The sequence below is a fragment of the Melozone crissalis genome, unplaced genomic scaffold (genome assembly GCF_028551555.1).
Source record: "Melozone crissalis strain CALT ecotype California unplaced genomic scaffold, PUWL_Pcris_2 ptg000017l_1, whole genome shotgun sequence".
Lineage (NCBI taxonomy): Eukaryota > Metazoa > Chordata > Aves > Passeriformes > Passerellidae > Melozone > Melozone crissalis.
The window spans coordinates 15,002,496-15,274,775 of record NW_026535795.1 but is presented as its reverse complement, the minus strand read 5'-3'; the positions used below and the strand labels follow the sequence as shown (position 1 = coordinate 15,274,775).

General features: G+C 48.5%; 4 protein-coding genes across 12 annotated transcripts; all 4 read left to right on the top strand.

The window, feature by feature from the left end:
* Nucleotides 1-18,145: 18,145 nt before the first annotated feature.
* Nucleotides 18,146-78,788, top strand: RALGAPB (Ral GTPase activating protein non-catalytic subunit beta). Of its 4 annotated transcripts, none has more exons than XM_054274574.1 (31): nt 18,146-18,250; nt 24,732-24,944; nt 25,620-25,822; nt 29,851-30,014; nt 30,638-30,824; nt 35,188-35,319; nt 36,464-36,642; nt 38,928-39,076; nt 39,165-39,381; nt 44,349-44,384; nt 46,128-46,329; nt 47,741-47,908; nt 48,662-48,776; nt 49,012-49,159; nt 51,671-51,735; nt 51,896-52,028; nt 54,011-54,132; nt 56,017-56,199; nt 58,213-58,364; nt 59,966-60,153; nt 62,287-62,393; nt 63,993-64,145; nt 64,749-64,958; nt 65,907-66,065; nt 67,996-68,161; nt 70,890-71,012; nt 71,723-71,859; nt 72,630-72,738; nt 75,061-75,139; nt 75,547-75,695; nt 77,272-78,788. In XM_054274574.1, exons 2-31 carry the CDS (start codon nt 24,762-24,764, stop codon nt 77,463-77,465), a joined length of 4,512 nt encoding a protein of 1,503 aa, XP_054130549.1. In that variant the 5' UTR covers nt 18,146-18,250; nt 24,732-24,761; the 3' UTR covers nt 77,466-78,788. The 4 variants fall into 4 exon arrangements, with proteins under 4 accessions (XP_054130549.1, XP_054130547.1, XP_054130551.1 ...); XM_054274572.1 differs by having other exon boundaries at nt 53,999-54,132; XM_054274576.1 differs by lacking the exon at nt 44,349-44,384.
* Nucleotides 78,789-104,362: 25,574 nt separating this feature from the next.
* On the top strand, nt 104,363-205,657 carry CHD6 (chromodomain helicase DNA binding protein 6). 6 transcript variants are annotated; one of them, XM_054274838.1, is made up of 38 exons: nt 104,363-104,489; nt 146,969-147,024; nt 159,895-160,388; nt 164,241-164,379; nt 164,900-165,049; nt 167,754-167,819; nt 168,250-168,308; nt 169,102-169,219; nt 170,344-170,430; nt 170,650-170,784; nt 171,077-171,198; nt 171,825-172,068; nt 172,487-172,663; nt 174,256-174,399; nt 175,128-175,383; nt 175,840-176,050; nt 176,546-176,741; nt 177,232-177,396; nt 177,791-177,970; nt 178,892-179,002; nt 180,272-180,474; nt 180,875-181,074; nt 184,366-184,525; nt 185,109-185,198; nt 186,151-186,254; nt 186,829-186,958; nt 187,197-187,257; nt 187,929-187,986; nt 188,655-188,874; nt 191,134-191,342; nt 192,509-194,050; nt 194,636-194,784; nt 195,068-195,274; nt 195,903-196,349; nt 196,994-197,182; nt 198,920-199,039; nt 200,093-200,197; nt 202,171-205,657. In XM_054274838.1, the coding sequence occupies exons 2-38, from the start codon at nt 146,992-146,994 to the stop codon at nt 203,059-203,061; spliced, it is 8,172 nt and encodes a 2,723-aa protein (XP_054130813.1). In that variant the 5' UTR covers nt 104,363-104,489; nt 146,969-146,991; the 3' UTR covers nt 203,062-205,657. The 6 variants fall into 6 exon arrangements, with proteins under 6 accessions (XP_054130813.1, XP_054130812.1, XP_054130814.1 ...); XM_054274837.1 differs by having other exon boundaries at nt 170,650-170,799; XM_054274839.1 differs by lacking the exon at nt 146,969-147,024 and having other exon boundaries at nt 170,650-170,799.
* Nucleotides 205,658-209,061: 3,404 nt separating this feature from the next.
* RBL1 (RB transcriptional corepressor like 1) lies at nt 209,062-234,650 on the top strand. Its single transcript, XM_054274633.1, has 22 exons — nt 209,062-209,193; nt 209,305-209,438; nt 210,409-210,609; nt 211,945-212,009; nt 212,101-212,229; nt 212,332-212,492; nt 213,219-213,268; nt 214,881-215,064; nt 216,538-216,704; nt 218,635-218,747; nt 219,267-219,370; nt 220,192-220,329; nt 222,149-222,313; nt 222,479-222,614; nt 224,120-224,386; nt 226,472-226,650; nt 229,508-229,684; nt 231,061-231,132; nt 231,316-231,400; nt 233,078-233,244; nt 233,651-233,815; nt 234,039-234,650. The coding sequence occupies exons 1-22, from the start codon at nt 209,062-209,064 to the stop codon at nt 234,207-234,209; spliced, it is 3,162 nt and encodes a 1,053-aa protein (XP_054130608.1). The 3' UTR covers nt 234,210-234,650.
* Nucleotides 234,651-242,755: 8,105 nt separating this feature from the next.
* SAMHD1 (SAM and HD domain containing deoxynucleoside triphosphate triphosphohydrolase 1) lies at nt 242,756-269,876 on the top strand. Its single transcript, XM_054274518.1, has 16 exons — nt 242,756-242,909; nt 242,990-243,056; nt 248,436-248,508; nt 249,821-249,981; nt 251,964-252,079; nt 254,016-254,086; nt 254,834-254,989; nt 257,588-257,688; nt 257,787-257,895; nt 258,396-258,487; nt 259,820-259,935; nt 263,398-263,537; nt 266,210-266,299; nt 267,367-267,471; nt 267,787-267,924; nt 268,954-269,876. Exons 1-16 carry the CDS (start codon nt 242,756-242,758, stop codon nt 269,074-269,076), a joined length of 1,812 nt encoding a protein of 603 aa, XP_054130493.1. The 3' UTR covers nt 269,077-269,876.
* Nucleotides 269,877-272,280: the final 2,404 nt, after the last annotated feature.

Sequence of the window (272,280 nt, the reverse complement as noted above, 5' to 3'; positions counted from 1 at the left end):
AGAAGACAGATGAAACCTTTGCAATGCTGTTTACTCCAAAACAGCTTCAGGCAATTCATTGGCTGAGATTTTTCTTTATGTGGAATGAGTCAGCCATAAAATCTGTTTCAAACTGAAGTAAGTAGAAGAAATTTTGAGACAAATTGCTCATAAGAAGAAATTGTTTGCACTAGATCATACTCCTGTGTTGAAGACTAAATAACCATTAGTCATCTACCTGATTATGCAACCAAAGGATAAAATGTCCTTGATAGGAGGGGACAGGGACATGGCAAATGCCATTCCACTTTTCAGAAGGGATTTGAGGAATCACTGATTTTACCACCTTTGTCAGGCAAACATATGGAAGCTATTCCAGAGAATGTGATTGATAGAAAGATGGAAAAAAAATCTGGTAAAAATAGTGATGAATCATGATGATTTTATAGAGGGGGAAGTACTTCAGTGTTAAAGCAGAGAGACTGGAGGTCCCCAGTAAGTGAGGGCAGGGCTCCATCTGGGCGCCAGGAGACAGCAGAGTGCCTGGCACAGAGTCCTGTCCCCTCCACCATGCCAGGCTGCTGCTCCCTGGCAGCTGTTCCCACTGCCCGCTCCACAAAAGCAATGGGTGGTGGCATCCTGGGGTGCCCCATGTGCTGAAATAAACAGGGCCAGGAGACTTCTTCTCCTTTTTAATGCCTTTATTAAAAGTGATCAGCTCAGGATTGGGCAGCTTGGCGGGGCTGCAGTCCCCCGTCGTCTCTCCCAGGGTGACTCAGAGGAGGAGGATAAGCGCAGCTTTGTCCACCAGGGGCAGAGCTGGGGATCAGGTCCCTGTGGGAGCCTTTAGGCCATGGTGTTCCCGTCTAATGTTAGTTTCTTCTGTTCCTTCCTGCCCGCTCCCGGTTTTGGGACGACTCCCTTGGTCAGGGCGAGAGGCTCGAAGGTGTTCCGCATCTCTGCAGGTTCAGCACTCGGCTCCTCACGTCCAGACATCACTCCAGTCTCTCAACTCTTAGGTGGCTCGTTGTTTTTGGGGTTTTCTTCGGGCGTTTGGAGTCGGGGTCCCACAAAGCATTCTGGTCCTGGAGTCACTTTGCATAACCCCCCCCCACCCCCCCCCAAGTCTCTTCTCCTCACTGTTCGGGAAGGTCCCCACCCTTCACTGTCCCAGAGAAGGGCCATTACCTGCCCCTGCCAGGGTTTTACTAATACAAAAACAACCATTAACAACAACGACCCGTAATTACCATAACACAGGCAGCAGCCCAGCAGTAGTGGTAACCTTTTTCTCACAGAAAAAAATCAACTGAATTTTTGTTCATAACATGTGCTGCTCGGGAGAATTGTGAGTGGGCAGAGGTGGGGCATGGAGTGATGCCCCCTTACCTGCAGCTGCCAGTACTGAGTGCCTGGCCAGTGTTATAGATGAGTAATACGATGACTGCCTCTCGCAGTTAGGGGATGAACACTGTGAAAAATGCATGTATTTTATGATTGGCTTTTCGCAAATATTAAAATGAATATTATATGTGTTGTGTTAGAAAGTAATGCTGTATTAATTCTCTTAAGTACTGTGTTTAATATAGTTTTAGGTTATAAAAATGTTATGAACAAAAATTCGGTTAATATTTTTTTTGTGAGAAAAAGTTACAAAAAGGCAGCCAGATCACTGTAGCTGCCGAAGTTCTTCGTGTTTTGTTATTGTAATCACGGGTCGTTGAGGCTAATCGCTTCTTTTGTATTAGCAGAGCCTTGCCCGAGGCTAAGGTGTACTTTTCTCAGAAGGGTGAAGAGACCAGAGAAGGTGAGGGGGGATATGCAAAGTGACTCCAAGACCAGAATGCTTTGTGGGACCCCGACTCCAAACCCACGGAGAAACCCCTAAAACAACAAGCCAAATAAGAGTTGAGAGACTGGAGTGATGTCTGGACGTGAGGAGCCGAGTGCCGAGCCTGCAGAGATGCGGAACACCTTCGGAGCCTCTCGCCCTGACCAAGGGAGTCGACCCCGGCGGTGAGACCAGGCCGACTGAGTGGGAGGGGCACCATCTGATGGGGACATCACGCCCTAAAGGCTTCCACGAGGACTGGATTCCCCCAGCTCTGCCCCTTGTGAACAGAGCTGCGCATATCCTCCTCCTCTGAGTCGCCTTGGGAGAGATGACGGATGCTGCAGACCCGTCGAGCCGCCCAATCCTGAGCTGATCACTTTTAATAAAGGCATTAAAAAGGAGAAGAAGTCTCCTGGCCCATGTTTATTTCAAAAATTGTTAAAATAGAAACTATGCTATGTAAGATGCTTTGTTTAACAGAAAGGGCTTGCAGCGAGATAGCAGCCACAGGACACCTTAATCTTTCAGAGAAAGGGAATTTATTCCCTTCTTATCAGAAGAAGCAAACTTCTTCCCGGCTTGGAGGCGCTGTTAGGATTAGAAGGAAGAAGTTGACAATGACCAGACAGAATCCTGTATTTGAATGGAATTTATGCATCATGTATGAAGTGTATGAATATGCAATGGACTATTGTTCTTAAGGGTTAATCCTTTGTTAGCAGGAGTCCTTTTTCAGGCTCGTGATGCCCAGAAAAAGGCACCCAGATGTCCATAACTCTTTGCTTTTATTATCTCATATTGTCCTAATTCAATTTGTCCAAATTGTTATTTCTCTAATTGTGTTACTATTCTTTTTAACCATTTTATTACTATTAAACTTTTAAAAAATTTAAAAACAAGTGATTGGCGTTTTTCATAAATACTGTGTGTATGTTAAGAGAAGTTTTATTGATGTATGGTTATGTTACTGTGATCTGTTTTTTGGATGTCCTCTGTTCTCCCCATAGTCCCCTTTTCCCCCTCTGTATTGTTGCCACTGATCAGCCCAGGCCATCAGGGTGTAGAGGGAGGGCAGGTACTCGTGCCCCTTGCTTGGGGCATTTGTGAATAGGGGATGCTCGTTGCTAGGGTGGCGTGGTATGATGACACTTGACCTCCAATCAAGTTGCAAGAAATTAGTTTCCACCAATGGACGGTGAAGAATAGTTAATTGACAAACTTTGGGAGGGGCCAGGGTTGCCTAGGGCAACCCCCAGGGGTATAAAAAGCAGAGCAGCCATTTTGTGGGTAAGCACATGGCAGGCGGTCACAGGCTCCCAGTGCGCTGCTGTTTCCTTATTCAGTCCTTCATTGTATTTGTTAAGGTTTAATAAACCTTTTAAAATGTAAAGCGAGCAGTCATTTCTCACACCAGGGAGAAACCAGTGACTCCTGACCAAAGCAACTCAAATGAGATTTGAAAATGAACCCTGAATTTTGAAAGGAGCTTTCCAGAGAAAGTTGGAAACTTCTGTTATATGTAGTAGAGATAATTCATGCTATAGAAGCAGAATATATATATGTATAAAATATTGCAAAGGTCCAAAAGTTATGTTTCTAACCACTCTGGCCGGGAGCAATGTCTTATTCCTATTGTAACCAGTTCCTGGACAGCGTGGTACTCAGAACCTGGTACATATGAATACAGCCTCTGCCTGGACACTCAGACATTTGTCTGCATCTCTGAGCTCACCTTTGTCTGTTTCTACATCTGTATGGATTCAACTTCACATGCGAAGGAGCACAAAGAAATATGCGGTCATCCCTGCCCCAGGCAGAACAAGCTGTATATAAGCTGGCTGGTGGAAGCACTCGGGTGGAACTCCTGAGGAAACACTGTCACTGTCACTGGACCCGAGTTCACCCAGCGCCTGTGCCCGGGACAGATGCTGCCTTGGCTGTGGTGGTTTTTCCAAAATTTCCTCTTTTTTGTTATCGATCTAATAAATCTTTGTTAAATTTTTCGTAAATTTGGCTACAGATTCGATAATTTGTAACACTTCCTTTTACTTTCCCATTCTCCATTTGGTTTATGCAATATTTTGTTCCAGATGCTGCTGCCAGCAGTGTAAACCACAACAAGACTTGTCAGAGAGTGTAACTAGTAGAGCAGCATTAATAACATGATTAGTGAATGGGTGACAGTCTCTAGATTGCAAAAAGGCCTTACAACAAAACAAATATTTTCCTTTGCTTCTTTTAATGCTAATGGTCTTCCCTCTGATGTTGTTCTTTTTGTTTTTTTAAAGCTGTAGTTCCAACCTTGGATTAAGAGAGTTGGCTGAGCACGGCTGCCTTCTACCTTGCCAATCAGGCTTGTGTTTGGAGACAAATTCTAGGAGAAAAATGCTCTAAAATTAGTGTTTTTCTCTAAAGAGAGTGGGCTTTAATAATTCCCTTCTGCCAATAAGAGAAATGGATACCAGGGGATGAAAGTGATAAAAAAAAAGAAAAGTAAAACTTATTAACAAAGCAAGATACCCAAAACGAAATAAACAAGGCCAGGAGACTTCTTCTCCTTTTTAATGCCTTCATTAAAAGCGATCCGCTCAGGATTGGGCAGCTCGACAGGTCTGCAGCGTCCGTCATCTCTCCCAAGAGGACTCAGAGGAGGAGGAGGATATGCGCAGCTCGGTCCACAAGGGGCAGAGCTGGGGATCAGAAACTCGTGGGAGCTTTAAGGGCCTGCTCATCCCTGTCAGATGGTGCCCCTCCCACTCAGTCGGCCTGGTCTCACCGCCGGGGTTGTCTCCCTTGGTCAGGGCGAGAGGCTCCGAAGGTGTTCCGCATCTCTGCAGGCTCGGCACTCGGCTCCTCACGTCCAGACATCACTCCAGTCTCTCAACTCTTATTTGGCTCGTGTTTTTTTGGGGTCTTTCCGTGGGTTTGGAGTCGGGGGTCTCACAAAGCATTCTGGTCCTTGGAGTCACTTTGCATAACCCCCCCCCCCACGGTCCCTTCTCCTCACAGTTTGGGAAGGTCCCCACCCTTCACTGTGTCTGAGGAGGGCCATTAACTCGCCCCAGCCAGGGCTTTTACTAATACAAAAACAACCAATAACGACAACGACCCGTGATTACAATAACAAAACACGAAGAGCTTCGGCAGCTACAGTGATCTGGCTGCCTTTTTTTGTAACTTTTTTCTCAAAAAAAATATTAACCGAATTTTGTTCATAACACAAAAAGCACAAGAAGAAAGGAAATGGAACCTTACACCCCGCCCTCACCTCGCTGCCGTGTGGTTGCCTGTCTTTGTGAGGGGAGGAGAACAGAGCTCACAGCAGCTGAGAACCTGTTGCGTTTCTGCCGTGAGTGTTCTCCTCGCAGCAGGCGAAGTTGGTGGAGTTCAATGTCCTTTTTCTGGCTTGGTCTTACCGAGAGGCCAGAGCTGCCCTGCAGGCTCCCCGGGCTGGAGAAAAAAACCAAACAAAACACCCACACCCCAAACTAAACCAAAACCAAACAAAAAAGCAAAACCAAAACAAAACAAGAACCCAAACAAAATAAACAAACAAAACCAACAAAAACACAAAAAAAACCCCAAAATTGAAAACCCAAAAGCCAAAAAAAAGACAAAAACAACAAAAAAGGCTGCCAAAAAGATTTACCAGGGAAAAGCCTCCAGGCCAGGGGAAGGGAAATAAAACAAACAAAAATACCCAGAAGCTTTTTGCCTAAATTGGTGAAAGTTAATCCAGAAAAAAAAAGCCAAAAAAGGGCAACGAAGTAACAACCATTGTAGTCTCCAGCCATGCCAGAGAGAGCTTGAACAGGGCCCACAGGAGCCCAAAGCTCCCAGCCCAACCGGCCAGCTCAATGGGAAAGCTACAGCAGTTGTTTTCTGGGCATAAAGCAGGCAGTTAGGAAATAAAGCAGCATTATAAAATTACCCCACGACAGTTTCCCAGCACCATGAAATCCTCTTGAGTCACAGGATGGGAAAACAGCTTGCACAGGTTACTACTGCAAAGTGGTAACTGTGAGCAGTTTTAAGCTCTGGTGGGCACAGCTGTGGGCAAAGGGAGCTGCCACCCAATACCAACCCCAGTTTTCTAATTCCCTGGCCTCTTTTCTCCCAACACATGTGGTCTTTTCCTTCAATTCCCCATAAGTATCCCTGTAATATTCCAACCTTGCCTGTAAAAACCCTTGTCTAGTCTTGGATGAAAAAATAGTTTATAGATTTGTCCAAGACTTGTGAACAATGAGTGAATGGGTGACTGTACCAAAGTCAGTAGTTCCTGATCCTTCAACAATGATAACCTTGTTGCTTTGGCTAGTGCCAAATGGTTTACAGCAATTGAGTTATGTGAAGCCTTTGTCCTATTTCTGTGCATCTGGAATCTCAGTATATTTTTGCCTTCACCTGGGAAAGGAAAAAATTCACATAGACTAGATTCCAACATACCTGGTGGTTGTGGTATAAAATGTCCACATAAAAGAAATGTAGAGCTGTCAGTTCAGAGGTTCACCTGTGCCTAAATATACTCTTGTGCCTCATTATCATCCTACACCAAAGGCTCTTGGTATGCACAGAACTATTACCAAGCCCCCTTTCCTGCTCAGTGCAGCCTGAGGTTATGGCCCTGTGAGCCATCAGGCTCCCCTCCGAGTTCTGTGCCCCACAGCTCAGTGGTGTGCAAACCCCACCACACAGTTGTCTTGTGGTCCAGCAGCTATGGAGGACCTTTGGAGGGGCCAGAGGCCAAAACTTCACATGGGCTAATATTTAGCACTCAGCAAACAAAAGCTGTGGTGCAACCTGGGTAAGTTCCACATAGGTTCTGTGTGAGGCAAAGAAATTATTTTACACATTGCAAACCCTGGGGAACGTGAGGGGTGTCTCCTTGTCATTCCAAGATGAAATACATCACTCCTGACCCATGTACCAAAATTTCTGCAGAGATGGATCTTCCCTACCAGGTGCTGGAAGACTGCAGGTAAGCAGGCAGCTGGGAGGGGACACAGCCAGGACTGCTGACCCTGACTGGCCAAATGGCGTCAAGCTCAGCAATAAAAGCTAAAGAAAACAAGCCAGTGAAGCCCAACTGTTGTCTGTATTGGAGGCTGAAGTGAACTTAATAGGGTACAAGTGCCAAAACCAATCCAAAGGCCTGTGTATCCTTGGCACAGACTATGTCAAGGGATGGTAATTCAAGGATACAAAGGGATACTGTATAGTAAAATCAGGCAACACCAACGTCTGGGAATCACTGCCATCTGACTCCAAGGCTTTGGAATGCTGAACACTCTCTTTATTAAAACTGTATTATATTACATTACAACTATATTAAAGAGATACATACTATACGATATCATAATTACTACTAACTACTGAAGAATACTAAAGAAAACTCATGACTCTCTGCCTGAGAGTCAGGACACAGCTTTTTGTGATTGGCCAAGGAAACAAAACAATCCTCAGCAGAATCCAATTACCAAATTCATTCAGGTAAATAATCTTCCAACACATTCCACATGCGCAAAACAACAGGAGCAGCAAATGAGATAAGAATTGTTTTTTCTTTCTCTGAGGTTCCTCGCTGCGATTCCCAGGAAATATCCTTGGGAAGTTGTGCCTGCTTGCTCTCTATTAAGAGAGCTGTGGCTACAGTACTGCTGGGTCTTTGGTGTAGCTGCTGTTGGTACAGAGAAAATTAAGCAGCTGTCTCTCTTGCCTGGCCTCTTGAGGATGCCTCTGTTGTGGGGTTGCTGTGAGGTTGAAGAACAGCAGCTGATGATGGCAGAAATAACCCACAGTCTGACACTCCCTGGTTCCCAGCAATGAGCTGGCTGTCAGCTGGAGACACAAGGAGTGATCAGCAGAACCCACTTACTTTTTAACCACTGCCTATGGCCACTGTTAAAATTTGGTGGAGTGGGAAGATAGAAGTGGGCTCTCATCACCTCAACAGTCACAACACTAGCATGTGTTGCTGTCCCAGATGTGCTGGAGCTCCAGTACCAACTAGAGTCCAAGCAGCCCAATGGAATGCCACAACTGATATTGCCCCTCCGTCTATCTCAGTCCTTGTGGCAGCAGAGAGCAAGCCACAGTTTGCTGTTATGTCAAGGGGTATCCAACACATCTGGAATTGACTGTCGTAGGGGTAGAAGCACAGCCTTACCATTTGTCATAGACTTATTCAGGCTGCACTGGAACTGGTTGATGCTCCTGAATGTCTGTATCATGCTGATAACTTCATCATTACAGATGCAGAACAAGGGTTGAGACCACTTCTCCTCCAGACCTTGATGAGGGGACTTGGGGTTTGAAACCACAGGAATCCAACACTGAATACACTGACCAGGAGCAAAGAGTCCCTGAATCTGGCTAGGAGGGTGAAAGGATGACTGCAGTTACTGCACCATGTGGATTCAATGGTTTGCCAATCAGATCCACGGAGTACAGGACTGCAAGGATAGAGAATATTCCCTAATGCCATCAGGATACAAGGCCTTCACCCTTTGGGGCAGTTGCTTGCATGGGCCCAGCCCCTCGATGCCCAGCAGTGTCATGTCAGTGTTACAGATGAGTAATGTGCTGGTTGGCTCTCACAATTAAGGGATGAATATTGCACATAGGTTAAGAGAAGTGTTGTAGATGTATAGTTATGTTACTGTAATATGTCCTCCCACAGTCCTCTTTCTCCTCCCCCTTGTATTGTTGTCACAGTATTTGGGACATTTGGAGAGGGTCAGCTTGTTACTATGGTACTATGATGACACCTGACCTCATATCAAGATGTAAGAAAGTGATCTCCACCACTGGAAGGTGAGGAAGAGTCGACAGACAAGACTTTGGGAGGGGCTAACAATATGAAAAGCAGAACATCCATTTATTAGATGAGCATGTGGCGGTTTAGCTCCATGCTCCCAGCACTGTAATTTTTCCTTATTCAGTCTTCTGCTGTATTTTTGTTAAGGTTTAATAAACCTTTAAAATTTTAAAAATGAGCATTGTTTCTCATTGAGAGGAATGACGGATTTGTCTTTACAATCAATCTGTGGATCTGCTGGTAGATAAAACTAGCACTGAGAGATAAAAGAAACAATGGGAAGGATTCCACTGATTGATGAACGGAAAAAGATATATGCCTTTACAAACAAACTGTAGGTTTACTGATAAATGCAATTGGATAATGAAAGATGAAAGAAACAATGGGGAAAACCCCTAAATTACATAAGAATTAAAAATTAAAATGGGGGGTGTACATTAGAGGAAAATCTTCGGTATGAGGTGTTCTGGGAAGTCTGTACCTCCCAAGTACCTCGGCCACAGGGGAAAGAGAGAAAGGAAATGCAGCTGGGAAATTGAGATAAAAAGGAATCTGCATCCTCCAAAAGTTGAGAAACCCCAGGGGAATGCCCCATGGCCTCTCTCTTTATTTGAATAAAATAAAAAAGACTCCTCTGTCTCCTTTTTGGACATAAACCTCTGATATTAGTGGATTGATATTTTCTCCCAGATGATTTTGGGGAGTCGTCTGGGAGAAAACCTCATCTCAGTGGCCCTAGGAGATTGTGAAAGAGAAACGTGCTCTAATATATGTTCAGCAGGTCAAATGAGTTCTCCTGGGACCATTGGGGCGATTGCCCCAGGGACAGCAGAGGACTAAATAACGAAAAAGAAGAGGGGGAGAAAGAATTCCCCAGGGAAAAAACTGCAGATGAAAATTATGAGTAAAAAATTGCACATGTGTGTGAGAGTCCAAGAGTATGCTTAGAGTGTGTGTGAGACTTGAGAAAGTTACCAGATATGGAGGGGCTCAAGAATACCTGGGGGTGCCAGGCCGAGGGTCACCGGATTTTGGGGGGCTCAAGAACACCTGGGAGCGCCAGGTTGAGGGTTATTGAATTGAGGGGGTGTTTGACTGTGCTTGTGTGAGCGGCGGGTCTCAGAAACTGCGTCAGGAGGCCATGTGGGTAGCAGCAACCTGTGACCTGGCCCAATAACTCCCAACGCTCACCGGCCCAGAGGAAGCAGCGGCGGTGCTGCCGAAGGTCAGAGACAGGCTTGGCTGTGCAGGGTCTCAGAGGCCTTAGGCGGGAGCCGTGTGAGTGATGGCCAGCGGAGACCCAGCACAGCAGCTCTAGGCAACTACTAACTGCGCTGATTTGACCAGGAAATGGGAATTCTGGGATGCTGTAGCCAAACCAATGGGTGCTCAGATTTTAATATGGGCACCTGATGTAGCCAGTGAGGTTTGGACACACCTCTGAGAACACACAGGGGTTAAAAACCACAGCTGCACCCTAGGGAAGCTCTCTTGGGACTTGGAGGGAAAGAGGTCGGATCTCCCTTCCCCATTCAGCTGCTGCTGCTGGGCAGGGGAGGGGCAGCCATGCGGTAGGCCTGGGCAGAGATGGGGGGGGTGAGGAGGCCCTTGAGGATGGAAGGGTGGAGGAGCACCAAGAGACATCAGGCAGCCACCCACCACCCCCCCGCCCCAGGAGAGAGAGAGGGAGAGCCAGCGTCTGAATTTGATAGCGGCCGGCCGAGGAGGATAGCGGCCGGCCGAGGAGGAGAAGGAGGGGTGCGGGGGGGAGTTCCAGAGCTCTGGGACAGACAGAGGCTGAAATTTTTAACCCTTTTCTTGCATGATTGAGACCTTGCAAATGCTGATCCTCCTGGAGCTGAATGAGAAGAGAGATAAGAGATGAGATAAGAAGGGATAGGCCACGAGGGAAGTAGAGAAGACTCTTGAGTGGGGGAGAGATGACGGAGTGGCCTTTTGGATGGACTTTTCTTGTGTGGACATAGACTGAACCATTTTTTTTTTCCTGTGACACAGAGACTGCATTTAGGGGGAGGCAGTGCCTCAGAACCAGGAGGGTTCAGTGTGGGTACCCCTCGGCCCCAGGGGGTGGAAAATTGGGGGGGACAGATGTCCCGAAGGAGAGACTGTGCCTTTTTTTTGGAGTGAGACAAGGCACCCTTGAAAGACAACCCTAGAAGCAGCTCTGGTCCATGCACAGTGGTGAGAGCACTGGGCATGGAAGGAAGATGTCACAATGGCAAAGGATTTCCAGGCAGTGCTGAGTGACATGGAAGCACTTCAAGGTTTCATGTTTCCAGGGGAAGCCTATGGTGCAAGAAGGACTCCTCTCCTCTTCATGAGCTGAAGATTGAGTATTCTAAAGGGTGGTGCTGGACTGAGAGTTGGTTATTTGGGGAAATGTATTGCATTGGGAAATTTGGTGGTGGGGGAGGAGGAAAATGTTTTTGTAAGGTTTTCAATTATTCCTTATGGGTTTTTTTTCTTCTTTTCTTGTAGTTTAGTTAATAAAGTTTTCTTTATTTCTAAGCAGGAGCCTGCTTTGCTTATTCCTGGTCACATCTCACAGCAGACATCAGGGAGAGGGTATTCTCATGGGGGCACTGGCATTGTGCCAGGGTCAAACCCTGACACTCACCCAGCGGTTGCGGAGGCGATGGTGGTGGTGCTAGGCGTGGTTCATGCGTGGCACCACTGAAGATTGGATGCCGACCCAGTGGCAGGAAAACCATCCCTTGGAGGGTCCTGCAGGCTTTCCCAAGCGGGAACAGCGGATCGGTGTTTCCCGACTGGAGAAACGCCAGTGGCACCGGGTCCATTGAGGGGCCCCAGAGGGGACCCAGCACAGTAACTTCCAGTTTTTGCCAACCAGTCTGAGGGTCAGGTTGTGCAAGGGTCTTATAAAGCACAGGCTTCGCTAGCTCAGTGGCAGCAGCACAACTGCTGGGGGTGTCAGGAGCTAGCTTGGTTCTCCTGGGGTCTCAGAGAGTGCGGAGCTCGCTGGCTTGGCGGCACAGGTGTGACCACTGGGGTCAGGAAGTGGCTTGGTTATACCAGGGTCTTGGAAACTGCGAAGGTTGCTGGTGTGGGGGCTTCTCAGTGACTCACCAGAATAAAGCTGAGCGGACGCAGGGAGGGCGCTTGGCCATGCTGGCTTCCCTGCGGCATCCAGCAGCATAAAGCCATGGGGCCGGGGCACTGAAGCCCAGCAGTGTTGTCCCTGGCATGGCCAGTTCGGCAGGGAGGGGGCGGTGGCTTGGGGGTGCAGGGAATGGTTGCATATGGCACAACTGGTGATCAGTGCCTCTTAGCCGGGACCTCAGTGCTGTGGGCTCACCTGTACAGGGCTGCACACAGCAACTTGAGTGTGGGAGCAGCAGGCTGCAGACACTTCTCTTCAATGTCCACTGGGGTGGAGCCATGCGAGTGCAGTGGACCATGTGGTCAGCTCGGCGATTGCTTGCACCGGTGTGCTGGGAACGGGGGCCGGGGGTGCTGAGACATAGAGGCTTCCCCACGACCTGTCACCATAAAGCCGCATGAGCAGGGACCATGGGAGCGGCTCGGCAGCTGCTTGCACTGGTGTGCCAAGGGTCCGGGATGCCAAGCCCAGGTGGGAGAGGAGTGGCAGAACCAACCCAGTGGCACAGGGGTCCCTGAACCATAGGCAGGTTATTTGCTTTTGTTTTCAAGAAGAAAGTAAAGCTTCTTTCTTTTCTTTTCTTTCTTTATTTTCTTTCTTTCTTTCTTTTTCTTTCTTTCTTTCTTTCTTTCTTTCTTTCTTTCTTTCTTTCTTTCTTTCTTTTCTTTCTTTCTTTCTCTCTCTCTCTCTCTCTCTCTCTCTTTCATTTTCTTTCTTTCTCCCATTTTCTTTCTTTCTCCCATTTTCTTTCTTCCTCCCTTCTTCCCCCGTCCCTCCCTCTAATTGGGAAGGTGGGCCTTGTAGTTGACTGTCAGAATGGGATTGGGAGCCAGTAAGGAGAAGGAAGAAGTGATGAGATACCAACAGATGCACCCACAGATAGCCCGTTGAGAAAGAAACTACCCTGCTGGAATTATGACCCTAGCTCCAGAGATAAGGACAAGCACGTCGCAGTTTAGTTCCATGCTCCCAGCGCTGTAATTTTTCCTTTTTCATGTGAGAAATGACACTCACTTTTAAAATGTCAAAGGTTTATTAAACCTTAACAAAAAATACAACAAAGGACTGAACAAGGAAAAATTACAGTGCTGGGAGCCTCCATAACTAGCACCCACATGCTTGTTTTCAAAATGGATGCTCTGCCTTTTATACTCTTAGTCCCTCCCAAAGTTTTGTCAGTCAACTCTTTCTCTGCTGTCAATTGGTGATTACTTTCTTACATTTTGATTGGAGGCCAGGTGTTGTCATGTTGCACCTCCTGGTAACAAGCCCTCCCAAATGTCCTCACTACCGAGGCTACTACAAGGAGGAGGGGAAAGAGGTCTATGGGAGGAGATATTACAGTAACATCACTATACATTTACAAAACTTTTCTTAACTACACATAATATCAATCTCTTAATTGTGAGAACCAACCATCACATTATTCATTTATAACATGATGTCTTCTGTACTTTTGTTAAGGTTTAATAAACCTTCGAAATTTTAAAAGTAAGAGTAGTTTCTCACATCAGGATCCATGTGGTTGCTGGGAATGGGGATCTTCCATTTTGCTCCACGAGAAGTCCTGCTGCAGCTTGGTTAGAAGAGAGTAAACAGGGAAAAAAGAGACAGTAATTTTAACTTTTTTATACATAAATAAAGGTTACATGACAATTGTAAGGTACGTGAGCCTCGTGATAATGCATGGATATGAACAATGTGTATTTTATTATTGGCTTTTTGCAAATATCAAAATGAATATTATATGTGTTATGTTATAAAGTTATGCTGTATTAATTTTCTTAAGTAGGGTGTTAAATAGAGTTTTAGGGTATAACATAATGTTAAAATAGAAACTATGCTATGTAAGATACTTTTTTTAAAGAGAGGAATGAGGTACTCATGCTGAGATAGCAGCCACAGGACACCTGAATCTTTCAGAGAAAAAAACTTTATTGCTCCCTTATCAGAAGAAATTAACTTCTTCTCGCCTTGCTCAGCCATGAAGATTCCGTTAGGATTCAGAGGAAGAAGCTGACACTGCCCAGACAGAATCCTGTGTTTGAATGGAATTTATGCATCATGTATGAAGTGTATGAAAATACAACAGGCTGTTGCTTTTAAGGGTTAATCCTCTGTTAACAGGGGTCCTTTTTTGGGCTTGTGCTGCCCAGAAAGAGGTACCCAGATTGTGCATAACTCTTTGTTTTTATTGTCTTGTATTGTCCTAATCCTACTTGTCCAAATTTTTATTACTATAATATTACTATCTTTATAACCATTTTATTACTTTTAAACTTTTAAAAACAAGTGATTGATGTTTTTCACAAGGATATCAGAAAAATGAATCTACAAACACCAGAGGTTTATGTCCAAAAAGGAGACAGAGGAGTCCTTTCACAGTATGCGAAAAAAGGCAGAGGCCATGGGGCATACCCCATGAGATCTCTTAAAATTGTTGGAGGACGCAGCCTCCTTTTTATCCTAATTTCCCAGCCACATTTCCCTTCTCTCTTTCCCCATTGGCTGAGGTACTTGAGAGGTACAGACTTCCCAAAATGCTTAATACTCCCTTCTAATGTACCCCCCCTCCCCGTTTTTCTTTTTCCTCGTGTCTCTGTTCTTTCTCTCTAAATCCAGAGATGTAGCACAGTCTTGGGTGAGTAATAGTCTGTGTCAAATAGTGGAATTCCTATGTTATTTATGGTTCTCCCCACTGCTTCTTTCACCTCTCTGTATCTAGCCTTATCTACCATCAGGCACACAGGATTTTTGTAATACCACCTTCTCGTTCCTTTCAGGGAGAATCCACACAGGGTGAACTGCAGAGAGCTGGGAGGCAGCACAGCCACAGCTGGCAGCCCTGAGGCCACTGTGCAGGGGACCACGGGAGCCACCTTTCCTTGTGTGATCACTATGTGTGACTTCAGTGGTTTTGAAATCACACATAGTGAGCGCACAGGGAAAGGTGGCTCTCCATGGGCTGCTGCAGGTGAACTTCAACTTCTCTTGCTCTGCCACTGTCAAGCAAAATATACGAGATTGGAAGGAATTTTTGCTCCTCTGATCTAGCAGGTAAGGGGCCGAGAGGAAAATGGGCACAGCAAGCGGACTGTGATTTGGGGAACGGGGGTCCATGAGCCAGCTTTGCAGTTTCACCTCTGCACATGTGCCTGTAGGCTCTGAGACTCTCTTGTGTAACAAATTGTTGGAGGTTAGGATTGCTCCTTTTGTTTGCTTTCTCTCAGGGAATTTTTTCCCATATGTTGCTAGGAGACAAAACTGACTGGTACTTAAGAGCGAAAAAAGAAGTTGCCACGGTGCAGGGGAAGGGTAGGGCTGGCTACTCTCTTAGGTGAGGGATTTCTCTAGGGGGGGCAGAGATACCGGGAGATTTGGGCAGGGGGAAGGGGCTGAGCATAGCTCCTGGCTCTCTCTGGCTCTCTCAGCATCAGAGGGGAGACAGGCGGTGGTTGCTGTAGGGAGAATTCGCCGGCACTGTGAGGCTCTGTCTCCTGCTGTCTTCTCCTACCACGAGTGAAGCTCTGCTTGTGGGAGTGACCCTTGCACTGGGACCTTGTTAACACCCCACCTCACTAAAAAAGGACCTTCACCATCTGCTCTGGTGCCTCAGGTGAAGCCCTGGGACCCCAAGCCCCTTCCCTCTCAGAGGGAGGGTCTCCCAGCCGTGTTCGGGAGCAAGGCTGCTTTTTGCCGCTGCTCAGAGTTTTCGCTACACTGTAGCCCCATACCCCGGCCTGCCAGGATGCCCTGCGGCTCCTGCTAAGGCTGTGGAATTTCTGCTACATCTCATTTATTACAACAAGATCTGCTCGCCTCTGCCGTTCCAGCTGCTGCCAAGGTTCCTGCTGCAGTCCATTTCCCCAGCCGGAGGTGCAGCGGGCCCGGCCGTCCCTGAGGGTTCCAAAGGCAGCCCCTTGTGCATCCCTTCCGCCAGCCCGGCCGCCATTGCCGTGCGCAGAGAGGCGGCCGAGCTCGCGCCACAGCGCCCCCTGCAGCCCCGGGGGAATCATCGCCCCGCCCTGCCCGGCCGGGAGCCAGCAGCGCCCCTGCCGGCTGTGCCCGGAACTGCACCGCAGGGGAAGGGGCCTGCAGCCGGGACAAGGCCGGCCCTGCGGCTCTGCGTCTGCTCGTCCGTGCTGCCGGCTTGGAGCTGGTTTGCCATGTTGTACACACAGACACTAGCAAGGAAGTGCTATTCTTTTTCTGGTATCTTTGCCTGAAAGCCCTGTCATTTCAAAGTTATAAGAATTTAGAGGGAAGGGGGTCATATTCTCCATTCCAAGGGAGGTTCCCGCTTTCCTTGGCAGACACCTGTCCTTCAAACCAAGACACAAATGCCCTTTCACTCAGTCCTCTCCATCTGTGCTGCATTCTGTCTACCCCAGCAGCCTGACTAACCCAGATCCCTCTCTTTTTTTTTTTAATTAGTGACCAAAGATTCATGGTATTGTGAAGGGATGTGTACTGCAAGGCCCTGCTCTCCCCTTGGGGGCAGAACAAAGAGGAGGAAAAGATTTACATTAAAAGCACTGAGCAAATCTTTATTATGAAACTCACATCTCTTGCTGTCAGCAGCCTCCATGCAGAGAATGTGCAGACTAGAAGTCTTCCTGCCAGCAAGGGGAACAGGAATACAGTTTGCACTGTGATATCTGGTGTTCCTTCAGTGGATAGCAATACGAGAGGTTAAAAATCACTTTGCAGGCTCCTGTTTGTTTAGGTTAACATCTCAGTGCTGCACTGAACAAGAAATAGTGCAGGCAAGTGCTGAAGAAAAGACCTGGATACCTGGCCTCTGTGGAACAGGCCATAACGAATCTGTGAGACCAGGCTGACTTTATCAGCAGTGCACCAGCTGGACTGCTTGCAGAAAGCAGAGAACACTGCAGAGAGGCGAACACAGGGGTGATACAGGCAGGCAGATGGTGCCGCTCCCAGCTGCACAGGGAGCGAGGTAAAGGGGTCCAGTGCCAGGGCCTCTCAGGACACCAGGCCCTCGAACCATCCCTAAACATCGCTGGGCGGTGGAGCAAGGCACTGCTCCCTGCAGAGTGCCCTGTGCTGCCTTCTCCACTGGCTGTGTTTCACAGAATCAGGAAGTAGTTGGACTTTTTAAAGGCCATCTATTCCAAGCCCCCTGCAATAAACAGGGATACCTTCCACTAGACAAATTGCTCCAAGCCCTGTCCAATTTGGTCTTGATTATTTCCACAGGTGGGCTGCCAAAGCTTCTCTGGAAAAATTGTTTTAGTACCCTCACAGTAAAGAAATACTAAAGAAACACATAAGAAACCTATTCTAACCCTGATCTTTGGCATTGAGAAGCCATTCCACCTTGTCCTGTCCCTCCATCCCTCGTCCCAAAATCCCTCCTCAGCTTTCCTGCAGTCCCTTTAGGCACTGGAACAGGCTCCAAGGTCTCTCTGGAGCCTCCTCTCCCCCAGGTGAGCATCCTCAGCTCTCCCAGCCTGGCTCCAGAGCAGAGGGGCTCCAGTCCTGGGACCATCTCCATGGCGACTTCTGCACTTGCTCCAACAGCTCCACATCCTTCTGGTGCTGGGTCCCCAGGGCTGGGGCAGCTCTGCAGGTGGGGTCTCACCTGAGTGGACAGAGGGGCAGAATCCCCCCCTCACATGCTGCCCACACTGTTTGAACCCAGGTAACCGATGTCGCTGTAGCTAAGGGCTATCAGCACCCGCAGACTGGTCAATATTGTGGGCCAGGGGAGCAGCAAATGAACGCGGAATGGGAATAAAGATCGCGGGAAGAGCGAGACACGGCCTGGGGAAACAGAGCTGGCGCTGTCACTGTCCCTTCCCAGCCACAGCCAGGCTGAGCTGCGGCTGCCGGGGTGCAGCAGCAGCGGAGCCTGAGGGCAGGGCAAGGCCGGGCCGGGCAGCAGCAGAGCCCGCGGCGGCAGTGGTAGAGGAGCCGGAGCCAGGCCAGCGGAACGGCACCGGCGGCTCCCGGTCGCTGGAGCTCCAGCTGGAGCTGCCCGGCAAAAGCTCCTTCCACCCGAGGGCCCGGGGGCGCTCAGTCCCGGTGCGCTGCACAGGCCCTCCCCAGGCCTGGGTGCAGCGCCCGGGGAACGGTGAGATGGCGGAGCCTCCGGGATCCGCGGGCAGCGCGGGGTACGGGCGGGGCCGGTGTGCGCGGCCCCTTTAAGAGTGAGAGCGTCACAGCGGCGCCAGGCACGGCGGCGGCCGCTCTACGCATGCGCGCAGCCTGTCCCTGCGACTTATTCGGTGCCTCCGGCACAGGAGTAGTGTGCAGGGGCGGGGAATGGCGTTGTAGCGGGCTTGCGCATGCGCAGGGCATGACCCTGCCGTGCGCTTTGTGGCGCTGCCGGAAGCGGGTGCGGGCCGAGCGCAGCGAGCGGCGCTCCCGGTCCCGTGTGGCCGCGGCCCCGTGGCGCCGGCGGCCTGAGGGAGTGGCGCTCCCCGACATGTCTGCCGGGCTCTCGGCGCAGGTAAGACGGCCAGACTTCCCGCCACAGCGCTGTCGGGCTCGGCCCGCTTCGCCACCCGCGGGGCCTGTGGTGCGGGCGCCGCCCGGAGCCTCCACCGCGCTGACCTCTGCGCTGCCGCGGCGGGGCCCGAGCGGGGCGGGCGATGGGCGAGCCCGTCCCCAGGGCTCCCCCAGCGCCTCGCCCCTGGTTGGTGCCGCGGAGCCACCGCAGGGCGGGCGGGAGCGACTCTCGATGACCCCTTGCGGCCCTGGGCCCCTCTCGGCCCCTGCTCCGCCCCGGGGGTCGAACCGCGTTCCGGGTCCCTGGGAGGAGCGTGAGGTGGTACCCGCACCCTTCCTCCCGTGTGGATCCTGCGAGCGGGAGCTGGACCTGAGGGAGGAAAAAGTTTGTGTCGCTGTTTTCCCGCAGAGTCCGACCAACAGCCCGCTGGTGCCGAGCGTGCCCGGCTCAGGCCTCTGGGGTCTGTCGGCATTCTCCTTTTCCCTGTCTCATTCTGTCTCCGTGCCCAGTGGATAGTAGATCCTATTTATTTGGCAAACTCAGCAGCGAGGCTTCTTCCCGGACTGAGGGGGCTGTGCCTGCAAGAGAGTCCTTCCTGCTTGAGCAGTTTGGAGACTTCACCAGAAACCGGACCGACGAATGAGTTCCAATGTAAAAGAAACTTGAGTAAAAATTTTGTTCAGTCGAGTGCACTGTTTTGTGGTCAAGTTCATTAAATAGTTTTTTGCATAAATGAGGGGTTTGAAAACTTATGAAATTCTCAGGTGACTTGCCTGGAAGATAATTTTTCTCAAGTCTAGTGTTTAAAATGAGAGTGAAAATGAGAACAGAGTTGTACTCATGTCTGAGTAATGATGCTTGAAAGCAGAATAATAGCCAAAACATACAAAACTGTTTTTCCTTTCCTATGGCTCTGCTCAGCTTCACATGTAACAGCATGCAACTTGTAGGCAGTGGCCTTCTCTCTAGCAAGTGCCCTGCCTCCTGCTTTGGCCAGGCTGTGTCCAGCAGTGTTCCCAGGAACCAGAGGCAATGGGGTCCATGGACTGGGAGTGCTGGAGATAGTGAGGCTGGAATCCTGTGGGATCCTTTGAGACCCAGTCTTTCCTTTGGCACATTCATGTATTAATTTCTGCTACAGTAATGCAATAAAATCTGACAAATTTGTCTTCTTGGGGCAAGGGCACTGGGATTCTCTTCTCTGACCCTTGGTAGTGCTGTGGCTGAATGGCTTGGGGAAAGGATGACAGGAGTTTGGTTTTTCATTTGACTTTTCTCTTCTTGCATTGAATATCGACTTTTTAAAAAAAATAATATTAACCCTGACATGCCTTTTTTAAAATTTCTTTAACAAAATACTTAAAATACCAACTTTCTGCTGGTCTTTCTCTCAGATAGGTCTTCTATTTGGTTCTTGTAATTTTTATTTTTTCCCTGCTCTCTGTTCTGGCTGTTGTTCTTCACACACAGTGCATGCCTTAGGCAGAGCTAATATGTTAGGTGGCTCCAGAGGTGAGCTGCCAGGAGGGCTGTGCTTCCTCACGCCTGGTAGGGTTAATAGCAGAGCTGCAGCTAGTCTCAGCTAGATGTAACTCGCCTTCTCCAACATGAACTTGGGGGGCAGTGGGACAAGTGGGCATATAGCAGCTGTTCATGTTTAGAATGTCAGACAACTGAGAAAAATTGCTCATAATTGTCTGGTTTGTGCTTTGGGGGAAAGGGGGTTGTGGCAGGATGGCTTTCTGGCATGAATTGTTTCCTTTGGAGAGCAAATGTTAGTACTGTTAGGTAGTAGAGGTCATGTTAAATGAGAGGACTTTCTTTTTTTCCAGGGAATACTCATAAAGCATATCTGATATCCCAGAACTTTGATGCAGACTTTTTTTGTGGCTGCTTCTCTGGTTTAGGCTCAATTAGGCCTTCAGCCTTCCTTGGGCATCTCTCTGCTGATGTTTTTGCATCTCTTGTGCAGTAGTAATCCATTGTGTCTGCTCTGTTTTTTTTGGTTCTAGTAAAAGCCAAGAGGGGTCCACTTTTGGGACAGCTTGTCTTTGTGCTTGAAGTTCTTTTGCATCGTAGGAAAATACTTCATTTTACATCTGAAGCTGCTGAACGCTACCAAATGTTCATGTTTGCTCCCAGCACTTCCCTCCTTTAGTGCACATTTTCTGAGGAATTGCTCTGTACCTGAGTAGTGATTCCCTGACCTCTCCCTGCACATGCTCCCAGCACTTCAACTTCAGTCTTGCACCTTCTGTGCATTCCTTCACAGTAACTGCAGAATGTGGCTCTGTTTAGTTTGCTGTCTAACTTTAGTAATCCAGGAGTTTAAGTATTTTGGCTGCAGCTGTTCATATTAGGTCTCTGGAAAATGGAAATAGAACTTTATTGTTTGAGTTTTATGGACTTGTAATTCTTTTGTGCTCACTGGCTTCTGCAGTGTTTGAGAACTGAGGATCTTGGATCCTCAATGCTGAGACATCCAGTTTCTGTGGTTTATATGATAATAATAACTGAAGTTCCTAAGATGAACCAGACTGGGAGGAAATACATTGAAATCCAGATTATTTACCACGCTAGGGATTATTGGAATTAGTGCTCAGTTTCATAATGTCTCATTGCCTTTGCTAGTTTTAGTGCTGGTGATTTCTTTCCAGGTTTGTCTGTGAGAGTGTGAGGATGTTTTATTTAGTGCAGTCTCCAGGAACATACAGTGAACATAGAGCATACAAGAATGTGTAAAACTGCTTGGTGAACAACAGGGGTTTATTTATTATTCTACTCACCCCTTCTCTGAATCAGCTTTCTGAGAGTCCTTAGTGATTTGAACCCCCATAAGACGTATGTGTATGTGAAATGTGAATATTCAGCTTCGTGAAACTTGTGCAAAGTTAGCTGGGCTAGTGAGGGTGCTCCTGAAATACAGGAGTATTGCAAAAACAGGAGTCAAAATTAGGTGTGGTGTGACAGTTGCTTTCTTGGCCTGCAGTTTGCTGTTGGTGTTTCAGTAGTTACTGATAAATACAGCATCTTGGGAGGGAGGGAGTCCTGCTGCTGCACAGCAGTAGGTGCTCTTCGAGGAAAGTTGGAAAACTGTCTGTCAGTGTGGAATCTGTCAGGAACATTGGTTTGGATATCATTGTGTGGAGACTTTCCAGCCTTTTTTAATTCCTGTCCAGTTAGAAGAAGCTGTGTGCTAGACAGGTTTAGAGATAGTCCAATCCTAACAGATTGCAGCCATTTCCAATTCACGTGGCAGTTGAACTGGAGTCTTAAATAAAAAGTAACTTCTAGTCCTTCCAAATAAAAACTTTTAACTGCTAAATACAGCGGGAGTGGATAGATCGATACCTTGATAAATCTCCCTTATAAGGATTTTACATCTGAATCAATTACTTTTTTCAGTATTCCCTGTGTATTGCTAAAATGAACAGGTTTCTTTTACAGCAAGATGAAAAGAAGTCTCAAATATTAACAAGATACAGGCTGATGATCAAATTTATGTAAGAATGTCAGGCAGCAGGCTGTGAGTGTGTAGTATGAGAAGTTTTGGTTGTCCTGTTGCTAAACCTCTTCAGCATGGCATATTGTATATATTCTGTATCTGTTAAAAGTGTTACTCCTCAGAAGTGTGGAAGGGTCACCCAGAAGAGCTTTGCATCTTTTCTTCATTGTGGCAAGGAGCTGCCTGAGGACGAGTGATTGTGTTCTCCTGTTCCCCTGCCTTAGTGCAATTAAGGTTTTCTAAGCTGCAGCAGGATTCTTCTAGATGAGAAAGCTCCCACATAGGCATTGCCTGCCTTTTGCTTGTGTTGTACAGCAGTTCCACACACCTGGGCCCCCTGCTCTGGGCTGAGGGCGGCCACAGTGAGTGTGCTGTGCTTATGAGAAGCTCCTGCCATGAGCTGTTCACTGCCAGCTGGAGGGCAGGCATAGAAAGGATGTGCTGTTTTAGCAGCTCAAATCAGCTTGTTTAAACCAATGTTCCTCAAATACTGTTACAGGGTTACGTGCTTCTAATGAACTTGTGTCACAGGAGAGGAATGGGGAGTGCTTCCCCTCTTCCCTTGTGGGATGGGGGGTAGGGACTCTGCTCTGGGAATAGAGGCAAAGTGCTGTGAGGATGAGAAAGGAGGGGGAAGTCTTGGAAAGTGGATTGTATCTCACTTCTGTCCCTTCTGCTTTGACTTCAAACACACACTGGAGACTAAGATGCTGGTCAGGTAGAAGATGAAGCATGTCTGTGGCTATAGGATATGAAAGGAAAAGACAGGAGTATGGAAACCTAGATAGTGGAGCTAAGCAGTGGTCAAAGCCATCACTGAGGATTGGGATTTTGTAGGTTTTGTTTGGTATTTCATTTTTGAGGGTATTTTCTTTCGGTTTTTGGTTTGATTTTGGGGGGTTTGTGTGTGTGTGTGTGACTTTTCTGTGTCTTGGAATTGCTATTTTTCTCTAAGCCTAAGGATTTTGACCACAGTGACATGAGCATACCCCCAGCTTCAGTCCCCAGAGGAGAGAAGATACCTGAAGGATATAGGGATTGGACATCCTGCAGGCTGCTGCTGCTCTGGTTAACTGACTAGCAGATAAGCACATGATTGTGTGTCAAACCACAAAGGATGTAGTTTGGAAGACAAGATCTTGCTGCCTTGCTTTTCTGTCTCCCTTGAAGGGAATCATCAGCTTTGGGTATAAACATCTGGGCAGTCAGCTAAGTAGGCAGATTGTTTAAATAGGTCTTTCCCTAGGAATGTGTATTTCCAGGCCTGGTTTCTTGTTTGGTTTTGGGCCAACGAATGTCTAAGGGAGGTGTTCAAAATATTCTCTGTATAACTAACTGGCTTCCAAATTGTGCCAGGTAAGTGCAGTTGGCAAACAGATCTTGGAGTGCCATCCGTGCCAGCTTGAGCTGCTCTGAGCTGTGTCTCTTGAACGCTCCTTGCTTTTCTCCTGTGCCAACCCTGGTTTCCTTGTTCATGTGGTCACCTGGCTCAGATAATGGATAAAAGGCTGTCACTTCTGGTGGGAGAGGAGGAAAAGGAGCTGGTGCAGTCGCAGTTCTGGTGGCTCTCACAGGCTGCTGTGGTGCCACCTCCTTGAGCAGTGGTTTAACGTGGTTGTGAGCCTGTACAAAGCACTCTGCTGTCAGAGGGATGTTCCTGCCACCCCTCTGGCCCTGCATCCTCACTGCTCTCCTCACAAAACAACTGTGTTGGCACAGATGTTTCTCATCTGAGTCAGATCAGATTTCTGGATGTGTTTGATGTGTGGATCAAAGTTGGCTGTGTGTGGTGGGTGTCTCTGAGCTGCCCAGTGCAGTCCCATGGCTGCTGCTGCCTCTCCTCACCCGTTCCCAGGGCTCCCAGCACAGAGGTGTTGGTGCTGCTGCTGGTGCAGCGTGAGCCACTGCTCAGGACGCAAGAGTGCTGCTGACTGCAGATGGACTGTGGGAGCACAGCTTAACTTCTGCTGCTTCTAATTGCCTCTCTTGGTTGAGGTTTCACAGCAATGCCAAAATACCCATCCCAAGCTTGTTTCACTGCAAAAATCTGGTTAGTTCACGGTCAGCTTGGCTTCCTGCCCTCAAATGGCAGTGAGGGGATATATGTAACTGCAGTTGTGCTGGGATAGTTACTGAAAGGAGAGCTGTGTCTAGTTCTGAGAGCACTGCCTGGGAAATTTCCTAGTGGCTTTTCTGTCTGGAATCTGTGGGACAAATGTAGATTTTTATGGAGTGACTCTGTGTGTGTATTGACTTTACAAGGATTTGAAATGCACCCCAACTCCATAGATTTGGAACCTATATGTGCTGTAATGAAACTGTAAAGTGATGCTGAGTTTAAGCTAGTGGTGCACGAAGGCTCAGCCAGTCCTGAACTCGCTGCAAATAAAGGGCCCTCTTCATTATCACTGAATTGCATCTTTCAGCTACTAGTTTTGAATAGTACCTGAAGTAGAAATACCTTATGAATATGAAAGAGGCTGAATTTTTGTCTTCTCAGATGACTAAGGTTTTCCTGGAAGTTTCCTAGTGTCTCTTTTTAACTGCTGTTGAGGTGAAAAAGGGAACAGGGTGAATTGCAGCCATTGCTTCATGAGCAGAGTACTTGTAGAACTGTTTTCTACTTACCTGAAGATGTTGTGTGAATGGAAGCAGCTTTCCTGCAAAAATGGTGTAAGCATAAGTGTGAAGTGAAATCACTTCTCAGGTTTAAGTGTCTAAAATAGGCATTTAGTCCTGAACTGAAACTTGCTGTAATCTCTGTAATCAACCTATGTTAAAGCTTGTCTGTGTAAAAAAACATACTACGGTTGAAGAACAACTGTTGGAATCTCTTCTGGATTGTGAAATGTATGAAATGTATATGTGCATCTTGAATTTGCAAGGGTCTGGATTGTGATATATAGCCTCAGTTTTGCTAACTCATGTCATAGATGTTTAAACTAATTGTCTCTTTTTTCTTCCTTGCCCCCCCAGGTGTTGTTTGGATTGTAGCATAGAGGCACTATGTACTCAGAGTGGAGATCCTTGCATCTTGTCATTCAAAATGATCAGGGGAATACCAGTGTACTTCACAGCTATCCTGAGAATGTGGGGAGAGAAGTGGCAAATGCAGTGGTGCGTCCTCTTGGACAAGCTTTAATTACATCATCTGTTGGAAGTGAGAGTTTACTGAAAACAGACAAAGAAGTAAGTGCCTTTCCTTGGAGATGATCGTTTCCTTTATGCTGGAGTGACAATTTAATAGTTTTTTTATGGCCTCTTTTATTTTTCTCTCTTTATTGTCCCAAGTTTTATGAAATGTGTTACATTTTAAGTTTAGTGATCTCCATAGGGTTTTTATTAGCAGCTAGATCATAGCAACAGTGTACTTCATGTCTTAATAGTAAATGTTTGCCTGAGCTATTATACCACAAAATTCAGGCTAAAGAAAACCAACAAAAAAACCTCAAAACAAACCCAAAGAATTTAGCATTTAACACAAAGCCTTTCTACTTACTTTAGTTTTGAAGCAACAGTATGCAACTTCAAAAAAAAGTCTTTGTATAGTACAAGTATTTGTTAGAATTTGAAAATCTTTTACTAACAGCTTTTGTGTGTTCCCAAGAGTGCTCTCTATAGTTTGGATTTAAGAGATTCAGAATTTAGAGAGTGTTTTGCCATTTATTCTTCATAATATCATGATATATGAGTTAACGGTTTGGTATTTTCTTGCAGGATATGTTGAACAGAATTGCCCATACAACATAATTACTGTTGCTTTATTTTTTTTTTTTTTTTTTTTTTTAGTTAGAACTAATGTACTCTGACCAGCACTTACTTACCAATATTTATTTTTAATAACTTTTGCTTTATGTTTGTTAGGTAAAATGGACTATGGAGGTGGTTTGTTATGGACTGACCCTCCCTTTGGACGGCGACACTGTGAAATACTGTGTGGATGTGTATACAGATTGGATTATGGCTCTTGTGTTACCTAAGGACTCTATTCCTTTACCTGTTATTAAGGAACCAAACCTTTATGTTCAAAGCATCCTCAAACATCTCCAAAACCTCTTTGTACCAAGGTGAGTGTTAGGGATTCCAGGCTATGCTCAGCAGGTAACCTGTCAGAGGACTCATGAGGTGTGGAGACTCTTGAGTCAAAAAGGACTGCTAGTGCTGCAAACTGAGGAGGAAGGTGTTTCTCCAAATGCCTTGTAATTTTGCAGTAGCAAATTGAGTTTTTGCTGCTGTGGTTAGAATGACATATAGTTAATATACTTTAATGTTTACTGTTGCAAGAGGTTCAAGATTTATCTCTATTGTATGACTGGAGGGCAAGGGGAAAAGCAGAAGCACATCACTGTGTGACCATGTGCTTTTCATTGTGTAAAACTGAGATAAACTAAGAGAACATCATGATAGTCCCTGCCCTTGTTAGTCAAGATTTGACTCATTTGTGATTTACTGAAGGATTTTGTAGTAAGTGACTGCTCTGTGCCTGCATCTTGCTGCCTGTCAAATGAGCATGGTTATGCTGACTGTCCTTCACTGGTAGTTTTGAAAGAACCTGGTGGTGGAGTGCTTGCTGCCTGCCATCCTTGGATGATGGTGTTGAGAGATAGACATGTTTCTAGGTCTTGTACACAGCTATGTTGTCAGAGTGCACAAACATCATTGCTTTATTTATAGTTTATGGCAAGTTTACCTGCTGCTGTTGGACATACGTACTGGATAAGTAAGATTAAAGAATAGCATCCCCTGAAAAGGTACTTAACTTCAGATCAGTGTTTAGTATGTGCCCGTAAATATCAGATCATCTGCTTTTATCAGTATTAAATATGTGTCACTGCAGGTGGCCTGCAAAGTGCTCAGCTGCACTTGGGTCACTTTTATTAAAGGCTTTGTTTGTGAAGGACTTCGAATTTGCACAAATTACTATTCAGAGTTCTCTGCTGTTTATTGATTGCTTTGAAGTCTGTCACCTACTCTTAGCTGCTGTTGCTCTTAACTTGTAGTGAAAATGCATTCTCATTCCCATTAAAGCATGGTCAAGGCAATGACACAAGTCTGAGGAGAGCAAGCTTCTGGATTAGATTGTGGCAGGAGGTTGTCTCTCAGCTTTAATTAGTGCAGAATACAGTCTGCTGTCTGGGATCCTTTATTGCCTTGGCACAGCAGAGAAGAAATTCTTTACTAGTCCATTAAATAGTTGTTTCTGTGATCCCTTGCTTGCTCTCACACCAGGACCCCAGTGGCAGGCAGCTCAGTGGTACAGTTTCTTGCGTGCTGTTGGCACAAGCTTCCGCTTTACCCTTCTCTCCCAAAATTATTGTTGGACCTTGAAGTAGGCTGATAGACTACATGTGATAGTTGTTGAATGAAATAGTTAATACCTAGAGACTAGTTAAGACCTAGAGCTGAAAAATCATTAGCTGTACTGTAGTATACCTGTTCTGTATGTTTTTCTTTCAAGAGCCTCTGAGATGTATCTGAAACACTGATTTTTCATGGCTGTTGATATCAACACTTGACATTCAAGTCCCTACTCTCTTTTTAAGTTTTGCCCTCCAGGGTGCTATGTTCAGAATTCACTCCAGCAACATGAGAAATTTCTATACTGCAAATGGAATATAGAACTGAGTTGTGCACACCTACCTTGAATAAAAGCAAAGATTCAGACTTAGGTGTCTGTGGTGAGGAAGAGGAGAATGATTTCTGGGTTTACCCAATTGATGCAGGTTGCTGCTGCTGATGGACTCATGTAGAATACTTAACCAGGAGGTGTTACAGCAACCTGTATTGAACTGTCTCCTGGAAAAATCTGTTCTTGTGTTGAAGATATTAAGTCTTTATTATAATCCTATGTCCTATGGAAGGCTGTGATTAAAATAGCTTCCTTCCTCATTCTGGTTCTCTGGCAATGATGTAGCTATTGATTTGGCTGCCTTTAAACTGGTGGCCCAGAGTTGTGAAGGCATCAGACTCAGATGGTGACATATGGGTGAGGTGCAAAACACAGCAGCCTGAAGTGGGCAATTCAGTGTAAATGGCATCACAGGAACTTGTGTACACCCCTGCAGAGCAGGTGCATATAGAATATTCTAGTCTGAGTGCTCAGCTGAATCAAATGTTTGCATGCACAGTCCTTGAAATTGTGTGGTGCTGAAAAAGAAAACTCTGAAGGCTGGGTGAGCCAAGTTAGCTTTCCTCTATCTGCTGGAGTGACAGGAGAGAGGGTGTTTGCTTCCTTCCCTCCTGCACTGGCCTTCTGTCCACTCTGAAGAAGCAAACACTTTGTTGATGTATTTGAATAGTCACCAGGCAACCCCCCAGGCTTTCAATTTCTGGCAACCCTAGAATATCCAAGAGGTCTTGAAGATGACTTAAGCAGTAGTGGTTGTTACTGCTGTCAGATAAAGTTTCAGTGCCACAGACACTGTTGGAAGGAAATAGGAGAACTCTCTCCCCCTCTATTGCCTCTCCAGGAGAGTGTGGTACAGATATCCAGGTTCTCTGCAACAGAAATGTCTGGAATTGCTTGAGAGACTGTGGAACATGTGACTGCCAAAGTACTTTTCTTTGTAATAACTTCATATGCTTCTCATATGAAGTCATGGGAACAGTACTTCTGAAGGAGTATGGCCAAAAGGCCACAGTCTGTAGAAATCTAGACATCTAGAACTCTAGAAATAGTGCAAGCAGAGCTTGCCACTGGGTCAGCTTTGTAAACAAGAGGAAGTCATAAATGGACAGGAATGTTCGAGTTGCCTTTACAAGATCAGCACAGAAGGATCCCTTTAGCTTGCATATAAGCCCTGGTTTTTTACAGTTTCTCTAAATAATTAGGCAGACAAGTCTTGAAGCAGCCTAAGAAGCTTCAAGCCTATATTGTTTAAGGATACCTTTCAACTGAAGCAATCTGCTCTGTTGTTGCTCAGGCAAAAATAGTGGTGTAAGCAAGGCAGGGTTCCCTTATCCCAAAGTTTGTTATTCTACAGAGACTCTGGGTTATGATCTAGCACTAATATTAAGCAACTCACTGAGGTCCTCAACTGTGGCTAGTAATGTGCAATTATGCATTAGGCATTATCTTGTCTCTTTGTAATCTTTTTCTCCAGTACTGTAATACAACATTATGCTATCAAGATAAAAGCTGATAGTTTTTAGCGGACCAGCACGTTCTCGAGGTGCTTGCTATGCAACATGACTTGTGGGTTATACCACATTGAAAATGTTTGGAAGGAATCTGGTAATACTACTTACCAGTGGAAGATAATACTTGTATGGGTTTTTTTGTCGTCTCTTCAGTGGTGGTAGGAGGGATCATGAAATGATGCACAGGTTGAAATATGCCCTACCGCACACTCTAATTTCTAACCTCCTCTTTCACCCTTTAAAATTTGGGCTTCCTAAGGTTTTTTACCAATGTCCTCAGATACTGTCCAGAATGTGTCACATTACTGTTTTGTACCTGTTCTGCATTGTCCAGACCAACTGATGGGAGGAGGTGATGCTGCTTTGTGCTCCTTCTGAGCAACTTTGTGTTGAGTGATTCGACAGTGCCAGTGTGGAGCTGATTATTACTACAGGAAAAACCTAGGAAATACAAAACTGTTTCCTTTCTTCCTTCCTTACTTCTAACTGCTTACAGAAGATCTAGAAGGGGGTCATTAAATAGGAACATCAGACTAAAGGTAGAAGCGATAAGAGTTGATTTGGAAACAACAGGAGAACTAGGAAGAATTTAAATTATTTTGCTAACAATATGTTCTCCTAATTTGCCACTTCTGAGTTATGTATGTAATAATTCATGATGTTGCAACTAGATTGTCGTTGTTTGGCCCAAGATAAATATGAGATGATGGATTGTGCTTGTTCTATGTATTGAGTCTCATGTAGAAAAGAGCGTTACGGTGCATCTTGTGCTCATTAAGGCAGAGTTAGGATGCCTAGACAGAATTGGGATGCACAGAAGCATATTGGTTCGTGTTCTTGGGTTTCACTCAATAATACTTGTTTCCTTTTGTAAGTTGAACATGCTGAAATTTCATGTTACTGAATACATCACTTAATAGTTCTATTTCTGAAGCATTGTTTTCTTCTCTTGCAGGCCAGACCCGGGATCCAGTCAGATCAGACTGTGCTTGCAGGTTTTGAAAGCTGTCCAGAAGCTGGCGCATGAGTCAACAATTATGGCAAGAGAAACCTGGGAGGTTTTGTTATTATTTCTTCTTCAGATCAATGACACTCTTCTAGCAGCTCCAACTGTGCAAGGTTCATGTTCATCTTCCATTTGGTTCAATTATTAAAAAACTTCTGGCTCTTCTTTGCATTCAGCTGTGAGCAGGATGGGGGAACCTTTTAAAAGCTCTTAGGAGCTACCAAAGTGCAATAGCTCACTCCTAATTCTGCTCCATTACTCCAAAATAAAGCATTGCCAGAAAAGACTGACTGATTTGGAGCTGAGTTTTCCTGAAAGTATTTTTGCTTTAAGTATTTAAAGACAGTGATTTTATACATGAACAGTTTAAGACACTGTTGTTTCCTGTTTGTTTCACTGAAACTCCTTTGTTTTGCTGTTCAGCCTGCCTAGTGCAAAAAAATAGTGTTAGTTACTTTAAAGAAAGACTTCAGTATAGACACAGTGCAATAGAAGACTGCCTAAGATTGGTGGATTCCTTCTGTCCCTTATTACACACATGTGGCTAGGCTTTATCTATTGTACTTGGTCTTGCAAAAAGGCTAATTGGCTGTAGGAAGCAATCAAGGATCATTCTTAAAAGTTATGAAAGAAAGGGCTTAATCTTTATGCACTTTAATTAAAACCTCTTTGGGGAGATATTTGGAGTTATTTAGATGGAACACTAACTGAAGTTGTGCTTGGTTTCTGTTGCAAGGTGGCATTGCTGAGAATCTGGCTGAAAAATTAATTGGCGTGCTGTTTGAGGTCTGGTTACTGGCTTGTACGCGGTGCTTTCCAACACCTCCGTACTGGAAAACTGCCAAAGAGATGGTGGCCAACTGGCGACATCATCCTGCAGTAGTTGAGCAGTGGAGCAAGGTCATTTGTGCCCTTACTTCCAGGTAGGAGAAATCCCATGGAAATGAATGCATGTATGGGGATAATCATGGTTATACATATTTTGGAGTTGCTTATTTGTGGAACGTGCAGCAATCCAAAAGTGAATAAGCAATACAAAGTGAGAGATCTTGCTCTATCCTTGGATTTTGTGGGTGTTCCTTTGTTCTGCAAGGGGAGATCTGAGTTGGATTCTCTGTTTTTGTGTAAGCATAGCACCTCTGTGATATTTGGCACCTTACTGCGTGTGTGTGTATTAGTCTTCATGGTTGTGACTCTTCATCATATCCCTTGAGGAGTGACTCAAGAATATTAGTATGGCATTATGTGTGTGTGTCAGCATCAAAATTATTAGGTGCTTGTTAGTGCTCATGCTGCTGGGTTTGAGGTGACTCTTGGACTCTGCTTGGACCCTGTGGAGCTGAAACTGTGTTACAGCTGCCTGGCACTTGTTCCCTGGCAGTGAGGATGTGATGGGCCAGAGGCAGACCACAGGCTCTCTGCTCTAGAGAGCTGGGGAGAAGAGCTATCCTGAGCCTTGCTGGGTATGGGAACAGTGAGGATCATATATGATAGAATTGTTTAGGGTGGAAAAGACCTTTAAGATCATCAAATCCAACCATGCACCCAGCGCTACTAGGCCCACCACTAACCCTTGTTCCCAATCGCCACATCCACAAGTCTTTTAAAACCCTTTGGTGACTCCACCACTGCCCTGGGTAACCTGTGCCAGTGCCTGACAAATTTTCCATCCCATCTGAACTTCCCCTGGCACAACCTAAGGGCATTTCCCCATGTCCTGGCCCTTGTTACCTGAGAGAAGACGCCAACCCTCTGGTGGCTCTGGTCTCCTTTCATGTAGTTGTAGAGAAGGAGAACGTCCCCTCTGAGTCTCCTTTTCTCCAGGCTGAGCCCTCCCAGCTCTCTCAGCTGCTCCTGGTGCTCCAGCCCCTTCCCCTGCCCTGTTCCCTTCTCTAGATATGCTCCAGTCCCTCAGTGCCTTTCTTGCCATGAGGGGCCCAAAGCTGTCCCCAGGATTGGAGGTGCCTGAGCAGTGCCCAGCACAGGTGACAGTCACTGCCCTGGTCCTGCTGCCCCCCATGGCTGGTGCAGGCCAGGTGTCATTGGCCCCTTGCCCACCTGGGCACACCAGGCTCTTGTGTAGCTGCTGTTGAGCAGCACCCCCAGGGCCTTTCCTGCTGGGCATTTTGCAGCCACTCTGCCCTAAACCTGTAGCTTTGGGGTTGTTGTGAACCAAGGGCCTGCCATTTTGCCTTCTTGAACGTAATGGAGTGGCTTCAGCCCCTTGATCCAGCCTGCCCAAATCCCTCTAGAGATCCTTCCTATCCTTCAGTAGGTCAGCTCCTGCCCACATCAGTGTGACCTGCAAACTGACCAAAGGAATGCTCACATCTGGGGGTTGCAGGAGAGTTTTGGCTGTAATAGAAGGTTTTGAACAGTGAGGAGAGTTTCAGTACCCTTAATATTGAGGTCTTTTTGGTGTGAAGTCTTTGTGGGATGAATCTCAGACTCTTGGAGGAAAGAACTGAATTAATTGCTTGGAAGAGAGTCATCTGGGTCTCCTTCCAGCTCTCCTGAAATATCAGTAACTTATTTCTGTGAAAGTTCCAAGATGTGTTAAAATTGCTGCATTGTGAAATATTCAATAGTGTCTTTTTCTGCAATGGTTTATTATAACTTTGAAAACTTTTCCTTTGAATTACCTGTCAAAATGTGAAGTGTGGATAGATTTTTCCAGGTTATGCAGCTATTTGTTAAACCCCTGGGAAATAAAGCTGCAATACGAGTTCTGTGTATTTCCCACGCTATTTCTTCAGCTATTTTTAGCTTGTTAGATGTAGCATTACATAACGGAAAATACTTTATGATTCAGTGATCTGAAAAGAACAGCTCTGTCTCAAAACATGTGTTGGTGTTCTGCACCACACACTGTGCCTACACTTCCTCTCCCACTGTTGACTAACAGTCTTGGTTCTGTTGGTGCACAGGAGTATGCAGGGTTTCTGGAATGTTTTAGTTTGTGTTCAGTAATGTTGGTTTATGCCTGATACATGGAAGCCCAGGCTCTTCTGAGGCTGGCTTTAAGTTCAGTAGTATTTTTAGCTGAATTTTTAATCTTTCAATGAAGCTCCAGCTTCAAACGGTTACAATGTTTTAGTAAACAATTCTGTGAATCAGGTTATTAGCAATAAGCTGAAAGTAAATGTTTCAAATTAAAACCATATGGAAAATTATATTTGGAAATATGTACACATAAGCAGTGTTAATTTGTGTCCCTGGCTATGATTTTTAGCAGGATGAAACTGAAGTCTCAATTGTATTGCCATGCTAATACATACTACATCTACCCTATCTAGATTGCTTTAAATATATTTAAACTGTCTTGGATGTGCGGTTTAAAATTTATTTTTGTCTTCAATCATTCTTGAAAATGTCCCACATGTCATTAAAGATTTGGTCATGCTCTTTGAAAAACTGGTTTCTTGCAGTCATAGGGAGAAACGAAGCAGTGCACTGTCTTGCCAGGCAGTAGTGTGAGGCATGATGGTGCATGGGATTGGGCCAGGCTCTTTTGGGTCTTTTAGAGCCAGGTAATTCCTCAGCAAAACTATACCATGAGGTCACGCCTCTGGGCACTAAATGCTGGTGGACACAGGGCTGGAGAGCATTTGCTGCCTGTTATAGCTGTGTGAATTTCTGGTTTGAAGGGAACTTCCCAGTCTGACCCATTCCCAAGACTCTCTGGCAGTCACTCCTCCACCACCAGTGACTTTAACTGCTGGCACTGAAGCCCCTTTGCAGCAGCAGCAGCTCCAGTGACCTGAGGCCTGCCCTGCTTGACCCCCTGCACTCTCCACTCTCACAGGCACACCAGCTTTCTCACCAGTTCAACCCCAGGTTTCCCATGGGAGTCTCAGATGTCTTGTTCCATAAAACCCTTCTCCTAGCACAGTCACAGAAAAACAGCTTGAGCTGGTGCCTCCAAGGAGCAGCCCAACAAAAGACTCCTGGGCTTTTATCCCCTCACAGTCCAAGCTTGTGCAAGTCTTGGCTCTTCCTCCCTAGTCCTCAGCTCTTGCATTGTCTGAGCACCTGGCTGGGCCACAAATCCAGCGCCCTTTATTATGCACAGGGTTGGCATTTCCCAGCCTCCCTTGAGGGAGTTCAATCTGCAGCTGTCCCTGCAGCTGCACCACCAGCTCTGGCACTGAATGGATTCCTCATCATCCTTGCATCTGGAGAAGGCCTCATGTCCTAAAGCTCTTTTGCTTTTCTGTCCAGGTTAGGTACTGTAAATAGGCTCTGATTTCAGACACTTGTATTAACTGGCTGCTGGTTACTGTAGTACCCACTGCTGGGAGAAGTGGCAGATGGAAATTCAGCCTGTTTGACTTTTGGTTTTGGAGTCAGTTATAACTACTTTACTCCTTCTCTTCTCCTAGTTGTAATGACTTCAGGAAACTATATGGCTTTATAAGTAAGGATGAGTGCGACATTTCCTGACTATTGCAAGGAAGTTAGCTTAGGGAAACACAAACTGATTTCTGGGAATGGTGTGATATTGAGAAGGTGCAGTGCAGATCTCTTCCATTCCTTTAGAAAACATCAAGATTGTATTTATCAGGGAAATTGAACTGTAATTTGGTGAAGCTGGATATGAAGCAGGGTCAGATTAGAAGCAGGACCTCAGTGAAGGTCACTGGTGATTCTTTGGGTACTTCCAGCACTTCTAAGCACTGTCTTTATGGTACTGGATCACTGTTTTGCTCTTTGCTGGTCTGTAGATCCTAGCCTCTGGCAGATGTGGTGCCATGTGTTTTGAAGAACTCACTGAACTGTGGCTTGCAAGTCCTGTGCTGCTTGTAGGTCAACAGTGAGTACTGCACCGGGTGCTGAGGTACAGTGTAGGTCATCAGTCATGAGCTGGAATTTAGAGCTGCAACCTAATATGACTTGCTGGTGTCGTTGAAAGCTTGAGCTAAAGAGCTGTGAGGATAAGGGCTTCAATTCCTTCTTTAAAAAAAAAAATTCCTTCTTCCTTCACATGCAGCATCCTGTCAGATGTACATGTGGCTGTGATAACTGATGACCCCTCTGGCTAAGTGATGGGAGAGCTGCTGAGGGGTCTTGTGCCTTAATAGCTTTCGGGTTTGGCTGGAGTTTTACGCAGGTTCCAGGTGCACACTATCCAAGGCTGAGAGATTGTATAAAATGGCATCTCTAGGAAAACTTGAAACTTGGGGTGTTGCATTGTTGCCTGTGGACTCGCCTGTGGGCTGCTGATGCCTTTGGGGTGCAAAGGCAATGTTCAGTTTTTGAGCCAGGTCTGTCTGACTTGCTTTCTAGGTTGCTGCGTTTTACATATGGACCTTCATTTCCTCCATTCAAAATTCCCGATGAAGATGCTGGTCTGATTCCCCTTGAAATGGATAATGAGTGCGTTGCACAAACGTGGTTTCGCTTTTTACATATGCTGAGGTATTGTAATTACAGCCATCCATTGTTCCTGGTCTTGAATCAACTCCATATGTTTGCATGATAAACAAAACATTTCTCTGGAGATTGCCAAGATTAAGCACCTAAATAGAATTAAATGAGAGACTTGTGCCAGTGCCCATGAAGCAGCTCAGGGCAGGCTGTGAGTGGTGTTCAGGTTTGAATTCTGACTCTTTCAAAATGTAAACTGGTTCAGTTAATTAAAATCTATTTTAGCAATTTGGCATTTTGGAGGATCTGAAAAACAAGAGTTCAATAGAATTTTGTTTCTCTGTGATAACAAACAGGAAAAGCTGAACAATAGATCTGGGAGATGCTTACGACTTTCATTTATTCTCCAGGTTAAATTTAACTTACAATTTATTTTTAAAATGAGTGTTTATATATTTATTTTTATGAAGAAATCTATACATTTAATTTTACCATACATGTTAATTTTAAATGCACAGCTGAACCAAATGCTGTGTTTTGTTTTACAGACTCTTGGACATGGCATTACATTAATGATCTCAATGGCCAGAATATTAAAAAATTGATACTAAATACTATTTAGTAGCTAAAACTAGATAAACATTAGGCTGTTTGAAATTTACTTCTTAACTGACTAAAAAACCCTCTTTCTTCATTTATAGTACAAATGTCACAAGTACCGTACTCTTCAAATTTGGAGTTTACAAATTTGCTGTTTCAGGATTTTGAGTCAGTCAGGAAAAATTGCTCAAACTTTACAATTTCCTTCCCTTCTTGACACTGTTTGACAGTATTTAATTTGTTGCTTACACTTATAACTTTAACAATATAAACAACTCTTCACTGGGCTCAAAAGACATCATAAGTAATTATTGTTTCTGCAATAATTAGTCTGGCAAGTGTGTGATCTGGTTTGTTTTATTTTACTATGATTGTTCAATATGTTTGGGTAATGTTTGACATTAAGACAGCTGTATACTGCCAGCCCAGGAAGAGACAATTACCTTCCTGTGATGAGAGGCTAAAATGTATTGATGTTGGATGCTGGTTTGTGGTGTTACCTGAATGCCTTAAACTACTGCATCTTCAAGTGGTTTTAAATCTTAACAGCTGTTCTTAAACTGACTAACATATATTTTGCTGTTTTTCTGTGCAGTAATCCTGTGGATTTGAGTAACCCAGCCATTATTAGCTCTACCCCCAGATTTCAGGAGCAGTTTCTGAATGTGAGTGGGATGACTCAAGAACTGAATCAGTACCCCTGCCTTAAACATCTGCCTCAAATATTCTTTCGTGCCATGCGTGGAATCAGCTGTTTAGTGGATGCGTTCCTAGGTAATGCTTTTGTCTTGCCCATGGATTGCTAGAAATATCAATTTAATAATTATTTTAGTATCTTTAAATCTGTTTTTTTGTAAATACATGAATAACAATCTTTTGCAAGTATATCCTGGAATTGATGAGGAGGAGACTTGAGATCACCTCTAAAAAAATCTGTATTCACAACAGTAACATTTGAATGCATGAAGTTGTAGATAGCCTTAGTTTCAGATGCAAAACAAATAAATCAGAAATATAAAATAAAACCAGGGATCTCTTTCCCAAACAAGGCTTCTTTTCTCTTTCCATCTAATCACCAGTGCAAGTGCTATGCTTTAGCATGTTGTGAGCACTCACCACCGTGTTTCTAATCTTTGTGGCAACTGCTGTGTGCCTGTTTTGTAAGGTGTTGAGTTTGGACTGTCATCTTCAGATCTTTTGAAGTTCCCCTTAGTATACAGTTAGTGGCTTACTACTACTGCTGAGTAGAAAAGATGTGTTTCTTTGTGTCTGCTGGTAACTGAGTAGCTCTAGCTGGTCAGTTTTAAGTGACAATATGGAGTACCTGAAATTTGAAGCATTATACTTGGTATGCTTCAGACTTACTGAAAGTTCTTCAGGGAATACATGCTCTTGTAAACTTGGAAGAGCTGCTTTTCTCTACCCGCTTTTCTGCTTAAATGTGTGCAAACAAATGTCATCTGCCGTAAGTGTGAGCTGATGAGAGATTGCAGGAGACTAGAGCAGATATATAAACAGTATTAGAAAAAATCTGCTGGTGGAATGAGACCATCAGCCTGGAGAAGAGCAGGCTCTGGGGGCAGAGAACACAGGGTTAGACTGGATGTTGGGAAGAAATTCTTCCCTGTGAGGGTTCATGAGGCCCTGGCACAGGGTGCCCAGAGGAGCTGTGGCTGCCCCTGGATCCCTGGCAGTGCCCAAGGTCAGGTTGGACTGGACTCAGAAGAAGGTTGTCTAGTGGAGGTGTCCGTGCCTGTGACTGGGATGGAATGGAGGGTCTTTAAGGTCCCTTTGAACCCAAACTAATCTGTGGTTTTATGAATCAGGCACTTAAGACTTCTGAAGATCTTGTAGCAAGATAAAGCACCCAGAGTGATAGTAGCCTATCTGGAGTGCAGAGATGGAGACTACAATGCATTGGGGCACAGGAGATTTCTTTTAGAAAATTGAATTCAGGCTGTAGGTATGGATTGGGAGAGTGTGCTCAGGCAGACTTGAGAGCTGCAGAAAGATCCTCAGAGAAGGCTGATGGGAGAGCTCATTACCTTCTGTCACAAGTGCCGAAACATTGGGTTTTATCTTCCTCTCCCTGGTACCTACATGATGTGTTTGGCAAAATAGTACGTCCTCTTTTTCAGCCAAATGTGCCAAAACAATAGGTTTCATAGTGCATACTCTGCCTGGGCTGTAACACTGATGATTTTGCAGGAGCAAATTGTTCTATAATGTGTTATGAGAAGTACTTGGGTGCTTTAATTAACAGGGTCAAAAAAAAATCTGTGTCAAATTCCCAAGCACACTGTGGTTCCCCACTTCATTTTGCAAATGGGGCACAAGGTTGTTGGAATTCATTAAAATGGGCAAAAATGGTGTTTGTCACTTCAAGTATTGCAGATGTTGAGTTGCTTCTGATTATGATGGGGAGGAGCTCTGTACACCATGAATTTCCCTGAAGCTGGATTAAAAACTGATCTCATGTCCTGCTGCTGCCAGAAAAATTATAGTTTGCTGTGCTTTCTTACTCTGTCTTGTGTACTGCCTTTGTATTTGACTGTTCAGCAGCCAGTCCAGCTCAAACCGAGCAGAAAGCTGTGTGGTGGATGGGTTTCATCGTAATGTAGTGAGCTAAGATGGCTTTAAGGGCCAGACATCTTAGAGATGTCTCAGAAAAAGGTGTGGGAGTTATGATTGGGAAAGAAAGGCAAAGGTGAGAGGCACCTGAATTTTGGCAGAAATGAGCTGTGAAGTTGTCTTTGGCAAATGAACCTTGCTCCTTTCCCTCTGCCTGCTTCTAGTCTGATTCTTCCCATCTGCCATTGGTGCAGATGGGTCCTTTGGTGTTTTTTAATCAATTGCTTATCTGACATAATTACTGTTTCTATTTGCTTGCGCATTTATTTCTGCTAACAGTAAAATAGGGAGAGGTGTTTTTGTCGCTACTGCGGTTTTGGGGAACATGGGAGGCATGGCTATTGACCAGAGGCTCCTGTGCCTACTAACTGCCGTGTGTGAGCCCATGGAGTTGTTGCTGAAGGCCTGCTTTATTCCTGGCCTTGCAGGCATTTCCCGACCCCGGGCAGACAGCGCACCGCCCACGCCAGTGAACAGGCTGAGCATGCCCCAGAGCACCGCTACCAACACCACTCCGCCCCACAACCGGCGGCACCGCGCAGTGACCGTCAACAAAGTGACCATGAAAACCAGCACTGTAAGATTTCATACTCTGTGTTGGAGTAGCTGACCCTGTGGATTCTTTTCTTGATTCTAGGAGCTGATCTGTTCTTCTGTTCAAACAGGTAACTACTGCACATGCTTCAAAAGTGCAGCACCAACCCTCTTCTACTTCTCCACTCTCTAGCCCAAACCAGACAAGCTCTGAGCCTCGGCCGCTGCCAGCTCCTCGCAGGCCAAAGGTTAACAGCATCTTGAACCTCTTTGGATCATGGTTGTTTGATGCAGCATTTGTTCACTGTAAACTTCATAATGGAATAAACCGAGACAGCAGCATGACTGGTAAATATTACAAAAAATATATGCATACTTTTTTCCTTGTTTTCTTGACATTTCCTACCTTCAAGATTAACACATGCATAATCCAAAAAAAAGTAAAATCTGAAGTGCTTTGTTGTAATTAATCCCTTGAGCTGAGCCAGCATCTGCTATCAGCTGAGCAGCTGTTTGGGGATTTCAAAGCTTTAAAAAAGTCCACTTTTTTACTATGAAATACTCCTTTGCTCTAACAAGCATGGCACTTGCAATTATGATATTGGGGAAAATGCTGTTAAGTGAAGGAAATCATATGGTAGGAGTCCACTTCTTAGTTTGAAATCTGCTTGATTATCTATGATTAATAGCAATTATTTACATCAACTCTTTAATATTTGAAAAATTGTCCTATATTACTCCACATAGTGCACAAAGCAGTACTTCTTGGTTTTGTAGAGTGTTATGGAAACAGAAGTCCTTAAAATAGCTAGTGAACTTGCTGCCTGTCAGTTATGATTGCTGTGTGCTTCCCTTAATGTCTTCACATCTTCGTTGTCTTCAACCCTTAACTGCCAAACTTATTTTGGCTCTCAGCTTTGCTCAGCTGCAGAGGTTAGATGTTTTGGGATATCATAACAGAATTAGTGCTCTGCTCAGAGAGACTTTTTAGCTCTTATCTTACTTTTGGTGATAATATTCAGAAAAGAATAATCTTTCTCACTCCCTGCAGTTTTCCTGTTCCTTGTGTATTTTGAAAGTCTGCTAACTTTTCGGAGAGATCTATTAATTAATCTATCAGTAACTCACTGGCCTAAGGAAAAGAGGGGAAAAGCATTTGTTATAGTAAGTTGGATGTATGGTGGGACTTGACAACAGCAGTTAAACTAGTCCTCTTCCTTGTTTATTGTGTCAAATTCCTGTGTGAATGCTTAGGTTTTGGGATCTTCTAAAGGTGTTTCTAGGTGTGTAGCACATCATTTTTTGCAAGTGTTCTTTATGGGTATCTGTGGTGGGAGTTCGGAATCTCTTTGTAAAAGGCCTGTCATTCATGAGTGGGGAAACAGCTGAGCTTAGGAGGGAGCAAGGCATCCTTTGAGGGTGTGTTGGGTTACAGATGCATTTAGTGTATTACTACATTTAGTGCTTTTCAGATTGATTAGATCATTTAAAATTTGACATATAACCTGTTTTTTGAGCGATTTAAATGAAATGCTTAACCTGTAAAGGAAGGATTTCAGCTTAGATGGTGCTTATACGAAAGTGTCAGCTTTAAACAGAAATGTTGTTTTGCTGGCAGAAGTACACAGTCATCCGTAATCCAAAGGCTTCATTTCCTTGAAGGGGTTACAAGGCCTTCTGTTCATATATGCAATGTCTTAAATCACCTAAAAGCAATCAGAAAGTTGTTGTGTTACTAGTCTTACAGGGATATTTACTGACTTTCTGAAAACTGGAGACAGCTGTTTGGAATTGAGTGAATTCTGTTCCTCCTCTGTGCTCTTCCAAGCTGTCTGTAGCGAGACCAGTCTTTGCACATCTTTACACATGATCTGCTGTGTATTAGCAGCAGTGGCTCTGACACAAGATGTTGGTGGACTCCCAGGAACCTAGCTGTGTCATGTTCTGCTCTTTTAGCAATTTGGAAGACAGAATTAACTTACAGGAATTTAGTCAAGTGTCTGCTGCCCTTGCAGGGTGTTGTTACTGCTAGGTAAGATCACTGGTCACGGTGGTGCCAAGATGGGCTGGCTGAAGGAGAGAGAGCTGAGTGTGGACCCCTATTTCTGAAACGCTGTAGAGAGGCCCCAAACTCTGATTGCCTGATTTATTATTTTGCTCAGCCTCTGCTGAAGGTGGGAGAATGAGTAAGATGCATAAAGGGCCAGGCCCCTGGAGTTTCTGCTTGAAGCATCAGTGTCTTTTGAAAGAGGTTTAAATCCACATAATGAACTTTTTATTCTGGGAATCTGACCTGTGATGCCTGATGCCTCCAAGTGACATCTTTTCCTCCCTGAAGAGCATAGGGCAAGAGGTGCTATGCTGGCTGATGAGTGGGCCAGGAGGGGTCTGTATTAAGGCCCCCCCCATGGCAGAAGTGGGACTCATCAGTGACAATCAGATCTGCACATTGTGCCCATCCCTCTGCTCCTGCTGCCCAGTGTAGATGCAGCTTGGAGGAGGAGGACCAGTAGAGAAGGGACAGTTATCTGCCACAGTCCCTACTCTTAGGAAAGATGTCCAGAATAAATCTGATGCTTTACAGCTCCAGTTTGGCTGTTCCTGTATGTTTTGGTCCATCTGCTATCCTTTGTAGCCATGACACTTCAACTACTACCTGGAATGTTCTTCCCATGTCTGACACTGCTGTTGATATTCTTAGCATTAGCTTCAAGAAGCACTGTTTTTTTTATGAGTGCTTCAAATGTTTTGATTGGGAATTGTCTGCACTAAAAATCAGCTTTGCCATGTATTGTATTGTCTTCCACTGGCCCACACACACTATTTTTCTTTAAGTCTGGAACTGCAGCTGTGTAAGAACTCAGCAGCTTTAAACCCTTCTAATATTTACTTTGTTTCAATGCCATGCAGTTAAGAATTCTTTCTCTTTTGGCTGACTGATATGGCTTCTTTGTTACATTACTGGCTGGAGGACTCAGAACCATTTTGCGGAAGTGTTACAACTTGCTCCTTGGTCCTTTAGAGACCTCTGTGCCTTGGGGCACTTCTGGAACACTGCATTTTTTAGTGTGTGTTTCTCTCTCCTCTCCTGTCACGTGGCACAGTCTCAGTGAGAATCCCTGTGATGTGATTACCAGAGAGATTAATGAGCTCAGTGCAGTGCCTTCCAGGGGCCCTGTGGATGAGCTGTGGTCTCAAGCTCTAGTTCAGAATTTAGTTTGGTTCTTTTAAACAAATCCTGCTGACACACATTGTTCTTGTCCCATCTTACTGCACACTTTTTTGATGAGCGCTATGAAATAAAGTGCACTTGATCAAGACTGATGTGAATGACTACCCCTCCACCCTTCCTTTTTCCCTTGTCCCAAGATCTCACCTTTTCCCACTGGAACTCTTTCACCTCCAGAAGGGAAGTAATGAAAAAAAATGGGTGGAAAAAATGTCAAACTTTTTGTAAGTCTTGAGATAAAAAACTGTCTAGATGTGTAGAAGGGTAACTAAACTTCCTGTACTTGGCCCTGCTTTGCAGGGGAGAGCTGACTGTCTCCAGAGGCCCCCTCAGCCTCAACTCTCCTGATTCTCTCAGGTTAACTGCTGCTTCACGGATTTTCAATTTTTTGTCATCTCATGGGTAAACTCCTTGTACCAACTCTTGAGTGGAAAACTGTAGGTATTCCACATTTGTGATTGTTCTGATTTTGTCTGTCTTTGGGAAGAGAGAATTGTTCTCTCTTAAGATTAGCTGGAAGTCATCTGTATACAGTTTGCTGCTGGTGGAGCTTATCACCTGGAAAGCAGTTGTCCTCTTTGCTCTTTGAGCCCTGTCCTTCAAGGTAGTCCTGTGTCATTGTTCGGATTCTGAAGCAGAGCAATGATCTTGCCATGATTGGCATGGCACTTTTGGGTCTTGAGTGTCCTTATCAGGTTTTAGTTTCTGCACACAGACTTTATTGGCGAAGCCTTTTGGTGGGCAGCTGATAAACATCTCTGTGTTGTGGTGAGAGAGTAAAAATGGCTGGTTGAAAGATGCCTAGGTGGTTTGAAAGCAGCTGGGTCCTGCTGGTGTAGTTGTTAGAATTAGATGGGCGTGTGGCATTTATGTAGCTGATAGTGTGGGATAAATAGATCCCTATGATAAATAACACCTTCATAAAAAATTGGCTACAGAGCCTCTATGAGGGTAACCCGAGAATGACAGTTTGGTGTGTGTATCTGTGCCAGGGCAGGTTCAATGGCAGGATGTGTTTCAGACAAGCTTGACTGTACAGTGCATGCTACTGCTACCTACTGTCCTCAGCCTCTGAGAGTGGGGAGAGGCTCACCAGCACTTTGTGCCAGCATTTCAGCAACTGCATCTTCCAATCTGATGGGCTCATTCTCAATCCTTGTACCTAAAGGATGTCAGCTCTGCACTTTATAGCAGCTGAAGGACACACCTCAGGGCTTGCTGGTATTGCCCTGGGGCTGTTTGCGGTTGTGGAGCCTTGGGCTACATCATTACCCTCACCTCTTCTGGCCCTAATGTCATTAATGTCCCACAGAATGTTTCTGGGGCTCTAGAAGAAAATTCTAAACAGACCTGTCTGGGATCATAGTGAGTGCTGCTGAGGGGCTTGGTCACAGGTCTGACCCTTCCTGTTCAGATAAGTAGCTCTCCCCTGATGGTGGATAGTACCTGGCTGCTGGAGTTCTTACTCTCTTCTTTCTCTGGGCATTGTTTGAGATGTTAATGTTTTTGGGAGTGTTCTGCGTTTTGTTTCTGCTTTGGAAGATTGTTAATGAAGCTGGTGGTCAGGGGAGGCATGCTCAGGTATTCTGGTTGTTAGCAACTTGCTTAGGGAAATAGGAGCTGTACTACCATTGAGAACTCCTGGTTTGGAAGGAGGAGTGCTGCTGTGAGGAGGTTGCAGGTAAGTAATTTTCCCTCTGCAAGACACCCTCCATTTCAGAGGAGCCTTAGGATAGCCTGGTGTATGCTCCAGTGCACTGCAGCATGGGGACAGGTCTGTGAGCTGACAAGGGTTAGTACCTTCTGTTAAAGAACTGGTGTCTCTTGATATGAACAGCTCTAAATTTTAGTAGTATTTTGTAACTTTTTGTTCATTGTTTTGCATGATACTTTCAAAACCATAATTTTGGACCTGTATGCCAATTTTCTATGTGTTTAACAAGCTTGCTGTATCATAAAGCTTTTAATCTATTTTTTAGAAAGCTAAAAGCTTCTTAACTTATATTACAATTTCACCATCTTAAAAGTATTTTATAACTACTGCTGTCCTTTGATTTGTTTCCATTTTATTTCTATTATCTTGCAGCATCTTTTATCCAAATTCTTCTTTCTTATAAATCTTGTAAGTAGGAACTAGTAGATTTTCCTTAATTGCGGTCATGCTTTTCTTTTTCCATAATCCCATATTTTATTTGTAAATTCATTCTCATTGTCTCTTGTAGCTTTTGCACTTTTACTTGAAAAAGACAAGTAATTTTTTTTTGTGTGTGTTTTTGAATGGGGAGGATTGTTGGCAAAAGCGAATTAATCTGCCTGAATCAGACCCATCTTTTCTGTACTTTAGTCTGTGATCATGTCATGAATTTCAGGACTTTGCACTAACCATGTTTTTTTTACTTAAAGCTTATTTTACAGACCTAGTGTTTGATTTGTATGCATTGTGCATGTAGTGTTTTTTTCCAACTACAGTATATTGCTGGATAGCTTATTTAGGACAAAAAATGGCTCATGGGAAGATGCATAAAGATTTGTACTTATTTTCTACTTAACGCCAATGAAAATTTATGAGGTAAACATAGGTTAAACGATAAATTTCAGAGCAAAAAATTAGGAGTAGGCACTTGTCATTAAGACATTTCCTTTAAAACAAAACAAAAAAGCACCCTATCTGTAAATTATTGGTATTCCAACTGCTAAAGTGTTAACATGCCTTTGTTTGCAAAGCTGACTGTGAACCTGCTGTTCCCCAGTGTCCCAGAGCTGAGACAGGAGAAGTTCTCTTTTGCTGGTAGAAACACATAGGTGTAATTATGTCAGGAATACACTTTGTCTGCTGTTTGCTTTTGTAGTTTATAAAAGTTTTGGAAAACCATCTAGTCTTAGCTGAAAACAAGAACACACTCTTTAAGGTGTTAGTAATCCTAGAGCAAAGCTGTCCAAGGAAGAGGAAAAACAATTGAAAAAAAATGACATTGAGTGTAGTATATATTTTGTTTTGGTAGCTATCCTGGAAGACAGGATGTAGGCAACAGAGCAAGTAGTCTTGTATCCACACAATGCTGGTGTGTGAAAGGGAGACCAGAAATCTCTCCAGAAAGACATGGATTGGAGTGGTGCGGACTGGCAGAACTGGCCTGCAGGGAGGGAGCACAGAGCTGGGCAGAACCAGGTCAGGACCCTCTGAGAGGGTCATAGAGCTTCTTGTAGGATAAGGGAACAGGAGATGCCCAACCCATGGTAGCTGCTCTATGGAGGCTCTGTAATTTATTTGGCAGTTTTAGTGATCGTGTGAGGAGAGGGACCAAATTAGGAGAATGGGATTCCACAACCTTCTCTTTGTCATACGGTGCATTAAAATTTTTGATTATTTTTTAATAAGTATCTTTGTACAACAAAACTGGATGAAAGCCGCTGGGTATTCAGGGCAGCATGAGATGAGTTGGCAGGCTGGAAGCGAAGCACTTCCTTGGAGGTCAATAGTAATGGCACCATCAAAAATTTTTTTGTTGTTTTTTAAGAGAGCAAGGGAAGGTGGCATTTCATTTTTGTGAGGGCCAGAACCAGATGAGGCAGATCCTTGCCCTTTGAGAGAGGATAGGAAACTAGTATTGGATATAAGTGCTCTCTTCCCGGCAAAAAGTTGGGACAGTCTCTAGGATATGAAGGTCAGTTGTTGTCATCCTTATGAAGTAAACAAGTTAGGTACACCCACAAATATTTCCTAAACAGAGGCACTGGCTCAAATGCAGTGAACTAATAGCTTCATATTAACTACTAAATTGGACTTGATCTTTGTGTCCAGGATCCCATGAGCCTATTCTGTACATTATCACACACAGTGAAACGCTGTTTTTTCTCTTCCCAGCTATAGCAACGCAGGCTAGTGTGGAGTTCCGCCGGAAAGGATCCCAAATGTCCACTGACACTATGGCTTCCAACCCCATGTTTGATGCAAGTGAATTCCCAGACAACTATGAAGCAGGAAGGGCAGAGGCATGCGGGACACTGTGTAGGATATTTTGTAGCAAGAAGACTGGGGAGGAAATATTACCAGCTTACCTATCCCGGTACTAACCTATATTCCAGTTGCTTTATTGGTGTAACTTTATGATGCAGACTAATTCCCAGTGAATAGCATTCACTTGCTGTCTGAATCTTGTGTTGCCAGTTTAAAAACATCTAGCTGGCTTACAGAGGCTGGAGGTGGGATTCCTGGCTAAGCCCAGCACTGTTTCCTTCTCACATTTTCATGATGCTGCTTTTCACTGGGTTTTCTTCAAGTTTCAGTTGAAGGACAGTACCTCAAAGTGCTTCAAGCTGGAAGGAACATTTTCTTTGGCACTTTCTTGCCTCCTGTATTTTATTTTTGTTGAGTTTGTCACTGAATATTGTTCAGATGGAAAAAATAAGTGTGCAGGCATAAGACTTCGTACACTTTATTAGACCGTAAAGGTTCTTGTGTTGTCAAATACCACATCGCTGGGTTTGGTTTTTTGGTTTTTGGTGGTTTTTTTTGTTTTTTTAGTTGCTTTTTTTTTTTCACCCTCTGAGTATTGAAATGCAGTGATATCCCATTATTTGAAACAGTTGTGTTTGAGTTACCTCTGTGTTCAGTTTCATTTCTGAGAAAATGAAGCAGTATCGCCTGTCATAGTATACCTTTTTCACAATTTTTGTTATGTAAAATAGCAAATGCTAGAAGCGGAGAATCAGTTTTAAATAATGATTCCCTCAAACTTTTCAAGTACATTTGTCCCAGATGGCATTAAAACTTCCCAGAAGACTGAACAATTTTATTTCTTTGATGTTGTATTTTTTGTATAGATAGTTCATATTTCCTTGGCCAGTCAGTGGGATTCCTCTGCGTCTGCAGGACCTTTGAAACAATTAAGAGGGCATAATGTTCTCTAACAAGAACCTGCAAAAGAAGCTAACTGGGTAGCTGGGTTTCTGCCCTTGCTTTTTCATTTGAAGTGGTTATGATGGTTAAGATTAGTCTTGTTTTCCAAATTGCTGATCAGTGTGTCTTGTCCTGACATTCTGTCTATTGTTCTGTCCACTGCCTCCCCCAAGGTTTCACAGTATTTTTCTTGTATTGGGGAGTTAAAATCAAGATCTTGCTCCCACCGTTACATGGGAAGGGAGTGGTGGAGAGCAGGTGATCCACTCTTAGTAACCAGCTGGTTGTGCTTACTCAGCTCCCAGTCTGGGTGTTGCAACAAGTCAAAGATTTCAGTAAAACTGTGCTGCACTGGCTTTTCATATGAAATACCTGTCATTTGTGAGGGTTTATTAAGCTGGTCAGGTGTGCTTGCCTGTGCTTAAGTAACATAGGGGAAGATTTATATGAACGTTTCCTAGCTCTGTTTTTGAAGCTTACTCTGTTTTATATAGACAAGATCAAATAGTGGCTGCAGAATCATGTGGGATTCTGATGATTTTATGTGCAAATAATTAAATCTTATCTTTCTTTGTCAGATTTTACATGCTTTTAATTCAGGGTTTGCAGATAGCAGATTTCATTTGCCACCCGGTTCTTGCCAGTGTTATTCTAAACTCCCCTCCTCTGTTCTGCTGTGACCTGAAAGGCATTGATGTTGTGGTTCCCTACTTCATTTCGGCTCTGGAGACTATTTTACCTGACAGGTAAATTGCCATTTCCACATAAACATTATCAGAGATGTTGAGAGGTATTTGTCTTTTGTCATTCCTGCATAATTTCACCAAAGGAATTGGTGGGCTCACAGTGTGTGTGTATTCAATGGTAATAATAGCAACACTGTGTGAGCTCAAATGTTCAGTTTTCTTTAATGCAGTTTTCTTTAAAGCAATGACAGTTCTTAAATATATGAGTTGTTAGCTGCATATTCATTGATGCAAAGCAGTGCCTTTAAGAATAGGAAAATATATTGAAATATGTCAAAAATATATTGAAAGCATATTGATTTTAAAGTAAACTTTCACAAGATATTCATTAGTGGCTGTTGTTGCAGTGTATTCAATAAGTAAATAATCTTATGCATCATTAAATGGAAAAGTTGATAATTTATACTGATGAAGTTGGAGTAGGTTCTTATCAGAGCTTTATAGATTTCTGAATGTTTTGCTAAGTTAGGCACTTAATAGTAGTCTCTGCATGTCTTCTTCAATGTATGTGTTATGTCTTGGTACCATGTTTCATTTTGATGTTAGGCATTTAGACAAAAAGCATTCTTTATCTCCTGGGCTTAAATCTGAGCTGCTGCTTCTTTTGGACAGGTCTTAGAAAGAAACAGCTACATTGCATACTGCAAATTACTTATGACCATTGCGTGGGTGTATATTTGATATTAACTTAGTTGCATTCAGCTCCAGATTCTTGTAAAAAGTTGGTTAACTGTCTGATGCTTTGATTTGCAGGGAACTCTCAAAGTTTAAAATCTATGTAAACCCCACAGAGCTAAGAAGAGCTTCTATTAACATCTTGCTGTCTCTGTTGCCTCTCCCTCATCATTTTGGAACAATAAAGTCTGAGGTAGGACATTTATCACTATGTTTTGTGTTCCATTTTTCTTTCCTGGGAGTGGGATTTGAATGGGTTGTGGGTTGTATTGAGTGTTTTCTTTAGCACTGGAACTCTTCCACTGAATGTGAAACAGTAAGACCATATTACAGTGTGTCAGTAGCAATGTGTGCTGTGAACATTGGCTTTTAAAACCCTGCTGACATGATCTTTAATTGATACTGACATAAGTGTATTTTTTCTTCAGGTTGTCCTGGAAGGGAAATTCAGCAATGATGAAAGCTCAGCATATGATAAACCAGTAACATTCCTGTCCTTGAAGCTGAGGCTTGTGAATATCCTTATAGGAGCTTTGCAAACGGAAACTGATCCCAACAACACTCAAATGATACTAGGTTATTTCAGCTTTTTGATTTATTAACTGTATTATAGAAATGACTGTCTTAATCTGTCCTGGGATAATATGGGTTATTAGTGATGTGTTGCTTTGCAAGAAGGTTTAAATTCCTGGCAGGTTGTCATATGTGTAATCTCCCTCATACTATGAAAACATCTTAAAAAGCCTCTCATTTTTGTTAATCTCTCCCTTTTTATGTGGAATAGTACTTGAAAAGTAGAAGCAAGAGTGAAGCACATTCTAGCACAGAAAGTCAGCCATAACTGGAAATGGAAGTAGGTAAAAATGTCGTGATTTTAGGAATGATTCCTGATTAATGGATTTCAGAGAAAACCTTAGGTTTTGGCATGGTTAAGCCTAAGAAACATATTGACATTTTGACGACTGGTCATCCAGCAAAATTGGCAAAATACAGATGACATTTTTTTCGTGGTGTGTAAATCCTCAGACAAAATCCAAAAGTTTTGGAATAGAGTGTGGAGCTGCACTATGCACAGTTTAGCACACTGTTCTTCAAAGTAGTGAATGGATTAACATTATGCTGAATACTCAGAAAGGAAGCAGAAGATGAAAACTTGGATAGTGCATAATCTGTCAAGTTAAGTATGTTTTCAGATAAGTATAAATGTACATACCTATTATTCTTACTTGTCCTCCCTTATTCTTCTCTTTTTAGAAGTAGTTTTTTCAACATGATGGTGTTCTTGCCCTTACCACTTTCCTTTTGTCTGTTTAAAAAGGCAAAAGTCTTGTGGTGTGATAGGAGTGTCTGCCTTGTTCTGGGAGGCAGATAGTTTACCTGCTTAACAGGGGAGGGCAAGAAAATGATGCATAGCTAAAGGAAACAAATCCAAGTCTGCAAAGACTTTTGGAAGGTTATATTCCAGTAGTTCAAGCAGTTTCTCTTCTTGCAGAAGACTAGAGGAGAGTGATTTGAAAGAATAATTTGCACCCAGTGCTTGTGAAGGGGTGAGAATATCTGTGGTTGCCAAGTGAGACTCTCAGAGCATTGGTGCCCCTGAGGTTGTCCCACCTCCAGTACTATGTCTGACACCTCAGGGTGATGCTTTGTTAATCCCACCCCAGTGGTCCTATGCCCCTCCACACTGAGTTGGTCTGCAGCCAGCTGAATAGCTGCTCTACCTGGAATGGCTTTTTCCTGGGAATTATTATTCCCATGCTAGTCCCTGCCAGTTCACCTGCCCTGTAATCCTCCTCTTAAGCTCCTTTTTCCATATGTGAAGTTATTTCCTGCTGGATTTAGCTGGAGGGAATTCATGAATCTCCACTTTAGCCAGAAATTCTCACATGTGCCACCAGCTTCTCAAAAAAAGCAGGGTTTGTTTCCATCTGCCAATAAATGTTTAGCAGCAAGTGGTGCATTTCATAGAATCACAGAGTGATTTGGGTTGGGAAAAACCCTTAAAGCTCATGTCATTCCACCATGCATTCCACCCCCATTCCCTGGGCAGGGACACCTTCCACTAGCCCAGGCTGCTCCAAGCCCTGTCCAGCCTGGCCTTGGACCATTCCAGGGATGGGGCAGCTACAGCTTCTCTGGGCAGCCTGTGTCAGGGCCTTCCCACCCACACAGGAAAGAATTTCTTGCCATCATCCCACTTCACCTTGCCCTCTCTCAGTGTGAAAACATTCCCCCTTGTCCTGTCATTTCCCTTCATAGAGTAAGTTGTGTTTTCCTAAATGTTCATTGGTGGATGAGACAGGGGAAGGAGGCAGAAAATTTAAACTGAAGCCACCAAATGTGCCAGTGTCAGCCAGTTTCAGGTCCATGTCTTTATTGCTTTCCTCATCATCTGGAAGTGATGCTTCCAAGCAGGTAACCTGAGTTTTTAAATGAGCACAGTCTGATGTGAGACAAGGAACCACTCCAGCCCTTCTGTGAAGCCAAAATCCTTCCAAACTGAGGAATTTGACAGACCTATCACAGAACAGTTGGGGCTGGAGGAGAGCTCTGGATATCATTCAGTCTAACTCTCTGCGAAGGCAGAGTCAGCAGGAGCAGGTGACACAAGAACCTGTCCAGGTGGGTTTTGAATGTCCCCAGAGAGGGAGGCTCCATGACCTCTCTGGGCAGCCTCTTCCAGTGCTTTGCCACCCTCCAAGGATGGAACATTTTCCTCATGTCAAGGTAGAACTTCTTGTATTTTAGTTTGTGCATTACTCCTTGTCCTGTTGCTGGGTACCACTAAACAGAGTTTGGCACTATCCTCTGGACACCCACCTTGAGATATTGATGTGTAATGACGAGATCCCCTCTCAGTCTTTTTTAGATTCTGTTCAAGGCATTTTTAACATAGCTGAAACTACACTCTGTCTCAAATTTCATCTGCTTCAGATGGCCAAGCTCAAAGCAAGTCCTGTGTTTTAATAAGAGATTTTATAGGACAGGACTGCAAACCTCTACATCAGACCTTCTGTGCTGCTTGGTGACTTTTAGTAGTGAATTCTTCTATAGTCTATAGTTACCTTCTTCTATCTGATTCTGCAGGTGCAATGTTAAATATTGTTCAGGATTCAGCACTGCTAGAAGCCATTGGCTGTCAGATGGAAACAGTGAGTATTTTTGTTTATGAAGTTACTTCTTCAGAAAGAATGCATTCCTCACTTGTTACTGGCAGGGTCTCGGGTAGCATCTTGAGGTTTGGTCTTTTGCATGTGAGAACATGGGGAACTCAGAAATTCTTCTCTCTCTAAACTGCCTTTCACTCTGCAGAATGGTGGTGAAAACAACCTCTTCAAAAGCCACAGTCGCACCAACAGTGGCATCAGCACTGCAAGCGGTGGCAGCACTGAGCCCACGACGCCCGACAGTGAGCGGCCAGCACAGGCCCTCCTGAGGGATTATGGTAAGGAGAGCTCTTTGGGAAACCCTGGCACGGTGTACCAGCTTGGTGTGCTCTGGGTTTTTCTGTAACAGTTCTGGCTAAAGGATTAATGTGCCCAGGTGTTTGGAGCCAGGGGGATAGCCCAGCTGTGTGCTGCAAGTCTGCATTCACATGTGCCTTTCCAGTGGTTGTTTTAACCCTACTGAAGGACTCTATAAGCATTTTCAAAATCAGAATGTAAAAGCTTATGAAAAAGGTGTTTGCAAACTTTAACTGAGGTTTCAGGATACTTAATTTCTGTCAACAAGAATAAGATATATGTACATCAAGTTTAAATTAATCACTTAATTAGTTTTGATAGCATTCCAAATACTCGCCTGACCTCTGCAGCACCTTTTCTTAAACCACATTTTAAGAACATTCCAGGGACTCTGACTTTTATGGAGCAAGTAAGCAGGAGGCTTGTGATATGTCATATGCTGTAACAATAGAATTTAGTAATTAACTTTAGTTTGCTATGTCTTGTACTGTCCATTTTTGACTCTTTGTAGTAAAATCCATGTTCTAAATCTGTGTGTGGGAAACTGACTGACTGTCAAGATCCTGAAATTTCATTTGCTCCTTTGGTCTTGAGTTTAACTGATGTTGGCCAATTAAATGTGAGAACAAATCACCTTTATTATATTGTAGCCTAGAGTGACAGTTCTATCATCACCAACCAAAAATGTTTGGTGGTGGTTTTTTTATCTAGTTCTGTAAATAGCCAGGGGAGGAAGATTATCAGGAAAGGCTTCAGTATATTCTAGGGATTCATATAAACATGTTGGTGCTTTCCCTTTTCCCAAGGATTTGCTTGTTTGAAATTATCAAAGTGCTAGTTTTCTGTACACCATTTGAATTGTATGTTTAATTTATGTGGGATTTCATTGATGAGTGCTTGTAAAAATACCCATTTGTAAGATTTTAAAAATCATCTAAATATTTGAATTACAGTCTTCATACCATGACATAACTTGAAATATATTTTTGTAGTGTATTCATTTTATTGGATTTTTAAAATTTCCTGTGCCCAGAAGGTAAGGTTGTAATGTGCTTATGAAAAGAATTAGTGTTTCCACTAGATGCTCCAAACAAGAGAAAACTGAAAACATGATGGTCTGTTGTTACTGTTTAGCCATAGTAAACTCTTGAATCTGCTCCTGGTATGACACTGGACATAGTTCTTGAGTGTTAAATAAGGTAATTTAAATTTTGGGAAGCATATGCCTTATCTGTCACAGTTCTCATGTCTCTTTATAACTAGTCATTGACCATTTTTTTATTTCTGACATTAATTTGCATACTTCAGTTTTAACAAATGCGGATAGTATTTATGTTTCATAGTATTTTGAAGTGAGAGCAACTGATACTTAAATGTTTCCCATTTTTAATTTTCAGTTAAAGGTTCAAGAAAACAGAAGGTTAGAAAGAATTGTTTCTCTAGCACTAATTCTTTCATTATCTGTGTCTATTGAACTAGTGCAGCTTTTGATAAACATTAAGTGTGGATAGAATGGTTAACTTCTGACACAGATATCTGAAATGACATGTTCTCCTTACTTCCTCAGTACAACTACTAATGTTTAATGTGTGTTACCAAAGCATGTATTTTCCAGAGACTAAAAGACATAACATGACAGACAATTTAAGTACAACAGCAAAACCTGAAGCTAGCTGTTCTGCTGCTGAAATGCAGCAGAGCTCTGGGATTATTCAAAATGTCTTTTAAAAAATTAAATTTAGCTAGCTGGTCTGAATGGGTTTGTATAATGCCTGGAGAATATGTGAGGGAGTTAGGCTGTGCAAAAGGCATCAACCAGTTTCGAGATGGTTAGGGTTTATTTTATGTCTGTATTGTGTCTGCTTTGCCTTGTGCCTGTGCTTTGCTTTTTGTCACTAATGCTTAGTTATTTTCCCTCCCTGTGGTGTGTGGTTTTGGGGTTATATCCTAGCTCTTCATACAGATACAGCTGCTGGATTGCTGATCCGCAGCATTCACCTGGTAACCCAAAGGCTCAACTCCCAGTGGAGGCAGGACATGAGTATCTCCCTGGCTGCCCTGGAGCTGCTCTCTGGACTGGCAAAGGTGAGACATGCAGCTTGGTGTGCTCTGGCCCCTTCTCACAGGGTAGTTGTGGTCCTGCTGCCTTGGGTGAAAGTCATGGCACAGAACAGATTCTGTGGCTGAGTTTGTTGGCAACTCTTCTGTTTGGAAATTAAAAGGAAACAGTAGTGCTGTTGCAGGTAATGTTCTCCCAGTGTAAACGCACTGTGTTTACAGGACATGTGGTCTGGGAATGCTTTTTAGCTGAAACTTCTGTTGTACCATTTTTCCTCTTCCCTCTCATCTTGGAAATAGTTTTTAGAGCTGGATAAAATGTAGTGTATTGCTAATAGGAGGTGTACTTAGAGCAGCCATTATAACCTGGTGTGGCAATTCAGCATTTCCTGTCATAATCCCTCAGGAAGTCAACAGAACTCTTTTAATGTGTGTCTCAGGCAGTTTTTAGAGCATTAATTTAGCACTGAGCCATATTGGACTGGGTGTTTATTCACTACTGCAGTAGTGTGAGCTGAACAATGTATTTGAAAGTGTTCTGAAATGAATTAATGTGTATTATTGGATCTTATAGAGGACCATACAGAATCAGGGCTTTCTACAGCTTGTGTGGTTAAGCCAGGGTCTTCTTGGTTTGTTTTTTTTTCTTCCAGGATTATGGGAATGTGGAAATATATTATCTTTTCAAATGTATTCCCAGGTTAATGTTAAATACTTTAGTCTATGTATAATTCTCATGCAACTGAAGTAATTCTTGCCCTGGAATACATTTCCCCTTTACAACAAAGTGGGAAAAAATAGATCACTTCCTCCTACTGAACTGCTGTGGGGACTTGTTCTGCATGTGTCTTTGGAGGTGACAGGTCCCAAAGCCTTTGTCAGGTAGGGGCTGTTCCCCTGTCTTGTGTCTGTTCAGCAGCTATTAGTGGGACTTAGAAAAGTCAAAAATCAAAATGTTTCCTGCAGGACTGTTGGTTCACAAACCTGCCTTTCATAAGCTTACCTTGAGGGGACTCTGCTGTAGATCATGAGCTTCTGAAGGATGTCCTAGCTAAATCCTGGGGCACTGAATTGTCACTCGAATTTGTGGTATACAGCTGCCAGGCTTCAGTGCTGGCACTAGCAAGTCCATCCACCTTCGTGCTTGGATAAACATGGTCAGATGCTACAGGGTAGAAAAATCCATCTGTTCCTGTGCTGAGTCATAAGCCATGAATAAGAGAGAAAGTTCTTTAACCTTACAGTTCAGGTCCTCATGGCTCATTGTGCTGTTTCCTGACCTTCTCATCTTGAGCCTTGCTCTCTGCAGCCCTGAGCTGGGAAAGAAGCAGAGAGAGGTGTTTGCAGTGAGTTTTGGGGAAGAGGTTATGGGGGTTTTATCAGTCTGCTTGTCCAGGGATGGCTTTTTTGTTGCTTTTACCAATGGTGAAAGTTATTGTCCTGGGAATATATCTAGGGGAAAGTTACTTGAGCAGAATGAAGCCCTGTGGAAGGGAGAGTTAGCAGTGAGTGGGTTCTTGGAGATACAGAATGGGTTGCTAGAGCTGAAGAAGAGGCATCATTTGTGGGGAAAAAATTTCAATACTGCTAATTCAGCTTCCATTTGGTTTCTTATCAAGCAAATTCAGCACACATTTGGTTTCTTACCAAGCCGAGAGCAGGTACCACTCCTGCTCTTTGAAACCAAGCTATGCAATGTGGTCACACCTCAGTGCAGCATTTCCTTACTTTTAGTTTCCATATCCATCACTGTTAAATAATTTTACCTGCAGTTTTAAGCCGTAATCAAAAAGAGCTCAGTTTACTGCTGTTTCTTGGAAGCGCATTTAGGAATGTTTTCAAGAGCTGTTTTTGTCTCTGAGACGTTTGCTCAGAGGAGGAGCTCTCACGCTGCCGCCCTTGCCGCCGCAGGTGAAGGTGGCGGTGGATCCCGCGGACCGCAAGCGCGCCATCAGCTCCGTGTGCAGCTACATCGTGTACCAGTGCAGCCGCCCGGCCCCGCTGCACTCGCGCGACCTGCACTCCATGATCGTGGCGGCCTTCCAGTGCCTCTGCGTCTGGCTCACCGAGCACCCCGACATGCTGGATGAGAAGGTCAGAGCTCCCAGGGACACATTTGGAGTGCTGCATCTGAAATGCCTTTTGTGTCCGGCCTGTCTGTTCTCAATACTTTAAAACAGTGTGCTTTGCTTAGCTTTCTTAAGAATTTCAAAAATAGTTTCTGTGCAAAATACTTCTGAAGTTTAATTTCTGATCTTTATTTGCTGATGCAGTTTTTGGCTTGAAAACTACCTTTGTAGTTATAGGAATGTCTCAGTCTTTCTTCTTGCTTTGTGAAACTGGAAAAAGAGAGAAGAAAAGAAACCTGGAGAAAACCAAAAGAGAAATATGGAAATGAGTGGGGTATCCCATAGTTACCTGCTGCAGGTAGCCATGACTCTCCTCATTTCTCAGCTCTTACCTGACTAAAGCATTTTCTAGGCTTAATGGAATTCCTTTGATGCTAATATTGTGATAATCAGAGCTTGTTTCACCAATTTTCTGGAAACTGAGCAAAGCATATCTCAATATAAGGTGGAATTTAGTTGGGAAGCTTGAGAAGAGCAGGAAATGAGAGACATGTTTTCAATTGCCTTCTGCCCTGCTGTTTAATAAAAAATGAAAAAAATTGAATGCACATTTTCATTGTTAGTCTCTTTCAGAGCCAACTTAGTGGTCTTTCTGTGTTTTTATGGATAGTAGATATATATGTATTATGTAATATTTTATTATCTTTTTAGGTAGAGCATTATATATCTTTGTATTTTGTTTATTCTGTAACATATAAATATATATATATTTTAAAAAAAGAAGATTGAAAGCCCACAAGCAGAACTTCATTTAAAGATGCTTGCTGCACGTGTTTTGGAGTACTGGCATGGCAGTAGGTGACTGTGATAGGATAGGTTCCCTGGATGTGGCATAGGTTGTGTTTAGTCAGTTGCATTATGCTTTATTCCATTTCATTATGGTCTTTTTATTTCAATTACCGCTATGAGGAGATAGGGTTACATACTGTGTGCATTATGTACTGGACACTGAGTAGCTCATTCCTGAGTCATGATAGTCAGTCAGGTGAGAACCTTTCCCTACATTTGCAAGTGTTAAAAATGCAGCTTCCCAGGTGCCTGCTCTGACAGTTGCTTTAAATTTCACATGCTATATTGCTAGTCTGTAAACTCCTGCTGCAATTCTTTGTGGCCAGTCTTTTCAGCTCAATGCTGGTTAATTTTACTCTGTTAAAGAACTTTGATTTTTCTCTTCACCTTTTATTCTGTATCAACAATGAAATAAGGAAGGACAAAGCCCAAGACACAGAAACCTGTCTGGTTTCTGGTGGTACAACCTGACCAATTGTGTTCATTTTTAATCACTTATTTATTATTCTGTAGCTCAAGCCATGATATCCAAACCTTTGTTGTAGCAATCTGAATATTTTCAGCAGGTGATTTTGTTCTGCACAGCACTGGTGTGTCATATCTGTAGGTCTACTGACTGCTGGCTTATCTTGTAATAGATTTGTTGAAGCTTTTAGAATGTGCTTTTAGAATGTTCTTATTTTTCTCTTGGTGAATTAGATACCATGATATATTTTACTAATGAAATACTAATGTATTTTTACTAATGATGTTGGCAATTGAAAAATTCGGAAAAGGATTTCTTGCAGCTTTCCAGATGAGTTCATTCCTAATGTGCTTAGTACTTAAAACTTCTGCAGAGTGTCCTAGAAATACAAGTATTATCTCTTAAAGTATGTTTACATTTTTCTGTTGCATTCATAATAGTCCTTGTGCAATGAAATATATTGTCTGTATTTATCCATTCAGAGAACTTTTTACCATTAGAATATAAATTGGTAATATAAGTACACATCTATAAACAGAAAAATACCAGTTCTATAGCAAATGTGATCATATTTTAACAGTGTAGGAGTAATCCTCTGCCTTTAAATAAAGAACTCATATTACAAGCAGTGTTTTTTTCACTTAATGATATATCACTGTTTCCCTGAGGTTTTGGATATATTCATCCAAGTGCTTCTGCTTCAATGTGGTTCTTGTGTTTTAGGATTGTTTAAAAGAGGTACTGGAGATTGTGGAGCTGGGCATTTCAGGAAGTAAATCCAAAAACGGTGAGCAGGAGGTCAAGTACAAGGGAGATAAGGAGCCAAACCCTGCATCCATGCGAGTGAAGGATGCTGCTGAAGCTACATTGACATGGTATGTAATTTGTCAGAGGACCTTTAATGTTCAGTATTGCCTTGTCCGAGAGTGTTTAAGAAATTAGGCAGAAGTTCCCTATCTTTGCCCTTTGGGCAGGGCTGTGCTCTGCCTTAGGTCTCTTCCCCTCCCTTTGCAGGTGTTTACAGAAAACAGATCCCTCTGATCACTGTTTTCCCCTCCTGCCTCCTCTCTTCCTTGTACAGCAAAACCCAGACCCTCCTCCAGCCGTGGTGTTCTGTTCCTGGCCAGGCCTCTCTGCAGACAGCAATTCCTTCTCTCTTTCACTTACCCCAGTGATCCTGTCTTCCCATTTCCTCTTCTCCTCAGCCTGGCAGCATATGCTGTCCCCACTCTGGTGAGGAAACTGGTAGACACTGTGACAGCAGGGAATGGCACATGCAGCACACGTATGCTGGAGCAGGATCGGATGGATTCTTGCCCATAGCGTTGGGCTTGATTAATAAATTTGAGAGGTTCTGCTGGAAATGCAGTAACAGATAATGTGTGGGTTGGAGAAGGGAAGCACAGAGAGGAAAATTGGGATTTGCTCCAGGGAAGTTGGAAAGCACTGTGTTATGAGCTGAACAGCACAGTGGCAGACAGGACAGATTGAGGATGGGGAGGATAAATATGCTTTGCAAAAGGCAATAGCTGGTTTCTTTTTTACTCTGCTTTAGAATCCAACTGTTATAAACATTACTGTTAGTAAAAACAACTGTGTAATTTCCAAGAAAAAGTAACTACTCATTGGAATTTGTGGACAAATCTATATTGTTGCCTGAAATTTATTTTTATTTAGAGAGATGAAACTGTTTTCACAATACATTGGAAAAGTGTGTGGGGAGGGCAATCAATAGACTTACTTTTGCTCTGGGTGTTGGTATTAAGGGTGGTAAAGTCCTCACCTCAATGGTGTGAACTTCAGTCCGACACTGGACAACTCTCATTACTGGTTCCTGCCATAGAAATTTTCAATTTCTAATAGTATTAGTGAGACCCTGTACAACTTCAAATGATTTAAAACGATGCTTCTAGGGGCCTCCTAAGGCTGTGGCTCCAAGGAGGTGGGCACTGTTGGACCCCACCTGGAGGCTTTCTTCCAGGGAAGATTACAATCTGTGATAGTTGTGCTTGTGTGATCCTGGACCTTTTAGGGTGTCAACCCCTAAAAGGGTTTTAAGGTACTGTAATCTGGACTTTAAGAAAGCAAAGGCAATTTTAACTAGTGCACTGCAATGTCTGTCCTACTTGTTGCTATGAAAGGGCTAAAGTATGTACGGTTGGAGAAATAATGTTTTAAAAATGAACATAAAGCTATGGAAGGGTACATAAAGCTAAGGAAGATTGTCATACTTTAAAGAATGTATTAATAGCTTTATAACCCAGGTTATAAAGAAGCTCAATCTGTAGGCAGAGTACCCTTCTTTGTAGGTTTTCATGCATGTTTTTCTGAAGGTGCTGGTTGGGTGAGGGCAAATGTGCCCTGATAATGTAACTGCTAGGTCAAGATACAGATGAAGAATCTGAGTGAAAGTTTGTGCTTGGGTGGAACAGTTCACTTAATCTAACATAACTCTCAACTCTTTTCTCACTTGCAGCATTATGCAGTTACTTGGAGCATTTCCTTCTCCCAGTGGTCCTGCTTCTCCTTGCAGCTTGGTGAATGAAACCACATTAATTAAATATTCCCGTCTCCCTACCATAAACAAGCACAGCTTCCGTTACTTTGTTTTGGACAACAGTGTCATCCTGGCCATGTTGGAGCAGCCTCTAGGGAATGAACAGAGTAAGTTCAGATTTCCCATTTCCTTCTTTCTCAGGCTAAAACTTTCTGTACAGAGCTGCAAAACAAAGGTACTTCAAGCGTGTCTCTCACATTTCAGGGGCTTTCCTGTCTGTGAGTGGGCACACAGAGCAGAATGTTGCTCTGGGATGAAGTGCTGGGAATAACTTTATTGCCAGTGATAATGAAATGTGCACAGGCCTACCCAAATTGTTTATGCAGCTGTCCAAGTCTTTCCAGTTAGATCACATTCTTGCTGCTGACTGCCATTGAAATAATGGGTGAAGTAATAGCATTATGCTTTGAAACATCCTTGTTCGTACAAGAGCAAAAATCTAAGGAGTATAGGAAACTTGACAGAGAAAAGTGCTTAACATATGGTTAGTATGTCTTCTTTATGCTTGCACCATGTCTCCTTGCTGCTTGCTTTAGACCTTCTATTACTGCATATTTCTATGGATGCTTCTAGCAGAGGTTCTTTTAGTTGCTCTGGAGTTGTTAAACCTTTCCTGTGTCTGATCCTGTTCTGTCAATGACACCTGTTGTAAAGGAGATTTGTCACAGGGTGTTGCCTTTCACAGCTGAGCCTAACTCATTTCAGCCTCATAGACTTTGACCATCAAGAACTTCTATTACAAAAATCTGGTATTAAATGATGCTTTGAACAGAATAACTGATCCCCCATAAGTCTTCATGGTGTTGCCTAATAGAACAGATGAAAATTCTTTAACATGTTACCTCAGTTAAAAACTAATTTGTGTTAGAGCTGATGTACTGTCCCCAATACATTTTCCTCATCTGTAGATAGGATGGAGCCTAAAAACTAATCTTGAAAGCAGATATTGCATGGAACTGCATGAACTAGTGCTGAGAAGTTGAGTTGTTGTCCAGAGTGCTCTGACCATGTTGAGAATCACTGAACAGATATTGCAGGAAGTGACAATGCTGGGAACCATTGCCACATGTCCACCCCCAGTCTGTGCTGGAGCAAATGTGTTTCTGACTGGAGTGGATTAGAGCTTGCTAAGCAATTCTCATCCTCATGCTGCCTTTGCTAAATGTGTTACTGTGGAATCCTGCAAAGCTGTTGGAATCAAAAGTTAGATTATCTTTTCTTGCTGTGTATAACTTGCTTACAAATCCCCTTTGAATGACAAGATTAATTGCAATAATGCGCAAGTATGGCAGGCCAGTTCTGAGGCAGATCACAGAAGTGAGTGACTGAGGAGCTGGTTTGGGTTCTCTGTGTTTGTGTGCTTATGTACAGGGTGTGCATAGGCTGTGCTGCACCCTGAGCTTCCCGGGGAATACTGGGGAAGGAATAGAATTCTGCTAATTACCTGACAGTGCCAGTGTGTGGTTTAGGTGCACAAAAGATAAATGCAAATACCTTTAAGAAGAAAAGCTTATGATGAAGTATGATGATCTCATCCAAGGTGACTAATATTGGTAGACTTCTAAATCTTGAAGGAAGACTGATATCCCTGCAATGTTAAAACCAGCATTGTGCCAGTAGAAAGGCAACTCAGGACTCTGTAGTCTGACCTCCTGCTGTAGACAAGGCCAGGACTAGATTTGGACCAGGATAACACAACCTGGTGTTGCCCAAGTGGGTCTTGCAAACCTGAGAGGACAACTTCTCTGTGTCCCTATTCCTTGTGGGGAAAAATTCTCAGTGATGTGGAGTCAGAATCTTCCGAGTCTTTGTTTGCCATTATCTTTTGTCCTTCCACTGTCCTTACTGCTGCTATTTGTGAGGAACTTTTGCAGAAGGTCATGAAAGCATGATGTAAATGGTGTCTCCATATGATCATTGTCTCACCTAAACAGGCAGTGTCTTCTTTGATTTCTTTGGAGGTATTTGGAGAAGTTGTGATCTGCATGAATTTAGACGAAAGTTGCTTTTAATGATGAAACTGAGCTGGCAAGTATTGAACAGACATAGACTAGCACTAGCTGCTGCAGAGGGATTTGCCTGATTTTCATCAGGACTTTTCTTCAGGGTCAGGGAGGAGTTAACTATGAAAGAAAAACCTCTACTGTCATGCCTGTATTTTCTTCTTCTTGAATGATTACACAGTGAACCGTTTGCAGTATATGATGATGTCTTATTCTCTTTACCCATGTGCTTTGCAGATGACTCTTTCCCCTCTGTCACGGTGTTGATCCGTGGGACATCTGGAAGATTTGCGTGGGCCCAGCAACTCTGTCTTTTACCAAGAGGAGCTAAAGCAAATCAAAAGGTCTCTATCAAAGCCCATAAAGAAATCTTTAATTAGAGGTGTTCAACAGAAATTCCACTAATGTGAGACAGCCCCCCAGAGCTGGTGATTATGCATTAAGGCTGAGCCACAGGGCCTTTAGCTGTAGGTAATGTGCCACATCTCTGGTGACTCTTTACCACTTGTGATTAATATTAACTACAGACTGTGAAAGTGCTGTTGCTTTCTCAACTTGCAGACTTGCTTTAGAGAGGGAGAGTTCTCTTTTTTTTTTTCCCTGAAAGCATCTTCTGAAGTGATGGGATAAGGTACAGTGTATTTACTGTGTAGGCAGGGCTAGTCTTCAGGTGTCAGACAAAGAAAGCCCATGCAGCAGAGAGAGTGAAGTCTGGAGGTGTAGAATGTGGTGCTGCAGAGAGAACAGGTCTTCAAGCTACAAGGCCTGATGTTGCAAAGATGGCTGTAAACCTGCTGTGAAAAAAAATTATGTAGAGGAACTCTGGAACAGCTCTGGAGTGAAATGGTGGAGGAGAGATACCTCAGTCTTATTTTACAGTAAAATTTCTTACTGCAGTTGTCTAATGGAGCATGTACTCTTGTCATGAGAATTTCTGTCTGTGAACTTCTCCAAATCTTTAAACTCTTCTCATGACCCTCTGTAAAAGAAAGGCACTAATGTAGCTGAAATGAAGCTTGTCAGTCTCAACTGGCATGTTCATATTTAGATGAATGTCTCTGCAAAGCAGCCTTTGGAAAGACCATCCAGGATGTGTTTGGAGTTCTGCTGTCTCTGGAGCTGAGACCCTTGGCTAAATAATCTCAGTCCAGGTGTGCTACCTGCTTCACTAAAGGGCAGGCCATGATCTGACTGCTGGCCTCCTCACCAGTTTTAAGGGAACTTTTCCAACTTGAAGGCATTCTATAACATAATTGTTAATGGTTTTGGCCTTTTGAAATGTAATCAGTCGTGAACTTAGGAAACAGCACTGAAGATGCCATAAGGGTCTTGCTTGTTTGGAGCTGATGCACCTCTAAACCTGCACCTAGATCATTTGTTGCTTTCTTTGGTAACTTGAAGTTTGGGATTACGTAGTGACAGTATAGAACATGATGTAGTAGCAATGTCAAAATTGCATCATGATCCATGGTACAAGTCCTTTGGCTATTCTGGCAGTGCATCTCCTGACCCACAGCATTGCTGCTGTCTTTGAGGCCTTGGCTTGTTGTGATCATCACAGTCAGGAGGGTTCAAATGGAGCTTCTCAAATACTGGCCAGCTTTCTCTGAATACAGTTAGAATGGGCTGAAAATAAGATGTTGCTATGTAAGCTTACTTTTTTTTTGGGGGGGGGGGGTGGTGGTTTGCAACTGTTTACAGGCTAGATGCTTAGCAGAGTTCATAGATTTCAAAATGGACAGTTGTGTCTTTTTGTCTTTTTAAAATTTACAGTCACATTTTTCAATACAAGTCTATTAGTTTAAAATATTTAATGTTTTTTAATAATGCTGCTCACTAGTAGATTATTGTAGTTTTGGTGGGGAGGGAAAATGTTTTTCATCTGTTATGATATTGTCTATTGATGCAATACCTTGAATGTAAAAACAACCTTTTTTTGTCAGACATTTGTACCAGAACCTAGACCAGCTCCCAAAAATGATGTTGGGTTGAAACACAGTGTGAAACAACGCCCTTTTCCTGAAGAAGTGGACAAGATTCCATTTGTGAAAGCTGACTTGAGCATTCCAGATTTACATGAAATTGTGAATCAGGAAGTAAGTAACTGTCTCTGACTTGATTTTGTTCTTGGGGTTTTGGTCTGTTCATGAGTTGTGCACTTACGTCTTAGTGTAAATAGTTTTACTCTTTGGCTTATCCAATTTTATATTAATGGAATAATAACCTCTGAAAATTGGTTATATCTGTGCACTTCTCCAAGAAGATGCCAGTGCTTTGGTTGTGTTATTTGGGAGACACTGCTCAACATGTTTTATTACTGATCCTAATATCCTGGTATTGTAGGAAACAATGACTTGCATTTGTTGCTTCTTCTGGGGAAATGGAAGGGTCTTTTTTGAGACCTTTCTGAGGGAAGAAAAGAGTGCATGTCTCATATTTTAAAGTTTCACAGGATCTGTTTTAGTTTCTGTCCTCTTGAATAGGAGAAGCCATGGCTGATACTGGATATTCACAGAGCTCTCCTATGCCAACAGGTGTTAAGGTGCTCACTTTGCAGTGTTGCAAGGTCTTTTTGAAAGTGTTTTAGTAACCATTCTGGTGGTGGACTGCTGCTGTAGAGCTTTCCTAAGTGATGTATTGTTTTCTTAGTGGACATTTGTAATTTTGGTGACATCAGCAGTTCATGCAATGTTTTCCAGCTTGAAGAGCGCCATGAGAAGCTGAGGAATGGCATGGCTCAGCAGATTGTCTTTGAGACTTCCATAGATCAGAGGAGTGAAGAGGAGTGGCGGAAGAAGAGCTTTCCTGATCCCATCACGGAGTGCAAGCCCCCGCCGCCAGCGCAGGAGTTCCAGACAGCGCGTCTGTTCCTCTCTCACTTCGGGTTCCTCTCATTAGAGGCATTGAAGGTGATCTGATACCTCTTGATGTTGTGCAGTTCCTCCAGTTCCCATGTGATCTGGCTTGACAAAAGGAGAAATAAGTTTTGTCAGTGGAAGATCTATGTACTTCCAGCTGCTGTTCAGCTGCAATCTAATCAAATCAAGTGATAGAATCCAGTATTCCAGGATTCAGAGCAAGGTTGTGAAAGGCTGGGCCTCAAGCTGATAATGCTCTGAATAGGTGTCTGTATCTTTGTTATAAGCCATCACACTCAGATGTTCAGACTTAAAATCACTATTACAACTTGAGTTAGGTTTTGGGATGGTCCTTGAAGACTCTCTGAAATATAACTGCCATAGAAGTTTTGCTTCAGAGGTGGTTGTGCTGAGGTGGTTTAATCATACATAAACACTTGGTACATAGTAGATGTCGAGGTTTATTTGTAAAATCAAAATAATTATTTTTAGAGGAGATTCATATTCCTAATTTGAAATTCTGCCTCTTACTTATGGAGTCTCCCTTGTATTTGTTGTTTTTTCCTTCCAGAAAGCTGTCAGGAGGACTAGACTATAGAGCGTTAGCAAAAATTATGTCTGAAAATGCTCAGTATATTACATATCACTGGTATTTAAGTTAATCTGTAACTGCACATGCAACTGTGTGCATGGCTGTGATGTTCTGAAAGCATCTGCTGTTTTTGTTGTGTGCTCTTCTTGAGCAAAATATTATGTCTCTCACTGGCAAAGTACCACTTTTATTTAATGAGAGTGGAATGCAACAAATTGTCAACCTGTTATGCTTGCTGTTACTCATTTACAGTGACAAGATTATATTGCATCAGAAGTCCCTGTATAATTTTGCTCTTAGAGAAGGGAAGCTGTCTTTTTATATTTTAATGGATTGCCGTTGAAGCCATAAAGACCTTTAAATTAGTAGATGGGTTTTTAAGCTGTTGAACTCTGTCTGTTGGGCAGGAACCTACTAACAGTCGTCTACCTCCTCACCTGATTGCACTTGACTCTGCTCTTCCTGGGTTTTTTGATGACCTTGGCTACTTGGATTTGTTACCGTGTCGTCCTTTTGATACTGTTTTCATTTTCTACATGAAGGCAGGCCAGAAAACTAGCCAGGAGGTAAGTGAAAATGTAGAGTGCCAACTAGCCTGTGTTGTCTGGTTTCTAGTAGTTTCCAAGCGAGTAAAGCATCAGTGCTGGTGATTAGGGTGGAGTGTCAGAACCAGTGTGAGCTACAAGTCACTGCATACTCCCTTCATCTGTAGGTTCAAGTACGTTGCTCACACTTAGGATTATTGTAACAAATCACTGTATTTTAAAATATAGATAAGATATATATTATAATATTAATAGTATTTTTATTATCTGTTCTGTCCTTATTGTCCTTATTTGTAGAGTTCAAAGATTCAGATCAGAAAGGCATTTCAGCTTTGTTGGCTCAGCTTGCAGGGAAGGTTGCAGTTTGTTCCAGCAATGAGCAATGTCAAGGTAGTTTGGTTTCATTCTAATGCTGAACAAATATTAAAGGAATAAAAAACTTTCTGCAAGTAAGGAAGTATTATTGCATTGTAAGTCTTTAAGCCATAATATTTAGATTCAAAGGCGATTAGGTTAATCAGGTTAATTTGTGCAAATCTAAATTGGGACTTCTTTGTGACCTAGAAACATGCTAAGAGGGTTAATGGGCTCATTAGGAAAGGATGTTTCTCTGTTTCTCTAGTACCTTCTCATTCCATTCATAACTCTTGTAGTAAAGAGTAGAAGCGTGGCCTCCTTAATAAATCATTGTGCCAACTCCTTGTGTCACTGTGAATGCACAGTTGGCAGAACACTGCAGCACCTTCTGCTTTGATGTGGGTGGCAGTTCTTGAAACCAGGATCATCTGTCTGTGAGTGTTCAAATTGTCATTCAGAGTAGCCAGTGCAGAATCTTTTCATCTGCAAAGGGAGCTGTGAAACAAGATATGCTGGGTCTGCCTTTGAGTTGAGACATGCACTTGTGGAACTAGCAGAATGTTTATATGCTCTTATGGAGCTCTTATGTCTTCCAGCCCACACTTACCCTGACTTTTTCTGAAGCACAGCTATGGTTTCAATGTGCTCAGTAATGAGGATTAATAATATTTCAATGCAGTGTGTCTAGTCACTGCTGAGCACTGTATGAGGCATGAGGATGGAGTGTCAGGACTATGTGGCTACACAAAGCCTCCAGCCTGAAAGCTTTCCTTTCAGCACTCATCCCTGCAATTTCTGCTTTGTTGGAGCCTGTGTCCCAGTGTTCTGCCCCTGCACAAGCCAAAATGATTGCTGCCTCTGCCACAAAACAAATTCCTGCATGGCCTGGAAAGAATTAATGGATTGTTTGTTCCACCAACCCCAGTGGTTCTGGTATCCAAATCACATGTGTCCTTGTGTGCTGTTTGGTGAAGGGCTCAACTCTCACTTGGTCATAATGAGATAAAAATTGCCTTAACATGTGGAAACATCCCAGATCTCTGTCAGAAGTAGAATTAAACTTTAGGTGTGATGTTTGATTGACGTGCACACTCACTGCTACTGAAAATTGTTTTGGAAGAATCTGTTTCATACTTCAATGGGCTGTGATACCTGCCCTTTAGAGCAGTCTGTGTCATGTACAGGTGAGTAGTGAGGAAAATATCACCTCAAATTTTAACTTGGTCTAATAGTGAAAACAGTCTAGAAAACTCTTGTGTTACCTTTGGTGTAAATGCAGGTTCTGCACTGAGTACTCAGTGTTTTTTCTGATGGGTGCTTGAGTCTCAGAATTTCCAGCCATTTAATTCACTGGTTTACAGGCTTTGAAAATGCTGGCAGAAAGCCAAGTTGATTGAATAGGACAAGACCAAGCAGGGTAAGGGGATGCTGAGGAGCAGAGAGTAATGTCCACGTAGAAAGTCTGGGGTTCCAGGCTTGTGCTCTAGCTATATTTGGGCAAAATTTTTGGTGACAAAAAATTAATTAAAAAAGCTGGGGAGGAAGAGACTTGTTTCCTGCTTTTGTACCAACATGGTGCTGCTGGTGGTTTCAGATCCTGAAGAACATGGAGTCTTCCAGAATTGTTCAGCCTCACTTCCTGGAGTTCTTGCTGTCTCTTGGCTGGTCTGTTGATGTTGGGAAGCACCCTGGGTGGACTGGTCATGTCTCAACAAGCTGGTCAATCAACAGCTGCAGTGATGAAGAGGGACCTGAACAAGGTAAGACATAGTAAATGTCCTTTGTAGTAAATGAAAATGTTTAGGCTCCTTTATAAGACAGTTTTTTGCTCCTGTGTACCTATCTGAACACCGGCACACTTTTTTTTGGTGGTTGGTTTGTTTTTGGTGGGTTTTTTTTGGTGGTTGTTTGTTTGTTTTGGTTTGGTGTTTTTTTTTTTTTTTTTTTTTGTTCTTTGATTTTGGGGTTTTTGTTTTTGGGGTTTTTGTTTGGTTGATTTTTTTGATTAATGATATTTGCTAGAAAGAAACATGTAAATATTAAATGAAGCTTCAAGTCAGAGTGAGCAAAACTAATTGTATGTTGTTGGGAGAAAGTAGCCTCAGCAAAAGAAATACCTCTGGGCTATATTTTTTAAGATTTGAAGAGTCTTTAATATATTATTCCAAACCAGTATTCAGGTGAAGTCTGTTGCAGATTGTTCTGTGTATTGGCAAATAGGCTTGAAATACAGTGTGATTTTTTTCTTTTTTTTTTTTTTTTTTTGTGTGTTCTCTAAGTAGATCAAAATGAAATATTGACTCAAGATGCTGTTTATAGGTCCTGGAGGTGTTGGAACCCCCACATGGCTCTCTGTTTTGCATTTTTGGCTCTGCTTTTTTCCACTAGAGCAATTCCTACCCTGAGCTTGTCATACACCACCCTCTCCCCATTCTGTCACCCAAAATGATCCTCAGGATTGTGAGCTGCCATCCCAGGATGGGAAATTGGGGGTTGGGTTAGCTTCTCCCTTGGACAACTTGATCAGATCCTCTGGGAATTGGTAGTATCTGGGCTGGTTTCAGTGTCACTGCTCCAAGGCCCAGACCTGTTCTGGTTGATCTGCAGAGCCACAGCCTCTGGTTGGCCACCCAAAGGCAGTGGCAAGGCTGGTGCAGCTTGTTCACCATCCTGGACCTGATATTGGCATCAGGTGTGACACTATTACAGCTGCAGCACTTGCTCTGCTGTCCATTCACTTAGGAGTGCCCTTCACCTGTATCTGCAGCCAGCTGGAGGCTTCTCCCTTAGTTATGGAATAAAAGTACAAACCACAGAAGGCTGGAAGTGTTCACGAGAGGTTAGAGTGCAGAGGTATTGCTTTTTCTGAGCAAGTCAGGATGGATTACAGAATGGCCAGGTCTGGATTTAATTTTGCTTTAAGGACAGGGTCAGGCTGTACTTTCTCAGAGGCATAGCCCTCTGACCTCCCTTTGCAGTGGCTGTGTCAGAACAGCTGCAGAAGGCAGGTCCCTGAATTAGCAGGAGACCTGGTTTGATGTGGACTTTTCAGCTCGAATTTTTTCAGCCATTTGAATGAAAACACAGACCACTAAATAACTGAATTAATTCAACCAGCTCAGGGAAGAAGGAAACAGAAAATGCATTCAGAAATGAAAGGGAGGAAGGGCAGGTTACTTCTAATGTGGTTCTGCTGATGAATGGGCTGGAGCACAGGTCCAATGAGGAGCAGCTGAGGGAGCTGGAAGGGCTCAGCCTGGAGAAAAGGAAGCTCAGGAGAGACCTCACTCTCTACAACTCCCTGAAAAGCATTGTAGCCAGGTCAGGGTCAGTATCCCAGGTAATGAATGACACAATGAGAGGAAATAGCCTCAGTGCAGGTTTAAATTGGCTGTTAGGGACAATTTCTTTATGGAAGGGGTAGTCAGGCACTGGCACAGGACAGTGGTGGAGTCACCATCCCTGGGGGGATTTAAAAGCTGCACAGGTGTAGGACTTGGGGACATGGGTTAGTGGTGAGTTTGGTAGTGCTGAGCTAACAGTTGGACTCCAGCCTCAATGATCTCCAACCTCAATGATTCTGTGAGTCTAAAATAGCTTCTGGTGAGATGTGCTTAAAATAATTTCATGGGAATGTTTCCCTGCAGACCCCCCAAAAACAAAGAAGTTCCTAAAGAGATGGTTCAAGTTGTGGTGCTGCTCCTTGGGAGCCTGTGCACTGGAGATGTGGGAATTATTTCCTGATGCTGTAGAATGGCTTGGAGCCTTCAACATGTCTCTGGCCACTTCTCTGTCAGTATGCTGAATTTCACTGCTCCAGTGGCTTTGCTGAGACAGCTGTCCCAGGAACCCTTCTGTAACCTGGATCAGAGAAACAATTCATTTTAATGTCCTTGCTAGTCTTTCCGGAGATGACATGGGGAAGGAAAAGAGGGGAGGGAAGTTCTCTCTCTGCTCTGGCAGCCTGTATTGGTCAGTTGTGGTGAGGGAATCAGTGGGGACTGAAAATGAGGACCTTTCTTGCATTGATTGGTAACAGATCTTTTTCTAACTCTGCTTGACAGAGAAAAGACTGAGAAGAGCCTGTAGAAGCTGGCTTGGAATTCTAGAATAGTATCAGACTGAAATGATAAAATTGAATGACTAACTGCATGATGTTGCTGGATGGAATGTTCAGAAATGGACAGTAGATATATTCTTGTGGCAGATGTGCTTACTAGAGTACTAGGAAATAAAGAATCTAGTACATTGGAAGTGTGTTCAAAATGAAGCCATTCCCAACCCAAAAATGCCTTTTCCTTCAAGATAGTAAAAATTTTTACCTGAGAAGGGTTGTTAGCCATGAGATTTGACTCCTTTCATTTTAAAATGAGATTTGCATGATTTCTTCTCATTGATTGCACCTTGTATTTCAAGGTCATTTCTGATGCAGAGTGTTAAGAAGTAGAGTTTCCTTCTGGCTGAGCTCTCCTTTTCCGTCCATTTCAGATGATCTAACTATCTCAGAAGATGTTGGGGCAAGTATCTTCAATGGGCAGAAGAAGGTGCTGTATTATGCAGATGCCCTGACAGAAATCGCCTTTGTTGTCCCATCACCAGTGGAATCACTGAGTAAGATCTGTCTGTACATGCTCTATACAAAAATGAAACCAACAGTTTTTTTATTTGAGAACTCTTTCAGAAGTAAAATCTAAATCAATTAACTAAGTAGCGTGTTTAGCAAGATCCTTGTCAGAAAGGTGTGGACATTTAAATTACAGCATTCTAATCCTTAAACTCCTTCCAGATGTGGCATCTGCTCTGTACCTTTCTCTGAACCTCTGTAGATGTCCAGGTATGCACAGCAGTTCTGTTGTTGCCAGGGTGCTTTAGGTTGGACATGTGGTTTGCCATTAACTGGTGATGCCATTTTATTTTCCTTTCCTGTCAGTGGTGTGCTCCTGCAGCACATACAGGAGTGTTTGTACCACTGCTAAGTAGAAAAGCAACAGCTTTCATGGCATTCTTGGCATGCTAAAAGTTGCCTGGAATAAAATGTGGTGTAGCCATAGGAAGGAGGAGACTATTCTATAGGAAATTGCTGGGATGTGTGTAAGCTCATAGGGAGTGCTTTATTGGCAGTCTGTTTCTGGAATAACAGGCAATTATCTCCTAACTTATCTTCCTGCTTATGAGGACTATATTGACTTGACCATACATTTATGCATGTCTAGTTGCAGAAGCCTTACAGTTTTTAGTATTAAAACCTTATATATGATGGCAGCCTAATTTTTTTGGTGGAAGAATAGAAAAAACTCATCTTTTTTTCTTCTGACTTACAGCTGATTCACTGGAAAGCAGTGTTTCTGACCAAGAAAGTGACTCCAACATGGATCTGCTGCCAGGAATATTGAAGCAGCAGCCTCTGACACTTGAACTCTTCCCCAATCATACAGACAATCTTAATCCCTCCCAGCGGGTAAGGCAAAACTTGCATTAAAAAATGGTGCTCTTTTTTTTTACTTTCAAGAGGCATGCTGGCAATGCTCAGAATTTTTGATCGTCTATGATTTGGTTTCCTGATGTGTAGAACTATTTGTTTCTTGTCATTAATCTTTGATATCTGCTTTGGTCCTGCCTCTACAGTAGAAGATAAATATAACACTTAGACATGCTAAGTAATGTAATCTTGCTAAGTGGTAATACTCTGCATCCTGAAATCTTGAAATGCATGCAGGGAAGAGTATAGGCAGTATTTACAGAGTAATTCAGCCTCAAATCCATGCTTGGAAATTGGGGATGGATAGATATGAACACTTTTCTTACCTACCCAGTTACAGTGTCAGTTGTGTCTGAAGTACCAGAAGTTGCTTTTCTACACTAACAAAGCAGAAAACCATGAGCTGTTGTAGCTGTAAGCGAAAGACTTATTACTGCTGATTACTTGTTTAGAATTCACTTCCAAATGTATATTTAGTTATTCATTTAAGGTCTTCAAGAACATTAAGAAAAACATATAACTGATTCAAGGTTGATTATATATGTATATTAGTTTGTATTGAATACTAGTAGCTTGGTGCCCCAGATTGCAGTGAGTAGCTCCAGCACAGCTGCCCCTGCTCAATAGCTGGCAGAGGTTGTACCTGGCTGAGATATGAATGACTGAGGAGCAGCTGGGAAATACTTGTTAGCTGCATTGTTGGATTTATGATGTTTGCAAATGCCACTCTTCCCTTATGTTGGAAACAGCTCAGTCCTACTGCTAGATCCAAGAGGATGCCTCAGGGCCGGACCATCCCCCCAATGGGACCTGAAACCAAAGTCTATGTGGTCTGGGTGGAGCGCTATGATGATATAGGTATGTACAACTTCAAACTAAAGTAACAATGGGGTAGGAAGCAGAGGAAAACCCCTTCTTTTTTTTTTTAATTAAATAAAATGCTAGGCCATGGAACCACAGTCCCACCCCCCTTCCATGTGCAGGGACACCTTCCACTAAACCAGGTTGCTCCAAGCCCCATCCAGCCTGAACCCTTCCAGGGATGGGGCAGCCACAGCTTCTCTGGGCAACCTATGGCAGGCCCTCACCACCCTCACAATCAAAATAAGTCCTTATTAATGTCTATAACACTAAGATTCTGAATCAGTTCTTCAGTATTTGAGTTGTGATGCATAAGGGTGTACCTGAGTCGGTGGCATATGGAGGTCTGAAGGTTCCTTTAGCACTGCAGTACCTGTTAAATGCTGTAATGAACCTTCTTAAGCTCAGCACCCAAGGCAGGTGTGTTCCCCTGCTTTTGAGTCCTCCTTGGCTGTTGTCTCCTAGGAGTGGATCTGGTTCTCTTCCTTTAAAATACTGGCTTCTGACACCTCCTGCTTTTGTGCTGGAGGGATCATCCTCCTTGGTGTGAAGGCACCTTTGGAACTCCATATTCTCTCGTCAGGGGAGGACTCTGTTCTGCACTCAGGGTGCCTGCCCCATGCTCCCTTTCTGCTGTGTTGCTCAGGCAAGCTCCGGCTCCTTGTGCAACTTTCTTAGTTTGGTGTTTCCTCTCTGGCTCAGGTTACTGCTGCTCTGGGAGAGACCCAGCTTTGCTTATCCTGTTACAGCCATGGCATGGCCATGGTGAGCAGCAGCAGCGTTGAGGAATTCTTTGTCCCCAGGAGTTTCTTGTGTGCTGGTTCCAAGCCATGGCCTGGCCTCAGTGCTATGTGAGAGTTTCTGTGCACTGGCCTAGCCCACCAGTGTCTGCAAGACTGGCCAGGAACTGCTGTTTTATTCTGTCTTTGATTTCTAATCCTGGTTCCCAGTCTGGCAGTAAGGGTGGACCTTAATTAAGGCCTTAGCTCCTTCCAGACTAAGGGAATGGGAGCAGCAGTCAGTAGGAAGCTTCCTGTTAAGTGTAGATAGAAATTCTCGGGAAGACCACCTTGTCCACAGCGTGTCCCTCAGAGCCTTACTGAGATCAGGAAGCAAACAGCAAGTTCTGCATCATCATTTCTTTGTCCAGACATTGGCCCAGAGTCTGTTCCAAGCTGGTGTCCCTGACCCACTTTGTTCTTGGGTGGCAGTTTGACCCCCTTCACTGCTGGGACACCAGCTGTGCTACACAGGCACAACTGCTTGACTGTTTCTTTCAGCAGCCATAGGAATCTCCCAGAGTTCTGGGCCTGAAGCTGCAGAAATGAGTTTGTGAGCCTCAGTAAGCCTGGCAGTTGGATGGAGGGGAGGGCAGCTCTTGGAAGTGACTCCTGGCCCAGAGGCTCTGCCATATGCTCCTTATGTTCTTGGCTTTGGCCTTATGCTTCTGGTACCTCTTTGAGTCTGGACACTGAAAAGCTGTCACTTTGTAGTCGAGGTTATCACCCTGGGTCCAACTGCCTGCCCTCCCTCTTGCTCCATCTCAGAGTGTGTCCATGGCTTGCCATGAGCTCCCTCTGCTTGCTCCAGCTGTTGTGTGCACTTAGCATCCCAGCTTTGGTGGTCTCATCTGGATTTGGGCCTTAGGCTCCTTCTGCTGGAAGCACTCTCCTGCTGCCTGAACTGTACTTTTGTGAGTAATTCTGAACTTCTCCTAACCCCTGAACAAGGTGGTGAGAAGTGCCAAATCCCCTTAAGGGACTCAAGTTCTTACTTTTATCTCATTCATGTTCATTATCCAGTCTTTGTTACCACTTGCATGGCAGCAGAGTTGTAGATTATGGTAGAGATCCAGAGAGCTTGGATTTGAGGAAGGAGATCGTGTTTGTGGGATCAGGGCTCAAGGAAACCGTAGGTGTGAGTGGTTGGCATTGTTCAAAGCTCCTTGCAGTATTCTGGAGGCTGATCACTTGTGAATGGGTGAAGATGTAGTGAACAATAATTGGAAAGATCTTTTTGTGGTTGAAGTAGTTCATCCCCTTCCTGCTTTCATGGTTCCCCTAGAGATTTTAGACCTTTGGATTGAGAGAATTTGAGGTTTGGGACTTCATCTGTTGAGTGCAGATGGCTGAGGTGTGTGTACCCTCCATGAATGCTGAAACTGGAAGCCAAAGATGCTGTGCAAGAACACTACTGCTATAAATGCTTGAGGACTGCATGGTTTTGACTGATGATAAATAATTTTACCTTGTAAACAAAAAGAAAAAAAATGCAAAACTGTGTTATATAAACTTTATTTGGTGCATCCTCTTCTTACAGAAAACTTCCCCCTCCCTGATCTGCTATCTGAGACTAGCACTGGTGTGGAAACCACAGCCAATAGTAGCACTTCCCTGAGGTAAGGCCACTCTTATTTTCCTTATTTTTATTGGTTTCTCAGTGGACTGGTTTTTGGTTGAAAAAGTGAAAGACTTCTTCATATCACTGCAGATAAAATATAAATTAAAGAACAGAAAACGTGCAGTATTATCTGAGTCTGTGGTGGGCCTCCCTCCTGACTGGCTCCCATATGAGTGGTTAATGCTGCATACACACTGTAGCCTGGCTGCAGGGCTCTCCAGTCCTGTGGGGACAGACATCATAGGCATGGCACAACTGACAGAGCCCTTCTGAGGGTTCACAACATGCCCCAGGATCCTGCTGCCTTAGCCATGAGGCATTTTAAAACTTTCTTTTAACACTTAAAGGGGTCATTAATTGAAATAGTGCTTTAAAACTGATTCAACAATTGTGTTTTTCCTTAAGATCTACCATTCCTGAGAAGGAAGTTCCTGTGATCTTCATCCATCCTCTAAACACTGGCTTATTCAGGATAAAACTACAAGGAGCAACTGGGAAATTCAACATGGTTATCCCACTGGTGGATGGAATGATAGTCAGTAGGAGAGCTCTTGGTAAGCTAAAGAGTTTTAGGGATGTTCATGTTTTTGGCTTTTTTAATAATAATGATATATCTGCAAAGTACATGGTCTGGAATCTTTCTTTGGAAAAAGTGTTAGGCATTGCTGAACCAATGAAAGCCTTGCTTTTTGCAGCAGCTGTGGGAGCAGGAACAGCAGAGGGAGCAGGTGGGCAGCACTTGGCTGCCAGAATAGCAGGAAGGAGTGTTGGAAGTAGGAACAGGGCCTGTTTAAATAGGAGAGATCCAAAATGTGACCCTGGTGTTCAGCACAGAGATCCAAGGTGCACCAGAGGGTGCTGTGGAATTTGTTACTTTGCTGGCATGCTGTGTGTTCCTTCTGGTTTAGAAGCCAGACAGGGATTAAAACCACAGCAACTGAGGATTTTCTTGTGTTCAATAAAAATACCATGCAGGTGTGTGTTAACAGGTTCCATGTGTACCCTCTGCCTTTTCCTCTGTTCCTGGATGGATTCATGGACCTGTCCTGGTATTGGTGCTATTTAGCTTCAGTACCTGGAAGTCCCACCCAGCGAGAGCAGTACACAGCACAGAGTAAAATGAAGTCATGAACATTAGGATACCTGTACATACCTGCTGTTGGAGGTGACTTTCAGATTCTGGGGCTTGTATGCTTAATTCAGTGATTGGCAAATTGAAGCCAGACCTGGGCCCTTAAATAACTTTTATGAATTCAGCTGATGACAGTGGCTTTTACTGAAAAACTATCAGGTATGTTTTCCTAGAGTTGGGCTTGTTTTTCTGCTGCATCAGGACTGTTAATACAGTGAAATTTTTCTCATCTCGAAGTTCAGCAGGTGTAGTTTGTGTGCAGTGAGATTCTCTACATGTTTCTGTCTTTGAGAAGGAGCTTAAGAGCAGCAAAGGGGTGTAAGGGATGCTTGCTTCCTTAGAAGCATAGAAATTTCCTTTCAGAATAAAGTAAGATAAAGCTAGCTGCCAGCTTTTGAGTGCTACTACTTTGATTCCCTGCCTCCTCCTCCATCTGCATCCAGCAGTGTGAGTTACAGAGGGGTGACAAAAGTGACAGGGCAGTGAGGGGAAGAGAAATTTGTTTGCAGCCACAACCCATCAGGTCTTTCCTCATCTCCTTTCCAAGGGGAAGGCTCTGCAGTTCCTACTGGAAAAAGGTGCTGACAGGTACTTTTTTCATTCTCAGGGCTCCCCTGGAATTACCTGGTATGACCTCAGGGCCCACCTAAGGTCCAGATGTGCAGCACAGCTGGGTTTGTGGTACTGTGACTCCTGTATTGGCTGCCCTGGGTTTGTGCTCTTGTCCTGAGGGTGCTTCTTCCAGGCAGCTGCTTGGCTTGGCAAAGCTGAGGATACTCCTCCTTCTCCTCTGGTTAGTTTAGGGTACCACTGAGTGAGTCAAGCCTGGGGACCATGGCTGTCTGCTATCAGCTGTTCATGGAGTTAAGTTCTTGGTGGTGCTGAACATCTTCCCTGGGTTCAGATGGGACAGAACCCAGAATTGTCTTTGCCTGGGAGGCCAGAAGAGTCGTGCAGGACTGAATTTAAACTTGATTCAAATGCTGTGTCTTTTTCAGGTTTTCTAGTGAGACAGACAGTAATAAATATTTGTCGGAGAAAGAGGCTGGAAAGTGACTCATACAACCCCCCCCACGTCCGCCGAAAACAGAAAATCGCAGATATTGTCAATAAATACCGGAACAAGCAGCTGGAGCCAGAGTTTTATACCTCACTTTTCCAGGAGGTTGGGCTCAAGAACTGCAACCCCTAGGTCATTATCTTCCAGGACAATTGGATCAGAGGTTGGTGGCTACATGAATGAAAACAGTTAAATAACAACAACAAATTTTCTCAGCCCTCCGGAATTCAGGAAATCATGTTCTAGCACAAGTCAGCAGATACCACGTGGGAGGAATGAGAAATGAATCTGAAACATTGCAGTTGGGATATTGAATTGATTCACCTACCCTCAGAAGATTACTGAATTCTAGTCTTCCTGGATGCTAGCAAAATAATCTCTTCACCCAGTCATCCTTTCCCGACTAATTAGGAACTGTAGGTGTCTTGCTCTGAGGGGAAAACAATCAAAGTAAAGCCATCTCTGCATATGAGGATGGAAATAAGAATACAAACCAACCTGCCTTAGATGCCTTGCTACACCCACGTGTCCAAGGGCAAGAGAGCAGGATCTTTCCTTGGAGGAGGAGTCTGTTCCAGAGCATTAACTTCCCCTATAAGAACTTCAAAGACATTTTGAGTCCCCCTTCAGTGCTCCACAGAAAATCCTTCACTGAGTGTAACCCATCTGTGTACCAGAAGCCAGAGGAGGAAGATGGCTTGGAAGAAGCAGGCCCTGAAAGCCAAAAGCCCAGATGCTGTATGTGGCCACTCCCACCAGGGCTCCAAGTGAGTCCATCTGCATACGAGACAACCACCATCACCTGAATTAACTGACTTTCCAGAAAGAGTTATTATTGGATAGAGCTTTTGATTCTAGAAAAGCGAGGTTATGACTTTCAGATCTGTTGCAAAATGTCACATTTTATTTCAGTAGCTTGATTTTTATTTTTTAATTCTTTTTATAATGCAACTACTTAATTTATTTTCAAGTGTCTGTGTCACCTCCTCACCATTTCCATAAAAAGCATAAACATCACTTGCCTTCCTTCCATTGGATTGAAATCTGAGATTTTGGGACTGCCTCCTCCCTGTTATTTATAGCATGAGCAGTTTTTGCAGCTTCTACAACACTTTTCAGAAGCTCCTGTTAAACAGACTAAACAACTCAAAAAGAAAATTCACAAATTCATCTTTTCCCTATTAATTCAAATGCCATGAAAGCCCCTTTGGAGTTATAATTCACATTGTTTTGAATCTCCAGTATGTTCTCACGTTTGGCAGCAGTGCTTCCCTTCCACCTAGATCAGGAGTTTTCATTTTCAGCCTGTGGCTTTGGTGTGTTCAGGACCCAAAGAATGTGCTGGGAAAAGAAGTTTCCAGCCAGGGTTGGGGTCTCAGAGGTGTGGGGGGCGCAGGCAGCCCTGGGAGCCCCTCTGGGTCCCGGCCCATCCCAGCTGCTGCAGCAGAGACAGAGAGTGTGCAGCTCCCAAACTCCTGGGATCTGCAGCATGGCAGCAGCAGCAGGATCCTCGTGCTTCCAGCACCAGGCAATGGAAGAGGATGAGTGAGCAGGAATTTGGGGAGCTCTTCACATTCTTTTCAAAGTGGTTTTAATAACAGTGCTATGCATTGCAGTAATACTTGTCAGGCATTGGATTTTGATGTTTCAGATCTACTTTTTGCAACAGTTCTGACCTGAAGCAGTCTTAATTGTTTCATTACAGCTTATCTGCCAAGGACAGACCTCGCTCCTGGCTTCCCTTGTGGTTTTTCAGAGTTCATGGAAACAGGCCCCTAAAAATACATGTGAAAGGACTGAGGTGGTCAACCAAGGTGATGTGTGCTTGTTGCAGGGAACAAGTGCACTGGCTTCTCAGTTCAGGAGCTCTGGAATTTGATCCAGATGAATAAAAAGTGAAAAAATTAAATCACCCAAAGAAAAGCCCTGTATCAGGATGTGTGCTGGCTGGCCCATTCCTGTGTGCTGCCCAGGTGGCACGTGGCAGAAGGAGCTCCAGGGCAGTGTTTGGGCACGTTGGCCAAGCTGTGCAGAGAACTTGGACAGCCTCATTCCTCTGCCAAACTCTTGCCAGGAGCAATTTAATGCACGAACACTAAATTTACCCTCACTGTGTTTGTACCTGTGAGAGCTAATTAATGGCCAAACACACTTAAGCCCACTGGTTTAAAAGGCATGAGCAATGCATGTGTAACCAATAAACATCCTGAGCAACCCCTGTGTCTGCACACTGATAGTGTAAGAGCAGCCCCACCTACCATGGCTGATGCAGCACAGCTGCCAGGCAGTCAGGAGCAGTCACAAATGCAGATGGGCCTTGGGGTAAACCCTGAGTGGTTTCTGACAGGGATAGTCAAGTAGACTGCCTGAAGATTTGCTTTCTTTAAAAAGACCTGTGCTTGACTGAAGGGTTGTCTTGGGTCTGTTTCCATGTTCACCTAAAGACACCCATGGGAGCAGTAACAGCTGTGAGAGCCTCATGACTTGGCAGGAGTCTGGAAAGAATTGAACTTGGGCACATTGTGGCTGCTCCCAGTGCCAGGAGATGGATGTATCATGTATCAGTTGAGTTGTAGAACCAGCTGGTGAGCAGGTTACAGGTGCTGTGACATGGCTGTACGTGGTGGGATTGGCTCTCTGGAAAGTTGAGCCTTTGGGAAAATCACAGTTCAGTATAAAAATGTGATGCAAAATTGTGCTGCCAGCCCTCATGGTTTGAGTGCTGGTCACAGCAGTGGGCACCCTGGGCAGACTGTGCCAGTGCAGGGGTGCCTGCAGGGACTGTCACTCCTTCCCCAGGATGTGTGGAGGTCTCAGGCCTCATAACAAAATGCACCCCACCAGTTTGAGAATTATATCCATCCCCTCTCAAAGTCTGACTGAATTCCAATGGCTTTAGCTAGTCCAGGGTACTGTCTTGAGAGCTTTTTCCATGAAGGGTCAGAGCAAATGAGGTTTATTTCCATGATGACTTGCAAGAGTTATCCAAGAATCTAGATTTTTTTTTTTTTTATATCACAAACTGCTGCATAGAATTCCTGACTTGATGCTTGGGTGGCTTGGGTCAGCATCCCTGTCCATCAGAGGGGATGAGGGCTGCCCCCACCCCCCACCCCTCCACCTGCAAGTGTTCCACAGTAATTAACCTGGGACGCTTTCATCCAGCCTTTCAGTTTGAGTTCATAATTCTGTTTAAACAGAGCAGGAGGTGACCACTGTCACATTGTTAAACACAGTGTTGAATTTACTTTTTAGTACCTTAATAGAGACTTTTAAAGAAAAGCCATTCTTTTAAAGGTACTTGTAGGAAGGCATTAGAACCTTACAGCAAGGAGGAGAGGGGGGAGGACAGTGCCTGTGGAATTGGTGCATCTGTGGGTAGCAGTGTGCAGGGCTGGAGGGAGGAGCAGCCCAGGCCATCGTACCTGCTGGGTGCTCTCTAGGTCACAGTGTTTCTTTTCACAAGGTTCTGCATGCCCAGGAGGAGGAGAAAACTAAATTTCAGCCTCACAGACAAATTTGATGCATTTTCCTGATTGTGTAATTGAGTGATACCTTTGAAGGCAAACACAGCCCTTTTCCCCATGGATTTAGCAGGAGCAATTAGAAGTGAGAATGCCAGATATCATGTGCTTCAATCATAGACAATTTGTATGAATTCCTATATGTTGCCAAGACATGAACGTTCTGTTCTTACTGTATTTTTCTGTAAATATTCCTGGCGCTAAGTTGTAAAGTAAAGGTAAAATGTAAATATGAAGATGTGAACTATGTTCTGTTGTCTCTAGTACTTTATCTCTTATTTGTTTAGGGAAGGCACACAAAGGCTTGTTTGTATTTATGCCAATTCTTTGTCCAGAAGAAACACATCAAATATTGAATGTAACACAATTAGTCCAATAAATTTTAAAGATTCTTATCTAGTAACTTTGCACCGGTCAATTTTTAATATTTTCCAAAACCTTGGTTGAAATTCTCCAATGGAGATGTTTCCCAGGACAACAGGAGATAGAGAGTGTGCAGAATTGCACACCCTCTGCACCCCAGTAGCTCTGGGAACAGTGAAGCTCATTGGTAAGAAAATCATGTTGCATCTCAGTAGTCTGGGGAGTGAAAACATTAAAGTGGCTTTTGAAGGGAGCCTGATGCTCCTGCCAGTGTTCTCCAGTCGCTCCATGTGCTGCTTCCCATCTTAGTGTGGACACCCACCCAGACAGGGAGAGCTGCAGGTGCAGAGTCCTGTGAGGGTTCTGCTGCCTGGGCAGAGAGGGGAGAGAACTCCTCAGCTTTGGGTTTGGAGAGGAGCTGTGCAGCACTGGGGCTGTGTCCCACCAGGCTGATGCACCCAGCGAGCCCTGGGGAACCAGGTGGGTTAGAGAGATGGTGGTGCCATCCAGCCAGATCCCCATGGGCCATCTCTGAGCTCCTTAAGGGGGGGATGAGTTCCCAGTGTGGGTCAGGGCTTGCAGGATTTGTGTGTGTTGGTGTTTGCTGCTGCAGTGCAGGGGCCCTGTGCTGCCCCTGGGATTTCATCTCTGCAGCAGCTCTGGTGCTTTGCCCAAGCTGCCCAACCTGAAGACCAGAACAAAAACACTGAAGTGACTGTTCATAAACCTCAAGGGGGGATATATGAACATTTGTTTTCCTGTTGGCTTCATCTTCAGTAACTTCAGCTGGTGCCACCCACCCAAGCTCCTCACCACAATGCTTCAGGGAAGGTGTGATGGGTTCAGAGAGAACCCTTCAGAGGTTCTCTCCCAAATTTGCCCTAAACCAGGATAGAAGGTTAAGGCAGGTCCCTCAGTGATCTCTGCAGAATCACAAATGTGAGTGATAAGCAGTTGAGTATCAGTATCTGCCTCTGCAGTCCCAAAATGCAGGGCCAGGCACAGGAAGGGCGTTCTGGGCCGGTGTGGAGCCTGATGCTTTCTTTCCTACTGGGTAGGGATTGATACTCCCAACTGTTTTGGGAGGTTGGAAATCTCACCTAAGGGTTTGGATTGGAGGTGGGTCTCCATCAGCCAAGTTTTGGAGCAGGTGGTGTTTGGCAGATGGGGCCTGTGCAGGTGCACGGGGGGAACAACCTTCCTCTCTGAGCCCAGGAACTCAGAGGCAGCTCCAGTGGCCTCCAGGTCCTCAGGGCAGGAGGGCCCAGCCAGAAGCAGCTCCTTGGTTTCTGTGAAAGGTTCCCCGTGCCCCTCAGGTGCTCCATTCCATGGGAGTGGAGTGACCTGGCACCACCAGGTGATCACTGCAAGAACAGGAGTAATAAATCCTGGGATGAGGCAGCAGTGGCCACAATGTGCAGCAGCCCTGGCTGTACCACCTCTGCCCCAGCCAGAAAAGAGATTTAACTTCTAATTTGTTAATGAAGGGGAGCTGCTCTGCGGGGCACACATCAGCTGGCAGCACCCCATGTCAAGCAGAGGAGCTGGTGGCAGGTTTGCCTTGGGAGGGTAGAGGAGACGACTCCTCCCTAGTGCCCTCTGTTTCCATCAGCTATTCCTATGAACTTCCTGAGGAAGCACAAGTATGGCACACCAACACCCAAGATGCTGTTCTCACTGTAGCACAGCTGGTTGTCACCATAAATGAAGCCAAATTGCATTACAGATAATTTTCCAGGGTGAAATGTAATTTAGTTACTGCTTTAAACTGAGAAAACATTTGGCTGCTTGCAGTGAACAAATGTCTGTCAGGACGTGTCAGGTGAGTGGCTGAAGGTGGAGCTGGGGTGAGCTGTGGCTGCAGTGATGAGCGCAGGGTGTGCCCAGTGCTGCTGTCCCTGCACATGTTGGTGCCCCCAGTGTCCCTGGCCCAACCTTTGCTGCTGGCACGTCCCTGGTGACACTGGGACGTGCCATGGGCTGCCTGCTGCCCACACTGACCGTGCACCCCAGGGCAGGGGTGTGGGCCAGGGCATCCCCATGGCGACACCCCAGCATCAGGGAGGAGGCAGCATGTTGCTGTGGCAACCAGGAGCATCCCAGGGGCTCAGCCCTGGCTTCAGCCTTTTCATGCTGCTTTGGGGATGTCCCTCATGCCCTCTGGGCAGCACCCAGGGCACAGCAGCAGCCATGGGAGTTGGGTGGAGGCTCACCTGGGTGCACTGAGGTTTAGACCTGTTCTCTCCTTCCTCCAAGAGCCATGAGATTTTCTTCTTTATTATATGTATTTTTGTAGATTATAATTAACGTTAATAAACAATAGATTTATTATATTTCTGTTCTACCAACAGCACCCACCCTACACACAGGGCCCAGCTGGGCCTGGCACCCCAGCAGAGTGTGACACTCGGGGTGACACTGCAGCTCTGGGCTCACACCAGGGATCCTTACAAAGGTGTCACCGGAAAGGCAGAGATGGGCCAGTCTACCCATTGCTGGCTGTCTCCAGAGCTGGTCCTGGTGGGACAGGAAGATCCATGGCCATTGACATCCTCACCTTTGCCACCCTGGGATGGAAAAGGGTGGAAAAGACTTCTCTGGCAGAGCCCAGGCACAGCAGGGATGTCCCAGGAGGGATGGAGGTGTGGGGCCAGCATGGGGGGCTGGTGGTCAGTGCCACAGTGCTCCTGGGCTCCCTCCCATTGTGCCTCAGCCCTGTCCCCAGCTGGGTTTGAATTCCCCAGCACAGGCCACCCTTGCCATGTGCCCACAGCCCACAGCCCTGGGGAATTCCCACCAGGAGCCAGTGTCTGCCAGAACGTGCCCTTCTGCCATGCCAGGGTCCCACAGCCTCCCCCAGCCACCCTGGTGAGCCCTGGGGGTCCCTGCCCAGCCCTCCCATCCAGTGCAGAGGGAGGGGGCTCTGCTGGGACTGCCCTGGCTGGGACCCTCCTGCCCAGGCCCTGGGGTGCTGCTGGCACAAGCTGAGGGCAGAGAGAGCCAGGGGGGCCCAGGGCAGACCCTCCATGGTGCTCCAGCCCCATCCTGGCAGAGGCATCCCCAAGCCAGCACTGGGCTGTGTGTTCCTCCAGGCAGGGCTGAGGGCCCAGTTCCCTCATGCTCCCACAGCAGCCCCTAACAAAGCCCATTTGATGACATTATTAAATGATTCAGTGCATTTTCTGTCTCTTAAAGTACTTAACATACATGCCTGTGTGATTCATTATTATTATTATTATTATCTAATAAAAGATTATCTGACTCACTTTAATGTTTCTTCCAATTACAAATTGAAATTGTTCCCACTCTGACCTTGCAGCTGCTGGATTTTCTAAAATTAGCCATAATGATGCATTTTACTAAGATAATTAATTAGCTAAACTGAGAAAATTGAGTAGTAGAACTGTTTCACATGCTGCTAATTATCTTTTATTATGTCATCTTTACATGCAAATAAAGAAATATTGTGATTATTTTAAATACTGTTTTCATTAGCTAATTCACTCATTAGTGCAGTGACAGCTCTGTCTTCCCCAGCAGCAGGAGCCTGTAGGGACTTGCTGCTGATCGACTGCAGGACTCTGCCTTTCAGGTTGAGAAAACAGAGTTACAGTCCAAATTAGGTTTATTTTGTCAATTTATTTTAATAGCAGCCATCAGAGGCAAATGGGAGGAGGTGGGGGATGGTGGGAGAGCCAGGAGTACCAAGGACTCCTGCTGAAGGCTGTGGGGCTCAGTGTGATGTAGGGGTGCTGCTGCCCAGACTCCTCTTCCCTGGGGCTCTTCTTGCCGGGGACGTGTGCTATGATCCCAAGCTCTGCTCCAGCCATCCAGAGCACGTGGACGCTCCTGGCACCCTGTGGGAGTCCGGGAGCGGTTGGGTGGGCACCATTTGTGGTGCTGTGCAGAAACTCTTCCCGTCAGACTCTGGCCATGGGGCCACGGGGGCTCTGGGACAGCGGCGCTGGTGCAGAGGGAGCCCTGGAGCCTCCCCCTTGTTCCACCAGAGCTGTCCTGCTCTGAGAGCCAGGGCGGCAGGGAGGGCGCTGAGGGCCCCCACTGCTGCCTGAGGGCTGCAGGCTGGGCTGCTCTGTGTGCTGGCCACAGGCAGGAGCTGCTGCGTTTGGGGAGCCCAGGCCGCATTCACATTCACATTCAAGAGCTCCTGGAGCTTCTTCCCAACTTCCCACTGGCTCCTAGGCAGTGGATGTTGGGGGTTTGGTGTTCAGAGCTTGGCTCTGGCACCCAGGTCACTTCCTGGTACTGGCACAGTGGGCAGGGGATGGATTTTGCTGCCTCCAGCCTTTTGCTCATAGATAACACCTGTATTTATTCCAGTGGGGAATTTGGGGTGTAAGAAGGGACCACTCTCCAGGCAGCTGGCTTTTCATGGCCCTGTAATACCCCAGAGGTGCAAACAGGGATGAGGACCGGTCATAGGGACTCTTCTGGCACGCTGGTGCGGATGAGATTCCTGCTGGAGATGGAGTGAAGGTGGCGTTGTGTCACAGTCGCAGCTAACCTGTAGCTGCCAAAGAAATTTAGTCACATCAGACCTCCAAACTCAACCAGCCTAGAAGTAAAACAAGTCCTCAGCTGAGGCAGGGACAGGTTGGATTCAAACCCAAGCAGAGACCTCAGCCGATCACATTCAATCCAGAACGTGGAGCTATCAAAGGAGCTGGGTGGAGACAAGATTCCAACCCGTCACTTGTCTTAGCCAGGGAAATCCAAATCCCCTATATAAAGAGAGTCTGAGCGATAAAACACCGTTTTTACATGGATCAGCAAACGTGGATCTCCGAGTCTGTGTCGTCCCTGTCTCCGAGCAGCGGCTCCGTGCAGCAGCCCCGGCAGTCACCGGGCAGAGGGGCCCCAGCAGAGCGGGCCCCGCTCCTCCCCGGCCGAGCCCCGGCCCCGGCCCGGCCCTGCCCGCGGGCACCGGGGGAGCGGACGGCGAGCGCGGAGCCCGCACCGCGGGACACTCGGGGTCCGGGGGCAGCGGGAGGAGCGGGGCTGGGGTGCGGCGGGATCGGCTCCGCGGGCGCGGCTGCGGCGCTCCGGGCACAGCGCGGGCACAGCCTGGAGCCTCCGGGGGCAGAGGGGCAGCCCAGCCCGGCACGGCTGCCTGCCCGGAGCACAGCAACCACGGAGCCCACCGAGCCCCCTCCTCGCAGCAGAGCTACTCCAAAACCTCGAGGCCCAAGGGTTGTCTCCTCGAGGGCGCTCCTGCAGTGGCACAGGCTCCATCCTGGGAGATGCGCAGCCCACTCCAAACCGCATTGGTGACCTTGCTTTGGGCAAGAACTGGAGTTAAGCACTTCCTGAGCCTCAAAGGACCTCATCACCCCATAATCCTGAGTCCCTGAGGCCCCCTGAAGCGCCATTGAAGCCTGGCACCTGCCCTGGAGGCCCAGCAGCTGTTGGAGACAGCGCTGGTCTGTGATCAGTTTGACAGCGGGAGAAGCCGCTGGTGACAACATTGCCCCTGGCAGCTACTCAGTCCCTTGTCCAGCATTTCTGGGGACAGATGTGCCCAAGGAAGAGGGAGATGTTGGCAGACCCAGCACCAGCCGTGTCCTGGGAAGCCCCACAGTGTATCCAGCAAGTGCCAAGCCCAATGGACACAAGGCACTGCAGCCCCTACTGCCCCCACCACAGCTCCAGCCTTGGTTCCCACCCACCACTCCCTTTGTTTCCATGCACAGCCTGAAAACTGTCCTGTTGGAACCTCCCCTGGGCTTTGGGAACCTCTTTCTGGGCAGAGCTCCCAGAGTTCCACCCTCTGCCTCCTGCAGCTGGCAGAGACCCACGCTGGCTGTCTGCATCCTGTGGCACTGCCTGGGGCAGCCAAAATAGCATCTCTAGAGCCTGTTCAGCATGGACACGTTTAAGAAACCCCTGACAACTCCGTACCAAGGAAAGCTCCTCATTTTTGATGGCAACAGCTGGGAATGGAGTAGGATGGTGGCTGGGATGAGCACAGGACACTCCTCCAGTTTTGCAGAAGCTTGTACAGTGGAGTCCATGCATTGTTATGCCTCAAACCACTGATGGCCAGCAATTGGAACAGGACATGCCTGGAAAGGAGGGCCCTACAGAGGCTGGGAAGAAGCTTGGACCCAATTTTCCTGTTGAGGTCCATGGTGACCACACAGCATAGCACAAGTGCGGAAGTGCAGTCAAGGAGTGGCCAGGATGAACAGAGGGGGAGCGATACCACCAAGGATCCCCAAGTAGCTCTGGGCTCTTTTCGGGAACTCTCCCACAGAAAGCTGCGTGTGCCTCATCCTGTTACATCAGGCATAAAGAATCCTCTCCCTGGAGAAGGATATAGGCATTCCCATGCCAGCTTGGATGTATATAACCTGACTTTTTGATTCACAGCCTGCACTCCCAATGGATCTGTGACCATTACTCTGACCACAGGCATCGGAATTGCAGTGATCCAGTCTCCTCACTGGATCCACAGGTGGTGATATTTGTCCTCTCTGCCATCTATCTACTCTTGTCCTTTTCTTTCTTTTGCTCACGTTTTTTCTTCAAGTTATTTTTATACTTTTATAGGAAAACCAAAACCAGCCATCTACTGCCTTTCTCCTACAATTAATTTTTTTAAAAACAAATCTGCCTCTTATATACACTGGTCATCCGGTGTTATTTCACTCCAGATCATTCCAAGGGATTTATTAACAAGAGTTTACCCTGCCTTAGAGATGGGTCATAACAAGCTCCTGGCCTGTCCTAGACCCAGAGTTTCCTCACTGGGGCTAAGCATGTCCAAACAGGGTCAGCCCAGTCCCACAGCCCCTCACACCCCTCCAGCTTAACCAGGACCCCCTGATGACTGCATTGTGCTTATGGAAATGGACCCTGCCTGGTCCCCTGCAAGGGGAACCTCCCTGGGTCAAGAAGAAAGAGGAATAAGGAGGAATAATGACAAGGGAAGTTAAAAATAACCAAACAAACCAAATTAAAAAAAAAAACAAACCAAAACAAAAAACCCAGAAAACCCAACCAAACAAAAAACAACAACAACAAAACCAACAAAAAAAATCCCAAAAAACCAACCAAACAAAAAAACCCACAAAAAAATAAAAAACCAAAACCCAACCCAACAAAAACAAACAAACAAACAAACAAAAACACACAGGGGAAAGCTGGGAGGGGGAAATCAAGGATGTGGAGCAGTTTTCTTTTCAAATCACAGTTTGAAAGTGGCTGTCAGGAACACAGGGCTGCAGGTCCCAGACAGCACAGGATGGGTTTCAGCCTTTGACTTCATGCTTCAGAAGGGACAGGGAGGACACAGCCCAGCCCTGCACGGCCCTGTTCAGCCCTACCCATGGACATAAAGATGGAAACACAGAATCAGACTCATTTTGGTAGGAAGGGACGTTTCAAGGTTATTTAGTACAGGGCCTGTGCCCTGGGCAGGGACACCTTCCACTGTCCCAGGCTGCTCTAAGCCCCATCCAGACTGGTCTTGGACACTTCCAGAGATCCAGGGACAGCCACAGCTTCTCTGGGAAACCTGTGCCAGGGCCTCACCACCCCACAAGGAAGTTCTTCTCAGTATCCCATCTAACCCTGCCCTCTGGCAGTGGGAAGCCATTCCTCCTTGTCCTGGCCTTCCAGGCCCTTGTCCCAAGTTCCTCTCCACCTCTTTTGGACACCCTTTAGGCACTGGAAGGGGCTCTAAGGTCTCCCCAGAGCCTCCTCTTCTGCAGATGGACATCCCCAGCTCTCCCAGTCTGGCTCCAGAGCAGAGGGACTCCAGCCCTTGGAGCATCTTTGTGTTCTTATCTGGACTGTCCTGATCTGAAGGACAGGTGTCTGCCAAGGAAGGCGGGAACCTGCCTTGGAATGGAGAATATGACCCCCTTCCTCTGAATTCTTATAACTTTGAAGTGACAGGGCTTTCAGGCAAAGATACCAGAAAAGGAATAGCAGTTCCTTGCTAGCATGTGTGTGTATAACATGGCAAACCAGCCCCAAGCCGGCAGCACGGACGAGCAGACGCAGAGCCGCAGGGCCGGCCTTGTCCCGGCTGCAGGCCCCTTCCCCTGCGGTGCAGTTCCGGGCACAGCCGGCAGGGGCGCTGGTGGCTCCCGGCCGGGCAGGGCGGGGCGATGATTCCCCCGGGGCTGCAGGGGGCGCTGTGGCGCGAGCTCGGCCGCCTCTCTGCGCACGGCAATGGCGGCCGGGCTGGCGGAAGGGATGCACAAGGGGCTGCCTTTGGAACCCTCAGGGACGGCCGGGCCCGCTGCACCTCTGGCTGGGGAAATGGACTGCAGCAGGAACCTTGGCAGCAGCTGGAATGGTTGAGTGGGCACACCCAGGGTGACAAATAAAATGTAAGAGAAATTTCTGCAGCCTTAGCAGGAGCCACAGGGGTTGGCAGACACGGGGTTAGACTGTGGTGAAAAAGCCCGAGGCAGTGGCAGGAGGCAGCAGCAAAAAGCAGCAGGGCTGGGCAGTGGCAGCCGAGTTTCTGCAAGCAGCTGCCACACACAGCTGGAGAGACGCTCCTTCCAGGAAGGGGGAAGGATTTGGAGCCCAGGTTTTTCCCCTGAGGCACTCAAGTAGATGGTGAAAGTCCATTCCAGTCAGATTGGGAGTTAATGAGGTCCCAGTTCACTGGCTGCTATTACAAGCAGAGGTTAGCCCACGGTACGGAAGAAGCAGTGCCGGGCTGGACTCTGCGGTGGCAGCGAATTCTCCCCATGGTAGCAGCTGCCCAACTGTTCCCTTTGGATCCCAAGAATGAGAGAGAGCGAGTGAGGAGCTAAGCCCAGCCCCTTACCCCCAGCCAAAAATGTTGCAGTATCTCTGCCCTTCCCAAGAGAAAAGCCCCTGGCAAAGTGGATGCAGCCAGCTGCACCCCTTCCCCCATCTTGGCCACTCTTGGTCTCTCTTTAGTAACTGGGTATTATCATCTCTTAGGCAACATATGGGAGAAAATTCCCTGAGAGAAAGGAAAACTCCTAACTTCCAACAGGACTCACTCCAGCAGCTCCGTGTGCTCCCTGTGTTGGGGGCTCCAAACCTGGAGGCAGCTCTGCAGGTGGGGTCCCTTGAGTGGGGCAGAGAGGGAGAACCCCCCCAGCCCCGACCTGCTGCCTATGCTGCTGGGAAAGAAGCCCAGAACACGGTTGGTTTTCTGGGAGGTCAGCATATTCTGCCAGGAGCTGTTTTCCCTTAAAAATACCAGAGTTCTTCTGCCTTAAATCTCACTTCCACCACAAGTGTGACTGGTGCTGCTGTTCCTGATAATTCTAAAATAATTCCAGGCTGGTTTACCCTGGGGATGAGTTTAGTTATTTGGTCCAGAGCCATCATGCACATCCATCTTATGCAGGTTTCTTGCAAGGCTGGGGACACTGGGGACATGGAGACCACCCAGGATGGCTGTTTGCAACCCACAGACCTGTCTTCATTCTGCAGAAATTTGTTGCAGCAAAACTCTGCTGAGCTGTTTCCTGGTGCCAGCATAAACCCGGTACTGAAGCAGCTCCCTTTTCCTGAGAGAATAATACCCCAGCGAGGAGGAATTCACACCAGGCCAGACGTGCTATCACTCTGAAAATAAATTTCTTTATAATTTTGTCTAATTAAGTATTAATTCCCCCCTTAAGCAGTTGTTGGCCATGGGGATGCAAAGCAACATTTATGGTTGATGACTGGCTGCCATGAAAGGGGAGCAGGAGCAGAGCCAGCAAGGTGGGGATGGGGAGGGGATGGTGGGGCTGTTGTGGGGTGGCTGATGCCAGGCTGCCCTGGGCACTGTGAATGTCCCAAGGGGCTGCTCTTTGCTTGCTGAGGTGCCCCAGGGCACCGACTGCCACGGCCACAAGAGCCCCAGAGGGTCACCTGGGATTAGGGGGACAGGGAAGATGGGGGCGCCTTTGGCAAGTGGTGGGGCAGGGTGACAGCTGGGGACAATGCCAAGAGTCACCTCCCTCACAGTGCTGCATTGTGTTCTCCTGCATGTGCCACCACCCTGGGCTGAGGCTGGGGTCATCCTTCACGTCTCTCAGCCTGAAAGGGTCCTGGAGGCTTCCCAAAGCACACTCACACTTCAAGACCCTCCCTCCCATTCCACTGAAGTTTGTTCTTGCTGCAACTTGCTGGAAATGGCTGCTCCTCATGCCCCTATTCCTTCCCACCTGCCTGACTGGTCCTGTGGGAAACCCACATTTTTGCCCCAAAAATATGTGCCTGAAGTTTTTCTTACTGGCTTCTGTCTCTCTTTTTTCTTCCTCCCCCACAACTTACCTGCTTTGGGCCTAAATGAATCTTGTCCTCCCCCTGGCACAGCAAGGGACAAATCAGGAGAAGCAGGGCCGTTCCTCCATGAGCACCGGGCTCAGTAAAGAGCTGACACCCTGGTGGTTCTTGGCTTTGGGCTGTTCTATTGTCAGTGTTTCAGGAACAGCAGCAGCAGCCCTTGATGTGGTGGATACAAAATTTAGTGACACCTGGATGCTTCCTGACTCAGTTTCCCCGTAAGTGACACACAGCTGATGCCCCAGGGCCACATCACACCTGCCAGGGCTGCACAGTGCCAGGAAGCCTTGGGGGGCTGTTCCAGGGAGTCTGTTTGGGACCCACCCCTCTGCCCCCACAGGGGACTGGAAATAGTCAGTAACATTAATTCCCATGAAATAATTGTGCTGGTTCAGCAGGGTTTGTAACAAAATTGTAAGGAATGGATTGTTTTTAGTTCCCGAAGTATTGCTGTAATATATCCAAAGGTAGGAAGTTGTTTCATTGTGTCAAGGAAAATAAAACTGGGTTTTGCTATCAAAAGGAAACTTCCCTATCCCACAGCATTCAGGTCCAGCACAGACCTTAAAAAATTCCTTTGTTTCCTTCTCTATTCATCTTCTGTGGGGACCCTTGCTTGGAGCATGGCAGGATGACTGATGGGACGCTGGAATCTGCCAGCCCCAGCCTGGGCTTTGTTTGTCCCAGTGTCTGCCCCTCGTCCCTTATCCCCTCACTGCAGAGCAAAGAACCTTGTTCTGCCTCTGCTCCTGCAGCCCTGGGTGCTCCTGGTCCTCTCTGGTCAAGCCACCCACTCCTCCCAGCTCCCTCCTCCCACCCCTGCTAGCTCACATCCCCTGGGAAAAAAAGAACTCCCTGTATTGGAATATGATCCCAATATTACCAGGTGGAACGTGCCTGGGCTCGTCTGACCCTTGCTGGGCCAAAGTCTCACCTCAGGGACACCTTTGGCTGGCTGGATGTTGAAGCTAGGACTGGAACAAGTCTGGGCAAGGTTAGAAACTCAGTTTACCTCTGGTGGAAAGGCTTCAGGTGATGGTGAAGAGGAAAAGAAGACGGATTCTGCAGAGGGTTTAATCCAGAGTTTATTCCAGGGTCACAGATGTCTGAATCTTGGTGACAGCTCCAACAGAATGCTGACCACATGGTCCCAGCTCATTTTAGGCCCAGGGACACGGGGAGGGGAAGGGACAGGTGAGCACCAACCAGGTGGGAAGAGGAGGGTCTCAGGGGATAAACAACACTTGGCTATGCCAATGACCCCAGGCCTGAGGGGCATCTTTCAAACTTGGCCAACCACACGATGGCCTTGCTGGAATGTTAAGGATTGACTGACAACCCAGCAAGGGGCGAGGGGGAGGGGGAAGGGAGAGGTATTGCCACACCTGGGAAGGGACTGGGAAGTCTAAAACAGGAAATGAGCTCACACTGCAACATCCCTGGAAAGCTGTGGAAACGGCCTGGCTGGGGTGATGCTCAGGGAAACTGTGTTCTTCCCCTGGAGGGCCAGTGTGTCCCAAAAGCTTTGTGCTTCTTCTCAAGGTGCTGGTCAAAGAGGGGGCATTGGCAGCCTGGGGCCCCTCTGGTGGGAAGATGCTGCTTTTGCCTGGGGGTCTGGCAGGGCCAGTGGCAAACCTTGTGCCCAGTGCCCGGCCCTGACCCTTGCCCTGGGCTGCTGCAGATGAACAGCTCCCAAAACCTGCCCCACTCCCCCTGCCAGGCCAGGGAAGTCCAGTGCCCACACAAAAGCTGGGAATACTGGGTAGCCCAACAATCACATCTCTTCCTGCTGCCAGCCTGGCAGCTGGGCTTGGGTCTGGCCAGATCCAGGCAGCAGCTGTATGGATGCAGCAGGAAGACAGGAGGATCCTCATATTGAGCTGATGGCTGTTTAATGAGCTCATTTTCCTTAGCACTATTGATTTCCCTGGGCTCTGCTGTGAGTTGGTTTGCCTCCAGGAAACAAGGACTTGGCACCTCTGAGCAAGGCTGTGCCTTAAATCCACGGCATGCACTGGAGTGGTGTGGGCAGGGAGCATCCTGCTGGTTGAGGCTGCTCCAGGCAGCGCTGAGTGGGCTTGTTTTTCCATCCAGTATTGATGACAAAGCACAAAGCTCCAGGAGAGGGTTCACACCCTTGGGAAGTATGCCTAGAACTTGGATTTACACCAGATACTGACAATGTCCAAGCAGAGCCTTGTAGCTGGAATACCTCAAACATGGCTTTTCCTGCCTCGGGTGCTCTGCTGCTGAACTCACATCCCCATGGACACATGGATCCCTTTCTTGCACCACCATGGACTCTGCAGCCGGCACAGAGGGGTCTGGGAGTGCCGTCCCTCCCACCAGCCCCTTGCCTTGATGCCTGCAGTGCAGACCATTCCCAGCCAGTGGCACCCCTGCCCAAAGCTGCCTCCAGCAGCTCTGGGGCTGCTGCCGGGAGACAGATGCTGTTCAGAGCCCAGCTTGGCTACTCACTGCTCCCGCTTGCCCTGTTTCCTCCCTGGCCATCCTCACTCACCTCCTGGCACCTGGGTGGAAGGGGAAGGGGTGCCAGCCTGGCCAGCCCCATCACCACTGGCTGCCCTAGCACATGGAGAAGTGTGAAGATGCACACCTGCAGCCTGCAGAAGCCACCTGTGAGGGATGTGACATGCCCAGAACAGCCCTTGGGCACAGAGGAGAACAAGGGTCAGCCTTCTGCATGCCCACCCTGTCTGGGTCCTGCAGAGGGATAAACAAAAGGAGCTGGAAGTCTAAATGTGCAATCATGATTATTATTTAATTGGCATAACAAAGGCTTGGTGGGCTCAGGCTCATGACTGGAATATTAATATAGAAGGATGAAGCTTGCTCTGGAAAGACAGGCAGGGGATTAAGGGGAAATGTATTGTTTTGTATAGGAAGGCTGGATACATGTGGCTTGCAATCCAATGGGAACTTGGATGCCATCCTGCCAAGCTGAGGGGCTTTCCATGAGCAATTGCCAGGCTCACCCAAAACCCAGGACATCAGGATGATGGAGAATGTCCCTACCAAAGCAGCTGGTGCAGTGCCAGGACAGCAGGGACAAATTGCCCAGAGAACAATTCCAAGGCGTTAAAACTGGTTTTTTTCTTTGAGAAAAGGCCAGTAGAAGAGAAAGGCTATAGCTTTGCTTATAACCCTATGGTGTGGAAGTGGATTGTGGGGGAAAAACAACGGGATGAATGCCACCCAGACATGAAAGAACTCCTTGCCTTGCAGAGGTGAAAGGGCTAGAGCTTGGGACTGGGAATAGGAACCTCTGGGGTATGGGAGCAGGATGCTCGGGACTTGTTCAGGTATGGTTGAAATAGCTCCACATCTGGACAGCCCAGAGCTGTGAGTCCAGGGCCAGGGTCTAGCCACCCTCATGGGGAAAACCTTGTCCTCAGAGCAATTTCCCTGATCCTGCCCCTCCCTGCACCTCAGGCATCTCCACCCCCACCCTCCCCAATACTGGCCATGTGTGCTGTTCACAGCTCACCAGCCCAGCTGAAGAGCAACTGGGAAGCAGGCAGGCAGCTTTCAGAGTAAATGCATCCACTCAGATTGCAAGATCAAGAAGGCCAAAAGGAAAAGAGAAAGGACTCAGCAGGCAAGGCAGTGAGAGCACATGGAGAGGAAGGGGACAGGCAAAGCCAGGGCTGATGCTCTGGGGTGGAAAGGGGAATGATGTATACTGTGATGCCAAGAGCATTCACAGCCTCAGTGCTTCAGCCTGAACTAGCCAGGGTATGCAGTCAGCACCAGTGAGAGGCAACAATCCTGCCAGGAACAGGGCTGGGGAGCCTGGAGAGACAGAGCAGAGCAGGCAGGCCAGGTCTGGCAGCCCTATGTGGATAGAGGCACAGCAGACAGCAGGAAAGCTGGGAACAGGAGGGCAAAATTGGGCAGCTGGGACAGCAGAAGCGTGTATGACTTTTTAAAAAGAGAAGAAACCTGAGTGCTCAGTGCTGCTCTGGACCTCTGGGAAACACAAGGATAAGCAGCAAAGCAGCCTGGAATCCTGCAGGCCAGCACACTGGGGAGCAATTGCCAGCTCCAGCTTCTCAGGGGAAATTGTGGCAGACCTGGTCTGGTTCTCTCCTCTGACGAAAACACAAAACACAGTGTATATGCTTGATGTTCAAAAGACTTTGACACAGGTCCATACAAACATCTCAGCAGCAAGCAGCAGATCATAACCAGCCTAACCCTGGTGTGAAATGAGTGCTGGTCCCAGCTCAGGCTCCAGGCTGCGGCTGTCTGCAAGTGAGATCATGAGATACACAACTGCAGGCACAGTAGGAAGATAGGAAGTGTGGAGATTATGTTGGAAGGCAGATTCCTAACCCCAAATTCTCCCTACACACCATCTCACTGAGAAATTAGATAAACAGGCTTGGGGAGCAGGACATGATGGAGCACAGCCCCATACCAGCAGCATCCCAGCACAGCCAGCACATCGTACAAACAAAGAAATTACCCACTTGTAAGAAGCAGTTTCTGGAGGAGGGACTGACATGCTAATTAATTACTGCAGAGCAGGGGGCTAACAGCAAAAAAAGGGACAAGCACAATACTGGGATGTGTGACTGTGAAAGGGCTGTGGGGCTGCTGGAGGCAGCTCTGCCCTTCTCCACAGCAGCTGGAAGCAGGGGCTGGACAAGACAGCTATGTGTGGACATTGCCCTTTGGGCTGCTTGGAGAGGATCCAGATAAGGATGTCAGAGACCTGGAAAACATGACTGCAAGAAAACATAGCAAATGTGGGCTTGTTTAATTGGTAGGAGGGAGTGAAGGGGGCTGCAGCAGCAGTCTGTTGGAATGTAAATTATTCCTGCAACAAGGAATCTGCCCATGCCAGATAACACAAATAGAATCAGGCTTAGATTATGACAGGGAAAATCAAGATAGGCAGTGGGAATAATCAGTCATAAGAAGGAGACTCCATTGCTGAGGTTTCTGAGAGAGCCAGGTCCCCAACAGCATGGTATTACCTGGTATTAGCATTAGCTGGTCCCAAAGGCTCCCTTGTTTCCAGGATTTAACCATTTCTGGGCACAAGCATATGGAAAACGCTTACAGCAGGGGCCTGGCTGTCTTTATGGCCTGCGAAGAAGCAAAGGTAGAACTGGACAAGAGACCTAAATGGTTACATCAGTTTGTATGGGCCATGGCAGCAGCATTGTCACCATCCCACAGAGCCACAGAGGTTGGTGCTGGGGATATCAAACCAGCCTCCCCCAGGAACTGACAGATAGAAAAGTCATAGGAATGAAATGTTGGGGTAAAACAAAGCAGATGAAGCTCACGTGGGCAGCAAACCTCCTGCCATACTGGGTGCTCAATGGGAACCTGGGGAAAGAGGAGCCTGGTGAGGAAACCTGTCTGGAAACAAAATCCATTGGGGACAGTAAGAGGAAAATGTGCCAGGTGAGAAACAGTGTTTATAGAGACAAGGGCTGTGTAATTTGAATTTGTGAAACAATTTCTGTTGTCTCAGTCCAGGGGCAGTGATGGCTGATGGCTGTGCTTTAGTTGCACACACTGGATGAGCAGAGCTCACGCAGACGGATGATGATGATGGATGCTCAGGGACCTGGCTAATGAAAAGCAGCATGTTAAGCACCCTTCACTCTCACTAACTGGAGGAGTGCTCAGAAGCACCTCTGAGCTGGCAGCTCCAAAATAATAATGGCCACAAAACTCAAACAAAAAGTTAAGTCCCGGGGATGTCACTGGGAAACTGCTGGTGGTGGATCTTCTTCCACCCAGGTAAAGCTGCTGTGCACAAGGTGCCCCTGGGATTAGGTCATTCCAGATGAAGGTGATAGCTTTTGCCACCACAGCTGGCCTTGGTAGGTCCATGTGGGGTCCACAGGGCTGGTACAGCACAGGGCAGGAGGATGCACAACACCACAGCTGCCTGCCCAGCCCTCTTCCTCAGTCCAGGACTGCAGCTGCAGAAGAGAAGCAGTAGCACATTAGGTATAAATTCTTCATAGATTTAAAGTTTTATGTGTATTTTTTGCTCTATACTTGCCTGCAGGATAAGGTGGGCTGTGATACTGTGTTCTGGGGACAGCCCTGTGGGGAAGGAGGCTCACAAGCCCTCTCTGTGTGAGCCATCACAATCTTAAACCCATGCTGTGAGCAGGACGCAGTGGTTGACAGAGCCCAGGTTTGCAGCACCGACAAAGCACAGAGCTCACACAGGGACAGGGTGAGTGACAGCCCTGTGCACAGCACCCCACCTTCCCTGACATCAATTATCTGCAGCAACAAAGCCCAGGAGACCACTTAATAATCCCACAGGAAAATTTACAACAACCATCAGATAATTTATCTGATAGAAGCTCTTGAGGACAAGGGAATTTCCTCAAATAACCACATCCACAGAAACCTCTATCCTTGAACGAGGAGTTTCCAGCCTACCTTGCAGCCTGCCTTGCCAACTCCCTAGACCAAGGCCAAGGGAACACCGGGGTCTCCTGGAGGTTGGCTGCTTCTGCCACAGCTGGGCAGAGGGAACACAGGCAGGATAACCCCACAGGCAACAAGCACAACCAGGGCCAAGAGGCATCTGGGCTGGAGCACCTCCAATCCTCTGCACAGTTTGGTCACCCCTTCAGCTGCCCATGGAGCAGTTCCTTGCTGTTGGCTCCACTGAAGGACACCTGACACACAAAGTTTTCACAAGGATCAGGCCATGACAGCTCTGGAGCTGGGGAGTCCTGTGGTGCCCCAAATGTGTCCAAGCATCTCACCTGGGTTTGGAGTGCTCTTCAGATCTCACACTGGACCTCACTTTTCCATAATTCCACACCAGTCTGGAACATGTTGAATTCTGTCTTGATGACATGGTTAATTACTCATGGCTGCTCACGGGCTTCACCGCAGCTTTAAAATCTGATCCCTCCCCTCCAGCTGCCGGCAGGCTCTGTGTTTCACTGGGGCATAGGTGTGCTCCAACAGCAGAGAAGGGGAGAAGCGCTGCAGCATCAGAGGAACTGCCTCTCCTTCCTGCTGTGTTGGATCTGGCTGGAACCGTGGCTGAAGCTGATGGAAAAGGGCTGCAAGGGCAGCTCCATCCTCTAGGTTGCATCACCACAGGCATTTGGCTGTTGAGCTTTGCTTCTTACCTGCTTTGCAGTGTGGCAGGGGCTGAGCTGGCACCCAGCCGGACCTGGTGGCTGCACCTACATGTCCCCCTTGACCAGGCAGCTTGGGGGTCACTGCCCACTATCAAGTGCTCCCAAGCAAATCCTCCCAAAAGCCCTTTGCAGATATAACTGATGCTTTCGCTGCTGGTGTGACTACAGCCCCCATCTCCATTTTCTGGCTCCCAGCTCTGAAATGGCCCTGCATCCTCCACTGTGACAACAGCCAAGGGGCTTGTGCACAGGGAGGGCAACCAGCACAAGCAGCAGGGGTGCATCTGCTCTTGGGATGCAGCAGTATGAGCAACAAGGGCTGGTAAATCTTTGTGAAGCCTGTCTGCAGAGCCATGGTCAAGCCTTGCTGGGTGCTGGGTCACAAGTTGTTCTCCCTGTGTCTGGCACTGGGCCATGGTCCCATGGATGCCCAACTTTAGAAAATATCCCCTTCAAGGGTGTGAGATGGTTGATGCAGGCAGGGGTGGGTTTAGCCAAAGCATTTTCCAAAGGAATTGACCTTTGCTTCAAGCAGAGCAAATCTTTCCCAAATCAAATGATTTTTGTGATATTCTTGAATCACCTTAATGGGGGTTGTTTGAGCAGAGAGCCAGATACATTAGGTTTTGCTCTAAAGGACATGATTTTATGTGACTGGTAATTACTCCTCATCCCTCCCTTTGAACCCCAGGCCAGAGACCACGAGCATCTCCAGACCCTGAAGTGGTTCTGCACTATGTCTGTTCCCAGACACAGGACTCCTGTACTGGGCTGTGTGCACAAACCCCCTGGCCCACATGGAGGCAGCTGATGAGCAGAGGCCAACAGCCCAACAGCCCTGTCACACACAAACTCCAGTCTGAAGCGACAGATTGGAACTTTCTGATTGTGCCTGGGCTGTGTATGGGAAGAGTGTGCTCGAGGGTGCTTGAGCTGACCTGACTGCCAGGTGCAGCATGCTGGGGCTGGCTGTGATGTTGTGCTATGGCCAGGACATGGTCTGTTCATGCTGATGGCTCCAGCACAGTAACTCCAGTGGTTTTGCCCATGTTTTTATCAGCATAAACAATCATACAGTAAAACCAGCATACAGTAAAACCAGCACTGTGTGATGTGCTGGTGTACATCTTAACATATCTCATTTATGGTCCATTCAGAAACTATCTTGTGTGTCCACTGTAAAGTCTGCAGGCAGCTTCTGGACAAATATACCCTTCTGCCTTGCTTTACAAATGGATCATCAAAGATGGATGGGAGAACTGGAGCTCCTGGTCCTTAGTTACTTCTGACCTTCATTGGAAAACCAGAATGGATGTCAGAGAGAGCACCTTGGTGGCAATGAGAGTCAAGATTCCCTTCCAACCTGGACCTGGTGCTGTGTGGCCATTCATTGGCATGGGAAGATGCCCAGTAGAAAGGGGCTGAGGGATCCTTATGCTGGGACAAATGGCCCAGCCTGGCAAGACTATTCTTTATGTAAAAGCTCCAGAGCTCCAACAAAGCTACTGGCTTGTAGGAGACCACGGGTAATCATTGGATACTCACCAGCCTCCCCAGAACTGGGTAAGTGAAGGATGCTCTGAAATGTGCAAACATATGGAAGGCCCCAACAAGCCAGGGGTTGCTACATCAGCAGCTGAGACTAATTTACTGAGTTGGAAAAACCCTGCACCCCTCTACCACAAGGCGCCTATGACTAACAGCAGTTAGCTGCTGCTTTAACTGCCTCTTCAGCCAGCTTCCAAAACCTGTCCTGATCCCAAGAGAGAGCTGCTGCCACCAGAGAAACCTTTATCTCCCTGGGTTTGTGTCACAGGGTGGGAGATCAGTCAGAGGGGGACACCACCCATTCTGCCTGCCCTTGTAGAAACCCAGTCTGCCCTGGCAGAGATGCAGGCATCTCTGGAGCATCCCTCTCTGTAAGGGAATGAGACTAGCCTGGAAACGCTTGGCATTTCTTCAGCCTCGAGGGACTCTGTCCTTTCTGCTGCCAAAGCTGTCCCTGCAGCTGCCAGGGCCCGTCCCTGTGATGGCACACCCAGCACTGTGCTTGTGGATGCCTGAGGGCTGCCCAGACCTGCGAGTGCCAGCTGGGCACATGCACCTGCCTGGCCAGAATGCTGCAGCCCCGAGGTTTCCCGGGCAATGCACACTGCTGCTGCATCTCAGGCAGGGACTGGAAGCCTCTGGGGCTCGTGGCCAGGCCCTGCAGCGCCTTTGGCACTGTCTGCAGGCACAGAGCTGTGCTGCCCCTCAGCCCCGCGCTCCTGGGGGGAGAATGCACCTTCTACTCCAAAATCTGAGCTTGAAAAAATCAGTGACATTTGTGAGTGGCACGTGACATTTGAGGTCCCCTGCCCCTGGTGGCAGCTCATCTCTTGCTGCTCCTCACAGAGCTGCACACAGGGGCTGCAAGAGCAGAGTCACTGCACCAGTGACACAGAGAATGTGACACAGGCCACAACCACCCGCCCGGGGATGGCTGAGGCTGGCAGTAACCACCTTGGTTTGCATTTTGCTTTTCCTGATTCCAGGTAACATTGGTTTCTAGAGAAGTACATAACAGTAACGAGTTCTCTTTCAGGGTGGGGGAAACCTGTAAATCAGGGCCACAGAGGATGCTTTGTGCATGTAGTGGGCAGTGGTGTCCACACAGCACACTGCAGGTAAGGATGCAGGTAGGGATGCAGGTAAGGATACAGGTAAGGGTGCATGCTGGAGCAGGACTGGCTGAACAACCTGGAAGGAGGCAAGTTCCATCTGAGCAGTGAGGTATGGAAGTATCCTGAGCCCAGAGGAGTTTTCCCAGGGAAGACTACCACAGTCCCTATTTGTAAATGATAAAGTGCATTATTACTACTACTACTACTACTACTACTACTACTACTACTACTACTATTATTATTATTATTATTATTATTATTATTTCAAATCAGAAGAGAGTTATCCCAAAGACTGTCTGCAATGATGGGTGCTGGCAGCAATGCTGTGTTCCAGGTAATGCCTGGCCCCAGCTCTGCTCAGCTGCACTCACAAGGGCTACAACCTGAGCCCAGGGGGATTTGGAAACAGTGAAACTCAGGATTTAATCTTGTATTCCAGAGAGACTGAGGGACAGTCTAGTGCTGGCATCAAAGGATGCTGAAGTAACAAAACTCATGCTGGCCTTGTGAGGGGATTAGGTGGGAAAGGCCACAGATTGGGCACACTCCTTAGTCCTGTGTGGGGGTTGCAAGCACAATGAATTACTGACTCTAGAGGAGTTCTCTAAATCACCTTGTCTAAAACACAGCAATCCCACTCTGTAAATAATAAACAGACATGGCCTGGACTAAGACTGAAGTGGCAGATGAGTTTCTGTTATAAAATCATACATATTTTTCTTTTTTTGGTCCAGTATTGGAACCCACAAAATGGAGAAGCCAAGAGAGACATCAGTGATGGACTACCAAGGTGGGGACAGGGGGCCCTTGAATACAGCTGGAGGAGCAGGGCTGCTTTTTCCTGGTGAAGAGGTAGCAGGACCTGAGCCAACAGCAGTCTACAAGTACCATAAAGCAATTTCAGAGATGATGGACTCAAAACCTTCTTGGCGGTGCCTGGTGACACATCAAGGAGCAGTAACAACGAAGTCCTGAAAGGTGAAGGGGGAATATTGGGATGGTGTAGCCTTGACAGAGGCCACTGGATGAGTGGGGGGATGTCTGGCCATGGAAGGTGCTGTGGCTCAGGCAGGCAGAGCCATGGCTGATCTCATCTTGCGCTGATCATCAATGCAGTGCTTGGAAGGGACCTCTGGAACCCCTTGGATAACCTCCTGCGGTCCCATTCCATCAAAACTTTTGCAATTCTGTAACAATGTCTTTCCAAATTATATTTATCATGTGAATCTGGCAAGGGAATTTGTTTGTGCCTTGCTTTATTGGTCCCTGACCTCCAGCCAGCCCATTTTACTTGTACAGCAATGAGCCAAACCTTTTGAGAGAAGCTGAGCAAAAAGTGGTTGATCAGCAAATAAGGTGTTTTGGTTCCCTGGTCATAAAGTACTAATTAATTCCACATTAACATGCATTCTTCACTCTGAGGCTGAAGTGCTGCTCTGGAGGTAGAGCAAAGATACAGCACAGGACGATGTTGATTTGCCAAAGGTTGCCTGGTGCAGGATAAACACATCACAGATAGGCAAGGCTGGTGGCTAGAGAAGAAGCAGGCAGCACTAGGGAAAGGGGAAGGCACTGGAGAGGAATATTTCACATGTGCTGGCCCTCTATAAGCAGAAAGGTTTTGAACATGTCAGATCTCAGGAGTGTCCACCAGTGCCATCCATGGGCAAGGAGCCAGACTGAGGGAGGAGAAAGGATGGAGGGTGGAGATGTGGGTTGAAGCAAGCAAGAAATGATGAGTGGGAATGCTATGGAGAAGGAAGACCTGCTTCACCAGGAAGAGCACAGTATACTGGCCTGTGTGGGGGACTTGGAGGAGCCCAGGAATGGGGTGGGTGTAGTTTTGTGATGGAGCCACGTCCCTTGGCTGTGTTTAATCTGCAAGTGTGCAGTGACAGGTGCATGCAGAGGACACCAGCACTGCCCAGTGGCGTTACCCAGTGGATCTCCACGATCAGTGGAAGAGCTCTACAGCTCTGGGGAGAGCATCTGGGGAAAGCCAGGAAACACAAAGGGAACATGCCAGCTAGACACCAGCAGACATCAGTGCCAGCTGGGGCTGAACAGTCCAGGGCTTCAGCACAGGGCTGTGCCAGCTTCCCAGGGGGCCCGGCAAGCAGTATGGCTGCATGAGGACTCCCCTGTACTGCGCTCATCAGTCTGAGTCTCAGCAGAGCTAATTATCTTCAGCAGTGTTTCTTTTGGTGCCACAGCACCTCTGCATCAGCAGGGAGGATGGAGCCAGCCCTGCTCCTCTTCCCCAGCTGTCCCATCTTCCCACACAGAACGGCAGGCACGGCAGTGCGGGCACCAAAACGAGAGTGCTGCTGGTCCAGCTGCAGGTGCTGAGGTGAAGGAGGGGCTGTGCCTACTGCACACAACAATGTGCGACCAGAACAGGCATTCCAAGGAGTCTGGTTGTGAGGAGTTCCAATGGGAAACCCACGTCGGCGGCCTTGGCTCACCATTAACTGGTGCTGGACCGAACCTTGCCAGTTGCTCCATGCCAAGTTTCTCCCTGGAGAGGTGGGTCACCCAGCCCAAGCCCTGAGCCTGCTCCCAGCCCATCTCTCGGAACCCACTCTGGGGAGCGCCATTCCCTCCTTCGGGCCCTGAGGCCTCCGAGGCCGCTCCCGCGCTATTCTTCATCCCGCGGGCGCCTTCGCACCTCGAGGATTTCGGCGGGCCGGGGCGGCAGCGCCTGCAGGGAGCGCGTTGCGGGGACGGGGCAGAGGCAGCGGCACAGCAGGGCCGGGCCGGGCCGGGCGGGGCGGGGCGGTGGCCGTGGGGCACGGGCGGGTCCCGGGGCGGGGCGCGGGTCCCGTTCACATCCGGGCAACGCTCGGCGGACGTGGAGCACGCGGGCGGGGCGGCGGCGCGTGGGGGCGGCGGCGCGGCCAATCAGCGCCGCGCTCTCATCGGTGCAAACAGGAGCACAATGGAGCGAGCGGCGGGCGCGCTGCAGCCAAGCTTGGCGCGAGCGCCGCGCGGCTGACGGGCCGGCCGACCAATGGGCGACGGCGCGCGGCTCTGGGCAGCCAATGGGCTCGCTGCGGGGGCGGGCCCGAGCGAGGTTAGGGTGTCCTTGCTGGGCGCTGGGCTAAACTTCACCAAATAAAAGCTGTTTGTGTTGGGGCGGCTGCGGAGCCATTTTGGGTAAGTTCTGCCCCGAACTTTGGGTTCGCCCGCCTGGCGGGGCCGGCGCGGCGGTGGGGCCGCGCCAGGGCGGCGCTATGAATGAACGCGGCGGCGGTGGCGCGGGCCGCGGAGCGGGCGGGGGCCGGGGCGGCCGCCGGCCCTGTCATGGCTCCGGCCGCGGGGAGGGGCGGCGGTGCCCCCGGGTCCCTCCGCGCCGCCCTCCCCCGCCCCCCGGGCCGCGGCAGCGCGGGGGGGCCGCGGCCCGTCTCGCCGGCCTTGCCGTTCGCCCCCGACCGGGCCTCGCCGGCTCTGGGCCGGCAGCGCTGGGCCAGGCGCCCCCGGCAGCGGCGGCGGGTCCCGGGGAGTGCGGGGCCGGGGGCGGAGGCGGGGCGGGCTCCCCATGGTGCTGAGCCGAGGCTCCTCCCGGCCAGGGAGGGGGAAGCGGCCCCCCCCGGGTGCGGGGTATCGGAGCCCGCCCGCAGGGCGCAGTTCCCCTTTGGCATCTCGGCCGCGGTGCTCGGGAATATCAATAATTAAGTCTTTAAACTTGGCGGTCGGAGGGAAGCGGGTCCCTTTGCTCGCTGCAGGCCCCGGGGTGCGGGCTGCCCGCTGCCGGGTCCCGCCGGGCCGGGGCGCGGAGGGGATGCGGTGGAAGGGCCGCTCCCGCCGCGCCGGGCCACGGACTCGTCCCTGTCAGCGCGGTTCCGTCCCGCTGCGCGCGGAGCAGACGCGGATCGGTTGTGACATCGCAGCCATGTCACAACAGAGGCATCGCAGTCGCAGGAGAGCCGCGTCTCGCCGCAGTCATCGCACCCGCTGCGGGTCGGTGGCCGCGCCGTGGGGCTCCCCTGTGCTCACCAGTGGCGTTCACTGGTGGTGGACGTGGATTTTAGCCTTGGTCGATGAGATTTGTAGGATGAAGGCTGTGAGAGACACGCACGCAAATACGGGAGGAGGAAGCAAAATCGTCAGCTCGGGTTACTGCTGCGAGCGCGCACCCGCCCGAGAGTGGGTCTCTCCCTGATTGTCAGCTTGCCTGCTGACAACTGCACTGAACTCGCAGTGAAGTCGGGGACCGCGGGTCCAGGCCGACTGCCTCAGCACATGCAGAGCTGGTTCTGCCTGGTCTGCTGCTGGCGTTTGATATGGTAGAGTATTTTGGTAATTTTGCTATGAAAAATGCTTGCTTTGTTTCTTCAGGGAGTCCGGATGCTTCTAGCCAAAAGCCCAGTCTTTTTTCTTGTTTACGTCCTGCTCAGGAAATGCAGCAAATATTGATGGTGTTGGAGAATGAGGGGAGACGGATGGAGATGGTTGGCTGTGCTTGTGTAGTGTCCGATGGCACTGGGGAGAAGCCTCCAGCACCCCTCTGCTGGCACTGGCCTCTCTGGCATGGGGCTCCTGGGGGGCAGAAAGATGTTGTTAGCTTGTTAGATGTTTATCCCTGACCCCTTCATTTGCAGAGTATCTTTTTAAGTGCTGTGGTGTCAGCTGGATTAGAGTGTTGCCAGAGGAGGGGAAGCACTGGGTTCTCAGAGGGTGTTTTCTCTGTTGTGAAGTGTTGCTGGTGGGCCCTATTCAGGTGATGGTATGGGAGGAGGTACTGTCTTGCCTCTCCTTGTCTCTTGTTTACCTCCTTCATGCAGGAGCTCTGCTGTGCTCCTTTGCAGAGAAATTGTAGTTTTGGTCAAACTGTTAAAGGATGAAGCAATAACAGCAATCTTCCTGGAGTAAATAGGTTGTTTCTCTCCCAAGGCTTTTGGCCTTGAGCTGGGTTGGTTTTGGTTTAGGGCTGCTCCTGGATTCCCTTCCTGAAATTGCTTCCTCTTCCACTACAAAGTAGAAATTTGTTTTTGGGAATGCTAATTCAGCCTGTGTCTCTGAATTGGCACAGCTGCCTGCTCTTGCGGGTCCTTCAGGGGTGCTGGACGTGCTGCTGCACTGCCTTCACTGCAGAGATGTGACAGCATTGGGTGAAGCTCATTGAATGTTGCCCCTCAAGCGCTTCAGGCTGAAAAACACAGTAACTAGGAGAGCTGGATCTTGTCAAAATGTATGTGTGTGCCTTGTGCAGCAGAGTTAAAGTACATGTTTTTATTCTTCAAACAAAAGCTGAAGTCAAGGAGAGGACTTTGAGAATGAGTGATCTTGGTTTGTTTGCACTTTGATGAAGGTGGAAGCCCACCCCGCAGGCATGGCTGTTTGTTCCTGCCTGTTCCTTTATTCTCATTCTTCCCAGCAGAAGCCCAGGCTGCCCTGTCCCTGAGGAGGCAGTTGCAGCCCCTTGCTGCAGGCCAGTATGGGTGCCCTGTGTGAATCTGGCACTAAGGCAGCTCTGGCAGTCTTTATCCCTGCTGCAGCTGCCAATAATGCACATCTCTAGGGGAAGGTGCTATCAGGGGAAGGCTTTGTTACTTTGTTCTGAATGCTGCTGTCTAGTTTAGTAGTATATGCCTTTTTAATGGATTGAGTTTACCTCTTCCTCCGTTGTTGTCCATGGTGGCCTTAGTGTGCCATGCTGCTTGTCTTTGAGCAGCTGGCCCTCGATGTTCCAATGTTAGTGCCAGGGGTCAGTGCTGTGGGTCTCTTTGGGCCCTGTTGATTTCTAGTGGCTTGGTGGATGAGGATCTCAGAAGAGTGTCTAGTTTTCCTGACTGCTTTTTATTGCATTTCTTCAGCTGGAAGTAAATCTCTGCCCTCTCTCTCCACCCCAAAAGTGTAATCCACAATAATTTTTAAGATCTAGTCTTCCTTGAGTGATCTTTAATATTTTATCAAGAGTTTCTCCAAACACATAAACTTCTACATGCGGATAATATAAAGAGTTTCACTGTAGTGGTTTGTGCTGTTTCAAGAGGGCTTTGTACAAGCACGTGAACTTGTTTTTGTGAGCTGGGCGACTTTGTGAGACTTGTTTTTTGAGAGGCTGCCAGAGCAGGCCTTTGTGTTTTGCTGTGGTGTCCTGCCCTGTCTGGGCTGTGCACAGATAAGAGCTGATATCATGCTCATCAGTGTGCAGGAGAAGCTCACCCTCACTAAGGGGGAAGAGCTGATCAGCCTTGTGCTGAGAGCGGTGCTGGTGCAGGAATGCAGACTCCTCTGTTGGGTCTGGAAAGCAGGCATGCGTGGGGAGCCTGCTCTGAGGCTCTTAAAGAGACAATGTCAAGCTCAGTGGTTGGAGGTCTCACTGGGCCTTGGGGCACTTAAACGGGCTTTTTTCATTTCTCCTGCAAGTAGCAGTGAATGCATTTCTCCTTGCTCATCCCCACTTTCCTGCTTGGGACAGTGGAGTCAGCCTCTGGTGCTGGTGTCCTCCCTGGTGTGTGAAAGCAGAGGCAGAGTGGTTGTTGGGGGCCAACAAGCGCTGTCAAGGGGAGAGAAGATGGTCAGGATGAAGGGGCCTGTATGCAGTGGGGCAGCAATGTGTTACTGTGGCAGAGTGTTAGTGACATGCAGGGTTTGTGTGGTGGGTTCTCAGCACCCTAAAACCCATGAAAACAGAATTACCCTTGACTGTGGGAGAGATGTCAGTGTCTGTGTTGCCAAGTGTGATGGTGGTGGGACCAAAATCCTCTAAGGAAGCGATGTGCCCTGTGCAGCACCTACTGTGAGTGCCACACTGGGCAGTGCCTGTCCCAGCCTCCAGTGATCATCCAGCACCAGCCCCTGGTGAAATAACAGAGCTGGGGAAAGCTGACCAATCTGGCAGCAAAAAGGGGAAAATGTGGTTCTCTGTGTGTCAGCTTGTGGCACAAGGAGACTCTGATTTTGTTCGTAATATCTCGGGCTGGTGTAATATGTTTTCCATGTGATAGGACAATGCCTTCAACTTTCCCTTATATGGGAAAATCTGGGATGCAGCCTAGCAATCCACCAATATGTGGCTAATAATTTTTAGCATTGTTATGTTGGATGTGTCCAGTCAGCCTAAGAATTAGAGTATACCTGAGACCCTCTGGCTGGGCTTTAATATTAAAGACCAGTCCCTGGCAGATATCTGGGGAAGGGTTATGACTATGCTCTAGGGAATGCCTGAGTACAACTGGCTGTTTTGGAAGTCAGCTAAAAGCTGGGAGAGTTTATGCCTGAGTGTAGAACTCCTGCTCTGTGCTGCCCTTGGGCCCAGTGCTTAGAGAAGTGCTGGGTTGTGTTAGCATCAGGTGGGGGTCACACGCGAAGCTTTTGGCACATCCTTTGTGTGAGGACCTTCTCTCTGTGGAGGAAATGCTGCCTTGAGGTGAAGGGGTGCATGCTGTTTCTGTACTGCAGCCTGTTGTCTCCAAGGCGTTCTCAGCCTTGGAGCCTATACTGTAGTGAGTATAAATCCTGCTCTAACAGGAGCAAAACACTCTTTCAGTCCAGAAAAGAAAATGAGAAGCATGGGAACCAAGTCCCAGTCCCTCTTAGCTTTTTGTGTGGGCGCTGGAAATGTGCAGAGGCGTGTTGGGTATGGCTCAGCGAGTGCGGGTGTTACTGTGAGGGTGAGATGTGGCTTGGCCGTGGGGTGCCCATCATATTTTCCAGCCCTGGTTTCCCCTTGAGGGATGCTGCTTCATGATATTATGAATGTCTGCCCTCTGAGGTACAGCATGCCTTCTGCAGGCTCACCTTTTCCAAAATTCTATGTTGGTTGTTTTGGGATAGTTTGTTTTACTGTGGTGTTTGGGAATTTTTTGGTTTGTGTTTTTCCTGGTAAGATTAAGTTTAGATCTCTTCTGAAGCTTCGGGCACTTGTCTGGTTCTCTCTGCCATTTGGCTCAATTGGGAAGGGAATTCTGGGTTGAAATGCATGTAATTCATTGTATCCTTTTGGGGTGACTGTGCTGAAAGCAAGGAAAAGTTATGCTTGGCAGTGTCAATTTTCAGAGTATTTTCTAAATGTTTGTATAAAAGTGTGGGATCTGTGGAGCCCTGCTTTGCACTAGAGTAGGAGACTCTGTCAGGGGTCAGTCTGGTGTTACTCGAGGCCCCTGAGCTGGCTGCATGTCCTGTTATAATGTGCCTGCTGTTGCAAGGGAGGGACAGGTAGGCAGTGGATGGGCAAGGCTGTTTCATTCACTATCTGATGTTGTCCTGGATTACTTGTTTGAATTACAGCTGAGAGCTCTGGCGCAGGAGAGTACGTGGGGAGGGCAATAGGCATGTGTGGGAGACCCCAGCCAAAGGCCTGGTGAGGAAGGCTGGGGGAAAGCTGTGTCCCTGTGGCTGTCAGTGGACCTGTGTGAGGAACCTACTGCCTTTAGTGTTAAAACTCCCTGGAATGCAAGATCCTCATCTCTTCCCCCAGGAGATACCTCATTGGCATTTCTTTGAAGGCAGAAGTAGGACTTTACTGAATTGAGGAACTGCTATAGAATGGTTGCAACTAACAGCTCCAATAGAAAAGGAGTTGTGCTCCCTCTCTATTGCACTGGAAACAGGTATTTGTTTTGTGGACATAGTTTCATTTTGCACTTCAACTTACAATGTATGGCTGCCTTGGAAAGTAAATTCCAGCACTTACAATTAGCTAAAGGCAGGAACGAGGGTGCTGCAAAGTTGCAGGGGGTTCCACTTCTTTGATATATAGTTAAGTGAAATATTGGTTCTTTAAGAAACATTAATGCCTTGTTATATATGTGCATTGAGGCAGAATTAAAATTAGTCCTAGATACAAGAATAAACATTAGTGCTTTGCTATAGATGTGCTGTGAAAGCTGCTATTTTTATGTGAGCCACTGCCTTGAGTTCTCTGGGTCTTATGCACAGAGCACTTTTAACCCTCAGTCTTTCATCTGCTTTGGTTGAACTTAGAATATACTTTAGATAAAGTGAAGTTTAAGTGTTCTATGTCTGTTAATTGAGGATCCAACAAGAGCCATTTTTGATGACTTAATTAAATGCCTGGTGCATCCTTGCTGCGCACTGTGCTTGCTTAGCCTCGGAAGGAGTGCAGTGGGGTGTGCGAATGCACAGCCCATTGCTCCTATTTGTATGCTTCTGTGCTTGTTGCTCTAGGGCAGGCACAGCCCTGTTTCTCAGTGATCTTTCTCAGTCCCTGCAGGGTGCCCCTCTCCAGAGTACCCGAGCCTTTCCCGGCATGCACTTTGCTGCATACATAAGAGCAGGTTTCTCTCCGCCACAGACAGAGGCTGTGCTCTGTTTGTGTGCAGCGATGGTGCGGGCAGGCTGGCTGAAGCAAGGCTTGTGCTTTCTGTCAAGGTGCTGAGGTTTGTGATTGCAGATTTGTGGGCCGGTCACAGTGACTTCTCCACCTCCTTGCTCTGGAGGGTGAGAGTTTCTATCAGAGAATAAAATTGCTGGTTTGGAGTTAGGCCAGTCCCACGCTGTGCTTTGAGTGTGAGAGCCAGTCCTGAATCCCAAAGGCAAAGGAAGGAGTGTATCACTGTGGGTACAGGCTCCTTGAGGCTTTGGTAGTTGTAATTTCAATTCAGGTGAGTTGAGGTGTGACTCTGCAGGCTGTAGGACCTATGTGTTTGAATAGGTACAGCTGTGCCCACATCTGACAGGGCATGCTGTGTGTGGAAATGTGGTTAGCTGCAGATACTGCTTTCCAGTTTCTAGACAGGCTCTCCATTGGCTGCTCTGCTGAGTGGAGCAGGGCATTAGGGCTGAGGACAATATTCTTAAACCCTTTCCTGGATCCAGCTCTATTTCCTGCTCTTTCTGTTCCCCTTAGCTGGAAGGAGGAACAGACACAGAGCAGAAATGGGTTTCTGGACCCTGTTGCATGATTGTTCCTCCAGAGATGCCTGCTGAAGAAAGGGTTCAGAATATGAATGGCTTATCCAAGTACAGAGGGAGAGAAGATGTGGAAACCATTTTGGTTTGGACTTGGGACCAGTATGTGCAGTAAGAGTAGGCTAGGACGTGGCCTGTAGGAACTGTGTTCTCCTGCTCTATCCAGGGTTTGCTAACCTGGCTTCTGTGTTGCTGCCTGACAGAGGAGACTGATGTCTGCAGACCTGCCAGGCAAACAGGGACAAGAGTTGCTTGGTAGCTTGATGCAGCTGATGCCATGTGCTTGCCTGCTTCCTGGCTGACCCTATGACAGTGGTGCTGGTTGGCCAGGAGTGTCCAGGGCATCTTCTGTATCTGTGCCCTGAATGAATGCAGCTTGAGTCCAGGAGAGATCCACAGCAGCTCTGCCTGTGTGCTGTTGCAAAAAGCTTGGTGTGCCCTGGGTTCCAGTTCTGTTTGGGAAAAGGGACTCTGCAAAGATGGGACTTTGCAGTCAGTGTTAGTGACAGTGGCGAGGCATCCTCTGGCAGGAAGCCCTCCTGCCCATGTGTTCCCTACTCGTGCAGCTGTGGCTCTCCAGCCTGGCAAGGTTGATGCTCTCTTCACTGTTCCCTGAGCTGGTCTCTGACTGAAGGGCTTTATGAGTTGAGGCAAGAAGGGGCTACCTCTCCATATGTGCTTTTAGTAGCGTTTCACTTGCAGTGTGTCTGGGCAGGCCTCTGTGTGCTCACCATTTAAAAGGGCTAGTCAAGTGTATTAAAGCATTGTCTATAGCTGAGGAGCTGGCATTGCTGAATCCCAAGCATTTGCACAAGAGGAACTGAAGAATTTCTCTTTGGCACTACTCTCAGCCTCCCATACTTCAGTCTTTCTTGGGATGGTGTAAAAGACAAATGCAAGGAAGCAGAGATGATTGAGATGAATGTCTCATTACAGGTGGCCTCTGAACTCTGGAGACTATTCTCTCAAAGTACTTTCTTAGGCCTGGACAACAGCAGATTTTGTCTGTTGCTATTTTGGAATGAGGTTTGCTAGATTTTGTTAGGATGTGCAGGCAGAACAGATGCCATGAGCTGTGGGACCTCCCTACAGCATACAAAAACTCTGACTCTGGTTATTTAGGATGTTATCTTTCTGGGTGCTGAGGAACAGCTTGGCTCCCCCAGTACCTGGCCTTGCTGCAGGCAGGGGTCTGCCAGCCAGCCTTTCTGCCCTGCCCTGGAGTGGGTGCCCTGGGTTTGCAACGCTGGCAGGACAGGTGCAGCCTGTGTGGGTGCAGGAGCTCTTCTCCAACGGGGCAGCATCAGTCAAGCAGCCTCTGTAAGTGGTGTTGGAGCTGTCCTGTGCTTGGGGAATGAGCAGTGTACCAAAATGTCCTTCTGCTCCTGGGGTTCCCTTCTATGTTCCCACCTTCACTGTGTGTGAGAGCACAGATCAAGCTGAGCTTCCTTTATCACCTGTTTTTGAGATCCCTAGGACCAGGATGAAGTGCTGCCTGCTCCAAAGAAGAGCTGCTCACTTTTCACACACTAAGATGAACCTTGGGGTCAGCCTTCAAGGCCTGTGCTCATAAGCTGTGGTCTGAGATGTGGCCATGGTAGGCAAAGCAAGGCTGGCCTTGAGCTCCCTTCAGGCACTGTACACCCCTTGCCACTCTGCCACCTGTGCACAGACGAGGCATTTGGCAAAGCAGAGGTGTCCATCCTGTTGTGAGGGCCTGGAAATGTTTGAAATGCTAACTCTTTTCCTGTGGCCCAGCTGCTGGTACTTGGCTATGCTTCATTCAGTTCCTTGGATGTTTTTCCTTGGGCACATTCCTGTGGGCTACTCGTTAGATGCAGCAGGAGGTTGGCAGGAGGGCACCAACTTTTTCTTTCACCTTTTTTCTCTACGACGGTTATAGCAGAAGAACAATGGGGAATAACTTGGTCAGCAGATAACAGGAGCAAACAGGGATGTGGGGACATCAGATGAATGACTGGCAAGGTATGAGTTATCCACTGTGAAGGTCTGTGGCAGGGAGCTTCAATTGGAGCAGACTTCCCTGAAGTCTGACAGAAATTCCTCAAGAAATGATTTTCAGCATGACTGGACTCTGCAGTGGGATCTCCATCACTATGGAGCTGTGGCCAGTGTTGCTGTGCCTTCTCAGCACAAAATCTGATCAGGGTGTCAGATGTGTCCACAGCCAAGTCTTGAGGTGCACTGCGTGTGTTCACTTTTCTCTCCCCGATGTCAATGTTGATTTTTTGTCTCTGTTCTAGCATTAGAAAATAGAGGCACATAGGGTTAGGATTGCCTCTGAGGAGCTGTTGGCAGTGTGGCAAAGCTATTTTCTGACAGCTGGAGTTTGCTGTGCAGGATGTTAACAGCAAGAGAAGATCTGTACTTTCAAGAATGCCATCTCATTTTTTGGCCATCTACCTTGGGATAGTATGAGTTTGGTGTAAAGCTCTCAAACCTTATAAAATGTTCTTTGCATTGGCTAGCTGTCAAGGCTGGCTTTTGTAAACCTTTCTTACTAATAAAGGTTAAATTATGTGCCTAGTGGCCTCTTTGTAGGGACAATAACCTTGGAGATGGACTTGGACAGCTAAGTGAAGCTTTGAACACTTGTGTGTAAGACATAAAAGGCAGCAGGAAAATGTGCAGAGTGCACAGGCCGCTGGTTTTTGCTGAAACATCTATATCCCTCCTGGTAGCTGGAGAGCAGCTGGATGTTTTTCCCTGATGCAAGAGGCCTTTGAAGCAGCTGACAGTAACCCCTGTGCTCCCTTGAGCCCAGTAATTAATCAGAGGCTTTTTCCTTGCACTGCTGGGAAGTCTGGCTCCTCATGACTGCTGGTCCAGGAAGCCAGCAGGAGCCAAGCCTACAATTCTCTTCTACCCAGGGGTAACAGCCAGGCACTTCAGGGAAGAGAGCCTGCTTCCAGCACTGAGACTGTGTCCTCAGAGCTTCTTTGCCCATTTCCATCTAGAATGTAGCTAGGGTTGTGTTGTCACTCTGACCAGAGGCTTTCCACAGCCTCCTTGGTAGCTGAAGCACACAAGCAGGCTGCCTTGGCATGCAAGGCCCTCTGCCTTGTGAAGGAGCAGATTGGGTGGACCATCCCAGGCTGGGAGGAGTTGCCCACCAGACATCTTTTTGGTTGCCAGCAGGCTGGTTATGCCACTGTGTTGAGCTGCTGTGAGCTTCTGACTGGCAGAGGCCAGGAGAGGGTTGTGAGCTGGCTGCTTGTGGCCTGCACCAGGGTCACTGGGGTGGGACAGTTGTGCAGGATGCTGTGAAGTGACACTTGGCCATAGGCTTTATTGGCTTCTGGAGCTTGGGACTCCTGTAGCATGTGGATACAGATACTGTGTTTTGTTCATTTTAAAGTAGGAAAATAGGTGCTGGGAGTGTGATGGATGAGGTGGGAAGGCTTTATGGCCACTGTCACTGTCTGTTCCCTGGACACTCCACTCGTGTCCTTTCCTGTTGGCTTGCTGGTCAGCATGCTGGGGCTGGTGAATAAAGTGGAAGGAAAATTTGGCACTGGTGATGGAAGAATGGCTTGTTAAGATTTGGCAGACTGGGCAGTTAATTTGAACTGTGTGGTGGTCTGGATTGGATGCCACACTGGACCATATTTGTGTGTAGTGGGTAGCAGAGGTCTGGAAAATGCTACATCAGTGACATGCAGTGGGCTTTGCTGGTGTGTCAGGAGCTTGAGCTGGGGATGCTCTTTACAAGGCACATGGATTGTGCTGGTGGGATACTGCTGTGCAGGGAGCCACTGGGACCCCTGTGTGTGCAGGAGTGCTGCACATGTTCTTGCACACCAGTGAACCCTTGCACATGAAATCATGCCTCTTGGCACTGAGGGTGCTGGGTGCCAGCTGCGAGTCTGGGCAAGCTTGGCCTGTCTCCTTTCTCTCTCGGCTGCGCAGGTACTGCATTGTAGCGATTTGGTTTGGTTTTCCTCTGGGTTTTTTTGCCTTGCTGATGTTGAGGATTAAAATACACAGCCTGAGGCTTATGAACAACTGTTTGGAGTCAGACTCTTGGCCAGCAGATCAGAAGGCAACAGACACAGTAGGTTTGAGAAACCTGTCTCGCTCCTGCATACCAGGGTAGCAGTGTGATGACATGGGAAAGAGCACACAGCTGATGCTGGGTGCATCCCCATGATGGGGAGGGGGGTACAGCTGACACTGGGTGCATCCCTGCTCTGCAGACAGCCACCTTGCAAGGCCTGTGCCATGTGGGAGTAGTGTGTCCCCTCATTTTGGACTGTTCATGAAGATGATGAGGGACATACATTTTATGGTGAGCTCAGATGTGGTTTCTCTCTCTCTAGCAGCAAGCCGGAGTGCTTCCCTTTGTGTGCATATCGAATGGCCAGGCATGGCTTTGTGTTCATGACGTGCCTTCACCGAACAAACTGAAGGGGTTTCAGCTGTTCTGCTGCTTTCTCTTCCCTTGTGCTGTTTGTCCCTGCTCACTACTGTGTTCGCTGGACTCTGAGTGAGCCCTTGGTGCTCAGTCCCCTGGCACTGTGCAGCTGCTGAAGGTCACTGTGGTTATGGTCTTGGATTAGAAGCTGCATTTGAAAACCCTCCAAAAAGGAGCTATTGCTGGTGCTGCCACGTGAGCTTGTCGTGAGAGTCATGAAATGCAGCTGACTGAAGCTGCATTACCGGGGGCTGTATCCAGCCTGCATGTGCACTCTTGCTTGTTGGGTGCCAGCAGAGCATCCTGTGTGGACAGGCAATGGCACGAGCCCAGGTGTCTCCCTGGGTCTCTGACGTGGCTGTTGCTGTAGGGCTGAGGGCTTGGAGCAGAGTGTTGGTGTTGAACAGGCTTTCTGGAAGGGAATGCTGTACAGCATCACCATATTCCTTTTCCAAGGGAGCAAGTGGCAAGGAGGTTGTGGTGATTTATTGCCTGCCTGTCAAAGTCTTGTTGCCTCTTCACCTGTGGGGTGGCAGAGCTGGTTGTCTTGGGAAGGTACTGCAGGTTCGCCATGTGCTTTTGGTGTCCTTATCAGCAGATCTCTGGGCTCCCCTCGCCCCACAGAGAACACAGTTCATTACCCCACCTTCTTTTTTTAAAGATGAGAATATTTTGAATACAGAAAATTGCTTGCAGCATGTCTGTGTCCCTTGGGGCTGGCTGTTGGTGTGATGCTCTGCCCGTCCTGGACATGTGTACCTGCCTGATGCATGTTTGCTCCCTTACTTTGGGTTATTTGGACCTCTGTGTTCTCTCCTTTCCCCCTTTGTTTCCTTCATCGTGCTGTGTGTCCTGCTTAGGAGTGTGGGGCCTGTGCCCTGTTCCCCCCTGGTGCCGTGGAGCAGTATGGCAGCTCTGACATGAAGACCACTTGGCGAAGCCTCTCCTGATGGGTTGCTGAGGGAGTCTTGTTTGCTGTAGCTGTGTGAGCAGGGCTGGGAAGCTGCTTCTCCGCAGCCTGTGTTTGGGAAGGAGAATGTGTGCTGTGCTGCCTCGCAGTGAGCTTGCAGACTCCACAGCCCCCTGCATCGCTGCTGCTGCTTTTCTCTTGCTAAACTACTGGGTTATTTTTAACTTGGAAAAATTACAACCCGAGATTGGCATTCTCTACCCCCAGCGGAGGGCTGGAGGCAGGATGTGGGGGCGGCACTGCGGAGGCCGGGAATGCGGCGTGCCGCTCCGGCGGGCCCGCTGCCAGCGGCTCTGCCCCCCGCAGCCCTGTGCCTGCCGGGCTGCGCAGTGTGCGCCGGGGCTGCCGCTGCCTCGGCACGGATGGAGCTTCAGCCTGGATTCCCATGGCGAAGGCACAGAGCAGCTGCAGACACATAAACAAATCCTGCTGCAGCAGGCTGTGGGGAGAGGGCTGTGCTCTGCCTGCCAGGCTGCTTGCGTGACAGCCTGCAGACAGAGAGCTGCTGAGGGGGACTGGGGACCTCCTTCCGAGAGCGTCCTACAGAGATGCTCTGGGATGATGGAGTGTGCTGTGGAGGAGCAGCTAGCCGGGTTGCTGTTTTGCCTGCTGGAGGAGGCTTTGCCGAGCCATGCAGCCCTCCCTAATTCAACTGGCAGAGAGCTGTTGGGGAGGAGCCGGGAGAGGAGTCACTCTTGTGCCCCTCCCCTAGCTCTGCCTCCGGTGTTTTGCAGGCAGCTGCATTGTCAGTGGTGTCTCCCTTGCCTGGAACTCCCCGAGTGATGGGAGCCCCTCTCTAAATCCGCTGGCAGGGCGGTGTTTCTGCAGAGCCTCTTTTCTATGCAGCCCTCAGCAGTGTAGTTCCCTGAGTCCCTCTGGGTTGCAGCAGACCCCAAGTTTCAAGCTCCGGTGGCTCTGCTGGCTGGGACGTGTCTGTGCAGCCCTGCTTAGGAGCAGGGATTGATGAGGTAGCAAGGCTCAAACAGCACCAGAGGACTGCAAATGTATGTCTCTTTGCTCTTTGGTCTCAGAGAACACTGTTGGTCAAGACAAGCAGAAGAAGAACAGTGCAGAATTCAGGTTCTGCTCTTGGTCTGTCCCTGCTGGACCTGTGAGTCCTTTACTGCTGCTCACCTGCAGTGTGGATGCATCAGGTGGGGAGGGTGGCTGGTGCTTGGGTCCTGCTTGGTTGTCCTTGGGCTTTCTGTCTGCCTGACCAACTGCAAAGCTATTGAGGAGGTTCCTCTGATGGGGACGTGCTGCCAGGCCTGGGGCCTTCTGTTCCAGCTCGCCTGGGAAAGCCTGCCAGTTCCTGTCAGTTCTGATCTGTTGTCTGCTACTCCGTAGCTCTCAGGGATTGGTCACGAGCAGCAGAGGAGCACAGCAAACCTCTTGGCAAGCAATGGCCAGTCCTTATGTCCCTTAGCTGACTTCAGGCAGTTGCAGACCCCCTTTCTGGCTCCTTTGGGAATGATTCTCATTTGCTTGTTGAGGCTGGTCCCATACACCCAGCGCTCTGATCCCATTTGGCATGACATGCTTTGGGCAGTAAGCTAGTGTGAGGCTCTCCAGGCTGTGGGATGGGGTACACCATGAGATACTGAGGCTGGTCCTCTGCCTCTGAGCTCCAGTCAGGACTCTGAGAGTTCCTGCCAGAGCAGCAGTGCTGGTGTCTCAGCTCTACAAAGGCCCAATGTGATGCCTGTCCCTGACAGAGAAATTACACAGCTCATGTCATCCGTGTATGGTAGGGAATGGCTATTGGCTACTTCCTTTCCTCAAGGCTGTAGGGTTTGTTATCAGGCATGAGACTCTGCTCTGTGTTTGAGCCAAGGGCTGTTCCCATGGCAGCAGGTGGTGGAGAGCAGAACAACTCTAGGGCAGCCAGGGCTGGAGTAGCATCTCTTCCCCAAGAGAGCTACTCTGCAGCTTATGTGAGGCAGTGGAGTGTCCCTGCCGCTCCAGAGTGGTGTGAACACACAAGGACAACTGCTGACACTGGCACAGGGATTGGTGTGTGAAGCAGAAGACAGACCAGGACTCTTTACTTGGAGGACAGGCTTCTGAAAGCTCTCAGTTGCCCCGTTGCCTGGTGCCCTTGGTTGCTGCCTTATGTCTGGCAGGGCTGAGCAGGGCCCTTGTGCTGTGTCTGTGGGAGCTGCCTGCAGTTCTTATTTCTAAGACTTCTCATCAGTCTGTACTGTGACCTCTGCCAGTGTCTGTCAGGGCAGGTTAGTACATCCTCAGGTAACAGTACAGCAAGGCAGTGCTGAGGCACCCAACTTCCCCTGGGCTGGCTGCCATCCATGAGCCTGGCTTGCTGCTGCCCTGCAGGCTGGGACCTGGCACCCCACTGGGGAGATGGAGCACTTCTGGAGGCACATTCACAGACCAGATCTGCTTGTCTGAAAATCAGTGATTTCATAGCATGGCTATCCAATTCTTTATCTTCCTGCTTGTCCTTCAGGGCTGCATACAAAGTTCTGTGCCTGTTTGAGGTCTGTATTTTCAAGGGACCCTTCTTCTCATCAGAATTATAGGAGGAAGGAGAGAGAAGGGCTACATGATGTTGAGGAGGTGAGCAAGGCTTGCACCCCTCACCTTGAAGGAAGTGTTCCCAGAAGCCTGCTGATAGATGGAGCTTGGACACTCTTTGATGCATCTGTCTCAAAGGAGCTGCTTGCAGTGAGACCTTGTCCTTGGCACCTCCCCTCCCTGAGCCTTCTTTGTGCCAGATGCTGCTCCTGCACCTGGGAAGGGGAACCTTTGGCTGCAGGGAGCTGGAAGACAAGGTCCTCCTGCAAAGTGTGTATCTCCAGTGGGCTAGTGCTAGGTAGTCTGGGGGATGAGTGAGGATGTGTGGAGCTAGGGGTACTGTATTAGAGCACTTCTCTGGTTTGTAATAAGCACAGGGGTCTCCAGACTAAAGTGTGGGATTCCTGTTCCTCTTGAATGTCACTGATGAACCACCCAGGGGTGCTTCCATTCTGCTATATAGAAAAAGGAGCTGGAAAAGCTGCCAATGTCTAAATCAAAGAATCATAGAGTAGAATACGTGGGAAGTAATCTTAGGTTATCTAGTTCCAACCCCTCTGCCATGGGCAGGGACACCTTCCACTAAGTGCACTTTTGGCTGAGAGTGAACAGCTGAGGCATGGACCCCAGTTTGTGTTTGTGGAGTGTTGTGTGTCTGCAGTGTCATTATGTGGTCCTGGCTCGCAGTGTGCCCTTGCTTTCCAGGAAAAGTGTCTGCTGCAGGACCTGGTCACTTCAGCAGAGGTGCCATCCCACTGGACCCCACTTGTGCTTCAGGGGATCAGGGGCTCTCACTTCTGGCCGGGGATCTGAGTGTTCAGGACACCTGCTGAGAAGCAAATGTGATCCCTTTGCTGGATTTCTGTCACTTCATTGAGGTGTGGAGTGTGTGCGTGCAGCATGCTGAGTGTCCTGGTTGTGTCATTGAATGTCTGCCACGGGTATGGGCTGAAAACCAGAAATGAAGTGTACTGAGTGGAGTCTCCTCTGGAGATACTTAAAACCTCCGTGGACACAATCCTGTGAGACCTGTTCAAGGTGAAACCTGCTTTATCAGGGGACTTGGACAAGGTGATCTCAAGAGATCCCTTTGAATTCCAACCACTCTGGGATTCTGTGTAGTGGTGTGTGTCTGCTGTAGTTGGCAGTGTCCAAGGCTGTTTCCTGGTTCTGCTCTTTGCTGCAGCAGCTTTGGAGGGACTTGAATGCAAAATTCCTATTTAGCAAGGGTAAAGAAAGAGTGCAGGTTTTCCAAATGGGTTATCACCAGTGTCTTTGGCACATAGGTGGACATGCCCACAGAGGCCTGTTGGGTGTCCCTTGTCCTTCCAAAGGTGGCTTGTGAGCTTTGCTTCTTTTTGAGTCCCAGGTCCTGTTGTGCTTGGAGAAAGCCACATGGCCCTTTTTATTCGCCCTTCTGAAGGGGATCATTAAGGGTGTTGATTTTTGTTTTAACTCCACTTGTTTCCTAGCTGCAGCCTATTTTCCATAGATAAAATCAGTGCTTTTTCCCCTTTGAAGAAGGCTGTCCACCTGCCTCTTGCAGGCAGCTGAACATGGCACTGTGCTGCAGGAATGTGCTATAATAAAGTAAAAAAATAATGCTGCTGTTCTGAATAAGATGTGTTCTCAGATAAATGCCATTAGTTTCTGCAGATGCTGAGGCCTCTGCTTTCTCTGGGCTTGTGGCCCTTTTGCTTGTTGGTGACAAGCCTGTGGACATGACCTGGGGGCACAGACAGGGCTGTGCTCATGTTGCCCCAGGGCACCTCCAGCACTGAGCTGGCCTGGGGGAGCTTCTGAGCTGCAGCCAAGGCATGTGGACATGTGCTGTGGGTTGGGGGGACCCGTCACCTGAACTGTCAGAGAAGAGAAGGGAGGACAGGGCTTGAAGATAATACAGACCCTGGAAGTAAAGGCAAAACAAAATTAGGACTGCATTCAGAGCTGCTGACCCCTATCTTCATCACCATGCTGCAGATGAGATTTCCCTTCAGGAAAGGAAAGTTGCTCTTTGGGTAAAAGCTATGAATAAAACTTCCTTTCTGAAGTGCCTTGATGGGTCTGTGACTGAGGGGCTGTTAGGACATCTTGAGACAAAGAATGCTTGAAGGGATATTGGTGGAAGTGTGCCATGGGAGAATGCCAGAGATTGCTCTCAGAGATTGAGCTCTGTGTGTCTGAAGTCATCTGTGGGCACAGTCCTTGGCAGTGGTTGTGTGGGGATCTTGGGAGCACATGCAGGTTTTGGAGAGAGGGAGAGGTTGAGGCAAGTCTGAGTGTGTCCCCAGGGGAAAGATGGGGCAGCCCCAGACTGTGCCATGTGCCTTACAGGTTTTGAGGGCTGTTTCACAGTTTCCTGTGAACTGAATCAAAGAAGTTTGGAATAGAATCAAAGTAGTTTGGAAAGGATCATTGAGCCCAACTATAAACATAACATGGCCAAGGCCACCACTCAACCATGTTCCCATGTGCTAAAGCCACATGTCTTTTAAATCCCTCCAGGGATGCTAACTCCAGCACTGCCCTGAGCAGCCTGTGCTAGTGCTTGACAACCCTGTTGGTGAAGAAATTTTCCTTAATCTGTAACCTAAACTTCCCCTGGTGCAATTTGGGGCCATTTGTTCATATCCTGCTACTCAGTAGAAGAGTCCACCTCGATCCACACTCATGTCAGGGAGCTGTGGAGTGTGAGCAGGTCCTCCCTGAGCCTCCATTTCTCCAGGCTGATCTCCCCCAGCTTACTCAGCCACTCCTCATCAGATTTCTGCTCCAGATCCTTCCCCAGCTCTGCTGCCCGTCTCTGGATTTGTTTCCTGAACAAAGGTCCCTGACTCAAAGGTTTGAAGGTCTTTCTTGTTACAAGGGGCCCAACCACTGAATCCAAGCTCCATCCCTCTGCATCATTCCCCCCAAAGTGGTCATCCTTTTGGGACCTTGAGAACTGGTCCTGTTTGACTGACCCTCACCTCTGTTATATTACAAGGAGGAACACATTTTTGGCAGGTATTTTGGTAATTAATGGAATTACATTGGGGATTTAGCCTTTTTTGGATGCCCTGCAAAAACCAGATGGAGTTTGAGATGTGAGAGCCCAGCAGCAGAGTCTCCTTAAAGGCAAGGAGAATATAAACTGAGAGCAGCTTGAATGGTGCAGATGCATCCCCTTTCCTGCTCTTGGAATACATAACCTGTGGGCACAGCCCCCTTTGCTTGTTAACACATGCTATGTTTTCAGCTTGCTGGCTGTGGAGACTTGGATTTGTGGGCCAGTCTAATTTACAGTTCCTTTCCACAAGATCTGTTTTAATGTAATTCAGTCTTAGGTGGTGGTGTTGCTCTTTGTGATGAAGCTCCTCTGTGCAGCTGGAATAATCCTTGTCTAGCTCTCACTGTTCTGCAGTGCAAATCTGTGCAGCGCCTCAGGCAGGCTCTTTTAAAGGTTTCAACAAGAATGGTGTTGTTTTTGAGAAAGAGGTTACAGATTTTTGATCTTTTACCCGTCCTTGTAAAAATTCAGCCAGCCTCAGCACACCATCAGCCTCTGAAAACAAACATTTGATTTTTAAAAGTTGTTTTGTTGCTCTACTCTATTCCCTTTGCACCTGAATGAAGAAGGGCAGGAGCCTTGACACCATGGTAGAGGTTCAGATTTTTCAGGTGTGGATTTTTTTTTCTTTTTTTTTTTTTTTAATTGGTTTGGTTTTTTCCTCTTAGGGAATTTTAGGGAATTTTCTTCCATTTGTTGCCTAAGAGATGATAACGAGGATACTTACGAGAGAAAAAAGAAGTGGCCAGGATGGCGGGGGAGCGGTGCAGCTGGCTGTAGGGCTTTCTTTTGGGAAGGGCAGAGATACCGGTGAGGGGCTGGGCTGAGCTCTTGCCCTTGGGCTCAGAGGTGACACGGGCAGGCTGCTGCCCTGGGGAGGATTTGCTGCCACCGCGGAGTTCTGTCCTGCGCTGCTTTCTGCTCACCGGGGCTGAGCTGCAGCTGCTGAACTGGGACCTGTCCAACAGCCGACCTCACGGGGAAGGGACCCCGGCCCCATTCCCGGAGGGAGCGTCCGTGGCTGCGTGCGGCAGCTGCCTGTGGGAGCCGCCTACCTCTGCCCAGCCCCGCTGCTCTCTGCCGCTGTTCCGCTGCTCCGGCCTTCTTTGCCTCGCTTTAACCCGACAGCCCGAGCCTGCCGGGGCCCCTGCTGCTCCTGCCCCCGCCTGGGGCTTAGTGCTTCCCTTCGATTTGACACCTCCGGGGGTCTGCTCGCCACTGCCGTTCCAGCTGCTGCCAAGGTTCCTGCTGCAGTCCATTTCCCCAGCCGGAGGTGCAGCGGGCCCGGCCGTCCCTGAGGGTTCCAAAGGCAGCCCCTTGTGCATCCCTTCCGCCAGCCCGGCCGCCATTGCCGTGCGCAGAGAGGCGGCCGAGCTCGCGCCACAGCGCCCCCTGCAGCCCCGGGGGAATCATCGCCCCGCCCTGCCCGGCCGGGAGCCACCAGCGCCCCTGCCGGCTGTGCCCGGAACTGCACCGCAGGGGAAGGGGCCTGCAGCCGGGACAAGGCCGGCCCTGCGGCTCTGCGTCTGCTCGTCCGTGCTGCCAGCTTGGAGCTGGTTTGCCTTCTTATACACACAGACACTAGCAAGGAACTGCTATTCCTTTTCTGGTATCTTTGCCTGAAAGCCCTGTCACTTCAAAGTTACAAGAATTTAGAGGGAAGGGGGTCATATTATCCATCCCAAGGGAGGTTCCTGCCTTCCTTGGCAGACACCTGTCCTTCAAACCACAGGCTTTGTGTTGCTTTAAATGGAGAAATGTCTTTCTCTGTCTCTAGCCTTCCTTTTCTTGGGAATGGGTAGACATGGCCCTGAAGCCATGCAGGCAGACCTGAAACTTTTTCTAGCATGCATCTCATTTCCTTCTGGTAGCCCCTTCCTGACTCTGCCTGCAGCTCCAGGCTTTCTCTCAAACCTAGCTCTTTCTTTCTGGGGAAGCTCTAGAGAAGGCTGCTGAGCCATTTTTCAGACCGAAGGTTTCTCTAAGCCCCAGTCTTTTTGCACGTCCCCACTTTGCTTTGGCAGCCCATTGCCATCCCTGTTTCAGTTGTATGTTGAGGCTTCTTCTGTCCATCAGTGTTATTCTGAACCTAATTTTATACCTGAACCTTTTGACAAGAACTGCTGTACAAAAGGTGATTCCCAGACAAGGGCTTCTGACAAATTAAAATAATCTTTGGCGTACCATTTCTAACCCTGTTCCAAATGTAACCCTGAGCTTTCACTTTCTGTCAGTCTCAGCTGTAGTTCTTGCTTTCCATCTGAGCCTTAGAGCTGGAAATCCAGATAGAGTTCTTCCAGCCCATGGATCTTGGCAGCCCTTTTCCTGCCACAGTCCAAGTGCAGCTTTAGGCTTTGTCCCTCTCACAGCCCTAACCCTAATCCTGGCACTGGCTCTCATATTTCCACAGAGCAATTGGAAAGGCCCCACAACCATTGCCTGGATGAAAACTGACCCAGCCCAGCTGTCCTGCCAGCTCCTGCTTGGCTTTTGAAGCCTGGCTCAGCTGTAAGCTTTGGCTTTCGCTCAAGCTTCTTATTTTTTGTGAAGAACTACAGGGACGACTCCCAGCCCATGGCTCACACCAAAGCCTTCACTCATCCTGGGACTCTGAGCTGCTCTCGCTTGGGTTTGGCAGCCCCTGTCAGCTTTGCTGCAGCAGTAACAGTGTGCATTCTGCTTCTGAGCCTGACCCTGTGCTTGCCTGTGGCTGTGAGGAAGGGACATAAGGAAGGGTCCACAGCCATTTCCTGGCAGAAGGGGACCCACATGGGGCTCTTGGCAGCCCCTCTCCCCAGGTGTCATGTAACCTTTCCTTTCAGTCCAAACCCTGACCTGAGCTGTTTTCCAGCTGAAATGTAGGGAATCTTCTAAAACATTTCCCGGGCTGGCCTCTTTATATTTTGCCATCCCTTTCCAGCCCCACATGAGTGCTAGGCTCTGGACCCTTGTGCTGGTTTTCCAGCAGAGCCTTAGCTAAGCTCCCCAGCCTTTTCCTAATGAAGGCTTTTTCCCAGGTAAGGCCTTATGCAAGTCCTTCTTTGCTCAGGTGAGCTCTGCTGCCTCTGCATTTCTGGGTTTTCTTTTCTTAGCCATAGCCCTGATTTTCCTGAGAAGCTGTAGAGAAGTTTTCTGCCAATTGCCTGGACCAGTGTTTCCTCCCAGCACAGCGTTCTTGGAAGCTGCCATGTACTTTTGCAGCCCCACTCCAGCTCTGGACTTTGTTTGTCTCAGCATTATCCCAACCCTAATCTTATTGCCAAGGTCATTCTTCAGGAAGGTGTCTGCAAACTCAGGTCTTTAACAGCCCCTACTTTCTTCTGGTGGGCCCTTTCTGGCCCCTCTCAAGCTATGAATTTTGGCTTTCCTTCAGCCCTAATCTTAATTTCACATGTGAAGCCCAGCCAAGGGCTGCCAGGGGAGGTTTCTCTCAGGCCAGGTGTCCTGTGCCATCACAGTGCTGTTGCAGCCCCACTCCCACAGCTGTCCCGTTGTGCCCATGGAGTAGCTGTTCCCCAGGCTTGCCAGATGCAGAACAGGGTTGAGCTGGGGTTTCTTGAAACTTTTTTTCTGCATATTTCTGGATTTTTTTTTAAGTCAGAAAAGTCACTGTTTCAAAGTCAGTCAGACAAGGATTGGGCAGCATTAACTCACTTTTCCCCTTCCTTCTTGTTTGCTTCATGGGGATGCCAGGCAGCCATGCCTTTTGTCAGCAGGACTGTTGAAGGATGTTAGCACACACTGGCTGCTCTGTCCCAGTTCTGCATCCAAGCTTCAGATTTGATTCTGGCATTGCTACTTGCATGCAGCATTGGTGGGCAGGATTATTCCTGTGGAAGAGCTGCCTACAGAAGTTCAGTTAACAGTGCTTGTTAGACCTTCACTGGGGTATTTTAATTTTGAGTGTTTCCATCAGTGTCCTTTAAATATTCTCCTGAGATGTGAGATGGTGTGGTTGAAACACTGCAGAATCCATGGGCACCCCAGACATCAGGCTTCTGGAGAGAGGGAGAGGGGCTGCTTTGAGAGGGGGGCAGCAGATGCTTCTGCTGCTTCCCTGGCTGGAGGCACTGGAGTGTGGAGCTGACATCTTGTGCTGCCATAAGGAACTTCCTTATGGACACAAATAGTTTTTCAGCCTGTAAAACAGTTTTAGGGATCTCATGTGGCTTTTAAAGGTACCCTGTGAAGATTTGATGGAAAAGGAGCCAGGAGCACATTGCTGAGTGCCTGTGGTGAGGGTTTGAGCTCTGATGCAGGCTGCCCCTTGGCCAGCAGTGCTGCGTGCCCCCTGCACCAGGACTGCACCTGCTCCCTGCTGCTCTGCAAGGAGGGCTGGCACCGGTCAGGACTGAGCTTTGGGTGGAGAATTTGTGTGTTTTGTATTTTCCTGTAAAAACTGCAATCTGGAAAATGGTTTTAAAAAAGCAAGTCTGAGGTTTAAACTTCTTGGGAACATTTTCCTTTCCTTGGGATAAGCAACAGAGTGTAGAACAAGCTGTCAGGCCATCCTCCCCCCAGGCTGGGTGGCCAGCACCCTGCCTCCCCTGGCCCAACAGCACTCCCAGAAAACTGAAAATAATTGGTATTTCCTATCCTCAGGGCAATTATTTGATCCTCTGCAGCTGATCTGAGCTATTCTCAGAGCTAACAGCTGGCCTGGGCAGGGTCCTGGGTGGGTGGGGGGACCCAGGCTGGGTTCAGGAGGGAGCTCTGTCAGCAGCCCTCAGTGCAGGGCTCCTGGGGCGCATACTCTCCTGCAGTTCGTGTCCCCACCTGTGCAGGCTCCCTTGTGGTGCCATTCTCCACATGATCTGCATCTGGGCAACCTTCACACAGAACTCACTGTTATTGTCACATAAGGTGATAAATATTAGAAATTATTCATTCTTCTGTGGCAATTTAAACACTGACAGTTTTGGAGCAGGGTTGTTGGGCTGACACGTTAATGTTTGTCTAGGAGCTTTGTGCAGCTGGACCTGTTCCATCAGGATTTCCTTCTGGTTGCTCTCAGCCTGCAGGCAAGGAGGTGTGTGTTGCAGCATCTTCCCAGCCAGATTGAAGTAGCAAAACAATGAATGCTCCTTGCTGTGGTTACAGATTGCTAACTATGTTGTATGTAAATTTAATCAACATTAGAGAGTATTGTTTGAGATTCTGTTGTCTTTAACGTTTCAAAACCTGGCCAAGAATATGCATATCATATTAAATCAGGGATTTCTTTGAGCTGTGGATTTGAGACTGCTGTGGGATGCGTCTGGGGTTCTCTGAGATCTGTTTGTGGGCCAAGGGGGACCCTGAAGAGCTGTTGTTTCCATGCTGTGACAAGTTGCAGGCACGCTAGCACTGTAACTATTTTTGCAAACCACATGCTAGGATTTCTTGGTGTCCTGTGGCAGTTTGTCTTGGATTTCCTGCCTCCAGCACTGTGACTTCACAATGCTTTATTACAGGCTCAGCATTGGGGGTTTCTCTGTGGAGCTCACATGCCATGGCAGTGACTGTGTGGGACACGCTGCAGTGGGTGCACATGGAGACACTGGGACCTGCTCAGAGGTTGCTGCCTCAGATGCCTCTCACCCAGCCTGCTGTGGCCCAAGGACTTCTCAGATCAGATGGTAACCCTGATGTTTCAGACAAGTTCAGCTCTTGAGGCAAATGTGGGCCTGAGAACAAAGTGTGCTGGGTTAGCCTGGTGCTGTGCTAACACTGCTAGGTAGTCAGACTCACAAAGGGATGGTGAAATGTTCTTCTGAGCTGGTCCTTGCTCTGGGCCGGCAGTGTGGCCAGGGATGTGCTTCCAGAGGCTTGTTACAAAGCCTGGGATACTTTCTCATTGGGAGAGCACAGTTGGAGCTCAGCACAATTGGAGAAGAGGCTGAAAGTTGTTTTTGGTAGGGCTGGGTGCCTCCTCTTGGCAATGTGCTCTGAAGTGAGGTGCAGTGGGTCCCAGCATCCCTCCTGCTGGACAAACTGATCTGGTGAGGAGCTCTTCCCTGGGGTGCCGATCACTCTGAGCCTGCCCCAGCCTCCTGAATTTGCCCCGTTTGCTCAGTCATGCCAGCCCTTGCAAGCACTGGATGTGCTGGTCACTCCAGGCAGTTTTGGTTTGGATTTTCCTGAGAACTGAATGCAGAAAAGCATGAGTGCTGTGCTTTTTCTGCCTTCAGCCCTCTCTGACCTCAGGCTGGCCTTCCTGAAAGCCCAGCCCTTGGTATGCAGAGCAGCAGGAGAGCCAGGATCCATCTCATACAGCATTCCTCCTGCTTTTGCACCATGGGGCTGCCTGTCTGCTCATTTTAGCCGCCTGTACAGGACAGAAATAAACATTCAATATAAAATAGTATAAAGATAGGAGTAAGGTAGATGCAGAAAGCCAGGCTTCCTGTCCTGTCTCGGGACAGAGCTGGCAGAGGAGGCTCTGAAGCACAGAGGAGCAGGACCATGCTGTGCGACATATGGACAGCCCCAGTAGGAGCTTTGCTGTTGAATGGTGCCATAGCTTGGCTGTTGGAAGATGACTGAGTAGAATAATCATGAACTGAGGCTGGGGTGTCACCTGGGCAGCAAATTTCAAGAGAACATAGTGGTTGAGAACAATGGAGGAAGGTGTGAGGAGAACTGCAGCTCACGTGAGCTGGCCTCTTTGAGGAGCTTTGATGCTGTCAAGGTATTGTCTAAGCACCTCTTGCTTCATTTCTGTGCTTCAGAGCTTTATAGGAGCCAGGAAGGATGTGTTGCCTGTGCAGCTGTCAAATCCTTGCCTGGTGTGTGTGAGGCTGTGCTTGCAGAAGTGTACACTGCTGTGGGTTGCTGAAGGAACCCATGGGACACCCAAGACAGTGATAGCAAGGGGCAGGTGTCAGGGCAGAGCAGGAGCCTCTAGGAGCAAGTGAGTCCTACCAGTCATGAGTCCTGCTTGCCAGGATCCTGCACTTGGGGTGTGCATTGGTACCTGTTCAGTGTGCTCTGAACTGAATTATTCAGCTACTCCTTGAGTGCCATACACTTGATACCTGCTCCCACCATGTGCAGAAGGGTGCTCAGAACATCTCCTGGCTTGGCTTCATCTGAGTGCTCTCATTCTGCTGGGTGCCTGTTGGAGCACAAGTTTCCTGGTCTAGTAGTGGTGTAGCAGCTACTCGTACAGATGGAGTCCTTGGTGCTATGCTCGTGTTGCCCAGCACATGCTGGGCACAGTTGGGTTGCACTTGAGAGTAAGTGCACAAGTTTTGTTTGCTCAGAGCTAGATTTTCAGCAGGTGGTGTTGAGCAAGCAGGAAATTGGATACTTTGGTGTAGAGACATGTTGTATGGTGGAAAGTCTGGGAATAGCATCCACCTCCCCTTCTGGCTTGCAGCAGGATGTAGGCAATGGCAGTCTGTCTTTCCATCAGGTGTGATCTTGAAAAGCATCCTCAGCAGTGGCCCATCTGTGATGGCTTTGTCCTGGACAGTCCTTGGGGCTGCTCACAGCTGTCTGTGACAGTTCCGGGGGGCAGTGCTACCTCCCAAGTGCTGTGGCTTCCAAACGTTGTGTTCCTTCATCTCTGCTTTATGTGGATGAGTTAATATCATGCAGGGGTGCTGGGCAGCACCCCTGGCTGAGGCTCTGCGCTCCCCAGGCTCCAGCTCGGATGCCCTGGAAGCACTGTAGCTAAGCCAGGCTGAGAGGAGTAGTTTGCACGTGCCTTGGGGTTTATATCCCTGTTACCCTGTTATCCCTGTTACCACCCTAGAGCTTTATTCCTTTTTCTTCATATGTTGACCTCGTCTCCCAGACTTGGCAAGTGTGTTCCTGCAATGCGTGTTAGAAGTTCTTCTCAAGCCCTGGAGATCTTGTCCCTTTACAGGCTGACTAGTCAGAGCCACTGTGGCTTCTCTGTGCCTTTGCTCTCAGCTGATTTTCAGTGCCCGTTTTTCTCTGAAGATCGTACTGAGAAAATCTCCCATTTCTGAGGGAAAACAGAGGTGAACCACTCTGCTGGAGGTGTGCTGGGTGGAGTTGTGTGTACAGATGAGACAGATGGCTCCTCCCGGGGAGCTGTGGTTGCTTTCACAGAGTGCTCGTGGTTCTTACTGGTGTTGGGTCTGCGTGGCTGGAGTACTGTGCATCTCCAAGGGATACTGGGAGCACATGTTAGCGAGCCTCAGCCTTTGAACTGGGAAAATCAGTCCTCCAGCTGCAGAGGAGACTTTGGCCACTCGTATGGGAAGGCTGGTAGAAGAGGGAGAACAAATGGTCAATGCTTAGTCTTGGATTGGTGTTGGCTCAGTTGTGGAATTTCTGATGGTGTTCTTGGCTTCTGCACAGATGCTGTGACTCCTGGAGGAGCCCAGGCAAGAGCAAAAGGAAATAATGGCATGATGTGGACTCAGCCTGGTGTCAGGATGGCTTGTGCTTTCAGAACAATAAAAATAAATTCAAGAGAGAAGGATAGTAGCCTAATGTGCCTCAAATTGTATAACTGAAAATGTCATTGCTAGCAGCAGATGCTGTGTAGAGGCTGTGCCACAGCAACTTGGGCTGGTCACAGAGAAGGACAAAGCACAACTTTCAGGGCTGCTCTGCTTGTCTCTTGAAATGCAACAAGACAGTTCCTAGTGTGTGGTCAGCCTGGCAGTGTGTGCAGTGTTGGTGTGCTCGCTGCGTGTGCGTGGTGCCTGGCCCTAGGGGCTTGCTGAGGAGCTTGTGCCACGACCTTATGGAGGACTTGTCCTTGGCTGCTGAAAGTGCTTGGTGCCTGCCTGGTGCAGGGGTGTTGTAGGCTGGCAGCATGGGGATGGGGCACACATCAGTTAAAAGGTATAGAAAACCATAAAAACTTGAGCATGGAGAATGAAAACTCCCCACTTGTGACTGTGGCCATAAACCTGCAGCGCTTGCATGATGTGCTGGTGAGAACGTGTTGATCTCTGTGTGAAAACCATAAGCTTATTTAGAAAATTGGGCTGTCTCATTTGAGATTAGAGTTCCTCTTTAATCTGCAAATTCTTAATTAGTATGGAATTAGCTTGTTATGTGGGGTTTTTTGTGCATATATATCCGCATAGCAGTGTGGTGGTGCTCCTAAGCAGGTGGTGTGCTTCCCTTTAGGATGATGGACAAGTTCCTGGCTCAGAGGCCAGACAGGATGCTCTGGATGCAGCAGGCAAAAGCAAACCAGCATGAGACAGACATGATTGTGTCCCTTTTCTCCTGTCCAGCTTGTCTCCTAGGAGGTGATGGGAAGAGATGTTTGCTCCACAGGATTATCACAGAATTACAGAATATTCGGAGTTGGAAGGAACCCACAAGGAGCATTGAGTCTGAAGCAAAGTGAAAATTTTCCAGGATAGAAATCCATTTAAATTTAGGTGAAATGTACATTTTTGAGTTGAGTCTGTGGTTAGAAGCCATAATTATTTAGCCAGACTGCAAGGCCTAAGCTCAGTGAGGTTACTTCAGCGAAGGACAGAGATAAAGGGGAGGAGACAGAAGATGATAGAGAGAGACAGGGACTGCTGCAAGGGCAAGTCAGCCTGACCTCGGAATTTTTTGTGATAAAAAGGAACTAGTGGTAAAAGTCACACGAAACCCATAAAAATGAATATGTATGAACCTATTGTAAAACTGTATGCATATGTATTTGAGAGAGAGATAAAAAGAGACCTGAAGTTCTCAGAGGCACGCATGCCTTTTTTGAGGAGAGCAATCTCCGCGTGCGTCCGGTGCTGTAATAAACATACCAACTTTACAACTTTTACAAAGTTGTGGGGCTTTCTTCTTTTCTCCGCAAAACAAATCCAGCCCTTAAATGAGTGGCCTGTATGGGGACTCAAACCTTGGCATTATTAATACCATGCTTCAGCCAAGTGAGCATTGTGCACGGCACGGTGTGTTACATGCCACAGGCTCCCTGGTGGCTGCGGTCACAGCTGGCCACAGTGCCTCTGGCTCCTGGCAGCACAGTTCAAAGGAGCCTTCCACACACTGGGATGGCATGTCACCCTGGGAGCTGGGGCAGGGCCCCGAGGAGCTGGGGTGCTGCCATCCTCTCGGGGTGCCCTCTCTGCAGCCAGCTCTATGTGCAGAGAGGAGGCCAAGGGCTTTCTCCTGACACCTGTGGGGCTTTGGAGAGCCTCTTCTTGCATTTGGAAGACTTTGCACATGGTCGGAGTGGATATCCTGGTTAGAATCATTGAATCATCGAAGTTGGAAGAGACCTTTAAGATCATCAAGTCCAATGGTCCACCCAGCACTACCACTGCAACCCCTAAAGGATATCACCCAGTGCCCAATCTAGCCCCTTCCTAAATACTTTGGGGTGGTGACTCCACCTCCCTGGCAACTTACTCTGTTTCCTGACCGCTCTTAACAGTGAAAAATTTTCTTCTGATACCTAACCTGAATTTCCCCTGTCTCAACTTAAGCTCATTTTTTACTCTTTTTACTCTTACTCTCTCACTGCAGGCACAGCAAAAGAGACCAGCCCTCACCTCACTACAGCCTCCTGTCAGAGACTTTGAGGGAACTATGAGTTCCCCCTATGAGCCTTTTCTTTTCAAGACTGAACAAACCCAGCTCCCTCAGCCGTTGCTGCTAAAACATTTTTTGCAGACCCCTCACAAGCCATGTTGCCCTTTGTTGGACATAGACCAGGACCAAAATGTCCTTTTTTCCCCTTTTGAAGTGAGGGACCCAAAATTGAACATAGTAGTCAAGGTGCCTCACCAGTGCCAAGTGTAGGGGATTGGTCACTGCCCTAGTTCTGCTGGCAATACTAGTCTTGCCATTGGCCTCCTTGGTTACCTGGGCACACTGCTGGCACCCCCAAGTCCCTTTCTGCCAAGTGGTTTTCAAGCCACTCCTCCCCCAGCCTGGAGCTGCAGGGAATTGCTGTGACCCAAGTGTAGGACCTGACACTTCAGCTTCCTGAACCTCATGCAGTTGTCCTCAGCCTGTTGGTTGAGTCTGTCCAGGTGTCTCTGTAGAGCCTTCCTACCCTTGAGCAGACTAAGCAGATCTTGAGGTTAAACTGTCTCCTCTGGATCTGATATCCCAGCCTTATTTTCTCTAGAGAGATGCCTCTAGTTCTGTGGAAATACAGGGGTATAAGGTGGGTGTGATGCTGGCACAGCACCAGGCACCCACAGAAGCCGCTTGCTCACCCTCTCCTGCTTCAGCTGGGCAGAAGAGAGAAAAAAAATAATGAGGAGTTCATGAGTTAAGGACCAGTAGAAATACTTCAAGAGCAAAACAGGCTCAACTTAAATTTGCAAAGTGAATTTATTACTAACAGAGTCAGAGTAGCATAATGAGAAGTAAAATAAGCCCTTAAAACACCTTTTCTTCCCCAAGCCCCTCCCTTCTTCCCACCAACAGTGCAGGGAAACAGCATGTGGGGGTTTGGTCAGTTCATCACTCAAGGTTTTCTTCTCCTGCTCCGGGAGAGAAGTTGCTGCCGTGTGACACCGTGGGGTCCCTCCCACAGGAGAGGGTTCTCTGTGAACTTCTCCAGCGTGGCTTACCAATCTCAGGAGCAGCAGCGTGCCCAAAACTGCTGCAACGTGAGCCCCTCCCACGGGCACACAGTCCTCCCAAAACTGCTGCAGCCTGGGTCACTCGTCCACGGGCTGCAGTCCTCCAAGGACAGGCTGCTCCAGCCTGGAAGCAGGGGCCCTCTCTGTCCACCAGGTCTCCCACTGGATCACAGCCCCTCCAGGCATCCACCCGCTCGAGTGTGAGCATCTCCCCCACGGGCTGCGGCTGCATCTCTGCATCCCCTGGGACTCCCCGTGGGCTGCAGGGCACAGCTGCTTCACCGTGGTCCTCAGCACAGCCTGCAGAGGAACCTTGGCTCTGGCACCTGCAGCACCACCTCCCCTCCTTCTCCACTGACCTTGGCATCACCGTGTTCTGTCCCTCACATGTTCTCACCTCTTCCTCTTCTGGGACTGAAAGAAAAACCTGCAAACTGCGCCTTGGTTTTGATTTTCTTCTTAAATCTGTTATCACAGAGGCATTACCAACCTTTCAAATTAGGCCAGCTTTGGCCAGCAGCATGTCCATCTTCAGAGCCACCAAGGATTGGCTCTGCCAGACATGGTGGAAGCTTCCAGCAGTTTCTGGCACCCCTGCTACCTAAAACCAGGCCATGCAAAACCAATACACCTGGGAAAAATAATGTCAGGCTACAGTCAGAGGCTGCTTTGGCAGTGGGGGCCTGGCTCTCCTTTCTGCTGGAGAGCCCAGGAACATCCCTGTCCCTCACAGCCACTCTTAGGAGCACTGGATGTGGGGCAGGGCCCAGCTGCCTGCTCCCTGTCCTGGTGAAGAAGCTGTGCTTGGTCTCCTGCCGCTGCTGCTGAGCCTCATGAGGCAGAGCTAAAGGTCGCTCCTCTGGGCAGCTGAATCCTGGCACTGGCTGCTCCTCCCTGCCCACAGCCTTTGTCCTGCCAGCCCAGTGCCACCTCCCTGAGATCCTGCCCCACCCGAGTGCTGGGTGCCTGGGAAGGAGCAGGTGGGGTGGTGCTGGAGCAGCAGCCCACGGGAGCAGGGGCCAGGGCCGTGTGACAGCACCAGGGCTGGTGGCAGCAGGGCCCTGCAGCCCTTTGCTGGGCTCTGGGGCACCAAATGTCTGGGCATCCTCCAGCCCTCGTTCAACTGCTGCAGCTGCCTGAGTTAACACTGTTCAAAAGGCAATGAGCATGCTGGGCCGTAGGCCCCTCAGTGTGTGTGGTGCACAATATATGGTTTTTCATTTGATTCTTTATTAAAAAAAAAATAAAAAGCACCCTGAAAACCTAGAGTTGAGTGATAGGCCTGTCGTGGGCCATGCAACGAGAGACTTCCAGCCTGGGCTAGCCCCATGATGAGGAACTTGTAGCAAGGCATTTATCTTGACCTTATCTTGCCAGAAGTTTTGCTGCTATGCAGACAATTTGTGAGCCTTTCTCCTTCCCTGGCATCTCTTGGGTCTCATTGAAAGCTCCTGTGTGCTCCATGTGGGTCTGCTGAATAGGAGCAGAGGGCTACAGGTGCCCCCAGTGTCTCTGGGCTGGTAGTGGCCCTTCCCCAGGCCTTGAAGGTGGACAGAGCTGCACTGGTGAGATGCAGTGGTTCCCAGGGGAGTGCAGATGGATGCTACCAGTGTCCTGCTTTCCTGCTATGGGAGAGTCCTGTGCTGCTGAATTCTGTCCTGGTGCTGTCGCCACAGCTGGAGACATGCACAGGCACCTTAGAGTAGTAATGCTAGGTGCCAGGGCTCAGCCCACAGCCTGGAAGTTGTTGAGTGGTGTAAGTTCTGCTCTGGCTCTGGGAGCAGCAGGTTGGCTGGCCTGCAAAAACCCTTGGGGTGTGCCAGGTACTTAAAGTTAAGTGTCACGGAGTGATTCTTTGGGGCAAGGCAGTAGTGGGGAGACCTCATTGAGCACAGGAGGCATCCCATGCCTTGCCATGGTTCTGAGGGACTTGGCAGCCTTTTGATGATGGAATGAAAACAGAGAGCAGGAAGAGAGTGCTGGTTCTCACAAGAGCTGGAGTGCCCCAGATCCATCTTCTGGGTTACTCCAGCAGAAAATTGATTGAGCAGTCAAACAGGCTCCTCAGGGAAGTGGTCACAGCACCAAGCCCATTCGATTTCAAGAAGTGTTTGAACAATGCTTTCGGGCACATGACAGGATTCTTAGGGCAACATGTGCAGGGCCACAAGTTGGACTTTATGATCCTGATGGGTCCGATCCAACTCAGCATATTCTATGATTTGGTGTTTGTAAAACCTGTGAGGAGAAGGCTGGGAAGTGAGAGCCGGGGTAGGAGCATCTCAGTTGGGTGGGTGATGGCAGGGCCTGCTGGGGGCCAAGCTGAGGCAGGTGGGGGAAGACCAGTGTGCTCATGTGCTCCTGGCAAGGAGGGGTAAGCTGAGCACCTTGGAGCCTGCTGCAGCACAGAGACCACTGTGAAAAATGAACCAAACCCAGGTCTCCTACACATCTGGCTATTTGGGATGGGACTGGTCCCTGCTGGAGCCCAGCACGATTGTTCTGAGCTGTTGCACCCACTTGGTCTGAAATCTCTATGTGGTCCTTCCTGGAAAGCAGCTCTATTGCAGCTGTATGTGTCTTCTAGCTTGACCTAGTGCTGTATTTTCTGGGCCCTCCTTGAACACATTTCCAGCAGTACAGGAGGGACTGTACAGGACAGGCTTAAGTGTCTTGGTTTTGAGACAAATTTCAGGAGAAAACACCCTGGAATGAGCATTTCCTCTGAAGAGAAATGCTCACTAACGCCCTTTTCTTCGGCCAGTGAGAGAAATGAATACTAGGTGCTGAAACTGACAAAAAAAATAAAGGTGCCTGCAAGGCACAGAAAAAGAAAGAAAAAAAAAGTTTATTAAATGCTAGATATTGAAATTGTAGAACCCTGCCCTGCCCTGCCCCCCACCACAAACCCCAGGGCCGGCCTTGTCCCGGCTGCAGGCCCCTTCCCCTGCGGTGCAGTTCCGGGCACAGCCGGCAGGGGCGCTGCTGGCTCCCGGCCGGGCAGGGCGGGGCGATGATTCCCCCGGGGCTGCAGGGGGCGCTGTGGCGCGAGCTCGGCCGCCTCTCTGCGCACGGCAATGGCGGCCGGGCTGGCGGAAGGGATGCACAAGGGGCTGCCTTTGGAACCCTCAGGGACGGCCGGGCCCGCTGCACCTCCGGCTGGGGAAATGGACTGCAGCAGGAACTTCTGCGCAGCAGCTGGAACAGCAGGGTGGGCACACCCAGAGGTAGCAAGCAAGAGGTAGCAGAAGCTCTGCAGCTGTGGCTGGACTGCGAGACCTCCCGGGGGTAAAAAGTGAAGCAAAAAGCCCAGAGCAGTAGCAGGGGCAGGGGTGGGGTGTGCTGGACAGCAGCAGCCCGGCTCCCGAGCAGGCCAAGAGAGAGGCTCCGTGGGATTTTTCACCAGCACTGGCTGGTCTCTAGGTCTGGACTGTGCAGGGGGGCAGCCCTCAGTGGGGAAACAAGTGTATTCTCATGTCCTTGTGCTGCATGTATTGGCTCTGGGCTTCCCACAGCAGAACTGCAGAAAAAGCAAGCTGGCAAGTCCAGTCACAGAGCCAAAGCAAAACAAAACAAAAAACAAAAACGGATAAACCCAAACCCAACAGAAATATCAGGATTTTTGGATTTTTGGTCAGAGACACCAGCTGCGTGGTCAGTCCAACAGCTTGTGTGGAGAAGGGAAGATCTGCCCCTCGCCTCGGCCTTAGCTATCTCTGGGAACCCCGGTCTGGCTCCCATTCATGGTGATAGACCTGGAGCCAGGGGGAATGGGGATGGGGCCAGGAGAGCAGCCACCCCTGGGCACAAAACAAATCAAAACCCTCCAAAATTATATAGGTTAATAAACCATCTCCATGACGCTTTGTAATGAGAAAGATTGTAATCTGTGTCATCCTGTTCACAGATGCCACAAAACTCTTCCCTGCTCATTTCGTGGCACTGGGTGCCTTTCCTTGTTCCCACCTAGCTTGACTTAGATGTGGACCAGGATGGCCTGGCCTGTGCCATGTAGCCAGGATCAGAGTTAGTGGCCTTTGCCTCTTCTTTTCAGTATGGTGTCATGAGCCATGGACCAGTGTCAGCATGCAGAATTGGTCACCCTGAGCACTGCTGACCTGTAGGACTTGTTGAGTTTTGGTGTTCCTGCTGGGGAGGGGGAGACTGTGGGGTATGGGGGGTGTCACTGGGGCTGGCCTGTGGGCTGGCAGCAGTGCCAGCTGTGCCCTTGTGCCAGCGAGTCTGACAGCTCATGCCTCATGGAGTGGGTTTGCATGGTACTGGTAAGAAAGGAGAGGCAGGTGTTTGTGGGATTTCTGTCTTAAAGCACTTGCCAAATACTTTTGAGGGCTTTGGCACTTGTTGCTGGTACTGTGGAGCAGACAACTGCTGACGATTGGCTGCCCAAAAAGCACCTACTGCTGACAGCTCTGTTGAGTGTGCCATGGCTAGAGCAGCAGCGGGGAGGGCACAGGCTGCAGCCTCACCCTGTCCCCTTGACTGGCACAGCATGCTTATCCTGAGGAGCTACACCAGTGCCCCATCCAGCCAAGGCTGATGCTGTTTCTGATGCTGACCCTGCATGTGGCAGGCTGCTCCTGGCCTTCCTGCCACCACAGCACTGGAGGGAGGGAGGCAGCGAGGCCAGTTTTCTCCTGCAAATGGCAGTGTCCAACCTATGCCCAGTCCCCAGGGAAGTCAGCCCTGGGCAGGTGTGTGTTAGCTCACCGTCTCGCTGGGTCCTAAGAGCGCATGAAGCCCAGGTGGGGGTGCTGGGGGCTGTTCCTCTGTGTTTGGGTTTAGCTGCTCTGGCATTGCCTGGGAGCTGTGGCCATTGCAGACACAGGCTAAAAAGTTCTGCTGGCCAAGCTGGACCACAGCCACTGTTGCAGAGAGCCTGAGGGAACACTCTGTTTGCCCCAGAGAGGTGTCGAGGTGTTGCAGTTTTGGAGAAGGCATGCAACAGAACACACCAAAGTTCACAAGACAGCAGTCAAAGTTTCTTTTTGGGCACCTTCTTTTATAGAGGCTTCAAATTTCCTGTGCTCACATGTTGTATTCATATTGTTGTTGTTGTATTCATAATGTTGATATCATATTTCTAGAGTCTCATACCTTCTGAGTGGTTTTCTCATAACCATCTCTTCACAGCAGTGTTGCTCCTGCTGCTTCATCAGGGCTCCTCCAATGCTCTCCTGACTGGCCAGGCCACTTATACAATACATAGATTTTACGAGGACTCGTACTATATTTCCCCCTTTTCTTTTACTTACAGATGTTCAAGTACTATACAGATATTCAAGTACAATACATACATTTCCCCATGACTCAAAGGCCATGTACAACACACACAGCTCCTTGCTCAAAGGCCATATTCTTCACAGCTCTTGCCTGTCACAGCTCCTCGACTCAAAGGCTATGTTCTTCTACAGCTCTTGGCTGTCTTATCCTCCGCAGCTCTCAGGCTGCCACAGCTCTCGGCTGTCCTATCTTCTATCACGTCGGGGTCACCAATGGTTGTATTCATATTGTTGTTTGTTGTATTTCTAGAGTCCCATACCTTCTGGGTGGTTTCCTCGCAAGCAGCTCTTCACAGCAGTGTTGCTCCTGCTTCTTCATCAGGGCTCCTCCAAGGCTCTCCCTGACCGGCCAACCCACCTCCTTTTATCCCAGTTATCTTCATTAGCCACAGCTGCAGCCCATTTAGAACAACTAGGATCGGGGCAAGGCCACTTATACAATACATAGATTTTACTAGGACTCCTACTATACTTACACACCTGATTGGTTGGGATCTTAACACCACCCAGCTCACTGGCCGATGATGTGTCTGCATTTGTAATTAAATGGGATTGGCTGGGGTCGCCTGTTTGAATTTGAATCCGACCTATCGTTATCATACCCGAGGACTTGATTACTTCTATTTTCTAACAAACTTAGGCTGGTTGAGACATTATGGCCAATTTATCTGTGCAGCTTCAGACCAGCTGTAGCTGTTGCAGTTCCCCCTTTCTGTTTGAAAATGCAAAGTGTTCTTTGTCATCCTTCTGCAAGGGCCCTTTGCAGACAGGATAACTAGACAGCCTGATGACACAGATGATTCCCCCCAACTGGACAAGCCCAGCTCCTCACAGCCAGTGGTAGCATTCATATCCAGGAGCTATCAAAGGGGATCACCAGCAATACAAGTTTTCAAAATGGCCACAAGGTTGTTACTTAGAAGTTACAATTTTACAACTTAACTCTACAAACCTGAAACATTTCAACTTTAGAACTGTGAGAAAACCAACTACCAGGAGAAACAATTTGTCTTAGTTCAGGTTTGCAATTCATTCCTTCAATAGTTAATATTCTTAAGTCCTCATATCTTTAAATATATTTACAAATTACAACTTTACACTATAAGCAAGAAACTATTCAACTCAAAACCATCTCAATTAAAAGCACACATCCTTCTGCCACTGATGCCTCCCAAATGTTTGTCTTGGTGTTCAAGTGAGGTGATGGGTAGGTTTTCTTACCATTGTTGATAATCTTCTGCCTCCAACAAGCTGTTGGCTTGCTAGGTCGTGTTATGGCTTGATTGAAAAACATGAGAACACACAAGATTTTTAAGGGGGAGGTGTACATCCACCCCACACTCCCCCTTTCTTTATTTTTACATCTTAACAGGAATATAATTCTGTTGCTATCATATTTCTAGAGTCCCAGCTCTCAGGCTGCCACAGCTCTCGGCTGTTCTATCTTCTATCACGTCGGGGTCACCACTTGTTATCATATTTCTAGAGTCCCATACCTTCTGGATGGTTTTCTCACACGCAGCTCTTCACAGCACTGTTGTTTCTACTTCTTCATCAGAGCTTCTCCAAGGCTCTCCCTGACCGGCCAGCCCACCTCCTTTTATCCCAGTTATCTTCATTAGCCACAGCTGCAGCCCATTTAGAACAACTAGGATTGGGGCAAGGCCATTTATACAATACATATATTTTAATAGGATTCCTACTACATAATTCAACTAGCAAAACATGCACTTTTGAATTAAGCTAACAAGGTGAAATTTACAGCTGCCTATATGCTTTGTCATCATCCAGGAGCCCCCTTTTCACAATGGGGACTTGGAGAGCCTTTTCTGGATTAGGCTTCCATGTCTACCTCTAAGGAAAGGGGTCCAACTTCTGCAAAGCCAAAGCAGCTAGTCAGTGACCTGCTTTCACTTTTAGCACAGAAACACCTGAGTTTGGTGGCATGCTTTCCCTGCCAGCCTTGGCCACAGCCAAGACCCAGGATGGGAGGGCTTCCCTAACATATTCTAAAAAGAAATCTTTCAGTAATAACTCATAGAACAGCTAGCTTTGTCATATATCGTTATCTAAATAACCAGTTATATTATAAATAGTCTGTAATTAACTATAACAATGCACGCACACACACACACACACACACACACACATATATATATATATATATATAATCTCCTTTTGAAAGTGCCATTTACTTTTTTGGCATGAACAAGCCAACTCAAAACCATCAAAGAAACCATCCCCGTGTCTTGGTTAGGTTTTTTAGGTCACATCCTGGTTTATGATTAAAAGTGACACACCCTTGTGTTAGTAATGTCCTTAAAATATTTGATTCTCAAGGTCCTTGAGTAAAGTCACGAGTGAATTGTCACTGCAGGGTTCCCACAGATGGTCCATGGTGTCTGTGTGGAGCCCTTGGACTTCCCCTTGAAGGCCTCTTTGCTTGGGTGTGATCTTAGCTCATTATTTGATGGTATATACAATGGTAAAAGCATTATTTAGCTGTATTTGTAGAATCCCTTTGCATAGTCACAATACCAAAAACATAGTGCAAAATCAGTTGGGTTATTATGTCTCTTTAAATACAGGTAGTTTGCAGCATTACAGAACAGAGAGACACATATGAAGTTGTTTCTTGATGTCAGAGGGAATTGATGTCAGAAGTTACTCACACAGCTCATGTACTGAGTTATTCACTGTAAGAGATGACACACTGTAGGCTCCCAGAAGTCAGAGGAATTGGTATTAATTTTAACATAATCCTTGTCATTTGCAGAGGTGGTGAATACAATGCTGGCTTAATTAAATATAGACAATAATATCTGGTAGAAAAGGTTTCAGATCCTGGCTTCAGTCTACCCTAATTAATGGGACCTCATTAGATAAGTGAATATAAAGTGTCCATTCTGGTTTGGGTCTCTGTTTACTTTTAATGCTGCAGTACTTAAAATTGTCAAATCAGCACTTCCATGAGCATTCATTTTGCAAAACTAAATATTGGGTAATAGTTGTAGACTACAACAATAGCATTCCTCTGTATAAATTAAATCATACTTTGAAGAAATGAGTAGCCTAGGAGTTATGTACAAAGAAAATCAACAGTCATTGTTGAAATGAAATGCAAAATGTTACTGCTACTCCTGCTGTCTCAGATACCTTTGAAATAAATTTATCAAGACCCTTAGAATGTATTTATAGGTTTGCAAGTCGAGTTTCAGAAAAATCAAATCATGTCAAAGAAGATTCTATAAAGCAATGAAAAGCATATGTACATTTTCCTTATAACTTTGGGATTTTACTCTTTAAAGTTGTTAAGTTTCTGTAGCAGTCTATTTGCAAGGTAGCTGTAATAAATTTAGGTACATTTCCCCTTTGATTACAAATAAAGCATTGCACCTTCAAGGCATATAATCTTAAACCATGGTGCCAGGTATGCACAGGTCACATTGTGCTCGTTGTCTCAAACAAGGTGAGCACAAACAATAACTCCACTCAGACATGTAAACATGCAACCTGTTATCCAATTGCACAAACACCTTCTCTCCTAAATTAGTACCTCTGTGTTTGCTTTCATGAACTTTGAGTGTTCTTTTGGGGACGTTTAAAACAAACAGTGTCCTTGAATTCTAAAATGTCATAAATATTAAGAAATTCTATGTCTCAGTGAAGTGGCCTTATGTCTGATGCAGGAAAGTAGCAGGAGGCTGTCACAAAGGGACTGGCAGTACTAGATATGCCACCTCTCTTCACTGGGCAATTGGTTGGGTCACTGACAGAGTAAATTGAATTTTATTATAAAGAGCAGTACTTCTGAAACACAGGATAACTGTTTATAGAAGGTCCATCACTGGGAAATATTAGATATATGGTTGAAATTAAAGTATTAAAATATTAGTAATATGGTTGGGATAAAGGCATCACCTTTATTCTTAGCAAGAAAACCTCGTTTAAAGCAACACGCTAGTGTCTTCCCTACTAAAACCTCAAACACTGCAATCCAGAGATGATAAGACTGGAATAAATTCTATTTGATCTAATTTTAAACCTCTAATGAATTTTAATCCCCTATGCTGAATATTTGTGTTGTGCAGATAGAAAGAAAAATTCAACAATTTTTGTCTTCTGTGTAATCATCTTATGTTCTGATTCATGATTTTGGAATACTAAGAATTTTACAAGACCTTTTAGGATAATAAATATAGGAATTGCATACATATAATAGAAAAGGTTGAATTCAAGAACAAAGCAGTCTTTTCTATTCTGGACTTATTTCAGACTTTCATTCTATGAAAAGTTTTTATACTTCCACGATTTATAGTTTTGGGACTCCATACTAGGCTATCTTTGCAGGCTGACATTAGTTGCAGGGGACATAGGGCACAGTACAGGGATTTAGAAATCTCTGCCTTGGCATGTACTTTGCATGGTATATTTTTATTTCTTGAAGGATTATTTATCAAATTAAGGGTGACAAAACTAAGTGTTATGTTGCCATTATCCAGAGTTATTACAAAGTATGTCCAGTCAGATATCGGGTTTTATCATCTGTATCTTACCTCAGTACTGCAAGGTGATGGAGTCCAGGTAAATATTGCCCTGAATATTGTATGAATATAGTGTATGTATCAGTATGACTCCTTTTTGGAAACAGTTTACTATGAAGAGACACAGAAAAACATCCCAAACTTCTAAGCTTTATAATAAAGCTTTCCACTTACAGGTATATTCAATAGGTTTCCTTTTGGTGTTGTCTCAATAGCCTTCTAAGCTTTAGAGCTTTATATTATCAGTCTGGCTGGTTTACTATAGGTTTGATAATTGTCATATAAACTAAAAATAGCCAACAGCTCCCATCCCTGAATAAAATATTTGCACAATTTTAAATGAACAAAACTTAATTTAGATTTGGAAATCCCATAACTGAAACGCTAAGATTTTTGGAAGAGAATACTTTAATGCTTCTTTTTCTTTGGAGGGTAAAAACAACCTGGAAAATTACTGTGAGTCCTATATAGAAGAGAATTATGAAGTTGAACTACAATCCTTAAATATTACAGAGTTTTCTGCTGAAATTATAATACACATTTGAAAAGGAAAGGATCCAGTGCTGCCAGTCATAACATGAGGACTAAATCTGTTGTAGGTATATACAAAAACCATTATTAGGATAGACACATCTCCATGGCAACCATTTGTCCTGTCTGCTTCCTGGAAACCTTACCAAAGGAGCTTTTTAATGTTTCTCAATTCCGTGGGTAGACTCTCTGGGTTTGCCCTGCGCGCTGGGCATCTGCGCAGCCATGGCTACCGTGGGCTGCAGCGGCTGGATGGCCCTGCCTGCTGCCCCCCTCAGTCTCGGGGTCTCCCCACACGGCTGTGACCCCTCGGCTGTGCTGCTGCAGGCAGCGGGAACAGGATTGCGGCCGCGGCTGGAGCCGGTGCCGGCCGGGATGGAGAGCACGGTCACAGCCTGCTGTGTGCTGCACGGAGGGCAGGAGAAGGTCGCTATTTCCCATCAGGGCTCCCCTGGTCCCGGTGCAGTGGCGGCTGTTCAGGGCTCCCCAAGATGGCGTCACTCGGTGTGGCTGGACCTGCCAGGGTCAAATGGAAAACTGCAGCACAGCGCTGACCTGGTAGCGGCAAAGGCGGCATCACTTGTGTGTGTGTCGAGTCCCTCACCAGCGTGTGTACAAGGGGTGGTTCCAGCTCTGGTAGTGGCGACGGCAACGCTCGCGGCACTGGGACTTTGGGATCCTCCATCCTGCTGCTACTTCTGGGAAGGACGTTGGAATGGCGTCCATGGGCCATGGGTATCCGGGGTAATGTATCTCCAGGGTTCGCCCGCGGGTCACAGCGGTTAGTGGGCAAGCCCAATGGAAGCCGGGTCGGAGGTGCAGTTTCAGAGCCAAGCCAATCAGCCCTGGGAGGAGGCGCTCCAAGCACATCTGTGTGGGGAAGGAGTTTTGGTGTACGTTTGGGTGACTGCAGGGCGCTTCGCGGCCGCGAGGGCCGCACGCCACTGCGGCGCGGCTGCAGAGCCGGTGTGTCGGGCATGGCTGCAGAGCCGGTGCATCGGGCATGGCTGCAGAGTGCTCGCCTAGCACGGGGCACGGCAGGGCTCAGCGGCAGACGAGGCTCCATGGCTTGGCGTGGCTTTGCAGCGGCTCGGTGCGACATCGCAGCGCTTGGCTGGCGAGGTGTCTCGGCACAGGGCGGCCTCGCGGTGTGCCGTGGTTTCACAGCACGACGCAGCCGCCTTGCCCGCCTCCTGTCCCACGCGTCTGGTGCGACACCCCTGCCTCGTCCAGTGCCCTGTCTTTGTGCACACCTGAGTGGGCAGACCCTGCCGCATCCCCACCGCCATCCTGGCGTCCCACTCAAATTTTAACTGTCCCAGCAAATCCAATGCAAGTCTTTAGGGCCTTATAACGTCCGTAGTGTCTGTAGCAGTTTCCAGAGCCTGTTCCACAAAATTTACCCCTCATTCAGATTAAAAGAGGGTGGTCCATACCTTTAGCACAGAGTCTTCTTCCACTGAAGCCCGTACTCCCATGTTTCCTGTGGCTTCTTCTATTTACAAAGGGTCCAGACCAATGAGGCTTTCCCCGTTGCTCTTCACAGCTTTCCGTGCTGCTCGAAGCTATACCTGCTGCTCCACTGGGACTGCAGTGGCTCTGCCCACCGCCATTTGCAGCTCCACAGGCTGCAGGCAGCTTTCCCCACTGCCCTCTCTTCCTGCTCTACCCGTGGCAGCTGTGGTATCACATCAGAGGTCACCACTTGTTGCAGTTTTGGAGACAGGCACACAACAGAACACACCAAAGTTCACAGGACAGCAGCCAAAGTTCATTGTTGGGCGCCCCCTTTTATAGGGGCTTCAAATTTCCTGTGCTTACACACCTGATTGGTTGGGATCTTAACACCACCCAGCTCACTGGCCGATGATGTGTCTGCATTTGTAATTAAATGGGATTGGCTGGCGTCCCCTGTTTGAATTTGAATCCAACCTATCGTTATCATACCCGAGGACTTGATTACTTCTATTTTCTAACAAACTTAGGCTGGTTGAGACATTATGGCATTTATCTGTGCAGCTTCAGATCAGCTGTAGCTGTCACATCATGGTGCTGCATTGGCACAGACCCCTCATTGATTCACTGGAGTGAAAAGTATGGGGACCTGGTTGCCCCTGGCACTAAGGTGCTGCCAAGAGCTGGGCTTGCAACTGCAGCCCCTCTGATCAGGGCTGCTGTGGGGGATTTGCTGGGATTGACCCCTCCCTCAGCCCATCCCCCTCGTGGGCTGCAAGGTGGATGCTGTTCATGCAGGGTCCTCCCCGCTGCGGGGGCACAGGCCTGGGGACACAGCCAGCCCAGCCCCAGCACTGCCCCTGGGGCTGCTTGTGGGGGACACAGCTCTTCTCCTCCTTGCTTGCCCATCTTTGTCCCCATAGCAGCTGTTCCCTGGTCACGGTCATAGGGCTTGCAGCCCATGGCAAGTTCCTGCATCCTCTCCAGTCTATTGCTGCTGTCATTGCTGCTTGGCAGAGGCTGGTTTGTTTACTTCCCTCTGCTGCTGCAGGGCTGGCAGCGTCCAACAAATCTCTCAGCAGGGCCTGGGCTGTTCCTGGGGCTCTGAGGAGTTTGGAGCGTGGTCTGTGCAAGCCCCAGACGTGCCGCTTCTTGCCGAGACTGTGGCTGCCACGTTGGTCTTGGCTGGTGGGTTTCAGCAGCTGAGCTGTGGTGATAACTGTGGCTGGGCTCTTGCCGTGGCTCAGCAGAGCAGATATCCCCAAGCTTGTCCCTGAGAGTTTCATTCTGGCAGCTTTGTTGCTCTGAGCAGCCCCAGGGTAGGCTCAGCCTTCTGGAGGGGTGAATAGAAGGATGAAGTGCCTCAGATTCAGCAGTCTCATCATTGTGATTTTTTTTTGTGTTGTGTCTTGCAGAAATAACATTCATCCCAGATTTGATGATAATGAAAATACAGAAAAAAGAAAAGCAGGTTTGTGACCCTCTCTCCTTCTCCCAGTTCAGCTGTCAAGGCCTGAGGACCATGTCCCATGTGGAATTTGTTGCAACTGATGTGTGGTGGGCAAGGGTTGTCTTGAATTTCCTGGCAGGGGTGCAGCTCAGCTCCTTGAAATTTGACCTGAGCTGCACTCCAGAGTGGCTGAGCCTGATGGGATCATGGAACAAGGTGGGCTTTATCTTCAGCAGTGGAAATGCTCTAGATGCCCCAGTGGAGGAACAGCCCTTCTTTTTGTGTCAAAGTCCACAATATTGGTTCTTGCTGTAATCTCCTTACAAAACCACGTTTGCTGCGGTTGCTGCTGCTAACGTGATACACCAAGACTAATACCACCTGGGAGGTTCAGGAAGATCATGTCTGTGAGCTGTGAGAGCTTGGACGGGGGGAATTTTCTTCCCTTACTCAGAAAAAATCCCATCTCACAAAGCTGTCATTTCTGGATTGCTGCATTGGATCATAACAGCCTGCTGCTCCCAGAGGAGATTTATGAGCCAGTGGTCTCTGTATTAGTGTGTGCAGGGGAAGAGCCTGACTGGTGGCACTCTGCTGAGGGGAAAGGACCTGGTACATGCATGGAGAGCCACTCTGCCTGTGGGGCTGAAATGTGGCTGGAGGTGTAAAACAAACTGGTCTGCCTGGAGCTAATTGTGTCCATGCTGCTTTTAATGGGAAACCATTCAAGTGAGCACTGAGCAAAGGGATAAATCTGCTTGAGAGCACAAGCCTGTGCCATTTCTAACCAGTGCTGAAGCAGCATGTGGTACTCAGGGCACCCCAGATCACACTGCCGTGGCAGGTCAGTGGGAGGAGGAGGGGAAGGAAGTGTTTTGAAGAGGTCAGTGTGCTGTTCTGGGCTTGCAGCAAGGCAAATGCTGCAGATACTGAAAGGTGTGTGTTGGGAGCACCAGTACTGTAGGAAGTAATGAGATTAGCAGTGTGTCCTGAAGATACTGTGAAGAAGCAGAGCCAGCCTCAAGGTGAGGAAGAGGAGCAAGGGATTGTGGAAGGTCTTGTGTGCCAGCATGGCTGGATTGCTCCAGATAGGGCAGAGCAAAGGCCTCTGGAGGACAGCAGGATGCTTTGGGGTGTGGGTCGGTGATCTCCCTCCTCTGACAGCAAAGCCCAGGTAAGAAATAGATGCCACTCATTGGGCTAATACAGCATGTTTGGGTACTCTGGAGTGGGATTACTGAAATGACATGGGGTTTAAGCATGGCAAAACCATCCTCCCCCACCATTTGGAGATTTTAGAGGACTCAGCTGAAAATTGTTTTCTATAGCTGTTGCTGCAGATAAAATCTGGGAGGGAGATAAAGGCCTGTGGTGTGAGGAAGGAGGGATAGAGTTCCAGCTGCTCATCTCCTGAGATCTCTAAGCCAGCAGCAGTCTAGGACAAACCTTGCAGCATGTCATGGGGTGGGGTGCAGCATTCCCAAACTGAGTGTTTGGGAGAAAGCCTGGCCAAGCAGAGCTCCTGCAGGGATTCTGGGTGCTCTGTTGAGGTAGTGAAGGGGTAGGTGTCTCCCTGCAAAACTCAGATAAGCAGCACTGGGGGCAAAACACGCAAGGGGTGACCTTCCACATCACTCTGGACACCTGAGCTGAGGAGTGCCCACACCTTGTATACAGACTTCTCATGGCACCAAGAGGGGCTGTTGCCTTCCGTTGAACAGTCTCTCTGGAGAAGATGAGATGCTTATGTGGTTCCAAGGCTCTCAAAAGTCATGTGTTTCCCTGGCAGCCTCTCATCTGCAGAAGCTCCATGTTGGTGATCATAAGGGTATAGGATCAGGCCCATGGATGAAAAGATTGGCAAAATGCTGGTACCTTCATATTGGTGGGGAATGGCAGGGTGTTGTGGTGTTGATGTGAGAGCCCCCAGGACAAGGTGAGAGATGAGAATTGACTCCAAGTTCTCAGAAGGCTGATGTATTATATTATGATATTATATTAAAAGAAAATTATATACTAAAACTGTACTAAAGAAAGAGAAAGGAGACATCAGAAGGCTAGAACAAGAATGATGACAAAAACTCTTGACTGACCAGAGTCCCAATGGACTGAGGTTGGTGGTTAAGTTAAAACAATTCATGTGCTGGGTAAACAGTTCTCCAAATCACATTCCAGAGGAGCAAAACATGGAGAAGCTGAGGCTTCTCATCTTGCCAGGAGAAGAAATCCTGGCAAAGGGATTTTTCAGAAAATATCATGGTGACAGCAGGGGAACTGTCAACTGCCTTAGGGAAAAAATATTGGATGTGCTCTCTCCTTTCCCTAGTCTTTGGCTGTCCTAGGCCAGTGCTTTGTCTTCCCTGTGTCCACTGCCATGGATTAGGAATCTGGGCTGGAGAGATGGGGTCTCAAAGTGGGCTGTCTGAGCAGGAGCTCCTCTCTGTGCTCCCTTGGTGCTCCCTGTAGCAGTGCTGCTGTTCCTGTGCCAGTTATGATGGGCTGGGTTACAGGCCACTGCCAACTGGTTCACTCGTGTGAGGGGCTGTTGTTAGCAAAGGCAGGGGCTGTGTTTCCACAACTCTTTTTCCTTAGTGATGCACAAAAATCTGGTACATTTGTCATCAAGCTGTGACTAACTCGTGAAACCTGTCACTTGTCTCATGACACTTACAAGTTCTCATGCCAGGGTGCCTTGTCTGCTGGTGGAGGTGGGATAGGACTGCCTGGTTACCCCTGAAAGCAATGACAAGTGATGGATTTCCTTTGAGGGCTCAGCACCATCATTCCCTGGACTGTCTCTCCTGTCTGTGTCCTGCTTGTCCCTGGACATTGAAGGGTCTTTTCTATTCTTTATTTCTGCCAAACTCTGACTTGTTAAATAGCCAGATAAATAATGAGCTAAAATAAATGCAGTTATCCCACAGTGCCTCTAAATCTCCCTATTCTACAGCCATGAAAATGCTCCCATCCTGCATGGACTGTGAGAGCAGAGCAGAATTGCATTGAGACACAGAGAAGTGGAAAGTCCTGTGACCCTTTAGCCTTCTGGAGGGGTCTTTGACTTTCCAGCCTGGGCTTGGAAGTGGCAGAAATGGCTGGATCCCCTGCAGTCTGCAGACAGCAGTGGCTGGCATTGGGAACAGCCCAGGGCTGCAGGTATCTTGTGGCTGCTGGGCAGCCCTTGCAAGGGGGAGACCCGGGGAGCTCTGCTTGCCTTTGCCTCAAGCCCTCACTGCATAAAATGAAGGACTTTCCTGAATTTTATGGGTTTGTTTATGTGAAAGAGAGCTTTGCTGTCTCCTATCCTGCAAATGCAGCTGGGGGTTTTCACCAGAGCTCCCCGAGGCTGGGGCAGGCCCTGAGCAGTGGGAGCAGCACAGGGGCAGGGCTGTCCAGGCCCGAGGGCACTCGTAGCTCTGTCCCAGGCTGTCTGTGGCCTTTTCTGTCGTGTGACACTGTCAGGTCTGATGACCCCCTGATGCTGGGCTGGAGTTTTGGGCACTCACTCTGTAAGGGTGAAGGGCAGGGGAGCAGTGAGGTGCCAGGGTGCCCTTCTCCTGCACACACAGCCACAAGTGCTGGATCTCCCCCAAACTCCAAGGGCTACACAGGTTTTCATCCTGAGTGGGGAGGACAGCCTGGACAGCCCAGGGCAGCAGCATTGCCCTCTGTCCCACCCATTCCCTCTGCTAGGGTGGTGGGGACACGTGTACCCCCTGCCAGGGCTGGCCCTGTCACTGGACACAGCTTCGGAGCTGTAGTTGGTGAGAGCTGCATTGTGGTGGAGCATCCTGGGAACAGAGCCAGGCCCCACCTCCACTGCACACATGCCATGGTGACTGCAGAGCCTGCTCAGAGACATGATGGAAGGTGGCACTTGTTTATTTTTAGCTTCTTGTTGCATTGGATTAAGAGCTGGAAACAAGGGGTGCAGACACTGTGAACCTGAGCACAGCAGCCCGTGCTGTACACAGCGCTGGTGGGGATGGGGCTGCTGGAGTGTTTGGCTCACCAGCCTGCCAAAACCTCGGTGTGAAAGAAGCTGCCTGTTCTGCTCCTGTTGGGCTCTGCAACCAGCTGTGTGGATAGACTGGGCTGGAGAGGCCAGCCTGACCATCTCAGGGAGGCAGAGCTGTATCGTGCTGCCCATCCTGGAGGGGCAGGCTGGCTGGTGGCCTCGGTCAGTGCTGAGGGAGAAATGGGCAATGGGGGGGTGGGCAGCCCCCAGGTATCAGTCTCTGCCTAAAGAGCATGGAAACCTTTGTGACCCCTGCAGTCAGGGTCCCTGTGGACACTCCTTGGACAGAGCAGATCTCTCAGGGTTTGAGACATGCCCTAGACCCAAATGCAGGCTTCTGCAGAGCTCTCCTGCTACACTGCAGGAAAGCTGGGCCAAGCATGCACCAAACGGGGCTTGAATGGTCCTGGCAGCTGGGAACAAGGTGGCATGTGCTGCTGGCTGTGGTCACACTGCCTGGTGAGGCTGTGTTGTGTGGGTGTCATCTGAGCCTGGCTGCCAGAGGAGGTGGATCTGCTCTTGGTGTTGTGACCATTGGAAGAGCTCATCTGTGGCCTCTTACTAGGCAGAGCTGCCGTTCACATCCTGAGGCTGTGGCAGAGCTTTTCCCTGCTGGGAGCACTGCTCTTGGAGAGGAGAGCCTGCAGGATGGATTATGGGCTGGGCATGAAGCTTTTGGTCTTTTCTCCTTCCCACACCCAAACTCCTGGGATAGTGCAAGGTTTGGATATGGATCAGGCTCCAACACCCAGCAGTGTGGATGCAACATCTCCTTCATCCCCATCACATCTCCTGGCAGTGCTGGCATGTGACTTCTACCATGTGGGTCCAGAGGAGCTCCTCTGCTCCTGCCTCTCACAGATGTTGTTGTTGTTGTTATTATTATTATTATTATTATTATTATTATTATTATTATTATTATTGCTGCTGCTGCTGCTGCTGAAAGTGCATAAGCTGTGTATATCAGCACTTCCTTTGTGGGGCAGCAGTTCCCTGTTTATGCTGTTATTCCCCTTGCAGGTACCTGTTGCAGGCTGCAGGTTTTGTCCCTGGCTCACCATGGGCAGCCCCACTGGCCTTGCCCTAAGCAGGTGTGGGCAAACCCTGCTGAATTTCGCTGCTCCTCAGCTGCCATGCATGTCCCCAGGGGAGTTGGTTATCTGTCCCTTCACATGGCTGTGCATCCAGCTTTGCTGGGGGCTTGCAGAGGATCCAGTGCTGTGTGAGCCTGGAGCAGCCAGGGCATCCCACGGCTCAGCAGCCTGGGGAGGGGAGGGAGCTCTCTGGGTAACAGGGGCAGGAGCTGCTCTGCCTCCCACCTCCTGGTGGTGTTTTCCGCCAAATCCTGAATTAAAAATTGGCATTCAAATTGAGACTATAAATGAAACAAAACAATTTTAAGTTAAGGAAACACACCACACCATTCATGTGGGAACTCAGCACATCACTCCTGATGTCCAGAGTTGCCGAGATAACCCCTGGGGGGGGGCTCGGAAATCCTGGAATGTTGCCAGAAGTGCTTGGTGGTTGGATTTTGACCCGCACGGGATGTGCCACCTGTATGAGGACAAGAGGATCACTTGGGGATAAGTGGTGAAGGAATTGATTGTTCACTGGGTAAAAACACAGGTTTTGGGATCTTGGTACAGGGGGGTTATGGAGACAAGATGGAGGAATTAGGGCATGCCCTGTCCTTCTCCTCTTCTTCTTGTCATCCATCTTTGATAGTGATGCTGGCACTTTGGGATTGGTTCACATTAAATCTGCACTTGTTAATAAGGGTAAAAGATATTGGAAGGTAAAGGTAAATATCTTATAGGTAGTTTTTAGTATAAAAATAGATGACTGCCCAGAGGGAGGTCAGTGTGCCCGTGGCTGTCTTGCTGGTCAGACCTCTGTCAGGCTGGGAGACGACTTTGTAGATAAGAATTAATAAACAATATTGAAGACCGAAAAATCTGAAGAGTGCTCTCGTCCTTTGGAGCGCGGACTGTCCCAAGGCCATCCTGCGCCTAAGCGGGCAGAGACAACAGGCCGAGAACGGAGACATTAAGGCCCACCCTGACCTTGGCTTTGCCCTAGAATGGGATCTTACAATTATAGTGCACTCTGTTAGCCTCCACAGCTCTCTGGGGAGTTTTTAAACACTTCTTTCTCCCGACTTTCTATTTGATAGTAGTTAGACACATGGAACAAGACTTCCTGCTCCAGCTGGTGCTGAAGGACTGTATGAAATGTAATTTATAGAAGATTCCTCAGTGAATAAAAAAAAAATCACAAAGTGTGTTCTGGAAATGTGAAATTATTACAATCATCACCAAAAAAAATCCACTTGAGAGACAGTGCAAAAGCATAGTCCTAGGGATAAAAAGTGTTCTGGGGAAGCAGAGCATGCTTGGATTGTTTTACCAGAGGTTCAGAGTGGGCATCCTCTACCAAAATGTGGAAGTCATCGTCTTTACTTCTTCTCCACTCCAAAATACCCAGAAACAACAAAGCTGCTTGCTTAGGTATGCATGTAAAATGGGTATGTAGAATGGGCAATTGAATGGAAAATTATGTTTCTATTTAGTTTAAGAAAGTGATAGTAAGAAAAAGGACGCATACTCTGTGAATTTAGAAGTAACCCTGTAGCAAGGCAGGGCATCACATTAGGAACCACTGAAGACATGGAGTCTAATAACAGATCTTTTTCCAACTCTCTTGGGATTTAAAAAGTCTTTAAGAGGAGTCGCAGAGTAAACAGGGTGAGGTCAAGTGAGGGCTCATGGAAAGTGAGTGTTGGCAGAACAGCTCAGTTAAATAGGCTCTCTACCCAGAGCCTTCTCTGATGCCAGAGGCATCAGAAGGTTGCCCTTAAAGGGTGTGGCAAAGACATTTTTGAACAAAGTCACATAAGCCACCTGTTTTGAGGGTCTTTACTCTGGACTTGTAAAGGAACAATGTGAGATTTGGGAATTGCTAATAAATAGTGTTGGGACCATCACCCATTAGGGCCATGGAAGGGGAAAGGGGAGTAAATGTGAAACTAAAGGTCAATAGATTCCCTTTGGTATTGAGTAAATAGTTAGGAACTATAATAATTAAGCACTTTGTTGCTGAAAATACTACACTGGTGAATAGTGAACATGACTTCTGCAAAGCAGAGTTAGTCCTTGCAATCTCTTGGGGATTTTAAAGGTAACTGGCTCACAGGGCTGAAGTTGGGCTGGGCTGGTGCAAGACTCAGGGGCTGAGGAGGTTTCTCACCGAGTGCTTGTAAACACATGAAGTGTTGTCCTGATGAAAGGTGTTTCTGTAAATTAGTGACTGGTTAAAGGCAAGGAAACCAAATTCAGGGAAGATGCTGCTGCTTTCACAGCACAAATAGGGGAAGAAAGGTGTTGGTTGATTCCTGCAGTCATCTGAGATGCTAAAATGGAGAGGGAGGCTCAAAAGTTGAGGGAAGTCTCAAGATGCTCCTGGTAAAGTATGGGAGAACCAGCCATGCATGTGTCATCACTGGGGGCTGTCCCTGCTCCTGGAGGAGGCTGTAAAACACTGGCAGAGTTTGCATCTGCCTGCAGGTTGTTCCAGGGTGCATTCTGTGGTTTGTAAAGGGAAAAGGAGCAGAGCAGAAGCCCTACTACTATTCTGTGGTACCTCTGATGCTCTGTGTTTCCTACTGCCACCCCACAGTGAGTGGGGTTGGAAGAAGCGCTGGGCAGGATAAGGCAGGTGGCCTGAGAGCTGGCACAGCCTACCTGTGAGGAGAGGGTGACTTGTCACCTATGCCTTAGCTGGGCCAAGAGAGCTCTGCAGGGGGAGGATGGCAAAACTGAATTGTACAGAGCATGTGAGAAGTAGAAGCCACTTAGGAGGGCAGCAGGATTTAACCACAATTAGTGGTTTTCCCCAATACCTTAGGAGTGTTACCTTATGAGCACTACAAAGTACTGAGTGCCCCCAGGTGCATTGGCACCCAGGGTTACAGGTGTGGGCGCAGCCTGTGCTGGACCAGCCTGGGCAGATGGGGTACAGAGATCCTGCCTGCCCTGCCCCACCCCTGCCCCCTCAGGGTCAGCATTGCCCAGAGCAGCTCCCAGCTGGTCAGAGCAACCCAGAGCAGCCTGCCTTACCCTGCTGCAGCATTTCCCAGAGCTGTGATTTGCCAGGTTTAGGCTCCTGCAGCTACATGTGTTCCTCTCCTGTGAAGGGTGTTGGTTTTTTCCTCAGTCGGGGTCACCTGATGTTACAGGGCTTGCAAGGGTTGCAGGGGGAAGAGAGAGGCGAGAATCTTGACCTCATGTTCACAAGGCTGGATTTATTATTTTATTATATATATGTTACATTATGACTATGCTAATAGGAATAGAGAGAAAAGTTCAGAAGCTTGCTAAGCCAAGAATAGAATAGGAAGAATCGATAAACAAAGGAGCTCTCTCTGATTCTCTCCCAGAGAGAGCTCAGCCTTTGATTGGCCCTTAATTGTAAACATCCAACATGGGCCAATCACAGGTGCACCCGTTGCATTCCACAGCAGCAGACAACCACCGTTCACATTCTCTTTCTGGGGCCTCACCTCCCAGAAGGAAAAATCCTAAAGAAAGGATTTTTCACAAAAGATGTCTGTGACATTGGGGATCTCAGTATGGCGGTATGTCAGTGCTGGCCATGGCTGCAGACACAGGAAAGTAGCCCAGTCACAGCCGTGGGCAGCCTGTTGGCTCATGGACACCTCTTTCTCAGGCCACTCGGGTCAAGGTTGCTGCTGCAGCAGAGTTGCCCGCAGTGAGTGCTGTGTCCCCATCAGTGTGGTCCTGGCCCTTCAGGCTGTCACCCTTTGGAAGCAGAGGTGATTTCCTTGGGGCACGGGGACAGCAGCCAATGTCCGGCAGCAGCTGCACAGGGACACTGAGCTCCTGCCTGCCGTGAGGAGCCAGCCAGGCTGCTGCAGGCACGGCACTGAGGGTGCTTTGGAGCCATGCAGGAGCACAAGCTGGCTCTGCTTCCTTAGGCTTTTCCTGTTGACGAGAAGCCAGGATAAACTGAACCTCATCGAGGGGTAGTAGAAAAATCCCATTCCCTGGCTCGTGGCTGTGCTCCAGGCTCTCACTGCAGACTGTACTTGGCAGCAGTCCTACATGCATGGCCAGAGCTTGCTGTGGGCTTCAGGAGCATAGCATGAAGCATTCTCCCCTCAAAATAGACCAGCTTTGGGAGTATGGTTTCTGGGCTGGCTGCACTTGGTGGAAGCAGCCTGGTCCCCCTGCCTCTCTGTCCATGTGCTCCCTGTGTGAGCCCTGGCTGTGTGCTGGGTCCCACAGGCTGGCATTTGATGGCCTGTTCATGGCAGAGCCTGCACCAGAGGCTTCTGGTTGCTCCAGATGGAGGCAGTCACTGCTGGCTGGGACCAGCACTGCTCCTGGGACACGGCAGGCTGGGACACCTGATGCCCACAGAGATCCCAGCCAAGGTGCTGACACTGAGTGTTAGGGAAACAGACCTCCAGCTTTTCAGGGAGATCGTCAGTGGGATTGCCTAGGAGGCTGCCCTCTGGGACAAGGGAGTGGAACAGAGCTGGCAGATCTTTAAGGACGCCTAGATTGGGTATCAGTCCCAGTATTGATCCAGACCGGGGCAGGAACAGATCGAGAGCAGCCCTGATGAGAAGGGTTTGGGGGTGCTGGTGGATGAGAGGCTGCACACGCCTGGCCCTGTGTGTTGGCACCCAGAAACCAACCGTGTCCTGGCTGCATCAAAAGAAGTGTGGGCAGCAGGTCAAGGGAGGGGATTCTGCCCCTCCAGTCCCCTCAGCTGAGGCCCCACCTGCAGTGCTGCATCCAGCTCTGGAGTCCTCAGTGCCAGACAGACACGAACCTGGTGGAGCCAGTCCAGAGGAGGCCACCAGGTTAATCAGGGGGATGGAGCAGCTCTCTTAGGAGGAAAGGCTGAGAGAATTGGGTTTGTTCAGCCTGGAAAACAGGAGGCTTAGGGGTGACATAATTGCAGCCTTCCAGTTCCTAAGGGGGTTTAGGAGTGGAGTAATACCAAAAAGAGTAATATCAAAATTGTCTGGGTAGAAACTTTGTAACACAGTTTTGAGTATTAGAAGCAGACATTCTTTATTGCAGCATGGTGGTCACTCAGGGGGAATCCTTCCTCCATTCCAGTGGGATGAGTGTTGGGTGAACAGGGATTTTATCATGCACACTGATTACATATTCCCACAAATACAGATACATATTACATATATCCCCACTTCCTTGGCTTTATTTTACATAGTTGCACATCTTACCAGAAGTCCTTACATGGTTCTTTGGGGTCCATTTGGACAACTTCATTTGGGATCCAAATGGACAATTTCTGGTGTCCATTTTAGGTGGCTGTTCCTCAACCCTATTTTTGAGTGAGTGCAATATTGTTGTTTTGCCTACTTCTGCTCTGTCAGCCTCGTAGAGCTGAGCTGGCATCCTGCTTGCACTTCTGTTTGCCTAAGTTACATTCTTTATCTATTTCTACAAGGCTGTGCTGTTGTGTTCTACTTTCTTTGACAAAAGTAAATGTTGTTCTGTTCTACTGCTCTTATCAAGTGAGTAAAATGCTGTTCTGTTCTACTGTCCTTATCAGGGGTACTGCCTAAAGGGGACTTACAAGAGAGATGGAGGGGGACTTTTTACAAGAGCATATGGTGACAGGACAAAGAGGAATTGATTCAAACTGAAAGAGAGTAGGTTTAGATTAGATATTAGGAGGAAATACACATATATAGATATATATGTATATAATATTAGATATTAGGAGAAAATTCTTTGCTGTGAGGGTGGTGAGGCACTGGAAGAGGTTGCTCAGACAAGCTGAATTACCCCATCCCCGAGGGTGTTAAAGTCAAGGCTGGATGGGGTTCTGAGCAACCTGGTCTAGTGAAAGTTTTCCCTGTACACGGCAGGGTGTTGGAAGTAGATAATCTGTAAGGTCACTTCCAACCCAGGCCATTTTGTGATTCTAAATTGTTACAGCTGGTCCCCATCTTGTGAGAGCTGAGGAATGCAAAGGCTGGGGCTGATCCTGTTGGGCAACCAGTGGTCTCAGAAGCAGCATCAATAGTGCTGATTTTCTCCTGGTCCTGAAGAGGTTCCCTTTGATTCCTGAAGTGCCCTGTGATGGCTGCTCCATGTGGTGGGATGGCTGCTCTCCCTTCCCAGGCTGCTGGGGCAGACAGCAGCAGCAGCCAGAGCTGGAGGTGGCTGCATGTGGGGAGGGATGCTGGTGCAGCCTGCTTGACCAACGCCAGCCAAGCCTGCAGCCCCACTTGTGGGGGGCTCCAGGGGCATCAGGGACCTTTCCACTTGCAGTCTGTTTCATTTAATGCTGCCATCTAATCCAAATCAGAAGTTTGAGTGTTACAGAGCACCCTGTGCCTACACAGCCCTGGATGGGCTCTAGCCCTCAGCCTGTGAGTTGTAAAGATTTGCATTGTCTCCCACAGCTCTGGGGTGTCTTGAGGAACTGGATGGTGCTGAGGTTCTGCAGAGCCAGGGCATTGCTGCCAGAGGCACTGGCACCTCCATCTCAGCACCAGGGAAGGGGCTTGTGAAGGAAGCAGTGCCCCTGGCCTGGGGCAGCTGTGCGTGTGAGGTGGCAGGGCAAACAGTGCCCCTGTCCCCACAGGCAGAGGAGATGCTGCCTGCACTTCTGGGCCACTCACCAGCTGCCCCACAGGCCCCCTATGAGGAGCTGGCACCTCCAGGCTGTGGGAAGGGCCCATGTGTGGACTCATGGCACAGCCACCAGCCCCCATTTGCAGGATCAGCTTTGCAGCGCCGGCCGTGCCGCTGGGCCTGGTCTGGTGCTGCCCTACCAGCCCAGCAGTGACCACTGCTTCCCTCTGGGCATGGCTGAGCTGTGTGGTAGGAGGAGCTGGGGCACTGGGGATGGAACCTGACCGGCAGAGCAGCTGAAATGGAGCCTGACATGTTCCTCTCCCCATCTGTGCAGCACACCACTGCACTTCTGCCTGCTCCTTTGTGCATCCCTTGCTCTCTCTTGCTCTGGCAGCTGCTGCCAGGGATGTTTCCAGTTCCCATTCACACTTGTCACCCACAGCTCCCTTCCTTGGGCTGTCCCCTGCCTGCTCTGCCAGCCTGGGCTGCTCTTCTGGAGCGAAGGCTGCTGCACACTGAGCCTGGGTGCTCACAACAGGCACTCCTACTGCTGCTTGAGGAGAGTGGGGCCCTCGAGTGCTGCTGTGGCCGAGCATGCCCAGGAGGCTGCTCAATTCCTTTCAGTGTTCAGTGCTGGAAAGTGCCCAGGAAATTAAGGAAATGCTGAAGGAGGAAGAGCAGCTCTTCTCTCCTGGCCTGGAGGGAGCCCTGGCACACAGCAGCTCCTGTGAACAGTGCTGGTCTAACCCTTCTCTTCTGCCTCAAGTTCTGCCCCAGATGGACCTGGGAACCCTATTTTTGTTTGTGTAGGCTGCTAGGCATCCCTAATTCCCTCTCCTTGCCCTACTGCGACAATCTCTGGCTCGGGGCAGCAGGCAGGAAGTGCTGTGGATGCACAGGTTGCTCTTGCCTTAGCCAAGTGAAGTCTGGAGTGTTTCATCAAAGGCAGAACCAATGTTTGATGCACACACCGGGGCCAGCCACCTCTGCTGGGACCTGCATTGGCTGAGGGGAGCCAAAAGGCCTCTGTCTGTCAGCCTCTGTTGGGCAGAGACGGGGGGTCCACCTGTTGAGCTGTGTCTGCTCATGGTGGCTGTTAGCCATGGTCCCTGAATGCTGAGGGATGCTGCACTGGGTGCCTGGAGCCTCGTGGGGCTGCAGTTCCCCCGGGGCACTGCTGGTTGTGGCTGTGCCATTTGCTTCACCTGGCGCTTTGCGTTCTCTCCGCAGCCGCCGAGCTTCAAAGCGCTGAGCCTCTCCCCAATGTCGTCTGCCTGGGAGTGCAGGACGCAGGACGGCTTTGCCAGCAGTGAGGAGCAGGACGAGGTGCCACACCAGGTGACAGGGACAGCCACGAACACAGGTGGCCAGTGCCAGTGCCCGAAGGAGGAGCCCAATGGGGCTGCCCAGAAGCGGACGAGCAACCAGAACGGGATGCAGGACAGCGGAGGCACGGGGGTGAAGAAGAAACGGAAGAAAAAGGACCTGGGAGAGCAGGAAGGGGGAGATAAAGCAGCTGTGGAGGTGAAACCAAAGAGGAGGAGAGAGCCTAAAGAACCAAAAGAGCCTAAAAAGGTGAAGGAGTCTAAGAAGCCGAAGGAGCCCAAGCAGAGGGAGGTGGCTAAGAAACCCCGGAAACCTCGGGAACCCAAAGCCCCGAAGGAGCCTAAAGACAAGAAGAGTGGCTCTGAGCCAGCCCCCAGATCAAGATCCAAGAAGAGCAGGTGGGTGGTGGTGTGGCCCTTTCCCTGTGCCTGCTGTGCACAGGGCTGTGGGCTTGCATGAGCTGCGTCTGGGAGAGAGCAGCACTGGGTGTGCAGGAACTTGGTCTGAAGGCTGGATGTGCTGTTTGGGGTGCCAGGATGAGCTCTCTGGCCATGCAGAGATGGGACAGGCAGGTGCTGTTTGGGGGATATGGCCCCGTGAGACTCGAGATCCATAAGAGGACCAGAGAGTCTTGGTCTCTCCTTGGTCTGGCCTTTGTGCCGAGCATCTTGGGGAAAAAGGGACTTTAGGGAGATGTCCCACCAGGACAGTGAGGTGCTGTGTGGCAGAGGGCCTGTCATATATGATTTGGGGCCTGGGCAGAGGATATGTGAGTGAGAAAAACCTGGCCTTGGACTGTGTGCAAATGAGGGACTCTGCACACCCAGGGCCAGCAGCCTGCCTCCCCTTGGCTTGGGTTTGGGAGGATGGTGGAGCAGATGCCATCCCCTCTCCCTCTCCCTCTCCCTCTCCCGGAAGACTTGTCCCTTCTGGCAGCTGTGGAGCTCTGCTGACAGTCAGAGCCAGCAGTGCAGGGAGGCCTGAGGACTCCCTTGTCCTGCACAGGCCAGCGCCACTGCCTCTGGTAATTCCTCAGCCTTTTAATTAACAGGCTGGTTGGCCAGAAGCTCTGGTTTCTCTTTAATGGAGAGTGTGTGCAGGGAGCAGAGCAAGTCTCAAGAGCACTGATTTAGTTTGGTCTTCCAGAGCCCTCCTCCTTCAGAGCTCACTGAGCCAGATCCTGGAGAGGCTGTGGAGCTGCCATTGGGTGGCCCTTGGTGCCATTGGAATGGGCTGGTTGTGGACAAGAGGAGGTGTGGGTTGCTCAGCAGGATGAGAGCTGGGTGCCATGATCCCAGCAGATCCCTGAGCCAGTGCTGCCACTTGTGTTCTTCCTTGAGCCCAGGGCTCTGCAGATGTTCCTCATGATTTGGTGAGCCAGAGCAGAGGGGATGGGCGGATCAAGTGGTCACTGCTGGGAGGTGAGGAAAGGGCTCCAGGCCCCAGGGGAGGGCTCCTGCAGGCCCCAGGGAAGGGCTCCTGCAGGCCCAGGGAAGGGCTCCTGCAGGCCCCAGGGGAGGGCTCCTGCAGGCCCCAGGGAAGGGCTCCTGCAAGCCCAGGGAAGGGCTCCTGCAGGCCCAGGGAAGGGCTCCTGCAGGCCCCAGGGAAGGGCTCCTGCAAGCCCAGGGAAGGGCTCCTGCAAGCCCAGGGAAGGGCTCCTGCAGGCCCCAGGGAAGGGCTCCTGCAGGCCCAGGGAAGGGCTCCTGCAGGCCCAGGGAAGGGCTCCTGCAGGCCCCAGGGAAGGGCTCCTGCAGGCCCCAGGGAAGGGCTCCAGGCCCCAGGGAAGGCTGCAGCAGAGGGATAGGGGTGGAGAGGGAAGGAGTTGGGCTGCAGGCAGGGAAGGGAAGGATGAAGCCCATGTGCATGCAGCAGTGCACCCCAAGAAGGGTCCTGGGATGAGGGATGCAGCTTTCTGATTTTCCTAATGACACTTCTGCTCCGCCAGTAAGGAGCTGCCATGCAGGAAGTTCACAGGGATCTGCCCCTGCAGCAGGACCTGTGGGACCACACCAAAGCAGGGGAACCCAGGGGAAGAGCAGGCCCTGGAGGTTTGTGAAGGCATTCATGGCTCTTGTGGGTCCTTTGGCTGCCAGCAGTGCCTTGCAGGGTGCTGACCATTACAGACAGGGCAGCCCTGACAGTGCAGCCTGTTGTGAGGAGCTGCTGGACACATCACCCTGCCAGAGATGGGGCTTGTGGCAGGGTAACCCCAGGTGCAGATTTGGAAGCCCTGGCTCTCCTGCTTGGGCACAGCAGGTTCTGGGCACACAGGGAGCTGAAGGGCAGCCAGCTTGCTGTGCTGGGTACCAGCAGAGCCCCAGAGGAGAGGCCACTTAATGCAAACCACACAATGTAATATAACTGTAACACATCATGCAACCAGAAGAAACTGTGTGTGGGAGTCTGGGAGTTCCACAAAGCTCTGTGCATTCCTTATGCTCTATCCCAGTATAGCCTGAGCCTGTGGTGCTTCCTCCCAGTCATCTGTGCCTTCCAGGAGGACCTACTTCCAGCTCTTCTCCTTGGGAAGTCCAGCCCATGGGATTTGGGAGTGCAGTTCTCTTTACAACTTCCCTGCCTCTGCAGCCCCTCTTTGAGCCGTTTTTCAGACTTGCTTTGGGCTCTGGGTCAGCCACCAGCAACCCCCTGCGAGGGATGGCCATGGGTGTCAGGGGGAAGCTCTGCAGGGAGCAGGGCTGGGTATCCCCCTGTGCCCCCTGGCCTTGTGGAGCTGGGGAGGTGCCTGGGGGGCCCTGGCAGCTCAGGAAGGGGAGAGGTGAGCAGCAGGCTTTGCTTAGTTTGTACTCTGTGCAGATGGAATGATTGCTGTGAGTCCTCTTAAGTGGCAGATAATGGTGGCATAATTTCTTCTAAATTATTTCTAATCATAGTCAATGACTGACTCATGAATGAAGCAGTTGTTAATTGTGACTTACAAATCAATATCTTGGGAGTTATTGCTTGGTGGAAGCATTGCTCACAGAGCATTTTCAGGGCCTCTAATTTAGGCATATATGCATGGCCAGGGCATTTTTGGCCTGAACAACAGATTTTTACCTTTATTTTTCACTAGTCACTGGCAAGCAGAGATTTTTCTTATCAAATGGGATTAAAATCTTGACATTGCTTTGAAACGAATGGTTCCTCTGCCACTGTGCAGATCTGGGATGTGGAGGGGATGAGTGGTGGGGCTGGAAGAGAGGAAGGAGCCATTGCTCAGCCCTGGGACGTGCACCAGCTCTTTGGAGCCATTCCTTCAACAGTGTTTCTGGCAGAGGGATGGGATGGACAGGCATGCTGGGAGCAGCTGGTTTTTTGCTGTGGTGCTCCCTGGTGCTGTTTCCTTGTGCAGGTGCCCTCACCCTGAGGACATGCCGTGGCTCTGGGCTTGTCTTTCCGTGTTTTTCAGGGAGGTGGTGGGATTCCTGGGCACAGAGCCCAAATCCCCTCTGTGACCTGAGCATGGAGAGCAGTTGCCTGGTGGGACAGAGCTTCCCAGCGGGCCCTTGAAGTGGGCAGTGACTGCTGTGATGGGCCATTGCATCTGTGGGCATTGGGTCTGCATCCTCCTGTGTCTGTGGCCATCACAGGGCTTACCCCCTCCAGCTGGAGGCTCTCACCAGTCTGCTCAGCTCAGTGCTGTGACCCAGGAACACAAACTGTGAGCTGGAGCAGCTTGGGCTTGGTGTAAAGATTTACTGGGGTCTGGCAGAGCTCTGTGGCACAGGCAGGAGTTGGCCGACAGTGTGGCCAGTGCTCCTAAGACTGGGCTTGAAGGTTTTGTTCCAGGGTGCCAGGACATGGGTTGCCTCTGAAGATGCTGAACTTTATTTCTGACTTTGGTCAGCACAGGATGTGTTTGGGAGCACTGTGATCAGAGCAGGCACCTTGCTGCCTTGACATACTGAGTTTGGTGCTGGAGAGATCCTCTTTGTGCCTGTGCTAGACCCTGAGAGCTGAACCCCAGCTCCTACAGCCCCTGTGGGGTTGTTCCCTTGGCTGGTGAGAGCAGACAGCCTCCACACCAGGCAGGACAGGTGGACCCTTTCATCCCAGTGTTCTGGAGCTGGATGGAGAAACACTTGGTGTGCTTAATGAGCATCAATGACTGGGGATCCCCAGTGCTGGGGGAGGTCCCAGGAGCCTGGAGCTGCCTCTGGGTGATCCTGTGGCAGCAGTGCTCTGTGTGGAGCCTGCTGCCTCTCCTGGGATCCCCAGGACTTGATCTAACTGTCAGTCTGCCTCGGCAGCAAAGACACCCCTGTGGAGAAGAAGAAGAAAGGGAAGAGGAAAAATGAGATACCAGTGAACAGTTTGGATTTGGATCAGGATCTCCTGAGCCCATCTGTACAGAGCCCAGAGGAGTCTGTGGAGTCAGCTGACAGCCAGGTATGTCCAAAGCCCTCAGCTGGCTGCTGGTGGGTGAGATCCTGGCTGCCCCTCAGTGGGACCACAACAAGGGCCTCTGGGCACAGGAATCAGAGAGCATGCTCAGCACTGCGGTCAGCTTGTCAGCCTGACATCAGCTGTTGGCCCAGGGCTGCATGCACACTGCTGCCCTGGGCCCTGCGTGTGTCAGCCTTGAGTGTCCCTCTGCAGGGACCCCAGCTCTGGGCAGGTCCCTTTCCTGGCACAGCACAGGGGGACACGCTGGTCCTGCAGCCTGGGGGCTGCATGCCCTGCATCTCTGCAGGGCTCCTCTGCCTCACGTCCTGGGGGTGGTGGGGCTCTGTGGGTCAGGGTGGGGATCTCAGCGCTGCAAGGAGTGCCTGTTCTTCTACCACCCTATCCTGCTGGGGCCTGGAAGGAATTCTGGCAGCCCTGGGGCTTTCTCGCTGCCCCTCAAGCAGGGAGGAGGTGCTTGGTCTGTCCGTGCCTCCCAGCACTGCCCTTTCTCCTCCGTGCACAGAAGCGGCGCTCGGGACGGCAGGTGAAGAGGAGGAAGTACAACGAGGACCTGGATTTCAAGGTGGTGGATGATGATGGCGAGACCATTGCCGTGCTGGGAGCCGGGAGAACCTCGGCGCTCTCCGCCTCTACCCTGGCGTGGCAGGCAGAGGTAGGGCTGGGCTGGGCTGGGGGTGTGGGACTGGGGGTCTGCCTCATGCTCAGGATTCCAAAATGGCACTGCTGAGGCTTGAGCAAGTGCTGGGTGCCAGCTTGAGGATGGGGTGGGAGAGCGACTGTCTGGGAGGGTTCAGGCTGGCTTTTCAGGAGCTGTGAGATGGACAAGAGGCATGGTGGTCCAGGTGTCCCCCTCCTGCTTGGAGACTAAGGCCTCTGGAATGTGTGATGCAGCTGGGCATGTTCTACCCGCTGCCCCTGCCCAGCTTTGGCTTTGGTCTCTGTAGCTCCTGTCCATGACGGCTCTATTATTTTGTTCCTGCCCGCTGAGGGCTTTGTAGGTGCCATGTCATCATTTTCTGCCCTCATTGCTGCTCTCCATCAGTGCCTCAGAGTGTAGTGATGCCAGCCTGACCCTTGCCAGCTGAGCTGATCTGCTGGGCAGCGTGGGAGGGACCACCCAGTGCCACTGTGGTTTGGGCCTTGCTGTCCTTCTGCCTCTGCACACTGGTTCAGTGCTGGCTGCTCCTTCCTGCCTTGTCTGTGACTGTGTCTTGGATCCTGCAGCTCTTTCCATCTTTCTGGTCACTGACAAAGCTGTCAGATATTAATAATGGTCACTGGTTGTTCTCATGGTGTTTCTGTTACCCTCTCTAGTCCCCTCTTCCCAAGGTTTTGGTGGGTATTAGCTCTGTTGATAAGCCCTGACCTACAGATCCACACACCCACAGGACATGCTCCAGTGCTGCTTCAGCTCTGCCTGAAGCTGTGTCCCAGCTGTCCCAGCTGGGCTCCTGGCAGCCATCTCTCCAAGTGAGATTTTCAAAGCAGCAGGTGTGAGCTGCCTTTGACATGTGTCCATGCTCCCACCCTGTTCTCCTCTCAGTCCTAAACTTCCACCTCAGTTTTTCCTGCTCCAGATGGGTCATTAAAGCTGATGTCCAAGGCAGCCAGGCTGGATGGTTGCTCTGAGGCCTGGCCAGCCTGCCCAGCTGAGCCTGCCTGTGCCTGCTCCAGGATCAGAGCTGACAGCAGGGCAGGATGTGAGTGCTGCAACCTCAGGGCTGCTTTTTCCATGGCCTGGTCCTGCAGCTTTCCCCCTGCACCTTGGCCACAGTCCTGGACAGCTCTTTGGGCAGTGCAGGGCTCCTCCAGCAGCCTTCAGCCAGCCAGCAGTGAGCCACAGACCAGTGGGAGCCTGAGTAAGGGCTGTGGATCAGCGTGGGAGCTCCCATGGCACTGCTGGATGGCCATGTCCACACAAACCCTCTGTGGCAGAGTCAAGCAGAGCCCAGCAGTGCCAGGGCAGGTGCCTGGGCACAGGGGAACAGGCACTGCACAGTGACTGTGGCAGGAGCACTTCTGCATGCTCCCTTCAGCTGTCTTAACCCAGTTTGGGCAGAGTTCCCCAGACAGGGCAGAAATCCTGCTCTGGGCCTTGAGATGGCAGCCAAAGAGCCCAGGCAGAGCTGCTGTTCCCTGCTCATTGCACTGTGGTGCTGGGTTCAACATCCTGCCCTGCACTCAAGGACAGTGCCAAGGCAGCAGTCACCTCTGGGCTGGGGATGCAAGGGTTGCTGTGGCCCTGGGCATGGTCTTGGCTTTCCCAGACACTTTCAGATTAGTGGTGTGGGGTGCCCTGTCTGTCCTTCCCTAGCCTGCCCCATGCCATTCTTTGAGAGACTTTCTAGTCTGCCAAGTGACACCTCAGGGCTGCTTTGCCTTGATCTATACTCTACCTCTGTCAGAAGGGAATGAACAGAGTCCTTCTGCTTTCTGCTCTGCACTTTGCTCCTCCTTCTGCTGTACTGTCTTCTAGCCGAAGCAGAACTGATATTTCTAATGCTCAAGCAGGCTCCATGTTTTTGGTGTCTCTCATCTCCCCTGCATCTTCTTCTGTGGGTACAAGCCTGGCTCTCTTGTCCCTTGGCATTTGGTGGGGCTGATCCTGGCACCGCTGCAGCCAGGAGAGCCTCCACGTCCCCAGAGCTGGCAGCAGGACAGCATCAGGGCCACCTGCAGCGAGCCTGTGCTCAGTGAGAGGAGCTGTGCTGGAGCCCCTGGGTGCCAGCAGAGGGGATCTGTGGGTAGAAGCCTGCAAAGAGAAGGAGGCAGCACCTCAAGCCTGCCAGGAGGAGCTGCATGGAGAGTGGTGGGGTGAGGTGCTGTTGCCCATGTCCTGTGGCCATGGGCAGATGACAGCGTGTGGGTGACATGTGGCAGGGCCTGACAGACACGCTGCCTGCTCTCCTGGGGCCCTGGGGCCATACAGCACTGTGGGGCTGTATAACTGCCAAGGCATGACCAGAATGTGGCATGGAGAGTGCCTTGGAGCAGGAATGTGCATAATTTTGGCATAATTCCTTCCTTGAGTCCATGGGCAAATGCCCAAGCTCCCTCCTCTTTTCTGGGAGGCTTTCCACGCTATCTGGCTGCCCTGGTGTAGCTAGAAGGACCCACACAGCAAACCTGACACTGCTGTGGCCTGGAGAGGACAGGCAGAGGGTGAGTGTAGCTGGGCTGGCAGCACCTACACCCTCACACCCAGCAGGGGCTCCCCAAGCACAGCTCTCCCAGCTCCCAGTGCCAGCTCTGCCTGCCTGGGGACTGGGAGAGGAGCAAGCAGCCGTTCAGTGCAGGCAGAGTGCCAGGGGTGTGTGATGAGCCAGAAAAACAGAGCTCTCCTTTCCTGTCCCCAGGAGCCTCCCGAGGATGATGCCAATATCATTGAGAAGATCCTTGCCTCCAGGATGGTGCAGAAGGAGGTGAGTGGCAAAGGTGTCAGTGGGGCTAAAGTCCCTGAGCAGAGGAATGGAGGGGGACCTGGCTGCCCTGTGCAGCAGGGACACGAGGCAGCAGCAGTTGGTGCTCTTGCTTCTGTGGTGGGGTGCTGGGGTATGCCCAGACTGGCACCTTCCTGAGCTGTGGGTCAGTGTGGTGCCTCTCCTGTCCTGGGCACCAGAAAGCCTCTGAAGAGGAGTCAGGCCTGGGCTGACGCCCAGGAAGTGTTGGGAGTTCCCCGTGCCCAAGGGCGGTCTCACGTCGTGTTCCCCAGGGAACAATGAGTGCCTGCCTGTCCTCACCACCCTGGGGCTCAGTCCCTGGAGCCTGTGGCCAGGCAGGGGGTGGCTGAGAATGCCCCCCAGCTTCTGCACAACCTCTGACTGTCACTGACTCTCCTTCCCTTGGTTTCAGGCTCATCCTGGAGGCCTGCCATTTGAGACAGAGGAGTTCTACGTCAAGTACAGGAACTTGTACGTGCAGTGTTGTACTTGTGGTGCTTTTTTCTGTGGGCCCTATGCATGCAGGAGCAGGGACTGTGCGCTCCCACCTCTGTCCCATCCCTAGCTGCAGCCCCAGCATCCCTTTTTCCTATGCCTGTTGATGCCTTGAGAGGCTACCTAGAACAAAGGCTGGACAATGTTAAAGAAATAAAGTAGGGATTTATTAAAAAGGCCTTCTTGGGCAGCACAAGAGCCTGGCTGAGGCTACACCCAAGATGGATGATGGGTCATGAGTTTCACACTTTTATAAATTTTGGTCTATTTATATATTTTGGTTAATTTTCCAATTACAGCTTCAGGTTATGAAGTCACATCCTCCCAGATTGCTCTCCTCAGTTTGCTGTTGACACCTTTTTTGCCTGAAGCTGCAATGGGGTCGTTGGTTCTCAGGGTAGAAAAGGATTGTTTTGTCTAACTAAACTGTGAAGAGAACTTGCTAACACTTTCTATGAAGTTCAGAGTTATATACTAATGCAGTACAGAATCTGCAATAAAAAAAAAGAAAATACTGGAAAATGTTAAAGCTAAAACTTAAGGCATCACTGACCTGAGCCAGCTGTGGTGGGAAGCAGGGAAGCTGCTGCAGCTTCAGTGCTTGGTCCTGGCTGGTCCTGGGGCATGGCTTTCCCCAGTTTGGGTTGGCATAGGCATAGACATGGACTGGGCATTCTCTGGATCGCTGGGAGATCCATGCTGCAGGGTGTGGAGGATGCTTTGGGACCAAAGGCCTCTTGGTCACATGTTGATTTTTTTCCCCTTGCAGCTCTTACCTCCACTGTAAATGGGCAACTCTGGAGGAGCTGGAGAAGGACCCCAGGATCTCACAGAAGATAAAGCGCTTCCGGAACAAGCAGGCTCAGATGAAACATATTTTTACAGAGGTGAGAGCAGAGCACAGTGAGCAGTGGTGCCTGACTCTGAGCCCAGTGCCATGGCTGAGCAGGCCAGGAGCTGCCCCTGGCACCCCCCTGACACCTTGCAGCCCAGAGCAGTCTGTCTCCAGGGCTGGAGCTGAGGGTCCATGACTGTGCCCTGGACACCTCCAGTGTCACTGGTGGCATTATGAGCAGGGTGTCCCTTGCAGGGCAAGGCCAGCTCTGGAAGAGTTGCTTGCTGGGAGAGAGGGCAGCATATAGGGCTGGAGGTGCTTCTGTGGTGGAGCAGAGATGCTGTGGGAGAGAGGGATCTATAAATATCTGGGCTTAGGGCAGCTTCTGCCTGCTCTGCTCTATAAGCAGATTAATCTTGCTTAGCATGAAAGGTGTTCTCTAATTTATCTTGTTGCTCCAGAGATAGTTGTTGGATCTCCTCGAACTGCCCCTTACAAGTATAAATCAGGCCAGTAGGCTATGAAAATTTCTTCTTTGTAGCTGGAAAGCTGGGGGTGTGTGTCAAATTTCTCACTCACGAGTCTGTTTGGGGTCTTTCTCAGGATGCAAAAAAAAAAAACATGTGTTGGAACACTCTGTACCACCAACAGTTCAGCAAGGAGCACATGCTCTTTCCCTGTAACTAACTGGGGCTTGGGGAGTTGTGAGTGTAGAAGCCTGATTTTTCTCTTTCCCAAGCCCTAGGCTGTGTCTCTCCAAGGACTATGCCAGGTGGGGCAAGAGGGAAGCAGAGACAGAGACCAAGGTGTCACCCCTTGCAGCCATGGGGTTCATTGGGTGCTGTGCACAGCTCTGGATGCTGCACATCAGCTGAAGCAGACAGCTTAGGACTTGTACCTTTGGGCCAGATAGGCTGGAGAGGACATTGCTGCCTCCCAGCGAGGGCAGCACGGAGCATGTGACTGCTCTAAAGAAAGAGCTTTGCCTTCTGCCAGGTTCCTGCATCCTCCCTGCCCAGAGACAGATGTCTGTACCTGTGTCCAGGGCACTTGGTGTGTTGCACACAGCTAGCAGCATCCTGGGGACAGATGCCCTGCAGCTGTTTACTTGTGCCCATCTGTTTAACCCTGGAATCACCTTGAACTTATCTCCTGTTTTACTGTTTGCCATCACAGCCTGATGAGGATTTGTTCAACCCTGACTACGTGGAGGTAGATCGAATTCTGGAGGTGGCTCACACAAAGGATCCTGACACTGGGGAGGTGAGAGGCTGCATCTCTTGCTGGCCCCATGGAGGGAAGGAGGGAGACATGGCAGGAGGCCCGGCCCCATGGTGTACATTGTGGGTCATCTCTGAGCAGCCTGAGCCTTCCCAGCCTGGCCTTGCACAGGTTTCCCTGTCTCCAAGGGCCCTTGGCCCAGGGTGGGCGGAGGGATGCTGGCTCTCCCTGTCTGTGAGCCTGTTTCTCTCTGTGCTGCAGGAGGTGACTCACTACTTGGTGAAGTGGTGCTCACTGCCCTATGAGGAGAGCACCTGGGAGCTAGAGGAGGATGTTGACCCAGGGAAGATTAAAGAGTTTGAAGCCCTCCAAATCCCTCCAGAAATCAAGCACATGGTAACGTACCCTGAGGTAACGTACCCGGCTGGCAGCTCTGCCCTGGGCGCAGGGACTGCCTGTGTCCTGCCACAGTCCAGCAGTGCTGGCCTTGTCCCTGGTGCTGCAGTTCAAGCCCTGGATCCTCCCCTCTGGAGGTCGGAGGGTGGGTTCCAGAGGCCAAGCCCTTGCTATGACAGCTGTCAGTGACTGTTTTGAGGTGTTGTCCCTGATGTGCAGCCCCAGCAGTGGGATTTGGCCTCACTGGGCATTAGCACCTCCCATGGACCTTGCTCCTGCTGTCCCCTCCTAGGAGCGCCCCGCGTCCGAGTCCTGGCAGAAGCTGGAGAAGTCCCGGGAGTACAAGAACAGCAACCAGCTGCGGGAGTATCAGCTGGAGGGGATGAACTGGCTGCTCTTTAACTGGTACAACAGGTGAGGAGAGGCAGGAGCCCAGTGCTGCCATGAGCAGTCCTACTGGCAGCAGGCCCTGTGTGTGCTGTCATGGGAGCAGTGAAGCTGGGGAGCAGAGTGGACAAACGGGCCTGACAGAGCAGCCACTGAGTCCTTCAAGTGCTGGAGCTGGCTGGCAGCTGCCAGAAACAGTGTGTTTGCTTTAGCTTTGCAACTGAATTTTTAGGAATGGTTCTCCCTGGTATATATGCTGATGAGTCTTAGAGATAGTAGGGCTTAGCTGTGATTCTGAGATACACCTGGCTTTTTGGTACTGGCCAGGCTATTGGTGACTGATTGTGTGGCAGGCAGGTGGGAATGTGCATGTTCTTGGCTGCAGCAGGCCATCAGATGCACCTTTCCCTGGCTCATGTGTACCTGAAAAACAGCATCTTTCATGCTGGTTTTGAATCCATGGTGTTATAAGAAGTTGGCTGACTTACCCAGATGTGTTTGGGCCGCTGTACCAAAGTCCCCCCATGCTCCATGCTGCAGGATCAGAGAAGGGTGGGCAGAGGTGGTGTGCCTGACATCCCATCAAAGAGTTGGTGACAGAGTGGTTTCTGCCCCCAAGAGCCACCCTGACCTGACCCTGTCCGTCTCTGCAGGAAGAACTGCATCCTGGCTGATGAGATGGGGTTGGGGAAGACAATCCAGTCAATCACTTTCCTCTCAGAGATATTCCTGATGGGCATCCATGGCCCCTTCCTCATCATCGCACCTCTCTCCACCATCACGAACTGGGAGCGGGAGTTCCGCACGTGGACAGAGATGAACGCCATCGTGTACCACGGCAGCCAGATCAGCCGGCAGATGATCCAGCAGTACGAGATGGTGTACAGGGACACACAGGTACTGACCAAGGCACACAGCCCTCCTGGCACGTGTCCCCCAGCCCTGCCTTCCTTTACTTGGGAAGCACTGAGCTGCCTGTGGAGCTTGTTCATTTGGAGAAGGAGAGATGATCTTTGCAGCCCCATTTGCTGGCATGGGCTCACGTTGCACTGTGTGTGAGTGAACAGGCATAACTCATGCAGGACAGGGAGGGTGCAACTTCTTGTCCAGGCCTATGTGCCTGCCCTGGGGCAGTGTCTGGTTTAGAGATGCACAGCCTGTGGCCATCAAGGAGGCTTGCAGAAACCTGCCCAATGCTTGAGAGAGATTATTCTGGAGAAATTCCAGCTCAGAGTCAGATACTGACTCACGCTGATACTGTCAGACAGTGTGCTGCCACCCTGCAGGACTCAAATTCTGGTTTCTGTTTCCCTAGGGTAACCCTCTCCCTGGGATCTTCAAGTTCCAGGTGGTTATCACCACCTTTGAGATGATCCTTGCTGATTGCCCGGAGCTGAAGAAGATCCAGTGGCGCTGTGTGGTCATTGACGAGGCACATCGCCTGAAGAACAGGAACTGCAAACTCCTGGAGGGGCTGAAGCTCATGGCCCTGGTGAGCATGTCCTGCCCAGGTTCATGTGGGAGCAGGGTGGGCTGGAGATGGCCATGCTGAGCAGTCAGATGCCACTGTCAGCAGCTTAGGCCTTGTGCCAGGCTGGAGGAAAACCATCCAGAGGGCCCCTTGATGGATGGGGCACTGGTGCCCTGCAGCCCTCACAAACTTCTTTTTGCTAGAGTGGAATATTACCTTCCCCTGTGCCTTCCCACGTGGGGATGCTCCCTGCCAGAGCCCTGCCCATCCTTGCAGCCCAGTGTAAGCTGCTGCAGCACATGGGGGCAGTTGCTGGCCAGCCCTGCACAATACCCCCGGCCTTGCTGTGTCTTGTGCCCTACACTGGGCAGGGCTGTGGTGTTTGACATCATTTCTTACTGCTGTGCAAACATGTTCCTCCATGCCAGGGGTGGGTTAACAAAGGGAACAGTGAGCTGCTCTGAGAAATTATTTGGATGTCCAGCTCTTTTCCAGCCCTGGGAAAAGCAGTGTTGCTGTTAGCTGGACCAAGGGCCAGCAGGCCTTTTGGATCTTCCAGTTGTATCCAGCTTCCGTCATACTCACTTGTAGCTGGGCCAGGCCTCTGAGAATAATTTGTCTTGTGACTCCCACAAATTCCAAAAGACCCTGCTGTTTCCCCTGACTTGGTGTCTTTTGTAGGGCCCTGCTGTGTTGTGAGCTTGGGTCAAAGCAGGGTTGCTTCTGGTCTCCCTTCTATGCCATCACCTCCCTTTGTACAAGTCCTCTGGGAGTCTCCCACCTTACAATTACCCTTCTTTCCTAGCAGGCCACTCCCGAGGACATTTCCTGCACTAGACTGGGCAGGAGGATTAGCCTGAGTAGTGAGTCTGAGGCTCTGACAGTGCTGGGACAGAGGAACTGGTGCACCCAGGACCAGCACCTGGTGGTGCCTAAAGCCCAAGGCCATGTTGTCAGTCATGGGAGGGAGAGCAATCTCCTTGAGGGATCATCTGATCCTCACACTCCCAGGTCTTGGGGGTTGTTTGGACCTCATCTCCTTTTACTGCACATGTACCTACATGGTGAACCTCTAAGAAAAGCTCCCCTTTGTTCCAAGTGCGCAGTCATACCTGTCCCTGCTAATTTTGGAGCACCCTGCTGAGACTGTCCCTAGCAGCAGGCCACTGCTGCCCCTCGGTGTCCCATGGCTCTGTGTGGTGTTCCCTCTTGCTCTGTCTGAGCCCTCAAGACAAACATCCTGCCCCCAGCTGCACAGGAGCTTGGGCTCTGTCAGCGTCCCTGTCCAGCACCAGCACAGGCCTACCCAACACTCTTGTGCCAGGGCAGGGCTGAAGGCTGGGAGCAGTGTGAGATGTTGAGTCTGGTTGTTGTTGCACAGAGCTGGACTGGAACGTGTGCATGCAGTGTCCTGGGAGCCCCAGGACAGTGTTGTGTGGCAGTGGCTCGGTCAGGGCTGTCACCACGGCCAGGGAAGCCTCTCAGTGTGTTTGTGGTCCCAGGCCATCCAGAGTGCTTCTTAGGCTGCAAGACAAGAAGCATTGTGCTCTTGGGACATCTTCAACCCCCAGTAATGGGGTTGAGCCCTCAACCTGTTTTCTCTGTGTTCCCAGGAGCACAAGGTGCTGCTGACAGGGACCCCCCTGCAGAACTCGGTAGAGGAGCTCTTCAGCCTCCTAAATTTTCTGGAGCCACAGCAGTTCCCCTCAGAGACAGCCTTCCTGGAAGAGTTTGGAGACCTGAAGACAGAGGAGCAGGTACCTGGAGGAATGATAGCAGTGACTTAGCACAGGCCACTGGGACACCTGGTGACCAAACCAGACATGCTTTCAGACATGTGCTTCATGGAAGTGGGTAGGGCTCCTCATACCAGGAGAAGTAAAGTTAGGACAGAGCCCCAGTGCTGTTCTGGGGAGAGGAGTGGTCTGCTCCCAACTGACTCCCTGCTGCCCTTGCATGCCTGGGTAGAACAGCTTACCTGCCTCTCCCACCTGGTCTGTCCCTGAGGCCAACAGGAGTGCAAGGGGAATGGGGAGGTCAGTAAGTCCATGTGTCAATCACCCTTGTCAGGTTCTCTTCCTCCAAAGCTCTCCTTGAGTGTGGGTCATGGGAAGCTGCTTAGTTGCCTGGGCTGTCCCACTGCCCTTTGAATGTGGAAATTGCACAAAGATTGTCATTCTGTGGGAGCAGGCACAGGCATATGAAGCCACTGCCATCTCAGCTACCGTCCAAAGTCTCAGCTCTCCTCCTGCATCAGACTCTAAGGCTGCTGGCAGCCCAGGCATGTGGAGCTCGTAGCCTGGGACTGGTCATGCCTGCCCCAAAGACCCCAGGCCCTGAAGCTGTCCTGGCTGGCTGCTGAGCAGCTGCTCTCGTCACCTGCAGTGGGTTTGCAGCACGGGGAGGCTCCGGGCTAGCAGGCCCCTCTGCTGGCCCATGTGCTTCCGTGCAGGGAGGGCAGTGAGTGTCTGTGCTTCCTCTGCAGGTGAAGAAGCTGCAGTCCATCCTCAAGCCCATGATGCTGCGACGGCTGAAGGATGATGTAGAGAAGAATCTGGCACCCAAGCAGGAGACCATCATTGAGGTGGAGCTGACCAATATCCAGAAGAAATACTACCGGGCCATCCTGGAGAAGAATTTCTCCTTCCTCTCCAAGGGTGCCAACCAGCACAACATGCCCAACCTCATCAATACCATGATGGAGCTGCGCAAGTGCTGCAATCACCCGTACCTCATCAATGGTGAGGGCTGTGCACGGGAGTTGTGGGGGGGGGACACACAGGTGTCACTGCAGCATTTACTGTTCACTCCCAACAGAGCTTGCCTAGCTGGGGAGCCAGCTCAGGCCTTGTGCCATCTGCCTATGATGTGGCAGTGCTCTGTCCTGTTGCCTTCCCAGGCAGCCCAGCTCCCTCCAGGGGCTGCTTGCTGATGGGCACCTTAGGGTCTCCTGAGGCTCACTGTGTTTGGGGGTGTTCCAACACAGGACCAGTGTCCCTGCCTGACTTATTCTGCCAAGAGCTGATGTGAGCCCTACAGAAGTTTAGTCCCAGGAGTGGAGGGTCTGCAGGAGGTCTCTGGCCAGCCTCCCTAGCTCTGACTGCATGGATTCTGTTGCTCATGCAATCCTTTGCTGCTGCCCTGGGCAGCTGCACTGCCAGGCTTGCCAAGAGCTCACATCCCTTTTCACCTGGCAGGGGCAGAGGAGAAGATCCTGGAAGACTTCCGCAAAACACACTGCCCAGAGGCACCAGACTTCCAGCTGCAGGCGATGATCCAGGCAGCTGGGAAGCTGGTGCTCATTGATAAGCTGCTTCCCAAGCTGATTGCTGGTGGGCACAAGGTGCTCATCTTCTCGCAGATGGTGCGCTGCCTTGACATCCTGGAGGATTATCTCATCCAGAGACGGTTAGTACAGGCTCCAGCATTCACCACGGGCCCTCCACAGTACCTCCATGCACCGCACATGGAGTGGCAACAGCACAGGGTGGGGATTTGGCCATTCCATGCCCACATACTGATGGATCTGTTTTACCATGTACTGCTGGGGGGTGTGGAGACCCCAGAGCTAAGCACTTCAGACCATTCATTCTGTGTAGTTTAGGGCTAGTCCTCAGAGTGACCAGGTAAAAGTAGATCCTTCCCTTGGTCCTGGTTCCCATGAGCCCCATACCCCGTGCATGGGGTTGTGATGATTTTATCATAAGAGGCGCAACTTTTGGGAACAGCCACAGTGCCCACAGGCTGATGGGGCCTGCGCCTCCACCTGGGTGCAGGTCCTGCCGGTAAGTCCTGGCTGGTGTGCCCACACAGCCTGGGGGAAGGAGCAGAAGGGGATTTGAAGGCCACAGACTCCTGGGGCCCTGCTGTGATTCTGCTCTAAGCTCTCCCTCTCTTGGGCAGGTACACCTATGAGCGCATCGACGGGCGGGTGCGCGGCAACCTGCGCCAGGCTGCCATCGACCGCTTCTGCAAGCCCGACTCGGATCGCTTTGTGTTCCTGCTGTGCACGCGGGCAGGCGGGCTGGGCATCAACCTGACCGCTGCTGACACCTGCATCATCTTCGACTCCGACTGGAACCCCCAGAATGACCTGCAGGTAATGGGCAGGGCAGGGCTGTCACTTGTGCCAGGCAGGGACAGCAGGGCAGCAGCACCAGCTGTACTGGGCACAAGGTACCGTGTCCGGACGGCTGGCAGGAATGTGGGCAGGGGGAGCAGGACACGGGGGAGATCACAGTGTGGCTCTGAAAACACAGATGTGCCACAGAGCAGGCAACACTGTGCCCATACCTGTTTTTGGAGTGGGTACAGTGTTGTGTGCCCCATCTGTAGAGAGCCAGGGCTCCAGCCTTAACCCTGTGTCCTTGCCTGAGGGTGCTGGGATCTCTCATTCCTGCTCCAGCTGTGCAGGCTGTGCTAGAGCCCTGCCATGTCAGCCACAGGCAGGGAATGAGCGTGCTGTGGTGGATGGGAGGTGACTGTGGGTTAGGTGGGTGGGTGTAGGTGCTGATGCAGGGTACCACAAGGCACATGGTCCTCGTCCAGCTGGGCTCCCTGCGCTGACACCGTGCCCTCTGCCCTGACAGGCTCAGGCTCGCTGCCATCGCATCGGGCAGAGCAAGGCTGTGAAGGTCTATCGCCTCATCACCAGGAACTCCTACGAGCGCGAGATGTTCGACAAGGCCAGCCTGAAGCTGGGCCTGGACAAAGCTGTGCTGCAGGACATCAACCGCAAGGGCAGCACCAATGGGGTAGGTTGGCTGCTGGAGCGGGGCCAGGTGGGAGCCTCTGCAGGAGATCTCTCCTCCTCCCCCTGCAAGTCGCTGCCAGGTCAGAGCAGGGACTCAGCAGCCTTTGGGGAGGGAGAGCCCAGTCCCACACACTCACACTGCCGCTCTTTGGCCTGCCAGACTGTTCCTGCACTGCCATGGGGATAAGGGACATGCGATGCTGTGTCCGGAGTGGGTGGGCTGAATTTCCTAACAGTCTCTCAGGAAGAGTTTTGAAGTGACCTCTTTGCTTTAACAGCAGCTAGTCTGGGTTGGCTTAGGGCCCTTTGTTCTGAAGCAGAGGGAGGAGCCTTCTCCTGTTGTGCAGTGGTCATGGTTGCTGGCCGGGTTGGTGATGCCCCTGTGCTTTGGGCAGGTTCAGCAGCTCTCCAAGATGGAGGTGGAGGACCTGCTGCGGAAGGGAGCCTACGGCGCACTCATGGATGAGGAGGATGAGGGGTCCAAATTCTGTGAGGAAGACATTGATCAGATCCTCCAGCGCAGGACACAGACCATCACGATCCAGTCTGAAGGAAAGGGCTCCACATTTGCAAAGGTGTGCTGTGCTCCAGTGGGAGGGAAGGGGAATTTCCCTCGGGGATGGAGGAAGGGGAACATGCAGGGCAGTAGTGGTCAGCCAGCCTCCTACCTGTGTGTGGAGACCTGTCCAGACTCCTACCTGTATGTGGAGATTGTCCAGCCTCCTACCTGTGTGTGGAGACCTGTCCAGCCTCCTACTTGTGTATGGACACCTGTCCAGCCTCCTATCTGTGTATGGAGACTGTCCAGCCTCCTACCTGTGTGTGGAGACCTGTCCTACCTCCTACCTGTGTGTGGAGACTGTCCAGCCTCCTACCTGTGTGTGGAGACCTGTCCTACCTCCTACCTGTGTGTGGAGACTGTCCAGCCTCCTACCTGTGTGTGGAGACATGTCCATGTGGAGGCCAAGCCCTGCTGTCTCAGTGTGCCAGTGAGACCTTGGCTGTGCTGGGGCTGGTGTGGTCTCCTGTCTCTCTGATGGTCAGCAGAGCACTGGGGAGGGGCCACCAGCCTGGCAGGTGATAGAAGGCTGCCTAGGATGTTCAGCTATGAGGGCTGGATGGTGGCAGGACCCAGCTGCTGGGCTGCATGATGCCCAAGGCCGGGTGCTGCTGTGCCCTGGAAGCTGCGTGCTGTGGGGCCTGACAAAACCCCCAGACAGAGCTCTGTGCTATGCTCTGCCTGGTGCCTGCTGGGACCACCAAGGGCCCTCCTCCTCTTGCACAACCCAGCCTCCATTTACAGTGGGTCAGGCATGACTGCAGAACAGAGGAGTTCAGCTCCCTCAGGCAAAGAACCCTCTGGTAGCAGCTTAGGGTGTAACATCCCATAGCAGCAAGGCTGTGCACTCAGACTGGCATTGGGGGATCTCTGTATGGAAGAAAGCACATCTGGATGGTGGGTTGCACCTGCTTCATTCCTCTTCTTTCTCTCCTAGGCCAGCTTTGTAGCATCAGGAAACAGAACTGACATTTCCTTAGATGACCCCAACTTCTGGCAGAAGTGGGCCAAGATAGCAGAGCTCGATACAGATGCCAAGAATGAGAAGGTAGGATGCAGTTTGTGGCCCGTGTGCCCTACAATTGGTCTGGCACCATGTGGCCTGGTGTCCAAGTGTCCAGGGAGCTGCATGCTTCCTCCGGGCTCTCCAAGAGGTTTGTGTGGGGCATCAAGAATTAGTGCAAGGGAAGACTGACCCACAAATGCTGGCTAAAGCCCTGATTTATTTAGCCACATGTTGGTCTGTGTCTCCCTGATCTTTCACGGTACTCAGTCTGTTCTCCTAGCTACTCCCAACAACCTCACCCTCTGCTTGAGAGCATTTTCCAAATGCTCCTTCAGCTCTGGTAGCCTTGGGCCTATGCCCATTCCCTGGGGAGCCTGTTCAATGCCCAGCCACCCTCTGGGGAAAGGACCTTTTCCTGGTGCAGCTCCAGTCATTCCCATGGGTCCTGTCCCTGGTCACAGAGAGCAGAGATGGGAGCTGCCCCTCTGCTCTCTCTCCTGAGGGCAGACTGGTGCCTCTGCCTGTCAGGAGGCAGGAGGGGACAGAGGGGATCCCAGTGCTCTGCTGGCCCTGCTGAGGTGATGGGCTTGGCTGCAGCTCAGGTCTCTCTTCCCAGCTCCTCCAGGCACAGGGTGCTGCCACTGGCTCCGGTGCGACCCCGAGGCTGCCATAGTTCCAACTAAGGCAGCAGGGCTGTAAGAGATGGTTTTAGACAGCAGCAGGAGGGAGGTCCTGCAGCTCTGCAGAGCTCACTGCTCAAGCTGTAGCAATGGGAGAGAGAGAGTGTGTGTGTGTCCTATGTGCCTGAAATCCAGGCAGATTTACATTACATTAATTCATTCAGCAGGGTGGGGTAAGGAGAAGGGGCAGGTACATGCTATTTAATTTCATATTGCTCCCTGCTGCACCTTCTTGAAAGCTGCTTCTCCTGTTCCAGCCCACCTGTCCCCCTGACACAGAGACTGCACTGCCTTCAGCACAGTGCTTGGCACAGGCCCTGCAGAGAGGGCCAGGAGTGACTCAGAGCTGAGTCAGCTGCTGGCAGTCAGACGTTTGGACACAGAGTGGGGCTGATTTTAGCCTGTCATCAGCCAGGCTGAATTTTGTGCTGGTCAGGAGTTGTCACTTGTGCAGGCAGAACTGCACACAGGTAGCTTGAAGCAGGTATCCTAGTGGGAAGGTGGTGGTCAGCTGCAGGACTGGCAAGCCAAGAGCCAGAGGCTGAGCAGAGCCCAGGTGACAGGGGCCAGAGGAGCACATAAAAGAGTTTCTGCCTGTACCTGAGAGTGCTGTCTGCTCTGTCCATCACAGGAGAGCCTGGTCATCGACAGACCCCGAGTGCGGAAGCAAACCAAGCACTACAACTCCTTCGAAGAGGACGAGCTGATGGAGTTCTCTGAGCTGGACAGTGACTCGGACGAGCGACCCACGCGCTCGCGGCGCTTCAACGAGAAGACGCGGCGCTACCTGCGGGCCGAGTGCTTCCGTGTGGAGAAGAACCTGCTGATATTTGGGTGAGTCTCACCCCTGTGAGAGCACAGCACAGCCTCCAGCTGCCCCAGTGCCCATGTGCACCCACTGGCTGCACCAGCCACTTCCTGTCTGTCCTGCTTGCTGTGTTGCCTCCTTCCAGCAGTGACCCCGCTGGTGGGACCTGGGCTCTGAGTGAACGTTTGGGATGGAAGAAGAGTTAGCAGGACAAAGCTGGCAATTGGCACTTCCAGAGTCTGCTCCTGCCTCTTCCCTGTTCAGTGCTGCAAACCTCTCTCCCTCTCTGCTCCTGTAATGTGTGGGCAAAACATCTTCATCTAGGGGATCTGGCAGGGCTGTGACCCCACAGGAGCTCCTTGAGAGAGGTGCCAGCAAGGTCTCTAATTGCACAGGAGTGTTCACTCTGTGTTCCTGCTGTTTCAGCTGGGGACGCTGGAAAGATATCCTGACCCATGGGCGGTTCAAGTGGCACCTGAATGAGAAGGACATGGAGATGATTTGTCGGGCCTTGCTGGTGTATTGCGTCAAACACTACAAGGGGGATGAGAAGATTAAGAGTTTTATCTGGGATCTCATCACGCCGACGAAGGATGGCCAGAATCAGGCTCTGCAGAATCACTCAGGTATTGCGTGTTCTCTCTGCCATTGCATCTGTACCCACTGCCCCGTGCCAGCCTGTGAGACTGAGGCTGCAGAATTCAAAGCAGAGCTGATGGAAACAGTCTGCAAGTGTTTGTGCTTCAGCACTGCAATTCTCTCTGCACAGAGAAAGAGGCTTCCATGGAGCTGACCTCCACGCTGACCCTCAGAGCCAGCAGCAGGGGCTGGCTGAGGGAGGGAGGCTGTTTTCTGTCTGTCAGTGCAGAGAGAGCCTTGTGGTGGGAACAGAGGTGCTGCCAAGTCTTCTCTGGCCTGTGAATACTGTTGTGGTTCCCCTGCACAGGGAGGTGCTGGGCGGTGAGCTCATGAGCACCAGTGACTGTATGAACATGTTGGGTGTGATAGGGATGAGGTGCTGATTCCACCCAGGGCATGGGCATGCCCCAGGCTGCGCCTCAGGCCCTCAGAGGGCACAGCATGGACATGGTGCAGAACCCTGCCTCTGCCTCTGGGCAGCATGGGCAGCTGCCCCAGGGAAAGCTGGGCGTGCAGCTGAGCTCCATCTCACAGCAAGGCTGTGGGTTTGATCCCCATATAGGCCATTCACTTAAGAGCTGGACTCAATGATCTTTATGGGTCCCTTTCAACTCCAAATATTCTGTGATTTTGCGATTTCCCTTTTTTCCTCCCCTTTTGTTTCCCCTTGTCATGGTGTTTGTCCCTGATCTACTGGTCTGCAGTGCCTGCCCTGATGGGTGGAGGTGCAGTGTTGGTTTGTCCTGAGAATTATGCAATGCATAAGTGCTCCCCAGGTGATGTTGTCTTCTCTCACTCTGTGTAGCAGGACCCTTGTCCTAGGCCTGCCTGTGCTCTCTCTACTCAGAGGCAGTATGTCTGAAGTTCACGTGTCACATGTCAGATCTGTAATTGCATCTGTTGGCTCCACGTGTCTGTATTCTGTCATGTAGAAGTTCCCAGTGTACCCTCAGCTTCAGACAGGTCACCCAGAGACTTGTCAGCCCTGCTCCCCCTCTGGCTCTAGCTCTGCCTCAGTGATGGACACTGCAGATTGGCCTCCCTACCTGCAGCACAGTGCCTGCTCTCTGTAGGCTTCCCTGGGGCTGGGGCAGCCATAGAGCCCACCCTGTGAACGAGGCAGCCACAGGGCTCTTCATCTGTGAGCACAGAGTGGCTGCTGGATCTCTGCACCTGGGCTTGTGGCCTGGGACATGTGGTCACTGCCTGCTGTGCCAGAGGGCTCTGGCTGACCTTGCAGCACATTGCCTGCATCCTGTGGCTCTCAGGACAGGTGAGTGGGGCTGGGGAAGGCCACAGTGTCCCTCAGGGAGTCAGAGCCCAGCAGCCATGTGCTGCTTGTTCTGTACTTGTGATCTGTGGCACAAGGTGAGTAGTGAGGGGGCTGGAACTCTCCAGACTGCTTTTGACATCAGGGAGCTGGGCTGAAACCTGAGACTTCTGTTCCCAGATGGTGGAGCACAGGGAAGGCTGTTTTGGAGTGGTGATGCTGCTGAGCACCAGATGCATCATAGTTGGTGCTTAAAACCCAACGTCATCATTTCCTTCTGCCTGGAAGTGTCCAACTGGCTTTTGCAGCGTGATGTCCAAGGATGTGGCTTCTTTTGGTGTCTGCTCTAAGTTATTCCAGTCACCTCCTGCAATGGGAGTCACTTTGGCAGTGCTGCTTCCTGCTCTTGCTACACAGCCCTGCCCTGAGAGCAGCTGGGAGTGGGCCTGAGAGTCCTGTGGGGAGCAGAACAAGAGTCAGAAACAAATAAACTGCTATGAGTGGACTTGATTTAGATAATGCCAAGTTACAAACAAGCCACGGTTTCAGCAGATGGTCAGGATTGCTTTAGTGCAAGAGCATTGACTATTGACCAGCAAAGCCACCAGGAGCTTCTCAACCAACTCTTTAGAATGGCTCTTCCCACCTGTTTAACCCCTTCTTGTCTGGGCCAGAGGAGCAGCAATGCCTCAGCCTGATGTCAGGAGCTGGAGAGGAGCAGAAGCAGCAGAACTCTGAGGGCAGGGCAGAGCTCCTTCCTCTGGCAGGAACTGCTGTGGTTCCCCAGGCAGCCTCAGGTACCACTCGTGTGTGCAGAGAGCTGACTGGGCAAGTCCTGCCCCATCCCTGACGGGAAGAGAGGAACAACAACCTTAAACCCTTGCTGGGGCATCCTGGAGCTCTTCTCAGTCCCACGTCCATGGGATCACAAGGGGTGGGCACAGTGCCCAGACAGCCCAACTCAGAGCTCTGCTCTGATCTAGCACCATCCTGCCTTTCATCCTGGAACAGGCCAAGCTGCTGAGGAAGCAGCATCTGCCCAGAGTTCATCAGGCCAGTTTGGTGCTGGGGACAGGAGGCCTGGTGCCTGTGCAGGCCTCCAGCAGGCAGCTGGGCCACAGCCCTTGTCCTGTCGTGGAGCTGCAGACTTCATGCAGGAGTTGATGACATAGTGACACTTTCTCTTCTTCACTGGTGTTACAAGACCAGACAGATGGGATGGGACTGCCCAGGCATCCTTTCCCCTTCATGTTTGCAACTCCTACCCAGGGAGGCAGCTTATCCCTCTCTGGAGACTCCAAACAACAGTGACCCCACCAGGAGTTGTTTCCATGTTCTGCTGTGAACTCACACCTTATTTCAAGGTTGAACTGTGTTTAATTTTCATCTCCAGCCACTGGATCTCATTTTATCTTTGTCAGGCAGATGACACTGCATTCTATTTCCAGTTGGTACCTTAGCACCCTTGCAGTTCCCCCCAGCCCTGCTCCAGATGCATGGTACAAGAAACAGCCCTTACAGATCAGATCAGCAGCTCTGCTGCTCTTTGATCATTTGGCAGCTTCTTGTTTGAACTCTTGTCCCAAATAACTGTCCTCATAGAGTGACCTTTAGAGGTGCCTGTGGTGTCTAAGTCTCCAAAGGCTATGGCCAGGACCAAGGTCCCTTCCCTGCTTCATTCCTTTCCGTGTGATATTTTTGCACATTGAGGGGCCGTGTTATCATTTGGGCTCAGCATTGCACTGAGAACACACAGCAGTTCTGTTTCTGTGGTGATCCCCAAGTTTTTCACAGAGATGGACTCTCCCATACTCTGCGTTTGCCCCGTGCACTTGCTCTCCTTGGCTCTCCAGGCTGCAGTGGGAGCTCTGCCCGGGCTCCTCCAGCTCACAGCTCTGCTGCCCCCTCAGCCTGCAGTGCCAGAGGTGCCTGGCAGCAGTGCCAGAGGTGCCTGGCAGCAGTGCCCGCCGTGCCCACGGTGCTCACTGGCTGCCACTCGCTCCCACAGGCCTGTCAGCACCCGTGCCCAGGGGCAGGAAGGGCAAGAAGACAAAGAACCAGATGCTGCTTCCTGAGATAAAGAACGCAGACTGGCTCGCCACCTGCAACCCCGAGGTGGTGCTCCATGATGACAGCTACAAGAAGCACCTCAAACAGCACTGCAACAAGTGAGTCATAGAATCATGGAGTGGTTTGGGTTGGAAGGAGCCTTAAGGAACATCTTATTACATTACCCTGGCCAAGGACAGGGATACCTTACCTTATCCCAGGTTGCTCCAAACACTGTCCAGCCTGTCCTTGAACAGGGATGGGGTGGCCGTGGCTTCTCTGGCAAACTGTGCCAGGGCCTCACCACCCTCAGAGTGAAGAATTTCTTCCTAACATCTAATCTAAATCTCTCCCCTTTTAAATTAAAACCATTCCCCCTTGTGGGAGCCCACATTGGCTCATGGAGACAGTGGGCTGAGGGCCTTTAGTGTTGGGAGGGTGGGAGGGAGCTGTGAAGGGCTCACAGCCCACAAAGGATCACCATACTCCCACTGCTGGACTGCCCTCATTCCCCTCAAGCTCATGGACGCCATGTCCTGAGCAGCGACCCTCCGGCCCCCGGGTCACAGGGCTGGGCAGGGTGGCATGACGCTGCCTGGTCACTGCCCACCCTGCTTGGTGGAAGTGGGTCCTTTCATGTGGGAGAACACGGTGTGGAGCAGGTTTTGCTGGCTTTGCTGATCTCTCTGCCCCCCGGAACAGGGTTCTGCTGCGGGTGCGAATGCTCTACTACCTGAAGGCCGAAGTGCTGGGGGAGGCTGCAGATAAAGCCTTTGAGGGGACCCCTGCCAGGTAGGGACCTAATGGTAAACCCCTGCAAGGCTTCTTGGGCTTGAGAGCTGCCACAGGTGTCTGACCCAGCCACATCTGGGCTCTCTGCAGCTCCAGATGAATCAGACCCCAGGTCTTCCTCAGGCAAAACTTCACCCTCAGGCAGCCACGCTGCCTGTGCAGAGACTGCAGCCATAGCAGCCCTGCTGAGGCAACTCTGAGACTGTAGCACCAGCCTGGGTGCAGTGGGGACTTCAAGGGGTACTCTGCAGGAAAATGCTTCTGTGTGCTGCTTAACAGATGGGCCCTTATCCAAAGTGGGAGTCCACAGAGACTGCTCCCAGTCTCAGGGCCAGGCCTCAGAGCAGAGCACGCCCCATCGCTGTGGCCTGCAGTCCCTGCCAGCCCTGGGAACAGTGGGACCCACAGGCTCTATAATGGCACTGAGCCTGCAGCCTGCCAGCTGCTGACCTTTCTGCAAAGACTCAGCTCTCAGTGCTTCTCAGAGAAGTGTGATATGCTGAATTTAAAAGCTTAATTTCCTCAAGTAGGGGCTGCTGCCTTCCCCAGCACAATTCCATCAGCACCAATGTATGTGGGGAGACACTGTTCTTTTGGGGTTGGTAGGTGTGAAGTGTTTTACCTCTAGAGAAGCTGTTCGGGTCAGACAGGATCTTCAGTCCTCTGGAGACCACTTGGGTGGGGAGGCTGGAGGAAGGCTGAGGGCATCCACTGCCCTGGAGAAGGAGGAGCAGGAGGGCAGCAGGTTGTGGTGGAGCCAAGGCTCCAGTTCTTTGACCGCAGGGAGATGTGTGCCCATGTCATGGTGGGGCCCCAGGCCAGTGTTCGTTAGCTGTGCCCAAGCCAGCAAGCTGTGGCTCCTGCCCTCCCCGTGTCCCTTCTGAGGAGTGCCCAGTGCCTCTCAGTGTCTGCTGAGGCTGGGAGAGGGGTGTTCATACCATGTCTGACACAGGGAGCTGGATGTGCTGCTGCCAGACATCGACTACGTGGAGATCCCCGTGGACTGGTGGAATGCCGAAGCCGATAAATCCCTGCTCATCGGCGTCTTCAAGCACGGTGTGTACCCAGCTCTGGTGGGTGCTGCTGTGTGGGGGAATGAGCACCTCTGCTGCTGGAGGCAATGTCGTGTCAGTGCAAGGGACAGAGCTGTGGCCACGCTCCACAGCCACACAGGGCCATGACAGCCTTCCCCAGGTGCCAGCAGCATGTTTGGGTGGGGAGCAGGCACCCCACAGTGCCCAGGGTGGGCATGCCAGATCTCATGGTAGACTCTGGTTTGCCAGGAGCAGTGTGCAGTTGCTGTGTGAGGGCAAGGAGAAAGGCACAGATCTTTTCTTGGCCTCGTCCTGGAGTCCTGGTGCAGTTTCCAGGAGACACGGGGCTGTTTGCCCCAGCTGCACACTGTGTGGTGGCTGTGCTGCTGCTGGCTGGGATGGGAAGGCCGACCCTTCCCTTTGCCTGCCTGCAGAGCCATTAGCCACTTTTGGGAAAGTGGTGTGAGTTCCTGGGGGTGAGAACTGCTCTCGTGGTAGAACAGAGGGAGTGGGAGCCGGGTGGGGAGCTGTGTGCCAGGAGTAGGAGGTGTTTGTGAACCAGGCTGTGTGCTGTCTGTCTGTCCCGGCTGTGGCAGGTTACGAGCGGTACAACGCCATGCGGGCGGACCCGGCGCTGTGTTTCCTGGAGAAGGTGGGCATGCCCGATGAGAAGCTGCTCTCTGCCGAGCAGGGCGTCAGCGATGGGGCACAGGATGCTGCCGAAAGGTGGGCAGGGGATGGAGCCGAGCTCCCACAGCAGCCTGGCTCTCTCCTGGGGCACTGCAGTGGAGGGAGGGAGCAGGCTGTGCTTCTGAGCACAGAGGGAAGGGCAGAAGGGAGCTGGTTCCCAGTATGAGGTGGAGAGGTGGCATGAGCACCAGTTCTTTGCTTCTTGGTGCTGAGAACTGGTACAGCCACAGAGGCTGTGCTGCCACTACCAGGAACTGTTAACTCTCTCACCCAGGAGCAGTGTGGAAAAAGAAGAGAGCAGTGGAGAAAAGCTGGAGGGGCTGTCAAAACAGGAGGTGAGTGGGATTCATAGTGTCAAATGCACATCTGATGCTGCCCAGCCCGCCCTGAGGTGCAGGCTTGGCTCCCTCAGCTCTGCTGCACGGCAGCAGGGAGCTAGCATGGCTGGTCTGCTTTGTCTGTGTCCCATTTTGTGTGCATTGCTTCTGCTCCCTGGAGCACAGCTTCTGCTGTGCTTCTCTGTGTTCCCTGTGGATGTGGGCAGCATCTTCTTCGTGGGGAACTGAAGGGTATTGAGGGCTGGGGATTCCCAGGAATGCTGGTTCTCAGTCTTGGTTGGCTTCAGGAGCCACATGGGGCCCTGGCAGAGGGGTTAGGGATGTCCCAAAAGAAATGGCCTTGAGGGAGAGGAAGATCAGGGAACGAGGCAGCACAGGAGAGTGCAAGGATTGTTTGAACAGTGGAGGCAGTCACCCTGCAACTGTCCTGAGCAGTGGCACTACAGCCTCTGTCACTGTGGTGATCTTTCCCTCCAGGGCCAAAACAGCCTCCTTGAGCTGTCACCTCTGCTCCTGTGTGCTGGGCACAGACAGCATCTGCAGCCCAAGTGCACTGAACACACTACCCTGCCCATCCCACCACCCTGCACCCTGCCAAGGATGGGTAGGCTGTGGCTGCTGGGCGTTCTGTGTGGGGCTGAGCCCTCTCTGATTGTTTCCTTTTGCAGGACATCGTGGCTGCTGGGGTGGGTGAAGCCAGTGAGAAGCGGGACGAGCCAGCGGCAGGTGAGGCCATGTCTCCTGCAGTGTGGTCCATGGCTTCCCTGGGTTTGGGGAGGCACAGCCAAGCCTGAGTGCTACCCCAGGTAGCACACTGCTGGGCTGGAGGGACATTCTGATCTGTGTTAGTGGATGAGGCAGCTCAACCTGGGCAGGGGCTGTCATGCACAGACTCACAGGTGACCCATGGATAGGCCCTGTGGCAGGGCAGACAGGGTTCTGAGTGATTCCAGCCAAAGCTACCCAGGCTTCAGGTAGCTTCACCCAGGCTTCCAGGGTGACTGGAAGCCATTAGTCTGCTCTTTTCCATGCAGTTCCCTGCATGAGATGAGCGTGGGAGGTCTCTGCAGTGGGCAGTGTTGGCACATGCCGTGGGCTGACTGGCCCCGTTGCTGAGCAGGGAGCTGCAGTCTTCTCCCATGCATGGCCTGGCCTGGAGCCATCATTTTTACCCTGATCTCAGCCTCTGGACTCTCTGAAGGAAGCTAAGACAGGATGAGGCTGTGAGCCAGCAGGCGCAGGAGGTCACATGGCCCCCTATTCATGACTGTGATCGCTCATGCTCCCCATGGAAGGCAGAAGGTGGGAGGAAGCTCTTGGAGCTTGCCAGAGGATGTGGGAGCCTGTGGCTGTGCGTGCGTGCTAAATACTAATGTCCTGGCTGATGTTTGAAGCCCAGGATGGCTCCGACTCAGACAGATCCTGCTGGCCTGTCTCCTCTGCTCTCACGGCCAGACTGCGGCGACTCGTCACCGTCTACCAGCGCTGCAACCGCAAGGAGCTGCCTCCCCGTGCCGAGATGCTGGTGCCTGGTAACCATGGCTACTGGCTGCAGGATGAGATGTTCCGGAGAGCCTCTGAGATGGACTTGGTGAACAAAGAAATGCAGAAAAGGTAATGCAGCAGAGGAGCCTTTGCAAAGCTGATTTAGCCCACTTGAATTCTCTGACCCAGAAGTGACCCAGGTAAATGCTACCAGAGCTGTCTGTGCTGCCAGCTGCATGGGGCATGGAGTCACAGGGGTCCTTGCTGGGCAGGGAACATGCTCTGAGCCATGGGAGCCTTGCAGCTCCAGCAGCCAGCCCAGCCAGGGAGCAGCCTCCACTGTGTTGTATTCATATGGTTGTTATCATATTTCTAGAGTCCCATACCTTCTGGGTGGCTTTCTCACAAGCAGCTCTTCACAGCAGTGCTGTTCCTTCTTCTTCTTCATCAGGGCTCCTCCAAGGCTCCCCTGACCAGCCAACCCACCCCCTTTCATCCCAGTTATCCTCATTGGCCACAGCTGCCACCCAATTAAGGACATCACAGCTGCAGCCCATTTAGAGCAACTAGGATTGGGGCAAGGCCACTTATACAATACATAGATTTTACTGAGACTCATAGGCTACTTATACAATACATATATTTTACTAGGATTCCTACTATACCACTGCAAACTGGAGTTTGTGGGTAGCAGGTGGTGACACTGAAAGGACATGAGGGGACAGGTTTCCAGGGTCAAGTCAGCCTCAGCAGGGGAGAGTTGTGTCCCTGGAACACACTGTGATGAGGGTGGCAGATGAGCACTGTCACAGCCCTGAGCGGTGCCCTTCCAGCCCTTGTGGCTCTCACACCACTGCCTTTGCCTCCTGCTCAGGACCACTGGAGCCCAGTGGTGACACACCCTGGTTGCACTGTGCTCCCATTTCATTTGTGTCCCAGTGAGTGGGAGGGGGTTGGGACTGTCCCAGCACCCTGAGTGTCTCTCTGCAGCCATGGGGAGGGTGTGCACAGGGTGATGCTGCTGCTGCCAGTATCCCATGGCACCCCAGGACTGGGACTCTCTGTGGTCACCAGCCCTCAGTGGTTTTGCCTTCAGTGAACCTGTCCCTGCAGCAGGACCCCACATAACCACATGGCATGTGTGCTGCTGTGTGCTCTGTTCTTGGCCTCCTTGTGTAGAAGCTGCTCCAGCCACCTTCCGTTTCCTCTTTTTCTGGACTTCTTCTAGTTGTACCGTCCCCTCTTCGAGGTGAGGGCATCAATGATTGTGCTGTAGACATCACAGCAGCCTGCTATCTCCTGCTGCTTAATTCTCTGGGTTTTTCATAGGGGAGATTGCCTTACAGGAGTTTCCCACTGGCCTTTAATTTGAGGCCTTTTGACAAATTCACCGTTGAGTTCCTTGATTTGGATCATTAATATATTTATTAATTAACCTTCTTGTTGTTCTCATTTTTGAAATGAAACATGACTGCAGCCCCAATGCTGGCCCAGGTGTATTTTGGGCAATTGGAGAGTGCTGTGGGTATTGTCACCCTGTCTGCTTTCCTTTGACATGTCTCAGCTGCTTGCTGCTGCTGGCTCAGAGCTGCAATTCAGAGGCTGAGATTTGACTGGAAGCTTTTTTCAGGCCTCAGTGCTCCCCTTTTTCTACCCTTGCCCTCTTGTGTGCACCCAGGTCTGTTCTCTGTGGGTTTCCTCTGGGCTCTGCCTGGACCAATATTTGCCCAGGACACTTTACCATCTGTGTCCTTTGAGTAGTCCCCACAAGGCAAAAGCTCATAGGGTCCAAGCCAGCATGAAAGTTGTATTCCAAGAGTGCTGTAACTGAACTCCTCCCTCAGCACTGCTGCTCTCCTCTGCTGGGGAGGGGCTGACCCTCAGGAGTCCCCAGGAGTCAGTAGGGTGTGGTGTTTGTTACTGGGACCCTTAAGCAGTGAGCCCCAGTCTGTTTCCCTCTGGAAGAGGCTGGATGAGAACAGTGTCTGCACATCTTTCCTTTGTAATTCTGGTACAGAGAACTGACCTTACTATGGAAGTCAAACAGCTTGATGTAGCAGGAAGGGAGTAGATGGGATAGGTTTGTGCCTTGCTGTCGGCAGCACAGCCCAGAGCTGCACTCAGGGGTTGATTGAAGCAACCAAGAGGGTTTTTCAGCAATTAGTTGAGAGCCAGAGGGCCTGTGGCCTCTGCTCCTCCTCCCTGTGCACCAGAGGGCAGAGCATCTAGTGCTGTGGTGGTCTCCCCAGTGTGCTCCTCCTGACACCTCCCTCAGAACTGTTGGTCAGTAACTAGACAGTGCTCTCTGAGCCTCTCTGCCTGGTGCTTTGCCTGTTCTAGGCCCAGAATGTGTCTCAGTGGTGTTCCCATCTCCTCCCTGCTCTACAGGTGGACCAGAAGGGAGCAGGCAGATTTCTACCGCACTGTCTCCTCCTTTGGGGTTATCTATGATCAAGAGAAAAAAATCTTTGACTGGGCCCAGTTCCGAGCCATCTCTCGACTGGAGAAGAAGACAGATGAGAGCCTGGAGAAGTATTTCTACAGCTTTGTGGCCATGTGCAAGAATGTCTGTGGGCTCCCTTTGTGGAAAGAGGATGGTGAGTGGAAATTGCATGGCCTATGGAGTGGTACTGGTAGGTCATTTAGAAGGGATCCCACTGCTCTGGTGGAGCAGGAGAGCAAGGGAGGAGCTTCAGAGACAGCTGGAGGCAGTGAGATGCCAGGCAGGCCATGGGCTTGCAGCACTCATGCATATCTGGCTGCCCTGTCCCCACCACGTAGTGCCTCCCTGGCACAGTGGGAGGGTAGAACAGCCCTGTGGACTCCTGCCCCTGCTCTCACAAATCTCTTGGAGTTCTCACAGGAAACTACAACCAGTTTTATCCAAGACAGCAACCTCTGTAGGTGAGAGACAAGTTGAGAAGCAGCACACACAAAGCACAGCTCCATGCTGGAGCTGGGGGTTGTTTGGGTGATCTGTATTGCTGCTTTCCAAGCATCCCTCTGCTCCGTTGGACAGAGTCCTTTCCATCTATGCCTGTGCTGACTGTGGAGCTCTGCTGCATGGTAAATGGAGCCTGGATCCACTGCAGGAGGCTCAGGAAGCCTGGCCAATACACAGGGCATTTGTTTCCTTTGAGTGCTCTGCAGAGGTCCTGCATTGGCACTGGACAGGACATGACAGATGAAAAGCTCCTTGGAGGCTATTTAGGCACCAAGTTTCCAACAACAGCAGAAAATATTTTGCCTCAGATCTGTCATGTAGTCCGGTCTTAGGCACAGTTTCTTTTGTGTGTGTGTGTGTGTGTGTGTGTGTGTGTGTGTGTGTGTGTGTGTGTGTGTTGTACCTTAGGTAGCTGTTCCCAATCAGAAGAGCTGCACGAGCTGCCCTTCCCTGACAATGGGCTGAAGGGCTACCAGAGGCCCAGAGTGCTGGGAGCCACTCTGCCTGCAGGTCCAGGCAGCTCCAGCACTGCTGGTGATGACAGAGCAGAGCTCAGACCAGACTCTGAAATCCTCTGCAGCTGGTGCTGCTCTTGATCCAGCTGCTGAAGTCAGGGGGTTTTACTCCCTGTGTCCATTTGGTGGGCTATGACTGGAAGGTACTGAGACTGGAAAAAGAGGCCTCAACAACGGCTACAAACACCGGCCCCACCTCAGCTGCAGTATGAGCAAGGTTAAAACTCAGCTTGCTCATCACTGCCTCTGAGGAACTCCTGCCAGCCCAAATAATGTGTCCTTGGCTTTGCTGTCCCTGCTGCAGGTCCTCCAGACCCTGACATCTACGTGGAGCCCATCACGGAGGAGCGCGCTGCCAGGACCCTGTACCGCATCGAGCTGCTGCGGAAGGTGCGCGAGCAGGTGCTCAAGTGCCCGCAGCTCCACGAGCGCCTCAAGCTGTGCCAGCCCAGCCTCTACCTGCCCGTGTGGTGGGAGTGTGGCAAACACGACCGGGACCTGCTCATCGGCACCGCCAAGCACGGCCTGAACCGCACGGACTACTACATCATGAATGACCCCCAACTGTCTTTCCTGGACGCGTACAGAAACTATGCCCAGCACAAAAGAACTGGGCTCCCAGGCCCAGAAACCCTGTGCTGCCTTTACCAGTCTAACTCCAAACTCTACAGTTCCCCCATGTTCGGCCAGATGGATCAGTCCTGTGAAGCCCTGGAGAACGAAGCCGAGAGTCACATCAAGCTCGAAACCGCGGACAGCACCATGTCCCAGGCTGGAGGCAGCCCGCTGGACACCAACTGTGAAACATTCATGTCCGAAGTCCGGGACATCATTTCCAGTAACTACGACGAGAGCTCGCTGCCAGACTCGCTGGTGTGCATGATGTACGATGAGAAGGCGTGTCCCAGCGAGCAGAGCTCCCTCGCCAGGGATAGCCCCGCCTGCACCGACGTCGGAGGCGGCGGCGCCAAACTCTCCGAGGGCAAGCTGGAGGGGGATGAGGATCCGTCCAGCTGCGATGCAGATGCCATGAGAGAGGCTCCTTTCTTGGAGGGTTTGCAGGTGGGCTCTGACCGAATGGACAATCAGAATGAGGAAGCTGAGCCTTCACCTTCTACCCCCGAGAGCAATCCTCCGCAGAGTGCCACAGCCAAACTCAGCAAAGGCTTGGAACACAAGGGAGCACTTGCCAGCCCGGCGGCAGGGCTGCCCGAGCATGGCACCGTGGAAAGGGTCCTAAGTGTGGGGCTCTACAGTCCCAGTCTCCATAACTATGAACTAAAGGTTCCTCCTGAGCAGAGGTTCATCAGTCTGCTGCAGGAGAAAGGATTGGAGGCAAAGTCGGGGCCAAGTCAGAGCCACAGCGAGGAAGATGAGGAGGAGGAAGAGGATGATGATAACTCTGAGGCAGCAGCAGATGCTGTGGAAGGCTTGAATGGTCCCAGGACCAGGGCTGATTTTGACCCCGAGGCTCATGAGCTGGGGGGTGAGGAGCAGAACTCTGGTCTCCCCACACCAGAGGACACTTGCCCAGAAGATGTAAATGGCGAGAGGGAGTCCCTGGGCCTGGGGGAGCCCGGGGCAGAGGTCAGGGAGGACTGTGGCTTGAATGAGGAGAGCACCCAGCAGCACTCACCGGACCAGCCTCAAAGCCAGCCCTTCAGCCTGCCCACACCTCTGCCTCAGGGGGCAGAGGCCCCCTGTGTCAGGGAGGGGCCCTTGGGCCGAGATGCTGAGGGACAGACAGGCTGCACAGAGACCCTGCACCCTGAGCCTCAGGGCATAAAGCAAGAAGAGTGTGAGAACAGAGATGATGGGGAGAAAGCCAGCAGCAACCAGAGCCAAGGTAATGTCCTGAGAACTCCCTCAGGTTGACAGTCACCTCTGGCTATGGTGGGAGGCCTTGCTGTCCTCCCTGCAGAGCCAAACCTTGGGGCTGGGCAGCCCGTGGAGTGGCTTCCCATCTGTAGGATCTGAGGCTGCTGCAACTGGGAGCAAAAGGTGTTGGGGGCTGCATTTGCCAGTAGAGCTGACCAGAACTCTCCACCCTGAGCCCCAGCAGCCCTTCTGCTAAGGACATGCCATGGAATGCAGGATGCCTTTCCCTTTCTGGCACAGAGCACTGCCTGTTGAGCAGCTCCCTTTGGAAAAGCATATGCCCTCCCTCTCTCCCACCTGGGAATGGCCACACATGGGGGCTACTGCACTTCAAGCCCCCCAAACTCAGCTCAGGGGAATGATGGTCCTTCCTGAGCAGCTTGGGCTGCCTGTCCTGGTCTGAATCTGCTGCTTCTCTTGGAGACTTGGGGACTGTTTGGGACCTTTGTGGAGCTAGCTGGGCATTGGGGTGGGAATGTGTAAGGAGATACCCACCTCTAGATGGGAAGAAAGGCAGGGTGGTTATGGGCTCTATTCTCCATTGCTTTTTTAGATGGTCCAGAGAAGTACTTGGAGGAGGAGAACAAGAATTCTGCTTCTGTCCTGCCCAGGGAGATTGATGATCTTCAGGATGCCCGGGCACCAACCATTGCCCAGCTGCTGCAGGAGAAGACGCTTTACTCCTTCTCTGAGTGGCCTAAGGTGAGGTTAACATGAACACAGTTTGTATCAAAGTGTTTCTGGGTAGCCCTGGCCAGCAGTAGCTCACACAGCTCCAGCTCTGCCTCCTGCTCCTCTGCACACCCCATTGGATGCTCTGGCCGAGGTGCTCTTCCCAAGCACTTGTGCTGTGGAGATGCTTGCCAAAGCAGTTCCCTGCTGAGCTGAGATCAACTGGGCTGGGCTTGACTTTAATCCTGAGCTGTTGTTGTGCATGGGTCACTCATTGCAGTTTTCGCTTGCCTCCATCCAATTCTGTTTGCAGGACCGTGTGATCATCAGCCGCATTGACAACATCTGCCACGCCATCCTGAAGGGCAAGTGGCCTTCCTCCAGCCAGCAGTTTGAGGCACAGAGCCTGCTGACAGCCCCAGCCATGGCCAGCAGCACCGGCAGCAGGAGCAGCTTTACCGAGTCAGAAGCCCCCAATCCCACCTTCAGTAACGGGGTCTTAATGTCACGGGTACAAAAGGTGAGGGGGGCTCTCAGGCAGTGAAAGGCTCAGGACTCTGGGGTGAGACATTGCCCAGAAGTACTCAGGAGTTTCCCAAGTGTGGCCCCTTGGTGCCAGTTGGGTGTATAACACATGGCTTAAGCCACCTGGTCCCCTGGCAGTAGCTCCTGGTGGGTGCCCCATGCTCTCAGCCCTGTCCCCCTCCTTGGAAGGCAGCTGCTGCTGGCAGCTCCACAGCTCCTGTGGCTCTGAAGGGGCTTCCAGAGTCAGCACTGGAGCAGCTGGCATGGTCAGAGGGGACATCCCACTGGTATCCCAAAGGAAGGGGTGCAAGGAGCACTGCCCTGTCGAGTCCCCAGCTCCCAAGTCCCAGTGCCCCAGTCCCCAACAGTCACATCAGACAGACGGGAGCTGATGGGGCCCCAGCAGCTGGCAGAGCAGCCATGGTTATAACACCTTGGGATATCTGAGTGTGTCCTGCACCACCCCTGCACTGGGAAGGAGATATGATATGCCCCCGGAAGGGACATCCCTCAGGCTCCTTGGAGAGGCAGGCATGGCTGTTAGCTCAGTGTTGGTGTGAGGAGCTGTGGTCCCTGGGCAGGGTGGGAGCAGCTGTAACCCTCTGTGCCTTTGGTACACACAGGAAGGTTTCCTGAGCCCTGCCTTTGCAAAAGATGAGCGGAAGCACAGGAGACCCTATGAATTTGAGATGGAGAGAGATGCCAAACAGAGGAGCCTGGAGCAGCTGGCAGCAGCCCACGTCCATCCTCCCATTGTGCTGAACGGCTGGCGCGAGGCAGCGGTGGACTTGTCCAGAGGCTCTGATGGGTCCCCAGGGAGCTCCTCTCCTTTCCCCCTGAACACAAATATGCCCAAACTGGGGACTGTGAATGCCCTCCAGAGCTCCCTGGGCATGGACTTGTCTGGCATCCTACAGGCAGGGTTAATCCATCCTGTCACTGGACAGATTGTAAATGGCAGCCTCCGAAGAGATGATGCTGCCATGAGGAGGAGACGGGGCAGGAGGAAAAATGTTGAAGGGATGGACCTCATCTTCTTGAAGGAGAGGCCTCTTCCAAACAGGCTGCAGGTGGGTTGATGCTCCCCACTTTCGCATGAACCCAGTGGAGTCAGCAATTTGTTTCACGGCCCAGCTCCCCCCTCCAAACTCTGCTGTCCATACACTGCACTGCTTCCTCCAGGTCAATTTGGTTTGTGCAGGACCAGGCAGGAGTAGATACGACAGGGAGGAAAGGAAGTTATCCCTCTGGTTTACAGCACTCTGGAGTGTTTGAATCCTTTTAAACATTATTAAAAGCAGCTTCCACCTCAGGGAGTGTTTAGGTTTAGGGAAGATGAGGAAGACAAGATCCTACTACACCCTTTCTCCTTCTGTCCTGGGATCCAGTCAAAGAATAGAGCAAGGCCAGGGTCCCTAGACCACTTTTAGGAGTGATCTGAGGGGAAGTTGGTCTTCCTGGTGATTGGAGTGTTTCCTTGTGAGTTCAGAAGCATATCTCAGCTCTCTGTGCCTTCCCTACCACCAGTGCTGGGGATGGAGTGGAAATGTAATGTGGTGGTGGGTGGTGATTTAAGGAACAGGCACTGGGAGTATCTGGATTAGTAGTGTGTGTGATGGGAGCAGATGACCTGCTTTGGGAGCTGGGCTTCTTGGGGTGCACATGCATCACTGCAGTTGCTGATGGGCTGTCCCTGCTCCTCCTTCCATGGCAGGACGTTCAGGAAGAGCAGCCACAGCCCTCTCAGAACAGTCCCCTCCCTGATGGGCCAGTTGCTGCTACCTCAACTCCACAGCCAGTCCCAGCTGCAGGCAGCCAAGAGAAGGCTGTCCCGAATAAGAGTCTCCTTGACTGGCTCCGGCAGCAGTCTGACTACACACTCGATGTCCCCAGCTTTGGCACAGTAAGGGTGGCCTTCAGTGGCACGTGTGTGTGTGTGTGTGTGTGTGTGTGTGTGCCTGCCTTGTGCGTTGCCCTTTGTGTTATGTTCTTTCTTGTAGCATGGTTTGTGGTGTTCATTTGGCCTGTTCAGGGATTCATGACATGTTTAAGAGGTGAGCACTGTTCCCCTGTACAGCACTTGCTGCTGGAGAACTCCTCTCCTTTCCCCCAGAACACAAACATGCCCAGACAGGGGACTGTCAGTACCCTCAGGGTTCCCTGGGCACGGACCTGCCTGGCATCCTCCGGGAGCTGAGCCCTGTTACCCAAGATCGGTTCTCCAGCTGCAGTGCATCTGTCTGCCCAATGCACAATGTGTTCCAGAAGGGCCAGGGATGGATGGGGACAGAAATGAGAAAATGGATTTGAGGTGTTCAAGGTCTGTCCATGCTGTTCTTTTTCACCTGCAGTCATTATAAGCAGTGCTGTTGTACTAAATAAGGCTCCCAGGCAAGAGAAAACCTGCTCTCTTTAAGAGCCACACTGAAGAGGCTGTGTTGGAGGCTGACAGGCTGTGGCCATGTGGCCATGGATGCTCTCAGAAACCAGTGGCTCAGAGTGAGGTGCACAGTCTGTCTGATTCTTCCTGCTCTCTCATAAACCTCCAGCTCTTGGTTTCACAGGTTGCTTTGCTACAGGTTTCAGCTTATTTAGGCTGTTTGACCATGTGGTAGGCAGAGCACAGACCATGAAACAGAGCAGGAAGAAATGTGGTAAAACAGAAAAGACTCTCCATCTTGGTCCTGGAGGATCATGTGCCTGAGGCTGGGATTTCCTGGAGCTTGAGGTACAGGCAAGACATGAGTGTTTTAAAGCTTGTTAGAGATGAGAGCTGAGGAGCCCAACATCTGCTCAGCAGGATGGTGTTTGCTTTTCAAACTTCAGAGACACATCCAGCTGTGTGCCCAGGGCCAGGACCTCACTGGAGCGGGTGTGGAGGTGCCTTCCCACTCCTTCCCAACACCCTTGCCTTCCAGGGAGGTACTGGAGCCTGTCCAGTCTGACTGTGCCTCTGGTGAGGCTCTTGCTCCCAGAAAGCCCCAGTGCCTCAGGCCAGCCCTGCAGGATTTCTTCTGTCCATGTAAGATGGATTGAGAGAGGCTTTGGGGTACTGCAGTAGTTCAGTTCAAAGGATGAACTGCACTCAAGGCTTTTTTCTGACTCTCAGGAATCTGTGCTTTCTGAGTTGTTGGTTATAATGCTCCATCCCTGCAGGCACATTGACAGGGGTGTGCAGTGACTTGGCTGTAACTCGGTAGTTTGCAGTTCCAGAGGGCTCTGATCCCAAAGAAACATGGTGCAGCATCTCTGTGGTGAAAATAGGTGGTGAGAAGCAGGTGGCTGTATGAGAGTGACACAAGTGGCACACAGAGACCTGTTCTCTCTTTACTGCGTGTATGCAGTGTCCTGTTTACAGATGCATGTATAAGAAGCTGCAGTGTCAGGAGTGGAGGAGAGTTAGAAAGGGTGCTCTAAGTGGGGTGCACTGGAGACTATATCTACAAAAATCAGTTTTGCGTATTTGAGAGCTGGTCCTGTGGCAGGGACCAGTTTGTGCTGCTGGTGCTGCTCCTGCCCCAGCCCACAGGGATTCCCTGTCCCTTGGGAGCCCATCCATGCTGCTCTCCTGCAGGGCTTGTAGCCAGCCAGGCTCATTAAGCCGTCTAGTCTCATTAACATTGTCTTGTTTGCACTCCAGAATTTTTCAGACAAGCCCAAGCAGAGGAGGCAGCGCTGCAAGGACCCCAACAAACTGGACATTAGCTCTCTGACGGGAGAGGAGCGGGTGCCGGTGGTACATAAGGGTACCGGACGGCGGGTAAGCAAAGGCCTGTTCTGTGCTCTGCCCTCAGTGTCCCAAAAGGCTTAGCAGACTTTGAGCTCACCTCTAGGGGAGATTTAATACAGAGAAGCCTATGGATGAGACAAAAGTCTGGAAGAGGTCTCTAATCTACATTATCCTGTGACACATGTGTGCCCAGGGACATGCAGACCAGTGAAATAAGTGACTGTCTGCGTGAAGCAAGGGATGTAGGAGTGTCATCCCTTGCCAAGGGGCACAGACCTCTCAGTGGCAATGGGACACAGCCTTTGGCTTTAAAGCCATACTCAGCACAGCTGTGTCATGTGCTTTCCAAACTAGATTTGATTGTTCCCCTTGAGTTCATTGCAATATGCCACAATTAGCAACATTGCCATGCAAGTACCTTTGGTTTGTTCCTCCTTATGAGGTACAGGCTAGTGCACACCAATACCCATCCCGCTGCTGGCCTTGTAGAAAGTCAAGGGTTGGAAGGGCTTTTTCTTGCTTTCTGAGCACAGAGTTTGGATTTACTTGTCTGCAGTTTAATCTCCAGGGCAGTGAGGCTCACCTCTCTGAACAAGAAGGGGTGTTCAAGATTACTTTGCACCATAATTAGTTCTTAAACACACCCAGGACTGTACACGGTCGGAAGGTGATGTGACATTAATCCCATCTAAAAGCAGAACTAAAGAGTGAAGCAGAAAGGTTGTTTCAGCCACATCTGTGCTCCCCTTTGTTGCCCCAATGCTTGGCCTTTTCTGGGTGAGCTGGAGACTTTTCCAGTTCTAAATATGGCTTTTACAGAAGCTCTGTCCCCATCACTGGTCCCTGGGGGGCAGTGAGCTGGGCCACAGAGGCTGAACCTGCCTTTTCTCCCTGAGCTGTGTGTCTGGAGGCAGCAGGCACACATCAAATCCTGCAGAAAGGCAAGTGTAGCAAGGCAAGAGTCTCCACCCTAGCCAAATTGCAGCCCGAAGCAAGAAGTCAGGGGAAGTGTAATCATATTTTTTGTATTATTTTACATAACTCTCTCTGCAATAGAGGTCATCCTTCTGCTGTGTTTTATAGTTAGGGGGAGCCACGGCACCAGCATTGAAGGAATTGCCAAGGTGGCTTGATGCAAACTTGGAGTATGCTGTTGCAGCTGACTGGGCTGACATTGTTAAGCTTTCAGTAAGTTAGAGCTTTTGGAGAAATCTGTATCATGTCATCTTTTTTTTTCCCCTCCCCATCCCCACAACCTTTCTCCAGTGAGGAGCTGGGAGCTGCGAGGCAGGCGCTGGGCTGGGTGTGTGGGAGGGCATGGCTGCAGAGCGGGAGGTTGGGCCGTGCCAGCGCCAGCCCCGTGGCCACAGAGGGGCCAGACCCCGGGAGTGGGGCTCAGCCTGCCTGGCTGCAGAGCCTGGGCATGCTCAGGGTGCCGGGGGCAAGAGGAATGCCCTAGGAGCTGGACAGAAGGGTGTGGACAAAACATTCTCATGGGTCAAATTTTCAAAAACACCTCTATAGTTGATAGTTTTCATCAGCTCCTGTGAGCTCTGCCTGTGCAGCCGTGGGCCCACCGAGAGCCCTACAGGTCACCAGGCCTGAAGGGTCAGGCACAGGCAGGGAGAGGGGCAGGACGGAGTCTCCTGTGCCACATTCACCCACCCTGTCCATCCAGCAGTCCCTGCCCCGCTGTGGGGCACAGCCTGTGAGGAGCCTCTCCCATCCGGCCTGCCCGGCACTGCCAGATTGTCCTGCCCTGCCCCACGGGCTGGCCTGAGCCAGACTTCTCCCTGCAGTCCCTCTCTCCTGCTGCCTGCTTTTGGCCTGCAGTGGTTTGTGTGACAGCCTTGCAGAGGGCTGGAGGGTGAATCTGTTGGTGAATCTTAGAGGTTTGTACTGCTCTCAAATTGGTTTTTCCTTAGCTCTGGAGATTTGGCATGGTGTGTCCCACTGCCCAGGAAATGGCTCCATGTCCAGGCTGGTATCAGGGCCCCACCTCTGCAGCCAGCCCCGGGTGAGCTGACAGCTCTTCCTTCCCCTGACTTGAGGGGACAATCCCTTTGCCACAGAAACCACTGTGTGCCTGGCACTGCCTGGGCACCTCTCCTGTGCCCTGCTCCAATAGCTGCATCCCATGATCATTCCCACCCCATGGACACTGAGCTTTTGGAGAATGCTTACCCATCCTGGCAGGGGAGGGATGCAGAAGGATGGCCAGTGGCTCTGGGCACTCAGGCCAGCAGGAGCTGGGGCTGGCTGGCCCACAGAGCCCGGGGACACTCATGGCCCTGTGTAGCTTCTCCCACATCCCAGTGGGAGATGCTCCCAGAAGGTTCTCCCTCCTTGGGCAGGTGCTGTGCTGAGCAGACTGCCAGGCACATCTAATTCACGTTTCTGCACTACAGGTGTCAACAGGAAATACTTTTCCTACCTAAATTTATTATTCAAAATGGTTCAAAGAGTGGTGGATATTGATACACAAGGGAACCACAAATGGAAATGTTTAAATGTCTGTGTTGAGAATGCTGAAAAAGGGAGTGTTAAGTTGTGCTGTGGATCCCCCTGCACTGCTCTGTGTAACCACATGGTCTCACCCACTTCTGGCTGCTGGGTATGGTCCTATGTCTCCTCTGTCAGAAGACCTTTCTGAATGGCCCCTGGCATTTCTGCGAAGCTCTGACCAGGAACTCCTCAGTCAGCACGCCCACTCTCTGTGTCATCCCATGAGCTTTGCTGTCCTGCAGAGCATTGAAAATTTGGCCCTTCCCATCTCAAAGAGGATTTTTTCACCTGTTGCTGAAGGCACAATAAGAGCTGGGCAGGGAGCTGAATGGGCAGCTGACACCATGCTGCCCTGGCGCTTCTCATGCTGTGAGCAGCTGGTGCTGAGGGCTGGGGTGAAAAACAGGGTAAAAACATGCTTCCTTCTCCCCTCCCTGAGCATTAGAGTGCAGGATCCTGCCAGGGCAGAACAAGGGTGTTTTGCATTTGGCAGCATCTCTTGGGGAAAAGTTGTGTGTACCTCTCAAATTCCATATCATGTAGGCAAATATTTCTGTGCCATCACCATCTGGGACACAGATGTGGGCACGGACAAGCCAGATTCCCCTCGCTGCAGTAGTAACTGTTGGGTGTTCTCTGTTATGTCTCATTTTCAGGGCTACTTACCCGAAAACAAATTCAATCGCATCCTCACCGAGCCTGTGCTCCGGGACACTGGGCCGCGCCGGAGAGGGAGGAGGCCCCGGAATGAGCTCCTTAAAGGCCCTGGTGTTGTAGCAGATTCTTCTTCTGGAATGGGACCACTGTTCATGAACGGACTAATTGCAGGGATGGATCTAGTGGGACTTCAGAACATGAGAAATATGCAAGGGATCCCTCTGACCGGGCTGGTTGGGTTTCCTGCTGGCTTCGCAGCAGTGCCCTCCGGTGAGGATGTGAAGAGCACCCTGAGCATGTTGCCCATGATGCTCCCGGGCATGGCGACCGTACCCCAGATGTTCGGCGTGGGAGGGCTCCTCAACTCCCCGATGACCACAACTTGCACCGCCACTGCTCCGACTTCGTTAACAAGCACAACGAAAGGCGGCACGGCCAGCGCCGAGAAAGCCAATGAGGAGAAACAGGGCAGCCAGGATGGGAAAAAGGAACCTCTCGCTGAAGATAAGCCTGGTCCTAGTTCATTTTCTAATCAGACAGAATCCGCAATAACTACCAGTAGTCCTGTAGCTTTTAACCCATTTCTTATCCCAGGGATGTCTCCTGGACTGATCTATCCCTCCATGTTCCTTTCCCCTGGCATCGGCATGGCGCTGCCTGGCATCCAGCAAACCAGGCACTCGGAGGCGGCCAACCTGGAGAGCCAGAAGCGGAAGAGGAAGAAAGGGAAAGGGGAACTGGCAAATCCAGAGCCAGAAACTGTCTCACTGCCGGAAAAAGAAGCTGCAAACAGTCAAAACTGTGTGCAGCAGAGCCCGCCAGCGGCGGCAGAGAAGGAGCAGGACGGACCAACAGAGGAGGAGCGCCAAGCAGCTCACGATACCGATTAGACCTTTTGTTTCATTGAAAGAAAAACACAAAAAGATTGTGGCTTGTGAGTTTCTTATCCCATAAACTCTTTGTTACTTCCCCTCCCACCCTGCTCCGCCTTCATAAACCTGTGTTTCCATGAGTAATACTATCTACCTAATTCCCTGTCAGAAAAAACTGGTGACATACTACATGTTAATAGTTGCAGGGTCTTGCCACTTTATTAGATAAACAGTGTTGTCTAGCTAGTATGGGAGGCACCGAATTCTCATTCTGTTTTTCCAGTCAATCATCCCAGCTGACAATAGCAAATCCAGTACTTGGTCACCCCCCGCAAATTGCTCACTCCTTTGAGAAGAAAAAGCAGCAAAAAAACAAAAGCAAAAGAAAAGTGTTTATCTCTTGGTCTAACACACAGACAAGGGTATTTCTGTCTACAGCGACACTGAACGAAAAAGCCTATATTTGGGCTAAAAGCACAGCTATAGTAAGTGCTAATGTGTATTTTTGATTTAAAGTATTTCCCTATTTTATCATGGTTACTAGAATAGTAGTATAGACAGAAGTATATAACTAATAATTGAAAATGCATATATTCATTTCTTTGAAAGGAAAAGCATAAACTGGTAGTGATATAATTTCTTGATCACCCCACCTCAAAGGTTTGGAGACAAACTGCAGAGAGTGAAAAAACGATGTAGACATTCTTTTGTGTTTTTTAAAACCAACGTTTGGTTTTATGTTATGTGGAATTTAGTTGCCCTTTCCTTGGTAGTTACAAGAACTTTCCAGCTTGAGCTGGAAAGGTTTTGCACACTTGCATGACTTTTCTGGGGTTACTGTATCTGTAGCAGCCAGTTCCTTCATCATTCTGCTTGTCTTCAGTTCTCCTCTCTGGCGTTAGTTCTCAGCTATGGCATTACAGGTGCTCTAAAGGTATTTTTTTCCAGCCATGAACAGACCACACCAATTTTAATGCTCTTATATGAACACTTAGGCTTTCTGAGTTTTTATATTTCCCACTCCTTACCCCAGAAGCGGCGTTCTTTCAGCAAACACGGAGAAGGCTGTAGGGCAGCTTCCCTCCTTGGGGAGTCCTCTGAGAAGGACCCTTGAGACTTTCAGAGCCTGAGTTTCTTACTTCTAGTGGTGGACTGTGAAGAGATGACTTTGGCTTCTTCCCATTCCGTTTGCTGTTGAACAGTGTTTCCAGTCCGCCAAATGATTTCAGCATCTGCATTTCAAATGGACGGGTTTTAATGCTGCCAGCCCCCTGCTCCAGCTCTGGGTACTGAGACTCCTCCACAGGCAACTCTTCTGATTTCTCCTTCCCCTCACTCCTTTAATTCTTCTTTCTCTTAGGGTTCTTACTTGCAGCTCATGGTCTGAGAATTGAATAAAGCCACAGTGGTGCAGCAGTGAGTGAAGGGCAGGCGGGGAGGGAGTTGAGTGTGCTACTCATCAGTTTCACACTTGGTTGTCACAATTTACTGTATTTTTTACTTTTTTTTTCTGTTGCAGTTTTGCTAATTTATCAGATGGTCCAAATGTTTTGACATAACTATTTCAGTTTGCATTATTTATTTATGATGCTTTTTGTCATTGTCTTTTATACATTTGGGATTATAAATTATGTACATGTTAAAATTAGCATCTCAAAGAAGTCTGTTACCCGTGGTCAAAAAAACAGCTGGTTTATATTTTCGCAGAATTTATTCCCAGTTTACTGGATTGGATGATTTTTTAAAGGATTTAGCTAATCATAATGCAATCCTCCTCCCCCCAATAATTGTGTTCTATTTAATAACATTCTTGTAGCATAGATACTGTATCACTATTGACAGATTTCTTAGAAATGCTGCTATCTCTATTTAACTAACATTTTGTTCCGTTTTTGCCTCCAGTGGAAGCAGAAAGGGTTTTTTCAGCTGTTAAATCCAAAATCAATATAATTTATTTATGTAAAAAAAAAGTCACGATTGATATATTTTTGAACCTTTTAAGTACTAACTTTGTTTTTATTCAGTGGAAGAACATGTACTTGCCCTAAATCCTTAAAATACAAATGCTATAAAACTTCATATATCTTCAAAGCCTTACTGTGAATGGATACAGAAATCTCTTCCGAGTCCATTTCTTGTTATGGGATGATTTTTCCAGGGTTACACGCATAAGGAACAGGGTCTAAAGTGAAATTTATTTAATTAGCCAGCATGCTCTATACCTTGTTCTTCCTTAGCAGACATGTATGCTACGTCTCTGGGTGTTTAGGCTTCTCTTTGCTACTTTGTGACCCTTTTGCAACCCGATATACTCTGTGGATTATTTAGACTGTAAGGCGTTAAGTGGCTGCTTCTTCTTTTCCATCATGTCCCTAACAAACGCCAAATTTTCACTGGTTTTCATGGCTATTCACACACATACATCCTTCACAAAATGTGCTAACAAAATAAACTGTCTGTGCTCTTGAACATGGATAAAAAGAAAAATATTTAAAAGTCAGATTTTTATTTTTTTAATTTAGTGACTAGATGATGCTTATCTTTCAGACTTGGGAGAGCCTTGCTACAGATGTATATAATTTTTTTCAGCAAATATATGTGAATGTTTAATTCACCTGACTCAGTGATAAACGTGACTTGCCTTTTTCTCAGCATGATCCCATGAGAAGCTGTTGGAAACAGCAGCCTGGTTGCTGCTCTAGGCTGCTCCTGGTGCCCTGTGTGTTGCTCTGCTGCTCGCTGTCAGGGGCCGAGCCTGCACCTCCCACAGCACCCTGGCTGAACTCCAGCCTCAGGGAACTCCTGTTCCACGTGGTTTGCAAGATGCCAGGAGCAGCCCGAGCTCCAGGGACAGTTTAAAGCACAGGATGCACAAGGGCTCTCTGCTGACCTGCTCTTCCCACAAGGGTGGGTGGAAGCCCAGAGACGGCCACAGCCATCACACACACCCCACCCTCCAAGCAGTTACACCCCTTGGCATGTGCACTGGGGCTGCTGCGCTCCTCTGCCTGCACTTTCTGCACCTCCAAGTTTTGTGAAATGCTTGTCCTAAATCTCTGTGTAAGGATCTCAGGCTTTAGCAAAGCAGGCATTCGTCATTGTTTCATCAGAATGATGTGCAGGACCAGCTCCATTCTTCCAAGATCCAGGAAAAAGGACACAGAGTAAAACCAGTGCTTTTACTGCTCCACCTGCCCTGTGTAAGCACCTTGTCCTGGTATTTTGTTGCTCCTTTGGGGTAGAAAAAGAGAAAAGTGTCCTGCAGAAAAGACAAACGGTGGCGTGAACTGTGAATTTCCAGTTCCAGAGTCTCTCTTTAAAATCTGGCTCCACACACTGCATCATCCTTGCACCTGGGCATCCATGATGCAGGATATTTGCTGGCAGAAGTTGCAGCAGGAGGGCCATGGAGGAGCTTTGGGCTGTCACATCAGTGGTGGCTGCAGTGTCTGTGTCTCTTCAGCCAAGGTGTGCTGCCTGCTGGTGGCAGTGAGCGGGTGTGGTGCAGGATGGGCACTGTGGGCACAGCCTGCTCCCTGTTGTGCTTTACAGGATACAGGTGCCCCTTCCTGGAGAGGGAGTGAAACAGGCACAGCTGCACATCCCTGCTGTCCTTGCCTGGTTTTTATCTGGCAGACACACAGAAGTCTCATCACACATTTAGACAGGATCTCTAATTCCCTTTATGATCACAAAAAGGGGGGAAGAATTTTCCTCAGGACTGAGCCATGGTTGGGGGAGCTTTACTTACCCCGCGTGCAGATGTTCCCAACTCTGGGCTCTTGACAGTTACAAGAAAGGATTTGTGGTTGGAAGTCTTGGCCAGCAGTGAGCAGAAGGCAGTTTCTCTAATGACATCTGTTTTTTATTGAAACTTAAGCTTTTCAGTGCAGTTTTTCTCCTCACCTCTTCAGGAGCCACTTCAGCCCCAGGGCTCTGGAGCATGGGTTGAGTCACGAGATCAAATGTGAAGAATCTCCTCACATTTTACATCCTCAAAGCACTTTCTGGTAAAGTCCCCACATGCTTCACGCCCATGGGCAGTGCCCAGCTGCCCATGGCACCCGTGCTTGACCATGAGCACCAGGCAGGCAGGCAGTGCTGCCAGGAAAGTGCTGCCAGTGCTGCAGAGCAGCAGCTCTGGAAAAGTGGAGGGAAGAGAAATCCAGCTTCTCTCTCATTCCCTTGCCATCAATCTGCACAGTGTGCCCTGTACATTTGGACAGCAGGCCTAGGAACATCATCCTCACCCTCCCAGTGGCTTTTTGGAATGCTGGTTGTTTCATGGTGCTCACAGGGGTGGCTGAAGGCTATACGTGCAGTGCCATAGGTGGCACTAATTCCTGAAGAATCAAGGTTTCACCTCACGAGGTATAAAACAATGCAAGATCTTCAGCCCAGCAGAAGATCAGTCCCACTCCCCATGTGGCCTTGTTCTTCCTCCCGTGGGATTTTAATTCATTAACAACTCCAGACAGCACCACTACCTGGTTCCATTTGTCAGTGGTCTGGATGGGATGTGATGTTCCTGGTTTAACTTGGAACTCCCTCCCTGCCTACCTGAACACATCAGTTCAGGCAAGCCCAGCATGAGCCTTCAGAGGGTTTCAAGAATTAGCAGTGTCCTGGACCTGCTGCAGGAGCAGCTGAGAGGAGTGAGAGCCACGGCAGATGCTCCAGCCTCTCTCTCCGGGCTCCTGCCAAGCCTTGGTTGTCAAGTTTCTCAGCTGGTCGTGCTATAGCACAGGGAGACATTGTACAGGAATTGCCTGTACTCTTTGGAAAAATGAAATTTTAAAGGAAAACCTGCCAGTGACTTTTTTTCCTCTCCAGAAAAGGACAGAGATTTCTGATAGAAGAAGAGATGCACGAAGAACAAAGCTTGGCTCACCTTGAGGAAGACACATCTCTCCAAAAGGAATAAATAAGCCTGTGGGCCCCAAAGCCTCAATATGAAATCCTCAATGAAATACATTTCCTGTCTGCTTATGACAGGCAGTTTGCAATGCTCTTATGGCCAATATTTTTCCACATAGATTTAGATGGTGGATTAAGGCTGGTTTTTATGGAGAGTAATGTTTTGGAAAGCACGGAGCTGATCTGATTCTCGGTGAGGGACTGGCCCTACCAGCCTGCGGATCCCACAAGCTGATCCCTGCGCTTTGCAGAAGGGCATTTTCAAGAAAACCAACCCCAGGATCTGCGCGTGGGGTCGGACGGAGGCCGGGGCAAGGCAGGGGCTGCCGAGTGAGCGGGTGCGGCGGGGCCGGGGCCGGAACGCGCCTCTGGGCATCCTCCAGGTACCGGGGAGGGGGATCCGCCGCACCGGGCGCTCGGCGCGTTCTCCGTCCCTCGCTGTCCCGGCAGGAGGGAGGCGGTTCCGGTGTCCTCCGGTGCCAGGCGGGCGCAGAGCCCGTTCCCTCTCCCCGAACCAGCGCTGCGGACGCTGCGGCACTCCAGCCCCTTCCGGAGGTGCGGGAGCCGCTCCCCGCAGCCACGGGGGCGGGCGGGGTCCCCACAGCCCCGGCTCCCGACGGACGCGAGTGCTCCCGGGGGGCTCCGCCCATGGGCGCCGGTTCCGGTGAATCCGGCACCTGGAATCGCTCTGAGCGCCCGCCGCCACCGGCACCGAGGCGGGGCCACGCCACGAGGGACAGGGAGCGCGGCCCGGGAGCGGAGCGGCTCCCCGAGGCCGCCGGAAAGGTGCAGCCACGCGTGTCCCGGGGCGCTGCGGGCCGAGGAAAAGCCGCTCCTGCCGCGGCCCCGGAGCCGTGCGCGGGAATGGGCCGCGAGCACCCGCCTGCAGACGGGAGACGATGGCTGACCCCGGACGGCACCGGGTGGCCCCGGGGAGCACAGCCTAACCCCGGGCAGCACAGCCTGATCCCGGGCGGCACCGGCTGACCCCGCCGGCCGCCACCGCCGTCCCCTGCGCGTGTTCCCGTCCCCGCCCCCTCCCCCGCGCCGCGGCGGAAGCGGCCCCGCCCTTCCGGCGGTTTTGGCGCGCGCTCCGCCGCCATGGTCCGCCCGGGGGCCGCCGATCCCGGTGCCGCCGTGGAGCGGCTCTGCCGGGAGCTCAACCTGGACGCGGCGAGCGCGGCCGAGGCGCTGCGCGACTTCACGGCGCTGCGGGGCACCTACAGCCTGGAGGTGAGCGGGGCCGGGCGGGCGGGCGGGCGGGCGGGGACGGGCGCCGTCCCGCCCTGGCCGAGCCCGCGGGACGCGGCGCTGCCCCGGTGACGGCGGCGCCCGTGCCCGCAGGGCGAAGCGCTGCACTGGTTGGCCTGCGCGCTGTACGTCGCCTGCCGCCGGAGCCGCGTGCCCACCGTGGGGAGCAGCCCGATGGAGGGGAACGGCGTCTCCCTGACCCGCATCCTGCGCTCCGCACGCCTCAGGTGAGCGCCGCGGGCCGGGCTCTGCCGGTGCCAAGCTCCGGGAGTGCCGAGCCCTGCCCGCCCTGCTCTGCCCTGCCCTGTCCCTGCCCGTGCCCTGCCCTGTTCCTGCCCCTGCCCTGTCCCTGCCCATGCCCTGCCCTGTCCTGCCCCTGCCCTGCCCTCCCAGAGCCGCTAGCCCAGGTGCCGCTCCTTCGCTCCCAGCGCTGCCAGCCGCGGCGGGCTTAAAGCAGTAAATCCGCTGCTATTACAGATGGAAATCAGATGCAAACATTAATTTCCAACTTCAAGCCTTCAGGAAAGCACCTGTGTCGGACCAGCAGCTGTTCTGCACACGCCAGTTGTTTCTCTCGGTAGTTAATTTTACCACAAACATCTCGGCGTGTGCCATCCCGGTACAAGGTGTGTCTGGCTCAGGATTCAGGCCAAATCCCGGCGCAGTGCTGGTTTTTCTGGGAACACAGCACTGCTGATCACAGAACTCACCTTCTGCACGGCCCCCGGCGCAGCTGCCCTGGGGACACGGGGCCGGAATGTTGCTCTTGCTCGTTCCATTTAAAGACCCCACTTCACGCTGAGCTGCTGGAGGGGTTGTGAGTTATTTACATCCTCAGCTGACAGGTGTTTGTGCAGGTAGCTTTGACAGGCATCTACTCTTGGCTTGTGTTGTTGCCTGTCCTGCCTCCACCTGCACTTTGCTGCCCACCCTGCCCTGCTCTGTACAGCCATGCTGGCAGCCTGCACACCAATTTAATGTTCCCGTGCCTTAAAGAGGGTCAAGGAGAAATCCCAGAGTGATAAAAGGCAAAAAGCTGATAAAATATGGTTTGGGAGTCTTATCAAAATAAATTGTAAACTCACATAGTGATTATGTCAGTCTTCAAAGGAGTGAGTATGTTGCATTTTGGCTTTTTAAAATTTTAGAATCAAGTTAGTTAAAGCTCAAAACAGACTTTTCTTTTTTTCTTTTAAGTTTAATTCAGTTTTTTAGCAAAATGAAGAAGTGGATGGACATGTCAAACCTGCCCCAGGAATTCCGAGAGCGAGTTGAGAGGCTGGAGAGAAATTTTGAAGTGTCAACTGTGATTTTCAAAAAGTTTGAACCAATATTTTTTGATATATTTCAAAACCCTTTTGAAGAAACTTCCAAACCGCATCGAAGCAGGAAGCAGAGGTATTTTTTAGGTTTGATGTGACTTTTCCCTGGAAAGAAAAGGAAGACTTTTGTCTAAAGTATTGTTAGACTCAATACAAGTTTATGAAAATTAATTTCCAGAGTGATGGTGTCCCTCTGACTGTGAAATGCAGCCAGTGCAGAGCCGCCCCTGAGGTCAGTGGGTGCCGCTCAAGCCAGCTGGGCTCCCCATGCAGCTGCTGTTACACAGGAGCTGTCCCACAGTGAGGTGTCAGGGCGTGCTGGGGACAGGTACCATGAGGTGGGTTAGCTCCAGGGTACAGTGAGATCAACACTTGAAACGTTTGGCACAAATAGCTGAAAAGCACAGGAGTGTTTTGTGTTGGCACAGTGCTGGCTGGGGGCTGGTGTCACACACAGCATGGTCCCCCTGCTCAGGGCTGTCACATCCCTGTGGCCTCCACGCTGCCGTGCTTGCCAGATGAGTGGGAGCACAAATGGGAGGAGGTTACAGCTGATGTGCTCATTTTTATGACAAATTTGGGAACCTGTGGTGTCATCTTTGACACACACATGGAATGTCTGCCTTATTGAAAGGAGCTGATCCATGCTCCCTGCAAGGATATGTGGCTGTGACAGCTTTGTAGGGAGATTGTAACCCTGGGGATGAGGGAGCCAAGCTGTGGGTCTGCAAGGTGTTTTTGTCAGTTTATGTGAGTTCTGTGGATGTGAGGGGGGATAATTGTTGTGGTGCAATGCTCCAGTGTAGCTCCACAGGCAGAGTGCAGGGGAGGTGCTTTGTTGGTGTTCCTTTCACAGAGCAGTTTTGGTTGGTGCCACTGCGGCTTTGGCTGCTCTGTGGGTTGAGTCATGTCCTCCTTGGTCTTCCAGCTCCATGGGCTTGGATAGTTCTGCTCCAAACAGGAGTCAGCAGCTGAGCTGTAGTACAAGCTATAATTGCCTGTTCTGAAGGGATGGCTGATGCTTTAGTAAAATATTTTGGAAAAACCATCACTGGAATATATATAGCCTTTGTCACCTCCCCACGTGTGGCTGTAGGAGGGTTCTGTGGAAGGTGTGACACCAACAGAATAGTGTGGGAAGGTCAGAGGCCAGAGGCAGCCTTTGGCTTGGGAACAAGGTTGGGAAGTTGTGGATGTGTGCAGGACACTGGAGCTAGGTCAGGCATTGTCTGTCAGGCAGTGAGAGCTGAACTCAGGACATGCAGCTTACACTGTGCCTTAATGTGAAATTAAGACAGCAGCTCCAGCTGCTGTTCTGAGCAGGGAAATGGAATGAAACTTGAACTGTAGAACAAGGTCTGGCTTCCTGGAACTGAAGAGTAACTTCTTCCCCTGTTGTTCTTGTTGACAGGCGGGTGCCATGCAGTGTCAAAGATCTCTTCAACTTCTGCTGGACTCTCTTTGTGTACACTAAGGGTAGGCTGCTTGCTTTGCCTGCATGGTTTGTATACATTCCCAGCTGTGAACTTCTGTTGTGTTGCTTGACGTGATGTGCTGTCTCTTAAAGGTAATTTCCGTATGATTGGAGATGATTTAGTAAATTCCTATCATTTACTTCTGTGCTGCTTGGACCTGATTTTTGCCAATGCCCTTCTGTGTCCAAACAGAAGAGATTTGGTAAATCCATCATTTAAAGGTATGGTGGGGATAGATTATTTACAATCGACTGTGCTTTGTTCTCTTGGCTCATTTGAAGTGAAGTTGAAGGTTGGTTGTTTTCCCCCCTCCTGGCTCCCAGGCTTACCCGTGGAATCCCTCACTCTGGAGATGAAAGGCTCTGAGGATCCTCCCTGCATCATTGGCACGCTCTGCGAGCTGCACGACGGGCTCCTGGTGGAGGCCAAGGGCATCAAGGAGCACTACTTCAAACCTTACATTGCAAAGCTGTTTGATAGGAAGGTACATCTTGTGAGTTTTATCAGCGCTGGCTGGTGCTCCCTGGTGGTCTTGAGATCATTTATTTAAGTCCTGCAGGTTCCACAGGGAACTTGTTAATGAGCAGAGGAACTCGGACTGGCTCAGGTTTTCTTTGTATTTTAGCAGGAGCAGAATTCCCTCACACTTTTAATGCTGTGTGCTGGAAGGTCTCCTCTGTTTCAGCTTTTTATGTCGGTAAAGAGTCTTTCCTTTCTTGGCAGTGTGAAACTGAATCCTGAAGGATGGTGTTTTCTTCAGGCAAAGTGATCTCCTTGTGAAATGATTGTATGGAATGTCTGTCAATGGGCTGTGTGTCCTGCTGCTTTTCTTGAAGTTGAGCAAAAGGCTTTGAAAGGAGAGGTCGAGGTTGCAAATGTACCAATTGTCCTGTCTAGTTCTGATCCTGGAAATGTTTTCCAAGCTCTGTGGAAGCTTCTTTGTAATTGTTCGTTGAGCCAGTCCCTAAGCCAGCAGTGAGCAGGTGTGGCATTGCAGGGCTGGCTCTGAGCAGTGAGTTTGTCTGGAGCTTGGATCCAGCTGGGCTTTCTGCTCTGTCGTGGTAATGGCACTGCAGCCCTTTGGTCCAGGCCAAAACAAGAGTCCAGTTATGCACCCAAATCTTGGTTTTTTTTACTAAAACCATCATGCTCACACACTTGAAACAGTTCTGATTTTATTATCTAAGATACTTCTGCTTTTTATTCTTAGATCTTAAAAGGAGATTGTTTGTTGGATCTTTGCAACTTTACAGAAAATAGGTGAGTTACAGCTTTTGTTCTCAATCATAGGGCTTGGTTCATGTCTAAAGCACAGGCCTTTGTGTACTGAATCTCAGTTTTACTGTTCCATTGTGTTTCCATATCTAATGGGTTTGAGTATTTGACCACCAAAGCTGCTCTGGCTGAAACACTTTCTGGATCAGAGGTGTGGCCAGTGTCAGGAGTTCAAGCTGCAGGGATTTTTTCTTGGTACCAGGTTTTTTGGTGCTTGCTCTGATTTTCTGGCAACCATAATCTTTGAATAATGTAATGCAAACTAAAACCTTGGCTCTGAAGGTTACAGATGTGCTTCTATACACATATTATTTCCAAGTAGGGAAATCTCTAGATTTATTTCTCTATCTCTAATTGAGTGTATAAATCCGTGGATATGGCAGATGGACTCAAAAGAAAAGGAAGCAACAATTGCAAAACCACAAAAAAGAGGTGAACAATTTCAATGGGAGGGAAGTGTCGTTGTTTCAGAAACTCTGAATTTGCTTCTGAAAGCTACTTTAAATGCAAACTCTAAAAAAACCTTGTCAATTTTTTTGCCTTTTGCAAAAATACCTATTAATTTGTTTCTGCCTTTTGTTTGTGAGCTTTTAACTTGTTGGTTTGCTTTGGGAATTTTGAGCTAAGACTCAGTTGTTTTAACAATGTAGATAACACCTCAATTTAGATATAAACTCGTTTCTTTCATCATTGAAAATTGAATTTCTCCTAGTGTTTCTACTTTTGGATTAATAGTCTTCCTTCAGTAACACTGTCATATGGAATGATACAGGGGTCCCTGTTCTTTTGCAAGTAGTCTGACATCTCAAAGACTCTTGTAAGCATCTCTGGGTGGTTTTTTTTTGTCCAGCTTTCCACAGACCTTTACATTTTCCTAAAAGACATGGGGCAGCTGAACCTGTGATGCAGTGAGGTTTCCTGTGTGATCACAGGTTGCTTGTGTCAGGAATACTTTGTTATATTCCATTATTATTCATGCTGGAACTGCATTCCTGGCCCAACTGCAGTCAGGATTACTGGTGCAAACCATTTCTGATTTTCATCCAGAACTTCCATTCTGCTCCCTAAGTATTATATGTTTAAAGCCTTGCAACCTTGGTGGGGTTAAACATTCCTTTTTTCCAGCTGGGTTTGGTGGAATAAAGAAAATGAAGGATTTGTTTGGTATCACATGTCAGTGATGATTTTAGAAATAAAACCCAGTCAGGAAACTCCTCACTTTCCCCTCCTTTGCACCATTAGGAGAATTATGGGCTACAGAGTGGCAAACCCAGAAGTGCCAGCACTGGGTGCAGTTCTCCCTGGTGCACAGATTTAACCTCTGACCAGCTGAGCACTTCCAGATTGGTTTATTCACAACTGGCGTGAGAGCCAAGTTGGTTTTTCCCTCTTCTTACTGATATCCAGATTCTGGTGGAAGGGTGATTCCTGCAGTGATCCTGGAGAGGTTTGGGGTCCAAGGGCAGGCTGCTCAGGGAGGTGGGAGCAGCACTCCTGCCCAGAGCATGAAACTCTGACCCTGTGTTGGTTTGGGGCAGCACCTTCTTTGTTTTTCAGCAGTTAAACCTTTGCTATCAAACCTGGGCTTCTCTTTCAGCAAAGCACTGAATAAAGAGTATGAAGAGTATGTTCTGACTGTGGGTGACTTTGATGAGAGAGTTTTCCTGGGAGCTGATGCTGAAGAAGAAATTGGCACTCGAAAATTCCCTGCAGATGTGCCAGGAGAGAAAACGGCAGCACGAGCTCACATGGAGTGTCATCTGCAGCAGCATTTTGAAAAGGTGATTCATTTAACATGGCAAGCTCACTTGAAGATCTGCTTCCAGTTTTCTCACTCTTATGCACTCTTTGAATCATTGAGGGGACTTGAAATTTCTTCCTCCTGAGAGAGGAAGATGGTGAACACAGGCTTCAGTGCTGTCTTGCTATAAGGAGAAAAGGTGGTATCTTTTTTCCTGTGGAATTTTTAAAATAACTGTTCCTTAAACAGAAGGAGTGCACTTTCATGTGTATAGTTTGGTTTTGTCCAAGAAAAATCAGTAAGTAATTAATACTCAAATAAATATTTGAGTCTTAGTTTTGATCGAGCTTCATTTATACCCCATAATCATACCACAAAACCTTGACACTGGATTAGTTTTCCCACTGTTTCATTTCTTAGGAAAGGAAAAATCAACTTTCCTACTTTTCTATGGAAAATAGGATTCACACATAAGCCTTAACAAAGTCTCTCTTCATTACAAAGAGTAGCCTATAAACAGAGTTAATGTTTCACTGTGTTTAAAAATGTATCTAATGAAGCTGACATGCAGGAAAACAGTTGCTTGATGACTTTTTAATCTTGGATAAGGGGGGAAAAATAGTATTGGCTGTGTGAAAGAGCCATATACTGTTGGATTTACATATGAATTAAAAAAATAAGAATTCTCATTCTGCGATACTGGTGCAAGTGTAAATGAATCATAGGTCTTGGCTTTTTCTCCCAAATATAAGTGTATTCTATAATCAGGCACATTAAAGATGGGAGTTTGGAAAGGGTTTTTTTAATTATAAGCTTCAGTTTCTGTAGTACAATAATATTACTGTTTATGCATAACAGCTGCAGGCTTCACCTTTTCTCACTATTTGCCTTGTATCTTCAGAATGTTGTCAGTTCAGATAATTAAATCCAAAAACTTTATTGTGTCACTTCCAGACAGCAGGATCCAAATAGGTAAGCACAGCCCACAGAGCTCCATCTGCTCAGTGCCAGTTCATCCTTTGGATGGAGGATGTGGGGAGCCCCATTTCCCAGGGAATGTTCTCCTGGAACCTCTCCTGGGCAGCTCTGCCACCCACTCCTTGTGTCACCAGCTAATGCAGTTGGCAGCTGAGAATGGAAGCATGTGCCTCCTCTTCCTTGCCCTATATTTTCAATGTTCAAATAAGCCTAAAAAGTTACAGGTTTAAAGATTTTAGGTCTTGTTTTACTGTGTTTTAGTTGTAAAATCCCTTTGAGTCTGCTCAAAGATTTGTTATATTTTCTATTTATGGAGGTTATATTATAGATATATTTTGGAGATTATATTATAGATATATTTTCTATTTATTGAGATTTTTAGTCACTTCTGAGCTCTCAAGTGAAGCCTTCACATGGTTCTACTAGTGGTGTAATTTTAATCTTTGAAGGAATTTTGCAGGTGATGCTCATTTGGAACATAATTGAAACAATGTTGTTGGCTGATTTCTGTTTATTATTTTTCTCTGTCTGACAGAAAAGGTCATTTGCACCTTCAACTCCACTGACTGGCAGGAGATACCTGCGAGAGAAGGAAACTGCCTTCACTCCTGTGGCCTCAGCCACACAGAGCGTGAGCCGTCTGCAGAGCATGGTGGCTGGGTTGAAAAATGCACCAAGTGAACAACTTACAGCTATTTTTGAGTGAGTATGTCCACTTCAGCTGCTTTCATTGACACAGAAACTCATCTTTTGGCTTTTTTTTCCCCTTTGGGGCAGAGTATTTTGGTCTGTGTTTCTGTATTATTTCTTGTTGAAGGATTTTCCGTTTTCTCGATGGTCTCACCTGGAGAAGGATGGCTGGACACACACACCCCCCATCTGACTTGTCACCACCATTGTGTTAATGGAGCTTCAGCTTTTGCTGATCTTGATTTGTCTGTCTGCTTGAAAGCCAACTGCTTTTTTTAATTTGTTTGCATTTTAAACAAGTACTTATCAAGTAAAAGATGTGGTGACCATGTTGGCAGAGATTTTGGAGAAGGGCTTGTTTGGCTGAACAAGGTGCAGTCTTTGCCCTCAGCTGGGAAGATAAAACTAAGAGCACATACAAGCTGCCCATTTCTCCTTGACACTGCTGCAGGGTGTGTGGGTGTTACCCCATGGCACAAGGATGAGCCTCTCATGACCCTGGTCACTGTCAGTGCTGACCTGGAGTAGCAGCAGCCACGTTTCCCACTCAGGGTGTTCTGGTGCCTGTTCCCTGAGCACACTTCAGACCACTGCCTTCCTCCCTGAGCACAGCTCATAAAAGGCAGTCATTGAATAGTAAATACCTGTGCAGTTGCTGGGTGTTTGCCTAATATCTTTCCAAATTAAGGTCTTGCTGTGTTACAGTGTAAGGTCTCCAGATGTATTTTTACAAATCAGAATGGACATTTAGTATTAGCACTTAATATTTGAAGTCCAAAAGCAATGTTCTTTTTAAAGTAACCATCATAAACAGGTGAAAAATATTACATTCTGTTCTCGTCTTTGGAGTTACGTACATTTGGAAGTTTTGCTAGCACTAGTTCCTAAAAGTTTACAACTGTGCTCTGTGGGATACATTTGTTTAGAATGTTTCTTTGATTGTTTTTATAAGGACTGATACTATTTATATTCTACAATTAAGACATTAATGTGTCTGTAGTCTCTAATTAAACATGTGGCTGTTCCAAATAATAAACCAGACTGTCAAGAAAGAGGTAAATATTAAAATGGGAACAAGAATTGAATAAGCCTTTGGCAAGAGCTGTGATGAGTACTTTGCTCATCCTGGATGTGAGTTCAGCAAGCACTCAGGTCTATGTACTGTGTCCCTGGAAGAAATGGAGAAACTATAGTTTGGACTGTGTCATGTTCTATGCTTTTCAGTATTTTCTTTTTCAAACTAAAATTCCATGGAAAAGTTTTGAAGTTAATTAGAAGGCTTTGTTCAAAGAGAAACCTTAGCTGATTTTAGTTCTAGCTTTTCAGAGTAATTCAGTGTCTTAATATGACACAAGCCTCAGGCCACTGTCCTCTAAAACAGTTGCTGGAAAATTCAGAAGCATTCAGAATGAGCATCTCCAGCTAGAGATATTATGGCCCTTTTTTATGGCAGTGACAATGTGGAGTTCATCAGTCCCCCCAGTCTTGGTAGGGAATGGGAAGATGCTGCTGCCTCTTCCCTCTGAGCTTTCCTGTGCTGCCTCCAGCTGAGCCTGGCCAGTGAGGTGTCGTGGGTGCCTTTGGATGGATGGATGGATGGATGGATGGATGGATGGATGGATGTTTGCTTGGCTGTTGCAGTATCCTCCTCACTCCTGGCAGGTTCCTCTTCCTCCTCCCTGCTGCTGTGGTTCTTCCTTTCTCCTGTGTTTGTTCAAGGTGTGCAGATCCTCCCTGGCCCTGTTAGGAAGAGAGGACATGATGCTTGTGTATGTTTTATGTTTTCCTCTGTCTGTGTGATACAGGCTCTTGCTGATGAGGAATGCTTGGTGTAATTGGCTTATCTTTTTATTTTGATTTTATGGTTGTTGTTTCTTGATATTTATGTTTTAAACTGGTTATTAATTGATATAAACAAGGCTTTCTTTGCCTTTGGCTTCAGGTCTTGTGCCCGCAGCCCCTTGGAAAGCATCATGAGCAGAGTGAAGGAAATTGGTGAGACCTTCTGCTGCTGCTACACTCAGTCAACAGATGAGCAGCCAGGATCTCACATAGGTATGGACTGAAAATACTAAACCAGGGCAAACAGAATGCATACCTGTACTGTTTTCTGTATTTAGTACAGTGGGGCTGGTTTTATCCCAGGATACACCCAAGTAGAAAGCTGCTGCTGTCAAACAGTACACTGCAAAGAATAAAAATTTATGGCAGGGTAAACCCAAGACTGCAGTTCAAACTGAGATAACCAAGAAATCATGGGAAAGCAACTCTTAGCAAGTGTAAACTTGCAATCTTGTTAGCTTTATAATTTCAAGGAAACTGAAAGCAAATAGGAAAATTATTCCAAAATTACATCACAAGAGATGGTACAATAAATAATCCTTTAAAATGTTTATGGAATTTCATGCTGTGTCTGGGACTAGTGGATTTCTGAACTTTTTTTTTTTGTTTGCAAAGTATGTATATACTCATGTGAACTATTGTTTTGGATGAGAACAGGTGCTGGTCAGTTTAGTCTTAACCCTGTTTGTGCCAGTGGCATTTGACTTAATCTCTGTTGATTTTAAATTTCAGATTTTGCTGTAAACAGATTAAAACTGGCAGAGATCTTGTATTATAAAATCTTGGAGACTATAATGGTGCAAGAAACACGGAGACTGCATGGGAAGGATCTGACTGTAAGTAAAGAACCAGTGAAAGATGAGAACACTTTTTGTAGCTGTTTCTTGGGAGTTTATCTTCAGGCAGTTTCAGAACAAAGTACTGTAAAGCACTCTGTGGATGTTGTTAATACTAAAAAGGGGAAATACATGGGAGCTGCCAAAATGTATTTTTCTTCTACAATTTAAACCAGTATAACTATCATAACTAAAATTTGAATTTTTGTTGCCTTCTAGAATTACAACTTTATGGACTGATAACTTTTATTATCTTCTTTACCCAATGAGCAGTACCAATGCTTCATGTTAGACAGCACTACATTTGCTCTGCTTTATGATGCACAGCAATGAGGCCAGCTCATTTGTCCACAGCATGCAAAATGTGATCGTTTTGGTGTTGTTACTCTACTTCTGTTCTCCTCAACGTCCCTGTAAAAAGGAGGTTGTAGATTGTAGTAGGAGTCCTTGTAAAATCTATGTATTGTGTAAGTGGCCGTGCCCCAATCCTAGTTGTTCTAAATGAGCTACAGCTGTGATGTCCTTAATTGGGCAGCAGCTGTGGCTCGTGAAGGGATAAAAGGGGGTGGGTTGGCCAGAGGGAGCCTTGGAGGAGCCCTGACAAAGCAGCAGGAGCAACACTGCTGTGAAGAACTGCTCACGAGAAAACCACCTAGAAAGGCATGGGACTCTAGAAATAACATAACAGCAATATGGTTACAATAGTAGATGGGAGAAGAGGACAGCTTCTTTCCAGCAATAAGCTGTGTAGTGTCAGTGCCACAGAATCCCAGCCTGTGTTTCCCAGTTGTGAGGCAGTGGCCCTGGTGTGCTCTCTGCAGGCTCTCCTGGAGCAGGATGTCTTTCACCGCTCCCTCCTGGCCTGCTGCCTGGAGATCGTGCTCTTCGCCTACAGCTCCCCTCGCACCTTCCCCTGGATCATTGACGTGCTGGACATCAGGCCATTCTACTTCTATAAGGTAAGTAGGCACTGGCCTAGGACAGGATTGGTATTAAAAATGGCTTCTTACTGGATTAAGTCATAGAGTCCTCCCTATGTAAGGGGGTAAGGCAAGGACTGATATTAAGTGTGCATTAAGATGTCACTGTAGGACATGAAATAACATGGCGTGGACACGCTGCCCTTTCAAGGTAAAAAGAGACTTTTTAATTTCTGACTCCAACATTTACAGACTTCCAAAAGTGACAGTGGATCGGAGGGTGACAGTGCCACCTCTCCAATGACACTGGACAAACCAACAGTCCATCAGATTTCTCCTCCTTCATAAAAGAATGCAAAACAATGAGTTATTTACATAAAGTGTGTGAGAAAGTTTGTTACAAGAATGTTAACATCAGAAGGCTTAGAAAATCTTAAAAAATCAGGGCAATATCAGGCCTATTCTAAATGCTGGCTGTCCTGAAATGTATTACTTGGAAGGTGTAATGCCAGAGCTGAAGCTGAAATATAAAGAACAAAACCCATTTTGTAAATTGTACTGATCTTTAACATACTGCCCATCAACTTCTACTAGACTAAAGCCTTCAAGCATACATTTTGTTGATCAATATATTTATTGCCTACAGTGTAGTTCTAAAATAGCAGATACAGATCTGAAATGTTGGCTTTGGCTGCTACTACTTATCACAGGCTTGCTTTGCTAAGTTTGGGGGCTTTTCCTTTATGTAACAAAACATAGAATATCTTTTCCAGAGTTTTCTCTGGTTTTGCTCTTCATTTAACCACATTTTCCCAACTTCCAATGTAACTTGATTTTTGACTACTTCAGTCCTTTTATCACCTATCCATATACCTCCAGCTTTTGCTGGATGCCTAGCAGCTTACTGGGGTTAGGTCTGAATAAATCAAGTAGTTCTCTTCAGATGACAGCAACCGAAAAATGGAAGCCTTTGAGAAAGCTGGTTCATCATCTGTCCTTCCTTTTTCCTTTACTGCTCAGCTGTGCTGTAACAAATCTGTCAATATTGCTGTGGCTGGTGGTAGCCTCCATCAAAACTGGTGCACATCCAACTTTATGGAACAGGTTGATGTTTGATTTGAATTTTCTCAGCTATTAGTGTATATTCTTGCAGCACTCTTATTTGGACAAAAATTGCCATTACAGGGGTCTCACACAGGAGAGACTTGTGACATTTGTAACTTTGTTCTCTGGGCGTAGCTTCTGTAGCAGGAACAACCAAAACTGGTCTTCCATGGAATTTTTGTGGCATTTCCATCTTTGGAGCTTTAGCAAAACAGGCTTGGATGCTCCTCTGATAGGAATAACACAGGGTGGATCTTGTGTTGGAGTATGATACTGCCGTCAGCTCTGTTCAACCCCCATTTGTCCATGTTAAGGGTTCTGAGTGCACCTTAAATGAAACTTTCGGCAGTGGTTTTCAGCTCCTCATGTTCTGGGCTGCTTGTTGGCAAGAGCTGAAATGCTGGGGCTGGCACATCCCCTGGCACATCCCCAGCTGTACCTGATCACCTGTCCCAGGCCAGTGCTGCATGTGCCCAGTGCCTTCACTTGTGCACAGTTAGCAGTGGTGAGAGAGGCCCTAAAAACCCCAGAGTGGATTGTTCTGCATTGTGGCATATCTGCTGTCCTCTTCCAGCCCCCAGGTTGCTTTGGGAAAGGGGGTTAAACAAAGAGGGTTGGGGAAGATGAAGATGTGAGGTGGAGGCTGGAGCACTCTGTGTTGACGTTTTGAACAGGAGCCTGAAATAAATAACAGTTAGATGGTGTTAAACATGAGCAGTGTGACATTGCTGTGTGTGTGTGTCATTGCCATCAGGTTATTGAAGTGCTGATCCGGTCTGAGGAAGGGCTGTCCAGAGACATGGTGAAGCACCTCAATAGCATTGAGGAACAGATTCTGGAGAGTCTGGCCTGGACTCGGAACTCAGCACTCTGGAATGCACTCGAGGCCTCAGAAAACAAAGTCCCAACCTGTGAAGAAGTATGTGATCTCATTCCTGTTACTAGGAAATTCATGTTCTTTTTCTCACTTTATTTGGAAAACTGTTCAAATGAGATTGTGACAATCTATTAATAGAAGATTTTCTGCAGTAACAAAGAAGGGAAATTAGTTTGTTATCTTAGACTGACATTTCTTACTTCTCAGGTGATATTTCCCAGTAATTTTGAGGCCAGCAATGGAGGAAGTGGGTTTGGGCACTTGCCCATGATGCCATTATCTCCCATAATTCATCCTCGAGTGAAAGAGGTTCGGACAGATCTTGGTGGGAGTTTAAGACGAGGTAAGTTTAAGGCTTCTGATATTATTTGAATGTGTGAACTTGGGGAGAGGGTTACAATTCTTTGTAATTGGAAAAAGCATCCTTGAATCTGAATTGAGAGTTCAGAATTGTGAAGTTTATTTGATCAAGAGAAGGTCTAGATGCACCCAGTCAAACCAGTGCTGTGACTAACTAGCTGCAGACAGTGCTCAGACAGTGCTTCCCTTCTGGACTGGAGCAGATTTTGCTGCTGGCTTGATGCCAGGATGACCTTTCTCTGAGATGGATTGTCATCAATCACTTATTGTCCATTGATGTTCAAATTTTTCCAGGTTGGTTTTTTTTTTTGCTTTCTGTTAGTTTACAGTCAGTGAGTTTGACTGGATTTTAGCTGACTTTTTTAGATATAGTGACAGAGCTACACTTCACTCCTGCTTCCTACAGAACTGTTTTTGTGCTGGGTGGAGGACAGTGGTTTACCTGCAGTGTTCTGTCCTCTGAAGCTGCTCTTTGCAGATTCCTGGATCTCACACAGAACTGTCTCCTGACACTGAAGGGTGCAGAAGCAGTGCCAGCACTGCTGTTTCCTTTGCATGCTTCTCTAGTTAGGAATTGCAGCTTTTGTTGTATCCCAGACACTGGTCCATATGTTCTTGCACGTGCTCTGTGAACTGGTGGGTTGTGTAATTTTGTCTCCTTCAGTGTTTGTGTGGCAGCAAACAAGGCTGTTTGGTGTTTTTTTAAATACTCCTTGGGAAGGAGATGTATGAGCAGTTTCTGTGTTAGGGTTTGCTGATGGAAGAGGAACCAGATTGGAGATGGTGTCTTACATCTGTCTCTCAATCCCTGCAGGCTCCAATCAGTCTTACCTGGCCAGTTATCCAGATAATTTCTGACTCATGGGAAATAGGAAATTCCTGTCGCTGTGATTGTCACAGACTGCAGCAGAAATGCAAAAAGCCTGTGAGCAGAAGCCTGGTACATTAGTGCTGTGTACTTGAGGCTTATTACTGGAGCAAATGTTTGAAAGCAATATGAAAGTCTGAGAGGAACTGAGGCTATGTGAGAGTGGAGTCACCTGCCTGGGAGCAGTTTAGAGAGAGTTTGAAAGCCAGAACAAAGGGAAGGCAGCATGTCCAAGGAGTGTAGTCAGGGTTTCTGCAGAGGAATGTGTTCACAGCAGTAACACTTGCAAAAATTCCCTAATTGCTAGGCTGACTGGAGTAAGTACCTCTGATCCTGTGTGTTCCTCAGTCTCTGTGGATCAGAGTGACTGCTCAGCTTCCATGTGATACCTGATGGCAGAACTGCACTGTCTGGGGTGACTGCAACACTGAGAAAAGTCAGGCTACAGATCTTGTTCTTATCACCTCAGAACAGTGAACTCTGAGAGCAGGCCTGAGCTATAAGTGATCTCTGCTGGTGTAGTTGGAAGGTATCCTTTCACCTTCTTTGCAGAGGTATTTCCCTTAAGCTGCTGTTGTTAAGGTTTTGTTGGGTTTATTTTTTCTTTCTTGACATGCCAGACGTGCAGCCATTGTCTCCAATCTCCGTTCACGAGCGCTACAGTTCTCCTACAGCTGGGAGTGCTAAGAGAAGGCTCTTTGGAGATGACAGCCCCAAAGAAACGCAGATGGAAAAAATCTTAACGAAAGGAACTAAGCTGACAATTGCTCCAGCATCAAGCATTGGTGCTGAAAACATGTCAGCATCTCCTGCCCAGACAGTGCTGACCATGACAACCACTACAGGACCAGGAAAAGCAGGACAGAAGGTCACTATCCCACTGCATGGTAGGAATTCTTGCTGCTTTTCTTCTCTACTAGGATATTTTCTTTAGTCTTAAGTTATGCTTAGACCAACCATGCATCCTGAAAGTGTGTTGTTTTTTCTTTCTAAAAAACAGTCACTTTGTCAACAACAGCTGTCCTGGTTTGAAGGACAGGTGTCTGCCAAAGAAGGCAGGAACCTCCCTCGGAATGGAGAATATGACCCCCTTCCCTCTAAATTCTTGTAACTTTGAAGTGACAGGGCTTTCAGGCAAAGATACCAGAAAAGGAATAGCAGTTCCTTGCTAGTGTCTGTGTGTATAAGAAGGCAAACCAGCTCCAAGCCGGCAGCACGGACGAGCAGACGCAGAGCCGCAGGGCCGGCCTTGTCCCGGCTGCAGGCCCCTTCCCCTGCGGTGCAGTTCCGGGCACAGCCGGCAGGGGCGCTGCTGGCTCCCGGCCGGGCAGGGCGGGGCGATGATTCCCCCGGGGCTGCAGGGGGCGCTGTGGCGCGAGCTCGGCCGCCTCTCTGTGCACGGCAATGGCGGCCGGGCTGGCGGAAGGGATGCACAAGGGGCTGCCTTTGGAACCCTCAGGGACGGCCGGGCCCGCTGCACCTCCGGCTGGGGAAATGGACTGCAGCAGGAACCTTGGCAGCAGCTGGAACGGCAGAGGCGAGCAGATCCTGTTGTAATAAATGAGATGTAGCAGAAACTGCAGAGCTGTGGCCCCTGCGGGGCGCTCTGGCAGGCAGGGGTATGGCACTACAGAGTAGTGAAAACTCAGAAAAGCAGCAAAAGAAGGGCAGGGGTGGGCAGGGGTCTCCTCTGCAGCAGCAGTATCACACAGCCAGGGAAATGCATCCTCCAGGACGGGGCTGGGGCTCAGGGTCCCGGTGTTTTCCCCTGAGGCACCCGAGCAATGGCAGGGTCCTTTCCAACGAGGCAGGGTGCCGGTGATGTCCCTGTTCGGTGGCTGCTCTCACGAGCAAACGCTCACTCGTGGCACAGAAGCAGGACAGGGCTGGGCTGTAGCACTGAACTCCCCCACAAACAGCAGCTGGAGCATCCTGCTCCAAACCCAACGGCGAGAGAGGGCGAGGAGCCGAGCCAGCCTCTCACCACCCGGCCAAAATTTGAGGTATCTTTTATCTTCCAAAGAGAAAACCCACCAGGTAAAGACAGTAGCCAGCCAAATCCTTCCCCATCCTTACCCTGAGCCGAGGCAACTTCTTTTATCTCTCTAAATTACCAGTGGTTTTTGTCTCTTAGAAATGTATGGGAGAAAATTCCCTGAGAAAAAGAAAACAAAAGGAGCAATCCTAAGCTCCAACTGCTACTAAAAAGGTTAAGTTTATATTGACATCACATCCTTGGAGACATCTGATCCCTGGCAAACACACTGAGGATTTCTCCTCTTGCATAAGAGATCATGTTTGTGCTCTTTCCAGTTTTACCTCACCCGTTAATCGGTATTTCAGTTCTCAGCTCCATTAATGATTTACTGCAATTTGTCTTAATTTGTCTGTTAAAATCTCCAAAGGCTCTGGAACTTATAGATAAGAGTTACATGCTAACATTAGCAAAATACTGTGAGACTTCTGTTTTGTGGAATTTTGGTGATACTTGAATATTTCTGAAAATGATACATGAGCAATGAGTTTATAGCCATTCTTAATTTTAAAATTGGGTCTATAGTTAAAGATTAAAATAAAAATTCTGCACTAATCATGTTTAAGGAGATTTTCAGCAAGATAATTTGATTACTGAGGAAACTAATGAGGACTGTATAGGATATGCTGTCAGTTTTGCAGAATAAGAATTAAAAAAAAGAATGCCCACCTTCCCCCAACAGAGTGGAAAACCAAGTACAGAAATTGTGATTGCTTGTAAAGTTTGTATTTTAAGATAACTTTTAGAAAAGATCATTCACATTGAGATTCTCCTTTTAAACCTTACCAGAAATGTAATTTTTGCTGTTTCTGAAGACTCTGTGGGACAGACTGTAGTAGAGAGGATGAGATGTCTTCAATATCAAATGTTCAAATGCTTGACTTTGCAGCATGAAGAGAGCTGCCAGTTTATTTCTAGGTATGTGTATCCTCTCCAGGTATTTCAAATGACATGGGTGGAATCACCTTGATCCCCATTTCAATTAATTTAGGCCAGCCATGTAAAGTGGATGCTCAGGCTCCCTGCCACCCTCCTGGGACCCAAGGAGCAGACGTGGCGCTGCCTGTGGCCGGCAAGCCGAAGAGAACGGGCTCCTTGGCACTGTTCTACAGGAAGGTGAGTGCCCTTCCTCCTCCTTGGCACTGTTCTACAGGAAGGTGAGTGCCCTTCCTCAGAGGGGGCTGTGCTTGTGCTCCTGTGTAGGAGTTGCAGGGGGTCGCACGGTCGGGACAGACGGAGATGAGATCTCTCTGAAGCCAAGTCATATAATTTGCAGTTTATTACAAAGGGCCTGGGTGCGGGGCCCTGCTGCAGCTCGGAGCAGGGCTGAGAGAAGAGAGGCTTACAGTGTAAGAGAGTCAATGGCAAAGGTTTAAGAGCAGAGAGCATGTAGAGAGGAGGGGGTGAAGGAGTGCAGAGGGAAGACAAAGAGACAAAGAAAGAAAAGGGTTCGAAGAGGAGCTCGAGATCGAGCAAAGAGATAAGGGAGAAGAGAGATAAGAGAGCGTGAAAAGAGAGCGAAGTTCTCATTACAATACAATAAATCATCTTCAGTGCTGAATATTCAGATTCTCATTAATTAATCTACTACAGCATGCATATCTTATAACATTTCTACACAACTTATAAGAATCACTACATTACCGTACTATGTTTACGTGTTAAACCTTAAATCTTATTCTCTGGGCCCCATCTGCCAAGCTGCGAGGCCTGCTCTGACTCTTAGGCCTGCCTGCTTGCAGAGGGAATTGTTTCTTCCAGGGGGGATTACATTCAACTGGTCACAACTAAGGTATCTTAAAGGTTGCTTTCATTTCAATCTCGCTTATAGTTTCTATATTCTCAAAATCTTTTGCCAGGCAGTCATATTTAAAAGGCTTTCCTGTTCCATCCTCCCCAACACTCCTGGCCATGCTGGAGCCTGCCTCCCTGTGCAGCTCCCAGTACCTTCAGTCTTCATGTGCCTTGAGCTTGGCACATGCAGTCCTTGTATACCTTGAAGAAGAAGGAAAAAGATGTTGAGTGTTGCAGAGAGTCCAGTTTAGTCCTTCCTACTGATGGGATTTTTTTTAAATTTTAATTAGAAGCTTCTGTAAATAAATATCAAAGGCATACTTGACTTCAGATTTTACTTCTCTTGGCTATTTTGATTGCCCCCACATTTGCAAGGGTTAGACAGAGCTGACATGAGAGGGTTTTCCTGTGTGTCACTCATTCAAAGCTGCACTGCTGTGGATCCAGCATTGGAGATGCTCCTTTGCCACGTTTACATCTGCCCGGCAGTGCTGATCTTGAGCCCCCACTCAGGAAGCAGTGATGAATAACATAATAGCTTAAGGTTTCTAAAAAGAATGAGTTTGAAATAATGCAGGATTTAAAGGTTAAGATCTGGGTGTCCTTAAGAGTAACTTCAGATGACTTACTTATAGTTGCTTTCATTTTCAGTGTGCATTTTGTGAGGGGTCTTTGGAGGAAGCAGGGTAACTTGGGCTAGATGACTACAAAGAATATATCCCTAAATTAATTTCTCTCTAAAATATTAGAAGATTTTCCTGTGCGGTTATTTTCTTACTAGGTAAGTTATTTTCTGAGGTTTTCCCCTTTGAGGGTATCTGTATAGATACAATAGATCTTAAGAAGTTCTACCATGAACAATCTTTAAGGTACACCTTAATACAAAAAATAATTTCTGAAAACACTTGTAAGCCACATCCTTTGCCTGAACTATTGGTTCTTTAATTTTGCCAGTGACAGGCAGTTTCTCTGAGAAAGGATTAGGAATTGATCAGTCACCTGCCAGTTGGGAGTGTTGCATTTTGGAAGTTTTACTCTCAGCTAGGGAGAACTTCAGGTGTAGCTGTGTCTTTGACTAACCATGTCATAGACAACAAATTCCTCTTAGTTATGAAGAAGAACTAAAACCTTGACTTATATTTGTAGTTAAATTTTGGCTTTCCATTTATAGTGATCATTGTACTCAGAATGATAATTTTCCCCTACTTTCCTTTCTTGCTCCTGTTCAATAGAGCAAGTGAAAATGACACTACCCCTTCCTGCTTTCCAGCTTAAGGAAAGTGCCTAATTAGTTAGTGAGGGATATGGTATAGGAACTGTAGGCATAGTGTTTTTAGAAGGATTTTCTGCAAGTGTTAGAGGTTCAACAATTGGAGAGTGGACAGCTTAGTCTTTGAATCCCAAAATTCCAGAATGATTTTGGTTGGAAAGGACCTAAAAGATCAAATCATTCCACCCCCTGCCACGGGCAGGGACACTTTCTGCTAGACCACACCCCATCCAGTCTGGCCTTGAACCCTCCAGGAGAGGGCAGGAGCAGCTGCTCTGGGCACCCTGTGCCAGGGCTTCACCCCCTCCCAGGGAAGGGAAGGGTTCCCTCCCAGTGTCCCATCTGAGCCTGCCCTCTGGCAGGGGGAGCCACTGGCACTCCAGGCCCTTGTTCCAAGTCCCTCTCCAGCTCTCCCAGAGCCCCCTCAGGCAGCAGAAAAGGCTCTGAGGCCTCTTTTCTCCTCCAGGCTGAACAACTCCCACCCTCCCAGATCTTTCATGGATCTTCCTGCATATGGTGGAATTTCAGGAGCCAGCCGGCCACTCCCGGCCCCAGGCCCCTGAACACAAACCTCGGCCCTTTTCCCTTGCAGACAAAACTCACCTGCCCCTCTTCTGGATGGCAGATTGCAGGAGCCACTTGGCACTGTCAAACCAGCCCGACTGGGCACTGGTGCCCCCTTGGGTCTGGGAACCATCCTGCGTATCGTGGATTTTCAGGAGCCCGCCGGCCACTCCCGGCCACAGGCCCCCGAACACAAACCTCGGCCCTTTTCCCTCGGCCCTTTTCCCTTCCCTCCGATCATCTTCGTGGCCCTTGTAGAATATCTCTGCTTGGATGTCTTTTATTTCTGCAGGCCAGGATGGGCTTGTTTGGCTTCACCCTTTGCTGTGTGTCCTTTCCTCCCAGGTGTACCACCTGGCGAGCGTGCGCCTGCGGGACCTGTGCCTGAAGCTGGACGTGTCCAACGAGCTGCGCAGGAAGATCTGGACGTGTTTTGAGTTCACCTTGGTTCATTGTGCTGACCTTATGAAGGACAGGCATTTGGACCAGCTCCTCCTCTGTGCTTTTTATATCATGGCAAAGGTAACGTGTAGTTTGAAGCAATTCATGGAATTTTTATGTTCAGTTTTATGTTCAAAATATCAGGTGTGTTCAGCATTTACAGTTTGACTGATTAATTTGTGTTGTATTACTGGAGGGAAGGGGAAGGTCCTTCCAAGAAGTGGATGAAGTCTCAGTATGGTTTTTTCCTTGTTTTGCATATCTGAGCTCACTGGCTCATTGATGGAAATTCTTGACAGAGTTTTTCTTCTCTTGAGTGCGTCACAGTAGCACTGGTTCACACAGACAAAGCACTGTGTGGTCTTATTGCCCTGTATTTGTTTTCTGTCCCATTTGTCATCTTGACAATCTGTTGATCTAAACTAAAAATTCCATTACAATTACAGAATTAGGCAGGTGCAGAAATTTGCAGGAGCAAATTTATGTGAGTGGTTTTTATTCCCAAAAATCCTTTTAGCTTTGGATGATTCAGGCTGAGGAATTGAGGTGGTTGCCTGTTGTATTTCATTTTTTATATCATTTGCCAGCTTTAATTTAAGGTGGTGTTAGATTGGATTGTGAAACTGGACTATTGGTTTGACTCAAACTTGAGCTGGTGGTTACAGTGTCTATCAAGCCTAGTTCAGGCACAAAATCCAGGAGGCTGGATTATCTTTTCTTGAGGGCAAATGAAGAGTAGCAGTGTGTGGAGGGAAACTGATGTTTAAATTGTGGCTGCCTGTGCTCTTAACTGCAGCATGGGTTAGGCTCACCTGATGTCAACACTGATAGCAAAGCCATTTAATAGTGCTCTGTATTTTATCATGTAATTTGTCCGTTGTTTTGGGGTTTTTTATAACCCAAGCTTTTGAATGCTGTCTCCAGTGCAGTGTGAGACCTGACAGCTTAGCCAGAGACATTGATGCATTGTCTCCTGGCTCCTACTACAAAAACTGTTGCTTGTCTGCTCTTAAAATTACAGATGTAGGGCTGAAAAACAGCTCTTCAAGAAATGAGCTATTTTGAAATAAAAAAGCCAAGTGAAATTGCATGTGTGTACCTGCCTAATGTCTTGTTCAGGATTTCCCCACTTTCTGTTTAGAAAAGTTAGGGATCCAGTTTCCAAATTCACAAAACACATTTTTGACTTAATAATATTTCCTTTCTTTAAGTGTCACTGGAAGAAAAGTCTGGAAAGGAGTAATTCCTATGCATCATAACTAACAAAAAGCTTTAGTAGCTAAAAAACAAGGAATTCCTGAACAAGAAAAATCTTTGTTGTTTCATGCTCTCATCACTAGAGATAAATCTTTAAATTATGTATCCATAGTAATACTCCTCAAAAAGCTGAATACTGGACCTAGGCAGTGCAGCCTTCACACTTTGCACTTGGTCTTCAACAGCCTTTTCTTTTCCAGGTAACCAAAGAGGAAAGAACTTTTCAGGACATAATGAAAAGTTACAGGAATCAGCCCCAGGCAAACAGCCATGTAAGTCCATAACACTGGCTTTACTTTTTGTAAAGCTCAGAAGTGGCTTTTGAAGTCTTTGTGCTCATAAGAGAAGTCAAATCCTCTGCAGTGTAATACTTGCTCCTGTTCACTTGGATTTCATCTAGTCTCCTGACCTGCTTGCTCTCCTTGACAAGAGTGTTTTTCCTTGCTGTCTTGTAGGTTTATAGGAGTGTCTTGTTGAGAAATACTTCTGATGATGTTCCATTGGACAAAAATGCAAACCCAGATATGGAGATGACAGAAGGTGAGTACAGCAAAGGAATTTGCTCTTTTCAGTAACATACTTGGGGCTTTTAAAGAACTGAACAGTCAAGTAATAAGTGGAACAAGTTTTACAGTTTTAAGTGTATTAAAGAAAAATAAATGCATTGTTGAAAAAGAAACCATCTTGTAAGTAGCTCTCTTGTGTATTAGGCATGGAAAAATAACACTTCCTAGTTGGAAAGAATATTTAATTTCATTTACCTAAATTTGGTTGCTCAGGGTGGAAGTGTTTTCTTAGTATGTCAATGATACTGTAGTTCTTGGATGGCAACACTGATAACAAAGAAGAATGAAAATAAACAGTACCTGGAATATTATGGTGGGTTTTTTTAATATCATCTATTCTGAAGACTGAAGTAGAAAGAACTTGTTTCAGAAACTAAAAATGCTAACTCTCCAGGGCTGCCATTTTCTTATATTCAGGTTTCTTTTAAATAAGTAATGGTTTCTTTGCTCTGGGTTAGAGAAGAAAAGGGACCAGAGTGGTATTTGAGAAAAGGATGGAACTGTGCCAGGCCTGTTGTGAGTGGCATGTCAGGAAAGTGAGAGATCAGCCCATGTATGAACCCATGAGCAGATCTGTATGTCAATGTATGAGCCCATGAGCAGGACACACGGAGAATTTACTTTGTTCTTTGTGGCAAATTCCCTCTGGGTGGGATTCATTTGCCTTAATGAATATTAGAGCCATTTTTAAAGGCCTGTTGAGGATTCTGTCTGGGTCATGGAAGGTACTGATCTCCTCTAAATCCTGACACCTCCAGAGTTACTGGATGACTTGGAGTATCTGGAGTGACACTGGGCTCTGGTATTTTGTCAGACAAATATATGTGGTTACAAAGTTCTTCAATGGCTTTTCCTACCAGACTTTCTTCAGTTTATGGACTCATGTCTCCTTTACACAGTATTAACTCCAGGTCTTTTGGTGCCAGTTCACAGGAGCTGTGCTTGTGTTGTGAGAAAGAAGGCAGATGGACAAAGGAGTCACTTATGGGCGTCAGCTGGAGCTTTGGTTGTGTGTCTCAGTGCACTGATTGCCAGAGACTTTGTGTGCTGCTCTGTTTTACTTGGCAGACAGCAGAATTCAGGACACATAGAAGGTTGTGTGGCATTTCAGCTTAATTAGGGGAGAGCAGACATCAACAGAAATACACTTGCTGTGTGGCTACAGCTTTTCCCACTTAACAGAACACGCCTGAACAAATGGTGTCCTGACTGCCTTGGTGCAGATCTGAGTTGAGCACCAAGTTTTTCTCTGCTAGCTGTTCACAACAGACTTTCAGAGAAGCCAAAAGCTGGGAGCTGCTTAAAACTTAGTTTTAAGACCAAGTAATGGCTTCCCCAGAATAAACATGGAAGAGGGGGTCAGTTGTGCTACAGTTTCTTGCAACAGCTGTTTCCAAGTTTGGAATAAAGGTTGATACTGGGCTTTTAGACATAACCCACAAGCCTGCTCACAGCAAATGGTAGCTCCTCCTGATGTTCATAACCACCTGCAGCACACCCTGCTCCTGGCTCAAGCACATTTCTTGAATTCCTGTCATTGACTGGTCAATTTATGGACAAGTTCTTGCCAGCTGGGCATCGTAAGTTCAACTCTGAAGTGCCTGGTTTGCCAATGCTGTAGTTTTGAAATCTGAAGCTCTCTTATTGTTAGACTCATCTGTGAAAGCTGGCAGCTCCTTGGGACGGTCCACAGCAGAGAATTTGAGTGAGTCAGAAACAGAGGAGAGAGGAGATCTTATTAAATTTTACAACGCAGTCTACGTAGGAAGAGTGAAGTCATTTGCACTGAAGTACGATATCACAAACCAGGATCATGTGGTAAGTCAAGTATTTTGGAATTAATACTCAGTCATTTTTTCTGGCAGTTAAACGTATGTCAGTAACTTTGTCTTGTCACCTGATGTGGGTCAAGTCAGATAATTGGAGGTAATGGTAAGAGCATTTGCTTTAACAGCCTTTCAAGACGACAATTGTAAATGCTGCTCAGTTTGCAAACCCATTTCCAACTTCTTTACATCAGTGCAATACTGACTTGCTCGATGCCTGTAGACTGACTGTATAAGGCATCTGGAAGATTAATTCTGTTGCTTGGTCATTCCTTGATCTGTTGTTTCACTGTCACGAGATAAAATACTCTAAAGAAGGCCTGGGAGTGTGTGCATGTTCTCTAGCGTGGGGTTCCTGCTGTCAGTGTGTTTGCTGAGCAGCCGTGTGCTCTGTGCAGGTGGAGGCGCCGCCGCTGTCGCCGTTCCCCAGCCTGCGGCCGCAGGCGGCGTCCCCGCGCCGGATCTCGCAGCAGCACTCGGTGTTCGTGTCCCCGCACAAGAACGGCGCCTGCCTCACGCCCCGCTCGGCCCTGCTCTACAGGTTCAATGGCAGCCCCTCCAAGGTACACACAGAAACAAGGCTCAGAGTGCTTGAGAAAGGGTTAATTGTCTTTTACTAGGATGTGGTCTAGTGCAGTTCTGATGTGTTATAATGAATGGTCTCTCACTTTGCACTAAAGTTAGAATTCTCTATGTAGACTCCACCGCTCAGAGGTGCAGGATAACCTGTTGTTCACAAGTTTGAAATGGAGTCAGAGTAACTCATTATTTTTGTCTTGGTCGCAGAGTTTGAAGGACATCAACAATATGATAAAGCAAGGCGAACACAGGAGTAAGAAGCGAGCAATAACAATTGACAGTGACACTGAATCCCCCTCGAAGCGACTCTGCCAGGAAAATGATGATGTTCTGCTGAAACGTCTGCAGGATGTTGTCAGTGAGAGAGCAAATCACTAAAAAGCTTCTGCTGTCTGTGGATCTCTAAGTTACAGAGCTGGATACAGCATTGTGCTATTTATTTCTGGCTTTTGTATATAGACAACTGTCAAGTTCCTTCAACACTGAACTTTCACCTGACATCCACAGGACACAAAAAGTAAGAGTTATGTAGGAAATGCCAGTGATCTTCATGCCCAAAGACCACACTGTGCTATAACTTACTCTGAGCTGTTTTAGCAAAAGAGTGTTCTGTGAAACCCATATTGGATGTTCTCAAGCCCCATTTGGAGCATCATGAATTCTGAGTGTAACTCAGCTTGGAATACCAGTTTTATTATTAGAATAAGAGTGATAAAGAAATTAGTGAAATCAGTGAAGTCTCCTCAAGCTTTTGGCATTTAGAGAAGAAACTTACAAAGTGCCTTATTTGAAAAGAATACAGAATTTTATGTATTTTACTGTGGAAAAGAAATGAATTATTTAGCCTCAGGAAGAGCCGAGTAGTTTTGAACTGTCAGAACTTATGTTAAAGTGTAGGTTGTGACATGTATCTGACAGCTTTTGCAGTAACAAAGGCAATAATCTAAAAATACAAATAGTGGTGACTTAGGTTGGACTCTGGTAAAGCTCACAGTTCTGTGAGCCTGAACTCCCTTTCTCTTGAGCCAGTGGTGCTCCATGTTGGGAGCCACAGAGCAGCCTGCCCTAGATGCTGTTCATACAGATGGCAGCTCACCCATGAGAAAATACAGCTGAAATCAGCAGCTGGGGTTTGGCCATGTTAAAGCTGTTCAAATGTACACATTCTTATAACAATTTGAATGTCTTGTTTTTTCCTGAAGACCTTTAGCCTCTTGTGTAGTATCTACACTGAATGTAAGCCCATCACATGAGGAGGTGTGTGTGTGTGTGAGGTTTTATAGCTGTTGAAGGCTTGGGTTCACTGGGAAAGTAGAAATTCCAGCATCCAGTTCTTGTTGACTGAGTTTTTAATGCTGAAGATCTGGTAGGGTCTGTTTTACCAAAATGGAGAAAAGTCAGGGTTTACTCATTACTGTAAATCAGTAGTTTCATCTTATTTTATAATTGTATTTAAGGTTAGAGCCATAGAGAAACTTCTCAGCACTGTAATTTTCAGTTTCTGTGTAACTGAACGGAAAAAAAAAAAGAACAACTACACAGGACTTATTTGAGGGGCTCTGTTTCCTTCATTGGCAGGGTGGGTTAGTATGTGAGATCCACAGGTCATGGGGAGAACATTGCCATGATTTTGAGCAGCCTCAGCAATGATGAAGGAGAAATTAATTTCTAAGTGTAGGTGTGCAGGAACACTACTCAGCAAGGAGTAGGAAGTTTACAAACGTGGTTTTGAGTCATTAACTACTTGAACATTTGATACTTTTTTAAACTTGTTTACTTTCAAAAAAAGGTGCTTGCCCATGGAGAGCTGCAGTATGAGGAAATGGCTGTGCAGTGGAATAGGTTTCATGTAGATATTTAATTTTATTCAAGTTTTAATATTTGTCTTCAGATTTTCAGATAAAAAGTGGAGGATTGCAGCCTTTCTGCAGTAGGATAGGAAATTTATGGTTAGGCATGACAGCATCAGTCTTTCCATGGTATTGTATGATGAGAGTTTACAACCATTTGACATGGTTTTAATTCAATATCATGTGCACATCTCCTGGTGTCTCTGCTCCCCACACTGTCACTGCCTTCTCTGACAGTAGACAACTGATGGAGCCAAAATCCTTAATAACTGTTATGTATAGTGCTTCTTCAGTAGGAAAATGAATGTACTACAACTGGATGCAGTTCAGAATTCTTCACCTTTTTAGGTGATATAAAAACTATTTTGGGCTTGTTGAACAGCTAAAACAATAGCTTACATGAAATTTTTGTAACGGTTTCAAAGTGCCTTCACATGTAAATCTGTATTTTATAATAAACAACTAAAAAGCATTTTAACCTGTGTTGCTGTGTTTCCTGTTGTTTTGCTGTGCCAGTTCATTAAACAATGCCTTCTTATCTGCATTTTCTGTAATATCAAAGACCTTCCTCATTTTTGTGCTCCCTCAGATTTCTTTGGGATTTTTTTTGTGTTTGAATTCATGACATTTCATGTGTTTTGTCTGAAGTTTCCTCCAGACCTTTCTTTACTGTTTGTTTTTCAGTCAGGTGTGGATTTTGGGAGAAGGTGAGTAATATATTGCATGAAGTCACCAAAAAGCACCATAAGGGAGAGGACCCTGCAGTGACAGGTGATGTGTCCACAGAGGCAGGGGTGACTCGAGCAGAGCTGAGCTGTGGGCTCCTAGTTCATCTCTGAGCACTGCAGGCACGAGCTCCAGGTGCTGGTCCTGGCTGCCTTCCTCCCACATGTGTTTGAGAACCAGCCTTGGACAGGTTCAGATCTGCACCAGCTGGTGTCATGCTGGTTTTGTTGCTCCAGGTAAGCATAAAGCTGGCAGGAACTCAGCTTTTCAAATAATTCTTGTTCATCTGCTCTATGAGGAAAAAAAGACCAATTTGTGCAGATTCTGCTGTAATGACTTCTTTGTTGCCAGAGCTTTTGCTTTAAAAGACTAATCTCTAGTTCATAGAATCACAGAATCACGGAATATTCTAAGTTGAAAGGGACCCACAAGGATCCTCAAAGTCCAACTCCTTGCCCTGCACAAGACACCCCAAAATCAGCATCATAGAACAGCTTGGTTTGGAGAGGACCCTCAAGATCATCTGGTTCCTCACCCTGTGCCTGGGAGTGTTGTCCAAGTGCTCCTGGAGCTCTGGCAGCCTCGGGGCCGTGCCCATTCCCTGGGGAGCCTGGGCAGTGCCCACACCCTCTAGGGCAAGAACCTTTCCCTGATGCTCAGCCTGGCCTGCCCTGGCACAGCTCCCTTCCCTCGGGTCCTGCCACAGGGAGCAGAGGTGGGAGCTGCCCCTCACGAGGGCTGGCCTCAGTCTCCTCCTGGCTGGACAAACCAAGGGACCTCACATGGCACATGAAAATCAGATGCTCCAATCAGCATTCTATTTGAGATGTGTGAACAGCTGTGTGAACAGTAGAAACTTATTGTAAATATAGTCCTTTTTGGGATAATAAACTCAGCTCCACTTGATCCTCTTGATCATGGTGTGATGTCCCATTCCTGGTCCTCCACACTGCACTGAGGGAGCCAAGAACCTTCCAAAGCATTTCCCTGGGAACCTTACTGACTTCATTCCCTGAGCAGCCTGAGCTCTGCTCTCCTCATGGCCAGGGTGGAAGTTTTGCTGACACTTCTCCTCCTGTCATCGGAGATTTTAAACTTGATTGCTTTGTGGTCACTGTGGCCAAGATGGCCACCAATCACCACTTCCCTTACAGGACCCTCTCTGGTAGCAACAAATCATGAGGGCACCTTTCCTGGTTGGCTCCCTTAGTACCTGCACCATGAAGTTGTTATCCAAGTGTTACAGGAATTTTCTGAACTAGTTTGTGCCAGCTGTGTGGTGTTCCCTGTTAACATCTGGCAAGTTGAAGTCAGACAAGGACAAAGGTGATTGATTAACACATGTTCCTTAGTGTCATGGTCCTGGCTGGGTGGCCCATGGTAGTCACCAGCTTTGTTTGTTTGTCCCTTTATCTTACCCAAGGATTAGTTACCATGCAAGGGGATGATGAGGGTTGTAGCTCTGCAAACCTGACTGGTTTTTGGTTTTTATCTTTGTAAACTTCCTTCTGCAGGTAACCCTGCCAGTGAGGGGACAGCATTGTGGGCAGCCTGAACTCAGAAATTAGGCTCTCGTACTCCAGACTTGCAAACCATCCTGTCTGCTGGGGGTTGAGGGATTTCACCAGTTCTTCAAATGAAAACATCACCTCCTTAATGCTCCTTGAAGTGGATTCGGAGCTTCCCTGTTTACTACAGCTCAGCTTTCTAGAGTCAAAGTTTAAAGGTTGTTAACACCCCTGTGGAGAATACCAAAAAGCTGCTAGCTCTTTGCATATGAGCACTATGTTAATAATAGGTTGCCACATCCCTGATGTTGTACTGAGGTGTGGCCTCAAGAAAAATTTGTGGTTAGGCTGCAATTAAACAACTCAGGGAATCGAAACTGATTTTCTCTTTAGTTTCCCGTTAGGAATTACCCTTCTTGTGTTGCTGTTTTGTGACTCATGAGGGATTTTTGTTGATGTCTGAGGAGTGGTAAGAATTGGAACTGGGGATACAATACAAAGCCATGAAGAAACTGCAAGTTTGTAAGCAGTGCTGGGATCACAGATGAAAGAAGCTGAATGTGTCTTAAGGCCAAAAGACGCCAAGTAAACAGAGATTACTCACTTTGATTGCTTTGATTACAACAATTACTCAGTTTGATTGCTTTGATTACAGTAATCTAAGTTTGCAATAAGCACAGAACTCATCTCTCAAGTAGCAGTTCTTGAAAAACCGGTGTCAGATGAACACAATGCCAAACTCCTAAAACTTTTTAACTTCTTTGAGTGACCAGAAGCGCACTGGAGGAAGGTGCATCAGAGGCAGGTTATGCCTGTGGTTCCCAGCCTGCCTGCAGCCTGGGCTCATGCTGCCCTGGCTCCATGTGAGCCACAAGGCTGGGCAGAGCTGCAGGGGGAACATTTGGTTTGAGGGAGCCCCCTTTCCCCTGCACGTGTGCACCCCAGCAGTGCTCCTGTGACCCAGTGCTGTCTCAGCTGGGGCACAAGGAACCTGGGCTGCAGCAGCTTTACTGCAAGCACCTTCTCTGTTTTCACTTCCATGTCATGCCTCATGGTTCCCAGCCACAGAAAAACAGCTCTGCAAGGCTTCACTCACACACATTTCAGCTAGTTCATGTGTAAATATGGGGCTCAAGCAGCTGAGGTTGTGGAGCACACTGGTGCCAAGTCACAGGAGGCTTTGCTGTGAACTTTTCAGTTCCTTGGTGGCAAGTGTGTAGCTCTGCTTCATGGAGTCCACTGTGATGGTGTTCACAGGGGTCCGAGGATGAGGGAGAGACAGGATCTGACTCCACGTTTCAGAAGGCTGATTTATCATTTTATTATATATATTATATTAAAACTATACTAAAATAATAGAAGAAAGGATTTCATCAGAAGGCTGGCTAAGAATAGAAAAAGAAAGAATGATAACAAAGGCTTGTGGCTGGGACAGAGAATCTGAGCCAGCTGACTGTGATTGGCCATTAATTACAAACAACCACATGAGACCAATCACAGATGCACCCGTTGCATTCCACAGCAGCAGATAACCATTGTTTGCATTTTGTTCCTGAGGCCTCTCAGCTTCTCAGGAGGAAAAATCCTAAGGAAAGGATTTTTCAGAATATATCGTGGCTACATCCACCAAGGGGAGTCAATCCAGTGGTGGATGCCCCAGCCCTGGAAGTGTTCAGGACCAGGTTGGATGGGGCTTTGAGCAGCCTGGTCTAGAGGAGGCCTCTCCTGCCCATGGCAGGGGCAGTTGGAACGAGGAAAGGTTTTAAGACCCTTCCAATCCCAGCCATGAACACCAGGAAAGGGCTACAAGAAACATGTAAAGTGAAAAAATAAAGAGCCCTTACACAGGAATAATTCCTCTTCAGCCTGAGTTTGACCATGTGCTTTGAGTTTTGCTTGCCATTGCAGGGGGATTTGCTGGCACAATTTTGGGTTTAGTGCCACGTTGCTTGGGTTTCCTGTGTGTGCAGCAGCAGGCAGGGATGGGGAGGCACTCAGTCACCCCTTTTGCACACAAACAAGTCCAAAAATAACTTTTTCCTCCTTTCCCCTTTTTCATCTGTTTGTTTCATTATGAAGGAATTTGTGCTATTCAGAACAACACCCTAGTGCAGTATTTTTTTCTTTTTCTTCCTTCTACCCAAGAGTGAAACTGGTAATCCCTGTCCTCTTGCTGTGTCATGTGTTCATCTCATGTTACAAAGTCAGCAGTTTTTTGATTGCATCCGAGACAGATGTCCTGTTCTTTCAGGATAATCCTCCCTTGCTGTTTTTTAGGCCACAAATGCAATGAGCTACCTCTTAATTTATTTATTTTAATAAGCTCTCCAGATGTATTGGGCCTGTAGATAGGATGTTGTCCTTCAACTCTTTCCCCTCCCCAAAAAGCTTCTTTAGGTTATACAGGGCAGTTTTTGACTCTGCTTAGAAGTGCAGAATGGACTGGTGATCAATTATTCCTTAAAAAGCAAAGCACCAGTGACATTTATGTGTCACTTGTGTAGGACAGAGGAAATGGAGAAGGTGGGACATAATTTGTATGGTTGCATTCCCTAATGGATCTGGCCTGGTTTTGCCTCCTCATGTTGCTTCCAAGAATTGAGTTTCCTCTAAAAGGGTGGGACCCAGCCAGTTTCGTTTCAGTGCTGATGGATCAGCACTGAGATACCCAGAGGGGATGGAGAAAGACTCTCAGCCAAATGAAAATCAGACTGGAAACTTTATATGTCCTTTGCTAACTAAAGCCAAGAAGTGAGAAAGCAGGATACTTGTTTACAAAGGAAATTACTGTATCATGACAGAAGAACATGTGAGCTTTGCCCCTCAGAAACAGAGACTTCAAGAAAAAAATTAAGGAGTTTTTATTACTAAGATGATGGGAAGTTTTTACAGTCATTTTTTTCTCCCCTCTACACATCTGAAAGGGAGAAGGAAGTGGGGAGGAGGACACAGCAACTCCACTGTGCATTGCACTGGCTTGTGGCTGGCTGCCAGGTCACTCAGCCACGCTCTCACCTCCCCTCCTCAGCAGAGTGGGGAGAAAATACCACAAAACAGCTTTGAGATAGAGACAGGGAGATTGCTCACCAGCCACCATCATGGGCAAAAGACAGGAATCGAGGAAGATAATTTGATTTCCAATTAAAAATAGAGTAGGATAAGGAGACACAAAACCAAAACTAACACCACCTTCTCCCCACTCAGCCCTTTTGCCTAAGCTCAAGTTCATGGCTGACTGCCCTATCTCCTCTCTCTGCAAGGGTTGCAGGGGGATGGGGAAGGAGGAGGGGTCAGTTTGTGATGCTCTGTCCCTGCTGCAGCACAGGATCTCCCCACAGCTGAAGTTCCTGCTGGGATCCTGCTCCTGTGTGGGCTCTCCATGGGCCACACAGGGCCTGTCCAATTGCTCCATGGGGCTCTCCCTGGGCTGCAGGGTGGATCTGCCTCACCGTGGCCTGCACCACGGGCTGCACCAGAGGGCAATCTCTGCTCTGATGCCCAGAGCACCTCCTGTCCCTCCTTCCCTGGCCTCGGGGCTTGCAGGGCTGTGCCTTCTCCTCCCAGCTACAGCTGTGCCACAGTGCATTTGTCTTGGAGGCCTCTTGAGCCAGCTCTGCCCAACATAGGAACAGCTTCTGGTGTCGATGTACAGAGGCCAACACTGCCCTCCTTATTCCCCAAATGTGGCCATGCAGACCCAGCACATGTAAGCACACTGCTGAGGGATAAGGTGTAGCCTTCCCTGTGGGAGCCCATGCAGCATGGCAGTGAGCACAGTGTGAGAAACAACAGCAGTGAACACAGTGTGAGAAACAACAGCAGTGAGCACAGTGTGAGCAACAGCAGTGAGCACAGTGTGAGCAACAACAGCCCATGCTGGGCATCACAGCACTGCAGCCTCACACAGGGAGCCTGGAGGTGCCCAGGGGCCTGGATCTCTGGGATGCCCTGTCGGTGCTGCTGATGGCAGGGGAGTGACAGCCTTGTCCCAAGGAGTACCTGGCACACCCTGAGCCCAGGGGCTGCTGCAGCAGTGAGGGGGCTCCCCCAGAAGCTGTGCTGGTGAGAGTGTCTGGTCCGTCGGGCCCCGTGTGCAGCTGCACGTGTGGCAGACACAGCTCTGAGAAGGCAGGCGGGGTGGATCAGGGCAGCAGAGAATTTGCCAGCCTTGCTCTGTGGGGTCTGTAATGGGGAGCCAAAGTTTCAGGCTCCTTCTGTGGCCTTCGTGGCACTCAGAGGCCTTGGGCAGCTGAGCTGTTTTCATGGATATTGGGAATTACATAAGAACAAAATACATTAAAACCAGCCCATGTGTCTGCCTGGCATGGCTGTGGTGCCCTTTACCATGGCTGGAGCCACAGGGCACCTGGAGCTGTGGTGAGGCTGCTTCCACGGCCCATGATGTCTTGGGAATGAGATCCTGAAGGAGTTCGGGTTCAGCAGCGCTGTTTGAAGGCAGCAGCGCTGTTTGAAGGCAGCAGTGCCGAGGCATCGCTTCCTTGGGAGCCCCACGTGGCAGCCGCTGTTTGCGGGGATGCCTGGGATTTGGGACGGTGAGCGGCAGTGCCGGTGCAGGGTTCCAGGTACTCCACGTGGATCCCCTAGAGCAGGGTCGCCGCGGCGAACACGCACCGGCGGCCCCAGAGGGGACCCTGCCGCCGTGCGGGGTGCGGCGGGCTCTGCGGGCGGGCGGAGGCTCCGCCCGGGGCTGCGGCGGCTCCCGGGCCCCTCAGCCGGGCCAGCCGCCATGACCGGGCGCGGCTGAGGGGCCGCGAGGGGCGGTGACGTCACGGCGCGCCGGACCCCCGGGCCGGTGGCGCCTGCGCGGTGGCGGTGCGGGATGGGGAGCCCGGCGGGCGCTCCCGCCAAGCGCGCGCGGTGCGAGGAGCCCCGCAGCCCCGGCAGCGACCCGCGGCTGTGGGACACGGAGCGGCTCTGCCAGCACCTCGCCCGCTGCGGCGTGGGCGATCCCGGCCTGCTGCGCCGCTTGCGAGGTACGGCGGGCCGGGGCCGGGGCCGTGGCCTTGGCCATGTGGCCCGGCCGCTGGCGCTGACGCTTCTCTTGCTCCCGCAGAGAGCGGGGTCACCGGGAGAATGCTGCTGGACCTGCCGGCCTGCGCCCCCGAGCTCATCCGCGTCTGGTGAGCGCCGCCCGCGGGGAAAGGGGGGCCGAGGCCGGGGAGCCGCGGGGAGCGGCCGCACACGCGCGTGGCCCGGCTCGGCACGGCTCGGCACGGCTCTAGGCCGCGGCCACCCCCAGCGCCTCGAGCGGAACTGTGCCGGGGGAGGGCGAGGGAACGGCTCCATGGGCTGATCCCCGACCCTCGGAGCAGTTCCCGTTTCCGGCTGATCCCAGCACAACCGCGGCGCGGACTCTTGCTGCCCAAATAACCTCGATCCTTTAGAAAGGTTTAACGAAAATCCCCTGGGCTAGCACGGTGACTTTTGGAGTGTTGCTGGGAACGCAGGAGTGAGCTCCAGGGGTTCTGATAGGAGCTTTTCTGCCTGAAGTTGCTGCTGCTCCAGCGCCAGGAGCGACAGCGGCCCCGCTGTTTGACAGAGCGGGAGGTGCTGCCCGGCACAGGCCGAGTGTCACCCGTGTCCCTTGGAGAAAGCCCGGGCTCAGCTTTGCGGCACTTGGCGCTCTGTTGTGCCGACAGCAGCGTGGGCTGCTGTGCAAATAGAAGTGTTGTAGTGTGTTCTGGCAGAACAGGGGCCTGTGGGTGGGTGGCCGAGTCCTTGCTGCCCTGAGCAGTCCAGAGCAGGCAGCCCGGCTGGTCATGGTCACTGCCACAAACACGGGGACGCTGGCTGCTGTTCTAAAGTGCCTAAAGGATTGTTCCCAACAGTGAGCAACGACTGGGCCCAAAACCCTTTTATCTTTCTGGTGGTGAATATATTTTCTTGCTTTTCTGGAACAGCAGAGAGTATGAATCTGTCCTGCTGTTCTGTGCATTGGAAAGGCCCCTTTGCCCCTTCTCTGCCCCACCCCAGGGATCCTCTTTTGCTCCCCTCTACTGGGATGTGAGCCTGCTTGCTCACCACATACTTCCTGGTGGTTTTTAATCTTGTAATGTCTTTTCTTTACTCCTTTGTTAACCTTGTTTATACTGTTTCCCTCAAATTTGTCTCAAAACCCACGTGCTGGCTCCAGCTGTTTGCTGCTGTTGTGGTTGGTAGCCCCGAGGTAGGCTGGGGTGTGTGATCTGGCAGGTGCACACAAGTGCAGAGCTGTGCTTTCTGCTGGGGGTTGGAGCACTTTGGTGTTGGCACCTTGGCTGAAGGCTCCTCTGAGCTCATGCTGGGGCTGAAGGGCTCTTCCTCTGTTTTATTGAGACATCAGCGTGCCAAGGGGAGTGGGAATGGGCGGGTGTCTGGGCATGAGTATTAGAAGAGAATAAAAAGCTGGTGTGACACAGTGGGACAAGGCAGTGTCCTTTGGACAAGGTAAGACGTGCTGGAGTCATTAAGGTATTTTTGATTTCTCTTTTTGTGGAAGAGGGGTTTAACTGCAGCAGTTTGAAGCGTGCAGATAGAAATGCTGTGATGTGGTGGAAGGCAGCTGAAGGCTTTGTTTATTGCTGAAGTGTTGGAATCCATAAGGTTAGAGGATTTTTAAGAAATGGTTAAAAAAAGTATGCAGGCCTTAGATTAGAGTTTTGTTAGCATTGCAGAAAAGTTTCCCATGCAAGCAGAAAAGTTTCCCAAGCAGTAGATGGGACAAACAACAATAAGCCTCTGTAGAATTAGCTTTAAGATAGCAACAAAGTTATTTAATGTATATCTTCAGAAGATTAGTATGAATAGAACTCTGTTCTTTGTCTCTTATGAACTAATCTTTGTTTTAGCTACTATTACGTATGTTTTATAAGATTAAATAAAATACTTGTCAATATGTTTTCTGTGTGTAATTAGCTGAAAATGTAAACTGAGATGATTTTATGTATTGCTGTATGAGCCCTCCTAGAAGAGACATTTTGAAGTAGATCAGTGAGCTGTCATGTCTCCTTTTTATATTCTGAGACTGATGTACTAGAAATAAAAGCAAAAATCTCTTCACTAGTCTGTTTACAATGTTATCCATATTTAGATATTTTGCCGCAGCCTAGTGAGTTCCTTTTTAAGACGTAAATTCCTGACACAATTAAACTTATATCTACCCTTCCCTCAACAATTGGTGTCTAGTGTGAGGAGGTAATTGCCTGACTGAAATGACAAGCTGATGTCTAGTTTTATTTAGGATTTTCCAGGAGGCTGGTTGCTTCTGGCAGGGAAGGAGCCTCGTGTCCAGGACACACTGGACATGTGCAGCCAGCGTGGGGAGTCAGAGACTGTCTGTCAGTGCTGAATTGGACAGCAGGATGGGGTAGCCAGGATCCCTCAGCACGGGATGCAGGTGATGGGGGCACAGGACTGTGGAGACCTCTCAGTTGATGTGGAGAGCAGATGGTGATGGGTTTGCAGGTGGCTTGTGCGTTTTCTTTGTATAAGATATTGATAACTTTGTATATGTTTCCTTCTTTGAGATCTGACATCTTGTTTCTATTAAGCTGAAACTGTTGAGAGTTGGATGAGAAATTGCTCAAGCATTCTGGTTTTTCTAAACATCTCTCACTTTGCACTAAGAACAATTCTTTTGCTGTCCATTGCACACTGTCCTGCAGTAAGCTGGGTCATTTCTCTGTGACAAGCCACTAATGAAGGCATGTCTTTAGTTCCCTGGGTTCCTGGATGTTCAGAGGGGGGAGCTGGGGCCAGTGGTGCCTGGAGGAAGGGCAGTGAGATTCCCAGGTGTTCTCATGTTGCTGACAATGGATGTTTTGTTGATGTACAGAGCACTGAACACAGATGATGAGTGGGGCTGTCTGGCCGACCTCTTTGGGCACAGGAAAGGGATTTTCTGGTCCTTGTGACCTGTGGCATGAAGGGGTATGGACCAAGCAGGGAGGGGAGTGGATGAGGAAGTGCCATTGTCACCATTTCCAAGCAGCCTTCAGTAACGCTGCTTTGGCTGTTAGAGGAAATGCAGAGTCCTGGAGAACTACAGCTTTCTGTATTAACAGGATTTGTCTTGCTTAGGGGGTCTGGCCTTGTAGACTTCAGGTGAAAAATGCCCTGTAGCTGTTTTCTGTCTGAAGGAGGATGAAGAGCAGGGAAGGTGGGGCATCCAGGCACGTGGTCACACCAGGATCCACCTTGCAGGGCCTGACCTTTTCCCAATTGTTCTCCTCATCCCACCAGAGCAGCGAGTGGCTGTGTGGGACTGAGCTCCTGTCTGGGGTTAATCCACAGTAATCCTTCTTGGAGCCCAGTGTGGGGCACAAAGGGTTGCCAGATGACAGATCTGAACAGAGCATATTAAAACACAAATAGTGTGGCTAGCAGAACCATTGAAGTGATTCTTCCCCTGTGCTGTTGGGCCACACCGTGAGTGCTGTGTCCAGTTCTGGGTCCCCAATTTAGGAAGGATGTTGAGATGCTGGAGCATGTCCAGAGAAGGGCAGCAAGGCTGGTGAAGGGTCTGGAACTCAAGCTGGGGTTGTTTAGCTGGAGAAGAGGAGGCTCAGGAGAGACCTCACCACTCCCTGACAGGAGGTACCTTCTCCCAGGCAACAAGTGACAGGACAAGGGGACACAATCTTAAACTGTGCCAGGATGAGGTTAGGCTAGACATTAGGAAAAAATCCTTAACAGAAAGAGTGATTGGGCATTGGGATGGGATAGGCTGGCCAGGAGGGAGGTGGAGGAGTCATCATCCATGGGGGTATTTAAAAAGACTGGATGTGTCACTTAGTTTAGTTGATAAGGTGATGTTAGGTCATAGGTTGGACTTAATGATCTCAAAGGTCTTTTCCAACCTGGTTAATTCTGTGATTCTGTGTGAAAAATAAGTTGCTAAAAGCATTCATTATCTTAGTTTAACAGCTGCTGAGCACAATGTTGATTTCTTTGCCCTCAGATACCATGGAACACATGCTGTCTGGGCATCACCAAGGGAGCTTTTCATCTTGGAATTGTGGAATGGTTTGGGTTGACCTTTTTGATCATCTCATTCAGACCCCTGCCACAGACAGGGACACCTTCTGCTATCCCAGGCTGCTTCAAGCCCTGTCCAACCTGGCCTTGGACACTTCCAGGGATGGGTGCCCAGCTGCTCTGGGCAACCTCTGCCAGGACCTCAGCACCCTCTCAGGGAACAATTTTTTCCTAATACCCAATCTGACCCTGGCCTCTGGCAGTTTAAAACAATCAGCCCTGTCCTAAACAGTATCTGCTCTTCTGAAAGTCCCTCTCCCTCCTTTATGGTCTCCTTAAGGTATTGGGGGGCTTCAGGGAGGTCTCCATGCAGACTTCCCCTCTCCAGGCTGAGCAGCCCCAGCTCCCTCAGCCTGCCTGCACAGCAGAGGGGCTCCAGCACTGCCTTGTGGCAGTCTGAGCAGCAGCTGCAGCCCCAGAGCTCCCTGCTAGGGAAAGCAGCACCGAGTGGTTGAGGGAAACACTGCTCAGCAACAGCTCAAACATCACATGCCTGTAATATTTTAGGGATTGTGAATTATTAAATGATTCAGATGAGAATATGTAGTGCATCAAGCAGTACTTTTCCCTAATCACTAACACTTTATAGTCTTATTTTGTGTTAAATTTTATGTTGAAAGGCTGATATCAGACTGATCTCGGTGGTTAACTGCTGGGAGAAAAAGGATTTTCTCATGGTAGTGTTTGCTGTCCTGCTGAGGCTGAATCCATTTAGCTCAAGGGCAAAGCTTGCAGGCAGAGTTAGTAACAGTAGGTGTGATAGGGCATATTATCTCTCTCCAGACTTATCCCACCTGTGCTCTTAGGCTGCTGTGGCTACAGCAGAGAATCTGCACTGGAAGTTTAGCTGTGTTTTGAAGGGCACCTTTAATAATTTATTAAAAATGACAGCAAAATATCTTTGCAAAATATTAGCATCAGTCTCAGCAAAATTAGAACATGTTTTAAACTGCAGTGGTTTTGCTGCTGGAGTTGAAATTGATTTATGTCAAATTCAAGTTAATTTGATAAAATTAAACTTTAAACAGATGGTTGACTAACTATGAGAAATTTTTATAAAAATAGTTCGTTGGGACACTGACATTTTAGTTTAAGGAAGTTTTGCATCCTTAAAAAATGTCAGTTATGGGAAAGCAACGTGCAGCATCTGAATAAGTTTAAAGGACATTAGGTGTGGTTTACACAAATTTTTTTCATCAGTTTCCTGGTGGTTTTATTTCTCAGCTCTGTGTGAGTGGGAGAATCACCTACACTGCTCTACAGACATGTTCTGTAGCTATTTGTTTCCTTCCTTCTGTACTTGATTTTATATATATTTTGATAAATCCTTTCAATATTTTTCTGAAAAAATTGCAGTTGCAGTCTTCTTCCATCAAGGAACATCCAAGTAATGTGAACGTGCATGAGTAATTCCATGTGTACTGCAGATTGTAAAGGGACATGCATTGCAGACTTTGCTCTCAGGGTCTCTTTTTCCTTGCTAGCTGCCCAGCTGAGCGACTGGAAGTGCTGGCGTGCCTGACACAGATGCAGCAGCAGCACATGGAGGTGATGAAGGTAAGCCATGCCATGGGGACACCATGGCCAGCTCCTGTCCCAAGGCCTGCACAGGGCTCTGCTCCCTCTCTCTGCCCCCCCCTTCTTGGCTTGGTGCTGCCAGCTGGTGCCTTTCCTTTGCACAGAAGCAAACTCTGGGCCCTTGGTAGTGGTGGTCTGTGAAAAACCACATTAACTAGAAGAAATAATAGAATCATCATGTGGGAGCTTTCAGTGGGCACCTCTGGGTTGTGAGGAATTAAATGAGCAGAAGAGCTGTTTGACATGTGTTGGAGAAGCTCCCTTTCACATCCCTCTGTGCAGAGCCTCTCCTTGGTTTATTTTATCAGTTTTTTCCCCAGGCCTGAGTTAACAGACTCCTCCTTGCTGTCCCTGTTTCCTGTGTCCAGCTGTTTGTCCCAGAGGTGTGTGTTGCTCTAACTGGCCAGGGCTGTTCAGTAGTAGTCTGCACATCTGCTAGAGCCCTCCCAGCTCAGTGAGCAGGGGTAGAGAGCACAGGTAACCCTTATTTGCCTCGGTATTTTACCAGGATATGTGTGTGATGGAATGGTTTCACCTGCAGTTTAACAGCAAAGGTGAAAGATTTAATGTGTTTGCCTTTTCTACTTGAGTCCCTGTAGTTACTGAGATGTCTCTAAAAATATGTGCTCATCAGGAAGTACTTATTTCATATTGTGGTCATTTTGGGGGTTTATATTTTGTTTTAAGAAAAAAGTGACAATCATAATTTCCACCCAGCAATACTGCATTTGATTTTAAAAGCATGAACAGTATCCAGGCAAACACTTTTATTGGATATCTCAGACATGCATTGCAGTATGCTGCTTTAATTGGAATAGGAGATTAATAAAGACAGCAGTTTTCACACGTGTTAAGTTTTGGAATGACACAGTTGGAGATAACATTTTTAGGCATTTTGACTTCTCTTGCTATGTGAAATAGGCAGTTTTATCTTTTTGGTGTCAAGCTTTAGTAGTTCTCCAAGACAAATTTGGTTGCGCAGAGAGGTTGAGGATGCCTGGAAGCGTTCAAGGTCAGATTGGACAGGGCTTGGAGCAGCCTGGTCTAGTGGAAGGTGTCCCTGCCTATGGCAATATGTTGGAACAAGGTGATCTTTAAGGTCCCTTCCAACCCCAACCTTCCTATGATTCTGTGATAGATCTTGATATAGAGTTGGCAGGATATGTCTGTTTTACAGAAGGTAAACAGTCCCTCCAACCAAACACCTGACCATTCTAGATATCCTTTACCTTGGTGCCTGCTTCTTTGCAAAGTCAAATTTTCATTTTTCATTTTTTTCTTGCTTCTGTAGGTTTTTAATGATCCTATCCATGGGCACATTGAGTTGCATCCCCTGCTGGTTCGGATCATCGACACCCCTCAGTTCCAGCGCCTGCGCTACATCAAGCAGCTGGGCGGGACGTACTTTGTGTTTCCAGGGGCCTCTCACAACCGCTTTGAGCACTCCCTGGGGTAAGGGGCTGCTTCCCGTGCATCTCTGGCACCTGGATATCCCTGTCTGCTTCTGCTGCCGTGGTTGTGCTGCAGCCAGGGGGCACTGCTGTCTGAGCATTGCTGAAAACTGCTGGGGGGGCGTTTCTGGTCTCAAGTGTTCCTGGATAGCCCATGTCATTGTGGGCTGTTCCCTTGAATTTCTTTTAATAAAGACAGATAAACAAACCAAGATGGATCAATGTTAGATTTCCTTCCCCACTCTTTATTCTAAGAATATTATTATTTTATATTATATATTTTATATAATATAATATATTATATATATTATATAATATTTATATAATATATAATATATTTTAATATATTTTATATTATATAATGTTATATAATAATATTATATAATAATTTATATAATAATATAGATAATAATATATAATATAATAAATATATATTATATAATATATAGAATTATATATAATATATGATATATATAATATATATAAAATATATAATTTTATCTAGGAATATTATTATAATATTATTCTTATTCTAAGAATAATGTTAGCTAAAAAACTGTAAGTGTTTTATGTTCCCCCAGTCAAAATACAAGTTTTAAAACATAAACTTAATACCAGGGCTACTCTTGTGATCTGCCAAACAGTTTGTAATCCCCAGACATCATCCAGCACAGCCAAAATGAATTTGATCTGTAATGTTTGCCTTTGTAGGTAGATGTGCATCATGCAATCCATGGCAGGTTGTCAGGCTGAGAGCTGTCATTCCATTAAGCAGAAATATGATGGACCCAAGGATTCATACATAAAGGTCATTCATACATACTAGGTCATTCACACTCCTCAGGAAAGCTGATGAATGACAAATTTGAGCTTGTTTTAAGGATATATCTCAAAGAGCAGTTATTAAATTAAAATTAAGCTTGTAAGTTTTTATTCAGATGATTTGGCCAGCCTAAAGTTGCTTTTGTTGGTGCTGAAATATTGTGGAGTAAATCTGGCTTACTTGTAATGAAATTCAAATGGCTGTTTGCAAAAGGGTGAGATGAATAAGGCAGCCTGGATTGATTGCATTTGGTAAACCAAAAAGACAGAAATGTGGTTGAATATAAACAAAGTTTTCACAACAGAAGTCTGAACACTTCAGTTCTATCAGCAGCTTTTCTTTTGAATATTCCATTGATCTATTGAGTTAAATTTAGGACAGTTGTTCTCCACTTGTTTATAATGCCAAAGATTTCTACAAATAGAAGAACTGAGCTTTGTGTGCTTATTGGTCTACTAAAAAGCCATCAAATGGTGAAATTTGGACTAATGAAACATATTACCTCGTCATAGAGGTAATTATTACCTTGTCCTTGTCTTGCTTTAAGCTGTTCTGAAAGGGGAGCTGTTGAGGCAAGTAGAAAAAGAGGTTTGTGCAGAGGTTATAATAAACAGTTTATGGGACTTTGTGCCATATATTTGCTCCTACTGGTTTTGTGCCCATTCACTTAAATAAATTCTCAAATCTAAAATGAATGAGAAGAAGGGAAATAATTGTCATGAGCTATTAATAAAGCAGCAGTTTGAAAAAAGTACCAAATGCTTTGGTGACTGGTGTGGACTTTTGCAGTTTGCCTTGGCTGGAATTCAAGGATTCAGTGTAAGCTTTAAGATTCTCACTGTCAGTGGTGCACTGCTGTTCCCTTACACAGCTACCATGGGGTTGTGTGTTATGAAATGCTGCAGGATGCTGTAGAGCCTCTGTGTTTTGGGCATGGTATCCATTTGGGCATGGTATCCCATGCTTTTTTGCTTTTGGAGGACTCAAACTCTATCACAGGAAGCAGTTTGTGATTTTCCCACGTCAGGGTTGGGTATTCTTTGTATGCTGCCTCTCAGATAAGGGCTGTGACTTAATGGATCAAAACAGAGTAGGGGAGCTTCTGTTTTTTTGTAAATCCTAAACCAATGCTATATTTCTTTCTTTCCCTCCTGCAACAGGGTTGGCTACCTTGCAGGATGTCTGGTTCGTGCACTGAAGGAGAGACAGCCAGACCTGGGTATAACTGAGCGAGACATCCTCTGTGTAGAAATTGCTGGGCTTTGTCATGATTTGGGTAAGGAACACCTGAGGTGGGTTGTTGCTCTTGGAAAGCTAAGCAGGATGAAAAGCTGGATGTGAGGTCAGAACATGTGAGCTGTTTTGGGCTGCTTAGTGCATGGCCATATTCCAAGACAGGTTTTATCTGTTGTGTTTGGTCTGGAGTACATCTGTGGAGACAGTTCCACCTGAATCTGTAGTCACTCTTAGCTACTGTTTTGTCCTGTTTCCAAATGGTGCTTAGAGTTCTGCCCTCAGTGGCTGAGTGTCCACTTCTTTCTGTGATTTCTCCAGGTCTCTTCAAACATTTCAGAATGAAAATTAGTATTCCTTTCAAAAATTTTAACATTGATTTCATAGCTACTTCTTTTTTCAGAGCTGACACAGAATAATTTAATATTGTGTTGCTGCAGTACTTGCCTGTGGTGTAGGTGCTGGAACTGGTTGCTGAGTGCAGCAGTAGTACTTGAAGTATCTTAGGAAAGTGCACTTGCTATACCTGAGTCTTCCTCACAGGTGATGGGGAAGGAATTATCTGGATGGTTGCACTCAGTGGTGGTTACAGGTCGATGTCCAGGTGGAGCCCAGTGAGGAGTGCCCTGTGTGGGGCTGGTGCTGTTGGATGTCTCTGTCACTGATGGGCACAGTGGGGTCCATGCACCCCTGGGCATTTGCCAACAGCACTGAGCTGTGATGGGGTCATAAGGAGGGAAGGGATGGGGCATCCAGAGGGACCTGGACAGGCTGGAGGGACAGACAGTGGATTGAGAGCACCCTCAGGAGAAGAACTTGGGGACATTGATGGGTAAGACAGGACCAGAGGCAGCCCACATGTAGAAGAATTCTTGGCAGAACAAGGGCAGGCTGTACTTTTACAAGAGTGGAACAACCCTGGCCTGCAGATTACAGAGTTACTTTGAAGACCATGTACTGTCCTGGAACAAGATAGCCCATGTGCTGTCCTTGAATGGATACAACAGGAGAAAATGAGCATTGTGCCAGGATGAGGCCAGATGCCAGGCACATTGTAGGAACTGCTAATTTAGCCCACCTTAGCTAAAAATGCTTCTAGCAAATAACATGTATGTGTGAATGCAGCTACCTCACCAATGAGCATTAAGCACTAGTGGTGTGAGGCAGTGCAGAGAGGCCAAATATGCCAAAGTTGCTGAAAAAAGCAGAAGGACATGGAGCCATGTTGGTGTGATTGTTGGTACTCAGCCAACTCTCTGTGGGGCTGGGCTGACCCCAGCATGGGCACAGGTTGGGGGGATTCTGCCCCTCTGCCTTGCCCAGGTGACCTCCACCTGCAGAGCTGCCACGAGCCCTGGGCCCCAGCATAAGGATGGGGTGCTACTTATGCACCCCAAAATTACCCCAAGGCTTTGGAGATACACAAAGGGCTGGAGCCCCTCTGCTCTGGAGCCAGGCTGGGAGGGCTGGGGGTGTTCAGCCTGGAGGAGAGGAGGCTGCAGGGAGGCCTTAGACCACATAAAAGTGGTTCCAGGAGAGCTCAGAGGGACCTTGGACAGGGGCTTGGAGTGACAGGACAAGAAGGAATGGCTTCCCACTGGCAGAGGGCAGGGTTAGATGAGATATTGGTTAGAATTCTTCCCTGTGAGAGTGGGGAAGTCCTGGCACAGGTTGCCCAGAGAAGCTGTGGCCACCCTATCCTTGGAAGTGTTCAAGGCCAGGTTGGAGAGGGCTTGGAGCAGCCTGGGGTAGTGGAAGGTGTCCCTGCCCATGGCAGAGATCTGAATGAGATGATCTTTAATGTCTGCTCCAACCCAAACCAGTCTGAGACTCTGTGATATGTCAAGAAAAGTCAAATACAGGAGAATTCAGATCCTAACCTTGCTCAAGAAATTGTTGCTGACATCTATGTCTCAGACTAAACCTGTGTTTATATTTATATATTTATTTTATATTTATTATATATCTTTATATTTAAGGTCATGGGCCATTTTCACACATGTTTGATGGAAGATTTATTCCACTTACTCGTCCAGATTTGAATTGGAAGGTAGGCTTTTCACTATTAAAATAAAAAGACATACCTGAAATGTTTAGAGGCAGAATAATTAATCTTTAAAGAGTTCCAATGCTTTTGAGGCTTTAGTGGTCATCTGGCCTTACCTTTTTGCATCATTTTGATGGCTTAATTGAAAACCAGAATGTTGTTTTCTAATCTTGTGGTGATATCCTTGTTAGGTCTGCACTGATCATTTTTGGTCAGCATTGTGCCTTAAAATGCATATTGAGAGCTTTCTGCAGAATATATTTTACATTTTAAAAATACCAACTGGCTGCTTCCTTTCCAGTATGTTTAGTCCAACGGCAGGATATTCAATATTGTTTAGAATTCAAACTTTCCAAACCAGTTGTTTGCTGTGAATGAAGTGCAACACAGTCCTTTCAGGCCTCTCTCTGCTTGTAATTTCTTAGCAAAATCAGATGAGTAAACTGGTTAATCTTTTACACAGCAAAATTGATTATTTTGTCTTTTAGCATTGTAACTGTGTTGCTGTTGTTTGTCAACACACACAATTAACAGCTCTCTGCAGGAGAGTGCATTTCTGGACTCTTTAGAGTGGGTGATTCCCTCTTCTGTTTAATTGAAAATGACCAGGAAAGCACCCAGCTGCTGCACTTCACACCAGCCTGCCCATGTCCCTGCTAGGCAGTGCTGATGGCTTGGAGTAAAGCTGTGACTCTGCAGGAAAGATGCTTCAACTATGTAATACAATATTTGGATGGGTTTTTTTCACAGCATGAAACTTCTTCTGTTCAAATGTTTGAGCACTTGGTCACTTCCAATAAACTAGAAGAAGTCATGAGGTCCTATGGTCTTGTCCTGGAAGAAGATCTGTTGTTCATCAAGGAGCAAATAGGAGGGCCCATAGATGAAACTGCCTGTGTGAAATCGGTGAGTCAGGCTGTTGCTCCTGTGCTCATGCCAAGAAACATCTTTATTCTGCTGAAAGAACAGATAATTTTGGCTTCTGCTATATGTTACTTCTAGCTCTATGAAGTTCTGGGAATCTTGTCACAACTGATGCTGGAGGAGTGTTGTGTTTATTTCTTACAGTGCTGGTAGATGTGTTAATGTGCTTACAGCTCCCTGAGAATTCTTACCCAAAAGCTTCCAGATCAGAGGAAAGCTGTAGAAAGTTACTTGTATTTAGGGAACCTAACTGGTGACTGGGATCCACTCAAGGGTACTGAAGAGTTGGAAGAAGTGCTCACCAAAGTATTTTTCATCATTTACATGCAGTCCTGGGTGGTCCCAGTTGACTGGAAATCAGCAGATGTGGCTCCACGAGGAAGGGTCAGAAGGATAATCCAGGGAGCTTGAGGGCTGTCAGCCTGCCCTTGGTGCTAGGGAAGGTCATGGAGCAGATCATCCTGAATTCCATCCTGCAGCACCTACAGGACAAGCAGGGAACCAGGCCCAAGCAGCCTGGGTTTAGGAAGTGCAGGTCATGTTCAGCTGGAGGGCAGGAAGGCTCTGCAGAGGGATCTGGATAAGTTGGATCAATGTGCCCAATTGTGTGAGGTTCCACAGTGCCAGGTGTTGGTCGTGCTACAGGCTGGGCTCAGGGCAGCTGGAAAGTGGCTAGGCAGAAAAGAGGGGCTGTTTGGTTCACAGTGACTGAAAATGGGCCAGATGTGCTCAGGTGGGCAAGAGGACAATGGCCTGTACCAGCCACAGCATGGCCAGCAGGACCAGGACAGTGACAGTGCCCCCGTGCTGGGCACTGCTGAGGCCACAACTCGAATTCTGCATTCAGTTTTTGACCCCTCACTTGAAGAAAGACACTGAGGTGCAATGGAGAAGGGCAGTAGAGCTGGGGAAGGGTCTGGAACACAAGTATGATGAGGAGCAGCTGAGGGATCTAGGGGGGCTTGGCCTGGAGTAAAGGAGGCCTCCCCCAGTCTGGATAACAAAACTGGGCACTGGCGGTGATCAGGCAGTGAGGAATCCAAGCCTGGCCCAAGAGCCAGAGCCACAACAACTTTGATGACAGCAGTGAAATGCTTGGATTTATTGCAGTCGCAAACATAGAGGATGAGACTTGAAGAAATGAGTTGCCTCAAGAAGCAAGCAAGAGGGGATGGTAGTTGTTAATCATTGCAACTCTATGAAAGACCTCAGTCCTCTCCTCATTTTACACTTTGCAGCTTTTGTCATCTCTTCAAGGACACTCATTCAGTTGCCACCAGAGTAAACAACTGGTAGCAGCTGAAGTCAATGGGAGATCTGTCAGGACAATCTGGTCTTAATCAGAATTTATATGTAGTCCCAAACAAGTAACCCACAAATGTTCACGCTTGCCCATTATTTTCTGCTGCAGGAGTGGGTGGCAATCCCCTGGCAAATACAAGGAACTTGGAGTAGTGAAATTGAGTCTGAGATCCTATAGGAAGAGGATGTCCATTTACAAAGTTCACAAGCTGATTTTATCCCACTGGGCTCGTTTGCACACAAATCTTGGTGCCTGCCACTGGCATTGATCGTGTGCCAGGTTCTTTCCCCGTGTCTGGTTTGCCTTGTTTGGATCCTGTGCCTGTTTTCCAGCAGGATGCCAGGAAGGGGAGTGCCACACACGGTACATGGCAGCACCTGCCTGGTGCCAGGCAGCACATGGCACTGGCAGGCTGTGCACTGTGGTGCAGGCCTGTCATGACATGGACAATGGCTCTTCAGGCACCAGACATAAACAGAGTCCTGAGCATGTCCCAGGAGCAGAGCTCTGTGATCATGGGATTTTTATCCATGATCTGTTTGCATCCTTCTGCTTGCATGTGTTTCTGTTGCTATTCACATCAGTTTTAGTATTTCTGTAGTGCAGGTAACATGGAAGCTATGTTTGCATACAATGCTTTCCACTTTCAGAATTTCAAGGCCACTTCATGGCATATTTTTAGGTGAAGAATCTTTAAATTTTCAAGAAAATGTGCACCTTGTATCTTATTATTTTGGTGTTTGTTTCCTATTTAACTTATGGCTGAATTGTCCCTTGTGAGGCAGGAGTTTAAGTAGCTGAATATTCAAAAATTTTTTCTTAAAACTTCTAAGTAAGTGTTTTTAAACTGTGTTCTATGAAGTTGTAGATTGCAAAAGATTGCAGGGCAGTGACATATTTGTGTATTTAATTCCCTGAAAATGAAATAATTCCAAAATTTCCCCTCTTTGTTGATATGTTGTTTTTTGTTTCTTCATTCCCAAGCTGCAGGCTTTCTTTTAGTAGAGTAATGGGCAATGAATACTTGTGTTCATGGGTTTTATTCTTCTTGAGATTATGAGAAGACAGTTGCTTAGGCCCTCTTCTGAATTTCTAATGCCTGATAGCTTCTGGAAGTTCTTTTCTTGTCTTTGTGTTCTTCACTACCTCAGTGTTGGATGTCTATCACAAGCAAAGTCAAGGTATATTCCCACTGTCTTTGAAAAGCCTTTAGACATTGTTGGTACACTTTAATTTCTTGTTGTTTCTGATGTTTTTCTTCTTGGCTCCCCTGTCAGTGGCCCTACCGTGGTCGACCAAAGGAGAAAAGTTTCCTCTATGAGATTGTAGCTAATAAGAAAAATGGCATTGACGTTGACAAGTGGGATTATTTTGCAAGGTACAAATCTTACATTTTATTATGAATTCCTATTGACAAAATGCTACCATATGTACAAAAATGATCCTGTGGTTGAACACTCTGTGCAATATTTCTAGGGATTGCCATCACCTGGGAATCCCCAATAACTTTGACTATAAGCGATTGCTTATCTTCACCCGGGTGTGTGAAGTGGGGACCCAGAAGCACATCTGCCCCCGTGACAAGGTGAGCAGGGGGAGCACCTGGGGGCACACAGGGGAGCTGCACCCCGTGGCTGGGGGTCCTGCCCCATACTCCCTTAGCCCAAGAGGGACAGAAGTATTGGCTGCTCTGAACGTTTTTCTCAGAAGCTGCTTTTTGGGAGGGGGACAGAGCAAACCATTGTTTGAAAGGATTTGTGGCAGATCCTATCAGGGGAGACTCTACAGACCCCTTAGATCTGTGTAATCCTGCTCCAGGTCTGCTGGGCAGGATGTGAATTTGGCTGTGGTGAGGGGCTGCTAAAGGGATGAGGGGTCCTCTCCTCTGCCTGGGGTCACTGTTAGCACTCTGCCCTCCTGCAGTGGCCTGAGCAGGTTTCAAAATTTGGAAATTGTGAATAATAATCATTCTGCTTTATGCTGTGAATGGGAGGAGACAAGTAATTTGATTAATTGATTGATTGTTTTAATTTTCCTAGTAAGACAGTGACAAAAGTAAATGCTAATAGGGTTTTTTTGCTTCAGGAAGTTGGAAATTTGTATGAGATGTTCCACACCCGGAATTGCCTGCACCGGAGAGCATACCAGCATAAGACTGGCAACATCATTGAAATAATGCAAGTGTATTTTCCTTTCCTTCCTTTTCAGTTTATATTTCAATTCTGGAAACAATCCATATCCATTTGGAATATTCAGAAAATCTATAAGGTGTGACATAGAATAAAAGCTACTTCTGATTCTTGTGAAAAGACTTAGTGCTGAGGGTATCATAGAGGCTGTGGTTAGCAAAGCAAACAAAAACAGGACAAAAGTATCATTCCACATTAAATTAAATCAGAGGAAGATTGCTAAAGGCCTGAAGAAGCACAAGACTAGGGTGTGCTTAAACCTTTTAAACTGCTGACAGCTGAAGTCAAATCCTTATCTGCAAGTTAGAGACCACTTAGCTCAAACTGCCTGGTTACTAGAGCAAGGTTGCTGACAAAGTCATGAAAGGGCTGATGTAGTTTAGCTGAGGCCTGGCTTTGTGTTTATGTAATGCAAGATTTGTTCAGGACCAACTCAGCTGCCTATCTGCTGTTTTACCTCTCTTGTTGATGTCTATAGAATTTTCCTTATAACATTATTCTTTTTACTTTTCTTGAGAATCAGAATTACTTGTATCTCCAAATCTTTTTTTCCTTAGGGTCTTGTCTGCTGGGTAGCTGTTGAGTTTGGTAAAAAGGAATGTTAAGGATTACACAGTACAAGAGTGATTTGGATTGCTTTCATTTCATAAACTTCAGCTCTTGATTTAGGGATCCTCTAAAGCTCAGACTAAAAATGCTCAGGTTTGACAGTACCTATATATGACAAGTAAAACATATTTTTTAGTTTAGAAAAACTCAGTTCTTGGCTTCCTGTAATTATAGCAGCCTTTCCAAAACAGTGTCCAAACTGGCAATGACAGCAAGGTACTTGGAAATTTGGAAGAACCTCATATTTAGATTATAATTTTTCCCATCTGAAAAGATTACATGTTTGTGATGCTTTCTCTTTACAATGCTTTGTACCTTCTCAGCTAACTGGGGAGGCAGGGAGTCTGTACAAGAGTTTGGTCATCTGTGAGGGAACCTTACTGCAGCTGAGGGACCCTGTCACTGTTTTGCAGGGTTCTGCAGTTGTCTCAGCAGTGCTAAACCCAGTCTAAAGCAGAAAAAAGTGAATTTGCTCATTCATCTAAAGGTTACATTCTGTTTTGAACCTGTCTTCAGTAAATCTGTGTTGGAATGTGCAGTGACAGCATGGAGACAAGATGTTGCAGTGATCAGTTTGTGCTGTGTGCTGGGGATACAGTTCCATCTGTTGTCTTCTGTTTATAACATACTAAATTGTTTCATTCTGCCTGTTGACCAGTGAGGTGTTTCAAAATGGTATTATCCTGAAGTCATAATTTTGTCTCAAACTAGGATAACAGAAGCCTTTCAAAAAGCAGACAAATATTTTGAAATAAGAGGCTCTGAAGGAAAAGTGTATCGGATTTCTACAGCAATGGAGGACATGGAAGCCTACACTAAACTAACTGGTATGAGATGTCAGAATTATTTTTTTAAGTAAAAGAGCATGACTGCCTGTTAAAATGCTGGTTTTATTGCTTTTGTGCACAGAAGGTGGGGCAGGCCTGGACTGTCTAGTGCTTGTGATCTGAAATCTTGCTAGAAGGGAGAGCAATACCTTCTAATTTAAATGACTTTTATGTTGTGAGAGGGAGAAAGAAGCACTAACTTTGTATTCCACACATGTTCAGATTCAGCAGTGTTAAAGGTCCTGCCTGTGCCCTGAGTTTGTTGCACGTGTCACAAGGGGGATGTGAGTGAGCCCTAAGTGGTACTGCAGGTGGCTCTGTCAGGTGAAGTTCTGGATGTGTTTTGTGGTGTGAAGCTGTTCCCAAAGCAGGTTCCAAACAGCTCTCGTGGGGTCTCAGGTTGCCCTGCCTGCCTGCCTCTCCTGGTGTGTGCTGTGGGGCCCTGGTGTTCCCCTGGCTGTGTTCAGAGCTGCAGTGGGGCCAGGCAGCCCTTCTGCTCCAAGGCTGTGCTTGGCTCCGTGTGCAGGGCAGGGTGCTGCAGGTCCTGCTCAGGGCTGCTCCTGATTCCTGGCAGCTCTTGCAGCACCTCTCAGCTGCAGCTCACCAGGACTTCCAAGCCAGCCCTCCTGAGTTTCCATCACCAAGCCTTAGCTGGCCAGCAGAGAGACAGAAGAACTTCTGTCTTTGGCCCGTGGATGAAGTGACAGGGCCTGAGGGCACTGTTGCAGAGAATCCTGTGTGCCTTAGCCTTTGTCATGCTAAAGGCCTTCTGCTGGCAGTCCTTGATGTGCCACAGCCTCTGCAGTGTGCCCCCACTCCTGCTGCTGCAGTGAGGAGTCCCCTCTGTCACTGTGTGCCTCTGCTCAGGGCAGGACAAGGGTGCCTGCTTTGAGGGGCAGTAGTTGTTGGGGAACAATCTGCATTGCTGGGCAGAAAGGAAAGAACTGAGGTGAAGTTGTTGCTGGGGTATGGCTGGCCTGGCGGGTCCTGCTGTAACTACCTGCTTACCTCTGGCACCTGGTGAGGACCACAGCTCAGGGCAAGGACAGCAGGGCTGTGCCCAGCCTCTCACAGTCTGCCCCTGCAAGGAGCTGCTTGCTGGGACCTTGTTCTGCAAGGAGGGCTGAACAGCAAGGGAGAGTGATGTGAGGGATGTTCTGGCATATACAGTGGTGCATGAAGGATGAGTATGGCCTCCTCTTAAACCTCCTTCCTGCCTCTGGTACTGTGGAGAGTAAGATATTTCCTTTTTTTTTCTTTTCACTCAGGGAATTTCCTTCCAGTTGTTGCCTAAGAGATGGGCATGAATAATACTTAAGAGAGACAAAAGATGTAGCCAGGGAGGAGGGGGAAGGGTGCAATTTGCTACCCTTCTCTTGGGAAGGGCAGAGTAGCTGGAGATTTTGGGTGAGGGGCTGGGCTGGGCTCAGCTCTCGCCCTTGGGCTCAGAGGTGACACGGGCAGGCTGCTGCCCTGGGGAGGATTTGCTGCCACCGCGGAGTTCTGTCCTGCGCTGCTTTCTGCTCACCGGGGCTGAGCTGCAGCTGCTGAACTGGGACCTGTCCAACAGCCGACCTCACGGGGAAGGGACCCCGGCCCCCTCCCCATTCCTGTCTGTGGGACAAGGCCAGCCCTGGGTCAGCGCTGCTGGGCTTGATGTTGCTTTGCCTTCTTATACACACACATGCTAATAAGGAACTGCTATTCCTTTTCTGGTATCTTTGCCTGAAAGCCCTGTCATTTCAAAGTTATAATAATTCAGAGGGAGGAGGGTCATATTCTCCATTCCAAGGGAGGTTCCCACCTTCCTTGGCAGACACCTGTTCTTTAATCCAGCACAAGTGCTTGCAACCTGGACACTCCTTAGGGTTGTTTCAGCAGTCCCTGGTAAGTGATGCTTCTGTGAAATTGTCCAGTTATGGACCTCTACAAATGATGAACCTCTGGGAGGTTTGTAGCAGGCACAGGGAGTGCAAAGGCCCCGTGGAGGGCAGAGGCCTAAAGATAGGAAATGCCAAGTCATGGTGAATAGCTACAAGCCCCTCTCTTCCACCTTTCAGACCCCAGCTTATCTCTCTGTAACCCTATAGGTCACTCCCTTTTAACCCCTGCTATTGGACAGTTTCTGATCCCCCTATACCCTATATAATGGGCTGGTTTAGCCTGGTTCTGTAGAACAGCTGTCACTGGAATTCACAGATCACCCAATGAAGACATGGCTGTGGAACACCAGAATGGCCTTCTCCTCTCTCGCCCTGCGTCTGCCGGCCTGTGGCACCGAGCAAGCTAAGAGCCGAAATCACAAAGAGCTGATAATCACTAAAGAGATGATGTCCCTTATGCTTGCTAAGGTGGCCAGTGGCTGAGAGCTGCTTGGGAATCCAGGCAGTCTGTCCCCATAAAGGACTGAGCTATCCGGCCCGTGCTGCCTGCTCAGGCGCAAACCTGAACCCAGCAGGAGGCCAAATTAGAGGTTCTGCAGCAGAAGGTTCCCAACTTCCTTCCATGGTGGTGGGTGAAGAACCACCCTGTGTTGCCTCCTGATTTGGCAGCAAATCCTAGTTCTAGTAAAGGCTGAGACAGTGAAGTATTCCTTGTCACTGCTGCTTTTGCACAGGGAAGATGTTCATGGGCTTCTTATTTCCCCTGTATTATCTATTCTTTGTCTGAAGAGACCTGGTCTGTGGTTCCTCATGGAGGAGTTCCTGGCTTTGGTTGACCTTGTCCATTAACCCAGTTGCAGGTGTTTTGGTATATGGCTCACTGATTGTTCTGGACCCTGTTGGGAGCTCCTCAGGCCGGTTGCAGCTCCGGGTGGGCTCTTGCAGGGCTGTGCTTGCAGCATGTGTTGAAGCTGCCCTGGTATTCCTGGCCAGGGGATGCAGTCATGGGGTGCAGATGAGGCCAGCAGCATCCTGGCATCAGCAGTCTCTAGGACAGCCAAAAATAACCTTTCTGCTCTGAAGCCACATCAAAAGAAGCCTGTCTTGCTCCTGATGCTGGGAATCTTGCTGCATGTATCACTGTGTGTGGAGTCAGGAGGGAGGATTTTGATGCTTGCATCCAAAGTCTGAGAAAACCTGAAGGCTTAATGGCCATTCTTTATTTTTTTACAAGACAGAGTCTTTACCCATGTCCTGAGCTAGTTAGTGGTGGAGTTCAGGATAGTCTGCTAAACAAGACTGGCTAAATAAGAGGAAAAAGTAATTTCTAGTGAAATAACAAAGTATGTTGCCAGGGTGAGAATTGAGATAGTTTTTCTGCCAACAGCCATTGTGAATCTAATGATAATTAAGATAATATTGTGACTTCTCATTGTCAGACTTAGTTCCCTCATTCCCTGAAAGTGACTTTCCTGAACCAGCAGTTTTTCTGATTGCTTTAACCTTTGGCCCTGTTTGTTCATTTTACTGTGACACTGGATGGTGACATACATAACAAAAATCCATGCAACTTTGGCAGACTGTGTCTACCTGGAAATTCTGCACTCAAGTAATCCAGAACTGGAGGAGGCACGAGAAATTTTGCGTAAAATAGAACGACGCGAATTATACAAGTTTTTAGGAGAGACTCGACCTGAATCAAAGAAGGAAATTATAAAGGTAATGTCCCTTAGCAGAAGGTTCTGAATTCTGTCCCCTTAAAAATGTTCTTGAAGTTGCTGAACATCCATTTGTTTTTATGTGGGCTTTCTTTAGTTTGAGAGTTTGGGGTTTTTTTTTTGTTATTTGCTATTTGAAAAATAGAGTCAAAAGTTTTCCCCCCATCTTTAAGTAGCTGAGCCATGAAACATATAAGAAATTGGGGAAAGTTTTATCTACAAACAGTCAGAAGAATGCCAACAGATGGAAATTCAGAAGCTAAATTATTGCAGCAATATTTCCAGGAAAAACTTTTCTGAAAAATACAAAATTTTATAAAAGACACTTACAGTCCAGTGATTGAAAAGGTTATTACATCATTTGATGTTCATGAAAATTTCAAAAACAATTAGGAACTTGTTTGCTTTGAATCGTACTTTGTGTGCTTTGCTTTGAGAATAAATATCAAACTGAATAATAGCTGCTGAATTTCTTGGTGTTAAATTCTGTACTAAGCATGAGAATGCAGGTACTTTTCCCAGTCTTTTTCATGAGTGCTTTTCAAAGCAGATAGCAGTTTAATTCCTGTTGTCTTATTTCAAAATAAGGATATATTAGAGCTCACTTCAGCTGGCTCAGCTCTTTTAATATGCTATGCTGTGTTGTCAGATCATCAGTTACTTACCCCCAAATTTCAGGCATCATGCTGAAAACTTTCTATTTCTGATTTCCAGAAGTGGATGTCTGTATCTACAAAGCCTTCATAAAAATAGTTCAGCTCTTTTAAAGAATAAGGTTCAAAAAGGACTGCTAGATGTAGCTGTTCATCTTTTTGTTTGAAGAGAAGCTTTGCTTGTGTTCTTTGGTTATGAAAAAGTCGTGTTAAGAGATTGTGTATTACAAAAGCAGGGGGAAATAGGTGAAAGCAAACATTAAATGGTTGTACATGGATTGTCAAGTTTCTGCCCTTCTGAGGAGAAGGTTGGGGTAAGTGGCCCAACAAATAAGGAGACAGGTGTGAGAGCAAATGTTATGATTTCCACCTTTAAACAGCTCCTTTTAGAAGCTTGGTTAATGAAAGGAAAACTCTCACTTTGAAAATGCAGAGGCATTGACTCTTGGGGTATCCAGGGTGTTGTTTTGAAGGGAGCCTGGATCCCTGTTGGTGCTGTAATTGTATCCAGCAGTGCTTTGCAGCTCGGGGTGCACAGCTGAGGGCCTGAGGAGGATGTGTCCTCCTGTAGTGCCTGTGGCAGCAATGTCAGAGCTCAGCCTCCTCCCAGCTCCCAGACAGAGCTGTGTCTGCTCTGCTCCTTCCCACACCACAAGGTTGTGTTTAGAACCACTGAATGGTTTGGGTTGGGAAGGACCTTTAAAGGCCATCCAGTCCAACCTCCTGCCATGGACAGGGATGACTTCACTAAAGCAGATTGCTCCAGATTGCTCCAATCCAGCAGATTGTTTCTGTGGTTCTCAAGCTGGCCAGAGCCAGGGGAAAATCCCAAAGAGCTTGAGAGTTCTCAAATTCAGGTTGAGTTTCCAGTTAATGCAAACTAGAGAGGTCATTTCAAAATGATGCAAGCAAAGTTAGGCATAAGATAACACATATACATTCTGATACAGAGTAGAAATAATTACAGACAGGCTGCCTCGAGCCTGTTCCCTCCTGGCAAAGTTTTCCTCCAAGCTTGCTCTCAGTCTTTCTTTGATTTCTTGAGTCACTGCAAACCACACGTGCCTTAGCTTGTCACTGTGTGTGATTTTCTACTCGTCAGTCTCTGCACCAAACAAATCAACAGCAAAAAAACCCAAAAAACCAACAAACAACCCAACTGCTCCTAGCAGAATTCCTTCCCTCCTGGACAGTCTCCAGACTGCTCTGGGCTGCACTCCCATGAATCTCAGTTGCTCCCAGGAAATCTTGGTGCTTCAAATTTTGCATCTTCCCCAGAACACAGCAGCCCTGAAAAAAGGCCACAGCCTTTGCATGAGGACATTGAGGACATTTCAGTGGACAGCTGTTCTCCATCTCACCACGCTCCTCTGCTTTGTGTTAGCCTCAATGTCAGCAGGGAATATTCCCTTGGGGCCAAAACCAAACAAAACCCCTTTGTGGGTTTTAGCTTTTGTGGAGTACTTTAGCAGAATACTTTTTGTGGGTTTTTTATTTTGTGGTTGTCTGTCTCTTGTGGTTTTTTATATGTTTTACTGCATAGATATAAAAGCTTTATCAGAGGGTAAGATCCTGCAAGCGCTTCATTTGAAAAGTTCAGTGAAAATGTCTAGTATTCAGCTTTGGGGAACTTAATTGTAACACATTTGTATTGTAAAACAGTTGATTGAAGGTACTTATTTTCTGCTTCCATGCTTCAGCATTCTGGATGTTGCACTCCTGCTCTCCCCCTCCTCCATCACAAGGTGTAAAGCTCCTTCTTCACAGACTGGCAGATTTTGGGTTTTCTCATTTACATACATTTGGTTTGTTTCTAAAAACTGGGCTTTATACTAATGGCTATGGTGTACAGTAATTCAAACAACCAGATTGTTGCAAGAGTCTTGTCAAACTATGAAGAATTGAAAGCTTTAGTTTAGAAACATGTTGTGTCACCTGTTGTGTGGCCTTGACCTAGACCTGAGAGTGCATAAGTGTGATTTGAGTTACTGAGTTAATCCTTTGGTTTGGTTTCTTCCAGAGTAACAGCCTGGCAGAAAGCATTGCTAATTCCAAGCCAGAGAAGGACCCTCCAGATGTGGAGCTAAAGGCTGAGAATTTCATAGTTGATGTAAACACCTCTCAGAGCGGGTTCAAGTAAAAACTTCCCCATCACAGAGGGCCTTGTGTGGTGCAAGAACAAAGCCCCAGGGTGTCTGTGGCTGCAGCCTGGCTCCCTTTGAGGCTCAGAGGTTTCCTGTGGGGGGTTTGCTGTGGTGGGAGGTGTGGGGCAGGAGGGGGAGCCTCACTGGGCTGTCACCTGTACCCTGCTCCTGGTGACAAATGGGCTCTGTTGTCACTGTCCTCCCCCGACAAGGAGGATCCTGTGGGGTTTGATACCTGGCTGTCACTGGCAGCAGCCCAGGCACCACTGGGTGGGTCAGGGAGGCAGGAAACCCCCAGAGGGAGGAAGGAGGCAAAGTGACCTCCAGGTGCTGCACTCCTGGTGCCTGGCAGGCACAGAGCCCCTGCAGCCAGCAGTGTGGGAGGGAGGGAGCCTGGGGCAGAGGAGGGAGCTGGGGCAGTCTGCAGGCTTCACCCAGCTCCATCCCTGCTCTCAGCTCATTCTGGGAACAGGCACTGGCTTTCCACAGAGTGCATCACCAGCTGCTCCTGCAGTGCCCTTGCACTGAAGGTTCCCCTCACTGGGCCAGACTGGAGCAGCTCCCTGAGCTTTGCAGAATTTGCCTGGGCTTTTCCCATCCCACAAACTGAAATGGTAGGGAAGTGGGTCCCTGCTGACCACAGAAGTGTTGGTGTACCAGGCTGATGTAAATAATGTCTAAAGCTCATGTTTATGATTGTGAGCTCTGCTGCAGCCTCTGTAGGTTGTGTGTTTTGGGGAGGCCCAGGCTGGCAAGGGACTAGTCCACTTCCAGTGCTGGAAACTGGAATGTTCCAGAGCACAGCTGGGAGCTGGTCACTGTAAATGTGGATATCCACCTGGCAGCACCAGAGCAAGGGGGGGTAGAAGAAAATACAAATACCAGATTGTTTTTTTAAGTAATAATTTGTTAAATACTGTTTCATTTGATGACTGTAATTTTCAGGAGTGGGACGTGTGTGGCCTTTTGTATTTATTGTGAGAAAACTAAAGACAAACATTAACAAATGCCATATTTTTTTTTCACATGGAAGGTTATCAGCATGGATTATGGAATGAAGGAACAGAATCCAATTGATAAGGTTCACTTCTATTGCAAGGCTGATCCTTCCAAGGCAGTTAAAATCAGTAAAGAACAGGTAGGTTTGTACTTTCCTTCTGAAAAGCATTTTCACCACCTGTGATGGAAGTGATCACAGTCCTGGGTGGTTGTTCATGCAGGATTTGTGGAGAGGTGGTGGGATCCATGGCCTTGCAATCTTCAGTGTGTGTTGGACTGTGACAGTCTGGAACCCTGACAGCCTTTGCCTATGAACAGTATTTAATTGGAATACACTAGGAGTTGGAATATCACAATTGCTTTGGATAAAACTCATGGGTTGTAGTGGAGCTTCTTACTGCTTTCCTTCTGTATTCTAAGAAATACTAAAGCTTTTTTCTGTTTTATTTCAAAGGTTTCAAAGCTTTTACCCAAAATATTTATGGAGCAGGTTGTCCGGGTGTATTACAAAAGTCAGGACCCACGTATTATCTCAGCTGCAAAACAATACTTTGTTCAGTGGTGCATGCAGAATGATTTCACCAAACCACAGGTAACAAATCCACTCATTATATCTCTTGTTTAGAGCTCATAATCTTCTTCCATAAGCTTACTCTTTCAGTAACAAATTGGACATTCAGGCCTTGCCTTTGTGGCATAGGCCCCCACTCACTCACCTAACCCCTGGTTTTATCACAGCTCCCATCTGGGGGTGCTTTGGTTTCACTGGAGGCTGGAGACACCTGAAAGTACCACAGGATCACGGAATCATGGAATGGTTTGGGTTGGAAGGGGATTTTGAAGATCACCTTGTTCCAAAGCTCTGCCATGGCAGAGACACTTTGCACTAGACCAGGTAGGGGAGAGAGCTCATCCTCAAACAGGAGAGGAGTGCTGGGTAAACAGGCATGGAGAGCTGGGTGAGGCCTGTCCTTAAGGTCATTCTTCTGGCCTCTGTCTGTTAGAGCAGGTGATTTTAGAGGGGCTTTTTACAGATGGATCAAGCAGCAGCTCTCCCTGGTTGTGGAGTGTGGTTGTGTCCTCTGACACATTGTTCAGGTTCAGGCACCTCCACCCTGCAGAGCACAGCAATGTCCCTCTCAGCAGGCAGTTCCTGCTCTTGGGCAGCTGATGGGCTGTGTTGGGGTGCCTGAGCACAGATCACCCCCTGCACCTGCCTGGGTGAGCCCCCTGCCTCAGCTGCTGTTCAGCCCTGCTGGTTTCAGACAGTGCAGGGCACATCCAGCACAAGGGGAGCTTCATTCCAGCAGGGCTAATGAGGGGCTGTGCTGAGGTCACAGGAAACACTCCAGTGATTCTGTTAGTAGACCAGTGACCTTCCAGACTTTCTGGTAATAAACTGGGAAGAACCTGACTGCCAGTGGTGATGCCTTTTGTCTCCCCACCACTCACTGCAGCAGTTTCCACCTCTGGGATGCACAGCCACCAGTGTTTATTGATTTACAAAGATTCTGGGACCTTGCATTGATTTTTTCCAGTTCAGCCTCAGGGTGAGCTGCTTTTCCCTGGCCTTAGAATGGAAAGCAAAAGTGAATTAATGTTTCCTGTATTTTCATACTAGGATGGTGATGTTGTTGCTCCTCATCTAACTCCAATGAAGGAAACCTGGAATAAGATGACAGATGATGAACACAGGAGAGCCTCAGAACCCAGCTGCAAACAAAGGCTTTCTTTTGATAAGTAACAGGTTTCTTTTTGGTGCTGTTCAGTCTCCTTCCTCAGAAGCTGAGTAAATTTGAGCATCAACTTTTCTAAAAGCTGGTTGGACAGCCTGGAATAATTCACAGAACAATGCAGAATGTATTTTGCAATACAGAATGTTTTAATGTAGATACTTAAAGTGCATCTTCCAGATGGACTTCTAAACACCAATTTATTACAACAGAGTAAACTCAGTTCTCATTGATTTTTTAAATGTAGTGGCACTGTGTAGCAGGAGTAACTTTAAAAATTGCAATTCATTGTTATTACAAGATTTTACTACTCCATCCAGTCCTGGTCCCTTCCTCATGCATGACTTAGCAGGAAAAATCCCAAGCCAGGTTTGATGGGGTTTTTGGGGGGGTTGGGGTTTTCTTAGTGTCTGAGGAGGAGAGGGATAAGTATGCTTCTGAAAATACAGTGAGGTAAAGAAGAAATTACCACAGGTGTCATCTTCAAAATTAGCAAAATTAATTTAATTAAAAAAAAAAAAAAAGGGAGGGAGAGGGGAATCTTTTGATAATCAAAGATTAAATTTCTGGTATTCAAAAAGCTGGTGCAAGCCTCTTGCTACAAGTGACCACAATTTTTATTGCAGTAACAATGCATTGCACTGCCATGCAGCCTTTTATTGTTTTATTGTGTATTTTTGATACATAGAATGTTATATTTTTTACTGTCTGTCCTGCAAAGACTGCTCTAAAGGCCAGTGGTGTGAGTAGCTGCAGGAAGGCCAAGCTGCCCAGGTGTTTGCCAGGGCTCAGGTGTGCAGAGAGGGCAGTGCCAGCACCAAGAGCACCTTGGCTCTGCTGTACACTATCCTGGGCAGGCAGGCTCATCAGGAATCCCTCCATTCTTGTATCTGCTCTGTTCTCCTGGACCTCATGGCTGTCCCTGTGTCATTTTCTGTCTCTTGGAGATCTGTGAGGGTTCTTACAGTTTTCCTGTACTGGCAGTACTGGTGTGAGTGTTCTGAATGTCTGTGCTGTTGGACAAATGAAGACCATTTTCCTCTCATCTTTTACTCAGGTCTAAGAGGAAGGCTGCTTTCATTAAATAAAACCTCAAAGCTTGAAAAAGTCTGACCACAAAACTAAAAAGGTTCAGTAATGCTCAGGAATTGGAGCAATCTGTGGCCTTTATATCTGGGAAGGGGAGAGAGGTGTTGAACATCTGGCTCAGGCAGTCAGGTGTGGGTGGCCAGGGTAGGTCCTGAAAAACAACCCAGTGGGAAGGTGCTGTGATAGAACTCCACAACCCCTGTAATATTTCCTTTGCCCTTTTTATGCTGGGAACTGATGCTGTTGGAGGGAGGGAAAATGAGCAGCCAGGTGCTTCTGCTGCTTATGTGTCTGAAGGTGTAACCTCTGGTGCTCCTGTCTAACAGTATTTCAGACCTGCAGATGAACCAGATTGGTTAGAAGGGCTTGTGACTTCTTTAAAAGCTTTTATAAAATTTGCTGTTCCTCAAGAAACAATATCTTAGAAATATAATTTATCTCCCTTGTCTGCATAAGACTGAGTTTCATTTTGATATAATTTTGTTCTTGTTGATTTGGTTTGTTTTTAATTTGTTACTAACTGCACTTTATACTTGGAAAAGATCTTTTGTTTATGTTAAACCAAAAGCGTATACTTACATTTAAGTTCTGAGAGCATTTCTTTTCTCAACCTGTTCATCTGAGCCTCTCTGAAGAATAAATTTATAAACAATGATTTACTATTCTTTTAAAAAATTGCAGTGTGTGGACTTTATTAAAAACAGTCTTACTGTGCCATTGCAAGCAGCCAAGGTGTCTGTGGGAGAGCTTCCCTCTGCAGAGGTTCTTGGTTGCTGTCTGCTCGTGGGCTGCAGGCTCAGGGGGGTCCCAGCCCTGCTGGTGCTCAGTGTGCCCACCTGGCCCTGCCACAGCCTGGCAGCCACTCCAGGGCCAGGGCAGCTTTGGGTGCTGCTCCAGCTGTGGGGAGGGCAGGGGAAGCCCCGGATCACCTCCTGTGCTGAGGGGACAGGGCTGGTGTCAACCTCAGTGAGCTGGGCTGGGAGAGCAGGGCTGCACCAAGGCCTGGCTGCAGGACTGGGTTCACAGTGTGGGTTACCACTGGCACGGGCCTTGTGCTGGGGGTGGTGCTGGCTCCAGTTCCAGAGGCCCATCGCTGCCTGACAGGGCCCACCCTCAGCACGTTTGCAGATGGGGAGATGTGGCTGGTGCTCCAGGGGAATGTGCTGGGATCCAGAGGGGTCTGACAGGAACCTCCTGAAGGTCACAGAGGAAATGCAATGCCTGCATCTGGGAAGGGTAATTTCCTTCACCAGGGTATATTGAGGACACCCACCGATGAGGAAGTGTAGAGGAAGGGATTCAGGAGTTCACCATGACCCAAAGAATGTGCAACAACTCCTCTTTCAGCCAAGCGTTGCAGCAGGTACAGAACCCTTTCCCTCTGCTCCACAGCAGTGAGGCAGCCCTGGAGTGCTGGGCCCAGAGCGGGGCTGCCCAGGACGGGACACAGGGACAGACTGGACAGAGTCCAGCACAGGGCCATGAAGCTGATGGAGGGACTGCAGCGTCTCTGCCATGAGGAGAGGCTGAGAGAGCTGGCACTGCCCAGCCTGGAGCAGAGCAGGCTCAGGGCATCTCATGCCTGGGCATGAAAAGCCAGGGGGAGGCTGCAGAGGGGACAGGGCCAGGGACAGCCCGGGGGCCTCGGGCACAGAGTGACCCACAGGAGGGGCCCTCCGAGCTCAGGAGACGCTGCTGCACTGGGAGGGTGGCCGAGCACTGCCGCAGGTGCCCGGGGAGCTGGGGGAGTCTCCATCCCTGCAGAGACTCAAAAGCCACCTGGACACATCCTGGGCAGCCGGCTCCGGCTGGCCCTGATGGAGCAGGGGCTGGGCAAGGTGACCTCCAGAGGTGCCTCCAGCCTCCCCCAGCCTGAGCTCCTACCCCAGGGCCACTGGCAGAAGTGTGAAATGGGTCTGAAGTCGGGCTCTGTGTCAGTGAGGGGTGAGGCAGTGCTGGGATTAGGAAAAGGTCCTGGTGGACACAAGGGTGATCCCAGGGTTTGGTGTTGTGCAGCCGCTTTGAGCAGGGAGCATTGGGTGGCACCAGGCACAGGGGCTGGGTGCCCTGAGTTGGGTGCCCTGAAGGGCTGCAGGGGGCTCCAGGCACGTGTCACTGGGGGTCTG

Bases quoted from the DNA above. Each gene is read 5' to 3' on its own strand.
- CHD6 (XM_054274837.1), top strand. From the start codon at position 146,992: ATGATAATGAAAATACAGAAAAAAGAAAAGCAG. The intron at 194,051-194,635 runs GTAATGTCCTGA...TTGCTTTTTTAG, and splicing joins CAGCAGCAACCAGAGCCAAG to ATGGTCCAGAGAAGTACTTG. The intron at 197,183-198,919 runs GTAAGGGTGGCC...TTTGCACTCCAG, and splicing joins ATGTCCCCAGCTTTGGCACA to AATTTTTCAGACAAGCCCAA.
- SAMHD1 (XM_054274518.1), top strand. From the start codon at position 242,756: ATGGGGAGCCCGGCGGGCGCTCCCGCCAAGCGCGCGCGGTGCGAGGAG. The intron at 254,990-257,587 runs GTGAGTCAGGCT...CTCCCCTGTCAG, and splicing joins AAACTGCCTGTGTGAAATCG to TGGCCCTACCGTGGTCGACC. The intron at 266,300-267,366 runs GTAAACACCTCT...TTCACATGGAAG, and splicing joins CTGAGAATTTCATAGTTGAT to GTTATCAGCATGGATTATGG.
- RBL1 (XM_054274633.1), top strand. From the start codon at position 209,062: ATGGTCCGCCCGGGGGCCGCCGATCCCGGTGCCGCCGTGGAGCGGCTC. The intron at 231,133-231,315 runs GTAAGTCCATAA...GCTGTCTTGTAG, and splicing joins AGCCCCAGGCAAACAGCCAT to GTTTATAGGAGTGTCTTGTT. The intron at 233,816-234,038 runs GTACACACAGAA...TCTTGGTCGCAG, and splicing joins TCAATGGCAGCCCCTCCAAG to AGTTTGAAGGACATCAACAA.
- RALGAPB (XM_054274572.1), top strand. From the start codon at position 24,762: ATGTACTCAGAGTGGAGATCCTTGCATCTTGTCATTCAAAATGATCAG. The intron at 52,029-53,998 runs GTAAGGAGAGCT...GTTATATCCTAG, and splicing joins GGCCCTCCTGAGGGATTATG to CTCTTCATACAGATACAGCT. The intron at 72,739-75,060 runs GTATGTACAACT...CTCTTCTTACAG, and splicing joins GGAGCGCTATGATGATATAG to AAAACTTCCCCCTCCCTGAT.